Here is a 288,358-nt window from a genome sequence, read left to right as displayed (position 1 = left end):
GGAACAAATTATAACCATATATATATTTTTTTCATGACATTATTGAAGAATTGTTAAATTTGACCAGCAAGGAGCCTATTAATGGGTCTCCAAAAGAACAAAACGACCTCTCGGTAGAAATGTTAGCAGGCTTGTAGTTCCTAGCAATCTAAACTGCTTATCAGAACTGAGGACTTGATCCTGTCCGCCTTTGGGACACTCGTTACCAATTGCTCCCCTCAACCTGCTCTCGCTTTCTCTTATATACAACTTTAAAATGACACATACCTCTGGGGAATTGAGGTGATTCTGTTCATCCAACCCACTTGTAAAGATTTGTAGGGTCTGTGCGTTTTTCTAAAAAAAACGGGGGGGATTTTTTAGTTGCCGATCATATACATTGGTTTTGTAATTGACAAGGACGGTAAAAAGCGCCAAGTTTCTCATACCGGGATGTATGGTGCAAGGAGAATCATTGGTTTGCTGCAGTTTTCAGATTATAGGTTGTTCACTTTCCACATATTTAACTGCAAGTAAAGCAGACATATTACTCGCTGTTTTCAATGTGGATTCCAGTAAACTCCCAGATACTGTATTATGTTGACAAATAATCACTTACTATGTTGTATTCTGCTCCTCAAAAATCAAGGTTGCCTTAGTTCTAACAAGAGACCGGGGTTTGTGCCGGTAACCCTTCTGGAGCGCCCTCCGGTGCCGTGGTTCTGTTTGGAAAAAGCACGGGCGGTAATTAGAGATCACTCGGGAGCAACATCGTCAGTTACAGGGGCACAGAGCGCGCGCTGAGTGTTTTTAAACGAGCCACGCTGTGAAACTGCCTGGGTCGACTTTACAAACAAAGATGTGAAAGCCGTTACCCTATGTGAAGTTATTTACATGTTGTCCAGACATCGCGCTGCCGAGCGCCGCCGGTTAACTTAATGCTAAACGGTTGTCATACCTTGCAGCTTAGCAGCGTTCTTCACTTCCTCATTCCTTCACAAAAAGTGAATGCGGTTTCGGTTCCCTCAGTGTGTCGAAGAGGTGAACTCCTCCTTAATGAGCCAATCAGAAGTGGGATGTTTTGCATTATCATACTAGTGCATTGTGGGGCCTGGAAACCATTCAATAGTGAAGCCAAATTACAATCTAGAAACTTCACTCATAGAGTTCAGCCCGGTACTAATAGTATTAAACCGGAGTATCAAGTAGGCCTCTTTTCGTAGTAGCGCTTTCTCCACATCAGGTGATCGGTGCTGTGGGTCTATACCGGCCAGGACTGTCCATGTAAAGTCTGTTTCATTGTGATTTGCAGACACAAAATGTTCAACCATTGGGGCATTTTGCACTCTTTTCTTTAGCCGAGAGCGATGTTGGGTTATTCTGACGTTCACTTGCTGGCATGTTTTGCCTATGTATAATTTGTCGCAGGCGCACAGGATCCCATAAATCACATTTTTACTTTTACAGTTTGTGTGTAAACTGTGTCTCCATCTTATGCAATTATGACAAAATTCATCTCCCTCTACAACATTTGTACAGGCCACACACGTACCACATTTATGGTGGCCTGTGATGGGTTTGAGGTTCCATTTAGAAATTAGGTCACTTTTGGGTTTTGGTAAAAAGCTATCCGCTCTAATGATTTGTTGACCGATACTTGGGTTTTTCCTCATCGCGAAAATCGGTTTTTGCAGGGGGAAATCTAATCCCTCCAACAAATGCCAATTCCGCAGGATGATCTGTCTGAATTTATTCGTGTGAGCTCCATAGGTAGTGACACACACGAGTTTGTCCAACTCTTTTTTGGTTTTTATTTTGAGCAGTTCCTCTCGGGGAGTATAACGTGCTCTTTTCTTAGAGTGCTTAAGGAGTTTTTTAGGGTAACCCCTTTTGCTCAGCTCCTCACAAAAGGTCCCAGCATGTACATTAAATTCATCAAGGTCCGAACAGTTACGCCTAATCCTAAGTAGTTGACCATAGGGTAGGTTCTGTTTCAACCCTTGTGGGTGGAAGCTCTTATAATGTAAGATTGTGTTCTTATCTGTGGCCTTTTTAAACAAAGTGGTGGTGAACTTGCCCCCTTCGCTGCCAACAGCCACATCAAGGAATGTCATACGCTGGTTACTGCAATCAATAGAGAATTTAATGTCTGGGTGTCTCAGATTTAGCCATTCATGGAAGGCCATGAGCTCCGTCTGGCTCCCCTGCCACAGGAGCCAGACATCGTCAATGTACCTTAACCATTGAATGATGTTAGCATCATAGGGGTTGTCCTTATAGATGAATTTTTCTTCGTACTGTGACATGTACAGTACCGCCATCTCTGGAGCGTAAGGACAACCCATGGCTGTGCCCTTGATTTGTACAAAGAACTCATTTTCAAATTTAAAGTAATTGCTTTTTAGTGTGATTTGGGCCAAGGCCAGAATAAAAGCAGTTGGAACTCTGTGTGGTCTTTCGCGTTGGTCTAGATAAATTTCCATTACCTCAAGAGCCTCATCTTGGGGGATTTGTGTAGACCAACGCGAAAGACCACACAGAGTTCCAACTGCTTTTATTCTGGCCTTGGCCCAAATCACACTAAAAAGCAATTACTTTAAATTTGAAAATGAGTTCTTTGTACAAATCAAGGGCACAGCCATGGGTTGTCCTTACGCTCCAGAGATGGCGGTACTGTACATGTCACAGTACGAAGAAAAATTCATCTATAAGGACAACCCCTATGATGCTAACATCATTCAATGGTTAAGGTACATTGACGATGTCTGGCTCCTGTGGCAGGGGAGCCAGACGGAGCTCATGGCCTTCCATGAATGGCTAAATCTGAGACACCCAGACATTAAATTCTCTATTGATTGCAGTAACCAGCGTATGACATTCCTTGATGTGGCTGTTGGCAGCGAAGGGGGCAAGTTCACCACCACTTTGTTTAAAAAGGCCACAGATAAGAACACAATCTTACATTATAAGAGCTTCCACCCACAAGGGTTGAAACAGAACCTACCCTATGGTCAACTACTTAGGATTAGGCGTAACTGTTCGGACCTTGATGAATTTAATGTACATGCTGAGACCTTTTGTGAGGAGCTGAGCAAAAGGGGTTACCCTAAAAAACTCCTTAAGCACTCTAAGAAAAGAGCACGTTATACTCCCCGAGAGGAACTGCTCAAAATAAAAACCAAAAAAGAGTTGGACAAACTCGTGTGTGTCACTACCTATGGAGCTCACACGAATAAATTCAGACAGATCATCCTGCGGAATTGGCATTTGTTGGAGGGATTAGATTTCCCCCTGCAAAAACCGATTTTCGCGATGAGGAAAAACCCAAGTATCGGTCAACAAATCATTAGAGCGGATAGCTTTTTACCAAAACCCAAAAGTGACCTAATTTCTAAATGGAACCTCAAACCCATCACAGGCCACCATAAATGTGGTACGTGCGTGGCCTGTACAAATGTTGTAGAGGGAGATGAATTTTGTCATAATGGCATAAGATGGAGACACAGTTTACACACAAACTGTAAAAGTAAAAATGTGATTTATGGGATCCTGTGCGCCTGCGACAAATTATACATAGGCAAAACATGCCAGCAAGTGAACGTCAGAATAACCCAATATCGCTCTCGGCTAAAGAAAAGAGTGCAAAATGCCCCAATGGTTGAACATTTTGTGTCTGCAAATCACAATGAAACAGACTTTACATGGACAGTCCTGGCCGGTATAGACCCACAGCACCGATCACCTGATGTGGAGAAAGCGCTACTACGAAAAGAGGCCTACTTGATACTCCGGTTTAATACTATTAGTACCGGGCTGAACTCTATGAGTGAAGTTTCTAGATTGTAATTTGGCTTCACTATTGAATGGACTCCAGGCCCCACAATGCACTAGTATGATAATGCAAAACATCCCACTTCTGATTGGCTCATTAAGGAGGAGTTCACCTCTTCGAGACACTGAGGGAACCGAAACCGCATTCACTTTTTGTGAAGGAATGAGGAAGTGAAGAACGCTGCTAAGCTGCAAGGTATGACAACCGTTTAGCATTAAGTTAACCGGCGGCGCTCGGCAGCGCGATGTCTGGACAACATGTAAATAACTTCACATAGGGTAACGGCTTTCACTTCTTTGTTTGTAAAGTCGACCCAGGCAGTTTCACAGCGTGGCTCGTTTAAAAACACTCAGCGCGCGCTCTGTGCCCCTGTAACTGACGATGTTGCTCCCGAGTGATCTCTAATTACCGCCCGTGCTTTTTCCAAACAGAACCACGGCACCGAAGGGCGCTCCAGAAGGGTTACCGGCACAAACCCCGGTCTCTTCTTAGAACTAAGGCAACCTTGATTTTTGAGGAGCAGAATACAACATAGTAAGTGATTATTTGTCAACATAATACAGTATCTGGGAGTTTACTGGAATCCACATTGAAAACAGCGAGTAATATGTCTGCTTTACTTGCAGTTAAATATGTGGAAAGTGAACAACCTATAATCTGAAAACTGCAGCAAACCAATGATTCTCCTTGCACCATACATCCAGGTATGAGAAACTTGGCGCTTTTTACCGTCCTTGTCAATTACAAAACCAATGTATATGATCGGCAACTAAAAAATCCCCCCCGGTTTTTTTAGAAAAACGCACAGACCCTACAAATCTTTACAAGTAGGTTGGATGAACAGAATCACCTCAATTCCCCAGAGGTATGTGTCATTTTAAAGTTGTATATAAGAGAAAGCGAGAGCAGGTTGAGGGGAGCAATTGGTAACGAGTGTCCCAAAGGCGGACAGGATCAAGTCCTCGGTTCTGATAAACAGTTTAGATTGCTAGGAACTACAAGCCTGCTAACATTTCTACCGAGAGGTCGTTATGTTCTTTTGGAGACCCATTAATAGGCTCCTTGCTGGTCAAATTTAACAATTCTTCAATAATGTCATGAAAAAAATATATATATGGTTATAATTTTTTCCCCCCCTTCCTTTGTGAAACAATATCACATGTTTTTTGTACATTATATTGGTTATTAGTTGTATGTCTCTACAATCTGTTTTGTATGTTGCGTTAAATTGTTGTGTTACGATGCACTTTTTGATTTAAGTTTCTTGTCGTACGCTTATGGTGAGTACGTTCAAGACATTGTGATTTCTCTAGACTGAAGTGACTTCTATTTTTGGATAAAATTGATAAATAAAACGGCGCAACTAATCGCCCAGATAAACATATTAAGCTTTGTTTATCTTCTTTCATCCCAAATTCAAATGGTGTGAAATTTATTGAAGTGTGGGTTCCTCTTTTTCATAAAGCATTTGGGCCCTTACCCCACTTCTGTCCGCATGGGCCAAACTCCCTTTGTTGTAAAAAGCTTCCCCACTCTGCAGCATGAGAAGAAAGGAAATAAAGACACCTTATTAAAACATACAACAAATACATAATTTTGAATTAATTACGTTCCACATCAGTGATTGGGCTACTTTTCTAAAATAAAACAATGTAGGTCATGTATCACAGTTTAAAACCTGTTCAATGACTGCACACTCTATAAATGTAGAAGGGAAAACTGTGGAAAGATAACACCACAAAGAAGTGAATGATTTTGAGTCTGTTTTTCAGTAGAATGCTGTCCAGTGTTGACACGTTGCACGCTAGAATAGGCACTCAATTTCAATTTTATATTTGGCTCTCAATCAGAAAGCAGTTAGCATGAATACCAGATTCTGAATTTGGTAGTTCACTGCTGTGATGTAACAGCAGTTGGGAAAGCAAATGCTGTTCTGCCACTGCTGTTACATCACCAAGGGAAGAGCCTGCTTCCTCAGAGCTCCACCTCCTAGGAAGGGCATATAGAGACTTGAAGAGTGTGGTAGGATGGCAAATAACAGCTTCTATCTCAGTCACCTTCTCCTGCCTTTCTTGAGGCTCTGATTGACATGCTGTGCAGGAAAATGACAATTGCCACCTCCAGTAGCGGCTGCTACTGGACGGGGTGGTGGGGCAGGTTAATTAGTACATAAAAACACTTACCTTAGAATGGCTGGCCAGCCTCCGCCTGCCCTGTGTCCTCTTCCTTCTTCCTCTGAAGTCCAGCTGGCAGCAGTAAGCAGCCAGCACACAGGCTCCCCTGAGCCAATCATATTGCTGCAATGCAGCTTTGTAATTGGTCTGAGCGCTGTGGATCGGCACTCAGACTTGTACAGGGGCAAAAAGAACAATTGATGGACCGAATGCAGAACAATGTCATACATTCACCCCAGTAGAGAGATCTGGGCCTAAATCCATCATTTTTTTGATCACCGTGTCATTCCAGTTTGGACCCAAAGGATTCCTAGGATGCTTGTTTCCGGTCCAGGGAGGACCTGGCTTGGCAGTTCAGGCTGTACTGTTCCCATGAGGCACAGGGTCAAGACTGATTTGCATATGGCCAGGTCTAAACTGGGGTGGCATGGTGAGCAAAAGAATGATGGATTTTACCCAGATCTCTTGACTGGGGGTGAATGTTTTGATTTGGTCTGCATTCCGTCCATCAATTGTGTGTCTTTTGCTTTCTTGCCCTAAGTGAGCCAGGTATGCCCTGACTAGGGTTCTGGGCTCACGGTGCCACTGGAATCAAGCTATCCTGGCTGAGCAGGGGTGAAACCCTGAACCGGTTCTAGGATGCTTGCTTCTGGTCCACGGAGGACCTGGCTTGGCAGTTCAGGCTGGACTGTTCCCATGAGGCACAGGGTCAAGACTGATTTGCATATGGCCATGTCTAAATTGGGTTGGCATGGTGAGCAAAAGAATGATGGATTTAACCCAGATCTGTTAACTGGAGGTGAATGTTTTGATTTGTTCTGCATTCCGTCCATCAATTGTGTATCTTTTGCTTTCTCGCCCTAGGTGCGCCAGGTATGCCCAGACGCGGGTCCTGTGCTCACTGTGCCACTGGAATCAAGCTATCCTAGCTGAAGAGGGGTGAAACCCCGAAACCGGTCCTAGGATGCTTGTTTCTGGTCCAGGGAGAACCTGGCTTGGCAGTTCAGGCTGGACTGTTCCCATGAGGCACAGGGTCAAGACTGATTTGCAAATGGCCAGGTCTAAATTGTGATGGCATGGTGAGCAGAAGAATGATGGATTTAACCCAGATCTCTTGACTGGGGCGAATGCTTTGATTTCTCCTGCATTCCATCCATCTATTTTGTGTCTTTTGCAGACTCGATCATGGAGCCTGTACATTTTCCTGACCAAACTGTGTAATGCAGGTTGGTAGGAACATGCAAAGTGTACATTAACTGTTTGGCCAGCCCAAGAGGGACGGATAAACAGTTCATGCGCACTTTGGGAGTGCAAACCACTTCTCCCCAACCAGCCTTTTTGAGCAGTGGGGCAACGCTCCTCCGCCTTAGCCGAGGAGCCGCCACTGGCCACCTTCCTTTATACAAGCCTGCACACCAATGGGCTGATAAGGGATTCCAAGCTGCACTGACATATTCTCTTAAAGAGCCTATAAGTATGGCATCACCTCTCTGCTTTGATGGAGAGCAGAGGAAGCATCTTATGTGGGTCGATTAAGGGTAGCTGCAGAAGATAACTGGGAAGGGTGGTGAGAGAGGGTAGCAGGATCCCAGGAAATAGGTTGCTTTAAATATTATGATCTGAGGGGGATACATTTTTAAGGAGGTTTGTGGAGGGCCACAGAAAATTGTACTTTTTGTGTATTTTTGGAGAGGTTGGGCCTGTCGAGGGGCCTTAATTTTGAAGTACAGTTAGTATAGATGTCTGAAGGAGGTTATGTTGTGCATGGCTTCTGTTAAGTCCCATTGATCAGCATGGCGGAAAGGAGGATTGGAGACCACACGTAGCATAACATTGTAGATGAATAGAAATCAATAACATGGAGTTTCCATCTGATTGTTTCAAGATAAAACATAGACAACTCAAGCTTCATTCTTAAATGTTTCGTGTCACTAAGAACCCCCTCAGTGGGATGCAATCCTGTAATTGCTGTGGTCTATCTATAACCCTATGTATTTAAACTTTTTGATCTTCACAGGCTATGGTTATTTCAAGATATTATAACAATATGTGGACTGTGAATCGAAAAGGCTTGTCTCAGCCTCTGGTTATGAATCTCCTGGGTAGATATCATACTGACTGGAGCAAGTAAAAATGACATATTTTATTAACTCTGATTTACAATCATGCTTTGACAATTGGCCTGTGACATCCATGTACTTTGGACCCACATCTTCAGTAAATATATTTTGTTTAATCACTGCGTTTCCTTACTCTGCGCCCGAGTCATTCCATGAGCCCTGCAGTGGATTTTACCACACAAAACCCATGGAATTTATTGCTTCCCCAGATTTACAAAGTGATGAAAATCTGGGGCAGCAGCAAATCCATACGTCTCCCAGGGTGAGGCGTAACGAGGAGAAATAAACCTTGTTTTCTTCCTCATTGCATATGCGCTCCATTCTGCAGCACACATAAAAAGAGGGAAATGCCTCCTAGGATTATTTTACAGCAGAAAGGTGCCCCTTCCTGAACGAAAACATTCCTGCATGCAACGGAGGGATCTTGCACCATAGTGCAAGGGTGACTACATTGGCACTAGGCTGCCAGAACAGCACCAGCCCAGGGAGAAAGGACAGGAATGCACAGTATTGCTTAAATACAGAGCCTTTTTCCCTTTCACTTTTGCATAGGGCAATCCAGCAACATGCCTTCCTGCGCTGCCCTAATGCCAAAATCCCACAAATAAACCCCTAGGGGTGAGAAATTTCCATGATTCATTTTTGAGCAATTACAGGAAATGTCAGAAAAATTAGATCAAGCGCAAATCTGGCAATTAGCTCTATATTTTAGGACACAATGTATCTCTGTGTCCATTTTGGACACGAGGACACATTTAGAGCTAAAGAAAGTGCAAAAAACACAAGTGTTGCAAACAGTAGCCACACTTCTTCTGTTTGTAGGTGTCCTTCTCATTCTCCCGCAATATGATTTTTACCTGCACTGACTTTAAGTTACGCAAAGTTGTGTAATGGCGTCATTTTGGGAATTTTACATAATACGATTAAAGTGAAATGACAGAGATTACATGTGATTATGATATCATAAATTAATATTTCGTCCAGGCCAACTATTCACACTGTTTTGGTCTGCCCATACTGTTAGAGTGCGGAATGTATTGCCATTATTAAAGACACTCAATATAGCATTTTTGGGTTCTCATTTCGGTTTAAAAAGCATATCCCAGAATAAAGCACAATTGAACTTTACACCAAAAGCTGAAAACTACTGTGATTTTCTAGCCTGACAAAACTTCGCTGTGCCACTTCTATCCAAAATTGAATTAAATACCATCCTTCTGCTTGTCTCCACTGGGACACCAGGTGTCATGCGGAACTCTATTGTGTTTCTCATAAACTATGCAGAAAGTGCACCAATGTAGTACTTGGTATGCAGAGTGATGTGGCAGCCGAGGAGCTACGGGAAGCCGCAGTATCTTTGTGTTTAGTTTTCAAACGCTTGAAAGAGCAAGAAATCCAAAGGCATGTTACAGAGGCAAAGAAACCGGCAGCCGGGGTGAATGCCTATTTCAGACGAATATGCATTTGGGCTGGTGGCTTAGACAATACCTTGTAACTACTCAAAAGGATCTCTTTCAAAATATACCAGAATAATACACTCACTCCACCCCCTTTTCTGTGTCGAACGAGACAATTACTCTAATGCACTATTTATCATTCACAATATGTTAACCAATGCAAAAATCCGTGGTGGAGTTGCGAATTGTGGAGGTGCTGAGAATTGCATGTTGGTTGTCTCTCGTCGAAATAAAGTGTAAACAGGGAGCATTTATAGGTCGGTTTTATAGATGTATTTAGTTCAGCTAAAGAATACAGGCGCATTTTTGAATGAACGAGACACCTTCTTTCATTGCTACAAATATATTATGCTTAAGTGTTGTGCAGATACCACTCAATCATGTGAAACATTGATATATTGCTTACAACACTTTAGAAATGTTAGGGCCATATTTACAAGGAAGTTGTGGAGTGAGGCGTTAGCCATCATGGCTTAACGCCTCACTCCGCACTCCGCCACTTCAGAAACGCAAGACTGCACCATATTTACAAGGATTCCTTTTGTTTCCCCCTGCGCTGGCGCTACACTTAATAGTGTGGCGCCAACGCAGGTACCCCTGCACAATAGCGCAAGGGTGTCTGCATGCAGGGGATGATTGTTTATGTGTAGGACGGTGTCCCTTCCTGCGCATAAACAATCCTGAAATGGCATCTTGTCACTTCTGTGTGTGCTAGTTCATGCAGCACACATGAAAGTCACTAAATTGAAATTTTTAAAGAATTTTTTAAGAATTGTTAATGTGCAGGAAGGGACACCTTCCTACAAATAAACAATCCAAGGCATTTTGCTTTTTCTGTGTGTGCTGTACAAGGCAGCACGCATGGAAAAAGCAAAAAACGAGAAGAAATAATGCGTTTCTCCTCGTTTCGGCAATTTAAGATCAGGTTTTCCCTGGTCTTAATGTTGGCGCTGCCTCCTATTTACGCTGCCCTTGTAAATAGGGGGCTATGTCAAAAATAATGGGTTTTGCTGTGGAACGCCCACGCAACACCTACTGCCCACCCCTTTCACGCTAACCATAGCGTGATAGGGGGCCTTATTTACAAGGCGGCTTTAAGCCACGTTATGTGGCTTGGCGGTGCCTTGTAAATAAGCTGAGGCCCCTATCGCCACCACAACGTCACTGATAGTGACGTTGTGATGGCAATAGGGGCATTGTACATATGCCCCTTAGAGCTTTAAATTGGGAGGTGCTGTCTGGTATTGAGTATCTGCACTTTTTAAATTAGAGCGGCAGAGTACTTGCACTTCAAGCAATGCTACAATACATTTAAATTGAAGAGGACCTGCACTTCTCAGGAGCAAACGGGTACTTAGGATAGTGAGTACCTGCACATCCACATTTCCTTTTAAAGCACTGTCTTAATATCTTTGTGTTACCAAACACTACAGCCAGAAACTGAGTATGTGTACAATTCCACACTTATCCGTCACAACGTGCACCCAACCCCCATTAATCATACAGGTCTTTATTTTCAAAGCCTATTCTTTTGGCTTTTGTATGGAAACACAGGGGTTCTCAAGCTACACTGACACCCAGAACATGTATCACAAGGGAATTGATGGTTTAAGCTTTCCTCCTTCACAGAGTATGTACTACACAGACTTGGAGCGAACGGTTTTCTCCCTCTCAGTAGAGGTACAAATTGTGGTTCAGCACTGCAAGGTTTCCATCCTCAAATAACAGACCACTAGTGCCATTTTGTTACCCTGGAAAAGAGGCACAGTCCAACATCTGCAGTGCAAGTATTTCTCAATCCAGAACAATAGTAGCATGGCTTCAGCAGCTGAAAGGTCTATCCCTTACAGAATGTAACATAACGGGTATCAGAAGTGCCAGCTTCACTCAGACACAGAATCAGCAGAGCCCAGGCTTTATCAGTTCAAGTTCTGGTAATCACAGAGCAGGTACAGCAGACAATCAGCAGGACAAGCTTCTTCAGCACACACAGAAGTGGTGTAACAGGAACTTCAGCAGTATTGGCTTCTATCAGTGACACGACAGGAGCAGCATGGGCACGCACATTGCACGTTTCTCTTGTTTAGAGAACAGATACTGTGTTGGCGTCAGCAACACAAGTTTCAATCTATAATCTAACAGGTAACACATGAGCATCAGCAGAGCAAGCTTCCCAGAGTCATGGAAGTGGTAAGTGGTACATGATTAGCATTAGTAGCACAAATATCCCTTTCTTACTTACTGGTTCTTACTGGTTCTGTTATTCACAAATAACTACTTGAAAACAGCCCCTCTTTGTCTAAAAAAGCTCAATGTAGCAACATTAAATTTATAGAGCAGAAATTAGGGTGAAACCTCAGAGCAGAACCTAGTCACCTTCAAGGGTCAAATGCCATTACTTCTCACAATTTTGGGGAATATTTTGACAGTGGAGGTCAAGGTTTAGTTTCGTCAACTGAATTAAGGCCACACAAATCGGTTGCCCAACATACAGCCACTAAATATATTGTTTATTAAGGTGTGGCTTGTTGCAGGCCCACATTAGAAATAGACCCAAGTGAATTTTGTATCACGTGTTGTAATCTCACATAATTTTAGTAATTTTACATTACGCTTGGTATTCAAAACCATTGAATTTACTTTATTATAGAATGTTACCTAGTTAGAGGACATTTGTGGAAAAACATTAGCACTAGTCCCTGTTAACAACACCATTTACTTAATTCTTTCCATGGCTTGTTTTCCGCTTGACAATCATGTTGAGCTTAGCAGTGAGCACACCAGATAATCCAGTGTATGGTGTCACATTCCAGTACCTCACCTGCAGAAAGTCTGTATTTTAGATGTGTCACTTGGGATCTATGAAAAGGTAAAAGCCAGTGCTGATAAATCCACCCAGTCACCTTGCTAATGTGGTGATTTCTCATTTAAACCAAGCAAAAATTGCATATGGCGGTAACTTTATCCAAATTGAATTATTCACATGAGATGGCAAAATAAGATCTCCTGTTCTAGAAGCAGTTTAGAATGAGTGATGTGTAAAATAGTCCAGGGTGAAATGTAAATTCAACCAACTATGGGGCTCATTAGGATGGCGGACGGAAGTGCCTCCGCCGACCCAGAGCATGCGGAACATGCCTATTTTCCGTGCGCCCGTCGCGGACACTCCGGCCGCCAAATCAGGATAAAATCGAAATACGTGCCAAAATCCGTCCGCGGCGGTAGAACACGGTCCGCTGCACCACCACACCCAACCACGCGGCGGACGTAACCTATCCAGAGACTCCAACGTACGGACTGACGTCTAGGACCGTCCTCCAAATCAAGATGGCGGAGAATACACATAAAAGCACAGCGGAAAAATAACCTGCCTGAACACTGCGGATGCTCCACAGCGACCATACCCACCACGAGCCGCTCGCCGACATGGACCCTGCACTTCACGCTTACCCGATACTCTACGCGATCCACTACGTCCTAGTCTTGGCCCGCCATCGAGGATGACGCAGGTAGGCTACAAACCATTCGCTGTCTGGAGAGGAGTACCTGCAAGGGCCGTGACGTAGGGAGGGGGGAGTGACATGTCCCGAAATCGACATATCCTTGTGTACGGCAACGCCTCCAAGGGTCGTGACCCAGGTAGGGGAGAGTGACATGTATCTGAACCCACCACCCTCAAGAAAATACAAATCCACACCAGCATCACACACGCAAGAATGACTCCGACAAACCACGACACATGAATCACAATTTTATTTACACAGAATCGGAGTAACATCACAGTCTAGGATGGAGCATGGGCAGTGTGGACACCAGACCATTAACATCAGAGGCAGTACATCAGTATGAGAACAGCAACAGGGCAGCAACAGGGCAGCAACAGGGCAGTGTGGACACCAGAGCATGTACATCAGAGTCAGTACATCAGTATGAGAACAGCAACAGGGCAGCAACAGGGCAGTGTGGACACCAGAGCAGGTACATCAGAGGCAGTACATGAGAGGGCACAATGCTGCATCAGAACAGCAACAGGGCATTGTGGACACCAGAGCAGGTCCATCAGAGGCAGCACATGAGAGGGCATACAGCAGTATCAGAACAGCAACAGGGCATTGTGGACACCAGAGCAGGTACATCAGAGGCAGCACATGAGAGGGCATACAGCAGTATCAGAACAGCAACAGGGCATTGTGGACACCAGAGCAGGTACATCAGAGGCAGTACATCAGTATCAGAACAGCAACAGGGCAGCAACAGGGCAGTGTGGACACCAGAGCAGGTACATCAGGGGCAGTACATCAGTATGAGAACAGCAACAGGGCAGCAACAGGGCAGTGTGGACACCAGAGCATGTACATCATAGGCAGCACATGAGAGGGGCTAAGTGCACCAACAGTCCATGGCAAGGCACAGGTCCATCAGAGGCAGTACATGAGAGGGGCTAAGTGCACCAACAGTCCATGGCAAGGCACAGGTCCATCACAGGCAGTACATGAGAGGGGCTAAGTGCACCAACAGTCCATGGCAAGGCACAGGTCCATCAGAGGCAGTACAGGAGAGGGGCTAAGTGCACCAACAGTCCATGGCAAGGCACAGGTCCATCAGAGGCAGTACATGAGAGGGGCTAAGTGCACCAACAGTCCATGGCAAGGCACAGGTCCATCAGAGGCAGTACAGGAGAGGGGCTAAGTGCACCAACAGTCCATGGCAAGGCACAGGTCCATCAGAGGCAGTACAGGAGAGGGGCTAAGTGCACCAACAGTCCATGGCAAGGCACAGGTCCATCAGAGGCAGTACAGGAGAGGGGCTAAGTGCACCAACAGTCCATCGCAAGGCACAGGTCCATCAGAGGCAGTACATGAGAGCGGCTAAATGCACCAACAGTCCATTGCACTTAAAAGGTCCATCAGAGGCAGCCCATGAGAGGGCACAATGCAGTATCAGAACAGCAACAGGGCAGTGTGGACACCAGAGCAGGTACATCAGAGTCAGTACATCAGTATGAGAACAGCAACAGGGCAGCAACAGGGCAGTGTTGACACCAGAGCAGGTACATCAGAGGCAGCACTTGAGAGGGCATACAGCAGTATGAGAACAGCAACAGGGCAGTGTGGACACCAGAGCAGGTACATCAGAGTCAGTACATCAGTATGAGAACAGCAACAGGGCAGCAACAGGGCAGTGTTGACACCAGAGCAGGTACATCAGAGGCAGCACATGAGAGGGCATACAGCAGTATCAGAACAGCAACAGGGCAGTGTGGACACCAGAGCATGTACATCAGAGTCAGTACATCAGTATGAGAACAGCAACAGGGCAGCAACAGGGCAGTGTTGACACCAGAGCAGGTACATCAGAGTCAGTACATCAGTGTGAGAACAGCAACAGGGCAGTGTTGACACCAGAGCAGGTACATCAGAGTCAGTACATCAGTATGAGAACAGCAACAGGGCAGCAACAGGGCAGTGTTGACACCAGAGCAGGTACATCAGAGTCAGTACATCAGTGTGAGAACAGCAACAGGGCAGCAACAGGGCAGTGTGGACACCAGAGCAGGTACATCAGAGTCAGTACATCAGTATGAGAACAGCAACAGGGCAGCAACAGGGCAGTGTTGACACCAGAGCAGGTACATCAGAGTCAGTACATCAGTGTGAGAACAGCAACAGGGCAGTGTGGACACCAGAGCATGTACATCAGAGTCAGTACATCAGTCTGAGAACAGCAACAGGGCAGCAACAGGGCAGTGTTGACACCAGAGCAGGTACATCAGAGTCAGTACATCAGTGTGAGAACAGCAACAGGGCAGTGTTGACACCAGAGCAGGTACATCAGAGTCAGTACATCAGTATCAGAACAGCAACAGGGCAGCAACAGGGCAGTGTGGACACCAGAGCAGGTACATCAGAGTCAGTACATCAGTATGAGAACAGCAACAGGGCAGCAACAGGGCAGTGTGGACACCAGAGCAGGTACATCAGAGTCAGTACATCAGTATGAGAACAGCAACAGGGCAGCAACAGGGCAGTGTTGACACCAGAGCAGGTACATCAGAGTCAGTACATCAGTGTGAGAACAGCAACAGGGCAGTGTGGACACCAGAGCATGTACATCAGAGTCAGTACATCAGTATGAGAACAGCAACAGGGTAGCAACAGGGCAGTGTTGACACCAGAGCAGGTACATCAGAGTCAGTACATCAGTGTGAGAACAGCAACAGGGCAGCAACAGGGCAGTGTTGACACCAGAGCAGGTACATCAGAGTCAGTACATCAGTGTGAGAACAGCAACAGGGCAGTGTTGACACCAGAGCAGGTACATCAGAGTCAGTACATCAGTATCAGAACAGCAACAGGGCAGCAACAGGGCAGTGTGGACACCAGAGCAGGTACATCAGAGGCAGCACATGAGAGGGCACAATGCTGTATCAGAACAGCAACAGGGCAGTGTGGACACCAGAGCATGTACATCAGAGTCAGTACATCAGTATGAGAACAGCAACAGGGCAGCAACAGGGCAGTGTGGACACCAGAGCATGTACATCAGAGTCAGTACATCAGTATGAGAACAGCAACAGGGCAGCAACAGGGCAGTGTTGACACCTTAGCAGGTACATCAGAGGCAGCACATGAGAGGGCATACAGCAGTATCAGAACAGCAACAGGGCAGTGTGGACACCAGAGCAGGTACATCAGAGTCAGTACATCAGTGTGAGAACAGCAACAGGGCAGTGTGGACACCAGAGCAGGTACATCAGAGTCAGTACATCAGTGTGAGAACAGCAACAGGGCAGTGTGGACACCAGAGCAGGTACATCAGAGTCAGTACATCAGTATCAGAACAGCAACAGGGCAGCAACAGGGCAGTGTGGACACCAGAGCATGTACATCAGAGGCAGTACATCAGTATGAGAACAGCAACAGGGCAGTGTGGACACCAGAGCATGTACATCATAGGCAGCACATGAGAGGGGCTAAGTGCACCAACAGTCCATGGCAAGGCACAGGTCCATCAGAGGCAGTACATGAGAGGGGCTAAGTGCACCAACAGTCCATGGCAAGGCACAGGTCCATCAGAGGCAGTACGTGAGAGGGGCTAAGTGCACCAACAGTCCATGGCAAGGCACAGGTCCATCAGAGGCAGTACAGGAGAGGGGCTAAGTGCACCAACAGTCCATCGCAAGGCACAGGTCCATCAGAGGCAGTACATGAGAGGGGCTAAGTGCACCAACAGTCCATGGCAAGGCACAGGTCCATCAGAGGCAGTACAGGAGAGGGGCTAAGTGCACCAACAGTCCATCGCAAGGCACAGGTCCATCAGAGGCAGTACATGAGAGCGGCTAAGTGCACCAACAGTCCATTGCACTTAAAAGGTCCATCAGAGGCAGCACATGAGAGGGCACAATGCAGTATCAGAACAGCAACAGGGCAGTGTGGACACCAGAGCAGGTACATCAGAGTCAGTACATCAGTATGAGAACAGCAACAGGGCAGCAACAGGGCAGTGTTGACACCAGAGCAGGTATATCAGAGGCAGCACTTGAGAGGGCATACAGCAGTATGAGAACAGCAACAGGGCAGTGTGGACACCAGAGCAGGTACATCAGAGTCAGTACATCAGTGTGAGAACAGCAACAGGGCAGTGTTGACACCAGAGCAGGTACATCAGAGTCAGTACATCAGTGTGAGAACAGCAACAGGGCAGTGTGGACACCAGAGCAGGTACATCAGAGTCAGTACATCAGTATGAGAACAGCAACAGGGCAGCAACAGGGCAGTGTTGACACCAGAGCAGGTACATCAGAGTCAGTACATCAGTATGAGAACAGCAACAGGGCAGCAACAGGGCAGTGTTGACACCAGAGCAGGTACATCAGAGCCAGTACATCAGTGTGAGAACAGCAACAGGGCAGTGTTGACACCAGAGCAGGTACATCAGAGTCAGTACATCAGTGTGAGAACAGCAACAGGGCTGTGTGGACACCAGAGCATGTACATCAGAGTCAGTACATCAGTATGAGAACAGCAACAGGGCAGCAACAGGGCAGTGTGGACACCAGAGCAGGTACATCAGAGGCAGCACATGAGAGGGCAAAATGCTGTATCAGAACAGCAACAGGGCAGTGTGGACACCAGAGCATGTACATCAGAGTCAGTACATCAGTATGAGAACAGCAACAGGGCAGCAACAGGGCAGTGTTGACACCAGAGCAGGTACATCAGAGTCAGTACATCAGTGTGAGAACAGCAACAGGGCAGTGTTGACACCAGAGCAGGTACATCAGAGTCAGTACATCAGTGTGAGAACAGCAACAGGGCAGTGTGGACACCAGAGCATGTACATCAGAGTCAGTACATCAGTATGAGAACAGCAACAGGGCAGCAGCAGGGCAGTGTTGACACCAGAGCAGGTACATCAGAGTCAGTACATCAGTGTGAGAACAGCAACAGGGCAGTGTTGACACCAGAGCAGGTACATCAGAGTCAGTAAATCAGTGTGAGAACAGCAACAGGGCAGTGTGGACACCAGAGCAGGTACATCAGAGTCAGTACATCAGTATGAGAACAGCAACAGGGCAGCAACAGGGCAGTGTTGACTCCAGAGCAGGTACATCAGAGTCAGTACATCAGTGTGAGAACAGCAACAGGGCAGTGTTGACACCAGAGCAGGTACATCAGAGTCAGTATATCAGTGTGAGAACAGCAACAGGGCAGTGTGGACACCAGAGCCTGTACATCAGAGTCAGTACATCAGTATGAGAACAGCAACAGGGCAGCAACAGGGCAGTGTTGACACCAGAGCAGGTACATCAGAGTCAGTACATCAGTGTGAGAACAGCAACAGGGCAGTGTTGACACCAGAGCAGGTACATCAGAGTCAGTACATCAGTGTGAGAACAGCAACAGGGCAGTGTGGACACCAGAGCAGGTACATCAGAGTCAGTACATCAGTATGAGAACAGCAACAGGGCAGCAACAGGGCAGTGTGGACACCAGAGCATGTACATCAGAGTCAGTACATCAGTATGAGAACAGCAACAGGGCAGCAACAGGGCAGTGTTGACACCAGAGCAGGTACATCAGAGGCAGCACATGAGAGGGTCTAGGTGCACAAACAGTGCATGGCAAGGCACAGGTCCATCAGAGGCAGTACATCTGAGGGCACACTACAGCAACTTACAGCACACTATCAGGTGGATTGCGTGAAGCACCCGCATCGGACAGACTGCCAGCACCAGGAACCGGAGTGTGACACACAGCCACAGATGTAGTGACTGACACGTGAGCCACAGACCCAGATACACTGCCAGCACCTGATACATGAGTGTGAGACACAGCCACAGCCCGAGTGACTGACACATGGCCCATAGACCCAGATACATTGCCAGCACCTGATACAGGAGTGTGAGACACAGCCACAGCACGAGTGACTGACACATGGCCCATAGACCTAGATACACTGCCAGCACCTGATACAGGAGTGTGAGACACAGCCACAGACCGAGTGACTGACACATGGCCCATAGACCCAGATACACTGCCAGCACCTGATACAGGAGTGTGAGACACAGCCACAGACCGAGTGACTGACACATGGCCCATAGACCCAGATACACTGCCAGCACCTGATACAGGAGTGTGAGACACAGCCACAGACCAAGTGACTGACACATGGCCCATAGACCCAGATACACTGCCAGCACCTGATACAGAATATGTCTCGACTGATACCCTGCCACTAACAGACACATGCGAGTCTACTGCACCAGCGCCACTGGGACCACTGAAATGATGAGCCACAGGGCTGTATGGTCCAGGAGGCAGGGTGGCTCTGGGAGCGGGGGATAGTTGCAATTGTCCCACATCGGATTGTGCATGTGTCAATGCTGTGTGTCTACGTTTCTTTTGGACATGTGCCTGCACCCTGGACAGGACAGGACTTACAAGTGGACCGGACTGAGAAGAAATGTCACCCACCATGGGAGGTGCATCTGCTGGGGGGGGGAATGCTCTCTGGGGACGTGCTGGAGCCTGCTTGTCGTTTGCTGTGTGGCTGCCTTGTGGCCTCTGCTACATGTGTCATGGGGGATGCTACTACAGGGTCCACCTGCATCCGTCCCTGACGGGCCCTGATGGGAGTGGAGGTAAGGGGTGACTCCACTGCGGAGACATCTGTATTCAGTTTCCCAGAAAGCAGCTGCCTCAGTGCAACAATGGGTGATGTATGCCTGTCCCTGACAGTGCCACTGTCCATGGGAGATGCCTTGGGCCTTGGATGTTCAATTTCCGTAAGAGTTCTGTTGTCTGCGGACTTTCCCTGTTCCCTGGATGGTGCCCTGTTCCAGGCAGCAGACTTGTCGTGTGTGGTGTACATATCCCCAGGACACACCTTCTCCCCGTGTGTGTCCCTGCCCCTGGGAGTGTCCGTGCTCTTCTTAGGTGCGTTTGTCTTGTGACTGTCCTTGTCCCTGCCCGTGGGAGTGGCTCCTTCCTTCCTAGTGTCCCTGCCCTTGGGAGTGGCTCCTTTCTGCCTAGTGTCCCTGCCCTTCGGAGTGGCTCCTTCCTGCCTAGTGTCCCTGCCCTTGGGAGTGGCTCCTTCCTGCCTAGTGTCCCTGCCCTTGGGAGTGGCTCCTTCCTGCCTAGTGTCCCTGCCCTTGGGAGTGCCTCCTTCCTTCCTGGTTTCCCTGCCCTTGGGAGTGGCTCCTTCCTTCCTGGTTTCCCTGCCCTTGGGAGTGGCTCCTTCCTTCCTAGTGTCCCTGCCCTTGGGAGTGGCTCCTTCCTGCCTTGTGTCCCTGCCCTTGGGAGTGGCTCCTTCCTTCCTGGTTTCCCTGCCCTTGGGAGTGGCTCCTTCCTTCCTAGTTTCCCTGCCCTTGGGAGTGGCTCCTTCCTTACTAGTCTCCCTGGCACTGGGAGTATGCGAGCCCTCAAGAGATTCATTCGTCTTCTCAATGTCCTCGTACAAGGTAGTGTCAATGGAAGTGGGAGTGAGTCTTGGCTTGGTAGTACCTTGTGTGTGGGATGGCTGTGCAGCATGTGTAGCCATTACACCCAACCCCTCTTTTGCTTCACGTGTGTGTACTCCACTATATCTGACGTTGTCCTTGTGAACAGATTTACCTGACCTAGGGGATGGGGTCTGAGGCCTCCGTGCCTTGACGTGCTGGCTGACGCTGCTTCTAGTGCAATAACCTGTATTAGAGTCCTGGTCTGAAAATTCACTCCCCCCTGACACATCCAGATTTGTAGATGGTTGAACAGAAGTACCACCCAGTCCATGCGACTGTACAATGGCAGACGACACACTGTTAGACAATGACTGCAGTGTCCTGTGTACACCAGCCAGATCACCATGCATACCTTCCATGAATGCCACCACCTGCCCCAACTTCCTATCGTGGTCTTGGAAAGCATTAATCATATTGGTCTGCCCCACACACAGCTGTCGCAGCAGATCAACAGCCTCTGCACAAAGTGCATTTTGGGTCACCGAGGCTGGGGCAGCGGTGCCGACACCGAACGCCACTCTGCTCCCCCTACTTCTGCGTGCACGAACAGTACATGGTGCAGTTGGCGGCAGGGTGGGCCCTGTGTGCTGTGTCCCGACCGAAGGTGTTGATTGCCCACTCCCAGTCTGTGACAACAGTGCTGACTCACCAACACTGTCGGAAGATGATGACGATGTTGTCTCCACATGCGAGTCCTCCGGGACGGTCCTGTCCCCCTCTCCGGCGCTGGCCCCTTCGGTGTCAGTCTGTGTGTGCGCGACGTCTGATCCGGAAGCATTGCCTTCTGTCATCTCCGCCGTCTGTGGCTGAGTGCCCACTGCCAAAGCTGAAATGCACAGGAAATTGGTGTAAGTCATGGGCACACTCACGTACAGTACTGCTAAGGAATCCCTAAAGCCAATGATGACAATGTCCATCGATCCCCCAACCTGCACACGGCCCACCCCAACCAGTCAACCTCACAGGAATTAAGTTGCGTTGGCCGTAATACATGTACAGCATGCACACTGGGGATGAGGAACTACATCTGCACACAAGTGTTGCCAAGGGGTGACTGAGCACTACAGCATGTGCATGAAAACTGAACCGCTTAGCGGGTGGCGTCTCAACATGCCGCATCGGGAAGTGACATTTTACTGCGGCAATGTCACCAACATGCCATTGTAACGAGCCTCACGATCGACGGAAGTCCATAATGTGTGTAGGCAACTATACATGCATAGCACTCACAAGCAACATACACTGACAGTATGCTTACCGCCACGTTGCTGTTCATCCACACGCAACCGCTCGGACAGGTCAGGATGCGTCACAGCTATGATACAGTGCATGAGAGGGGTCATTGAGCGTCGGGCCAGACGTGCCGTCCTTGGAATCATCCCTAGTGTCCCTTCCGCTACATTCTTGCTCAGTCTGGAAATGTCGTCCCAGCGTTTGTGGCAGTGTGTATGTCGTCTATTGGACACCCCCGCTGCTCGTACTTCACGTGCAATGCTCCTCCACACGTCCTTGCGAAGGTGCAGCTTCACCTACCATGATGGGAGACAAAAGGGTGGAAGTGAGTGGACAGTTGGCCAGTCACACAGATAGGAGCAACACATTTCTCTCTGCAGCCATGCACATATCGAATCTTTTGTTGGTCACACATCACACCGCCAAGTTTCCAGAGCCCAGGTGTCATATGACACCTCATGCACAACAACTTATCCCCCACTGCACTTACCACCTGTCCGGGTGCGCCGTACAGGCGTCCGTAGTTGCGGAGCACAGCGTCCACGAGGACATAAAGCTCCGCGGCGGTGAAGGGACGAGACCGGATCTCTTTGACTCTCGACATGCCAAGGTCACGGAGTATGGCACTAGAGCGGCAGTGGGTGGTCAGCTCCGCAGCAGCAGGTGGAGGTGATGGTCACAGGCAGCAGTGGGTGGTCAGCTCCGCAGCAGCAGGTGGAGGTGATGGTCACAGGCAGCAGTCGGTGGTCAGCTCCGCAGCAGCAGGTGGAGGTGATGGTCACAGGCAGCAGTCGGTGGTCAGCTCCGCAGCAGCAGGTGGAGGTGATGGTCACAGGCAGCAGTCGGTGGTCATCGTAGAAGGTATGCTTTTGCACATCACACATATATAGGGCCCTGTGGCCATGTCAGTGGCATACGGCGCCAGCCATTGGTCAGCCGTGAAAGCGTGTTTGGAATTGGGCCAATGATTGGCCCTGGTGTTGCGGTGAACAGCAAACGGTACTTGCTATTGGCCAACCGTGGCCCATGTCCACACCTCCCATTGGCTGCACGTGCACAGACCGTCACGCTCACACACCGGCAAGTGCATGTGCTAGACACCGGGACGGATGCATCATTTGCAACAAAGTTCCAACAGTGGCGCCTCCATGGCGGGGCCCGTATTCGGCGGGGGAGGTGTGATGCATCTGTCCCGGTGTCTAGCACATGCACTGCCGGTGTGTGAGCGTGACGGTCTGTGCACATGCAGACAATGGGAATGTTGAACGCGGGCCGCGTATGGCCAGACGTAAACAGCGGAAGCAGTGCACCGCCATGGCGGCGTCAATGATTGCATGTCAGCTGACGATGCACCTTGTTTAATTGTCTGCAGCTGCATGATGACGGTTGTGTGCATGATTGCGTGACTCCACACTTCATGCTCTATCCCATGTGTGTCCATACCATGCCCATCGGTGTGCCACTAATGTCCGTCACTTTTGGGTCATGTCACATGTCTTGTTGGCAGTGATGTTGAGGTGAGACAAAGTGCATTGCACATGTTGCAACACCATCATGTAGCTAGTGGGTGCACATTGCTACGTAAATCCATGTTGTTGTGACAATCAGAGATGTCACACATATGCTCATTGAACACTGCCTATTACATGTTGGATAGAGTGCGGTGACATGTGAGTGAGTTGCACAGACATGCGTTGTATGTCAATTGACTTCCATTCCATTTACTCCCACACAGGAGGGCTCCAAATGTCCATCGCCCATACACTGTGCTGGAGGATATGGTGGACGAGGAGGTGATCAGGAAATTCAGGCTTGATCGACGTCGATTGCTGGAGCTTGTGAACCAATTGTCTCCTCACCTGCAGCCGCGAAGAACCTATCCAGGCTCCATTTCACCCACCCAAAAGGTGATGGCGGCACTCCATTTTTTTGCAACAGGCACATTTCAGTACACTGTTGGACATGCCGGGGGAATGTCACAGGCCATGTTCAGCACGGTACTTCGGGATGTACTGACAGCCATGATGCTGTACAAGAATGACTACATACATTTTCCACAGGCGGCAGAGTTGGCAGAGGTCAAAGCAGACTTCTATGCACTGGGTCGCATACCACACGTTGTGGGTTCCATTGATGGCACGCATATTGCGATCATTCCACCACGGGCACGTGAGCAGGTGTTTAGGAATCGGAAGCACTTCCACTCCCTAAACGTGCAGGTGGTGTGCCAGGCCGACAACATAATCTCACATGTGTGTGCAAGATTTCCTGGCTCTGCACATGACACCCACATCATGCGTAGCAGCATTGTCCCCCAACTGATGGCAAATCTGCATCCGGCACAAGCCTGGCTTGTTGGTGAGTATGCTGTGGTGACAGGAGTGATATCTGTGTGGCTTTGTGTGGCCACATGTTCAGGTGGTGATGTTTCTCTCTCTCTCTAATTTCCACAAACACAGGCGACTCGGCTTACCCAAACAGGCCTTGGCTTCTAAGTCCAATACGCAATCCCACTACAGCAGGAGAAATGCGATACAATGATGCCCATGGTAGGACACGTCGAGTGGTGGAACGAACATTTGGCCTGCTTAAGTCTAGGTTTCGGTGCCTGGATAAGACTGGAGGGGCCCTGCCTTACGCACCAGGCAAAGTATGCAAGATTGTGATTGCCTGCTGCATGCTCCACAACCTGGCTGTGCGCAATAACATTGAACTGATCTTGGACCCAGATGAACAGCAAGTTCCTCGCCCTCCCGACCCACCCATGTCGACTGATGAGGATAGTGGTGAGGAGGAAGGTGTGGACCAGAGGCGCCAGCTCATTGAACGCTACTTCCCTTGATTGTGAGTGTGCCCCTCTCGTGCTGCTTGTGTATGCCCTGTGTAGGTTTGCTGCTCTTGTGTCATTGTGTTGGGCATCATCTATGTGTTTTGTCATGTGATGTATGCATGTGTGTGTGTCTCTTCATTTATGAGTACATGCACTTCTCCATGATGTGTGTAGTGTCATCCATTCGTGTAGTGATGTGTGTGTTTTGTTGAAAGTTGCACTGCAGTGAGTTGAGATGAGTGTGATGGTGTTTCCTAACGTGTGTTTGCGTTTTCTATGTTTCCCTAGGTAACTCCCTTGCGGCATGATTCTGTACCACTTGGATCCCTGAACCTGGTAACGTCTGTTTCTGATGCAATCATGTGAATAAACATGGAGGCAACACATCATTGAGTGAGTAAGTGTAATTTATTTACAGATTGTGCATAGGTGTAGGTGCATATTTACAAATGAGTGAAGGGGTGGGGGAGTGAGAGTCCAAGGTAATGGCAGATGAGATGTCCGTGCAGACACCACATAGGGTGGTGTGTGCCGAGTGCAGCAGGCCTGTGCCAGGTGGGACCGGATAGTTGGCAGGGTGGATGGCAGGCTCAGGTACTCAAAAGAGTCATTGTCGGCTCCTCTTGGAGCGTGTGGCAGGAGCTTCAACACTGCTGTCGCCCACTTCCAGCCTCGGACGGCCCCTCCGTCTTTGTGTCGGGACGGAGTCAGCTGGGGGCGCTGGCTGATCAGGTGGCGTGGCACATCCGCCGCCAGGGGCACAGGTGGCGGTGGCGGTGTTGTTGGCGGTGGCGTTGTTTGAGGGTGGGTGTGGTGGGTGGTGTTGGCGGATATCCTTGTGCTAAAAATGTCCACGAGTTGGCCAAGCCGCCTCTCGATGGCCCCCAACATCGCTGTGTTGTCCACAAAGTCCTGGTGTGCCCGGTCTGCATGTGCCTGGCCACGTAGATAGTTCGCCTCCACCCTGACTAGTGCTTCAAGACACTGTTGCACGGCATTGGGTGTAGTGTCATCATGCCTTCTTTCTGCTGTGCTCCTGCCTGCAGGATCTGGCCTTGCATTTACAGTTTGCCTCACTTTCTCCCTGCGTGGCTGGGATGGCGCTGCCCCAGCGTTGGCCGGTGGGTTGGGCAGGGTGGCAGGGGCAGAAGTGGTGGTAGTAGTGGTGGTGGAGGTGGTGCTGGAGGTAGCTGTGCAGGTCACAGTAGCCGGTGTTGTGGTGATGCCAGAGGCCGTAGTTGTTGTTGGTGCAGGTGTGACCTGCGAGCCAGAGGTCCCAGGCTGGCTGCTTGAGCCGGCACCATCCTCAGCCCCGGAGGTGGCTACCCAATCGTCCCCTGAAGGTTCAGAGTGTGGGGATGCTGGAGGCCTGGTGTTAATTGCAGCTGTCAGATTAGGATCCCCTGCAAAACAAAAATGTGAGGATGAGTCATGTTGCCTAAACGTGTACATTTATTTATATTTGACATTCAGTCGGCAATGGCACACACCCCACCCACCACCACCACCCTCTCTATGGTCATGGGGGCCTGTTGGGAGTTGGACTAGTGACCCCTCACACACCCCACACACCACCACCACCCTCTCTATGGACATGGGGGCCTGTGGGAAGTTGGACTAGTGACCCCTCACACACCCCACCCACCACCACCACCCTCTCTATGGACATGGGGGCCTGTGGGGAGTCGTAGTTCCGTCCCCTCACACACCCCACCCACCACCACCACCCTCTCTATGGACATGGGGGCCTGTTGGGAGTTGTAGTTCCGTCCCCTCACACACCCCACCCACCACCACCACCCTCTCTATGGACATGGGGGCCTGTTGGGAGTTGTAGTTCCGTCCCCTCACACACCCCACCCACCACCACCACCCTCTCTATGGACATGGGGGCCTGTTGGGAGTTGTAGTTCCGTCCCCTCACACACCCCACCCACCACCACCACCCTCTCTATGGTCATGGGGGCCTGTTGGGAGTTGGACTAGTGACCCCTCACACACCCCACCCACCACCACCACCCTCTCTATGGACATGGGGGCCTGTGGGGAGTTGGACTAGTGTCCCCTCACACACCCCACCCACCACCACCACCCTCTCTATGGACATGGGGGCCTGTGGGGAGTTGGACTAGTGACCCCTCACACACCCCACCCACCACCACCACCCTCTCTATGGACATGGGGGCCTGTGGGGAGTTGTAGTTCCGTCCCCTCACACACCCCACCCACCACCACCACCCTCTCTATGGACATGGGGGCCTGTTGGGAGTTGTAGTTCCGTCCCCTCACACACCCCACCCACCACCACCACCCTCTCTATGGACATGGGGGCCTGTGGGGAGTTGGACTAGTGACCCCTCACACACCCCACCCACCACCACCACCCTCTCTATGGACATGGGGGCCTGTGGGGAGTTGGACTAGTGACCCCTCACACACCCCACACACCACCACCACCCTCTCTATGGACATGGGGGCCTGTTGGAAGTTGGACTAGTGACCCCTCACACACCCCACCCACCACCACCACCCTCTCTATGGACATGGGGGCCTGTGGGGAGTTGGACTAGTGACCCCTCACACACCCCACCCACCACCACCACCCTCTCTATGGACATGGGCGCCTGTGGGGAGTTGTAGTTCCGTCCCCTCAAACACCCCACCCACCACCACCACCCTCTCTATGGACATGGGGGCCTGTTGGGAGTTGTAGTTCCGTCCCATCACACACCCCACCCACCACCACCACCCTCTCTATGGACATGGGGGCCTGTGGGGAGTTGGACTAGTGACCCCTCACACACCCCACCCACCACCACCACCCTCTCTATGGAAATGGGGGCCTGTGGGGAGTTGGACTAGTGACCCCTCACACACCCCACCCACCACCACCACCCTCTCTATGGACATGGGGGCCTGTGGGGAGTTGGACTAGTGACCCCTCACACACCCCACCCACCACCACCACCCTCTCTATGGACATGGGGGCCTTTTGGGAGTTGGACTAGTGACCCCTCACACACCCCACCCACCACCACCACCCTCTCTATGGACATGGGGGCCTGTGGGGAGTTGGACTAGTGACCCCTCACACACCCCACCCACCACCACCACCCTCTCTATGGACATGGGGGCCTGTGGGGAGTTGGACTAGTGACCCCTCACACACCCCACCCACCACCACCACCCTCTCTATGGACATGGGGGCCTGTGGGGAGTTGTAGTTCCGTCCCCTCACACACCCCACCCACAACCACCACCCTCTCTATGGACATGGGGGCCTGTTGGGAGTTGTAGTTCCGTCCCCTCACACACCCCACCCACCACCACCACCCTCTCTATGGACATGGGGGCCTGTGGGGAGTTGGACTAGTGACCCCTCACACACCCCACCCACCACCACCACCCTCTCTATGGACATGGGGGCCTGTGGGGAGTTGGACTAGTGACCCCTCACATACCCCACCCACCACCACCACCCTCTCTATGGACATGGGGGCCTGTGGGGAGTTGGACTAGTGACCCCTCACACACCCCACCCACCACCACCACCCTCTCTATGGACATGGGGGCCTGTTGGGAGTTGGACTAGTGACCCCTCACACACCCCACCCACCACCACTACCCTCTCTATGGACATGGGGGCCTGTTGGGAGTTGGACTAGTGACCCCTCACACACCCCACCCACCACCACCACCCTCTCTATGGACATGGGGGCCTGTGGGGAGTGGTTTAGACGTTGGTGAGTATGTTGCCTGCATGCATACCTGGGGTCTGGGAGATGTGTCTTCAGAGTTGTGTGAGGCACACCGTGTTGTTGTGTTTGTGGTGCTTGGTTGGTACTTACCAGCCTCTTCTCCGTCATCAAGGCCATCAAGGGTCTCAGGGTGCAGGATGGTCAGCACCTTCTCCTCCCACTCGGTGTACGGTAGGGGCTCCGGGGGGGGGGGGTTCCACCGCCTGTGTGGTTGGCCCGGAGGAAGTTCTTGGCTCTGATGGACTTCACCCGGGTCTTGAGGTCGTGCCACCGCCTCTAGATTTCATGATTCGTCCTCGGGACGGTCCCGGAGGCATTGACCCTGGTGACGATCCGGTCCCACAGGCTGTTCTTCCTAGCTATGCTGGTTTGCTGCACTAGGGATCCAAAGATGTGGGGTTCAACACGAATGATCTCATCGACCATTACCCTGAGCTCGGTGTCTGTGAATTTCGGATTTTTCTTGGGGGCCATGGTGCTCGGGGTGTGTGTTTGTGTGAATGAGGAGGTGCTGGTGTGTGGTGTTTTGGTAAGGTGTGGTGGGTCTTTGTGTACAGGGTGTGTTTGGGTGTGGGTTATGTGTATGATGTAAATGCTATGCTGTTTGCTAAGTAGTGTCTCCTGCTAGCAGCTATGCTGTGATGCAGAGGATTTCTGGAGTGGGTGGGAGTTAATTTAAAGTCGGTGTGTTGGCCCTGTGTGAATGTTGATTGGCAGTCAGGTGATTGGTGGGTGTGTTGGCAGGTGTGGTTTATGCAGTTCTTGGGGGTGGGTCATTGTGTCTTGTGTTTGGTTTAGATGTGTCAGGTGTGTTGTCTTGCATTTTCCTGTGTTTGGTGATGAATTCTGTCGCTATGTATGCCATTAGTTTGACTGTAGGGATGTTGGACTTCCGCTGTGGTGCACGGTTTCTCGTAGCATTGGTACCGCCGCGGACGTGGATCGCGGTGGCTACCGGGGTACTTGCGGAGTTATCCTAATTGCGGACACGGACACTACGCAGATGTCGCGGGGGAGGTTGTTGTTCTCCTGGTCATGTGCGTACGCGGCGGTCGGTGTTTTTTAGGTTCCGTCCCCCTGCCGCGGCCTCAGGTGTACTTCGACCGCCGCGGACGGAGATTGTTGTGCTCCGTCCGCCGCGATCGGCGTTTCTGTCACATTTGATCCTAATCGCTATTGCGGTTTTTCCGCGGGCAGGTCCGGAGTATCTTGCCACCTTCCTCGGCGGACGGAACACGTTTCCGTCCGCGATCCTAATCAACCCCTAAATGTGTGGAATACATTAATTAAGAGTTATATTAAATTGGAGATATTTAATTAATTTTCAGATTGCACAAGTTTACATATTTTTTCCCCGTGAGAGATGGTTCATGCAGAAAATGTGTTGATGAAAGACACTACAGATTTCATTAAAAGAACTGAAGGAACATCATTTAGCCACATAAGGTAAACTTAAATTAGATTGACTGTAGCCTCTTTTTTTACTTGATGAGATCAATTAAGCTTTATTCAGTTAAAAAATAATCATAAAAGCACATTAAAAACAGTAAAAACTAATGTTACAAATATAAGTAAGAGACCACATGGTTATGGAATCCATACTAATATAATAAAGAGAGAGCCCAAACCTTTGAGGCGGGTAATCTCAGGAACCACAGCACCAATCACAACACCCAATACAGCGTTGGAAAGGGCAGTTGCAGCAAAAGGACATAGGCTATGCAGACGCCCACCATATACATTTAAAAGGTAAAAGAACCGTGCCAGCAAAGTAGTCCCTTGTGGGCGTGTCTGCGTTGTGCTGTGGGCGTGTGCTGGGGGCGTGACAAATGCTGGGGGCATGTGGTACCTTCCGCCCTTCATGCCATGTCTCATATCGTGTGCTAATGCCCCCTTTAAATAGTTATTGATAAATTCTAATCTTCTAATGAATTCATGTTCAGGCAGGGGGTGAAAAGAATGTGAGGAATCAGTAGAAGGAGGTGTGGGCTGTGTAGTGGGTGCAAAGGTCACTTGAAAAGAGAATAAAACATATCCTATTAAAAATGTCATTACACTAAGCAACATGAAAATACATAATATCAAAAATCGTTTCTTTGTCATCAATATACATATTCTGGCTTTAAAGTTCATCTGTTTGGCAGGTCTCTCCATCTCGAGAAACTCCATCCTCTCTAAATTGCTGCCCGTGGCGGTAGGGTGTTCTATGCTAAGGGATGCTTCTGTCAGTCCAGGGCCACTCCCTTAGACCGACCAGAACTGTTGACCTAACCTCTTCAGCTGCATCCCAAAGACTTTGGCAACCACGACCCTAGCAGCTGAACCCGGATGGCGGTTCAAAAAACAAAAATAAGAAAGTTTCTCAGATGAGAGAGCTGCACTTTCAAAAATAGCAAAGAAAAAAAAGAATCTTTTATTTGTCCATAGTTCTCGGTCTCAAATTATAGCAGCTTCTTCCAGTTACTGTCTGGTTTTGGAACAAGAGTTCAGGCTCTGTAGTGTTCAATCGAATTGACGATGGCACAGCTGCTTGCAGAATATTGTCACTTTCTCGTTCAGAAATTTTTCCTTTTATACGTGCATCGCTAAAAGGCAGAAAACGAGGCAAAGTCTCAGTCTCAGAGTCAGCTATACCCTCCTGGACCCACCGGTCATACGGTAGAGGCAACGGGACCCTCTTGCAGTGAACGCTGTGGATCCAGTGCTTTTTCCCTTTCACTCGAACAGCTGATCTTGTTGAGAGAAGGACGACGTGAGGGCTGGTCCAACGGGGCTGATCATTCTTTGTCCGCTGGAAGTTCTTTACCAGCACCCATGATCCAGGATCGATAGGATGTCCTGGAGCTTCAGAGACCTGAGGCAGAGTATCGTGAACCTGTTGGTGTAAAACACGCAATTTAGCCGTCAATTCATACAAATAAGCAGTACAGGGTGTTCGATCTCACTGAATTTTGTTGGCCTTGGCACTCCCCATATGTTGGCCGGACGGCCGAACACAATTTCATAGGGACTAAGTCCCACTCGTGAATGGATAGTCATTCTTGTTGATAGGAGTGCCAAAGGCAGAGCGTCAGGCCATTTAAGACCAGAACTCGCTTGTATCTTGGCCAATTTCAGTTTTAGCGTGCCATTATAGCATTCTACTAGTCCAGCTGATTGGGGGTGATTTGCAGCGTGGAACTTTTGTTGGATGCCTAGCCCTTCACATACTTTCTTCATCACTCGACCCACAAATTCACTCCCATTATCACTCCAGACCATTCTCGGCATTCCAAATCTAAGGAAGAATTCTTTGACAAGGGCTTTAGCTGTGGATAAGGCAGTGTTGTCTTTTAAGGGATATGCTTCTACCCATCTTGAAAAGGCACAAACAACAACGAGTACGTATTTCAAATTGTTGCAACTTTCCATGTGGATGAAATCTAGCTGCAAAACCTCGAACGGATACGTTGGAGGCGCAAAATGACCAGCTGGAGTTGGGGTTCCCCTACTAGGATTGTATTTCAGACACACCATGCAATTCTTGACCACGTTCTCTGCACACTTAGGAATTCCAGCATTTTGCCATACTGGAGCCAACAACTTACAAATCCCTTTCACACTGATATGAGCCATTCCATGGGCCATTGTCATCACTGCAAGAACATACGCATCGGGTAGCAACCATCGCTGATGTTCTGACAATTCAACCAAACAGCCATTTGCATCCAATTTACCCGTACTCTCTCTCCACACACTCAACTCTTTCTCTGAAGCTTCAGCTTGAATAGACTTCACACTCTCTATCGTATCTTCACACATTCCAATGTCACCAATCCATCTTGCAGGGCCTGCAACATACATTCGATTCACTACATCTTTTGCTGCTTCTTTTGCGATTTCGTCAGCAAATGCATTTCCACGACCAACATCATCCGTAACCTTTCTGTGTGCACTTCATTTCACAATCGCAACTTGTAACGGCAAGGTCAGTGACTCAAGAAGCTCATTCACCAACTGACCATTCTGAATCTTAGCTCCATGCGAAGTCAGGAACCCACGTTCACTCCAAAAACGTCCAAAGCTATGAGCCACGCCAAATGCGTATTGGCTGTCAGTATATATGGTCACTCTCATTCCTTTCGACAACACACACGCTCTCGTAAGTGCAATCAATTCTGCTGCTTGAGCTGAATTATGTGGGATACGTGCAGTTTCAACAATCGTATGCAAAGTCGTAACAGCATATGCTGCAGTCGTATCACCATTCGGAAGCTTGAAGCATGAACCATCCACCCATAAGGTACCATCACACTCAGGAAGAGGAGTGTCCCTAAGGTCTACTCTCCCTTTCGTCTCTTCTTCAGTTCTCAGAAAACAGTCATGCTGTTCTTCACTATCATTATCTGTCTCAACTGAAATCGGCAACAACATGGCTGGATTCAACATATTGCACCTCTTTATGTGCACATGACTCGCTAACAGTGTCAACTCGTAACCTGACAAACGAGCACTAGTTAAGTGCTGCATCTTGGTTCTGTTTAACAACGTGTCCACCACGTGTGGAACCATCACTATCAACATATTATTCATCACTAACCCAGCAGACTGTCGAATTGAAACAGCTGCTGCCGCTGTGGCTCTCAAGCAACTCGGCAACGCCTTAGCTACCGGATCCAAAGTCAACGGAAAATATGCGCATGGATGCTGCTTGTCTCCAAAAGACTGTGTCAGCACTGACAATGCACAACCTTCTTTCTCATGGACATACAGTGTAAAGGGCTTACTGTAGTCAGGGGTACCCAACACAGGAGCCGAACACAATGCATTACGCAATTCGGAAAAACTTTCCTGACAATCTTCGGACCACGGAATAAGATTCGGTGTGTCTTTACAAGTGAATGCCACCAAAGGTTTGGCCAGCAAAGAAAAATTTGGTATCCATTGTCTGCAATATGATGTAATGCCCAAGAAAGCACGTACTTCTCTCTGTGTCCTTGGCACACTCAATTTTGCAATTGCCTGAATTTCTGGGGTCAGCTTCCTTCCCTCCTTCGATAAGAGATGACCTAAGTAGGTCACTTCTTGTCGACAATATTGCAGTTTTGAAAGAGACACTTTGTGATGCAGATCAGACAAATGACGCAACAACGACAATGTGGCTTCTTTACAAATCTCCTCAGTATCTGCAGCGACATGCAAATCATCGACGTACTGAATAAGGGTAGCGCCATCAGGTAAAACAATCGTATCAAGCTGTGTTTTTAAAGCCTGACTATATATCAATGGACTTTCACAGTAGCCTTGAGGAGCGCATTTGAAGCGGAAGCTTTGGCCTCCTAAACTAAAGCCAAAAATATCCCTGCTCTCCTCGGCAATCGGGATGCTGAAGAAAGCATTCTTCAAGTCAATCACGAGAACCAGGTGGCGGAAGCTGGAATCATAGTCCATAGGGCAGTGATATCAGGGACAACGGGAAACTGTGGCACAACTATTTTATTGACCTCTCTAAGATCAATCACAAACCTGTAAACAGGTGGCTGGGAAGGGTCAGTACGTTTCAAAACAGGCAGAACAGGACTATTACAATCGTTGCCTCTTGTCTCTTCAATTACACCTTTTTCAATCAGATCATAAATGATCGCTAACAACGCCTTTTCACCTTCGCTAGAGATCTTGTATTGGGGAATGCGCGGCATTCTAACATTGGCTTTCAATGTCACAACATATGGCGGTATTTCCAAAAGACCCACATCATTAGGACCAGTAGCCCAAAGAATATCAGGAAGAAACGACAATTCGGTCGGAAGTTTATCCTTCGATAAATACATCGGAGAGATCACTTTCCTACCCAGTGTAACTTGTACTCCAGAAGGAGAACAATACAATGTCGCATATAGTCTTTTCAACAAATCCAATCCTAAAAGGTTCTCCCCACAACCTGTCGTCAGAATATGGGGTGCTTCAAATTCATAAGGTCCAACAGAAAGATACATAGGACTAGAAATCGGATTCCTAACCGGGGCGCTAGAAAAACCTACTGAAACATTCATTTCGCCAGACAAAGGTGCGCCAGAGAGTTTTGAGTGCATAATAGAACTCTTTGTAGCACCAGTATCCAACAGAAAAGGCTCTGACACACCTGATGTAATCACCTCAACGTAAGGTCCACTCTGATCTACTGGAACTGAAACAACTCCCTCTCTTTGTCCATGGCTGTCCTAGCAATCATTACCATTCGCTTCATCACCTTCAACATAGTAATCATCAGCATAGTACTGTGTTGTCCTACCAGACGAACTTTGCTGCTAATCAAAACTGTTCATCGAGTTCTGTGGAGGCAAAGGACGTACATTCTGTCCGCGACCTCTAGGCACTTGTTGAGCACCTCTACCACGTACACCAGAATCACCATTCGTGCGTTGCATCAAAACCGGGCAACTATTCTTGTAATGACCCTCTTCTTTACAATACGCACACTGATTAGGCTCATACGGAAAACGCTGTTGAGAAGACTTGTTCCTTTGCGAGTTTCCCGAATATTGCTGAGGCTGCTGGTAATCGTGCTGACTAATAGTACGGGTGTATAAGCTTGTTGTAGAAGAACTTTAGTTTTCAATTCCTTAGTCTTCTTATCCGCTTTCTCTAACTCGTCTTTGCGCCTATTCTCATAGTACTGAGCAGTAGCTAAAATCTGCGCTGACGTAGAAACAGCCCAAGCACTTTCAGAACCCTTCAACTTACTGCACAATTCAGGAAGCAAATTATGTACAAATTTGTCTACAAACAATCTCTGACCACCCTCAGTAGCCATATCCTGACCACTATGATCGCCGAAGGTCTCTTCGAACCTCGTGAAAAAGTCGGACACCGTTTCGTCTTTCTTCTGCTTACATGCAGACAACTTGTCCCAATTGACACGCAATTCGGGCATTAAAGTCTTCATATACGTAATAATCCTATCAGGAAGTTCAGTAATCAAATCCTCAGGCTTAGCACCGCCTACTTGTCTATTGTCGGCATCTCTAAGATTAACCCATGTATCACCCAATTCAACCGCATGATCCGTATGACGAATCCTACTCCAAATAGGTTGTGGAACGACATTGCCAAACAACATGTCGATGTCCGCCAAATTCATAATACACGAACCCACAGTCTGAGTCAACTCTTTATAGTACCCTGCTGGATTTTTGAGTGGATCAGGCAAAGACTGCTTAATAGCTAAAACTTCAGCACGTTTCCATGGAACATGTACCCAGACACGCTGAAAATGAGCCGGTACAGCTGGCGGATTAATATTTGCACCAGCAGGCACTTCTTCCTTCCACACCGGAGGAACCTCTCTCATTGGATATTGTCGAGCCTTTCTCCTAACTGACCCGAACAATTGTCGAGAAGGAAACTCACTCCTAAATGACAACAACATCGCTACCGCTTTTCCAACATCAGATGGACTTACAATAGTTCCTTTCGCAAATTCGGAACGTATGCTATGCAACTCGTCAGGAGCTTGTCCCACTTCCTCATCCCATTTTTCAACAAGAAAAGCACACATCGTATCGAAAACGTACCATTGCTTCGGTGCCTCCCATTGGAGGAAAACATGCATAACATCCTCAAGATCATACTGTGTATCATACATAATCTATTTACGCGCCATGTGATCCAAAACCGTACGCTCATCGATATTCGGCAACTGACGACGTGACTGTCTACGCTCAGTAACAGGGGACATACCCAATTGTCCCAACAGAGGAGTAAAGAAACCAGTAACTGCAGTAGTCATTCGTTGTCTAGCAGAAGGAGAAGGTGAAAGAATAAGGGAAGACGGAAAAATAGCAGAAGAATCCAAAGTCGGAATGGAGGGAGCATTAAGAACAGGCGTAGGAGTAGCAGACGAAGAAGATGGCAAAGTTGGCGGCCCCTGAGGAGGCTGCGCCAAAGGAATAGTAGCCAATTGAAAAGGAGCTGGCTGTGGAGGAATCACAGGTGGCACAACAACTGGGTGTTGTGCAATCACAGCTGGTGGTGGTGGTGCCGTAGCACTCTGTGCATAAGGAGGTGGCGAACTCAATAGATGGGACATTAAAGGATCTTTCTCAAGATCTTTCTTTTCTTCCTGTTCTTTACGCGGCAAAACTGGGTAGCATCTATCTACCGCTAACTTCTTCGCTCTAAGCGCCTGTTCGCTTTCTTGCTCTTCCTCGTTATCCCTAAACGCAACAGCAGCTTGTACCATTGACATACCTCGTTCTTGTTTATTTTTCTTCGCTAATTTTATTTCTCTCTGTTTGGCTTCTTTGCGCCATACGCAAAAAGAGTCAAACATTGCCAGCGGGGCTTTGTTCTTAAAAAGTTTAACCTCCAGGTTATCCAAAATCTCTGTGTCAAAACTACCATATTGGGGCCATTTTAAAACACCATCTTTTCTGGTGTATCGGCACATATAGTTCATAGGTTGGAGTTCCAATCAGAGGAAGCGGACACGAGTCCTCCAATTGGGAATCCCTATTACAACCAAGACAAAACAAGGGGATACCAAAACTAAGAACCAAACTAAGGACTGGGAGACGCTCCACTTATACTTAACTGAGGTATCGATGACGTCACCAGAAGACTCATCTATCGTTTCGCTCTACCAATCATCAAGGGTCCAAAACAGGGCGATAGTCAGGGCAGCAGTCTTTCGTAGCCGTCGGGAAGCGGGGAACCTCGCAGCAAAGACTTTCGGACCACGTCGACATACAGGGGTCGATGAAGTGGCAGCCTTCCTCCAGAATTTTCACACAAAGCTCCTCACGAACCTCTGGCTTGGAACTGTACCGCTGAAATCGCCCCACGTTGGGCGCCAACTGAAGTACCGGGTTTTTAAGAACCCAGCGGTGCCAGGGAACACACCCAAAGACTTCGAGTACTTCCTGTTTCAGACTACAGAAACACAGAGTCTTCTAGGTGAAATCATAGATCGTATTTATTGGCTGCAGCCAGTAACAGGTATCCTAGAAGTACAACACGGTGTATGTTCTCAGGAGACTGCTCAATCTCACAAAGCCAGCCTTCTCTTTTTATACAAAATATTATGCTTTAGGCAAACATTCCTTATTTTATAGTTGACCATTCACATATTTTCACTACAAAGAAAAAGCAGAGTCATGATGACAAGCCCATATTTCAGTTTGTCCAGCCCACAATCGATTACCCGGCAAGGCCCAGTATTTTCATCAGATATCGACGGACCCCCAATAAAAACGGGCACCTCCTCCTCGTAAAACGAGTCATAGAGAAAGAAACAGGGACAGGTGTGTGTAAGATTAGGCATGGTTTGTGTGCGATGAAAGGTTTATGACATGATGTGCCTTGATACTAATCTCATTCGGCCACTGGGAAAGGAACTGGCCAAACAGGTTTGGCTTCAGGCAGTGGAGTCAGCTTGCCCAGATCACAGCGGAGTCAGTAAAGGTGTACGTGTCCTTCAAACTCGTTTTTGACCTTAGTCATATGGCCTATGTGAGGGCAATCACAAAATGGCTGCCGTTCACAAAATGGAACCCGAGGGTTCCGTTCGGAAATCCTTGAATACAGAGTGTTCCCATTGATCGATTCATGCGAAAAAAACTCAGACACACTACACTCGTCATTTGCGGTCCGCTGATACCGAAATCGTCATGATACGATGATGTTTATAACACGGGTCCAGAATTTTCAGTACCACACTGGGGCCTTACCTTACTTTTTCAATGCAATTGCCTCCTCAATTTTGTTAAGATCCAGTTAGAGATGCTAATGGTGATTTACAGTTTGGGGTCCTACCCTGTCCCCCGCCAAGTCACTACTACTTAGTTCAGGGCAGGGTATAGAATATAGTTTAGAAAAGTGGTCAACCCATTTGTCCTTGGTGACCACTATCTCTATGGTTGCCCTCCCTGCATCCGCTAGAAAGGGAGCATTGACCACTTTCCAGAACGCTGAAGAGTCTTTCATTTCTGATGCAGCTCACAGGGCATTCCATGACTCATCCTTTAAACATTATTTCCTCACTTTTAAGGCACATCCATATGCCCTTCTGGCTTATTTTATTTCTTCATGATTTTTATCATTTCTATGAAGTGAAAGTTAAAGTATGGAGTGGGCTTTAGAGCAACTAGAAACAAACCATCCTTTCTTTTGAGGGATTTTTTTGCTTGAGCTTACATGAAGGGTATTACCAATGTATTCTGCTAAAACAGAAAAACCCTCCACTATATCCAACGTGGAATAGCCATCTCCTAAACAATTTTTGATAGATTCACTACAATTGGCTATCATCTTACTCATAAATGAATCTGGATCTATTTCCAACTTAGCGCATAGCCATTTTGTCTGGCCAATATAACCTCACTGACAAGATAAGTGAAAGTGACCTTCCCTTTAGCTAGCATGCAATCAACCTTGACTCCAATGCTCTGTGGGAAATGATTGCTAAGAGAGATGCCATGGGTTTGAAAGTTTATGACTCTAGAGACATATCTAGACGAAATTAGGATAAAATCAATGGTAGAGGACAGTCCCCGTCCATTAATCATTGGGCTAAATGCTGCCGGGGTACTGCATAAATTATTTGCAAAGCTCATTTCTCCTGTAAGCATTATATCATTTATGATATCACCAGGACCAGAATGATTAAAATGAGGAAAACTAATATATTTGTTATATCCAAATCTCCAGACCCCAGTATCCCAGTATTGGTATAAGTGTATGTTAAAATCTCCACCCCAAATTATAAAAAGGCTCTTTAGAGGAGGCTGCCTGGATCTTGGTAATGTGGAGGGTTATAGCCCCCAACACTCCTGCCAGCTCTTCTTGCAGGGCATTATTGTAAATATTCACTATCACTATGCCAATTGTCTTATCCAAACCCGCCCTTATTATTTGAAAATAATGATCAGCATTCAATGTTGCAATATTCCCCAGATTTAAGTGGTATGCAACATTGGTACTCAGCTCCCCCCACCCCCCATTACTATTCCATGCAATGATGCAACTGCAGGCAAGTGAAAGGTTTTGAAACTGTCAATATGGATCATGTCTTCCACCCATGTCTCCTGTATGCATAATACATCAAAGCCAAGTGCAAACTCTGTCCACCGTGGGTGCACAATCTTTGGCTTTAGGCCAGCAATATTCCAGAACAAGAAGTGACAAATGCTGTCTTTAATGATTTCCTTTGCATCCCTCGAGCTTGTTCCAGATACAGTGAAGGAAACTATTGGACTATTGTCTAAGCTCTGAGCAAAAGGGGCAGCTGGAATTGGAATGTTACCTATGGGCTCGTCATCTGCACTCATTAGGGAAGGATAGATATAGTTCCTGTGGTCGTCTGCTGGGTCAAGCTCTGGGGTTATTGATACACTTGCTATGATATTTGTAGGACCCAGCTCAGTTACTCCCTGGGCTAGTGATCTCATATTTATGATAGCCCCCCTGCTTGGCAGGTTCGATCCCTGGGCAGCCATGGAGAGTCAACCCACCTACTCTAAGTGAGAGAGGAGGTCATAACGGTATTTGACAGGGACATTATATAATGGTAACCGATTCATTAAGTGCTCCTTACCAGATGAGTACGAGCGATTATAATGAGAGGGTTGATAGAAGAAACCCAGGGGAACCACGTTAATGTTGTGCAGGAAATAGCAAAAAATCCAACCCTGGTCAAAATATGCTGTACCAACTTTATTGACTTAAAAGTCAAGATCACAAATAGACTTCCGTCCCTTCCCTAACCAGCTGGCTCTTCTGGCCATTTTAAAGTTAGTAAAAAGACTATCTGTAAAGCATTTAATCCTTAAGGTGTCCCAATGCTCTACAGACCCCGTGTTGTAAATTGGCAGCAATGGGTTAGCCTTAGCAGAAGTCATCCTGTATTTAGAAGTTATCTTATCCGTTTTGTGAAAGCCATTTTGTATTTCTGGCAGCTATCTTGTTTGTGCTGCCACGTGCTCACTATGTGCTCTGTCCTCCCTCAGTGTTGACTGCTAATGTAATCTGCCTAGAAACAAACTATATTTAGCATCTTCCACCTTCGCACATGCCCAGAAGGGCCTAGCTAGTAGAATGCACCTGCTTCTCTAGTATAACTGTCAGGCTATTTTTGCTGCTGTTTGGAGAAGTAACTCTCCTCCCACTTTGTTGAGCAGGCAGATCTTGTATGCCCATCTTAGTCATGTCTGCATGCTTACATGTGCCAGAACTGCTCCTTGGTCTTATGATGGCTTTGTAACCCTAAGCATATATAAGGCCTCTGTTTTCTGTACTCCTTAGACTGCCTCATTCAGTTGCTAAGGCTTCTGTGTGATGTAGTCTGACTCATTTGAGGTTAATAAAGATGTTCTTTTCTAATTCAGCTTCTGTGACAATTTCTTCTTTGTTGGTTTAAAAGGACCAAGTATCAGTGGGACCCCTAAGAAGTTTTTTTTGATTTCTTCACCCACAGGTAGTCACGGTACATTGGCCAAAATGACTGTATATGGGTCACAGCTGGAGGAAGGTCCAAGACTGTCGTGGATGGATCATATACTTGATTATGAATAGGGGCTGAAACATTTGGTACAGGGAGATTGGGAACTCCTTAGTGAGTTATCTGTTGGTGCCTAGCTTGAGGCCGGCATCAGGGCAAAGGGAAGAACCCTTGTTAATATTGGTTTGGACAGGCTTGGCAATTCCCTGCAGGGTATCTATGGATGGAATTATTGGTTTGGTGTCTACATTTATGCTAGTTGGCTGATTATGACTTATTAAGGTCGCACAAATACTAGGAATAATGACACCGGTAGGAGACGGATAATTGACATGAATGTCTAAGGCAGGGTCCCTATGGGGGATTGCATTGTGACCTTCAGGAATGAAAGGCTGGCGGGTTTCTAGGTGAGTTGACAGTAAGTCTTCCAAAGGTGCCCACTCTGCTGATACGATTAGATAAAGTTTCTCACAGGTAAGAGTCCAAAGTATCGAACTTGCTATTTAATATCACCAGTTCTTTTGGAGTGTTACATGTCGGGCCTTTGTTTGTGTTGCCTTATGACCTCATGTCTCTGATGCTGATTTTTGCAGTTTTGTCCCGTGCAGTACAAGGCATGGAGCTGTTAGTGATGACTCTATCCTCAAGCTGGCTAAGAGGGATGTTAGTAGGATTGATGATAGGATTGATGGTGTTCCTCAAACGTTTGGTCGGGGGTTGAGAATCACTATCTAGGTCTAAATCGCAAATAAAAATGTGGTCCTAGAGGTTCAAAACGCATCCATTAGTATTTGCGCTCGGCTCCAGGGGCTCTATAGCGACTGGTGAGTGGGTGAGAATCTCTTTCCCAGTATCATGCATTACATCCAAACCAGATCTTTCAGTGTTCACTGCCTCCTCCACGGAAGAGATCTGTTGCTCTATCGCCCCCATGGCTCCTGTCAAATATTTTAAGAGAGACTGGTGACTCCTCCCCGCCATCAATTTGGGGACTTTTTTTGCACATAGTTTTCCTTTTCCCCATTGGTAGCTATTTACCAACAATTTGACTCAGATATTAATAAAGAGGGGAGGACCAGAGTCACCAGATTACGAGACAAGGTAACACCCAACGGCACAGACTCACCCCTCTCTTTCAGATGGTGCTATATAGCAACAGTCACTGTAGGACTGGCGTGGGCACTCGCGCGCCACCCGTCCTAGGTAGCATACCCAAGAGCCATGGCCCAGCCCAGCCTAGTTCGGCAAAAGACGGGCCCGCGCTGCGGGACCTGTTCTGTGGCTTTGAAGGTTCCACCTGCCTCTAGAGGCAGTCTGTAAAGTGAGGTGTGCAGTGTGCTCTCTCCATAACCCAGCAAGGGCTCAGGGCAAAATCATGGTCTTCCAGTGCAGAGAGGTCTCCCGCGCTGCGGGACCTGCTCTGTGGCTTTCAAAGGTTCCCCCTGCCTCCAGGGACAGTCAGGAAAGTGCGGTGTGCGGTGTGCTCTCTCCGTACCCAGCAATGGCTCAGGGCAAAATCATGCTCTCCTGGTGCAGAGAGGTCTCCTGTGCTCCGGGACATACTCTGTGGCTTCGAAGGTTCCGCCCGCCACCAGGGACAGTCTGTAAAATGCGGTGTGCGGTGTGCTCTCTCCGTTACCCAGCAAGGGTTCAGAGCAAAATTGTGCTCTCCCAGTGCAGAGAGGTCTCCCCACAATAAACCACAAGATAAGGTACTGGAAGCTACTACATTTTATCTGGAGAAGAGATACAGCCTTGCAGAGTGCTGCTATTCCTATAGTATCATTCTCCAAATTAACACTGAAGAGAAACGATTTCTTATAGATTAGAGACTATTTTTAGTACAAGGAGGTGTGATGGGAAGCTCCCTCACTCCAGAGGTGGCCATTCTGTGTAAAGATGTACTGGAGGAGAAATGAATCTACAGAAACAACCCACTTGAAAACCATATCTCAGCTCGGGATAGATACAAAAAAAAGCACTATATTGTGCACTTTTGTGGGGGATTATTCATTAAGCCTACTAAGGTAAGCGAAGCTCGTGACCTCACTGCTAGCTGGTGGCCATGTTCTCCCTACCCTTGTCTTTCCTGATGCTTGTTTTGCCTGATCATTCTGGGCACATTTTGTTCTAGAGTAGAACACTGTATGCAAAAAAAACGTAGTCATGAAATTGATTCTTTGTGTAATGCAGTGAGTTGAGCTATTGCTAGCTAGACATGATCAGATTTCTATGTGGCTGATTACCTTCCAGATAGCAAAATTCTGGAAACTTGCATTTTGTATGCTGATGCAGCCTGAGCTTAAAATCCCTCATGGAAGAAGAGGAGGATTTCCTACAATAATTGTAAGGTGTAAAAGCAAGCAGATGAAACAGCATTGCTCTAGGCTGTGAAAGTGAACTTTTTCTCAGGAGTAACACCAAGAGATTTACATTTTTCTACAGGTGAGAAAGCTTCTCAAAAGAAGGGCGGCCGTATACCATACTATTAGTCTATATCATTTCCTAGCACCATAACTTGTGCTATGCTGGAATTTCTCTTGAAAACAATCTTTGACATGCATGTTTAACCCCCACTAAGTTATATTGGCCAGTAACTCAGGAGCTCGATTTTCCAGCTGACCACCAGCTGTGTGTCATCAGTATAGATATCATGAAGCACCTAACAGAATCCAAAAATTAGTGTGAAAATGAATTGATTCAGAATAATAAATGTGCTGTGAAAAGTGTAAACTTAACGTTAAATTGACATGCATCTGAAGGAGCTAATTTGCAGTAAGCAATCCTTTTTTTTATGTAGGCCGTAGACATAACCCTGAAAAGTATTAATTAGTTAAAAAGAAGGTGAAAATGCTGAAATGTGCACAACATGATTTAGCAGCTTGACCTTAGAGGATGTTGTCATAACTGCAGAACTGTCTCCTTTAACCATTTTGCTGTGGCGGAAATTCCACCGCAGCGCTAAGGGGGTGGGGCGGCCCCGCGGCGCTCCGACGCTTATGACAGAACCACTCCGTCATGGCCCTCGGGTGGGCTGTGCTTGTGACGGAGCAGTTCCGTCATGGCCCTCCCGTTCTTTAGAACGTCAGCGCAGGCAAGAAATCAGCGCCGCGCAGGCGCGGCGAGCGGGCCATGATGGAACCGCACCGTCCCCAGCACAGCCCACCCGAGGGCCATGACGGAGCGGTTCCTTCATAAGCGTGGGAGGGGTTAAAAAAGTGTTATTTTACTATGAAACATTTATTCTTGAATGTCATGAACTTTTTATTTCTTAATGTTTCATATAAAAGTTGAATAAATTAGCTTGTGCATTTAAAGAATTAATAACTGCTGTTTAAATTAAAATAATGCATTTCCTAACCATGATTTGTCTTTCAGTTAGTAGTTCATTGTTCTCGCTGTGAAACCAGTAGAGATATAGAAGGTCAATGGATATAAGAACCCTATCTGAACTAAGCCTGATGTTTCCAGAATCTAACCTCTCAAGACAGTCTGTAGCTAACAACATGATAAAAGATTAATCCACATGTATTTCTGTGGGAACAGAGGAGCTGAGCCTTGTCGCTGTCTTTTTAATGGCCTTGTGGAGGAGAAAGCTGGCAACAATGTTTTCTATATGTGTTTTGTTGCTTTCTTACTAGTGCATGTTCCTATGTAGGTGCAGCGCATTCTCCCTTTTTCTTGAAGGATTGACCCAGACCCTTGACAATAGTAACTACCGCTGCCGTTGTTTTCCTCATTGTTTTCCTCGTCCTTGTTTTCCTCTTTTACCTGACTTTCTTTGGATTCAACACTTTACTACTACAACTGTGTACTGATATGCGACTTTGCTGAGTGTTGTAAAATGCTTTTCATGGGTAATTCTGCTATTCAACTTGATTTTATTATTTTCTAATTGATTTAGAACTGCTTACGGGTTTTTCAAGAACTAAACTCTGATCCTGATTTATAGAATAGGGGATGTATTTCCTTCATGAAACACACTTAAATATATTGACACCGATTAGTGAATTGTTCTTAACCAGTTTTCTTTATGATGAGATTTCGGTGGACTTAATTGATTGAGGGACTAACTAAATAAAGATAAAAAATAAACTGATTTCTACTCATCTCTTAATGAGAAATAAACATTTTAAAACAATAATACAACTCTCATCATTGACTGAACTTAAACAGTTATTTATCTGAGATGTTAGAATTTCTTCTTGACTCCTAATACACAATTCAAAGGTCAGTCACAGAAAGAGAAAAATTATACTGCGGGGACGGGGCATTAGCACCAACAAGCGATTACCATTTTGTCCCACTACCTCAAAAACATGGCCTTCTTTCCTTTCCTATACTTTCTTCCCCTTTCCCCTTTCCCTTTTTCCTTTTTCCCTTTTTCCCCTTTTCCTTCCCCTCCCCACCCCTCCCCTCATTCTCTTTCATTCTATGGCAAGATATAGTCATTTTTAAAAGAAATATGTTTTTAATGGTTTTTACACTTACAACATATGACATATGGCATATAACATATAATCGTCATCGCTTTGTCAATACAGAGGCGACAGCCCGCGTGGCTTAGTTGCTGGTAGTACAGTTTACCCGTAAACCAAATATGCTTGTCCGTCCCTGCTTTACTTCTTTAACACATATAACATGTAACATATAATCTTCGGCGCTTTATGCTGGGGGTAACAGCCAGACTGGTCGGGTTACGTCAAAGTATATGCTTGACCGGCCCCCTGTCCATATATGGTCATTTGTGACTTCCTATTCTTTCTTTCTGGACCCAACATAACTCTGCATACTGACTGCCCTGCCGCAGATTCAGAACATTTGCAGCACAGCCACACCACACACAAGAAAATGAAAAGAAATGCAATTCTTTCAGCTTACAACAAAGAGTGAGATTCAACAAATCCTTTGGCAATCTTCCCTACACATCCAAACCCCAATACGCCACTCACGCACATAGGCATATGGCTTCCAGTGAGATACAGACAAGGTATTCCGCAATCTCAGCATGAAATACATCATTTATTCCGAAGAAGATTCCGTTGAAACTACCAAGGCTGCACTTCAATGAATTCTGTTCCTACAAAATTGGTATTCAAGATCTTTGCTCTACTCTTCTCCTGAGAGAAAACGAACAGCATGCAGAACACTGCTGTACTTCTCCAAAGCCCTTTCGAAGCTGTAGGAATGGATCTGGCGGCGAGCAGAGGAAAGCGCTCAAATTGTAGCATAAAGTCCTCGTTCTCGTGTCTCCCAAAACTTAACAACAAAAGAATACTGACACAATTCTGACATTACCAAAACCAGAGACAGGGGGAAAATATCAGGTGCCTGGCGAAGTGCAATATCAACTTAAATCATAAACTCTCTCACACACTGGGGTGGGCACATGTCGCACGTTAATGTGACCTTCCCAGGTGTAAACAAACACTACAGCATAGTACTGGAGAAATATGCAACCCCCCCCTCCCTTCCTGAAATACATTCATGCTTGCACCTATGGCGGTCCTAATGTGCAAAGCTGATATACGAGCTTCATGCTATTTACACATTAGCATCGTGTATTTGCAGTAAATGATAGCTGATCAATGTAAAGGGCACTTGCAAGGTGCCTATGAAAAAGTTCAGTTCAGTTCAAAAAGACTTTATTTCGGTCAAAATGACCTAAAAGTGCAAAACACAGCAATCAATTATATCTAAAATTACATCATACAGTCAATCATGGTAAAAAATAAAATAAAATTAATTGTACACATGTTTTCATATTAGAGTACATTCAATTTTTGATATGTAAAATTAGGCAAAACTTACACAATTAATTTCGGAAAGTGCGTAGTGCAATAATAAATACATAAATTAGCTAAAAAGAACATATTTAAAAAAACAGGAGCCCTTAAATTTAAGACTATACAGGATATACAAAATGGATAGGAAAAAGACCATGGTGCACATGGAACAGAAACAATATTATTTCCTAAAATCCCAATCCTTTTGGACACAACGGTTTTGATACCTTAAAAATTTCTATTGTTTGGCAGCTGGCTCCCAATTTTCAAAATAATAGAATGTTCCAATATTAATAGAAGGGTGCAGAAAGATAAGTAGGGCATACAAAAATGTCTGAAGTCGTCCCCACGTCTCCACTGCAGATTACATGCTCAAGTCCACACTGCAAGTGGTACAGACAAACTACTCCCCCCCACCCCCCCACACACACATCTTTTATTACAAAAGCAAAGGAGAAATCTTTTTGGGAAAGATGAATTCCCTATCTCTTTTTTTTCCAGTTGAAGAGCTGCTGGACATAATCTACCATACCATTTTAATTTTACTAATCGTTTTCTAGAGAATTTAGAGGGAGATTGAATGTTCAGATATACTAGCATTCAGTAAATAAAGCTGATACTCCAGTTTATCTACAAAAATCAGGAATATGCATGCGTAATGCGATCATACACAAGCGTTGGAGACTGGCGCCTGTATGCTGTGGTCACAAAGGGATGCTAAGCAGGGGGTCTTTTCTCTACATAGCGAAACTCAGCAAAACTACTCTAAACATTTTTGTTCTTTGTGAACAAAGATAATGCTAGCTTCCATGTGTGGACATGGACTCTCTAGACCAAATTCAAAAAGTGTTTTTTTTTTCAGTTTTCTAAGTGATGGTCAATATTCCCTAATTCTGCTGTTTCTACCTAGTTTGGGTTTGAAGAGGAAACAAGTGATAAATCCATGGAAGAAGCTATGAAGCCAGCCATTTCTGATCACTAGGTAAAATACCAAATTAAGCAAGTTGTCATTTGTGGAGATTACTAAGATTTTTCCACATGAATGAATTGTTTTATTTAACAAATTGTGCCTGTAAGTGTAAAAACGGAAATAGGTGACCAAGTGTATGATCTAAATGTTCGCACTCAACGATGATCAATGAATATAATATGATTTTACATCAGGCACATAGGTTTACATAGATGGTAGTTTATCTACAAACCTGCAAAACCAAGACTCAACATTGAAGCTGGTACTTGGAACAATTTTTCATAGTTTACTAACCCCGCATCAATTGGCACTGAAAAATCTAATTCATAAAATCTTAAAATGAAGGGTAGCTATTCATTTTTTTAAATGCACCCACATATAGGAGAATAAGGATAGGGGTAGTTCAGAATTTCCTACATTTCTGCCAATCAATCATACACACCTCTGGGCAAGCCTTCAGTACAGGGCTGGAAAGGCCCGAATCACAATTATGTGAAAGGAGAAAAGAATGATTGGACACCATAGACTTTTGGGATGGCGGATATTTGTTGAATGGCGGAAGCATTTTGGCGTGGCTTTTTTCAATCCCAATACTTTTTCTTATCCATCATGGTCTCAATGCATGAAACGTTGAGTAAAGAACCGGAGTTTTATCACCTAGCATTCCTACGTTTCTCCTGATAAAAAGAGTAGGTTTCCCTCTAGTATAGAAAGGAAAAGTCCCAAAACGTCACTTTTGAATTGGCAGAGAAGTTGGATTAAGAAAAATGCAGGGCCTCATTTATGAGGCCGTGCGTCACTTTTACGCCGCCGGTGTGTCACAAAAAGTGAGCACTAAACTGACGAGACGCTGTGTGATTCCATGCTGCATACTTTGAAATCAGATAATAGATGCAGGATTGACGACTGCTTCAAGAATAATTCCCTTTGAAAAACGATTTGGATCGCTCCACATTTATCCCGGTTATAAATAAAAGTGCCCCCCATTTCAATCGGACTACTTCATAGCCAGTTGAACCCTTTGTCTCATATGAGTGAAGATCAGACACGACTTCACGCTTATTCCTGGTTTTTAACCTTTGAGTCCAGATACCAAACGATCAACAGATTACAATACCTCTATACAGATCATAATTGACAACAGTCCTGAGGATGGTTTCTGCAATTGATTCTTAAGAAACCGAAACGTCGACAATACATCTTATCCCCACTCTTGCTTTATTCAATGTACTTTGGGATAGGTGTTTTTTTAGGTTCTGTTGAGTCACGTAGTAATTGATTTATGTGTGTACCCACAGTCCTAAACCTTATTTGTTTATTTATCTGTATATGAAGTCACTTATCTCAATGAATTTTTGATAAAACTATTTTTTCGTATACACCTTGTGTCTTTGTTTATATGTTGTGTTTTGACAAAACGAAGTTTCTATATTTAATGTTGAGTTAAATAATATTGGATTAGCTCATTTCAAGGATTATTGACTGATCCTTTCATAAGTAATTTGAGTTCCTAAATACAGAGAAAATAAAGTCCCTTGAAGGCACCTTCGCCCTTTCATTTGAATCACCCAAGCCCTCAAGGGTATTTCGGGTCGCTCACTTTTTGTTAATACTGTAAATATGACACATCATTGGCGTTGCAAGGAGGACGCAATGAAAAGTGATGCTGTTTTCACACAGCGATTCGTCACTTTTCATAAATGAGGCCAGAAGACTTTTGCATGTTAGTAGCTGCCATATTTAGAGCCAGTCTTGCCCAAAGCAAACATACTCCTCCTAGGTATTTCTGAAAACTAAAGATGAAGTTAAATTCATGGAGGTGTAGTGTGCATGGTTCCGGTCACATTTCATTACCCAATATTTTCTGCAAATCTTAAACTTTGAGAAAATAGGAAACTGAATTTTCACGTGATTCTGGGAAAGCAAATCTCACACGTGCATTGCCTGATACTGGATAGGCCAAAAAAAAAACAACCATGCAAAGGGAAGATATTATGCTTTGGTGAGATAGAGTTTTGGGATGTTGGTTTTCTGCCAGAACCGAGGCAAATCTACCAACTCATTTATGAGAACTAGATGTCCTAGCTAGTCCAGAGTGCTGTTGCCTGGGTGGATTGCACCAATGTGCCTCATGCAAAATTCCCTGAAAATAGCAACAATTGTACACAACAGCAGGATTTCTGCATTTTTCTGTGATGGAAACTTTGGCCATATTATCAAGAACGGTGATAACATTATCGCCACTTAAGCGGCTGGAAACTGCCGCTAAAGTGGCAATAAGGGGCTTGATAATATGCCCTTGTGAATTCCCATAGAAGCCCAGGTTCACAGCTGAACCTGGGTTTCTATGGAAATTCACAATTGCATATTATCACGCCCCTTATCACAGCTTTAGCTGCAGTTTCCTGCCTCTAAAGCGGCGATAAGGTTATCACCGTTCTTGATAATATGGCCCTTTGTTTGTCCATCTATTGCTCTCACTTTTCTTCTCCTGATTAAAACAGTATACCAGGGTTGTGGGTGGGCTATCAGCCCATACAGGAAAATGCACAGCAGTACAATCATAGAAACGGGTAAGAAAATAGTTTTGAAAAAGGTTGATTTTTGGAATATGTCTAGCTGCCGCATTTGGGCCTAGCATCAGTGAAATTAACCAAACTTTAACACTTAACAAAATTAGAAATCCCGTGGATGTTAAAATCACGTGATTTGAATGGATCGCTCCACTTTTTTACCCATTATCTCCTGCACATATCATAATCAAACTTTCAGTGAACAATTTAATTACATATTTCAGTGATGAAAGTTCTGCAATGTGCAGGTAATGACAACCCAGTATTCACACACTTCTCTCACTGAAAACAGTAGCCAACGTGTGGGTGAGCCTATCACCTGCAAGATGAAAAACCAAAAAAGGCAACCATATGAAGGATGGAACTAATTCAGGTATAAAAAGAATTTTGGGATGATGGTAGCCATATTTGGGCTTCTGGTCAGTACCAAAGTAAACTTACCAAATCAAGAAAATTAGAGATTTGGTGACTTCTAAAGGGATTATGGCTTTCCATGCTTACCACTATTTCTAGCCAAAATCATCTCTACATCTCATACTTCAAATCATATGTTTATTTCTGTGCCAGGAACCTAAGACATTTGTGGACTGCAGAGAAATCCTATCAGCAAGCATGCCCACACCACTTCAAATAAAATATTTCTTGTAATATGCTAGTATGTCTGGTGCCTATGATAGGAATGGTCCACAAATCAGACCCTGATGTTGTGGCAAGCTGCCATATTTGTGTCTAAGGTGTGACAGACCACAGGGACACCAAACAACCTCAGATATTTTTTTTAACTAGACATCTATGAGAGGCCAGGGTCGTGTGGCCTGCTTGGGCCCCAGTATTTTGTTTATTCATCAAATCCCTTGAAACTTTAAATCATGAGAGAGAAAAAATAATTTTCTCATGTCTGTCTTGAGAAGCTCTGGAATTGTAGAGGAATGGTTAACATTCTACCACCCATCGTTCCCACACTTCTCCTGAAAACAATGGGATGTCACATGTGTGGATGGTCCTATCATTCGGATCAGTGAATAACCAATAATCTGACAATGGAAGCTTCATGAATGTGGCTTTGCAAAATGCTATAATTTGGGATGTCATAGCTGCTGTATTTGGGGCTGGGGTCATCCAGCACCTAGAGAACACTATCAACCCAAGAAAAGTATACAATCTAAGGAAACAGCCACTGCTGTAAATGTCTTTAAAACATTGTTGATATCCACGCTAACTCTCATAAAATAAGTAGTCCCACAGATATACTACCATGATCGAAAACGTCTGCACCAAAATATTCAATGTTAGTGATGGTTTCATTCAAAAACTTAAGTTATTATGTTTTCACTATTTTGGTTAATAGTCACAGCAAGTTACATGTTCCAACTTCATCATGGAGTGAATTTTCCATGTGTGCTCACATTACATAAGAGTTCCCTTAGGAGATCTTTTCCTCTAACACTGTTATTGAGCCTTCTACTTCTGGCCGCATTATCCAGCTTCGCTCAAAACACAATATCTGTCTGGATTGAGATTACCAGTCTTAGCAAATGAGCAGAATTTCCCCTACATATCGCCATGGGAAAATTGCTATGCTTTAAAAATCTCTGTTGTCCCTACTATCCCTGACTTACTTAATGCTTCAGCAACAGTTTCTCTTTCCTGGAATAATGTGGCAATTTGTCTTCTCGTGAAGAAAGTACATCATCAGTAGGTGTCATAGAGCTGCACAGTTTCACCCTGTCCCTCTTCTCCTCTACCTATCAAAGCTATTTGAATAATTCTGTACCTACAGCTCCATAACTTGATGGAGTTGGATAACATTCTCCATGATAAACAGACCGGGTTTACACTAGTATGGGGTGATCTTGTTTGAGGATTATTAATACATGATTGTAATTAATGGTGGTGCAGCAATCTTACTGGATCTCTCAGATGTATTTGACACTGTCGGCCATAACATCCTTTGCAGCAGATTCATCACGTGTGGATTACAAGGCCATGCTCTTGCTCTAAGCGAGTCATTCCTTTCTGAACAAACTCAAATTGTACAAATTGGCCTATTTAAGTCCCCATGCAAAAATGTTTTTGGGGGTGTACCACTGTGCTCCGCGATCACATTGTTGCTATTTAACCATTATGTCCTCCCTCCTGCCCTTCTGCTGGATGGTTACAATACAAATGTGTAAATTCATGCTGACAATACCCAGATATTTTTCAATTTCCAAATGTTGGATAACGAGGATAATTAAATGTTATATGATCCCTGCTCATGGATGAGAAACTTTTTCTTAAATTAAACCCATCTCAGACAGAGATTTCGCTTATTCCAAAACAGCAGCCTAACAGCGATTGTATGTTTTGGTCCACATCTATATTTAACTCTGTGTGATCTCTTGCATGCATTTTTTCCCTATTGCCTCTATCATCTTGATGGCCAAAGCATGGCTTCTTTCATTCTTTTCCCTAATGTTTCTTAGATGTTCTTGGTGCATCTTTGCAATGTCTTGGCAACATTATTCAACATTACTCAAGGCATAGTTCTTCCTGTAAATTATCCGAGAGAGACTTTGTGACTCAGTAATCTCATGTTCAGTAGTTCCCATGTCACAAAATATTCTACCACACATTGCTCTGTTGCTGGTAAAACTGATCATCTTAATGGCCCGCATTTGTCCCTACCACCCACCACATGCATGACTTTCTCACATATCTAGCAGGTTGACTAGAACACAAAGAGGGGAACCTTGGTGGCTGGTCGGATGATGGTCATAATCAAAGGGAATTAATCTTAATATTCCAGTGTCTTTAAGGTTTCCTACACAAAGACTCTCATTCACACTAGCTCCCACATGTGGTATATGTTGGTTCTCTGCCCTATTCGTTATGTGAATTACATCATCATTTTGTCATTTTCGCATGAGTTTCCAGTTCTCCTGGCGATCCAATATCCTCCACCTGGAGGAATACCATCTGGTTTATGACAGTTGTGAGTGAAATGTGAGTAGTGAGTAGTGCGGTAAAAAAAGTGATTTAAAATGATCTCTGTTCCTGTGTACAGTATTTTATTATACAGGAAAGGGGTAACAGTCAAAGGAAGAATGGTGCTTATGTGGATGTGTTAGTGGTCCACAGCACCTAATGTAAGATTGTATTTGGTCGAGATTTTTTGGCCCTTTGTTGCCCTTATGGGTTGAGGGGCCTTCTTCAGCACCGGTGTGGGAGTGGCTTCTTTGTCAAGTGGTTCTAGGAGAGTAAGTCGATTCACTTACCCCTCTTCATCTCTGAGCTCATTCGCTCAATCTGTGATATGGTTGTTATCGGTGCAGACTTTGCCTATTGCCTTTTAAGGAGACTTCTGTTACTCCGGGGAGGTGAGGAGGGAGAACGCACAACCTTTTGCTGCAGTTCCTATGTGTCCCGGAAATGCAGATTGTGGGGGTGATTACGGAATGGGGGATACTTGCTCCTCTTCAGTGGTGGGCTCTTCCTCAGATGATTAAGAGTACACCAAAGATGCACCTTAAGCAGAGGAGTGTGTAAGACGTTGTACAATGCGAACTCTAATTTAAGGCTTGTGCAGAGGTGACTGCTGCACAAGCTTAAGTAGCATTCATGGTTCCTTAGCTAATGGCTGGGGACTGCAACCCTCACATGGGATTTAGGAGCAAGACTGCTGCTGATAATGTATGCAGACAATATTTACCTCCTGTTGATCAAGGTTCCCATCCTCATTACCCAGCTACTGCACCTCTTGCTCCTCTTCTTGATGAGCAGTGCTGCTCGCGTTTATTGTTGCTTGGTGGAGGAGCAGATTCTCTCCTCAAAGCTTGTGTTTGGCTCAGCATCTTCGTCTTTTACCTGGAGAAGACAATTTCAATAGAAAAAGTACTTAACATTCAGTTCTGTGTGCAATTGTCAACACAGAACTTTAATAAATATTGTTCTGCATTAAAGAAAAAAGTTAGTACCATGTGAGTCTAAATCAACTACTAGGGGCAGATCCATGGATGAGATTAATATATCTTAACAATGTGAACTCACCAGATTCAGCTGCAGAGATGACGGTTTTGGACATTCCTGTTAAGATCAGCTGCAGAACCTGGATCTTTGAAGTTGTTGCTTCCAAAGTATGTTCAGATCCAACAGCTATAGAGATAAAATGCAGGTTCAATTGATACTGTTATCATTGTGACAAAAATGCAAACAAACTAGAGAGACATGTCTGAACATATACATTGTCATGAAATAAAACTTTCAACATTTAATATATTCTCCAAAAGTGGAAAAAAGTTTGTGAGAGCACGGTTTAAAAAAAAATCTTTTTATTTAGCATTTTTGCATTTTTTGTCTCTCACGTACAACTTAGGGCCTAAATACGATGTCGGTCAGAAAGACTCGGAACGGCATTCCGATTTTCCTAACCCGAGTCGTAAGTCATGTTTCCGACCGACTCGGAAACATTTCTGACCAACCAGTTATGATGGACAACCTTTTCAGTCTGTCCGACTCGGTTACAACTGGCATTCAAAGACTCTGAGTCGGTCGGAAAAAAAGGGTGCACGGTTTTCCGCAACAACTCCTTTCTCCAATGGGAGCCTGTGTTGTTGGTTGGAACACAGGCTCCAATTGAAGTCAATAGGAGTCTGATCGAACAGTTTTTAGAACCATCGTAATCAGTCGGTCGGATTCCCTGAACCTGAGTCGGTCAGAAATGATTCCGACAAGGAGTTGGTCACAATGCTTTCTGACCGATATCGTTATGAGTCCCTTAGTTTGCAGTCATGAAACAAATCAAACAATTGCCCTCACTGCTGCACTGTGCATAGTCATTAATGTCAGGTCTAATAGTACAGAGACATGTAGATCAGAAGGTAAAAGTAGACTATATTCTAATGCGACAGATCAAAAAGAGCATAGAATTACATAAGCAATAAAAGAAATGATACATTTCAGAATTACAAACGATAGAACTACCCACACCAACACAGTATATGAGGAAAAACAATTCAACAATAGAGCACAGGAATGTATAGCTGTGGGGGAGGTGGAGGGAAAAATAGACCTTTGAGAATAAGGCACCCTTCAGGTAGAATTAGTAATCACAATTGGAAATTAGGAAGAATTGCATCAAGGGATATGATCTTTGTCTCGCAAGCTAGACTGCATCTTAGCCAGCAGAGTGTCCCAGCTGGCAGAGATGGGTATTTGGACAGCCTCCTAATATTTTCCAGATGCAAGGTCGAGCCTTCAGACTGAGCCCAGGCATCTATGCAGTGTGCCCAGACAGAGAGCTCAGGAGAAGTTGGTGATTTCCATGTGCGAGTGATCAAGCATTTAGCAAGTAGAAAAGCCAGGTCTTTGAATCATGCATTTAACCTGTTCCTATTGGTCCAGTACAGCATTCCTAGCAGGCATACCTCCCATCTGTGAAGCAAGGAATTTCCTGTGCATCTTGATAAATAATGTGTGATACCGAGCTAGTACTGGGAAAGTGAGGGGCAACCACAGAACCAGTGTAGGACATCAGCATCGGGTAGAAGACAGTGGGGGCAGGCTGCATCTGTGCAGTGGAAGTAGCAGTTGATTTTGTCTGGTGTAAGGTAGGCCCGGTGTAGAATGTAGTACTGTATTAGCTCAAACAAGCGTTGCGTGATACCAGGGCAGGATATTCCACGATCCTCTGCCACTCTTTGCCTGTGCAAGGATGATCCAGCTCATGATTCCAGTGGCGTCATAGTGAAGTTAGAGGCACTACAGCATGTGTGCGTAGTGAGCTGGCAAGCCAACCTATTAGATGGTGACTCATCCCCATGACATGTGAATATTGGATCATTAGGTGAATTAGGTGCTACTGCTGCATATCACCCCAGTGTGTTCCTATTACAAAAATAAGGGAACTGTATAGCTGAAAATACACTGGATTGAGTTCAGCATCCGTAACCAGTTTCTTCATGGAGGGGAGAGATCTGTTCTGATATATATCTCCGAGGTATGGAGCCCCACCTCTGGCAGTGAAGTTACAAAATTGCCCAGTGGTGCACCCAGCAAGGGGAGCACTACAGCATATGACGTCACTGACCAAGTGAGGAAAAGGCTTCTCCAAAACCAGCGACACACAACACGCATAAGGGGGGGGGTGGGGTAGTTCTGTATGGAAAGCGATGGAAAAGATGCAGTAATCATGTTAAGTCCCATGGGTGAAGGCAGTTGCAGTGTTAGCCAGCTGACAGACTGATAGCCTTCTGGCTATCCAATGTAACTGAAAGGTCAGATAGTAGTGTTCGAAATTTGACACTCTCAGACCTCCCTGGTCAGTTGGAAGATAAATATCCTGTCATCCACTCAAGTGATTGGAAGAAGGGCTTAGTGACATAAAGGGGAAATTTGGTGAAAAAATACAGTAGGCATGGCAGCATTACCATTTTTGGGTGAGCTATGCTGCATGTCTGCATGAATGGCATCTGTGCTCAAAGTGAAGTCGCCTCTCTTGTAAGATTTCCATCCAGGCAATCAGCAGGGCTCTGATATATTCATATGCTCAGGTAGCAGAATGTGACGGGTTGCCATGATATAAGGCACCATTTATTTGAAGAGCAGGATCAGTTGCTGTAGCAATGAATGGAAAGAGGCAATATTTAGTCAAGTTAACCTTGAGACCCAATACCTATGCAAATTTAGTAAGTGTCTGTGCTACGTCTGCCAGAACTTCATGAATGTCCCTAAAGTAGAGAAGCATATCATCTGCATAGAGTGAAGTCCATCGCTGAGCGGTATATCCCAATGTTGAACCTGCACAAGGAGGATGTGAGCTAACAGTTCTATTGCTAAAGAAAACAGTAGTGCAGGCAGCGGACATCCCTAGTGGGTGCCCCTGTGGACTGGGATTGGGTTAGAGATGAAACACCCTGTCAGAAGGGTAAGCATAAAGTTGTTTAATCAAGTGAATGAAGCGGGTCCCCCAGGCATATTCCAGGAGCACCTCAAACAAGTTGGCCCACTCCAGGGAATCAAAAGCCTTTTCTACGTCTAGCACCAGACACCCTGCCCAATGCCAGACAGCGGGTCATACTCCAATACGCAAAAGAATCAGTGCAGGTTAAGGGAAGTATCCATTTTGGTTGGGAAACATCCTTTACAACGCAACTAAAACAACGCACTACCATTACAACAACATTTTTACAACACAGGATCCATTACAATGCATGCCATTAAAACGCATACCATTACAACGCAGCTGCTATTACAATGCATGCCATTACAACGTAAGTATGGGTAAGTATTTAATTTAATTTTAACCCCTACACCATCCAACAATTACCCTACAATTACGCCCCCTGGAGTTAGAATAGTAATTTTAACCCCTACACTATCCAAAACTTACCCTACTATTATGCCCCCCTGGAGTTAGAATAGTAATTTTAACCCCTAAAGCATCCAACACTTACACTACTATTACATTCCCATTAATTAAAAAAAAATACTTACCCATACTTACGTTGTAATGGCATTCGTTGTAATAGCAGCTAAGTTGTAATGGCATGCGTTGTAATGGCATGCGTTGTAAAGGATCCTGCGTTGTAAAAGTTTTGTTGTAATGGCATGCGTTGTGAATGTATGCGTTGTAACGTCATACATCCATTTTGGTCTGGGTGAGAATAAGGGAGCCAGAAGATCTGATAAAGACCTGATAAAATCTTAGCAAGTGTTTTATAACCTGCACTGAGGAGAAAAAGTAGCTGGCAGGAGTCCAATTCACTGGGATCCCTACCATGTTTTGGTAGCGATATAAGTATCTCTTTGCGAAGCCTTAGTGGAAGACAGGCAGCTGACATGGCCTCGTCATATAGCATTTTCAAGCATGGGGTGAAAAGGGAAGCATAAGCTTTGTAGATTTTAGGCAGTAGTCCATCAGAACCCAGGAGCCTTTCCAGTGGTGTATACACAGATAGCCTCCTTGATCTCAAAATCTGTTTTGTCGCCATTAGGTTCCTCCCTCTGTTCAGGTAGCACTTGGCCAAGGGACACATTGCTTAAGAAAGAATCAACCTCCTCCGTTGTCACAGCGATCAAAAATGTGTATTAGGAAGTGTAATGCTGTGTAAATGCAGCATGTATATTCCTCTGCACATGTCTGACGACCCCATGATCTCTGCACAAATAGCCACTATGGGTCCTTGTGACTGCTCTTGACAGATAAACCATGCAAGTAGTTCTCTCGATTTGTCTGAGAGGGCATCCTAGCAAATAGAGCTGCATAGCTGAGGCAGCGCAGTCTCTCCAGCAAAACTGTGTACTTGTGTAATGCCTGGTGAAGGCACTCCCTGTAGAAGACTGTGTCTGTCTCCCATATCCAAGCAGCACCTGCTCCCCCTGAGAGATGTCTAGATCGAGCTGGCGATGCATGATCAAAGCGCTACCCATGCAATGTCCCATGGTCGCCACCTTAAAGACATTCTACTCAATCAGTTGGGAGGGGGTAGTGTTCGCATTCATGTCAAAATATTCTAATATGTTATTGCTGAGAAAAACCCAAAAGGCAGGATCTTCCAATGCTGTCACCTGCACCGACTTGTTGAAATAGGAGGAAACCATGATCCCAGCATATAATCCACATTTGTAAAGCGCACAATCACCCGTAAGGGTCTCTAGGCGCTGGGGGCCGTCGGGAAGATTAAGCAAGCCATTGCCCAGAGTCATATGGTGCTGGGCTATCCTGCCGCCGGAGCTGGGGATCGAACCGTTAGCCCCAGATTCTGGAGTCAGTCGCCCTAGCCGCGGCACCAGCATACACTAAAAGGTTGAGGGTTATGGTCTGAGTGGGTTTGCAAACATAGTATATGTAAGTGATGTGAGAAAATAAGTATGGCGTGCTAACTAGTTGGTCTACATGAACATGGAGATCATGAGCTTATGAGCAGATCGATTATACTCTTGTAGTGGCATTGTGCAGGTCCCAGACTTCAAACATGTTCTAGTGACATAGCCCATCAGGTAAGTGTGTGCATCTGAGTTAGTGACAGTGCAAAGAAATAGGGGGAAGGATCAGTTCAAATCAACACTCAGGACACTGGTGAAATCGCCTCCCAGGAGCCAGGGTAGACCACTCCATCGCTGTATAACCCAAGTCAGAGCATCTTGGAATGCTGCCTGCTAGGCTACAAGTAGTATATGGTGATCCTCAAGACTGCCATCCATAAAAACATACCATCCCTTGATCCATAATTGAGGCATCTGCAACACAGGTGATCACAGCATTTATCCTCACCAAGACTCAGCTGGAATATGTAGAATAGTTAGTAGAGTATACTTGACCCCTCCAGTATTCTGTACCTACCCAGCCTCTCCTTGAGTGAGTTGAGATTCCATCAGGGATAATATGTGTGCCATCCGACTAGTTAGGAATACACATCACATCTACGGCAAGGAGTGTGCATCCCCCTAACATTCTATATAGGTATATTAGTTTTAGCCATCATGACAGCTGTGTAAGGGATAGGTCTGGGCTCTAGTCAGGAGGGCTGCACTAGGCCTATCCAGAAGTGCATGGTCAGGGTGGATGAGGGCAAAAACACATAACCAATGGGAATACAAAGAAGAGAACACATAATACCATAGACCGCATAAGTACAACAGGTTTTCGCCCAAACTTTCTAACATTAAGTACCAGTAAAGGGAAGCTGTCACGGGGCAGGCAACAGCATATGGGGTGTATAAGCGCACTGAACACCCAGTACCTGGTGACTGAACAACCTGGCAGTGACCAGACATCGCGCACCTACAACCTACCTCATCCCCTCCCCCCATCCTATCGCCTGGGGTCATCTCCACTAGGAGAAAATCTCAGGATCTACCTCAATGGCGACCTTGGATCCCTTGATATCTCTACCTCAACTTTGCACCTCAGGCGCTCAACTCAATTGTATTCTCTGAGCACTTATGATTACGTGTATTTTGTTCTTTTATTCTGTATTTGACCTCTACCCAGCCTGCTGTAAAGCGCTCCCATACCCTCGGGTCTGGCCAGCACTATAGAAAACTCTGAAAATAAAATAAAAAATAAAAATAAACCGGTGCTCCCAGTGAGTCCTGCAATTGCGCTGGGGCTAAGGTATATGGCTTCGGAGAGTTGGTAGGGAGGTGCACGTGGGTCCAGCCCTACAATCAGTAGACAAAATTAGACATTGGCAGCAAGGGCAGCCTCCAGATTAAAGACCCAGATACAAGGGTTCAGTCCACAAGGAAGGGCACCAGGCAAGCGCACCAACAGGAGCGGCATAGAGGGTCAGATGAGCATTATGTGCAAAGTCCTAGCAGAAATGGGTCCCACCTGCTTAAAGGGAGTGAGCAGGGGAGATTGTCATCATCACAGTTGTGGACAGTAAAGATCCATGAACCTGAGTCTACTGTGCTCGCAAGGCATGTCCTGTACAGCAAAGGCCACATGCTGGTTGCAGGATAGGATCACTGAAATATTATCGACGGACACATTATCGACTTACCAAAATATTGTTGACAAATTATCGACGACAAAAATATCGACTTACTATACCTATTACACAAATTACAAAAATATCGAGTAAAAAATATCGAGTACTAACTATATCGAATACATAAATATCGCTTAAAAAAATATCGACTACAATTATATCGTTGGACATGAAATTAGCCCTAACACTACAAAAATATCGACTACAAAAATATAGACTACCACAATATCGTTAAAAAAAAAATATCGAGTTCATGTTTGCACACTTTTCTTTATAAAATACCATCTTTATCATCAATAAAAGTCATTTCTCACTAAAAAAAACGTTTCACATATAATACCTGTTTCTTACATAACATTACTATTAAACCACATTTACTATACATTCTATTACATGCATGTTATCATTTTCTATTATTCTTTGCATTTAACTAACATTTTCATTACTTATTTTGACATATAAATATATTTCATTTAAACACGAACCTGCTTTAATGCGGGAACAACCACATACCACCATTCTCACATCAACAAACACTCCAATTAACTTAAAAAAATTCAAACTAGCCTATACTATGCTTCCTTACATCCTACAACCAATCAAATCAAAGCACACATAACACATATACTATAAAAGGGCTACATGCATTCTACCATTTGTTGCTGCTACCTCTCTGGAAAGTAGATGCCAACACTTTGAAGATTTTGTTACAGAATAAACATCTTTAAAGATCCAGCTTACTAGCTAATTAATCAAGTAAGTAACACAGCATTTTTGTAGAAAACTAAATTAGAAGTGCACTATTTTCCTTACATCTCTTAAGTCTTACACTTATTTTATTTTCATGTCTTCCTACTTTTCTGATAGAAACTACTCCAACACAATTCCTATTACATGGTCATATTTCTTCATGTGCAAAATCAGATAGTAAGTATATAATAATTCTCTGTTACACAGCAACTGCTTTTTTTAAACACTAATTTACAAAAGTATTTATTTTTCATTAACATTATATTTACAGATATACAGAAATTGTGCTATTTCTACAGCAAAAACGATAAAACTACCCTAATTACACATGTAAGTATAGATGTGTTTGTTATAAAACGGCAAATTTCATTAATGCACATTTTTAAACAACATATCTTGCTTTTTACATCTTCCCTATAGATCATTTGAAAGATCCAAGATCAACTATAGCAAAACACAATAATACCCTTCAGAAAAATGTAAGTATAATTGTTATTTGCTAAAATGTGGGCACAAAAAACGCTAACTATATTCTTAACACCATGTTATTTATTTTGAATTGCCTCTACAGATATTCAGAAAACATCATACATCTATTCTACATATCATATGAAAACATCCTACACAAAATATACCAATATAGAAGAATAGCCTTGTTAAAAATGTAAGTATATTTATCATTTCTCTAAAACTGCTGAAAATAACACAGTCTATGTTCTTAACAAAATCTTATCCATTTTATATTTCCTCTACAGACATTCTGAATACATCATACAGCTATTCTACCTACAACAAATAAAACGACATATGTAGAAGTTAGTATACGTTTAAATCTGTTACATTTCCAAACGGTTCAGTATTAAAATTATAATATTTTGCTTTTATTTCTTCTATCTACTCTACAGATCATACCTGTACTAAATTGATGAACTCCACCAATTACTACTATTCTACTATTTAAACAAGTAAGTATATGTAATGCTTACATCAAATGCACTAGTAGAGAAAAATGACAACTGCTTTTGAGTAGGAAATACGTTTGTAATATATAAACATTAACGTTGTTTTTCTATATTTTCATACCAACAGCAAATAAAGACATACATACAAGACCATCATTCAAAAGACATTTCTGCTTCTGTGACTACTACTTTGATTAACTGTAAGTATAAATGCATCACTAATGATGTTAGCACCACATAAGTAAAAAAATGTGTACTGATTTTGTTTCTTTCTACTCTTTCCTAGAACAAGTAAATCAAAATGACTGAAGGTGCAGAATTTGTCATGTCTCAGAAAAATAAATTGCTATTATGCTACATGGGTTATGTGTATAATCAGGAGAGACAAAGTGGTAGAAAGGTTTTTTGGAAGTGTACAAAATACTACTCCAACAAATGTTATGGGAGGGCCACTACCGAGGAAACTAATGTGCTATTTACTAGAGAACATAATCATCCCCCAAATGTCACCGAAATTGAAATTAGAGATGCCTTAGAAAGTATTAAAAGTGCTAGCACACAAAGTGACAAACCCACCACCCAAATACTTAAAGAAGAACTGGTAAAAATCCCTGCCCATGCTTCAGGGCAACTACCCTCTATTGACTCCCTGAAACGCACTATTGCACGCACCAAACGACTCACTAGCACAACCCAACCCAACCCAACTTGTTTTGAAGAAATTATTATTTCACCCGAAATGGCCATCACACACAATAAAGATAAATTTATTCTTTTTGATAATGAAAGCAGTACAAACCGAATAATTATGTTTGCAACTGCAAGTAATTTACGAAAAATCCAACAGTGTCCCCAATGGATGATGGATGGAACATTTAAACCCTGCCCAAAACCTTTTTACCAACTGTATTCCATCCACGGTTTATACCATCATTCTAACATACCTTTCATTTACTGTTTGCTACCCAACAAACAGCAAACAACCTACACCGAAATTTTAAATGTTCTCAAAACGGAAATCAATAATTATTTTCCCGAAAAAATAATTATTGATTTCGAATTAGCTATGATAAATAGCATTTTGAGAACATTTCCACACACAGCAATCCAGGGTTGCTATTATCATTTTAATCAGAGTATATGGAGGCATCTCCAAAAATCTACTTTAAGTGTACTATACTCTACAGATAGCACCTTTGCCTATCAAGTTAAAAAGTTAATAGCCCTGGCCTACGTCCCTGTTACAGATGTTGCTGAACATTACAATTTATTAATTGACAGCGCATATTATAAGAGGAATGAGGATAAGCTAACACCATTGCTAGACTATTTTGAAGACACTTGGGTGGGAAGGTTGCACAGATCAGGACATCGACGCCAGCCCAAATTCCAAATCCCTTGGTGGAATGTCTATCTCAGTACTTTAAACCAAGAGGCGAAAACCAACAATAGTGTTGAAGGGTGGCATAATGCTTTCCAAGCAACTACAAACAGAGGCAAACCCACTTTCCACAACCTTCTTGAAGCTTTGAAAAAAGAACAAAGCTATCAGGAACTAAGAATGGAACAATCAGTGTCACAAATAGGGCCCAAACTCACTAAACAAACCCAACAAATGTTCCGACTACTTCAAAGTCAAGTCACATTATACCCTACAACTAGAGGTTTAGAATACCTGGCAATAATAGCAAAAAGTCTTCTATAAAAATGTCAAGTAAATATACGAATGTCTTCTTACAATACTAATAAAATTCACATGTCATAAACATATATAATGAATTATAAATAAAACATATTTGTTTGACAAACTTTTAAAAGTTATGTAAAAAAATTTGTAACAAATATGCAATGTTTATAATTTTTTATAACATACACATAACATTAGAAATCGACATTTCCCACCCAATCAAAATTGTAAAATAAATACTTACAATTTTTGGACTTGAGAGACGCAATCAAGGAAAAATCAATCCATACAATCCAATCCAATATCTTACTATTCCAATATGGGATAACCCTCAAAAACCCGAAAATAAATTGTAAAACGTAAAAAAACGCTCCAGGAAATCCCGAAAACAGTAGTGTGTACACGTTAGGATTTAAAGTTATATACACACTATTTAAAAAAAACGGTCACGCATATCAATGTATCAATCCGATTCGAAACCCTCCAAAAAACCCGAAAAAGGTTTAAAAAGTTAAAAAGCCGGTCCTGGCAAACCCGAAAAATAGGAGATAAAAGTCAAAATATAAGCATAATAACTTAAACATTTGTTTCTCCGTTAAAAAACACGCTTCCTTCCATGTAGTTTTCATGCGAGGAACCGAAACCTGTAAAATAACATACATAACGAAAGCCACCCACAAATACCCCCTTCACATTTGTAAATATACTAACAATTAACATTAACCATGTAAGAAGACATTTCCGAACACTTAAAATTAGACTTGAAGGAAAAAAAGCACGACACATCTATAACGGAGACTTTTCACCCAAACGCTACTTAAACTAATAATACATACACCAAAAAACACTACAGAGTTTGATTACACCCTCAAACATGACCACTTACTTATAATTTGTAGTTAAAAATAACCTTACCTCTCTCCACGCGAAGCAACTCCCAACCGCGAGCTTCTCCAGTCCTGAATGGAGCGCAATAACCTTACGCGGTAAAAAAGTAGTCCCCTTAACCCATTTGTGTAAAGGGATAATAGAATAAACAATGTGAAATATGAAATATATAATACATACACATGTATAATGTAACAAATTAATACACTATACTCATGACAATTTTCCTTTATTTAAAAAAATATATATATTTAATATAAATTAATATATAATATGTATTATATATTAATAATATTAAATAATTATGTAAAACTTTGAATAAAAGATGTAAATATTTAGTTATTCTGTATATTTATATGAATAATTTTGTGTATAATTTTAATAAAACATTATAAATGTTTATTGGAATAATTAATAATGATAAATAATATAACTTATTTATTGTTATTAATATAACAAGTAGAACCATTTAGTATATAAAGAATGGCCTGAAAAAAGTCTCTATTTTATCTGTGAATGTATATATTTTTGTTAATAATAAATGAATGTTTATGTTTATTAATTAATAATAATAATAATTAATAAAATAATTATTATTTTTATTAATTAGTAAAAAAAGATTATATAATTATTTCTAATTATAACAAAATTATATAATTGCTTTACTACAATTTGATAAATACCAGATATTATAATTAAACATATTGTTTCCCTATACAATTTAAAACTTTACAACCAAAGCGATTTATATGTTTTATGTAAAAACAACATTGTGTGAATTATACACCAAGAAAATTTATTTTTGTATTTCAATTTATCCTAAGAAATGTAATAATACTCATGTTACTTGTTAAAAAGAAATATGTATTATATATTTTATTATATTAATATTTAATATTAACATTATTAAATATTAATGTAAGAAATATATAACAAATCATTGTTTAATGTATTTCTATATCAATACTTTAAATTGTAAATGACTGATGGGAATATGTAAAATTTACTGAAAGAATCTAGTAATCCAAATAATTTTTTACATTGACCACATGTATATAAATGTAAAGATGTTATTGTGTGAATAAAAAAAGTTAAAAAAAATGTGATGTTATATTTGTTTTTGATTTTATTGTAGTACACAATAAAAAATGTTTAATAAACTAATTTGAAAACATCTATGTTGCATTATTTTTTATTATTAAAATACAGTAATGAACAAATGTATACAAATGTGCTGCACACTGACCAATTTTATATGTATTGTTACTACTCCAGTCAATCTAAAATGATAGAAGCTGCAGGACAGTAGCAAAAATTATTTTACTATACCTACTACACTCAAGGTAATACCATAAAATGTGGTGGAGACTAACCAATGTATTTTTATTAATCCAACTCGAGTGTTGATAATATTACTGATGGTGCTGGACACCAACCAATTAATAATTAGAATTCCAACTCCACTATAGCTACTGTCTGGAAACATGCTAATACATAAATTGTTTTTATCTAAATAAAGGGTACTAATGTAAAGTTATAATAATAGCTATTTTCGTGTAATAAATTTAATGTATCACTGTTAAGTTAAACTATACATCAGCACTCTAAAATACCCAAAACTGTCCAAAAACACTAAAAAGACCCCTTCACCCTAAAGGCCAAAACTGACCCAGAACCCTACAAATACCCCTTTATCAACAAACTGAAAACTGACCCTGAACCCTACAAATACCCCTTACCCACAAACTGAAAACTGACCCTGAACCCTACAAATACCCCTTTACCCACAAACTGAAAACTGACCCTGAACCCTACAAATACCCCTTTACCCACAAACTGAAAACTGACCCTGAACCCTACAAATACCCCTTTACCCACAAACTAAAAACTGACCCAGAACCCTACAAATACTCCTTTACCCACAAACTGAAAACTGACCCTGAACCCTACAAATACCCCTTTACCCACAAACTGAAAACTGACCCTGAACCCTACAAATACTCCTTTCCCAACAAACTGAAAACTGACCCTGAACCTTACAAATACTCCTTTCCCAACAAACTAAAAACTGACCCTGAACCCTACAAATACCCCTTTACCCACAAACTGAAAACTGACCCTTAACCCTACAAATACCCCTACACCCACAAACTGAAAACTGACCCTGAACCCTACAAATACCCCTTTACCCACAAACTGAAAACTGACCCAGAACCCTACAAATACTCCTTTACCCACAAACTGAAAACTGACCCTGAACCCTACAAATACCCCTTTACCCCCAAACTGAAAACTGACCCTGAACCCTACAAATACTCCTTTCCCAACAAACTGAAAACTGACCCTGAACCTTACAAATACTCCTTTCCCAACAAACTAAAAACTGACCCTGAACCCTACAAATACCCCTTTACCCACAAACTGAAAACTGACCCTTAACCCTACAAATACCCCTACACCCACAAACTGAAAACTGACCCTGAACCCTACAAATACTCCTTTCCCAACAACAGAAAACTGACCCTGAACCCTACAAATACCCCTTTACCCACAAACTGAAAACTGACCCTGAACACTACTAATACCCCTTTACCCACAAACTGAAAACTAACCCTTAACCCTACAAATACCCCAACACCCACAAACTGAAAACTGACCCTGAACCCTACAAATACTCCTTTCCCAACAAACTGAAAACTGACCCTGAACTCTACAAATACCCCTTTACCCACAAACTGAAAACTGACCCTGAACCCTACAAATACCCCTTTACCCACAAACTGAAAACTGACCCTGAACCCTACAAATAGCCCTTCACCCACAAACTGAAAACTGACCCTGAACCCTACAAATACTCCTTTTCCCACAAACTGAAAACTGACCCTGAACCCTACAAATACCCCTTTACCCACAAACTGAAAACTGACCCTGAACCCTACAAATACCCCTATACCCACAACCTGAAAACTAACCCTGAACCTCCCAAAAACTCCTTTACCCACAAACTGAAAACTGACCCTGACCCCTACAAATACCCCTTTACCCACAAACTGAAAACTGACCCTGAACTCTACAAATAGCCCTTTACACAAGAACTGAAAACTGACCCTCAACCTAAAAAATACCCATTTACCCACAAACGTACAAATTTTCCAAATCCCACTAAATACACCTTTACTCACGACTAGAAAAATGACCCAGAACCCTAAAAAATTAACCTATAACAAAAACTATGAAACAAAGCCAGAACACTATAAATAATAATGAACAAAACATTAAACATAAATATATAAAAAAAACTAATATTTTTTAAAAAACTATTATAAAATATATTATCACATTAGCTATAATAATAATTTAGATTAATTAATATTGTTTAATTCCAATTAATTAATTAACATCAACATTAATTAACACATTACATTTAAATGTATGCAATTAATGTAATTAAGTCATTATTATAAATTAATTACCAATTAATTTATTTAAATGATATGCAATATATTAATTACATCATTAACTAATTATAATTAATGTGTTAGCAATTAATAAATGTAAATAATATACTAATTCTTAATACAATAAATCACTAATTATTATTAATTGATAACCAATGTATCAATAAAAATCATATACAAATTAATTTTTAAAAATATTGATTATTAATAATCAATTAATCAATTAATCAATTAAATTATATTCTAATTAATCAATTAAACAATTAACAAATTAATATTAATTAATTACCAATTAAAATCTAATTAAAACAATTACCAAACATATATTAACTAATTAATTATTATTAAATTACTTCCCACCCTATTCCCCTATAAACCCACAACCCGCTCCTAAACATTAGGTACTATTTATTTATATAATATATATATATTATTTTATAAAATTAATATTTTCTAACATTTTCTCGATATTTTTTACTTTCACTATATTTCGATATTTTATCTAGTCGATATTTTTGAGTCGATATTTTTGTATTCGATATTTTTGGGTCATTTTTGCAGTCGATATTTTTTTCTACGATATTCCTATAGTCGATATTTTGTTAATGTCGATATTTTTCCGTCGATATTTTGTCCATTCGATATTATGTAGTCGATATTATGTCCAGTTACCTGCAGGATACACACCCCACGGTGTAAAGTCAATAAGAAGAGCTCCTCCAATGGCCATATGTATCGTGAAGTGTCTGTGATCATATCATGCAATTGAGCACTCTCTTCCTCTGTCTATATGCACTGTAAAATGGAAACTTGGCCAAAGCTGCAGGCAAGGAAAATCTTACGGCAGTGCCCCAAGCCCAGAGGAACAATGCTGGATCTGCTGTAAATGAAAGAACATGCATAGCGACAGAGAAAAATTGACCCTAGAGCCAATCCATTTTCCAGTGTAGCTTAAAGGATATTGTTTGCTGTTTATGGAGTCACAGTGGGAGGCCTGGCGGAGCAGAGTTGGAGACAGCAAGATTTCGAGAGGTCCTCTTCGCTAGTAGATTTGAAACCATCACCATCAGAGTAAGAGGGTGGAGCTGGGTCCCGGAAAGCCACAGATGCCTGTAGCGTCCATCGCTTTTCCTGATTGACATGCTCCAGATCATGCAAGCATGATTACTGTAAGGAAGGCAGTGATTGGTGCCTCCGACGGCCTCTGCCCGAGGGCCCTGAGTCAATGGTTGTGACAGGGTGGCACACCCAGCCCCGCATCACATTGCCCAGTCCCAGGCCTCTTGTACCATCTGTTAGGACCCGGAGTCAGATTGGAAACAGGAAAGAGTATTTAATGTTAGATTCCCAGAGTCTACATTTAACAGCAAGAAAAGAGTTCCATGGCGTTGCACTGCCAGCATGTATTCCGGAAAGATTATAATTTGCGTATGGTCCACTACCAAATTGTCATGTTTTGGAAATTCCTGAGGGTGAGGCTACAATACTTGTAGTGTTGAAGACAAAACAAAAGCGGCCTCGGGAGAGCGCCATGGTGGTCCTCCTCCAGCACTCGGTGAGCCTGCTCAATCGAGAAGAAGGGTGAGAAGGTTGAGAAGAGGATAAAACTGTGGAACCATGCCTCCAGGTAAGTCGATGTGTCCTGACCCTCTGCATTCTAAGGTAGGCCCACTACCCAAGATTATTTCTGCCAGAATGGCCTTCCCAATCCTCTACCACAGCATGCGCATCTGAGCCTGCTCGTGTTCAGTTTGTGGTTGACAGTAGCAAGCTATTGTTTTGCATTATGAACTCTGACAATTAACTTGCTGTGTTTGTCACACAGTCGAATGAGATTCATCACCACTGCACTAATTTTATTCTTCAAGCATATAAAGGACTTTTCTATGGTCACCAGACCTATGCGCCATATTTATGTACGGGTTGCGTCACTTTTGCACCACGCAACGGAGTGCATGTCCTAAGCAACGCCTTAAATGAAATTTAGCAAACCAAGCAAGGCCTCATTGAGTGTAACTGAGTGGCTTGATAAATTCAGAGTAAAGCAATGCGACGCAAATAACTGTGTTGTGTTACTCTTCCCCAAGCAGGTGTTCCGTGGGTGGTGTGTTGGTTTTACCATGCAAAACCCCTGGATTTTGATGCATTCTCAGTTTTACAAAAAGTGGTAGACATGAGAATGCACCAAAACTGCTACGCCTCCAATGGTTTCTTTATTTCTCCTGCACAGAAATAAGCCTGCTTATGATGTAGGCACCTCTGCATCATGGTGCAAGAGTGCCTGCTTTGGTTCTAGGCAACACATTGTGTGCCAGCGCTGTAGAAACACAGGAATGTGTCGTATTGTCTTAAATATGGCACATTTCCGCTATTTCCCTGTGATGCAGTGCAGCAAGGTGACTTGCTGCGCTGTGTGACATTGGTAAATATGCCCCTATGTCTACTTTGTAGTTGATGGAGGTGATATAGTGCTACACAGCACTAGCATCCCAGTGGATGGAGCAGGACACAGATGGACCACAAGCCGCTGCAGTCACCAATCACGAAGCCACCTGGAGGCAAGTGGTCTCTCAGTGGTGGGGTAGGTCAAGCAGGACAGCAAGCTCCAGCTAATATCAAGGCAAGAGAGCAGCTGCTTGTCAGCAGAGAGGGCAGAGGTATCCGCAATCAGTAGATGAGGCTCAAGGCTCATCAAGTAAGTTCAAATGCACAGGCAGACCAGTTGAAAGAGCCACTGGTAACAGCGGATCAAATTGGGCCAGCCCGGCAGGGAAGGGTGCCATGGCTCACACAGCAGAGGCCTCAAAATTTGTGGACCTCTGTTGAGGGGAATTGAGTCACTCCAAACCGGGTCCACCACAATGAGACCTGGTCTGGTGACAGGGCCTCCACTAGAGTCAAGGTGATTGCCGCTGGCCCTACACTTCTCTGCACCTGTTATGTCACTGCAGCTAAATCCTGCCGTGTGGTCCCAGCTCCCATGCCAGGGCTGTTCATGGGCATCTCCCCTAACTTGTCACCTCTTGTCCACCGCAAGGAGCCTGGTTAGTGTACTGGATGGCAGGGGGCTAGGCCACAGCTGCACACGGAGACCACTTTAATTACAGCTCGGTACCTGTGATCATTTACACATCCAGTAAGGGGGCTCGGGGAGAGTGCAGCAGTGCATCCCAGTTCCTGCTGTCTCGATTCCCAGGTGCCATCACACTCCTGATGAGGGTCTGGCTCAGTCAGGGCACAAGCGTACGAACACCGTCTCCAGCTAATGGAGTGTCGGGCGACAAGGTTTTAGCCTCAGGCACCTCGATATGACCAACCGCAGACTCAGGTCAGTCCACCCCCATCTTGTGGCACATTTCAAAATGCAGGTGCCCCGAAGGTAGCTCCGCACAATCCCTCGGCATCCAAAACCACTGTTCTCTGCAGATCACTCAAAGTCACAGGGGTGGAGGCTGCACATGCAGAGCTCAGAGCCCTGGCCTGCCAAGATGGGACAAAAGGGAGTTGGCACTCCCACCACAGTGTCTACTCCAGAGGTACACTGGGGCCATAACATCTACCCATCCCAGGGAGCAGCCTCTCCACCTCCAGTCAAGTAATGCGTCTTACTTTCTTCATGGCTGGTCCCCAGCACATCCCAAGGCAGGTCAGGCAAATCTGCGAGCTGTGTATCTCATCATGGCTGCCCGGGACGCCGCCACTATTCCCTCAGTGCTGCCATCTCCCAAAGAGTGGCAACTGGGTGGACAGAAGAGTGGACAGCAGGCATAACTGGAAGGTTACAGACTCGGGGTGACAAATGCAAAAACCACAGTTGATGCACAGAATGCAGAACAATCTCATACATTCACCCCAGTACAGATATCTGGGCCTAAATCCATCGTTTTTTTGCACTCCACACCACCCCAGTTCAGACATGGCCATATGCAAATGAGTCTGACCCTGTGCCTCATGGGAACAGTCCAGCCCGAACTGCCAATCCATGCCTTCCCTGGACCATTAACAAGCTACAGAGGACTGGTTTCTGGCATTCCAGCCGTCTTCAGCCCGGCTTGCTTGAATTCAGTGGTGTGGAGAGCATGGGACTCACGTCTGAGCATACCCATCCCACTCGGGGTGACAAATGCAAAAACCACAGTTGATGGACAGAATGCAGAACAATGTCATACATTCACCCCAGTACAGACATCTGGGCCTAAATCCATCGTTTTTTCGCACTCCACACCACCCCAGTTCAGACATGGCCATATGCAAATCAGTCTGACCCTGTGCCTCATGGGCACAGTCCAGCCCGAACTGCCAAGCCATGCCTTCCCTGGACCGGAAACAAGCTACAGAGGACCAGTTTCTGGCATTCCAGCCGTCTTCAACCCGGCTTGCTTGAATCCAGTGGTGTGGAGAGCATGGGACTCACATCTGAGCATACCCATCCCACTCAGGGTGACAAATGCAAAAACCACAGTTGAGGGACAGAATGCAGAACAATGTCATACATTCACCCCAGTACAGAGATCTGGGCCTAAATCCATCATTTCTTTGCAGTCCACACCACCCCAGTTCAGACATGGCCATATGCAAATCAGTCTGACCCTGTGCCTCATGGGAACATTCCAGCCCGAACTGCCAAGCCATGCCTTCCCTGGACCGGAAACAAGCTACTGAGGACAAAAAATCCACCAAAAAGCAAAACAGAAATCATCTCAAACGACCTCCAAGGTAATGCTTGGATGGAAGATTGTGGGTGCTCTCAATCCAATGACTGTCTGATAATGAAATGAACATCTGATTGATATTTCTTGATATTCGTGTGATATTGGATACAGGTATAAACATCGTTTATTAGTGGCAGTGGGTTTAACAAGGTATTAATTTTCCAGGGTTGTTGATGTTTATAATTGTGAACACCCTAAATTGTGTTTGTAAAAAGGATTTATTAGATATTTAGGTGATGATTCACAAAATAATTTATGAGTATGAGAAATAGTACTACATGGGTACTTGCTAGGTACTCTTACTTGCATTTGGAAACCATCCCCAATACAAACACAACCATATTAGTCAAAATGGAAAGAAGGCACAATCCTTTCTATTTGTACTAATTATGTATCAATATTGCCAATTCGCAAAAATATCTAAGAATAAGTCATGAGAACTACAGGAGGGAAATGTTATATGCTTCAAATTGCCTTTATGAATAGTCCCAAGCACAAGTTGATGATTTTTTCAAATAAATAAATAAATGAATGAGACAGGCAGGAGACAAAATGCATTAATACTAGTTGGGTATCCTGTTATTCTTCATAACGTTAATTAAAAGCGTACTGTGAAATTGTCTTGACAGCTACTGGAAGAGGGAACTTCAGTTTGTTTCTAAGAAAGTCTTCAGCGTACTCTGAATGCTTAATCACAACTTTCCCTTTCTGCACACCTCTTTCAACTTCTCCTTTTAAGAAAGAATACAAACTAACAAAAGGAACATTACTCTTCTTAGTAAATTGTCAACCTTCACAATGAGATATCTTCATATCACAGGGCATCTATGAAGATAATTCCTAAATGCTAAGAGCTTAATTTAATATAATTGTTGAGAACATTCATCCAGAGAAATATACTGCGTTTTTAGAGTTTCCACCAGAAATTGACGGGGGGTTAGGTATACACACTCTAAATGGGGTCTAAATGGGGTCTTATACTTTTAGACCTAAGGTACTATGCCAGACGATTAAACACATTCTCAGCACCTGGAGATATATTCAACAGTTAGTAAGTTTGCCCCCTCGGTTCTTATATCTCAGAAATTCCAAGTATTGCTTCAGAAACAATGCCTATTTCAGAAGACTTCAGTTTGTATTGATTATGTGTGAAATTGCAGAAGATAGATTTAAATTTACAAATATAAAATGGTTCACTTACATTTTTGACAACCTTCAGTAGTCACTATTCCTACCATTTGCCTTCCCACGCATTACAGGGCATATTATCAAGGTGGGTGATATGAGATTATTGCCGCTTTTGCAGCCGTTTTCGCCCTATTAGCAAGCTGTCGCTAACATCAGTTAGCGACAGCTTTTAGGTGATAGCGAGCGGTTTGGGGCCCGCTTTGCATATCGCTAATGACATGCAAAGTGGGCGTACCCAACCAGTCGCTAACATCGCTATCGCCTATTATCAACACAGGCGTAGCAACAACAAAATTTGCGCTGAGAGCGAATATCGCCAAAACCTAACGCCTGCTCAGACCACTTCTTAACCTGTATATCCAATGGGAGGTGGATATTTAGGTTAAGACCCTATTGGCGATAAGGCCTGAATATCGCTGGATTTCCAGCGATATTCACGCATTTCGCCGCTATCGCCGGATATTTTATCGTATTTGAGATAAACGTTGCTAATAGCATGTTATCTCTGCGATAAAATCCGGCGATGCACGGCGATAGAAAAAATTTCGCTAAACTTATTTAGCGATAAATATCGCTAGTTGTGGATATTATGCCCCTACAAGACATATACATTGCCTTCAAACGTTCCTTCTCAAGCCAATTCGGACCAATATTTAAAAATATAAAATCACCCATTTGCAGTGTGCACTTTAATCAGCCCACTTGCCCTAAATACTTCTACACTTCTATAATGGGGCATGGCCACAAACCAACTAAAATATACAAATTGTTCACCGAAAAATCAGCTGACATAAAACACCCTCTCCAAATGACTCCCAAAGCCAAACATTTCCTTCAGTATAAGAACCTTGATATTTCGGTAACAGAAAAACTCTAGGGCTTTTAATCAGGCTTCTCACCTGTAGATAGGGATGGGGTCTATACTGATAGAAATCCGTAAGAAGCTTCCTATTCACCCATTAGTTTAATATAGCTCAAACTATAAACTACCATTACCTCATGAATCATCAGATTTTTATCAAGTGCTTCATTAAATATGCAGAAATAACTGAAGTGAATAGAAATTAGGAGAATGAAGCCTCACTTATAAATCCAAGCTTTCAAGTCAGAGTTTTGAAGGTGTGCTGTGAAATCAAGTTGATCTCCTGGGCAATCATAAATCGGACCACTATTCTCTGACTGCATTACTAGCTATGCTTATACCTGCTAGCAGAACGTATTGAAACACACATCTTATAGATTCAAATGTATCTAGACAATAGTCAGATATATCTTAACAGGACAGTGTTAGATCATGAGTGAGCCAAACTCAAACTCTGTATATGGACCCAAAAAGAGCTTTTGACAATGGTGAATATCAACATCAACACTCTTACCTTCTCCTGTACAGAGTTACTGGACAATGTTCTTGCACTGAAGTCTGAACTTTATTTCTCAGTCCAGGCCAATGTAATGATCCAGAAGATACTCTCTCAGTTGAGCTCTACCCAATTTGCATGCCTTTCTCTTTTCACTGATCCAGACAAGTCTAGACTACTTGAACATTTTGTACACATGCATCATTATAAATTGCATCCACAAAATGCAAGAACTAACATGGCTTCCAAAACATATCTTAACATCAAGAGAAGGGATGTTATTACCAAAGCCTTGAAAGTAAGCCACAGGCTTCCAGTGGAATAAAGAAATGCCAAATGCAAACGCCTCTGTAAATTACACAACATCTTCTAGGGCAATGATAATATTTACCAAACAGTTGTCAACACTACATGTCTCCAATAGGAAATTATAATCTTGACATCCCTTCCTGTTATATTATGTTATGTTATGTTATGTTATGTTATGTTATGTTATGTTATGTTATGTTATGTTATGTTACCTGAGTTTATATAGCACACAGCTGCCTCAGCAAACAGGTGTCCCGGCGCTGCCAGCAGCAAAAATGACCAAGGGGCTAAGAAACAAAACAGGTAAGCACAATAAACAGGAAAAGGCTAGGCAGAGGGGAAAAGGAACGTTTTAATCGCTTTCCTGAACTCCAACAGGCGGTCCAAGCTATGGATCTGAAAAGGTAGAGAGTTTCACAGTTTGGCCGCCAAATAGCGGAAGGATCATCCCCTGGCCCGAAGACGCTTTACTCGGGGGACTCTAACGAGGTGCTGTCCCACGGAGCGCAGCTGACGCGTCGGAACATAAGGAACTAGCAGATTAGCTAGACGGCGGGAAGACGCAAACTTCAGGATTTTAAAAGACAGACAAAGGGTCTTAAATTGGATCCGCTTGGCCATGGGCAGCCAATGTAGCCGCCGGATGGCCCCAGTGGGGGGGCTACTACACAGAAGCCCCAGCAGGGCTTTGGCGGCAGCATTTTGGACATGCTGCAAGCGCATGACCTCGGCCTGATAAGCTGGACTATTTTCAAATGAACAGAACAAGGCAATAAGATGCTCAATGTGCTGTCGTCATAATATTGAGGAATCTTCAATCCTCTCTAAATTTAGAGAAGAAAAAACAAAATGTACTTGCAAACTGTGGCTTTCAAACTGTCAATCAACATCAAAAGAACCTGTTCACCTTAACTTTAAGGGATGGCATTATGCCAATTCTCATGCTTAAACCACTTAAACTATGCAGACTTTTCTCCCTCAGAATAGAACTGCCTGAAAAAGAAAACCTGCAGGTAAAACTAAAGGGCTACAGAGGGCACCATGTATAACATGCATCTATGAATGCGACTGGTTTCACGTTGCCTAACCCACTCTTCAGAACTTGACCATCCGGTGGGCAGGGGGCAGCAAACGCAACTGGTGGAATTAAGAGTATTTGAGGAGTGTCAAGAAGAGGTCAGCTGCGGTGAGGGTTGAGGTCCCAGTGCCTGGGAGTTTAGAGGGATTTTCATTGCACAGCAATGGGAAAAAGAAAGCAAAGAAGAGGGAGCAGAGACAGCCCAGAATGGGGTCAGAGAGAGCACAGCAGAGGGGCAGGTAGAGCATATTAGAGGAGAGCAGAGACAGCAAAGCAGGGAGGACAGAGATCACAACAGAAGAAAGTACAGACAGCACATAAATGATAGCCAGAGAGAGACGTTCTAGGTAGTTACATGGATAGTTAGTGTACTCTGAAACGAAATATAACTATATGGGAATGTATAATTAATGAATTTGGCAATGGTGGTGTGAGAAAGTCATCCTTTTTGCCCTGTTCACCCTATTATAATTGGTGACAACAGACCTCTGTAAGTCGCTAGTATATAATAAGGCAAGGAGGATTCAAACTACCTATAATACCTATAAGTCCTTAGTATATAATAGTTTAGGAGGGTTTAGAACCCCAGTAGATTTCCTTCCCTGGAGTTTGCACTTCCTGTTTTTCCTGCTGTCAGTTTTAAAGGCATCCATTCTTTTCAGACTGTTGGTAAAAGGAAATTTTATGAAAATTCAAATGTGAAATTATAGGTACTTCCAAAGTGGTAATCTACCTTATTTTGGACATATAAGTCACCCCTAAGGTCTCCCCTAGGGGTGGGGTGCCATGTAACTATATTATGCAGGGGCAATATAAAATATATTTCATATGCCCTGGTGAGGGAAAAGCTGCCAATTATGATTCTCCCCATTGTAGATCATTAGGTCCATAGGCTATCATTGAACTATTTAGTTACGTATACATATAGCTAGGAAGGGGCTTAAAATGTAATTCAATTACTTCAAAGATAGACAGTGATAAATCCAACAACTTGCCAGTGTTGAATGTATCATAACTACTACAGAAAATAATGTATAGGACTTTTTTTTCTGTGAGGCAAAATCCAGCCTCTCCTAATTGCTTAGATGAGATGATAAGTGGCCACATAGAAGAGAGGTTATCTAATGGGAGAGCTCTGTAGCTGCAGAGAACAGGCCAGGTCAGGATTAGGTAAATCAAATTGGGCTTCAGAGAGAGCAGGACAGTAAGGAATGCCAGTCAGGCCTACCACCTTTTCCTGTTTCCAAGCCGGATGGCAGGCCCGGGATTGGAAATTGCAAAAGGTCAGGAGGGGGAATGTTAAGGGAAATGAGCCACCGAAGTGGATTGGTTTAGCCAGCCCTTACTCCAAAGGAGAGAAACCTCCATATTGGATATTAAAGTGCAGTGTTTTGTGGGACAAGAATATGCCACACTTTGGAGAAAGCTGTCATGCTTTTGGGTGGCACCCTGCACCTCATTGGACAGGGGTACACCCACTGCTTGTTGCCCCAGATAATTGAATAAATATGTGAGAGCCGGATACCAACTCAGATTTGCTGCCTTAAATTACAAGAAAAAGGACTGCCACGCTGAAACCCTGGACCACACAGGATTGCTCCCTGAAGGACTGCTCCTCTTGCATACTTGGAACTGCAGCCCTAAAGATTTTGTCTTGTTTCTAGCAAAATTAGGGTGTCAACACCCTGAAAGCAACAGGTTAACAGAGCTTCTCTGCACCATCTCCCACAAGACGTCCCCAGCCTGAAGTGCATAGGGTGGACTTTTAAAGAATTGGACAGGTGCATTGTGGGAACTGTAGTTCAAGAATTCCAGGGACCGTCTCAGAGCTTCAAGACCCTTGGATTTGTGCTTTGGAAACTTTGAACCCTCAATGGGAAAATCAGGAAGAATTTCCATAAATATGGAGAAGTTTGGTAAATTTTGGGAAAAAGCTCCATAAGCGGACCGACCGGACATTGAGAGTCTAACTGATTACCTTCAACCGTGACCTGGCCTGAAATTCAGGTTTGTCCTGCTGAAAGCTTCAGGGCTCCAAACTTTCAGGATTTGACTGAGACTTAGCCAAAAAGCATTCAAGTGATGTCACATCAAAATCGGCCAGCTGGAGGGGACCACACAATGTTGACAGAAAAATGCTCCAGAAATGTTTTTAAGAGTGAAGGTAAACTTTTGATTGGGGCCTCCCGCTTAGAGTATCCAACCGGGGCCCCATCATGGTCAGCCTCAAGCTTTGACTTTGCCACAGTCAATCATGACCAGATGTGCCAAGTTTGCGCTGTATGTTATTAAGCAGTAGAAAGTGTGTAATCTTTAAAAATTCATGTCTCCGGTTCTCTATATTGGATATTTGTTGTTTTGGTGTCAGTTTCAAGATAAACCTATTTCCTATTGCAATAATTTTGTTGTAAGTTCATTTTGTGTTGTGTCTTGCTTATTTAATGTATTATTATTTTTAAATGCTTTACATACATGTCTCCTAAGTTAAGCCAGCCTGCTTTTTGCCAGCTTCCAAGAATTGAGCAAGACAATAATATATTTAAACCTTGTCTGGACATTATTTTATGTTAGTGGCCTTATTGCTAGTGGTAGGTGCAGACTTACCCCACTAACATTCCACCTTCTAAAAGGTGGTCTCCTCACCCACCTTAGTGCAGGCTCTACCCATCATGGAAAGAATGCTCAGGTGAAGGACACACCTAAGAGACCTCACCCAGCTGCTGTTGTTGAAAATACATAAAATGGCATGTTTCCACTCCTGAGAGTGAAACCTTGAATGGCAGCCAGAAAGGAACCCCTGCCCAACAATAGCTCACAGGGAGAGACACATCTTCTGTGTGTTCATCTCTGTGCCTGGGACTACATGGATTTGAAAAAACAAATTCAGCTGTCCAGTTCGTTTTATTCCAAAAACCTATTTTCTCTTAGCCAAACACAAGCTATTATTTTGACACATTTTTATTCGGCATATTTTTACTTGTGCAAATGTAATTCGTCCATCAACTATTTCCATAACAATTTGATTTTGGTAACACCTAGTACTGATTGGGTCCCAGATTTATAATGCATATAAATAAAACAATTTTTCAAGACAGAGAGGTAGGTTTTTTAATATCTTGGCATCTAAGTTATGGAACAAACTGCCTACACACTGAAGGAATTGTTTCCAACGGTCTCAGTTTTAGAAAACAACTGAAAACCGGGCTGTTTTAGGTCAATGATCCTGGTTTTAGTGACTGAAACCCCTTAGTGCACTGTGAAGCCCTAGTCTGGGCCGCCATGAGCAGGATAAATCACTGTAACACAACTTAACATAATATAGCATTAATTCAAGCTCTCCCTCTGCTCAGCATCCAACATAGATGCAAAGGCTTCTACCATTAATGCACAAAATTGATGAGTGGCATAATCCCTGATCTAATATTGACATATAGGGCATGAGATGCTAGCGGGAACTTTTTTGTTTCATAATGGACTCTAGTTTGTGATTCACCTTTTTTTTATTTGAAAAGTTTGTCCTGCACGCCTAAAGCAGGCCAGAAACTTATTAACTACACCTAAAGGAATTCACTTTCCCACTGGAAACTTGGATTAAAAGGTCAAACAATAGCTATTCTTTCTAACTTTACAGATTGCAAAAGCATCTGTGCTTCACTTGAACATCCTGCCCCCAGGGGCGTAACCATAGTCCCCGGAGGCCCCTCAGTGCAGGGAAGGCCCAAACTCCAGGGGGCCCCTCCAGCAACGTGCAGAAACAGGACTTAGAGCTCCTGACAGGGTCAGGAGCGTGGGGGTGACCGGCCTCCCCCTCCATTTAGTTTGCAGGGGGTCCCCTCAAGTTTCAATGTGACACTGCCTCCCCCTTTTGCTGTATGGGCCAGAAAAGTGAGCGAATAATAAGTTCCGTAAGATGAGTGCGTGGAAGAGAGCAACATGAGAAAAACATTTTTTTTAAAGCGATGGATGCTTTCATTGAGGTAGGGTGAAAGTAGGACCAGAAAACGCTGTTGGTTCTAATGCAAAGCAAACTCATTACCACGGGGCTAGTCCATAGGGAAATCGAGAAAAACATGGTGTTACAGGAGGAGGCAGATCGGGCAAAATATAGCTGGAAATGCAACATCTTGCTCTACTATGATACCTTCATCATATGTTCAGGGTCTGATACTCAAGGAGTATGACGTTCATTGAACCCTCTATGAATATTTTCTAAGCAGTATACCTGAGGCTGACACTTTGCTCTAGCAGTTAATGCTGCCACAGAATGCTCCTGAAGTAAGCAGGATCAATAGCACAGAATGTCTTCCATAACGCTAGAAATGTAAATGCGAGTAAATCAATCACTACGTCCACATTAATGTTTTATGAATCACAGATTGGCATTCTACGATGAGATTTACTGACCTAAGCGTCAGTTAGGTGCACACATAGCTTTTGTGACCCATGCCTGTTTATATTTACCTACACTTTAAAAGTGTGACGGAGAAGTTGAACTTTTAAAAGAGGCACAGTGAAAAAATACATTACCAAGGGAAGCAAGAAGAGAACAACTGGTAGACCTCCAAGGCTCTTAGCATTCAATTAATTCAGATTTTACTGTGTAAACTTGAATCAGTTATATCATCATCATCAATAAACTTTATTTCGCATTTAAAAAATGCATAAATGTACCTAGAAACATTACAATATATTAGAATAAAAAAGTCCAAAATATATAAAACTTGTTCCATAGCATAAAAAAAAATATCTCACATACAAAGCACGATTTATGTTCATAGAAAGAGGGAGGTGCACTCCAGTAAAGTTAGTTGCACAAATGAGTGGTGTGAAAGTTCTTTTGCTTTATTGATTCTTTTCGTGAAAAAAGCAGCACAGCCAACGCGTTTCGTCCCCCCAGTGCCACAGGAACTTCGTCAGGGCTTCTGTAAAGGAAGGTATTGGGAGAATAATAATCTTCTCTAAGATAAGTTAACCACGTTCGAATTTTCCCAGCTAACCACCTCCAGATCTCGTAGCTAATCACAATAAGCAAAATGACGATGTTGCTGAGAAGAACAACATCTATTGGAATTCAATGATTAAATCAGTTCATCTACGGATGTCTTCCTAATTCTTTATTTAAGTCAAGGTCGCTGTGGGAGTTTAAGACAACAATATCGATATTTTCGAGATGACTGAAATGAAGTCAAAATCCAGATTTCAACTCCAATATGATGTATTAACCCTCCATCTCATTTAACACCTGTTACCCTGTCACACTCGTCCCACCCCTTGCTCTAGCTACACCCACCAACCTTGCAAACTGCTTCCTCATTGGTTGAAGCTTTAAATTCTCCCTTCCCTTTAAACGCTTCTGAAATTTTCATCTCTCTCATGCACAATGCCATGTGTTCTAACCCTTTGGCTATGCTAATTGCCTCCTCAAGCTCAGGATTCCTAGTAAGTAGTTCTTGCTCAACCTTCACATCATTTGTGCATCTGACTAAATGGTCCCTGATAAGGGAGTTACTAATTCAAAAGTGGCGGACATGCCCCGTAACAACGCTACATAAGAGGATACTTTTTCGTCCTTCCTTTGACATCTTTTGAAAAATGTGTGTCTTTCTAGGACCACATTTATCTTAACTCTGAAGTGTGCCTCCAATTGTCTTAATGTGTATTCATATACATCACAACCCTCTTCCTCAAGTGGTTCTTCCTCCACTAGTCTCCCTGTGATATCCTCAAAGACTTTTGTTCCCTGAATTCCCAGATTGTGCAACAATATATGTTGCTTCCTTACATTTGAAAAATTACCACCCCCAATGGCTTTTAGGTAAAATTTGAAGATTCCTTCCCACCTTCTCCACGGTATTTCTGGCTCACCTACCACATTTAAAAAGGGGGGTGGCTGACTCATTTCTGCACCTGCCATATCAATGTGTGCAGGTGTACTTTCCTGCACAAAAACAATCCTGCGTGCGATGCAGGAACCCTTGATCCATGATGCAAGGATGCCTGCGTTGGCGCTAGGGAGCCAAAAGTGCACCAGCACAAGGTGAGGACAACGCAACACTAAAGTCAGATTTACCAAGCTATACAAGGCCGCCTTCAATGGCCCTGCGGTGCTGTGTAAATCTGGAAGTCTCTGCCTCGCATTACTCTGCCCCAGCAAGGTATTTCATGGGTGGAGTTTGGGTGTGCCCATGCATCAAGCTATGGTTTTTGGCACATTTCCAGATAAACTATCAGTGGTAGACCTGGGAATGATTGAAAATATTACTCCTTTCAGGGTAGGTGCAACAAGGCAAAATATCTTTATACATTTTGCCTCTTTCTACAGCATGCTTAGAAAGTGAAAAAACCTTCAGAGGATTGTTTTGTGCAGAAAGGTGTACCTTCTTGCACAAAAACATTCCTGCCTGAAATGCAGGCACCCTTGCAGCATGACGCAAGGATGCCTGCGTTGGCGCTAGGCAGTCAAAAGTGCACCATCACAAGGCGAGGACAGAAACGCACCATATAATGTTAAACATGGCACGTTCTGTCTCTCTTCCTTTCACACAGCGCACCTGACCCCACGTCTCTTTCATGCCTACTTTGTCAATAAATCCACTTTAGAATTTCTTATGAGTTTACAACATTCTAATAACGGTTTACCAAACTTCATTCAGATGCTGCCTACAGGGACTTTGCTTTGTAACTTGATGACATGTTTTCTCCCCACTTCTTTAAAATAAACATCATTTTGGCAATTGTACTGGATTTTAATTGACCCAGGCCCGTCAGAACTTTTTGAGATATCAACAAGTGTATATTTCATATTTCTATATAACATACCCAACAGTTTCTGTGCACAATCGGTGTGTGCCAAAGTCCAAATTATATTAGAGATGAAATCAGAGAACCTTAGGGGAATAATGATTATCGTTTGTAGTTCAGGCTTTTAATGTACAACAAATGCAATGCTTTATTTTCAAGTTGAATTCTGAAGATTGTCCCAACCACCCAGGGCGATGGGATCTCCTATAACAGAATTCAGACACTACACAACTACTTTGTCACTCACACTCTCACTCTGAGGATCTTGACGGTGGAACATGTTATCTGCAGGGAAGATGCAGGCCTTCGGAGGTGAAAAAGCAAAAAACTGAATATACCTTCTAGACTGGTGAACCCAACTCAGCCTATTAAAAAAAACACCTGCCCAGATTTAATAACCTGTTGTGCAGGGTTTTGTTGGTTTTGTAATGCATACACCGTGTTAAATGATTTGGAAGTGCATACTTCCCAACAAAAAGCAGGATGTGAGCTGTACAGTTGGCCAAAGTAAACAAAGTAGCGCTAGGAGCTACTTTGCATCAAGAGGGCATCCCAAGATTGGTACTTTGTATTCCCATGAAACCACCCATGGGTTGTGTAGCAAATGCACACCTACTCACAATGGTAGACATGGATTTGAAACAAAGAGTCCCTTTCCAGTACTAAATATACGCTTGACAGAGCGCACATACCTTGCACTATTGTGAGAAGATGGTTCTGTCCACCTAATCCACCCAGATTTTTTAATTTTTCATCACCTAGTTTTTGACCTTTTACTGTGGTAGAGCCTCACAACTTGCGACTCACCCACAGCAAACTCATGGTAATATGGACTGTATGTGATTACCACCAGTGTCCGCCTTTTAAGAGGGTACGAGGCACTTAGCTGGTTAAACATGTGCACACACGTGTGAGGGCTGCGCACAGGAGACTTCTGTTGGATGCAGCCCAGGAGGCATGCACAGGAAGCCTGACACAGAAGAAACGCTGCAGGGTTGGGTATTGATCTGTAATGGTCTTCATAATGTTGGTGTACACAGAGGGAAACAGCCTTTACAAAACTGCTATTTCCACACATTCCATTTCAACTGGAACGTTCAAATGCAATTCTTCATTACAACGTGTAGACTTTACTAGCATTTTTTTACTAGGCATTTCCTTTTACCACGCATACCTTTACAACAAATTTCATTTTAAAGGTATGTGTGGTTAAGGCATATGTGTAATAAAAAATGCGTAGAAACAGCCATGTTTGTAGGCGATCCACATACTTAGAGGAAACGGAGAGAATCTTATGCTTCCTCACAATGCAGTGCACTGCCCCTCGCAGACGAGCTGCCTGCACAAACCACGAGGAGAGAGGTAGGGAGGTTTGGACCTGGGGTGTGCAGCTACTATTATAGGGGCTGGGGACAGGGGAGGTCACGCACGGGTAGTGTTTTAGAGTTTAGGGTAGGGAAAGGGCTGGGGAACAGGGGGGTCATGCAGTGGTATGGTTTTAGGGTTCAGGGCCAGAAAAGTGTGTTAGTTTAAGAAGGAGTTGGGGCCGAGGTGGGGTGCACCAAAGACCGGGATTAGGGTTTAAGGTAAGGGTCAGGGAAACCTTTACCACACATATGCTTTTATCATACATGCTTTTATACTGAATTTCATTAAAAGGCATGCATGGTAAAGGCATATTCATCGAAAAAATATGCTTGGAAAAGGTACTCAGTGTATTTGAAATCGCGTTGTAACACATGCATTGTAAAGGCACGCGTTACAACGTAATGAGATATTACATCACACAACATACACAGATAGGGAAAATCATTGTGCTTTATTGTCTTATCTGCAGTGACACTCCATTATACACTTTGGGGAAGTCTGCCTTAGAGTGCAGCTCCACCTCCCCTTGGTATAAAGCTCCAGCAAATGAACTTCAAAGAATCCAACGACATCCTCAACACATCTCAATCTAGCTTCTGCAGCAACCACAGCACTGAGACCTACCTCCTAGCCACCAAGGGTGACATCCGTACACTCCATGACCAAAGCATACACCGCAGCCCTAATTCTACTTGCCCTCTCAGTAGCCTTCAACACTGTCTCCCACCGCACACTAGCCAACAGACTCCACGACGCCAGCATACAGGGAACTGCCCTAGACTGGATCTGCTCCTTCCTCGTCTGCCGAACTCAAACAATAAGACTCCCGCCTTTTCTCTCGGAACTCACAGAGAGCAGATGCTGAGCACCACTAGGATCTTCCCTCAGCCCAATTTTGTTCAATATCTTCATGGCACCCTCGCAACCATTGTCAGAAAACATGGACTCAGCATATTATCCTATGCTGACGACACCCAGCTCATCCTCTCCCTCACCAAGGAACCCGACATCACCAGGTACAACTTCCAAGAAGGAATGAAGCACTGGATGAGCAGCAGCTGCCTGAAGCTCAATTAGTAGAAAATGGAAGTCCTCATCCTCGGATCCACCACCTCCACGTGGGATGACACCTGGTGGCTCCCGCCCTCAGTAACCCTCCCACACCCAGGGACCAAGCACGCAACCTCAGCATCATGCTCAACTCCTCCCTCACCATGAACCGACAGATCAACGCTGTATCTTCCACATGCTTCAACACCCTCTGCATACTCTGCAAGACTTTCAAATGGATCCCTCCAAATCCAGGAAGACCGTCACCCACGCACTCATCACCAGCAGGCTGGACTACGGGAATGACCTCTACCCCGGAATCAACAAATCATTTCTTCACAAACTGCAGACCTACAGAACACTGCAGCCAGACTTGTCTTCAGCATCCTCTGACGAGACCACATCACCCAGCACCTACGAGACCTCCATTGGCTCCTCTTCATAAAAAAGAGTGACCTTCAAGCTACTCACACATGCCTACAAAGCCCTCCACAACACTGGACCCCAATACAGCAAAGAAAAGAATCTCCTTCTACACCCCGAAGAGAAACCTCCACTTGCTGACCTAGCCTTGGCCAAAATGCCCCACATCCACAGAGCTAGTACAGGAGGCAGGTCCTTCTCCTACATCGTGGCTAAGACCTGTAACAAACTCCTCCTTACCATCAGATGAAGCCCCACACTGCAAGCAATCTGGAAGAGCCTCAAGACCTGGCTCTTCTGATGACCAGAGCTGGCCAAAACCCCTCTCTCCCCAGCACCTTGAGACCCTCATGGGTGACTAGTGCACTCTACAAATCCCTGACTGATTGATTGTTTGAAAGACACCAGGGTCAAAGCAATGTACAGTATTGCCTGTCTGAAAGAACAATGTTATAAAGTCTGAAGTCATATCTGTTCAGTTTATGGATAATCCAGGAATGTCATGTTTATTTGCCTCAGTTCAGGTTCAGAGCACAGGCTTTTTGCCACTCTGCTAAGCTGGGCTAGTTTATTTTCTCTCCAGCAGCAGGAACAAAGGTCCTCCCCCACAAAGGGAGCAATTGACCTTGATTATGTTAGCACCTCAAAAGGTGTACTAGGCTGCTCTGCATCAATCGCCCAGCTGTCATCCTATCCCAGGAAGATGGCATGCCCAAGCCCACTAAACAAAGGGAGGGAGCCCAGACCCTGGAGTCAATCCAGGAGGGGGCTCCTTTGAAGTTTTGCTGTGGCAGGCACTGGCAGTAAAGTCAGTGATGGGTGGAACTGAGATTCCCAGAGCCCACTTGGCAAGCAACTCTTGGGTGACTCAATCAATTCAATGTAATCTTTATTTCGGTTTAAAAAACCATAAAAGATATACAACATAATGTTTACAGCATAACAACAAACATTCCAAAAGGTATCACTAGACCATTGCATAAGTATTGAACTTCCTATTTTCAGTACTGACCTTTCTCAACGATTAAAAAGTAAGGACAATTAAAAAATGTTAACGGTATAAATGATTATAGCAGAATACATTATATTGACCAGGGACATAAAAATCTATCTAACATAATTTAATTAAATCATCCTAATTAGGGGTCATTTCTTAAAAAGTGCAAGTGATTTAAGTGCTACATATAAGCATGGTATGGCCTTCAATTTACTCTTGGGTGACTCCATATTGCAGTACCCTAGAAGGCTGTGTAGGAAGGTTGGGGAAGGGGTGGAGGGATGATGTCACGCATCAAGATAGGCCAACGGTGCATCCCTGCTGGAACGGCCTGCCCCCAGTTAAAAAGACCTGTGCAAGTGGGAGAGCTCTCTTGGATGTGCTTTTCTGCTGGACACTGGGACTGGAGGTGGACACCACATGAAATGGTAATTAGGAAACCCCTGACTACCATGTGGACTAAGGACTTCAATGAATCCTGGGACCAGTGAGGGTGCTCCCTAGGACCATGTAAGTGGTTCACTTATACCCCATGAGGACAAGCTGGGGAAAAGACTGGGCTTCTGTGCAAGGAGGCAGAAAAGCCCAGAGAGAAAGCAAAGTGAAAGGTTGTGACAGGAGCCAGTGAGACCAGCACACTGCAAAGTTTGTCACCTTTGGGGCCAGGAGGATTAAAGTAAGTATTCCAGGTGGCTAGGACTCGCCACCAGGAGGAAAAGGAGATCAAGATGGTCAAAATCAGCCTAACGGGCTCGAATTATAGCCCTTTGAAGTGCTACAGCGTTTGACCTTATGCAGTACCAGCGGCGAATCTCAAAGGGTTCCGCTGCCATTTTCAGCCTTGCCCTAAGGCTGTTCCTGGCCCATGGGGGTACCCTCGAGGATTCAGAAACAAAGGAGAAACACTATTGTGCTTCCCCCATCTGGGGAGAATGGACCCAGGACCCCATCCCAGGGCCCTGAGCAATTATCGTCTCAAGGGAGTATCATCGCGCTCCCCTGCAAAGGTAGGAGGGGGCCAAGAAACTCATCCCTGGTCCCAAATGCCAGTGAAGAAAAGGAAGGAGTGCCACTGCACTCTCCCGCATGAGAAGCCCTCCCCGTGCCTGTGTCTGGGCGAGCGAGAAGGCCAGCCACCCAGTGAACGTCTGCCCGCAGAAGTGGAGACACCAGAATACGGCTTCCAGCTCCTGCGGCAGCACTCAAAAGCGCTGGCTGTGCAGGTAGGCTGCCGGGACAGCCGGGTGTGGGATCCCAGAGCTGCCCCCAAAAGTAGGGTGCCCAAGGAGAATAAATGTGGCACAGGCCGCTTGTGGAAGAAAACCAACAATAAAACAAAGGAATCTGACATGGCTCTCTCCAGCACAGCAGGAGACCTGCTAGTACAAAATTCATGGAGCTCGCATAGGAGCGCCCAATAATGCCTTGCAGGGCTTGCTCACATTTTGATGAGGAAAGCACCATAAGTTGGGTAGGGTTCTAAATTGATAAATCCCTCTGGATTTCCTTAGATTTGTAAGCAGTCCTCAGGCTGCAGCTTTTTCTCTTCAGGTGGGAATGCTTCATCCTCTGGGGGCTGAGACTATGGCTGCAGTGCTTGTGGCTGAAGTGGGTCAATGTGAGTTTTCATGTTGGCAGACACCCTCTGGGAGTTAAAGATGGTACTTGCACACTTGTGTAATTCTAAATGTGATGTCCTTTAGGGTTGATGTTTAACGAACAGTATTTAATGCTGAATGGCATTCAGAATGTAGGTTGCAAGCACCCTCTTGATATGTTTTCACATGTTGTGATTATAAATGTAACTTTCATTAGGGTCTACATTTGAATATATTTGAATTGAGTTATTCATACTAAAATGTATGCAGAATACACAAACCCCTCCAACCTGCATATACATTATTCTTGCAAATGCTTTATTTACATAATGGAATTGACAGCCACTTTTGACCAAAGTTTATATGCTTTATAGCCATGGTTCTATTTGATTATTGCAGCTATTCCAATGATGAAATGCTTGTTGAGATAATGATGTTGACAGCCACTCGTGATCAATGTTTGCAAACTTTAGTGCCAGTATTAAGTGCTCTCACCCTAGGTTATGCTCAATTATTGCATTTTAATGCATGTGAATGTTTTGACATGTGGTTTTCTGGATCTGGACCTCCCTTTCGGAAGGGTTAGAATGATTATGCAATGTCATCAATAAGTATTTCCATCAGCACTGTTTATCTGTAAATTGCTGCCTAGTATTGAATAGTGTCTGTGTAATAAATGCACTGTTTTCCTTTTTCATAGGGAGAAGCACAGACTAGACAATCACTTATTTATGTTATTGCATATCTTTGAATGGTGATTATTATCCCACACCACTTCCCTTGAGTAGGCCTTGTACTGCTCTGTTTATGCTACTCTGTGAGAGTCAAGCGCTAGGATGAGTTGTTTGGTTACCAATGGAGGACAAATGTAGACCCATTCCTTGTGCAGGCCACATAACTAATTACGTATTCTTTAACAACAGTTGCAAGGGTGTGTGTATTGGTGCATGACAGTTGACAGCGTGCCATCTCAGTGAAAGAAGTACACAGGGCCATCTCTTAGTAGATATGGTACTGTTCTACTCTCTCCCTTTCCGGAAGCACAGCACAAAAACGTTGAATGCTGCATTGTAGTGCAAGAAAAAATGGTTAATACGCTCCTGAGTATGTATTTTTAGAGCACTGTTCTACAGGTATGTGGGGTCTGAGATGACAGCACACAGCTCTTTAGTAGAGAGCTTTGAATTACACAAATTGATTGAAATTACAGGACCTCCAATTAAGCCTTATCAATTGCACATGGAATCCATCACAAATACTAATGTGTTGCAAAAATAGGATATATGTGCACGTTCCTGTACAAAAATTAACCTTCCAACAAGACAGGCACACTAGCACCATGGTGTATGGGTGCCTGCATTAGCACTAGGGTGCCTAAATGGCTCCAACTTTGGGGTAAAGGAGAGAAATACACCACATTAGATACATAGGGTGCATTCCTGCCATTTCTCTTTGATGTTCTACAGGTATGTGGGGTCTGAGATGACAGCTGTGGGCTGTCATCTCAGACCCCACATACCTGTAGAACAGTGCTCTAAAAATACATACTCAGGAGCGTATTAACAATTTTTTCTTGCACTACAATGCAGCATTCGACGTTTTTGTGCTGTGCTTCCGGAAAGGGAGAGAGTAGAACAGTACTATATCTAATAAGAGATGGCCCTGTGTACTTCTTTCACTGAGATGGCACGCTGTCAACTGTCATGCACCAATGCACACACCCTGATGTAGGGCAGCGCATCAATGTGACTTTCTCTGCTTCCCTATGCCAAATCCCCATAAATGAGTCTTTAAAGAACCCCTTGCACCATTGCTGTGTCACGTTTTGTGATGCAGCAGCAGCAAAAACCACCCAAAAACATTGGTGAGGACATTTGAAGTAACTTTGAGTGGCCTTGAATGGCGTCATAGATATGGAGTAAGGCAGAACAAATTGCTGTGTTGCCTTATTCTGCTCTAGGGAGCCTTCCATTGGCGTTGCAGTGGGTGTTCCCATGCAACACACATGGATTTACAAGACCATTTAACCTGAGAATGATCCAAAACCTTAACTTTATTCCTCCTCATTTTGTCCTCTTTATATGTTTGCTGCCTTCTGTAGCACACATAGAAAATAGAAAAAGCCTCCCAGGATTGTTTTTGTGCAGGAAGGTGCCACTTCCTGCACAACAACAACAACAATACTACATGAAAAACATGCCACCCATGGTGCAAGCATACCTGCATTGAAAGCTGAAACTTGATAAGTTGAAATTGTATTTGCCTACGTTAATTAAAACCATTGCATAACAATAAAATAACATTTAAAAAGTTAGTCAGATAAGGTGCCATTGTGCTGTGCCATCATATGGCTCGGCCAGTTGTCGCTCTTGTTTAACTGCGACCAGCCTCGTGGGGGAGAGTCACTCATTTGCCTCATTGATTTTCCTGATCTTGTTTCCTTTCTGTTCTCGTCGGTGCTAGTTTTTTGGTAAAGTGGTTGTGTTTTGCAACTTTATGGGAAATTATAACAGACTTTTGTTTGTTATGGTGCAAATGTTATGTGCTGATATGCACCCCAGGGCTTATTCTCATATTTACTTTTGACCGTTGCTCTGCTTCCGGTTCCGGTGGAGGAATGACACGCATCTGGCTCATCGATTGTCCAAATATTCCTTCATTTCTGTTCTCCTTAGACACCGCGTTTACTGTCATTGGACCTAGTTCCTTTATGAAGTGCTTGTTCGTGTGCATTGCTAGTTTATGACAATTTAGAACAGACTTCTATTTTGGGTTAAACAGTTGGAGGGCTCTGGCTTAATTGCTGCATCCTAGACAGAGTAAATGTAAATGTGTTTGTATTTATATAGCGCCTTCCACCCAGAGGTCTCGTAGCGCTGTATTCATACCGCTGTGGAACCCTTCCTGGCTTTCTTGTGGGATGTCCACTCCTGGGCACCCCCAAGGTGAAGCCAGGCATCCATGCGCTGCTGGGGCCGTTGTGGAGATTAAGCAAGCTATTGCCCAGACTGATTTGTATATAGCCATGTCTGAACTGGGGTGGCAGAGAGGGCTAAAGAACGGTGATGGATTAAACCCAGATCTTTTTACTGGGTGTGAGTGTTTGAATGATTCAGATGCTCCGTCCATCACCACCCCCTTTTGTGCCGCTTTTGGCCGCCATAAGTGTGGCAGGGTATGCTCAGACGTGAGTCCCTTGCTCACTTTACCACTGGATTCAAGCAAGCCGGGCTGAAGACGGCTGGAATGCCAGAAACCGGTCCTCGGAAGCTGTTTCCGGTCCAGGGAAGACATGGCTTGGCGTTCCGCGATTTCACGGATTTCCCTGTGAAATCGAAAAAAAAATCTGCGAATTTGCAAATTTTTCCGCAAAATTGCGGATTTTTTTGTGATTTGCCCTGGAGTACTTTCTACTGGCTAATCCAGTAAGTGCTCCCTCATTGGGTAAATGTATAGTGCTTTTACTACACTGCAGCTGCGTAAAGGGCCAGAAGACGTGTCTCCAGTGACCATGTGTGCCTGTGTGCCTGTTTAGATGCTCCGTCCATTACCACCCCCTTTTGTACCGCTTTTGGCCGCCATAAGTGTAGCAGGGTATGCTCAGACGTGAGTCCCTTGCTCACTTTGCCACTGGATTCAAGCAAGCCAGGCTGAAGACGGCTGGAATGACAGAAACTGGTCCTCAGAAGCTTGTTTCCGGTCCAGGGAAGGCATGGCTTTGCAGTTCGGGCTGGACTGTTCCCATGAGGCACAGGGTCAGAATGATTTGCATATAGCCATGTCTGAACTGGGGTGGCAGGGTGGGCTAAAGAACGGTGATGGATTAAACCCAGATTTTTTGACTGGGTGTGAGTGTTTGACTGATTCAGATGCTCTGTCCATCACCACCCCCTTTTGTACCATAAGTACTATGCTTACTCAGGGACCTAGAATTGAGTGTAAGTATGTGCAAACAATCCAAGGCAACAAAGAAATTCTATCACAAAATGTGCTGCATTAGGCTACATAATTTGCCTTTTCTGGATACATAGTTTTGTCAACCTTCCTGCTTCATTTGGTCCTGCTCTGCCGCATAATTGCAGTAGCCCTGGATGGTGCATCTAAGAGAAAGGGTAGGGAAGATATTGTAAGTTAATATATTGGCAGGGCGCTTATAAGCCATCAGCAGCATGCATGCAATGAGACAAACCTCATTCTGAATGTCTTTCGATATTTTCACGTGTAACACTGAATTATAAAATGCACTTTTATTTTTCACTTTCAAAACCCCTTTCTTATTTTTGTAACGTTAATTGCATCTCAAATAGGCAATATATTAAATAAAATCAAAGATGTAACTCTTTGTATACATTATCTATAACAAAATGATTGAATACCATTACAATCACAGATAGCACTAATAGCACAGCAATAACAATAATACTAATACTACTACTAATAATAATACTAAATGTAATAACAATAATAATAACTGGTATACTTATAATGTTCTTATTATGATAATTGTCATTTGTTGTAGTAGTAGCGGCAGTAAAATAAACAGCAACAAAACAAAAATAAAAATACTATCACTACTAATATCAATATTAATTATAAAAATAATAATAAAAGTAATGATGAAAAAATAATAACAACAAAAAATAATAATAATACTCATCATAATAATAGGAAAATAAATGATCAGGCAAACTGTTCACAACACCAACATGCATCTTTAAAGTTGTGCAACTAGTAACTACCTTACATATTTACAATATCTCTTTACTGTAACATAGCATGAATATTTGCACTAACGTGTCCTACATTTTAAGAGGCATGGTCTGTTTTACAAATTGCACATTAGACTATTTTAGCCTGCCGTAGTCACATTGCCACGCCTTCTCTTGTCAAAGAGGTGACATGATAAAAATGTATTCTAATATTCCACTTTTATATGCACATATTTTTGCTGGATTATGCGAACATGTCCACGTGATGTAGCACTGCAATTATTCTATAGATGAAGTTCTAGTTTAGTCTTCATTGCATTTGTTGAAAGCTTTCTTGGCTGTTTTTAGGACATCTTTTTAGCTCCAAAAGCGTTTCAAGGGATTTTCATAGAAATGATTAAGTAAACACACCATAATATTTTTCATCTCATATTTCCTCCAGACAAATATTACTTTAGCGGGAAAATAATTCTCAGTAGCAGAAAAAAAGGTGTCTTATTGGCAGATAAATATGATAGAACAACCCAGAAAGTGCAGCCCCAGCATCTGTAGAAGCACAGCAGTTTTCAGGTCAATGACCTCTCAGTTTTTGCTGTTATGAAGTATTCATCGCAGGAATACGGGCGCACCGGAGGCAGCCTCGCTTTGCATCAGCAGCTCTAAGCAAAATGCGCCTCTAATCTATGGATCACTTCCCTGGTGGATATGGTGCCCGCAGATCAAAACATCAAACTGTGGTGAAATCTCAGAGAATATTTAAAGAAAAAGAAGGACAGCAAGACGAACATATTTCACCTGTCAATGAAGTGCTAAATTAATTGAAGGGGGAAGTTTTAACTGTTTTAAGGCAGTGGCGTAAGGTAAAAAGATGGGCCTCTCCTGCAGAATGTGTTGGGAGGCCCATGAGACTTCTTCACAGAAATGGGTAAGGGTCTGCATCCTCCATTTGTGTAACTTTTGTCTGATTCTGGATTAACTGAAAATCAAAGTTAGCAACATTTTGTCCTTTTCCACTTTTAAGGGTCAATGGGTAGAATTTCAGCGAACAATGTGATGCTGTCAGAATTATGGAATCCATGATAGCTCATCTCCTCATCACTTTAACCGCATCCCTGCGGCGGCTTTTCCCGCTGTGCGCGGCGGTTTTGTAAATACCGCGTTACATGACGAGCTCAGCTCGTCATGAGCGCACGGCAGGTAAGCCTCATGAGGAGCTGAGCTCGTCATCAGAGCGGAAGGGGTTAACAAGTGGTGGAAAGTAGTAAACACTTCATTGCCTGCTCAGGCTCTACCAGTGGTACCAATCAGTCTACAGGGACCTCCCTTGCCATCTATAAAAGGGCTGTATTAGCCTGATATATATATAGTGGAAGAGTTTAATACACATAAAAAGTGATGATCGTCCTCCATGATTGTCCCTTGATGTGAGGATCTGGGTGCACTATATACTATGGCTGTGGGCCCTTCTCATGGACTACACTCACAGAAGCCATCTTGTGTCCAGTCAGTATTGTTTATTCAACCTTAACCTCAACCCTGGGTAGCTGTGGCTGCGAGCAATAAAGCTTGGTAAAGGAACTTAGATGCTTATATATGAGAGGCTTGCGCACCTGGAGCATCAGGTTTTTTTTTTATGCTCCGGTGGTGTAAGCCTCTCAATAATATCTATGAGGCGACGCAAAGCCACTCTGAGTGACTTTAGATGGCCTCATAGATATGGAGTAGGACTAAGCAGTGCAAATGGCTTCCTTTCCTTACTTTGTATCAATGAGGCGTTCCATTGGTGTTGCAGTGAGTTTTCCCATGCAGCACCCTTGGATTTTGACATTACCCTACATTTCCTTAATATTCTATTGTATTGTAATGTAATTGCATTTATATAGCGCTTACTACCCCTGAAGAGGCGTAGCACGCTACTCCGGGACGCATAGAGGATTAGTGTTGAATTTGTATAGCGAAACATGCAAGAACATTTTAAGTGGTGGATAGGTTAGTCAGTTATTTGGATTTGGAATGATAGCAGAAGGATAGAGGAGGAAAAAAGGTTTGTATTTATTTAGCGCTTGTTACCCCTGATGGGGTGTTGAAGCAGGCTACTCCGGAAGCCCATAAAGGATTAGTGGTGAATTAGCATGTTGAAATATGAAAGTAAATTCAGTGGTGAATATAAGTCAGTTATTTGGATTGAGAAGGATAGCGTAGGGATAAAAGGGAAGAAAGGTTTGCATTCATAAAGCACTAGTTACCCCTGATGGAAGCGCTTTTCAGGCGAGTAGCACGCCACTCCGGAACCCATAAAGGTTTTCTGTTGAAAATTAGTATAGTAAAATATGAAGTAATTTGAGTAGTGGATATGTTATTCAGTTATTTGGGTAGAGAAGGGTAGGTGGTGGGATAGTGAACGAAAAGAGGTTTGTATTTATATAGCGCTTACTACCCCTGATGGGGTTTTAAAGTGAAAGTAGCACGCTACTCTGGAACTCATCAGGATTAGTGTTGAATTAGTATGATGAAAAATCAAAGTAATTTTAGTGGTGGATCTGTTAGTCAGTTATTTGGATTGAGAAGGGTTCGGGAAGGGTAGAAAAGAGGGAAGAGTTTAGAAAGGTTTGTTTTGGGGGATCGGTATAGTAAAAGAGGTGTCAGATTATGCAATGAGGGGTAGTGTAGGGGGGAGTCTGGAAAGGGTTATTTTGGGGATCATAGTAGTGGTATGGGGTTTGGGATAAATGAGAGAGTGCATGTAGAGGATATTTTGATAGATGTATAGGATGAGAGATAGGGTAGTGCACTGGAAAGAGTACTAGAAAGAAGTTTGAGATGAGCCAGAAGGTTGGGCTAGAAGATATATTGAGCGAAGTATAGGCTGAGAAATAGGGAAGTGCATTGGAAATGCTAAATTAGAATAAAGATATATATATACATTGATCCATGAGTACATTGAAAGTATATAGATACATAAAGGAGGTATGTATATTGGGCAGTATTTCTGGCCCTAGTCCCGACCAGTCTCAAACAGGCTCAAACAGGAGACTGCCCTTGTCCTCTCTGCCCTTAACAGGCTCAAACAGGAAACTGCCCTTCTTCTCTCCTCTCTGCCTGTAGGCTCGACTCCTGGGCTGAGATGCCCTACGTCTGGCCTTTTTTATAGCCCTAGTAATCAGGTGAACCTGTCAGCCAATGGGAACCCTAGCCCTAACACTATCTAATCACAACATTAGCCCTAAAATCTAGAACCAATAGGAGACCTGGACCTACAGCCAATCTTAGCCCTAGTCCAAGCACCCAATCAGTTCAAAAACCCTGACCTCTACGTCCAATAAAGGCTCTAGCCCTACCAGTAGTCCCTAAACAAGTCCATTCAACCAATGGCACAGGTGGCCCTAGTTCCTACTTCCATTAGAAAGCCTAACCCTACTCTAAGTCCCACACCAAGTCCAGCAACCAATCACACCAGAAGCCCTAATTGCTACTTCCAATTAAAGGTCTAACCCTAGCCCTAGTCCCACCCTACTCCCAACAACCAATAACATAGGAAGCCCTAGTCCCAACCCTACAATGATTGAATCACAGAACCCGGGAATCAATCAGAACCCTCAAATACCCAACCAATGAGGACATTATCCTTAATCCAATGGAAACACCAGATACAACCACCAATCAGTGTAGACATGCACCAACCATTGCAGACCATATGAGGTCCCAGCAACCTCAGACAAGGTTTGCTGGCCAGGGAGTTGGAAGCTGCTTCTCCTGTTCAGAATCTCCTAGGAGACAGACAGGCTCAATCCACACTTTGGACTTCGGCAGGTAAAGGGCCTCACTAACTTGAAATCTAACAATACTATTTGAAAAAAGCTTCACTCCCCCTGCTGGCCAAAAAACGAAGTGCACAGGCCCTGATGTAGAAAAATCCCTGTTGCTGGGGAAAGGGGGGGGGGGCTGGTTTTTTCCCGCTTGTGAACACAAAATGGTGGCTGGGGGTGCACTGTTTTAACATACAGGTCTTAGCACAGAGCAAAGGAGAAATTTGGAGGGAAAACAGAATTGTCACCAAGGAATGAGAGGGATAAACTACAGAGGTTGGACTGCAAATCCCACAATTCAATACACTACATGGAGGCAATCATGGGCAGGGAAAACCACACATTCAAAACACAACACAGCTGATAAAATATGCAAATATAGGCAGGCTAAAACTACAATTCTTAACTGATACAACCACAGGCATAGACAGTAAACACAGAAAGTGAAAATCGTTTTTTAAACAACTTTTTGCCTTGGGAAGAGACAGCACTAGTCTGTCTCCTTACTACTTCCTGGACTCTGCTCACTGCAGTCTGGGGCACAGGTAGGCTGCAACTCACAAGATGGAGGAGAATGATTTGGGAGGCACCCAGCAAGGCCTTAAGGGGCCTGGGCTTGTGTGAGAGGGGGGCTCAGACTTGCCTGGTAGCTGAATAGCCAATGGTCTGCTTGCCTGGGGGTGGGGGCTGGGCAGCTGCCTCTTCTGTTCAGAATCTTCTAGGAGACAGTCAGGCTCAATCCACACTTTGGACTTCAGAAGGTAAAGGGCCTCACTAACTTGAAATCTAACAATACTGTTTGAATAAAGCTTCACTCCCCCTGCTGGCCAAAAAACGAAGTGCACAGGCCCTGATGTAGAAAAATCCCCGTTGCTGAGGGGGAGGCAGGGGGGCTGGTTTCACTGGCCTGTGAACAAAAAATGGGGGCTGGGAGTGCACTGTTTTAACATACAGGTCTTAGCACAGAGCAAAGGAGAAATTTGGAGGGAAAACAGAATTGTCACCAAGGAATGAGAGGGACAAACTACAGAGGTTGGACTGCAAATCCGACAATTCAACACACTAAATGGAGGCAATCATGAGCAGGGAAAACCACAAATTTAAAACACAACACAGGTGATAAAATATGCAATTACCGCCAGGCTACAACTAAAAATTTTAACTGATACAACCACAGGCATCGACAGTAAACACAGAAAGTGAAAATCGTTTTTTTTAAACAACGTTTTGTCTTGGGAAGAGACAGCACTAGTCTGTCTCCTTACCACATCCTGGATTCTGCTCACTGTAATCTGGGACACAGATAGGCTGCAACTCACAAGATGGAGGAGAATGATTTGGGAGGCACCCAGCAAGGCCTTAAGGGGCCTGGGCATGTGTGAGAGGAGGGCTCAGACTTGCCTGGTAGCTGAATAGCCAATGGGCTGCTGGCCTTGGGGTGGGGGCTGGGCAGCTGCCTCTCCGGCTCAGAATCTCCTAGGAGACTGACAGGCTCAATCCACACTTTGGACTTCAGCAGGTAAAGGGCCTCACTAACTTGAAATCTAACAACACTGTTTGAATAAAGCTTCACTCCCCCTGCTGGCCAAAAAACGAAGTGGACAGGCCCTGATGTAGAAAAATCCCTGTCGCTGGGGGGGAGGTAGGGGGCTGGTTTCATTGGCTTGTGAGCACAAAATGGTGGCTGGGAGTGCACTGTTTTAACATACAGGTCTTATCAAATAGCAAAAGAGAAATTTGGAGGGAAAACAGAATTGTCACCAAGGAATGAGAGGGACAAACTACAGAGGTTGGACTGGACTGCAAATCCCACAATTCAACACACTAAATGGAGGCAATCATGGGCAGGGAAAATCACAAATTCAAAACACAACACAGGTGATAAAATATGCAATTACAGGCAGGCTAAAACTACAATTTTTAACTGTAACAACCACAGGCATAGACAGTAAACACAGAAAGTGAAAATCGTTTTTTAAACAACTTTTTGTCTTGGGAAGAGACAGCATTAGTCTGTCTCCTTACCACTTCCTGGACTCTGCTCACTGCAATCTGGGGCACAGGTAGGCTACAACTCACAAGATGGGGGAGAAGGATTTGGGAGGCACCCAGCAAGGCCTTAAGGGGTCTGGGCTTGTGTGAGAGGAGGGCTCAGACTTGCCTGGTAGCTGAATAGCCAATGGTCTGCTGGCCTAGGGGTGGGGGCTGGGCAGCTGCCTCTCCTGTTCAGAATCTCATAGGAGACAGACAGGCTCAATCCACACTTTGGACTTCAGCAGGTAAAGGGCCTCACTAACTTGAAATCTAACAATACTGTTTGAATAAAGCTTCACTCCCCCTGCTGGCCAAAAAACGAAGTGCACAGGCCCTGATGTAGAAAAATCCCTGTTGCTGGGGGGGAGGCAGGGGGGCTGGTTTCACTGGCTTGTGAACACAAAATGGTGGCTGGGAGTGCACCGTTTTAACATACAGGTGTTAGCACAGAGCAAAGGAGAAATTTGGAGGGAAAACAGAATTGTCACCAAGGAATGAGAGGGACAAACTACAGAGGTTGGACTGTAAATTCCACAATTCAACACACTAAATGGAGGCAATCATGGGCAGGGAAAACTACAAATTTAAAACACAACACAGATGATAAAATATGCAATTACAGGCAGGCTAAAACTACAATTTGCAACTGTAACAACCACAGGCATAGACAGAAAACACAGAAAGTGAAAATCGTTTTTTCAACAACTTTTTGTCTGGGGAAGAGACAGTACTAGTCTGTCTCCTTACCACTTCCTGGACTCTGCTCACTGCACTCTGGGGCACAGGTAATATGCAACTCACAAGATGGAGGAGAATGATTTGGGGTGCACCCAGCAAAGCCTTAAGGGGCCTGGGCGTGTGTGAGAGGAGGGCTCAGACTTGCCTGGTAGCTGAATAGCCAATGGTCTGCTGGCCAGGGGGTGGGGGCTGGGCAGCTGCCTCTCCTGTTCAGAATCTCATAGGAGACAGACAGGCTCAATCCACACTTTGGACTTCAGCAGTTAAAGGGCCTCACTAACTTGAAATCTAACAATACTGTTTGAATAAAGCTTCACTCCCCCTGCTGGCCAAAAAATGAAGTACACAGTCCCTGATGTAAAAAAAAAATCCCTGTTGCTGGAGGGGATGCAGGGGGCTGGTTTCACTGGCTTGTGACTGGTTGAGTGCGTTACAGGGTGTGTAAACGCATCCTTGTGATTGGGCACACCGTTAGGTTCGTCATAAATACGACAGACTCCTGGGTTTCAGAAATGAATTACTTTTTTAATTCACATATTTTCAAAAGTTCATTTGTTTACATTTCATGACTTCATCTTATCCATATTGATGCATATGGTGAAATAGTTCAACACTTTTAAGCTTCACATAAAGCAAATGCTCCAATGCATTTCGGGTAGGTGAGGCCCTTTCTCAAGGAGCGCTGAAAACATAAACGTAAACACTTATTTAGAATTGGACTAACCCAAAAAGGAAAACATGCATTTATGCTTAAACGTTGCAATGAAATACATTAGATCAAAAACCCATGATGGTTGCACATTGTGGTATGGTGGAATAATGGAGAGTGAACAAGGTGACCTAATGGCCCAGAGGTGGGACGTGGGGGGATGGGGTAGAAAGGGGGTACGGTGCAAAGGTTGTCGCAGGCAAGTATCGGAGACACTTACGTGCAGTACGATCATTCAGTTCGGTGAAGACCTGTAGAAAAAGGCGTGGGAAAAGACTGTTAGCACTGTTTGTTTCAAGCCAGTTTGGCGAAACATAAGGCTAATGCGCGTCGGGGCCCGACTTACTTGGTGTTTGGAAGGATGCTTGCAGAGCATCAGGTTTGAAGATGCAAAGCGGCTGGTTTCTGGAGCGGAATTTCCACGAAGTTTGGGAGGGAAACTCTGCAGGAGGAGTTAAACAGGATTGGGTGGAGGGTCACATGGTTCGGGGCTGAACACAGTGGAGGGACTGGGGTGGAATAGGGTGTAGTGGCAGCCATGTTGGAATAGGGTTGATGTGTAACAAATGTAAACATTGAGAGGTTGTGCATATACTAATGAAACAGTTAATCATGGCACTCAAGTTAATGCTGCCAAGGGTCAATGTGAAGAAGAAGTACCAAACGTGGTACTATAGAAAAGCGCTTAGTTCAATTCGATCGTTGAGGCCGTAAGGCTTCATCGCCTAAAGTCTGTAAATCCAAGCAGTTTCCCGTTGAAGGAGAATTTTGTTGTTGTCTTTGCCCTCATTTTTGCGAACAATGTCAAGTACCATATACTTGAGTTGGGACACGTTGTGATTTGAATCGTTGAAGTGGAGAGCTACATTGGATTTCTGGTTTTTAGTGCGAATATTTGACTTGTGTTCATTAAGACGAACTTTGATTTTTCGTGTTGTTTTACCCACATAGATCATTCCACATGGGCATTTCAGGAGGTAAATAAGGTTGGAAGAGTCACAGGTGGCGTCAACGTTGAGTTTAATTTTGAAACCTCTCATAGGGTGGTTTATGCTGTTTCCAGGGATGACGTTGTTGCAACTGTTGCAGTTGTGGCATGGACGTGTTCCAGTGTGTGACATCTGTTTGGGTGGTGGTTTGGATAGCAATTCTTTTAGGTTCTCTGTCCTTGTGTATGCAAACAGTGGGGGTTCTTTGAAAAGATCTCCAAAGTCAGGTTCAGACGACAGAATGCGCCAGTGTTTCAAAATGATGCTTTTAAAGGTTTTGCTGGCTGTGGAGTATCTAGATACTAGTACTGTTCTGTTGTTGTCTTTTTTACTGATGGATCCTTTGAGGGCTTCCTCACGAGTGATGTTTGAGACTTTATTGATGGTTTGGTTGAGTCTATCTTGTGGGTACCCTCTGCTTTGAAATCTTTTGCCCATTTCATTCATTCTGTTGATGCACGTGTCTGGATTTGATACAATTCTTTTAACTCTCAGTAGTTGGCTGTAGGGGAGGTGCCTTTTCAACGAGTCCTGGTGAAAGCTGGTGTGATGAAGGGTATTGTTCCGATCGGTTGTTTTGCGAAACAGGTCTGTTTCTAAACCCTTTTCTGAGATGGTAGTTTTAACGTCAAGAAATGTGATTTCTTTCTCACTTTTGTTCCATGATAATGCGATTCGGTTGTCTTTAGTGTTGAGAAGGTTCAGAGCATTTTCAAGAGTGTGTTGCATATTCTTCCAAATGAAAAAGAGGTCGTCAATGTAGCGGACGTACAATAAAATATTGTCAGTCCAGTTCTTGTCAGTGTAGATATATTTTGACTCAAATTCCCCCATGTAGACGTTCGCATACGTCGGCGCTGCGCAATTGCCCATTGACATTCCGGACATCTGTAAGTACCATTGGTTGTTGTATACGAAATAGCTATGGTAGAGTCCTTCATTGTGCAAAAACTCACCAGTGTTCCAGGAGAAATGGAACGCTATACTGAACAAGTGTAGTCTCGATCTCATTCTCCTGATAGTAGAAGAATTGTCCTCCATCTTATTGGAACTAACACAAGAAATCAATGACATAGAACAAGAACTCAAGGATTCAATTACGCAGGAGGACCTAGCAAAAATCTTAGAGGACATAAACCTACAGTTGGATAAACACACGAAGGAGATAAACGAACGAAAAATTCGAAAATTTTGCCGGGACACCCTGGATTACAAGTTAGGGGAAGTGTACACCTGGGCCGACATATACGCCCAGCGTCGCCGAAACAGACCGTACAACCAGAACACTGACACATCATCCTCAGGCAGCGAAAGTTTGAACCGTCCACCAAGGAGAACACACCCGGAACCCACTAAACCAGGAGAATCACGAGACACCAGACAAAAACCAACATCAACCGATACACCATCTACCTCCGAGCCTTTTTTAGAGGTAGGACCGGACGACACAAACGACCCCGTCGGGGAAAAAGAGCAGGAAAAGGATCAAGAAGGAAATCAATCATCAAACAAAAAGAAAGCCAAAACGAGGAGGAATTGTTAGTGATCAACATATCAGATGTACACCTCAATCCAAATGAAATAAGACTACTCCAGAAAGGCACATCTTTCATCCCCACAAGCAACACCAACTTACTGGAGCTGGACGTCAGCACCTTTAAGTTAACCCGGAAATTACGCTTAAGGCATTTCTTTGAGAACATCATACAACCTACAACGGACAACAAAACCGATCAATTGCTGGGCCTGCACCCATCAAGTTTGTACATGCCTCCATGTAGTCACAAAAGTATAGACACATTTGAAGCCCTAGTAAGACAAGACATTTCCAAATTGAATCTCAACAAAAAAACCAAACAGAACATCAAAAGGAACGATAAAGACACCCTTAAGAAGATCGCCGGTAACAGCACTATCAAATGTCTCAAAGCTGACAAAGGGGGTGCCCTGGTCATCCTCAATACCAGCATGTATGAAAATAAAGTGCTAGAACACATCTCTGACCTTGAAACTTATATGCCCCTTGAAGGAAACCCCACCAATGAATACAAAATGGAGCTTCAAACCATCGTCATAAAAGCACATGAAGACGGCATCATTGATGATCGCACCAAAAAATTCCTGATAACAGAACATCCGAGAAGCCCTACGTTAACCATGTTACCCAAAATCCACAAAAACCTCACTGATCCCCCATTCCGACCCATCGTGTCCACGAGAGGGTCCCTTCACGAACCGATTGAAAAATTCCTTGACCGTTACTTACAACCCTCGGTCATCAAACTCCAAAGTTACATCAAAGACACCACCGAATTCCTCACAAAACTTTCTGAAATCACCATCACCAATCATATGGCTGAGATACCCGCCACCCCCTCTCAACACAATCCCCAAAAGGAGGGAAACCGGAAACAGTTCTTGAAGTTTTTGGAAGTGGGAGGGAGTGACCCTCCCGGCCGTATTTATTAAAACAAAATTAAAAACATTAAACGTTTCATGTTATGTACAATTTCATTACCACATTGCGTTGTTTGGCTAACTTTAACATATTCTCTAATACAGAGGTTCTCCTAGCCGAACTAGCATCCTACAAAACATTCTCTAGAAATATTGAAATTGTACATCCTAACGTTTAAGGGCCAACGGCAAGGTCATAACCGGTGTCAAGTTCCCTAACCAGACTTACCCCTCCCACTTGGGAGGGGCGACAGCACGGAGGCTTACCTCAAGTGCAACTACTACCAATTTCCCTTGACTTGACGGGGGCACTTAAGAACTCGACGCCAGTTAAAGGTCGTTCGAATACTCGTGTGAGGTATCTAGAAGGTATCGTAGACCTCCCCCCAACCCCACACAACTTACCGCATCTGCCGTCGCAGATGTCACTGGCCCCGGGAAATTCCCCAGGAGGGGGCTGTAACCCCTCCTACACAGGAAGGGGCCTTGACCGCCTTTCCTTTACTTCCGGCGACCCATCCTTAGAAGGGACCGCCTCCCCATTGAGGGGCCAATGGCCACCTCACCCGAGCGCTCCCATCCGTGTTGGGTGACGCCCACTCATAGGGATCTTCTAATTAGTGCTCACCGATCATGACCTTACCGCCTACCAGAAATAAATACGACAATGCTAATAAAAACTACGAAAACATTGGTCGGTACGACCGAAAGAGCATGCTTTAAATTCACACTATATCGAATCATTTTAATCGTAAAACCTACACAACATACACCAATCTTTATTATAATCAACATCAACATGATACTATCACAACCTGTAAACGAAACAGAAACATAATTATCGATCAACTTTATTATAAACAACTGGCTGTCCTCAGGGGCTGGTGGGTGGGTCAAAATTGGCTCTTCATTCTGTCCCGAGCTCACGTGTAGCGAGGAGGTGCAGCTTCAGAGCACAAGAACAAGAGGACGTCTTCGGTCTTGCGTCCCTTTTTATCCGTCTTCAGGGCGGGCGAAAACCCGCCCCTGCCTGCCCGGAGGGCGTGGCTGGCTGCGTCAGTGTCTAGGCCAGCCCACTCTAGGGCGGGAAAAAGCGCGCCCCGGCTACGCCGCTTCGGGCATACCAGCCGAGACGCGCCTCCCGCCCAAAAATGGCTTCCCGGGGGGATCGAGGCACTCCGCCATACGTTCGGGGGGACCGAGTGGTCGCCCCTTTCCATATGGCTGAGATACCCGCCACCCCCTCTCAACACAATCCCCAAAAGGAGGGAAACCGGAAACAGTTCTTGAAGTTTTTGGAAGTGGGAGGGAGTGACCCTCCCGGCCGTATTTATTAAAACAAAATTAAAAACATTAAACGTTTCATGTTATGTACAATTTCATTACCACATTGCGTTGTTTGGCTAACTTTAACATATTCTCTAATACAGAGGTTCTCCTAGCCGAACTAGCATCCTACAAAACATTCTCTAGAAATATTGAAATTGTACATCCTAACGTTTAAGGGCCAACGGCAAGGTCATAACCGGTGTCAAGATCCCTAACCAGACTTACCCCTCCCACTTGGGAGGGGCGACAGCACGGAGGCTTACCTCAAGTGCAACTACTACCAATTTCCCTTGACTTGACGGGGGCACTTAAGAACTCGACGCCAGTTAAAGGTCGTTCGAATACTCGTGTGAGGTATCTAGAAGGTATCGTAGACCTCCCCCCAACCCCACACAACTTACCGCATCTGCCGTCGCAGATGTCACTGGCCCCGGGAAATTCCCCAGGAGGGGGCTGTAACCCCTCCTACACAGGATGGGGCCTTGACCGCCTTTCCTTTACTTCCGGCGACCCATCCTTAGAAGGGACCGCCTCCCCATTGAGGGGCCAATGGCCACCTCACCCGAGCGCTCCCATCCGTGTTGGGTGACGCCCACTCATAGGGATCTTCTAATTAGTGCTCACCGATCATGACCTTACCGCCACAGGTCCGGATAGTTGACCGGCTATCCGGACCCCCCACAAAACTCCTACCTAAAGGTCATGTTTTAACGTCTTTAACCAAGCTAAGAAGTCTCCTATGAGTAACTCATTCCCCACCCGTGACAAATGCACACCATCCCCCAAATACATACTGTCATCATTAATACAACTATGCGAGATAGAATGCAATGTCTTGGAACGGAACAACCTACTCACTTTGTTATTAAGTTTTCTAACTGAATGGTTCAAAGCAGGAATCGAGATAGCCCCCCGCCACACTTTTCGTGGGATCATATGAGACCACGCAATTATGCACCCCGGAACTTTCCTTGCCAACCAACTTACAGTGGAAAGCATCGCCTCTAGGAGAAGTCGTCTACCGGTGGTGACCAAATCATTGCCCCCTAAATGTACTATGACTATAGACGGCGGTGACCTCGTCCGCCCTAACAAACCCTCAAAGAATGCTTGAAACTGGTCAATACAGAGACCGCCTCTTCCGTAGAAGGACACTCTGTACCCGTATTCCCCAGGTACGTGAATCATGTCACCTGCTTCGAATACGTCTGCGGCACGCCTCACGTATGAGTGGCCCACGACCCACACCTCCTTTCTCACAGCCGGTGATGTCTGACCGCTGGCCTGGTGTTGGGTCGACTGCATAGTCCGCCCTGCCTCGTAGGCTTGCGCAACTGAAAACCAAACAAAAGACAAGAAGCGTGAGTGCATTATTATAGCTTCACAACATGTGCAACCGCACATATCTCTTATAACAATTGGAGGACCAACGCCCCACTCGTTTTACTTGTTCAACATTAAGACCCCTGGCTGTAGCTTCAGTGGCAGCCCCTATTCGAAAGGAATGGGTCCCGAATTCGCCCGGGTCTAAGCCCGCTGCGGTAATAGACATCGCAAGCACCCGCTGAAACTGAAACTTCGTCAGTGGGGTGGCGTCCGCGTGTCTCAACAATGTCCCCCCCATGATGCCACCCTTCGTGCTAGGTAATCTTCTAAACACTGTACCGGACACATGGAGGACCCGGGGATCCTGTGAATGATCGTGCAGTCCCCCATCCCGTCTTGATCGGTCTTGGACCTGACAAAGGAGACAATCATTGCTTCACCCCTGATCTGAACGTGTTCCCGGTACAAACCCCCCACCACATCCTGTTTGTTCCTTGCAACCAGCTCACTTATTCTCATCGCCCCGTGAAATGCCAGCGTAAATGCAGCTCGGAACAAACATGCCTCGAACTGAGACGAGCATGTGGCGGGGAGTGTGGCCAGCAACTGGGACAACCTATCCAGACCTATTGGTAGCCTCTCATCTACTCTGCGACCCTCTAGGCGTTGCCACCCACGCAGCGCCTTTTGTACCACAAAAGACGCCGTCGGGTCCTGGATATTATGGGCCCTGGCAACAAAGGAAATGGCAGCACGATGCCTTTGGGCCGTAGCCACCGACTTCCCAGCCCTACGCAAAGACATCAGAAAATGTACTACCCATTCCTCCTGACCCCAAAGCCCATCTCTCTCAGTCCCCAAAAAGGCTAAATAGGCCCGGAACGCCCCTTCATATGCCTTCCTCGTCCTTGGCGCTAGACTCTCTCCCACGAGGTGACGAAGTTCGGGGCACCGAGAGACCATAGAGCTTCGGGGAAGGGTGCCGGCTCTGGGTCCGCTGAGGGAAGGAAACCCGAGAAAGCTTGCATTTGAAAACGAGACAGTGCATCAGCAGCCTGATTCATTACCCCTGGGACATGTTTTGCTCTGAATATCACGTTCAGTTGCATACACAGTAAGACAATTTCTTTGAGCAGCCTTAAAATCAGTTTACAACGGGCTGCCTGACTATTGATGCATTCTACAACGGTCATATTGTCAGACCAAAACACGACAGAATGATCTTTGAACCCTTCGGGCCAGGTCCTGAGGGCCACCAGAATGGGAAACAGTTCAAGGAAAGCAATATTACTCGTCAGCCCCTCTTCGTGCCACCATGGGGGCCACCTTTGTGCCGACCATTTCGTGCCGAAGATGGCGCCAAAGCCCATGCTCCCCGCCGAATCTGTCCATAGACCCAGCTCTTCAGAGGACACGGCTGGCTTGTTCCAGACAACTCGACCATTGAAGTCCGCCAAAAATGCTAACCAAATACGCATGTCTTGGCGGACCTCAGCCGATAATCTCGTGCGATGATGACCCTCCTTTAGGCCAACCATCGCTTGGGCAATTGAACGGGAAAAGGGGCGAGCCATTGGGATCACCCTTAGGGCAAAATTCAACTTCCCCACCAATTGTTGCAACTGATTCAGCGTAACCTTAGATGCATTTATACAAACTTGCAGGGCTGCCCTGAATTTCGACACTTTGGTAGCTGGTAGACGAAAACAACCCTCACTAGAGTCCAACTCGATCCCCAAAAACTCGAGGCAAGTCGTGGGACCCACAGTTTTACCCGGTGCCAATGGCACGCCAAATTGACCCATTAACACACAAAATTCAGCCAAGGCCTGGGCGCATTCGTGATTTCCGGCGGGCCCAAGGAACAGAAAGTCATCAAGGTAATGCATTACATTTCGGAAACCCGTCTTCTTTGTGAATACCCATTGTAGAAAAGTACTGAATTTCTCGAAATATGCACAGGATATAGAGCATCCCATCGGCATACACCTATCCAAATAATATGATCCCTGAAACATGAATCCCAGAAGACGCTGGTCGTCTGGGTGTACCGGGAGCAACCGGAACGCTGACTCGATATCTGATTTCGCCATCAACGTCCCGGGCCCCAGGCGATTCAAAATGGCTACTGCTTCATCAAATGATGCGTACCGCACCGAACATACCTCTGGATCAATTGCATCGTTCACCGAAAGACCATGTGGAGCTGACAGATTATGAATTAATCGAAACTCACCTGGGTCCTTCTTCGGGACCACCCCTAACGGAGAACATACAAAATACGGTACCGGGGGTACACTAAACGGGCCGGCGACCCGACCCCGGTTAACCTCTTTCCGGATCTTATCCTGCACTACAGTTGTATGCTGCAAGACGGAAAGTTGATTTCTGCACGTCCCGACGCCCTGAAAGTCCCCTACCGGGATGCGGAAACCATATGAAAAACCGTTCCGCAGCACCCCAGCAGAAGTACGATCTGGGTATTCACTGAGCCAGGGAATCATCGCCAAGGTATCAATCGGGGTTGGTAGAGGCGCCCCTCGGACTATATTAGACCTGTTTGGCGCCTCCTCTACCCCCATTCTCACCCGTTCTGGCTCTGCACGAGGACTCAGGATGGGACGACCCACAATTACTACATTCGTGTTTGAACTTACAGGATCCCGGAGGTCTAGTACATTTACCTTTGTTGAAATTGAAGCAGAAACCCCTTTTCCCTGTATTGCCGGCAGGTCTCGAGTAATCGTCGGTACTCGTACCTGACCGAAAGGGCGTCCCCGCATTTTGGCGGGAGTATTCACCAACATTGCTCCCCACCAATGGCATTTTCAACATCCCTGACTCTTTCATTTTATCCCATGTCAAAGAATCATAACAGTCCCAAGTTAAACTTTTGTTATGCTCCTTCTCTTTCCTGAAAAGGTTGTCATAACAGAACCAGTGGTTACCTTGATACGATGTCGAGTAACCCATAATTCGTGACTGATAAATTGGAAACTCAGGTAGCAACTCAGGCCTACGTTCTCCCAAAATCGATGTAAAAATACCCCAAGCATTGCCCCAGTTGCCAATATTCTCATTCACCTTAAAGGCGGCCATTTTTGCGCGCCAAACACTCGGATGCATTAGGTCCTTCTGACTCTTAACATGCTCCACTTCATAATGATCGACAAGCAAGGAGAAAATGTTCACGTAATCCCCCGCCCAGATCTTTTCCTTTATTGCCAAAGGAACATGTTGACCCAATTTCTCTCCACGAGAGGGTGCTGACTCATCCCTTGCGATCGGCAATGGCCGCTTACCTGCACCGGACGCTGCTTCCGTCACTTGTGGCTTGTCTATCACTGCCGCCGGTGCGGGCACCTTGGCTGCGTCTCTTTTTTCGCGCAACTGTTTCATCAGCGCCTGTGCCTCGGCAGCCGTGGCGCCCTCACTACTATCGCCCAACCACGCTGCTAGCTGTGCCGCCAGCTCGGGGGGCATATCCTCGTTAGATGTCGGGGTGACGACGACGGGGATCGGATTCCCCTCCATCGGTACCGGGGTCGGCGCCTCGAGCGGGGCAGAGGGAACCGGGACGTCTCCCCCGGCCGGACCCCTTCTTGGCCTCTTGGGTTTCCCTCCAGCCGGTGGACGCCCCGATCCCTCCTCCCCGTCTCGCTCCGCCAGTCGCTTCTTTATCTCGGACATCTCCTTGACGAGGACCCGAACCATCTGATCAGTCGTCATTCTCTTCGCGCCTTTCTTGGGCATTTCTCCGACAAAGTATCTAGAAGACAAAAGAAAAGATCAAAACGCTCAAAATTGGCTCTTCGTTCTGTCCCGAGCTCACGTGTAGCGAGGAGGTGCAGCTTCAGAGCACAAGAACAAGAGGACGTCTTCGGTCTTGCGTCCCTTTTTATCCGTCTTCAGGGCGGGCGAAAACCCGCCCCTGCCTGCCCGGAGGGCGTGGCTGGCTGCGTCAGTGTCTAGGCCAGCCCACTCTAGGGCGGGAAAAAGCGCGCCCCGGCTACGCCGCTTCGGGCATACCAGCCGAGACGCGCCTCCCGCCCAAAAATGGCTTCCCGGGGGGATCGAGGCACTCCGCCATACGTTCGGGGGGACCGAGTGGTCGCCCCTTTCCATGAACATTTGATCCTTTGCACGGCAGATGTCAAGAGCCTATACACCTCCATCCCTCATGGCGGTGGCATAGAGGCCATTGAAAACACATTATTGAACAGTAACATCACCGAAAATCTACAAATGTTCCTCATGGAACTTATGGTTTATACACTCTACCATAGCTATTTCGTATACAACAACCAATGGTACTTACAGATGTCCGGAATGTCAATGGGCAATTGCGCAGCGCCGACGTATGCGAACCTCTACATGGGCGAATTTGAGTCAAAATATATCTACACTGACAAGAACTGGACTGACAATATTTTATTGTATGTCCGCTACATTGACGACCTCTTTTTCATTTGGAAGAATACGCAACACACCCTTGAAAATGCTCTGAACCTTCTCAACACTAAAGACAACCGAATCGCATTATCATGGAACACAAGTGACAAAGAAATCACATTTCTTGACGTTAAAATACCATCTCCGAAAAGGGTTTAGAAACAGACCTTTTTCGCAAAACAACCGTTTGGAACAATACCCTTCATCACACCAGCTTTCACCAGGACTCGTTGAAAAGGCACCTCCCCTACAGCCAACTACTGAGAGTTAAAAGAATTGTATCCAATCCAGACACGTGCATCAACAGAATGAATGAAATGGGCAAAAGATTTCAAAGCAGAGGGTACCCACAAGATAGCCTCAACGAAACCATCAATAAAGTCTCAAACATCACTCGTGAGGAAGCCCTCAAAGGATCCATCAGTAAAAAAGACAACAACAGAACAGTACTAGTATCTAGATACTCCACAGCCAGCAAAACCTTTAAAAGCATCATTTTGAAACACTGGCGCATTCTGTCGTCTGAACCTGACTTTGGAGATCTTTTCAAAGAACCCCCACTGTTTGCATACACAAGGACAGAGAACCTAAAAGAATTGCTATCCAAACCACCACCCAAACAGATGTCACACACTGGAACACGTCCATGCCACAACTGCAACAGTTGCAACAACGTCATCCCTGGAAACAGCATAAACCACCCTATGAGAGGTTTCAAAATTAAACTCAACGTTGACGCCACCTGTGACTCTTCCAAACTTTTTTACCTCCTGAAATGCCCATGTGGAATGATCTATGTGGGTAAAACAACACGAAAAATCAAAGTTCGTCTTAACGAACACAAGTCAAATGTTCGCACTAAAAACCAGAAATCCAATGTAGCTCTCCACTTCAACGATTCAAATCACAACGTGGCCCAACTCAAGTATATGGTACTTGAGATTGTTCGCAAAAATGAGGGCAAAGACAACAACAAAGTTCTCCTTCAACGGGAAACTGCTTGGATTTACAGACTTCAGGCGATGAAGCCTTACGGCCTCAACGATCAAATTGAACTAAGCGCTTTTCTATAGTACCACGTTTGGTACTTCTTCTTCACATTGACCCTTGGCAGCATTAACTTGAGTGTCATGATTAACTGTTTCATTAGTATATGCACAACCTCTCAAATTTACATTTGTTACACATCAACCCTATTCCAACATGGCTGCCGCTACACCCTATTCCACCCCAGTCCCTCCACTGTGTTCAGCCCCGAACCATATGACCCTCCACCCAATCCTGTTTAACTCCTCCTGCGGAGTTTCCCTCCCAAACTTCGTGGAAATTCCGCTCCAGAAACCAGCCGCTTTGCAGCTTCAAACCTGATGCTCTGCAAGCATCCTTCCAAACACCAAGTAAGTCGGGGCCCGACGCGCATTAGCCTTATGTTTCGCCAAACTGGCTTGAAACAAACAGTGCTAATAGTCTTTTCCCACGCCTTTTTCTACAGGTCTTCACCGAACTGAATGATCGTACTGCACGTAAGTGTCTCTGATACTTGCCTGCGACAACCTTTGCACCGTACCCCCTTTCTACCCCATCCCCCCACGTCCCACCTCTGGGCCATTAGTTCACCTTGTTCACTCTCCATTATTCCACCATACCACAATGTGCAACCATCATGGGTTTTTGATCTAATGGATTTCATTGCAACGTTTAAGCATAAATGCATGTTTTCCTTTTTGGGTTAGTCCAATTCTAAATAAGTGTTTACGTTTATGTTTTCAGCGCTCCTTGAGAAAGGGCCTCACCTGCCCGAAATGCATTGGAGCATTTGCTTTATGTGAAGCTTAAAAGTGTTGAACTATTTCACCATATGCATCAATATGGATAAGATGAAGTCATGACATGTAAACAAATGAACTTTTGAAAATACGTGAATTAAAAAAGTAATTCATTTCTGAAACCCAGGAGTCTGTCGTATTTATGACGAACCTAACGGTGTGCCCAATCACAAGGATGCGTTTACACACCCTGTAACGCACTCAACCAGTCACAATTCTTCGGCGTACTGGGACGGTTACGCCACTTGTTGGAGCACCCTAAAACCATCAAAATCACCTCAAATTTCACAAATTAACTTTGCAAGCAACTATCCAAGCTGTGCGCCTTACCCTCGCATTTACAGTCTTTATTTCACTGGCTTGTGAACACAAAATGGTGGCTTGGAGTGTACTGTTTTAACATACAGGTCTTAGCACAGAGCAAAGGAGAAATTTGGAAAAAAAATAGAAATTGTCACCAAGGAATGAGAAGGACAAACTACAGAGGTTTGAAGGACTGGGTTCTTTAAGACCCAGCGGTGCCAGGGGACAACACCTGAAACCTTCGTGGGTAACCTGCTCCGGCGTACGAATGACAGAGACACGGGACACTTCCTTCGGCGTCAAAGATTCAAGGTTTATTTGCTGCAGGGAAACACAGAAATCACGGAAGTACAACGAGTGTAGTTCAGGGAGACTGCTTCAAATTGGTTCTGTGGATCGCTCCTTTTATACACGATTTTCCCATAGGTTTACATAGCAGACAAAGGTTTACAACCCGGTTCCCACAATTATCCCCGAGAGGGGTCGCTTTGGTCACTTTGATACTCATAAGGTCCGGAACATAAGTGCGGAAACATTTGGCGGTTCCCAACTGTAAAAACCCATCTTCCCACCATTAGTACATTCCAATCAGCAGTAAAACAGATCGAAAAAGGAACGAGGACAGGTGCAGAGGAAGATGGAAACAGTGGGGAGATTGGAAAGGGTGTAAAAGGGGAGGTATCAGGAAACACGAGCTACAGGCATCAAAGGGACGTGCCTAATGAGATGCACGGCTAAGACAATAAACCGGCACGGCGAGATGAGCCTCGAGCGGGGCCATCTGCCTTACAGTATCATCCCCCTCATCATAAAGACATTTACAAAGAACATGTGTCTTCCGCAAATATCTTGGGAGTCCCAGGGTCGCGAAGCGGACAACGTCCGTTCGCTGGCTACTTGAGGGCAAGAGATAAAATGGATGCCGTATCTAAGATGGAACCCGTGGGTACAGATGAAAAACCCACGTAGCAAACGAACGGTTTAAGTTAGCACAGCGAAACTGCGCACACTTACTAAACTCGTCATTTGCGGTTCGTAGATACTAAACTCGACCATATTCGTGCGAGTCGAAAACATCACTTACAATTGTCACGGAACCTCAGACGCTCCTTTTGCCCTCATGTAGGCAAGCACTAGTCGGAATCATACTCGATATTCATCAGACCATCTAGATGTTGCTGTAGCATAGCTCTGTCCAACCGAGTTCCATTGGTAACAGGCGGCTGTCTCATACACGTTGTAGCACAGAGGCCACATAAGGCAGGACCGCACTGCACACAAAGGCAACACGTGAACAGGAATGCAACAACGACTCCGATGATCATCAGAATCTTCCAACCCCAAGTCGACATCAGGCCCCAAAACCACCCAAGTAGCGTCCAATCCCCTACATCCACGTGTATGGATTCGGAGATCTTATGCAACTTCGAGATGGCTTGATAGACAGTCGGAGCGTTATCAGGAATGAAAATACAGCAGCTCGAATGGATCACCTTACATACCCCACCTCGATCTGCTAAGATCACGTCTAAAACCATACGGTTTTGCAACGTCATAAGTCTATCCGCCTGAAGTTCTGTGGTGATATTACCAAGGGCACTGGCAGTAATATTAGCTGTCGATTCTACCACTCGAGTCAACTGTCTCAGGTTCCTACTATTAACCATAGGTCCCCAAAACGGGAGGAAACCCTTGAAAAAGTCTCCTGCCTCTTGACCGGCAGTATCCTCTTCGCTAATTACGCCTCTCACAACTCTAGTCTTGTGATAATCTGCATCTACAGTGAACGTCGGGGGCAACAAGTTTGCGATAAAACATGAGCCCATGAAGTCAGAGGGCTACCATGCATACGCACGATCATGACAGATAAAGTATGTACCCTTGGAAGCCAGAAACACAGGGGACGAGACCATCGGCAGAATGTAATTTTCAGTGCAAGCACTCTCTCCAAGTCGGGCTTTCGATCTTCGGCCACGACCCATTAGACCAAAATTACCAATGTGGGGTACGACCCATATCGGAGGCGAGCTTTTAAGCTGTTTTTCACTAGTGAACACACTATACTCGCCGCTACTCAGGACCCTATAGGCTTGTACCTCTTCTTCTGGAATAAGCGAGGGATCATAGATATCGCTATCTAAGTCTTCAATCGCTATAGACAAAGGTTTTTGATACGAGCTAGGACCAGAGTAGGGGGAACGTGGTTCTCGAATGGGGTGGAATCCTAGTGCGCTTTGAAACATTGTTTGAAATGCTCGAGCAGACCCTTGGGAACTATACGGTAACACCAGATATGGAATTCCTTTATCCGTAGTGTGTGGCATCAACCCACACACCCAACAATTAGTAGTGTTAACCACTAACTGATGCTGATGAAGGAGCTGAATAAAGGAATTGTTGCGGAATTCTGCACGTCTAGCCTGCTCGTGTTCAGGTAAGATATGAAAAGAATGAGGAGAAGCAGTGGAGGTGAGTTTAGGGTCAGGGGTAGGAGTAGGTATGACAGAAGGTAAGAAGTAAGACATCGTGTAATACACCCCACCCGCCAATAATGCAGAAACAGTCAAAAGCAATACGAATATTTGGAACATAAAACATTTGGTACGACTAAGTTGTTGCAACTTGAACCTTTGCGCTTGAGCTCCTTCCAAGTCCATCAGCTTCGAAAATGCCATCCCCTACGACCGTCCGCAACGTTTCTTGACGCACTTCGTTCTGTGTAGCAGTAGTCAATCCCTAGGAGTTCCCAGGAACCGACGGTCTTTAACCTAGTGTCAAGACCTACTAACCAGAAGGAAGTACACGCGCGGCCCTACGGCCTTTGTTCACAATTATGTGTATGCAAAAGTGTCTCTCAGCTGTGGAAACAAAAATATGAGGAACGAAACTCAACGTATATATACAAAAATAATTACAATGATACGAGTGTTCAAACTGATCGTGGAAAACGGGATAATGCAATTGTCAAGGGACAGAACAGGATCTTTTATTAGTCTTTAGTGCTGGATCGCAAAAAGTATCGGGTTTTCCCAGGACGTGTCTGTTCGTCAAACAAAGGATCCATTGAAGAGACAGCGTTCTGTTGATCAGTTGAATGTTCTGGTCTTGAGTCTTTTGATGACGAATGTTCAACAGTGTCTTTCTGCTGCACTGAGGATTCTCCGACAGGTTGTGCGTCGCTGAAAGGTACAAACGCCAGCAATCCTTCGGTTTCAGTTGATGCAATGCCTCTCCTCACCCACGAGTCTGCTGGCAACGGAATAGGGACTTTTTTGGTATGGGTGGCATGCACCCAGTTTTTCCGACCCTCTAGACGAACTGCAGTTCTCGTGGCAAGGAGGACCTGGTAGGGTCCAGTGAATCTTGGCTCCAAGTTCTTCTTGCGTGAGAAATTGCGCGTCACCACCCAGTCTCCGGGCTGGAGCTGGTGGCCTGGACCCTCCGTCTGCGTCGGCAAAGCTTCGTAAACCTGTTGGTGAATTAACCTCAGTTTAGCAGTCAAGTCATGAAGATAATCGATCAACATTGGATACTCAAGATCACAGAACACACCTGGCCTAGGGACCCCCCAAACATTCGCAGGACGACCGAACACTATTTCATAGGGACTGAGCCCTACTCGGGAGTGTACAGTTGCCCTTGTTGACAATAATGCTAAGGGTAAAGCGTCAGGCCACGAGAGACCAGTCGTAGCCTGAATCTTTGCTAGCTTTAGTTTAAGGGTGCCATTGTACCCTTCAACCAAACCAGCTGACTGGGGATGATTGGCGCTATGGAATTTCTGATTAATTCCAAGGCCCTTACACACACTCTTCATCACACTCCCCACAAACTCACTTCCGTTATCTGACCACACAACTCTAGCCATTCCGTACCGAGGAAAGTATTCCTTCAGTAGGATTTTCGCAGTTGATAAAGCAGTGTTGTCCTTAAGAGGGTAGGCTTCGATCCATCGGGAGAACGCGCAAACCACAACTAAAACGTATTTCAGGTTATTGCACCTCTCCATATGGATGAAGTCTAATTGGATCACCTCAAAGGGACATGAAGGGGGAGCAAAACTACCAGGAGGAGTTGGGGTTCCCTTACCAGGATTGTACAACATACATACCATACAATTCTTAACCAATCGTTCAGCACATTTCGTGATACCATCATTCTTCCACACAGGAGACAACAACTTGCAAATACCTTTCGCGCTAATATGTGCTAACACAAGCGCCATAGTCACAACACTCAGCACATACGCATCAGGCAACATCCATCTTTTCTGATCCGATAAGTCAATCCAACAACCATTCGCATCCAACTTTCCCGTACTTTCTTTCCACTTCGCCTTTTCAGTCTCGGTGGCCTCATTCTGAATTGCTTTCACACTCTCGATAGTGTCCTCACACATACTCGATTCTGTAGGCCACCTAACCGAACTCGTCACATACATTCGAGTGCTAAGGTTCCGGGCAGTCTCCTTAGCAGTCTCATCCGCAAACGCATTACCACGACCAACATCATCCGTCACCTTACGATGCGCACTATATTTAACAATCGCCACTTGCTTAGGCAACGTAAGTGCATCCAAAAGATCATTCACAAGCTGGCCATGCTGAATCTTCGTACCATGCGATGTTAGAAAACCTCTCTCTCTCCACAACCGTCCAAAACTATGTGCGACGCCAAAGGCGTATTGGCTGTCGGTAAACACATTCACACGTTTCCCTTTCGCTAACACACACGCTCTGGTGAGAGCGATCAGTTCTGCAGCTTGGGCAGAATTCTGATTCAATCTTGCAGTCTCAACAACAGTATTCAACGTTACAACAGCATATGCAGTAGTCACATCGCCATTCGGTAATTTAAAACATGAACCATCCACATACAGCGTTCCATCTGGGTCTTCCAAAGGAGTGTTTTTAAGGTCCACTCGACCTTCTGTTTCCTCTTCTGTCCTCAAATAACAGTCGTGTTCTGTTATTTCATCTGACTCTGAGCTAATTGGTAACAAAGTCGCCGGATTCAGGACATTACAACGTTTTATCTGAATGTGGCTTGCCAGCAGCGTCAGCTCGTACCCAGACAATCTCGCACTCGTCAAGTGCTGGGTTTTCGTACGATTTAAAAGAGTGTCGACTGCATGCGGAACCATCACCGTAAGCATATTATCCATGACCAATCCTGCTGATTGTCGGATGGACACTGCAGCTGCCGCTGTTGCTCTCAAACAACTCGGCAATGCTCTAGCTACCGGGTCCAAGGTCGAGGAAAAATATGCACATGGACGTTGCTTACCACCAAAAGGTTGCGTTAAAACACTCAAAGCACAACCTTCCCTCTCGTGAACATATAATGTAAACGGCTTGCTATAGTCAGGAGTACCTAACACAGGAGCCGAACACAATGAATCACGTAATTCAGAAAAACTTTTCCGACATTCTTCCGTCCATGGTAAAGGAGTTGAAACATCCTTGCACGTAAGAGCTACCAATGGTTTCGCTAGCAATGAAAAATTTGGAATCCATTGCCTGCAGTACGACGTGATACCTAGAAAGGCACGCACATCTCTTTGGGTTGTTGGCACAGCCATTCGTGCAATTGCTGCAATTCTCTCTGGGGTCAACCGCCTTCCCTCCTTTGACAATAAGTGACCTAGATAGGTTACTTCTTGAAAACAATATTGGAGTTTAGAAGGTGACACCTTGTGATTTAACTCGCAGAGATGTTGCAGCAATGATACCGTAGCAATTTTGCAAATGTCCTGAGTATCTGCAGCTACCAATAAGTCATCAACGTATTGGATTAAGGCCGCACCAGCCGGCAACCTAAACGCATCCAGTTGACCCTTCAAGGCTTGACTGTAAATCGATGGACTTTCACAGTAGCCCTGAGGAGCGCGTTTGAACCGGAAGCTGCGTCCACCAAGAGAGAAACCGAAAAGGTCTCTGCTCTCTTCTGCAATGGGAATGCTGAAGAACGCATTCTTCAAGTCAATCACCGAAAACCACGATGCAGAAGCTGGAATCAGAGTCAGTAGTGCCGTGATGTCAGGCACAACGGGGAACTGAGGAATCACAATTTTATTCACCTCCCGTAAATCGATAACAAAACGATAAACAGGTGGTTTCGAAGGATCAGTACGTTTTAGAATGGGCAGTACAGGGCTGTTGCACACGTTTCTCCGCGTCTCCTCAATAACATCTTTCTCGATCAAATCATAGATGATCGCTAACAATGCTCGTTCACCATCAAGAGAGATACGATACTGGGGAATACGTGGCAATCGCACATTAGATTTCAACTGAACAACATAAGGGGAGATGTCAAGCAGGCCCACGTCATTGGGACCTGTTGCCCACAATGATGCAGGAAGAGAACTCAATTCCGGTGGAAGCTTATCGAGAGACAAGTACATAGGAGAGACAACCCTCTCTCCCAACGTAAGCTTTACACCCGCAGGGGAACAATACAGAGTTGCATACAAACGTTTAAGCAAATCCAGACCCAAAAGATTTTCACCACAACCAGTAGTCAAAATCAACGGAGCTTCTAGCTCACGAGGCCCAATTGTAAGGGGCAAAGGGCGTGAAACTGGATTGCTAACGGGGGCGCCAGAGAATCCAACGGAAACATTTGTTAAGCCAGACAAAGGTGCGCCAGGGAGTTTCGAATGCTTTATGGAACTTTTCGCTGCACCAGTGTCCAACAGAAAAGGCTCAACGACGCCCGATGTAGCAACTGCGACGTAAGGCCCTCTCTGATCAACCGGAACTGATACCACTCCCTCTCCTTGTCTTCGGCTGTCCTAGTAATTACTGTCGTCAGTTCCCTGATCGACGTAATAATCGTCTACATTGTACTGCGCAGATCGTCCTTGCGATGATCCACGTTGATCAAAACAATTATCTGAATTGGATGAGTTATCTGAGCGATCATTCTGAGCACCACGACCTCTACCACGTGACGTCTGCTGTGAACCACCACGACCTCCTCTAGATGAATTACCACTATTACGATCGTTTAGAACAGGACAATTGAATTTGATATGACCCTCCTGTCTACAATAGGCACATTGATTGTACCCTAACGAGGATCTTTGGGAAGAGGAGTCATTACGAGATTGTGATCGGTTCGATTGCGGCTGCGATCTATTTTGTTGCGAAGCATTCTGATTCGAACGTGGAGGATAGGCCTGTTGTAACAACACTTTAGTTTTGAGTTCTTTCGTCTTTTTATCAGCGCGGTCGTTCTCTTCTTTCTCTCTATTCTCATAGTATTGTGCCGTAGCCAATATTTGAGCTGAGGTAGAAACGGCCCACGCACTTTCTGAATTCTTTAATTTATTGCTCAAATCGAGCAATAAGTTGGAAACGAATTTGTCCACAAATAACCGTTGACCACCCTCAGTGCTCATATCCTGGCCACTATGGTCGATGAATGCCTCCTCGAATCTCGTAAAGAAGTCGGAGACACTCTCGTCCTTCTTCTGTCTACAAGCTGACAATTTATCCCAATTCACTCTCATAGCTGGCATAAGAGTTTTCATTAACGTGATTATTCTCTGAGGAAGAGCAGTAATGAGTTGTTCAGGCTTAGCCCCACCAACTTGTCGCGTATCGGCCGCAATAAGAGCAGCCCAATCGCCACCTAATTCATTTGGATGATTCTCCTGACAAATCTTAGCCCATACCGGTTGCGGCACGACATTGCCGAACAACATGTCGATATCGGCAAGATTCATTATCGTAGCGTCTACGAGCTGCGATAATTCTTTATAGTACCCTGCAGGATTTTTGCGAGGGTCAGGCAAAGATTGTTTTACCTGTAACACTTCTGATCGTTTCCATGGGAGATGTATCCACACTCTCTGGAAATGTGGCAGAATGATAGGAATAGCATTAGCATCACCTGGCATCCATACTGGTGGAACTTCACGCATAGGAAACTGACCAGAGTCATCTGGCTGTCTTTCAACATCCTTAACAAACAAGGCTTGCGGTATAGGAGTGGGATGAAAAGATAGCAACCGTTCAACCACACGTCGAACGTTGGTATCCACTATCAGTCCAGTCGAGAACTGAAGTTGCAAATCAGACAAAGCGGTCAGCACCTCGTCAGGTGCGTCGGCCGATATCTGATCACGAATAACCTTACACATTTCGTCGAACACGAATCTTTGGGTTGGTATATTGAATTGACAAAACGTGTCGAGCACAATACGTGGTGGATTTCTAAGGGGATGCGTCATCCAACCCATTGCCATATTATATAGCGAAGCGCGTTCCCTGTTACCTGGAAGCTGACTACGTCTCTGAGGACCATCAGAACCAGCGGACCCAAGAACAGGTCCGAGCGAATGAAAGAAGCTAGCTGCAAGAGGAGAAGTACGACTACGAGTAGAGGTAGAAGTATAGGACACAGGACTAACAAGCGAAGGAGTAGAAACAGAAGCAACAGCAGGAGTTAACAGAGCAGGAGCAGTAGCGGGAACAGGAGTATGTGGAAGCGGAGGAGCAGTAGGGATAGCAACAGGCAAAGGAGCAGGAACCGTCGGAAGAACGGGTGCAGGTTGAGGAACAAGTGGAGGAAGAATAGGTGGAAGAATAGGTACAGGGGGAACCACAGGAGCTGTGGTACCCTGTACATACGGAGGTGGCGACTTCATAAGATAAGACATTAAAGGATCCTCAACTGCTTCTTCCTTCTTTTCCGACTCCGTAGGCAAAGCAGGATAGCATTTATCTATAGTCATGCGCTGTAGCCTATCAAACACTTCCTTTTCCTTAACCTCCTTATCACGCTGAAATTGCTCTGCTTTCTTTACAATGGTAGCAACACTATCTCTCTGATTTCGTTTAGTCTGTCTGATTTCTTTCTGTCGGGCTTCTTTACGCCACAACCGAAAGGCATCAAACATGGCCGGCCTTGACTTTTTCTCGAACAATTTAGCCTCTAGGTTATCTAGGATCGGGGTCTCAAAGCTACCATGAGGTGGCCAACTAAGGACACCGTCCTTCTTAGTATAGCGAATCCAATAATCATTAAAAGTAATCGGGCCTAGCCCATGTTTACTGTACAGTTCATAAGTCGGAGTTCCAACCGGAGGTATCGGACACGAGTCCACCAGTCGGTAATCCGCACCACAAGGTCTGAAACAACTAAACAAAGTACTGCGACCAGGCATCTTGCACACTAGCCGAGTTCCACAAACTTCAAGGGTTACGGGATTTACCAAGTCCCAGCAAAAAGCAAAAACCCTCGGTTTTTGGCGACTGCAGACGTCAAACAACACAACAAAGTACCAAGAACTACAAATGCAATGGAACCATGCAACCACTAAGCAACCACAACCAAGAACTCTGGGAGCGACCCACAAATACTTAACTCAAAGATCGATGGCGTCACCAGGAAGGCCCGTCAGTCGTCTCGCTCTACCAAGGTCTACGCCAGGCGCCAAAACTGGTCTACAGTCAGGGCAGCAGTCCGTCGCAGCCGCCAGGAGGCGGGAATCTTCGCGGGAAAAGTCTTCGGGCCACTTGTTTCGACAACAGGATCGATGAAGCGGAGTGCACCTTCCCTCGGAGATTTCACACGAAGTTCCTCACGATCGTCGGGCTTGGACCGGTACCACTGATGCAGCCTAACGTTGGGCGCCAACTGAAGGACTGGGTTCTTTAAGACCCAGCGGTGCCAGGGGACAACACCTGAAACCTTCGTGGGTAACCTGCTCCGGCGTACGAATGACAGAGACACGGGACACTTCCTTCGGCGTCAAAGATTCAAGGTTTATTTGCTGCAGGGAAACACAGAATTCACGGAAGTACAACAAGTGTAGTTCAGGGAGACTGCTTCAAATTGGTTCTGTGGATCGCTCCTTTTATACACGATTTTCCCATAGGTTTACATAGCAGACAAAGGTTTACAACCCGGTTCCCACAATTATCCCCGAGAGGGGTCGCTTTGGTCACTTTGATACTCATAAGGTCCGGAACATAAGTGCGGAAACATTTGGCGGTTTCCAACTGTAAAAACCCATCTTCCCACCATTAGTACATTCCAATCAGCAGTAAAACAGATCGAAAAAGGAACGAGGACAGGTGCAGAGGAAGATGGAAACAGTGGGGAGATTGGAAAGGGTGTAAAAGGGGAGGTATCAGGAAACACGAGCTACAGGCATCAAAGGGACGTGCCTAATGAGATGCACGGCTAAGACAATAAACCGGCACGGCGAGATGAGCCTCGAGCGGGGCCATCTGCCTTACAGTATCACCCCCCTCATCATAAAGACATTTACAAAGAACATGTGTCTTCCGCAAATATCTTGGGAGTCCCAGGGTCGCGAAGCGGACAACGTCCGTTCGCTGGCTACTTGAGGGCAAGAGACAAAATGGATGCCGTATCTAAGATGGAACCCGTGGGTACAGATGAAAAACCCACGTAGCAAACGAACGGTTTAAGTTAGCACAGCGAAACTGCGCACACTTACTAAACTCGTCATTTGCGGTTCGTAGATACTAAACTCGACCATATTTGTGCGAGTCGAAAACATCACTTACAATTGTCACGGAACCTCAGGTTGGACAGCAAATCCCACAATTCAGCACACTAAATGCAGGCATGGGCGGAAAATCCGTTCCGCTCGCGGATTTTGCGGATTTTCGGGAAATCCGCAATCCGCGAGATTTGCGAATTTCCTGAAAAATCCGCAAATCCGCGAGCAGCGGATTTTGCTCGCACTGCTCGCACTGTTCGCGTGAGTTCGCGCCCCGCGAATAAGTGCGAAATTGCAGAAATACGATTTTAGCAAAACTGAAAGTAACTACTTACCAGGTTCAAAAGTTCAGGCTCATCATTAGTAGCCATTTCCTGTAGTGCTTCCTGAGGGGCCCCTCCAGAGTTCAGTTGCCAGTTGCAACTATTATGTGACCCTGCTCTGAACCTCAGAATAGTTACACATATGCCACAAAGGTCCTGAATTACAGCTAAGGGAGACAAGCAGGAGCCAGGCTGGAAGTTAAAATCCATTAATCAGCCCCTAATTCATTATTGTCAGTTGGGGCAGGGCAGGTGTTGTAACTAATTTTGCAACAATGAAAGCACTTAGCAAGTGCAAAAGATCACTAATCAGGGCGCACTAAGGAAGCAGGTGCCAGCTAAAAAAATATTCTGTGACACATTAATCAGCCCCAAATTAATTCAGGTCACTTGAGGCAGGGAAGGTGTGCTTTGCTTTGCCAAAAATAATGTACACTGGACAACCAGAGGGTGTGGTGATGAAACAGAGGGTGGCATAGGTGGGCCAGAGGGTGGCATGAGTAGTCAGAGAGTGGCAGTGGTGACAGAGAGTGGCAGTGATGAAGAAGAGTGTCCCAAACAGGTTGGACACGTAGAAACAACAAGTTCGCAAAACTTGCGACCCGACAGGTAAGTTCGCAAATTGCGAAATTGTAATAACCCTCGCGAACTGGCAGAAACACGGGCGAACACAAAAAAAAAAAAAAATCCGCAAATTCGCGGGAATTCGCGGATTTTGCGGATTGCGAGTTTGCAAATCCGCAAATTCGCGGATTGCCAATCCGCAAAATCCGCTCATGCTTAACTAAATGGAGGCAATCATGGGCAGGGACAACCACAAATTTAAAACACAACACAGGTGATAAAATATGCAATTACATGCAGGCTAAAACTTCTATTTTTAACTGTAACAACCACAGGCATAGACAGTAAACACAGAAAGTGAAAATCGTTTTTTAAACAACTTTTTGTCTTGGGAAGAGACAGCACTAGTCTGTCTCCTTACCACTTCCTGGACTCTGCTCACCTATGGCAGGTCCAAAACCTTACACCTCCCCAGAACAGGCGTAATGAGGGGAAATATTTGTATTTCTCCTCGTTTTTTCCTCTTTCAATATGTACTGCATTCTGCAGCACACATAGAAAAAGGAAAACACCTGTCAGAATTGTTGTTTTGCAGGAGGGTGCCCATTCCAGCGCATTAACAATCCTGCCTGCAATGGAGCAACCCTTGAACTATAGTTCAAGGGTGCCTACAATTGCACCAGACAGCAAATTGTGCACTAGCGCAAAGGAAAAGGACACGAATGCACCCAATTTCATAAATACTGTGATTCCTGTCATTTCCCATTGGCGTAGGGCAGAACAGCAGTGATTCCCTATGCCAATTCTTCATAAATGAGGCCATTAGTGTAAAGCATTTAACAGCACCAAGCAATGTAATAAGAAAATAATACACAAATAAAAAGACACAACAATTTATGGAAATATAACATATTTTTATGATTTTTTAAAGACCTTGACCTGCAAAATCCACTACAGGATTTCAGAGATACAGATTTTTGAACTGTTTAGCACATTTAAATGCAAGTGCAAATAAGCACTAGTAAACTTAAAGTTTGAAAAGTTTGGAAAAGTTAATGTTAGTACTCCAGCCTGACTTCGGTGACCATATCCAGCAAGCATAAGGTCTAGGGGGCCAGATAGTATACTTTGGACAATTGCTGGGCAATCAGTGCATTTTTTAACCAAGTTCCAAACTTTGCAGTACAACCATCATAGAAGTCAATGGTCCTGATGCTGAGGGATGCAGGCAAAGGTGCTTACAAGAATGCCCCAGTTGTGGTGAGGTCAACAGGGGTATTTTTGGGGGGTTCAATCTACAGGTGATGTAGGGTGACTTTGGCTTGGAGAAGTCCTCTACGTTGCAGTAGCTGCACAGATGATGCTGCACTACTGGTTCACATTGCACCCCGGTTGGATGCAAACTCTTTGGTGGAGTCCTTTGGGAATGACAAATCAACTTTGGGAAGCACTCCCAGGTCTGCAAGACTTGGGTGTAGGTTTTGGCTATTTCAGATTTGTCCTCCGTTGTGCTCTGTAACTGGTCAAAAAAAAATCATCTGCAGTAGCTACCACTTTTCCGTTTGGGCTTGTGTTACTGGAGCTCGTTCCAGGAGATCAGCAGACTGATCCTTGCAGTCACCTTCTTGGTGAACCTGGGAAATAGACTATTCCCAGAGTTAGGAGCTGCAGTCATGGTACTAGTCCTTATAGCCCAAAAGCGCAGCAGGTGAGGTTCTCTCAATGGTGCAGCCTTTCTTTGCATGGCTCAAGGGCAACAGGGCAGTCCTTATTCACTCCTTTCTTCTTCTCCAATGTGTACTGAGTGACAGGGTGCCTGGAGGGCTCTCCTTATGCCAGGAAAGTGCCCTGAGGGGACCACACGCTCAGAGGACAATGGGCTACTGAGTCTCTTCCTCTCTAGTAACAAAGTTCCTGTGATATGTGGCACCCGGCTATCTTAGAGTGTCCAATTCTTGCCACCCTAGAGGTGTGGCTGCCAGTGGACTTCACGCGAATGGACTAACCGGTTTGGAGACCTGATTTTCTACCTTAGGTCTGTCTCCTAATTGTCTGCAGGAACAAAAGGCATCCTGCTCTGGGATTTTGTCACAAGTGGCCCTTTAAAGGTGGCTTCATCTTTGATACCTGCTTTTTGAGCCAACACCTTAAATGCCTAACCTGGGAGAGGAGGTGAAACCTCGCTCTGCAGCAACTGCCTTTCCTCCCAGACCTGGGAGTTGTTCACAAGTCTCTCCAGACCATCAGACACCTGTCTATGTGTCTGTGCCAATGTAAGGTCACTGTACTAGCTGGTGTGCAGACTGGAACATTCTAAAAGTTGCGTAATATTAAAGGTGACTTGAAATCTGGTCTACACATCAAATCAGATGTGATGTAACAATTAATTTGATACCTTACTTGACCCTGTTGGATGGTCCCATTCAGGAGTTACACGGGATGGAATACCAATTTTTTAACCCTGTGATAGCCACTGGGGCTCCTAAGGTTTCCACAGCAAAATTACAATTTGAGGGTACTTCTACCGAGACATATAGAAAATCATATGTCTTACTTAGTAATATATAGACTAATATTTCAAATGTCACACAATGTGGGGGGGCCTGCACAAAAGCCAGTTCCCTTACCCGTGACTATTTCTACACTGATTTATTATTACTCTTCTGTTATCACTCCATAGCCCTGCTTAGACATAGGTATTTAGTGCGGCCCCTGTGGCTTATTTACAGGCCTATGAGCCCATCTGCATCACTTTTAACATGGGAGAATGTGACATACCAGGGGTGCAAGGCGCTTGTAAATAAGCCCCCTGTATTTCACATCATTGTTTTGGGCTTTACCCAAAGCTTTGATTCTGTCACAACATGTTCATAGCCTGCTTGGATATTAATGTAACTCTTGTTGACTGCTGTATGGAGGGTGGGAAAGTGGAAGCTGAGGGTGTGTTAAATGTGGCATTAGTGAATATTATTGGATGGTCTACGTGATAAGTGCATCCAACACACCTTCTATCTCTAACTCAAAACCTAGTGATACTTAGTGAAATACTAAAAGAGGGAGAAAAGAAATGAACAGGAAGAGGACAATAGACCAATTATCAGATACTAAGCACACGATAATATAAACGACTAAAGAGACAACAAAAAAACGAACATGCGTGCCATTGCCAATAAAATACTAATAGGGTGACATCCAATTAAAGTGAGATGCAATTGAAGGTGAAAAAATAGGCAGAAGATAGAGCACAACCCTCTTGCGCCTTAAGTGGTTAAAACCTAAAGAATTTGTTACCTGAAGCCTGCAAATAAACACAACAGGGATTCCTGTCAATCCAACACCGGCTAAAGGCATGGAACTGTAAATAAAATGAGCAAAGTATAAACATGCGCATATCCCACTCAGTGCCAAATACATCCCCGAATGTGCAAAAAAGTAACTCACCGGTTTATACCATGGTTATGGTACACCAAACCTAAGCGTTATGAAAACGTTATTCATAACAGTGAGTCAAACACAACGACGAGCCAACCGCTGGAGCCAGACAATACCACGCCTCTGCATCAATGAAAGTTAACAAGGTTAATTTACAAGTACGCCACTGGCGTAAAACCAAAAATGAAAACCGCTAAGGTGGCATAATTCACCATGAGCTGAAGTGGAAGGCAGTCATGGACAATAAGTACCAGTAGTGAAGAAACAAGGTTCTTCTGATCGTCTCAAGTATGTGAACACAAAGACTGGAGCTAACATACGCATGTGAACGTACTCGCCGGTACTTGTGTACCCACGTGAGCCTGTCCGATCCAAATTAAAGGGGCGGTATCACCCGCGTGATATTTTTAAAAAAAGAAAGAAAACTAACAAAGTGCTCCCAGTGTCCGTGATAAGAACTGAAAAAAGTTTCAAAATTGACGAAAACGTGAAGTAATCATGCTAGTGCTGCGCGATGTTAAATATCGTATTAATTACACAGGTGAAAAAGGGGCATGAAGCTAAGCCATAAAATAATGGTGGCGATAGTAGAAAATTGCAACATTGTCACAGATGAGAATCCGACAAGTCTGAGAATAATGAATAGTCGAGAGCGAAACAAGACAAAGAAAAAAAGTGACAGTGTCCAAACCATAGAATATAGCACTAATACCAGGAACATCATGATAAGAGTCTATTTGTGGAGTGACACACACTGTTGTCCATTGTTGCTGGAAACACGTTTTCTGACAGGAGATATGAGAGACATTATAGCCTATATACAAATGCAGAGTGACAACTTTGCATGTCATATAGAGGTGGAGACACATTATTTAACATGCTCAAAACACAAAATGCAGTAAAATACGATGAAAGACATTGCAATATACAGGGCTCTCATGAACATTTACAAAAAATGAAATAACCCAATGAAATGGCTAAATAAAGTAACAAACAGTATTCCACAAGCATGTGGTGAATTCAGTGATAGGTAACAAGCTAAAGTCAAAAGCATGTCAGTGCACCGACCGATGTGTTCAAAGGATGGCATTTTAGGGAAGCAATGAGGTCAGATACAGCTTCATAAAAACAAGAAAATTCGAGCTTGTCATTCAGACTTTTGGGCATGAGGGTATCCAAAAAACGTATCCAATACATTTTACGCTGAGACAAAAATGTGGTCATGTCCTTATCTGCTTGTACCCTTACTACTTCAAGAATAGTAGTTGAGCTATCGTATGGTGATGTTCGTGCCAGTGGGCCGCAAGAGGAGAAGAGGTGGTTTTGGTTCTAATACGACTCTTGTGTTTAGTGATGCGTGTTCTTAAGGACCTCTCCATTTTGGTTACATAATACATACCACATTGAATCGTGTAAATGACAAGAGAGATGTTGCAATCTGCTGTGAAATAGAGCTTGAAGCTTTTTCCAGGCCATGGGTGAGGTACACAGTCACCAACTAGAACATTATTACATTGTGAATAGTCAAAACATGTAAGCATGCCTTTATGCATCACTTTTTCATCAGGTTCTGGCTTAGATAGTAATTCTCTCAAATTACGTCATCTTCTGTATGCAAAAATGGGGGGTTCTGAGAAAATGCCTACAAAGTCTGGCTCGGACTGAAGTAGATCCCATTGTTTTAAAATCACTTACTTGATAGCAGTAGATGAGGTTGAATAGGTAGACATGAACACTTCTCTGTTGAATGGTTGTTTGTTCTGTTTCGTCATCAGTGTCTCTCTGTTTAATTTCAGTGCACATTTTTCTTCTTCATCAACAATCTCAACTGGGTATCCGCGAATCAAACATTTCTCCCTGGTTTGATCCAACAACCGTTCCAATTTAGTCATATCAGAAGTAATGCATTTTACCCAAAGAAATTGAGTGTAGGGAAGGTGGTGTTTGAGTGATGGTAGTGAAAACCGGTGTAGAGCAGTACATTATTGCGATCAGTGGGTTTCTTGAACATAGAGCTCTTGATAACTGTTCTATCGACATCCAAAAGACAATGTGACTGCGATCCATATTGTGAGTAAAGTGTATTCATGAATGTCTGGTGTTAAGTCATATCAAGTTCCCTAAGAGATCTTTTTGGGCACCTTGCCATATTATGAGTATGTTGTCACTGTATCTTCTATACATTTAAGGTGTTCAGCCCACTTGGCATCAGACAAGATGTGCTGAAGTTCTAAATGCATCAAGAAGATGTTGGTGTAACTGAGTGCTTCAGAAAAACCCATTGACGTCCCGTTAGTCTGAAGGTAATGTTTCTGTTTCCATTGGAAATGACTGTGAAACAGGGAAAATTGCAATAGCTCTAGTAGAAATATTTTGTTGGCTTGCATTTCTTCTTGACCCAAGAGAGCCAACTCAACCGCCTCAATGCTCTCTGCATGTGGAATGGATGTATATAAAGCTGGGACGTCAACTGTACATGTCCAAATTTATGACGATGACCATACAGTATCCTGCAGGAGCTACAGGAGGTGTGTGGTGTCCTGTAGATAAGTGGGTCCAGCTTGTACAATGATCTGGAGAAATGTCTCAAGTTAGTGACCTAAAGGTTTATGTAGCGATCCTCAACCTGATACTATATGTCTCAAAGGTGAGTCTTGCACTCATTTATGTATTTTCTGAAGCATTTAGACCGATGGGCGTTGCAGCTGCTATGTGAAAAGAAATTCTAACGGTCTGTCTGAAATCCATGCTATCTCTGTCGTATGTGTCAAAATTTTCATGAGAGATTGCTGAAACTCCTCTGTGGGATAGTGAGATAGAGGTAAGTAGGTTGTTTCATCACGTAACTTGGATTCTACTTTGGATTCATAAAAACTACGGTCCATGATGACCAATACACCTCCCTTGTCAGCTGGAGAAAAAGTCAAAGAAGTATTCTTTTTCAGCAATTTAAGGGCCGCTTTTTCAGAATTAGACATATGCTGATGTTTAACAGTAGTCACAGACAAATGTGCCAAATATTTCTTTACCAAGGTTTCAAAAGAATCGATGACCTGGTGGGAGATGGGAGACATGAAAGTGCTTTTTGGTTTTAATTCCTGGTAGCCCGACGTTCTGCAGCTCCATGATTATTTTCCAATTTCAAGAAGAAATAACATAAATGTAGTTTCCTAGTGAATTTCTAGAGGGCAATCTCAGTCTCCAAAGATTTGGTATGAAAAATGGGGACAAAAGAAGTTCCCCTTATCCATGACAAGGGTCTGGCTGTGCAACAGTGTTGTGGAGGAGATGTTGATCATGGTTGTTTCTTTTTTTCCTGCCTTTGCCTGCTGGCTGTACTGAATCTATGACCCCTGCGGGTTGTGCTCCATTGAACTGGCTTGTTGGTGTTGTTAATGGTGGGCTGTTGGCTGCAGGGCTGGTGTCTTAAAAAGAAACCTTGACAGTAGAAGATGTACCTCAATCAATCAATACATCATTGCATTTATAAAGCGCACTACTTACCAGTGAGGGTCTCAAGGCGCTGGGGGGAGGGGAATGCTGCTACTGCTTGAAAAGACAGGTCTTGAGGAGTCTTCTGAAGATTAGCAGGTCTTGGGTCTGCTGTAGGTGGATGGGGAGGGTGTTCCAGGTCTTGTCTGTGCGTTGAGGTGGGAGAACGATCTGCCGCCAGAGGTTGCTCTTCAGATGCGGGAGACTATGGCAATGGTGAGGTTGGCGGAGCGTAGCTGGCGGGTGGGGGTGTAGAAGCTGAGTCAACCATTGAGGTACGCTGGTCCGGTGTTGTGGAGTGCCTTATGTGCATGGGTGAGGAGCTTGAAGGTTATCCTCTTGCTGACAGGGAGCCAGTGCAGGACCTGGAGTCGGATTGATGGTAGCAGATGTCACAATAGTGGGGACAGGTGCTCGTGTTAGAAATCTGAAATGTTCTTGTACCACCCACTTGGTGCCTACAGCCTGTATCCTGGGTCACATGACAAGGTGTAGCTGACAGTTGGACTTTGTGTATTGCTCCCAGATATTGAGACAAAGGGGGAATAGGTGTGGGCCATCTCTAACTTGATAAAGGAGAGGAGGTGTCATCTGCCACACTTACACAAGACAAAGGCTCTGTCTCAGCACACTCACAAAGGGTTTCACACAAGACTTTTCTACCCCCAGCATTTATGGACCCGGACAAGCTAGGGCTAGGGTAGGGAGGATAAAATTCCAAACACCTCTGGCAGTGTAAAATTCCAGAACCTTCCTCTATGTCTAAGCTGGCACAAGGTATAAATGCGGGACCATCAGGCCCAAGTCTTGTTTACACCTCTGGGCATGTGGAAGACTTAGAAAACATTTGTGTTGCTCTTCTGAAAGAAGGACTGCCACTCAGCAGCCCTGCTACTGAGTGACTCCACAGGCTAGTTGACTGTCCTCCTATGAGAGTCTCAGGGACAGGAAAGGCTCCAACAAACTTGAACCCAGTACCTGAACTCTGCCTGCTGAGAGTCTTGCCCCCAAAATGGTGTCACTCCAACCCTGGACTCTTGTAAATGGGCCTGAAGGTACTCTGCCATCCCAGCTGTGGTCTTTTAGGCAGAACCAATGTGATGCGTCCCCTCACAGCTCTGCCTTGGAATTGCTGCTGTCTGATGCATCCCCAGACACAGGACCTCGTATCGCAGCATGCCTCACATCAAAAGCTCATTTACGTGATGCATCCTCGAAGCAGGACTCCACATTGCAAGCCTCCATCGATTGCATTCTCCAAGACGATGCAGGACCTTGCATCATAACCCTTGTTGAGAGCTTCATCAGAGCCACTGCTGCGTGACGCTTCCACAAAGCAGGACCTTGCATCACTGCCCACAACTCATCAGTACAGCTGTTGCACAGCACATCGTCAATGCAGTAAGGGCCTAACTTGGTCCATGCATCCAGCATGCACTCCATTGTGGTCGGCCTAAACTTGTGAATTTGTGCTGATCCAGCACAACCAGATAACCACAGTTGGCCCTTTGTGCTTCTAAGTGTTGGTTTCATTTAAATCTTTAAAAATGCATGTCTCCGGTTCCACTGATTGCATTTTTTTTGTTTTGATCTCAAATATATTATTACATTATATTTCTAAATTGGTGTGGAATTTTTCTTGTGTTATGTTTTTACATCATCACTATTGATGTTCTTCATAACTCCTCTACATATTATCTTTAAGTTAAGCCTGACTGCTTTTGTGCCAAGCTACTGGAGGGTTAAACACAGGTTAATTTGGGGATTGTTTGCGTTTCACCTTGAGAAAAACTATAGTTGCTGCATGAGTAGTGCTTTACCCCTCTCAACCAGTAACCCAGTTTTCTACACTGGTGGTGCCAGTTTGCTTGCTGCATTCTGAAGGGAACAACATATGACTAGAAAGCAATATTATGCTGCCTAGATCAAATGTTCTGAGAAGTTGAACGGTAATATACATTACCCTTGCCACTTTTTCTGAGCAGCTGTACTAAAATAAATCTGAGTAGGAGATGGCAGCTGCTCTAAAATTCCGATACAGTGTGACAGTTACAATTTTGAAGGAACGGACATGAAGCAGAGAGAAATGTTTTGCTTTATCTTAGAACTCATGAAGTCCTTCTACATCGACAACAGGATGGAATTTGGTAATTAAACTAAATGCAAAAATCCCCTGAGACCTAGGAAGATGTTCACTGAAAGGTCATTGTTAATATCACTGGTAGGCTATAGAAGTGTCCAATAAAGGCACCATCAACTCCTTGACCCCAGCATGTACACTGAATGATTATTATCAAAGAGGGATTTTATTTACATTCTATCACATTTTGACAAGTGAGCTGGGATCTTCAGATGTGTGAACGTAGCCCAATTCATTCGAGCAGCAATGAGGCATTACAAAAAGCATGGATATGCACATGAGTACACACACAACAACCAGGTGATTAGCAGATATGCACTCATGGACATTTCACTTTACATATAAAGTCCCTCTCGAATGCCATTCTCATTGGCATTTCATCATTGAAAACTTGATTTTGATTTGATATTGTTGTCCTAATTGGCATTAGATTAATATGTGGGGGCTCTACTATAAGCACGATGGTTAATATGGCCTTTCACCTGGCATATTATTCAGAACAGTAGTTTACATTTGCGTGCAATTGACTGAATGTGTTGGCTGATCTTAGCCTTCTTCTGTGGTTGTGAAAACCACATCTGGCTCTGATATAGGCAGGGCCCAATTGATATAAGGCATCATGCACTAATGCAATTGCCTTAAATGTAACTTTTCCCTGATGGGCAATCAATGATGTGCACGCAGCTGCGGCGAAATTCATGTTCTCATGGAAACATTTAGCGGGAGTCAAGCTGCCAGGTTCTGAATTACATGCAGTCTGTTCATCAGGTACTGGTAGGCCAACATATAGTGCATTACCCTAATCAATTCTAGATGTTATCAATGCCTGCCTGAAAATGTTCTTAGCCGAAAAGGATGGGAGAGGCAGATATTTCTTTAACTACTCATAATCCCCAAGCAAGTCCCTACTAACCCCTTTATTTGAGGATTAAAGGACATCCTGTTGTCAAATGTAATAGCCAAATTTTTAACTAAGTCTTTCTGGGGTTCAGGGGGAGATGCATTTTCTGGCCAAATGTTTTGGCAGAGACCTGGTGGATTCTTTCCAAAGAAGAAGAAAATGACAGTTTTTTCTTCATTGTATTTGAGTTAGGAAGTTGCTAAACACTGAAAAACAGCAGTCGGGGAGGTGTTAAACTGACCCCCTCCAGCTCAACTCCCTTATCCCTAGAGAAATCAGTTGTGTATCATCTGCTTATGAGATCACTTTAGCTCTCAGAAAGTTGAGCCAGAGGGGTGAGATATAGTTTAAAAAGGGTGTGACTCAAGGCAGAGCCCTGAGGACTCCCACCAGTACATCACATGGATGGACAGCGCAAAGAAGAATCCAAACTTGTTGGCTCCTCTCTGCTAAGAATGATGTTATCCAGTCCTGTGCCTGTCCTGTTACTCCAATAGCCTGGCGATGGTCCAACAACATCAAGTGGGGGACCGTATCAAATGCTGCTGAATTCTGCGGGATTAATTAAAAGATAAAACCTATTCATGTAAATTTCCTCTGCCAAAATGCACCCAGTGTGCCTTGCCTCTGAGTAAATTGTCAATTTTTCAATATTCACATAGGATTTGCACTCTCTCCCTTCTAAAATCCTTTCTCTCAGGATGAGAGCAGATAGTGGCTTTGGTCATTTTCAGCTCACCACCTTTCTCTTTGGAGTCCCACAGGACTCCGCTCGGATCCCTACCTTGTTTAATCTTTACGTGACTCCACTGGCAACTTTGATAAGGTCCTATGATTACACGCTTGTGTCCTAAGCAGATGACATCCAAATTGATGTGTTGGTTGCCAGTACCCAGAGGTTACTGCCACCTGATTAGCAGAGAGTGACTGCGGAAAGCTATCAAGCGGCACATTTATCGTTTCAGGCATCGTCCTGTCCATAATATCCGTCTAAACTATGACATGGGCGTACCGTGCGCTATCAGGCGCACCCCCATTTTTTAAGCCATTGTTCTGTATTTATTGAAAACATCAACAACCACGAGCATTACGCCTTTGACTCTCTGACCACTACAGTGTACCCGGCTGGGCTACCTGTAAGTCATTCTTATTTCTCTATCACGTTTGGTGTGAGAACAAGTTATTATTCAGATGTCCCCCATTGTCCTGTCCTGAAGAGACCCGTATTTCTGAGGGTAGAAACGCCGTCGACGCCACAAGGAATCGAACCAACAATTAGTGCCTAGGATATTGTATAGGCACTATAAATAACTCATTATCAATATTTTGGTCATTTTTCCTTCTAAATTGTTATTCTATGAGAAACCACTGTGCTTACACTTAATGTATGTTGTTTGTATATTTATTTTCTCGGTTTCACATGTACACTTGGCACACTGTGCACTTTTCCTTTCTTGTGTTCACATGAATATGTGGCAAGCTGAATATATTTGTGTAATTTTGCAGTTTATGTTTTGAAGTATATAAACAGTACTGAGAAGTCTCTCAAATTGTTGGTGCGACCTTTTTTGACATCCCTGATAGCCCTCAGGTTTTTAGAAATTGCTATTAAGCCACATACTGAATGATATATTATAGTATCATACCACAGGAGCCGTTGTTCTTTGATATAATTTAATGCCCTGGTTCCTATGTGAGTAGGGTTCTCCTTGTTCTTCTTTGAGACCTGATTTTATAACTGCATCCTGCATCTGCCTAACACTCTTATGAGACCTGCTTAGATCATCCCACCTCATCTGTTCCAGCTATGCAGAAAATAAGTAATTATTCTAAACATTTATTACCAAAATGGCCTGTACAAGCCAGGACTTAGTGGCTGCCTCCGTACTTTAGGAAGCAGTCGAGGGAGGAGAAGAAGATTTATAGATATTCTGCCTGACTGCGCCCCCTTATGTGTTGGTTTTAACCAATGTACCACTCTTTGACCCCTCTTCTGCCCAGCTAGCCGAGGAAACACACAAATCCCTTAAAAACAAAACCGTGTCATGGTTGAATAGGAGCTGTGGCTTTCCAACAAAATTTGCGACAGAAATTATATCAACCAGAAGGGCAAATTGGATCGGGCCATCTAGGAAGATGTGTAGCGGGGAATGCATAATTGTAAATTTTAGACACCCACAACATGTCGCTACTGTTTTGTTAAGGGCAGCCTCTATGTAGTTTGACGCAAATAGTATTTGTGTGCGCCCCTTAGGGTACTTTTACTCACATCTAGGCAGAGCCCCTCCACAAAGTGCGAGAATGAGACCGTTTACACTACCCACACTTATCGAGACCCGGCCCTTAGGATCTCCACAGAGCTGTGGGCGAGATAATTACTTTAAATTTGGGTCTACCCTCGTCACTCACAATAGATTTGATGCACTATCTGGATTGGAGTTGTGTGATTGACGTAAGGGTTGTGAGGGTTTGGGGGGGGAGACATCTACAGTAAGGGAACACTTGGAGCCTGAAGAAAACATAATAAGGCCTAAAAATACTTGTTGTAAACCTGATAGTATAAGTAAAACTGTGGGGGACAAGGTAAAGATGTTAAGCTGGAACGTTGCTGGGCTACGTTCCAGAAGGGATGATAGCAACTGGCTAAACCTTGTAAAACAATATGACATTGTGGCTCTCCAAGAGACATGGGATAATGATTGTAACTTCTGGATTGATGGCTTCACATCCTATTTCGTTCCCGCATTGAGATATCCAGCTGGGAGAGATAGAGGGGGCCTTATGTTCTTGGTTTCTGTGAACATACGGGGTAAAGTAAAAAGGGTTGACTGTGCTTACCATAACCTTCTTATTTTGGAAATAAGTTTGGCGAATAACACAAAACTAATCCTGGTGAATTGTTATAACTCGCAGCAAGGGGATTCTCCTAATGAGCATCTTAATTTGTTGTCTGATTTTTTTAAAATTCTATAAGGAGAAGCAAACCACTTTTTGCCATTATATTTTGTTGGGCGATTTTAATGTACATCCTTGTAGTCTTAATTGTCAAATTATTGATATTGATGGACCATATCTTACATGCCCTCAGCATTTTGAGCATAATTCTAAGGGGGAAGCTCTGGAGATACTCCTGTCCAACAATGATTTGTTTGAGGCAGGGTTCTTCAATAAGAGTGTTCGTACCCCGATGTATGTAGCTAGGGACTGTGAGTCAATAATAGACTATATATTTCTTTCCTCGGGACTTCTAAAATATGTACTTTTTTATAATGCTATACACTCCACTTTCAGTGACCACAACCCGGTGGTGATTGAATTGATAAATGGATTTCCCTTATTAAATAAAACTGATTTGCCAAAGGTTATAGCTGAGGTAAAAACAAAAGATCAGGGCAGAAGATTAAACTGGAGTAAGGTTACCCCAGAAGACTTCTTCCACATTTTTACGACTAAGGCTGCGCAGGAACTAAACATATGTGCGGACCCACAATCTCGTGGGGGGGATGTAATTACCTCGTATGAAGCCATCTGTTCTCAGGTGGCTAAAGAACTTACAATAAATAGCAAAGAAGGGAAAAATAAACCAGTACAGGGCTGGTTTAATCATAAATGTACCAAAGCACATAATCTATTAAAAAAGGCTCTAAACGATCGGCCTAGGAATAAAGTTTTAGTCGCTCAGCTTAGGAAGGAGTACTCAAGAGTCGTCCTGGCACGAAAAAATGAAATAAAACAAGAAGTGTGGGCTGATCTAACGGATAAAGCGACATTGAAAGATAGTGCCAAATTTTGGTCTATAATTAATACTCCCCTGTTCTCTGGCAATCTGAACTCTGCTTTGGAATTAAATATTGCTGAGGAGGATTGGTTAAGCCATTTAAAAAAAATTTATGGGAGTGATTTAGAGTTGGAAATTTTTGAGATTCCCATCACAGATCCCCCAATTATACCTGTAAATTTTAATTTAGGAGAAGTGGTTAAAGCAATAGAGGGCACCGCGGGGCGTAAGGCACCAGGCCCTGACGGGGTTCCCTCAGATATGTATAAGGCCAACTCCACTCTTTGGGGAAAGATTTTGACTAATGTCTTCAATACCTCGGCCATTTCAGGATTTCCTAAATCATGGTCACGATCAACTATAATCCCGGTTTTCAAGAAGGGCCAAAGGGGAGATCCCAGATGCTATAGGCCTATATCATTACTTGACTACTCCTTTAAAATACTGGGAAAGGTTATATTAGCAAAGATAACAGATTGGGCTCTGGAAAAAGACATACTGTCCGATGCCTAATATGGTTTTAGAGTTGGGAGTGGCACGGAGGACCAATGCCTCAATTTACATCTAATAATATCTAAATATAAGAGGGCAGCAAGGGGCTCCATTTTCTTGGGCTTTATGGATTTGTCCACGGCCTTTGACCTAGTTAATAGGTCTAGGCTGTGGACTATGCTGCTGGAAATGGGCCTTGACCGGCCCCTCGTGTATTTTCTGGCCGAGTTACATAAAGATCTGAATGCCTCTATAAGGATGACGCAAGAGGGGAAATGTACGGCTAGTTTTAGGTCCGGAAGAGGGGTGCGGCAGGGCTGTATCCTGGCTCCCATGCTGTTCACCTTGTATATAAATTCGCTGGAAGCCAATTTGTTAACAGCTACACTCAACATACCGCGTATGGGAGGATCACCGGTTCCGGTGCTTCTCTACGCGGATGATGCCGTTTTATTGGCAAGGACTCCTTTGGGCTTATAAAGACTGCTGGACTCATTTGGGAACTTTATGAACTCCCTGGACCTAGTGGCCAACAATGGCAAATCACATATTATGTCTTTAGGGGCTGGTAAAGGTACCGCTAGATCTTTCTATTGCGGGGAAGAAGAAATCACCAGGGTGCAAGTGTTCACCTATTTGGGAGTTGTCTTTGACGACAGGGGAACGTGGTCACCTTAGCTCTCTTTAAAGGTGAATGCTGTGAGAAATTCTTCAGCCGCAATAACAGTATTTGTCAAACGACTGGGGGGGAAACCCTTTGAGGCTATTTTGGCTATATATAAAGCAAAAACTATCGCAATTGCAAAGTACGGGCTAGCTATAAGGGGGTATATTAAACTTGACTGTATACAGACAGAAGAGAATACATTCTTCCGTGCCCTCCTTGATCTTCCACAATCTACTGCGACTCATTCTGTTCATCTCGAGTTGGGCTTAGGATACATCTCCGATATAATTAAAATAGCCCCAATCTTGTTATGGATTAGAATCTGGTTGAATCCGAATCTTACCCTAAATCATAGGATTCTAAAGGATTGTATTAAACTAGATAGAATGAAGGATATCCAGTGGCTGTCGTATGTAAAAATATCAGAGAAACTGGGGCGTCCTGAGATTTACCTTCATCCTGAATCCTTATGTAAAGCTGACTTAGAGTGGGTTAAGAAAAATTTTGTTAGGCAAAGCGAAGCAGACCGAGAAGCAGTGGAGTTATGCAAATCATCTGTCAGGACCCACTTCTTGGTAATTTCCTCACTAACAATCCCATCATATCTGTCTATCGTTTCTAACCCTTTTCACAGATGGCTTTTGACTAAATTCCGTTTCAACCAAATTCACCTGGTATTGTGGGATCTGCAGGGTTGGTTCCGGCTAGAAGACGCGACCCCGTGTAAATGCGATGATTTCTCCGCCCAAGACACCATGCATTTTATGTTCTTTTGCCCTTTTTTTCAAGAAGCCAGAAAAAGGTTTATTTTTCCTCTATTGAAAAAGAGGGACTTTATACAATGTAAACCTGCATTATTGTTCCTACAATTGATGGATTCCCCTGAAATCATGTTTAGAGTTGCCAGCTTTCTAGTTACACCTGTCAGAAGTAGGAGGGTCAGACAGGCAGCTCTACTGGAAATGTCTAATCATATATTATAAGTCTATGTACATGATTATTGGTCTTTAACAAAGAAGTGGTCCTTTTAAATGTTTTTTAATTGTATTTTTTCATTGTATAATTCATTGTTATAATGTTTTGTATAGTGTATAGTATACTTTTATGATTTTAATGAATCGAATAAAGTGGTTTGACTTGACTTGACTTGACTTAAATCCATGTATGATGAGTAACCATGTAAAGCTTCACACCCCAAAAACAGTGATCATGACATGTGGACATTGGCACCAAAAACACTATACTGCCATATGGCTCAAAGAACTCAAGGTCCCTCTATCTACATCAAGAGAGACAAGAAAACTTGGGCTAATTATGGATTCAGATCTATCTTTGATAACATTTCAGGAAAGTCATAAAGAGCAACTTCTGCATAATGGAAATACTGCAACACATCTTTCAATCAATCATTCAATCAATCAATTGAACAATCAATCAAACATTTATAGAGTGCAGGAAATCACCTGTGAGGGTCCCGAGGTGCTGGAGCTGTTTGCTGTCGCATGGAGGTTTGATCCCGTCCTGAGGTGCAGGGAGAGGTTGTTCTAAGCCTTGACTGCCAGGTGTGGGAAGGAACAATCCCCGCTGTTGGATCCACAAATCTGTGGGATGTATGTGAGGGAGAAGGAAGCTGATCGAAGGTGTCGGGTCAGTTTGTGGAAGGTCAGGCATTTGTGGATGTATGCTGCTCCTTCATTGTGCAGGGCCTTGTAGGTGTGGGTCAGCATCTTAAACTGGCATCTATTCTGAACTGAGAGCCAGTGTAATTTCCTGAAATGGGGTGTGATGTGGGTCCTTCTGGGGAGATTGATTTTGCGTCTTGCCGCTGAGTTCCATCTGGAGTATCTTCAGGAAGAGTGCAGTGATTCCTACATAGAGCATGCCCAAATCACTTAGGTAAACATAAATGTTTGGTCTAAAAGTCTAAGTTTACGAAGAACATTGAATAGTACTATCTTTATGTCCGCACTCGGGCCACAACTCCATCACAAGTACGGACATAAAATTAGTACTGTAAATGCCCTTTTGGAATTCCCAAAGTCGGAAACATAGAAGTTTGTTCTAAGTTTAGATCAAAAGTCTAAGTTTGCGTTTATGACTCAGGCCCAGAATGTTTCCGTAACCCAGTCTGCTGGTATTGAGGGCTTGCCTGATGTTCCTTGCAAGGCATGCAAAGGGTGTGAAAGCAGGCAGGTGAGAATGCAGTGAGTTGTTTCTTCATGGATAGCTTGCTATCCAGAATGATGCAGAGGTTGCAGGCATTGTCTGTTGGAGTGGGAGGGGGTGCTGAGTTCAGCGGGCCACCAAGTGTAGGCTCATGGTGAGGTGTTTTTACCAAGAATGGGTACTTCTGATTTTTCAGTGTTGAGTTTGAGACAGTAGTCCTTTGTCCAGTCCATGACTTTCATCATGCATCTGTGGAAGTTAACTTTTGTGGTGGAGGGAATTTTTGGACACTGAGAGGATGAGCTGTGTGTCATCGGAATAAGAGCTGATGTTGAATCCATGTGATCTGACTGTGATGGCCAGGGGGTCATGTCATGTGGGGTTGGGCTGAGGCACGGTCCTTGAAATGCTCTGAAAATTATCTTCTTGGGCTCTGAGGTGAACGTGGAAGGTAGATCCTTTGGGTTCTGCCGATGAGGTATGAGGCAATCCATTTGAGGGTGTTTCCTTGAACCCTGATGTGGTGTAGTTTGTTGGTCAGAATGTAGTGGGAGACAATGTCAAATGAGGAGGACAGGTCCAGGAGAATGAGGGCTGCTGTTTCCCCTCTGTCCAAGAGGGCTTTGATGTTATCTGTGACTGCAATCAAGACTGTCTCAGTGCTATGATTAGCTTGAAATACGGATTTGGAGAGGACCAGGTTGTGGTCTTCTAGGTGTTGGATGAGTTGCCGGTTGATCAGTTTGTCGAAGACTTTTGCTGAATAGGGGATCACAGAGTGCTTCAATTTGGCTTGGTCAGCAGAAGTTTTTTTCAGGAGATATCTCCTTTCAGCATGTTTCCAGTTCTCAGAGAAGGAGGCCATGGTGATGGAGGTGTCAGGACCTTCCTGAGCTCATTGCTGATTTTCTTAATCCTGATGTTAAATACGAGGTGGGGACATGAGTCTGAGGGTGCTGGAGTACATGATTGATATGTTTTCTTGCATGGTGAAGAGTTCCCAGTGGGTTAGAAGGTGTTCAGGGTTTGTGTTCATGGGTGCCAGCTAGTTGATGCTGTCTGTGGTGGAGGGTTGGTGTTTGATGTTTTCATAAATGGCCAAGATCATTTCGTGGCAGGAGTCTGCTTGGATGTCGCACAGTCCCTGGGTGGGAGTGATGTTGTTTTCGGTGGCTGTGTGATAGGTGAAGTCCTTCATGAGTGGGAAGAGTTCTTTGCGGTGGTTCGTGCTGGCTTTGTTGAGGTGTGCTAGGGCATTATTCTTGGTTTCTTTGAGGAGGCAGTGGTATCTGTTTTTCTGTTGATGCGCCACTTCCTTTCAAGTTGTCAGCAGTTGCATTTGGTGGAGTGCAGTACCTCAGTGAACAGCTTGCTCTTTTGCTTTGTTCTTTGACCTTAGCTGTCTTGGCGGGTGTGGTGTCACTGCATTCCGGGATCTAAAGGAAGAAGCTCTATGCTGCTTGTTCAGGGTAGTGTGTTGAGTCTGGGAGGTGGTAGCATACAGTGTTGTTTCACTGGTCTTCTGATACCTTTTTTTAGTCTCTTCACCAGCAAAGTTTTGCAAATGCACTCTCCACCAGCTGCCAGTGAAGCAACATTTACATGTGTGTGCCGCTCACGCCTTTTTATACAAGGAGTGAATCCGTATGTGATGAGAGACAAAGGGTAGGCTCAGAGGGTAGGGGTCCATGAGAGATTCAACGGGGCTGGATTTCACACCGATCAGGGTCCTGTGTGCCACAGAACTGGCTGGATTGCACGCAGATGGGGTATATGAGTCAGGACACATGAGACGAGGCAGGCTGGATTACACACAGAAAGGAAGGGATTACTGCCTGCCGGTAGTGAGAGAGCATCCACCTGCCTCCCAGCCAGCAGAGGAGGAAGCGAGGCAGCTTGGGAGCCTGGAAGCAGGAATGTGCCAGGGCAGAGCCACATCAGTCAGGAACAACAACAGCCGGCTGGGAGCTATGATCCAACTGACAGCTGGATGTCCCATGGATTACACAGGCTTCATCGCTGCTCAGAAAAGGGGGACGTAGCCAGGTGAGTGCTAAATTCATTTTACTCCTTCACTGCTCCTTCAAGGGGCTGCCCTTAAACATGCCTTCCCTCGCTTCCTGGTAGTGGGAAAAAGTTACTTGAATATGTTTCAAAGGAGAGTAGAAGCTATAGTGATGGGGGAAGTTGTTACCTAGCACCTACAATGTTGACTGCAGACCAGGGAGCCCCAAGTCAAAATTCCTGTGTTCCCATCCGTCAAAATTTGTGTGATCCTGAACAGATTATTTAATCTCCATGTGCCTCCTTTTCCTATGTGCTACCCAAACTGAACACGTTAGCAAATTAGGCGCTATTGAGAATGTAAATGCCGAACACCATGAATAGTCTGGTCACAACACTATTGTAAAATGAGCCTTTCTGGTTTTTTAAACAGCCTGTAGAGAAGCCTTGAATAAAGTACAGCAACGTCCCTCCTGTACTTTAAAACACGGAGCAGTGTGCCAATGTCACGTGAGCCGTGCTTTCTAGAAGAGATCAATGTGACAGCACCATGCAGTCTCCAAAAACACCCAGAGCCGTGCACTCTCTGCAGACCGTGAAAGCTACTAAGGCACCCAAGTAGCAGTGCTACCGAAGTGCCACTGAAACCCTACATCAAATCGATATTCGCAACTCTAATGTGTTTTTGATGCACACACAGAGGGGTGAACGGAAAAGACCTGGGCTGGCCATCTGTTGAGCAGAGATGGGGGTCTTCTGAAGCCCTCTCTGTCACCCTGTGCCTTATCCAAGAACAGAACAACACAAAACCGGAGGACTTGCTTAAATGAAAAAATACATGTCGACCTTGTAGCGTTCTAGTGTTTTGCGGGTCTCGGGTGAGCCCCGGAAACACCTCCACACTTTGTAGCACCTTCTGGCCAGGCGTGGCTAGAAGGATATAAATAAAAGTCCGGAGGTCGCTCGTGGCTTCCGGTCCAAGAGACTGTGATTGTGGTCTGTCGTACTTTCATTGCTGCCGTGTATACGTAGGCCCCCAATCAGTGTGTGTGTGACTCTCCCTCCCTTACACTGGCGACGAGGGTGGCGAGTGTATGCCAATTCGTGAACCCCTGGAGTGGAGTGGTGAGGAGTCACGACCGGCGCCGCTTTGACTGCACGGCCGCTGGTTGCATGTGGAGCCGAAGATGGACGACGGTACCTGTTCCGGTTGCAGCCGTTTCGTCTACGGTGGCCGGTAAGCAGCGTGTGCTGTGCTGTGTGAGGGACCGGCAGGCAGACTAGCCCGGTGAAGAGAGGGAAGGCCAGACCCGCAGAGTGTGAGCAGCGGCTCCGGGAAAGAGGCGCCTGTGCGTGCAGTGTCAGCGAGTGTAGCCGGCGTGCTACGAGACAGGTGGGAGAAGGTGCCAGTGCAGGCAGAACCCAACAAGCACTGTCAAGTGCAAAAAATAATAATTACAATAAACGGAGAGTTGAATAAAGTGTGAAGCGCAGAAACACGAAAGCAATCACTGGCGGTGTGAAGGGAAAAGGGACACTGGCAATTTAGACACAAGGTGAGCAGCAGGAGAAAGCCACTGCATCAGAGTGAAGCCACAACAACCATGTTGGGGGTCCAGGGTACCGCAGCGCAAGGGGGCACACAACAAGCTGCAGCTCCAGCACAAGAAGCAGAACCTGCCGGACTAGTAGCTATACAGATGGCCCAACAGTCCCCGCACTCGCAAATCAACCCGATTCCACCGTTTAGCGCGCTGATCGACCCAGGGACAGCAGCACCCAGGTGGGCAGTGTGGCTCAGCAGACTGAACAATTACTTCACCGCCACCAGAGAAAAGGACAACGAGGTGAAAAGATCTCTGCTGTTGCATTTTGGTGGGGATGAGCTATATAAACTGTTCACGTACTTACCTGACACAGTGGTAGCAACGGATTATGATGCAGCTGTGACAGCATTAAATGCGCACTTTGACCCCCAATTAAATCCCCATTATGAACGGTTCAAGTTTAGACAGTCACGATAACAAGAAGGTGAAACTATGGAAGCGTTCCATGCGCGATTGAGGGAACTGATCAGTACGTGTCCTGACGACGATCAAACAAAAGAAGTGACAGCGCAATTCATTCAGGGCTGCAAGAACAAACAACTCAGGACACTGATATTGAGGCAACCAAAAATAACATTGGACGAAATACTCATGTTAGCCAGGTCCCATGAATTATCTGATGCAAGAGCCACAGCAATGGAAGCGGCCATAAACCCAACAACGAGCGCCGAAGTCACCGTCAAGACAGAAAGTGTAGATGCCGTGCGGAGCAGTAGCCGAGGAGGAAGAGGAAGATGGCCGACCAGGACGCCACTCCGCACGCCATGCGACTACTGCGGGATACGAAGAGCACAACCAAGATGGCTGCCCAGCGCGTGGCAAGGCATGTGCCAAGTGTGGAGGATTAAACCATTTCGCCAGTGTCTGTAGAAGTAACACACAAGGTAATGGTCGAGGACAAGGGGCTGCAGGAAGGAAAACGCCTACGAAGGCGATCAGGCAGCTGACTCTGGAAGAAATGCACCCTGCGAAAGGAGCAAGGACGCAGACCCACCACCCACAGAGGCTGGACGATTCATCGACGGACGATGAAGACGAGTGCTACTATGTCTCGTTTGTAAGCAAGCTTAAGAGGAGACGGAGACCGCAGCCGAAATGTCAGTTTTAGATAGATGGATCTACGGTAACTGGGGTTATAGACACAGGAGTCACAATTATCGTAATGGGCATTCAGCATTACAAGGCATTACAACCGAGGCCACAACTGGTACCATCAAAGGCTCGAATCCTAACGTATGGGAGCAAGACACCTCTGCCGCTGCGTGGGAAGATGACGGTGCAAGTCAGAGCAGAAGACCAGGAACTAACCACCACCTTTCACGTTATCGATAGAGAGGCAGACTTACTGGTCGGAAGTCACACGGCCGAAGACCTCAAACTAATCGCGTTTGCCAACGCAGTCAAAGCACTACACACGGAAGAGCTCCTACAAATGTTTCCGTCACTATTCCAAGGACTAGGAACCATCAAGAGGCCACCAGTCAAACTACATGTTGACAAAGCAATTCAGCCTGTCCCGCTGAGACATCGGCGAATTCCGTTTCATCTTCGGTCAGCAGTTGAGCAAGAGTTGCGGAAACCCGAGGAGCAAGGTGTGATAGAGAAGGTGACAGGGCCGACGCCATGGGTATCACCGAAGGTAATTGCCGAGAAACCCAAGCAGCCAGGCCAAATACGGATATGTATTGACATGAGGGTGCCTAATAAGGCAATCAAAAGGGAGAGACCTCTCACGCCCACGGTCGATGATATCTTAACGGACCTGAATGGAGCCCAGTGGTTCTCCAAACTGGACTTAAATGCAGGTTACCATCAGTTGAAGTTGGCCGAGGAAAGCCGTTATATCACAACGTTTTTGACGCACCTAGGTTTACGAAGGTATAAGAGACTGAATTTCGGAATAACCTCAGCTGCAGAAATCTTTCAGAACACAATTAAAGAAATCTTATCAGAATTGCTGGGAGTACTAAACGTCAGTGATGACATATTGATCCACGCAAAAACGAGTGAGGAGCATCATCGAAGACTCAAAGCAACGCTCAGGAGATTGTCAGATTTCGGAGTCACACTCCATAGAGAAAAATGACAGTTCTTTAAACAGACAATAGAGTTTTTCGGGTACGTGTTTGACTCAGAAGGGGTCAGAGTAGATCCCCGTAAATTATCTGCAATCAAGGGTGCTCCAGCCCCGACTACGGCATCGGAGGTGCGAAGCTTCATCGGAATGGCGAAATACTGTGCACGATTCATACCTCAACTAGCAACCATAGCAGAACCCCTGAGGAATTTAACGAAGAAAGATAGTCCTTGGCGGTGGTCCCAGGTGGAAGAGGAGGTGTTCGACAAGGTGAAGACAGCATTGCTAGGCAGCATAACGATGGTGTATTTTGACACTTCGAGACAGACTGAAATACTGGTAGATGCTAGCCCGGTAGGCCTAGGGGCGCTCCTGACGCAGGAGGCAGAGCCAGGAGTGTGGGTGCCATTAGCGTTTGCCAGTAAAGCCCTTACTGCCATGGAGGCCAGATACTCACAGATAGAGAGAGAAGCATTAGCGGTAAAGTGGGACTGTAATCACTTCCACCTATACATAACAGGTCATCCTTTCCGTATGGTCACGGATCATCAGCCATTAGTGCCACTGTTCAAAGAAGCTGCTCCGCATCCCCCACCTCGGATTGAGAGATGGGCCATCCAGGTCCAGCACTACCAAATGGACCTCGTCTACAGACCCGGAGCGAAAAACCCGGCGGACTTCCTGCTTAGACATCCCCCGAGTGACTCAGATGCTGTGATGGAGCAGGAAGTGTCAAAGGAGGAATTTGTGGACATGGTTTCCCAAATGTCCTGCCCTCAAGCATTAGCAGCAGATGCCATTGTAGCCCAATATAACAATGATGCAGTGATAATGAGATTGAAGGAAGCCATGGAGACTGGGTCTTGGGAGAACTTCCTGCGCAATGTCAGTGGCTGGAATGAAGCGGACCGCACAAGACTGTCACAGTTCTGGAAGATACACAACGAGTTCAGTCGCGCTGGAAATGGACTAATACTGCAAGGGTCGCGAGTGGTGATCCCGACCAGCCTGCAAGACCAGGCGACGGCGCTAGCCCATGTAGGACATCAGGGGACGAGGAGAATGAAGGCGCGAATGAGGGAAAAAGTGTGGTTCCCTAACATGGAGGAGAAGGTTGACATAGTAGTCCGAAACTGCCGAGCATGCCAGCTCACTAGCCCACCAGAAGCACCGGCACCCATCATCACCGAGGACCCAGCTCCGGCACCATGGACATGGCTCAGCCTGGATTTTGGCAGTTTCCCGGATGGGAGAGTGACTGTAGTTTTGGTAGACAGCAATACGAAATATCCAGTAGTAGAAGTAGCCTCCTCCACCAGTTTTACAAATATACAACCCATACTCAGCAAAGTGTTTGCGATGTTCGGAATTCCCCAGCTGATTAAAACGGACAATGGACCACCATTCCAAAGTGGTGATTTCAGGGAGTTCCTGCACAGCCTGGGAATCAAACATTGTCGGATCACACCTCAATGGCCACAGGCAAATGGGGAGGCAGAGAGGTTTATGAGGACTGTCAACAAGACACTGAGAATAGCCATGGCTGAAGGGGAAGACCCGGAGAAAGCACTCCAGCATTTCCTGCGGGAGTACCGAATCACTCCACACAGTACTACGCAGAGATCCCCCTGGTCGCTGATGTTTGCAGGACCTCGACGAGATCTGCTGCCAATGGCAGATGACTGGGCACCTGAACCATATGTGCCCATGGCCACCCAGGAAAGGCGAAAGAAGACCAACGCAAGGGCGAGCCAACGGAGGAGAGCAAGAGAGAGACAGCTAGGACTTGGGGACGCGGTCTTGATACGAACACGAAGACCAGGTGGAAAGTTCCGGACCCCATATGAACCTGAGCCATGGACTGTCAGAGCGACCAAAGGCACCGCTGTGACTGCCCCCAGAAATGGAGAAGAAGTTACCAGGAACATATCATGGTTCAAACGAATCCCTTCAGAGGCAGCTCCCACGAGAGCTAGCACAAGGTCAAACATTGAAGCCATGGACCATTTCGACGACACCGGCAACCCCAAGGCTAATGGTGTGCAGGAGCCTACCCCACCATCTCGTGTGATAAGAGAAACTGAGCCGGTAATGGGTCGGAATCAAGGCCGTCACAACTTACGGCCGAATCCTAGACCGAGTCAGAGGCTGGCCGACTTCGCATGTTGACTGTATGCAAAGATTCCTGAATATTTCACCAACTTGGTAAGGGATGTAGCGTTCTAGTGTTTTGCGGGTCTCGGCTGATACCCGGAAACACCTCCACACTTGTAGCACCTTCTGGCCAGGCGTGGCCAGAAGGATATAAACAAAAGTCCGGAGGTCGCTCGTGGCTTCCGGTCCAAGAGACTGTGATTGTGGTCTGTCGTACTTTCATTGCTGCCGTGTATACGTAGGCCCTCAATCAGTGTGTGTGTGACCCTCCCTCCCTTACACCCTTACAGACCTCACCCATGCCCAGTGGCCACAGCCATGACATGAAAGGTGCTATACTTTTGGAAGGCGAGTGTTACTTTTCCTACAAAGGTCCCACAGACAAGTAACAAGACACACAAACTATCGATAGGTGAGTATCTAAGCACTGGACAGCGATCTTCTAATTGAGTCACAAGTCATCTTTCCCTCACCGGCAGTCTTATGATCCTATGCAAATCTACACGAAAAGGCAGTGCACAGAGGCCCCTGCACTGTGGGGGTCCTGACCTCTCATTGCACTCTGTGTTCTGAAATGGTCTCATGCAAGGTGCTGTCACCCTCCTGTCAGCTACGCATCCCTGGGAGAGAGCTCGGCTTGGGGGTAAAATGGTATGGTCCTTGGGGGCGGGGAGGGGGGGTGCTGCGCTATGTGAACATCTCTCTGCTGCAAAGGCAATCACCCCTTAGTATTGCGTTAGTGCCACATTTATTTTCTCAAATCATGGAAAATAGCTGCAGAAAAGTTGCTCTCAGAGTAAATTCCTTGCATGCTCATCACTACAGGGATGTTTCGAGGAACAACAGATACCTACATTCTGAAAACATTCCTAAAACACCACAGTACCCACAGCTGAGTGACCTGCTTTTACAAGCCCCAATGTTTTTGTAGCACCTTATTGATTGCTGTGATTTGTGATTGAAAGTAGTGATGAATCTGATTTCAATATGATTCACCATCTTCTCGGGTGAACAATAGGGTTGCCCTCTCAACTTTAGAAACCTTCTCACATGAAGTTCTGATCACTCTTTTAGGCTAGCCCCTTGCTTGGAACCTGGTGATCATTCGGTTTTCTTGTGCCATAAAGGCTCAGGGGTACTATTGTTCCGCTTAGCCCCAAAAGGTCGCCATATGGGATACTCCATTTTAGTCTTGGGCGTTGGTGGCTATAGGCATGCAGAACACTGTTCCCAACAGTTGGTTTTCTAAAAAGGCTTGTGTGAATGGTATTGTCCTCGATGGTAACATGGACATCTAAAATCTCCATAGTAATCTTATGGGTTTTATGAGTAAACCTGAGATTCAACTCATTCACATCAATCCACTTATGGAAAGCATCCAATGTTTCTTGCGGACCATATCAGATGACAAAAATGTCATCAATGTAACATCTCCAAAATCGCCAAATGTTGTGCCCACTTCACATTCTCCTTCAGTCCAGATATGCTGTGACTCTTTCAAATGCATGAAACTACCAGCATAGCTGGGAGAAAAGCATTGCAGACCTGGTGCGTTCTTTAAACCACTGGTCATGAAATAGGGAGAAATTGTGTTCAAGACAAAATGTCAGCATACACTCAACATCATAGAGTGATCATACAATGTGCAGGGTTTATCCCTAAAAAAAGCCCCCACATGCTTATATGACCATGTCAAGAGCAGTACAGGTACAGAGAGAAACAACATCAATTGTAACTAGGATGTAACTGGGTAACAAAAAATATCCTGAATCCTCTTTTTATTTTTTGTTTCCCTGGCAGCCATCCCTCACCTCCCCTCTCCTCCTTCCCTCCATACTCTGCTGATGCTACCCACCAGCACCCCCTGGCTCTTGAATCTTATTAATAAAATCCACACTATCCTTGCAATATGCCGACAAATTCAGAACAAAACAACACAGAAAGAAGTCCAGATAGATAGAACTATTTTCCAGCAGACTACTATTAGCAGATATAATGGGCATGCCTGGGGGATCGGTTTTATGCTTATATACCTATGGAAGAAGATACAAGCGAGGAACAGTGGGATTCTTCACTGATAAAAAACGAAATTCCTCCTCATCTAATAGACCCAGCCCAAGCCAACTAGTAACCAGAGTATGATATTCCAAAATAGTGTGTTATATACAGATAGGGAGGCCTTTTCATAAATGCCTGAAAGAGCCAGCTGTCTTTGTGCTTCTCTATTATATTTGTTGATGTTTCATAACAAAACAGAAGCCCTCTTGTGAGGTTTAATGACAAATAGGGGATTTTTACTCAGGGAGTCCAATGTCTTTCTCTGCCCTTCTGTTAGATTTTTAACAAAATTATGACCACTTTTGTGTCACTGTTGCATGAGTTAATCCACAACTACCTCACATTGGCACTTGGTAAACAGAGATGAGGTGACTGGCGCACTGGTTAGCAAATTGCCCCGCATCACATATCATACACCCAGGTTGCTGAGGGACCTATTAGTCCACAGCTGTCCTAACAGAAACCCAGGGACAACAGGTGTGTGGCTCAGTAAACAGCAAGTGTTTTTAAAATGTGTTCGATACAAGGCATGCGCAGGTAGAACAAAACGGTAAACATATAACCCACACTACCTTTTTAAAAAACTCATCACTTGTGTCTGTGACTTGATCATATATGTGCTGTTCTGCGAATGTGGTCTGCAATATCTAGCTAGTACCATCTTCCAGGTAAAAAAAGAATATTAGAGCATCTCTGAGCAATAAAAAAAAATGTTCTAGCTACCCATTAGCAAGACATTGGCATTTGATGCATACTGATAAGACTGAAAAAATCTCTTTCTTTGGTCTTGACAGGCCCCATGAATGCAGAAGGAGGTGACAGGGAGCGCACTCTCAGTTGGAATATGAATATGTTATCAGGCTGAACAGCAAACACATGGGGGGTCTGAACCATGATGAAGAGCTTCATGTTCATTTAGGATAAGTTTCTGTAGATATGTATATTTTATCTTCTCAGTAGTGTTCATTCTTATATCATGTTCTGGGACATCCTTTGATGGAAATTGTGTTAATAACTGGACGGTATGACGTACATTCTCTATCTGATTTCTGTCTCTTTTTGTGTTTAATTTTTCATTTTTTGAAATTGGTTTGTAGCTTTTGATGATGTTATGTGAATGCACAGTGGTGTTTTTGTCAGGCTCATACTAACTTTATATTGATTATAAATCTGCTTCACCTAAGCCAATGGGCTATATTATCCTGGCAATATATTTTTGCTGTTCATGTGTGAATAACAGATTATATGTATGGAATTGATCTACTTCCAGACTGACTTGTGTTGTAAAAGATTTTTGTTTTCTGGGACCACTAGGCATGAGTGCATTTGTAAGCTAATTGCTTTACTCACATACGTAAACATTTGTAAATACTGTAAATATAAGCCATTTTATACGTTGGAGTGGCTCTGGCACATATAGAAATGAGATGCGTATTTTGCAGGCACTTGGCATTGGGACATACATTACTGATCAATAAATGAATGTTTTCGGCAGTTCTGGCTGTTGTGGCTACTGTTGCTATGGGACGCTGTACGTGCTGTGTCACTTGACATTATCACGGTACTGCCCACTTATAGAATGATTTGTGCCAATTACTTTGAATTCTCTGTTTCTGCTATGAGGTGAAGGGGAATTTTCATTTATTTTTAATACGAGTGGAGAAGTGTGGCTCAATGGTTAGTGCGGCAGACCCTGATGCAGAGGTCTAGCCCGGGACCAGGGTTCAATTCCCCACCTCGGCGGGTCTTGGGCTCAAAAAATTCCACGGACCTGATAATTCTCGCCTCAGTGCCTATTCCAATCATGGAGTCCCACTCTGCAACTCTGGGCAATAGCTTGCTTAATCTCCACAACTGCCCCCACAACGCTAAGGATGCCTGGCCTCCACCTTGGGGGTGCCCAGGAGTAGACGCCTAACAGGGAAAGCCAGGATGGGTTCCACAGCGGTATTCGTACAAGCGCCTTGAGACCCTTGCGGGTGAGTAGTGCGCTATACAAGTATCAATTTACATTTATAAAACCAGTGTATTTTTGCCTGAATTGCACTGCGCTTTTTCTGGTACTGTACAGATGCAAAGTATGTTTTTAGTGTTCATGATGAAGGGGGTTTAAAGGCAGCACTCACATAAAAAAATTCTATTGCTTTTGATAAAGACCATTGCAGTTGAAACGCATCAAACAAAATAAACTTTTACAGCTGTGTCTTCTGAGTATGAGTCTATTTTCCTGCGTGCTTTGATGTAATACATGAATATAAATATATGTATATATATATATACACACAAACACACAAATATATACATATATATAGATCAACAAATATATATATTCACTGAAAAAAACATAGGTTTCAGATAAGTTATAGTTAGGAATTAGCATTTAAAAAACCTTAGAAATTCACTGAAAAATCCATAGGTTTTAGGGGTGTTATAGTTAGCTACACATTTCACTTGTATAAAACCATTAAAATTCCCCCATTATAGTTATTACAGAATAATTCACCCAACGAAGCAAAGGTTAAAGAAAGAAAGAACACATCGAGATATGGGTCAAACGTGCTAACGCAAGGAAAAAAAACGAACATAAATGGAAGGATCCTCTTCATTCCAAATTATAAACCACAAGGCCCACAAGACTACCTAAAAAGAGGAAACATCCTACACTTGACATCTGTAATTCCGAGCCTCAGCCATCTAACATCTGATGATTTATTATCAATAGAATTTGTAAACTCAGACAACTAATCAATGCAGGACAGCACTTTAACAACCTGGAGGAATAGTGAAACAGCCACGAAATTACTCAATGAAATCACTAAATTTGATGAGTGGGGAATCAGCCTGAAAGCAAAGGTAACACCAGGTTACCCGTCCCCTCTCTTGATGAAACACCGTACAGGAGCAAACAGTCCAGTGGCAAAAATAATCGCATACTCGGTATTGCAAGGTGCCAGGGGCACGGAAAATCGGAAGCCCGAAGTTCAATACCGATTAAATCATGGAACATGAGAGGCCTGAAATAATACTCAGGGCACCCATTTGGATCAAAACCCTGTAAAAATTCTATCCTGGAATATCGCGTGAGCAAAAAACATCATAAGTGATAAAAATAAAACGGACTCCTGGGATACCTATGACATCATTGCACTACAGGAAACATGGCTAACATCTATAGTTGATGTCCCGGGCAGGATAGGTTTCCATGTTAGTGCCACTCGTACCCAAAACTATGGGCGAGCAAAGGGGGGTCTTTCGGTCTATATTTCCACAGCACTAAACATCAAGTCCTCCCAGATACCACCATCCACCACAGATATGCAAATAATTAAACTAGAAATGGGATCCCTGGTTGGTATCGGAACTGTTATTCATATTAATATCTATGCCCACCCAAAATCTAAGGTTAAACAAGAGTTATTCAAGAAACTCAGTGGTGTAATAACAAAATTCCGCCTAGAAGAGCCAACTTGGGAAATAATACTCACAGGCGATTTAAATGCCAATCTATTTCACCCGCATGAGGATGAAGAAAATATCATTACAGCTAATGAACTCTGAGCTGTCGAAACACAGGAAATCCCGCACGCGAAGAGATTGGATAAAATGGGATGGCAGTTGTTTTGGGAGCTAGAACAGCAAGGACTACGAGTGTTAAATGGGAGAATAAGCTAAGACAGACGCCCCAACAGCACTCACATCAGTCCTAGCTCAACCACAATTCTGGATTACACTGTTGTCTCCCTTCCAATCTTGGGATTAATCAAAAAGTTCCAAATTATATGCTCTCCAGATAGTGATCATTTGGCCCAGCATATGGAAATTAAACTAACACCTTCAAAACACCTAAACGCACCAAAATTAGCAGGGGATACTTCAACGATAAACTTGAAACGCTTAAAGTGGACAAGTGCCACACTCCCGCAAATAGCTCAAGATGCAAAGAATTTACTGCATAAGCTTACCCTAGAAAATGAACTAGCCATGGAAACATGGGTTGCCTTTGTGGAAAAATTACCAAAGACCAAACTCCATGTCAATACAAGGCATAAGGCAAAGAACATTAGCCATTTCAGCCAGGTAACACGCTCTTTAGGAATGCGCTTGCGACAGTCCGTGAGGAGAGCACAAGGTCACAGTTCACAATCCATGGTATGGCAGGACGTACGTTTCATAAAGAAATTTTATAAGACACAAATTTGGATCGAAAAAAAACATGAGGTCACTGACTTTCGGACAAAAATAATACATAATGCAAAAAAATCTGATTCCCAAGTGTTCTGGATGCAAGTAAATACACTTAACAGATCATCTAGCTCTATATGCATGACCTGCATTACTGAAAAGGCTTGGACACAGCATCTAGTTGATACCTTCTCAATAAATCCTATGAAATCTCCTCCGCTAACAGAAATTTCAGCATTTAAAAGATCCAATGCAGATACAACAGCGCTTGATCTTATTAACATCAATCAGCAAGATCCAGAACCATATGAGGAAGCAGACATACTACAAATAATAAAGAAAAGCAGGAAAGATAGTGCACCAGGACCGAACGGCGTTCCTCAGGCAATTTACAAGGAGGATCCTCACTTCTGGGCCAGCAACTTTTACAAATTGTTTCGGATAATAAACATTGGTGGTCGGATTCCGGAAAGCTGGCAAGGGGCAATCATCAACCCAATCTACAAAGGTGGAGACCGAAAAAATCCTGTAAATTACTGCCTGATAGCGCTCATTGACGCCGAGGCAAAGTATTACGCCTCATTGGTATTAGCCGACCTAACAAAATGGTCTAACAACAACAACAAAATACCTGTAAACTAGTCAGGGTTCCGCCGTGGCATAGGTACCATAGCAAACGCCGTAGCAATAAGCCTGATTGCCGAAAAAAGCCTTCAAAATCATCAAGTACTACACTTATGCTTTGTGGATTTTAAGGCGGATTTTGACCGTGTCAGCCGACAATTACTCTGGGCAAAATTGAAGCAGCAGGGCCTGCCGTACACGATCTTAAACCCAATAATGGACCTATATACCAACACCTGGATGCAGGTAAAGATTGATAAAGGCAATCGGCTCACGAGGAAGATCGGCACCTGTGAAGGTCTAAAGCAAGGCTGTGTCTTGGCCCCCCATTTGTTTAACTTATTCATGGCCGACTTGACACCAAGGCTTGATGGGATTAATGCACACCCCCCACGCCTAGGAATAATGCACCTCATGCACCTCTCCTACGCTGATGACGTTGTTCTCCTTAGTCAGACGAAAACAGGACTGCAACGTCTCATTAACGAACTGGCTGAATACACCAAACAGAACCTTCTGCAAATAAACACCACGAAAACAAAGGTCATGATTATAACTCACCGTCATACAAAAGTACTGAATTATACAATTGACAACAACAAATTGGAAGTAGTGGACAATTATAAGTACTTGGGAATATACTTGGATAGACGGTTTACCTTCTCCGCGCACTTCAATGACATTGAGAAGAAAGGAACAGCGCTACTCCATGCATTCAGCAGTTTATCTTAGTCGCTTAAGGGCCCCCTGTTCACCCCCTATTAACAGTCATCAAAGCCAAGCTACTTCCAAAAATAGCTTATGGCAGTGTGGTACATAGTGGAAAGAGCGTGTCGCTCTTGGACAAAATCCAAACAAGGGTGTATAAATGCATATTCAGATTGCCATGCGATGCCTCACCCGCCCAGGTTCGGCTTGAATTTGGATTGAAGTGTCAAGCACTGCAAAAAAAATACGACACAGTTAGATTCTGGTACAATGTGTGGCTGAACCGTGAGACACAAATTAATCTTGCTATCTGGGAAGCCATGCAAAGCAACCCAAACTCCCAGTACGCAAAGTATTTAAAATCCTCCCTAGAAATCACAGCACTCGCGTCATTGTGGCAAAAGAAGTTACCAGTGTCCTCATTCAAACAGTCTGCAGAAAAGGCAGCTAATTGGCACTCGTTGATTGATGATAAAACAATCCTGAGACAACGCTCACACTCCTGGATGATAATCCAATCATACAAGAAGCTGGCCCTGGCACCCTATCTAGGGCTAGCCTTCTCCTCACATTTGAAATCCAAATACCTAACCCTACGAATGGGTAATTTGTCAACAAATGCTGACAAACTGGGTAGGAGGACACCAGGCTCAAAGGAGTGTAACTTATGTGGTGCTGCGGTACAAGACCTCATTCATCTGATCTGCATTTGCCCGCAACTAGACAGTGAACGTCGGCACCTGCTCAAGGCAAAATTCAATAAGCTGGGAATCCACACATGCCGCTCAGCCATAGTCCAAGTGTTGGACTCAGCGGACCCTCAATTTATCTGTTGAACAATTAAATATGTTATCAATTTTGAAAAAAAACTGAAATTGTGTCAAGACCTACTACAAATTTGATCTTTCTGAACTTTTTAACCCGTATTATATAGAACTTTGAATTAGCACTTACAATTTGTTATACCAGTACCAATATTATGTTTACCTTTTAAAAATGTTGTTGTATTATTCTATAAGAAAGTGCTTTCTCTGATCCATCTTAAATCAATGTTGCATCTCATATTGTAATGGTTTTTATTAACTACACAATAAAGAATGTTTACCTTACCTACCATTAAAATTCCCCCATTATAGTTAGTTGTACTAACTATAACTTGCACGCCCGCAATCCACTGCTGATGATGTCACATATTACATCATTCATGGCACGGTCAGTGACATCACTGATGACATCTCAAATTACATTACTGATGACATAATCTAGTCAAAGAGGTTTGGTTCGTTATTTAAATATGTATTATATATATATAGCAATCTGCCTTGAAGACTGAGTGGATGTATAAGTGTGTGAATGGAGGATTTAGTACCAATGTGATTGACTGTCTAAGTGAGGAATTTCAAGTGTCTCACTAAATATATGGGATAGTGATTAAACTGTATGAATACCTGTATCACTCTATCTCTTGTGTAAACTACTACATAAGTTGGTTACTACCTATGTGAAAGTCTACATTAGTTATTAATTAGTTACATTAGTATTTGTATGGTATAGTGAATGAATGTGTGTGTGGTTGGGTGGGGCGTGTGTGACTGTAGAAAGATGTGTAAATAGTTGATTTAGTAAGTATATGAGGTTAAAACTGTATGTGGAAACAGTTGTTTGGGTGAGTGAATCTCTTTATGGGTGTGGAGATGAGTAAATATATTTCTCAATGATGTATGTCCAACAAGCTAAAAATATAAAAAGCAGTTAATTTGACTGTTATTATATATAAATAAGTATACATAATACTCAGTTATTGTATGATTGATGTATGGATAACTGTATACTTGTAATACTGATTTTATAACACACTAAGTATGAGTTACTATCTACATGAATAAATAAAGTGGTGTTTGTGTAAGAGAGTAGCTTAATAAATATAAGTATGATACATTTTTGCATAAGTGAGTAGGATGTCTGCATAAAGGAATAGGATATCTGCTGGTGTGTAATGTTGATGTAGATATATAAGTATATTTAATAGTGTTCTATTGATCTTTGTCAGCTTGTATGAGTGCATCTATAGGTAAGCGTTTAGATGTGTGTGTAGATGTAGGAATCACTGAGTGGGTTTTTAGACACTTGTACTGGTGTGTCACTGTTTCAAATATGGTACTTCATATTTTATAATGTGTGTTAAAATATTATGCTACTGTATGATCAGGTGTATCAGCTTGTCACATGGATGATGTCATCAGTGATGTCATCAGTGACGTCATTTGAGATGTCATCAGTGATGTCACTGACCATGTCATAAATGATGTAATATGTGACATCATCAGCAGTGGATTGCGGGCGCACGAGTTATAGTTAGTACAACTAACTATAACAGGGAAATTTCAACGATTTTATACGAGTGAAATGTTTTGCTACCTATAACACCCGTAAAACCTATGGGTTTTTCAGTGCATTTCTAAAGTTTTTTAAATGCTAATTTATAAATATTTTTAATGTTTTTTTCATATTTTCAAACTACATTTTTTTATCTTTTTATTTTTAGATGTTATTTTTTAAATTACATTACACATTTTTTTAATTACATTTTTTTACATAAACATATTTTTTTAATTATTTTATATTGTTTATAATATACTTAAATTATTTTCATTATCATTTTTTTCTTTTTTTTGCAGTTGTGCACCGTACGAACACCCTACTCATTTGCTGCGCGAAACCTGTCCGCCATTTTAGGGTCGCTGTTTAGGATCCACAAACGGTGTGCGATCAGTACAACTTTTCTCATGCGGTTGCTATGCGACTTGTGCGCTACACCTTGCTCATACATGAGATGTATGTATAACGCGATGTGACGGACGCGCGGTAGCGCGTGACATCATATACATGTCAGACACGGTGTGTGCGCGACTTCCGTGATTTTTTCAATGTTGAAAAACTTATTTATACATTTTCTTACTCAGTGGTGGATCCTGGATACAGCACTGCTGCATCTCCTCTAAACAGTTGAAAAAATGCAAATAACCGTAGACACGCGGAAGCCCACGTCTTTTAAAAAAAAAATATATTGCTGGAATGCGGGGATCATAAGCGTACCCTGCGATTTTTCCCCAAAAAAGAATAGGGGCCCTGGGAGACCTTGTGGGACCCCCTGATGAGACCTAGAGGATCAGGGTGTGTCTACCTCCCCCTTTTCACATTTTAAACACACATTTCACATGCTTCTTCAGCCTCACTTGTATCGAGACATAAAATGGCTGCCAACAGTTTTTAGTTTTGAATGTTGACAACCACTTGACAGCCAATTAGCCTTCAGCGCGTGACCGGAAGGGTGCGCTTATGGTACGATGACAATAAGCAGAGTATACGTATTCAATTTAGTTAAGGGCAGTGGGCACGTGGCCCCCCACCTGTGCCCAATTCTGGGCACCAGGGTCCCCAGTCCCTGGGGCAGGCTAATTATATATTAATATTTTATGGAGGAGGGCTGCAAAGCCCCCCTCCTGAAGCCACTTCAAGACCACAGGGACTTCCGAACTCCATCTATGTATGTACCCCGTAGGAGTTGCCTTCACTTTGTGCATGCATGTTTGGGTAGCGCATGCGTGTTAATGTTATGAATGCGCACAATACGTCCCACTGTCTGGCTATGTACCCCTAACGTATTTAATTTTATTTGCGCATGCTCAATTACAAAATGCCCAATCACAGCTCTCACACCCAGTGACATCATGCTCAAACAATCATGCTTCTGCAAAGCATTTATAAGCTGCCAACCTTCTTGAACTTTTCCTATTCCGCAGTCACAGCCATTGAGAGTGTTCGTATCCACTTTTTCGTAGGTGAGCACTTTCTAAGAGTAATTAAATTAATTAATCTGAACAACCTTTAAATACTGCGTAAATGCAAATTCATGTTCGATTTGGCAATGCTGTTTTTAAGCACGCTTTCCTGCTTTTTTATATGGTTAAAGTTGACTTAGTAACTTTTGTTTCTGTGCAAATCACTTAATCCTGGTGCATTTGTTTAATTTGCCAAGCACCACGTGGCCGCTCCTACAGCAGTGTGCTACGTCCTGTTCAAGTGAATGCGATGTAGTTTTTCTCGTGTAAGTAGTGCGTCACATGCCCCATGCATTGCAAAAGTAATGTTTTCGGCAAAAGTGTATTTTAGCACGGTTTCCAGCTCTTATAACTTAAACATTTTGCCTTGGTAGGTGATGTTTCTAGGAAAATCACTTAATCCTGCCGCATATAATTTTTTAAGGAGTGCGTCATGTACTGCTTCCTCCCCATGCACTGCACATGTAATTGATTGGTCAATGTTGTATTTTAGAAATCTGTCCATGTCTTTTAAAAACATTAAGCTTCATTTGCCCCTTTTCTATCTCATTATACAGATATCTCCACCATGAGATGTACTGGTTGCCACAAGCTTTCCTGCCCATACACTATACCACATGGTGGTGAACAACTCGATACACCAGATCCACACCAGATTCATTGACTGCTCTCCATATGTTATCAGCCGAAAATTGCAATGGACCAAATGGAGTTATCAGGTTTGTCTTCAATATTTCATGATCAAAAACCATTCTGAGATAAGCATTTGTGTATTTCATGTGTTTTATCAGGCTCACTGTGTTATTGTAATGTTTTACTAGATTCGTAGGCATTCTGAAATCAACCAAACGTAAAAAAAGCATTTCCTCACAATTTTGTTGCCCAAATATGTGACTTAAAATTGAACAATGTATGAGTTTTAATTTTTCTTGATTCTATAAATATTTTTATAAAACATAAATCTGCATTGTGATAGTCTAATAGAAGTTTCTTTCTGAAACCCATTTCTCATTTAAATGCTCGTTACACGTTTTCAGCCTGTACTTCAGATACAAAGTAAAAATGTTTTTTTTTTGTGAGAACTTGTCTTTTAATTTTCCTTGCTATTTATTTCTGAATTTCTAGATCATGGAAGTCCAAAAAGGGTTCTATCAGATCAAGCCTAGGAGTTTGGGAATGAAGTGAGTGACCAATCTCGGCCTAACATTTGTATAATGCAATACTATTGCCTATTTTGCTGTCCAAATATAACCTCTGATGATTATTTTTCACCCCAATCCTATTGAGAACAATTGTTTTTATGAACATTAAAATTAAGCTTGCACATATGTACAACATATACATTTTTTACTCTTTTTTCAGTTACCACAATGTTACATAAGTCAGCAGCAAGTTACCAACATTGAAGAAAGTATATCCTTCTGTTCCAGTTCATTTCACCGATGTCTCAAATATGGCATGAACTAGTTGTATGAAGCCAGAGAGATTCACACATTTTTAACGGACAACTTTAAGGTAAATACTCACAATACGACTACTCGGCGAAGTGAAAAAGTAACGGATATAGGTACTTGAGGTTTTTTTTGGTGGCAGATAATCTCAAATTCACACTTGTACGGATAGGTCTGATACAGGGTAGATCTCTGTACAACTAAAGGATGATTAGGTATTAGGATGGCATACAGAGCTTCCAACCTTCTTACTTTTTTTCTTAAAGGGTGCCAAATTGGGGGCGAATATTAGGCTGTGCAGTAGAGGTTGACGGTGTTGCTCCACTGGAACTTGGGCCTCCTCATGAAGCAGGAGGAGCCTCTCTCAATCTCCTTAACTCTTCCCTTGCAAAGTTTACCGGATTCTTAGTCTGCAAGTGCTGCCGCGTACTAGCGGTTCCACACCAGTCCTCTTTATTGGGGTCTCCTCTAGAAAGCAGTCTTGCATATGAGGCAAGTAACTTTTCTTGCATTCACCTTTTTTAAGGCTTGTGAAAATTAATTTCAAAACATTCAATAAATACAGTGTCACTATGCATTGTGTCAAATGCTTTATTAAAAATATGCAGAAAATCTTCCCTTTGATTGTTGTTAAGGTCTTTACAAGAGAATTTGAAAGGAGAAAGTGGGAGATGAATAACAGAGGTAGGATGTTGTATCTCAAACTGCAAAAATTTATAAGAAGGGTGGACCAAAGTCTGCATGTACAATGCCAGTGGAAGCATTTCAGGCACACTGCAAACATTTAAAAAAATATAAATATCGTCAAGTGTTACTTTGACTTGTAATGTTTGACCTCATTTAGTCACATCAATCTAATTTTAAACGCTAAATTTCTTTTTTGTTTTGCAGATTAACTACAATACTTCTTTTGAAGTTCATAATATATGTTGTTTATTATATTGTTTTGTTAGTTATAGTTCTAGTTATTTATTGTATTGTTATCTTTTAGTTATAGTTCCAGTTATTGTTTTAATAAAAGTTAATAAAAAAGTACATATGTCTGTTTTTTTTTTTTGTGGGGGTAGCAGTCATCAATAGAAATGATATTTATAATTCGAAGTATAATTCTGCGGCTAACTCATTAGCAACATAGTGCGGTGAACTTTTAACCTCTGTGCTCACTTAAGTGTTCCATGAACTGTTACTATGGTAACAGGCAGAAAGCCGTTTGGGGTAGGGTTAAAAGTTACTGGCTGTACAAAAACCGTTATATTTACCCACAATCTTCTACATCACAGAAAGGAAAGCAAAGTAAAACAAAACAATGTGTACCAGATTTACAACCCCCTTGCACCACATTCGCACCCATCCTCCCGCCTACAACATTACAAGTATGTGGACTTCAATGACCCCCCTCAAGCCCCGGGAACCACCACCCCCTGAAATTTGTGTTTTACGGGAGGCAAACTGCATGGCCTATGTTTATATTTATTCACATGCCACCTTGCGTGATGCACCACTAGGATGCAGGAGGCCTTCAGCCCCAGGAGCCACAGCGTCAACCTGACCGAGACCTGTGATAAAACTGAAATATCAGAATCAGAGCCTAAATATCCCGAACCCGCTGTTCAGAGTGAAAAACCCAAAACTGCACCTAGTCCAGAACTGCTTCGATGAAGAGGAGCTTCTGAGAGGGCCACAGGTGCGACTTCGGCACGTTGATGGACAACCCCAGCAGGTGCATGAGGTCGACTGTAGTCTGGAGGTGGGAGACGACTATCTGGGGCAAGCCCACCTTCAACAACCAGTCATCGAGATAGGAGAAGACTAAAACACCTGATATGCGCAGATAATGAATAAACAGGTGAATAAATCTTTCTACTTTTCTAGAAGACTATAGAATATTGTCCATATACCACAGCAATCTGCGTTTCAATATGCATGACATCTATTAAAGAGATAGTGTAGATTTTACAGATGAAGCAAACCAAGTCTTCCTCATGAACTTTAGACTCTGCATCGGTACTTACTTGTAATGACTAAAATCTCTCAATAAACACAAAGGCTCATTGAAGAACCACCCAACATCTATTTACATAAACTGGATATATATCTTAAAAATACATGCTTCGTTTTTTTTCAGCAACCAAATGTGCGCATCCTACGTGCATCTCGTGACTTTTTTTGTAAAAAAAATTATTTTTTTTGCCCTACGGGTCTCTATGTCACCCCCTGAGCAGGCCTAGGGGGTCAGGGTGTGTCTAACCTGCCCCTGTTCAAGTTTTGCCAACATATTTCACAGACTTCTTCACCCTTGCTTCTACTGAGGCACAAAATGGCTGCCAACAGTTCCTGGTTTCGAATGTTTACAACTGCTTGACAGCCATATACAATTCAGCGCGTGATCGGAACGGTGCGCTTATTCCACGAGACCAATCCTCGCACAATCTGCTGATCCTCCGCGCCCATAGACATATAAATGACTTTAACCGTAATTTTCAAAGAAACTACTGAACAGATTGACACCAGATATGCCAAAGGCACAATTCGGAACTGAGGAATACCTCCCTGTCAAACTTGGTGTAATTCCGTTCAGCCGTTCGAGCTGTAGCCGTGGCTAAAGGTCCTATGAGAAATTGCATAGGGAAAAAGCGTTTTAGGACCCCCTTTTTTCTCGGCCCCCGCTTCACCAATCACCCCCAAACTTTCAGGGAAGGAGCGAAACTGAGCTGGCCCAAAAGTTTGGAAAATTTCAAGAAGATTCATCAATCAACGCCAAAGTTATTGGCAATAGAATGTTGTGGTTTTCCTATGGATAATAGGTCCTAGCTATAACTACCTACTGGTGACCGCCAGTAGGCAATACAAATACACACAGACACACACACATATATATTTACACACCTATATATCTATAGTTCTATATTCATACTCACATTCCAACTCAATCTGACACAATATTTGTAATCTTTAGACATATTAATACTGTTTAGTTAACAAATGCTCCTGTGAGTTTTTTAATTTTTTTTATTTAAACATATTTGACATACTGGATTGTTTATGTTTATGTAAATCGCTGTAATACAATCTATTATCTTTATGGTGGAATGTACAGGCACAACCCTTTTATATAGAACTAAAAATATCTACATAACTTTAAAGGATATATTGTGAGGCGACACCTACATACCAACAGGCTCAGCAATTTATAGTCCAGCAGGTCTGTCTCACTGGCAACTATGTCAGCCTGTCAGGGCTGCAGCTGAGAGATGGTACTCCTCACTCATGCCACACGGCTCAGGCATTTGTGTATTCTCTCCCATTGGACACGTCTCTCTGAGAGCACATAACCCTGGCTCACTCTCCCTCCAGCCACAAACATTTGAGGGAGGGAGACTATTAGCTGTATTAAGGCTCCAACATCCCTCTCGTCAAAATTTCAGACTCTCCCCTTCCAGGACATAATTATAAGTCACACTATAAGTTCCTAGAAATATATACAACCCCAAATACACTTCTCACTCCTAAGCAACCACACCCCTATGCTACCCCAAAAAGACAGACAAATAATGTTTAGCAAGATAAAACACCTTTGAACACACAAATTACACACATGAACAACAAACAGACAACATCTATAACAAACTATGCAAAACCAACATATCAGACACTTGAGAAGACTCTCCAAATCACCGAGCACATCTTAGCATCTTTGCCAAACCCGTTGCATCTTTTCCTGAGTGTTTCAATCTGATTTACGCAATGTTGTGTCATTTTTTACCATGCAAGGGCCCACAGAACATGGTTGCTGTATGCACCGACCTTTGGGGTTTGTGAGTCATAGATGCTTTATCCATTAGCTAACATTGCATCTTGATGGTTTTGTTGGTTGTTTGTTTGAACTCAGAGTGGGTGATATTGTGAGCCATCCCTCATCCAACTTTAAAGAGGAGAGTGATTGCTTTAAAACTTAGGCTACTGAGTTATTCACCTTGATTGTTTTTCGACCTACAGACAGCAGTGATGGGCTAAGGAGTTTTCCTCTGCTTAACTTATTCACCAGTAATATTTGACGAGGGCTCCTTATTTTACTGGGATCTGTTTTTTTAACCAAATTCAAGCCTTCACAGCTCATCGCTGTGGCTGTGCAACGCATCTTCAATGCAGATCCAAGCAATGCTCTGCAAACCAGGATTGAAGGTACTTCTTCAGCAGGCCTAACTGGGCTCCTATAGCCAGCCCACACTCCATTGTGGTCGAACTGAACTTGTGACTTTGCCCAGGTCTGGCACAAGCAGATAGCCACAGTTGGCGCTTTACACTTTCAGTGCTTTTTTCACTAAAAACGTACACATTCAATATCTGCAGTCCTTCTTATTAGATCATTGCCCTTTTGATCTTGTTTTATTCACAAAATTAAGCTCTAATATTCTAACTTGTTGTTGGATTCTTTTTGTGTGGTGTTTTCACAGATTCACTATTTGAAGTGTTGCACCCATTTTTTACACGTTGCCTCTAAGTTAAGCCTGACTGCCCTGTCGCAAGCTACCAGGCGGTTAGCACAGATTAAATTGGGCTTTGCCTGTGCCTTTCCTGATAAGGATAGTAGTTGCTGCTTGATCAGGGCTCCCACTCCAGCCAACCAACAACCCAACTGCTTACCAGTGCCCTTCCTCTGAAACTTCATCTTCCTCCTTAGATAGAATTTGACATTCAGAATTCCCTTGAAGATGTGTTTTTACACATGTACTGTGCAGCACTGCACATACTAATATTACACACCATTGGGGGTGTGCAGAGTTGGCAACAAGGCTGGTCCAAATACCTGGAATGAGATTTGAAACTGGCAACATTTCTCTTTACACTTTGGGTTCTTCCTAACGTTGTGTTGAATTTTTTCTGTTCCTCAGTTGCGGTTGATGCAAACCGGGTCATTAAACATGGCTGTAGGCCATAGCCTTGATCACCTGTTAAAAGAGATAGTAAAACATATTAGAAGAAGCTGACAGCTTACATATGCATCCTGGAGGAATGACAGTTGTGTAAACAGTGTACAACAACTATAGACTTTTTCTTACTGTGAAAAGGACTACCAGAACACAGAATACTAATTCCCCTACCTGTTTGCTTGGCCCTTTCCACACTGAGAAACATGCTTTCTGGAAAGAGCATGCTTTATGCTGCTGTGTGCCTGAAAACTTTGAAGGTCTTTAGAAAAGGCTAATGGCCAAACAGCATGAAGCACCATATAATCTGCCTCCTGACAATTTCGGGGCATATTACCAAGCAATAGCGATAATTATCGCTATTGCTTGGTTAGAGACAAAAATTTACCACTGAGCTGCGGCGATCGATTTTTATCGCAGATAAACCTTGGTATTACCAAGGTTTATCGCAAATGCGATAAAAATCGGCCGCAATGCATGAATATCGCTGAAAAGTCCGCGATATTCATGCATTACTGAGCTAATGCTCTTAGCCATGTTATCCACCTCCCATTGGATAACATGGCTAAGAACTGCTCAGGGCAGGTGTTAGCTTTTGGACATATTTGCGCTTAGCGCGAATATCTCCAAAAGTTGGTAATCGGAGATAACGATGTTAGCGACTGTTTCCAGTCGCTAACATCTTGGCACGCCCACTTTACATGTCATTAGTGATAAATATCACTGACCAGCAAAGCGGGACCCAAGATGTTCGCTATCTCCTACTAGCTGTTGCTAACTGGTGTTAGCGATAGCTCGGTAATAGGGATATAATTTTATCTCAGCTTTCTTGACTTTTAAAGCCAAAAAAGCGGAGATATACCCCCTTGATAATATGCCCCCCAGTCTTTAGCACCTGTGAAATTCTTCTGTCTTGTAAGGACAATGCAGACCTATTATGGGTGGCGTGCCCCCCATATTGTTGTCATGAGGGCTGAATATGATAGAGTGCTCCTGACAAACTACTAATAGTTGGAAAAAGTTGTATCGCTTTTCCACAAGGTGCTGATAAAGGAGTAGAATGCATCACATCAAGCCACACTGATAGCAACCATCCGGACTCATTAAAATAATTATTGATAAGTTGATTTCGTTTCAGCAAGCCATTTATGTCCACTGTTATCCCTCTGTGGATGTTTAGGATAAAATAACAATTTCTTTTGTTATTTAAACAACTTCCGAGCATCAAAATTAGTTTCAACAAAGGAGTTTTCACTAATACAGTTGATGCCTTAATATTATTTTTAGGATGAGAGCTGCACCCTTAATGGCGTACAATCATGTTTCCTTGCACTGAGTTTATCTACTATCCTGATTTTTGATTTTGGCCATAGTATCACATTTATCTAGTATGCATACAGCGGCTAAGGCCAGACTCTTGCTGTGAGAAATGTTGTGGACTTATCCTGTGAACTAGAAGGGCATATCAAGCATTGCCTCATTGACAGAGCGGACCCTACTTTCCCTGTAATGGGATCAGCACTTAGATTGAAGGTGGCAGCACACTGTGTTTTGTGATTCCTTAGTTGTGACCAGAACTTGTTATCTATGTCATTGAATTGGAGGCCTTCTTGCCTATCTGTGGAAAGTTCTCCTTCTCTGCACTTTGAAAGTTCCTAGTGCAAACATCCAAAGTGAATGTTGTCGATGTTTATATGTATAGCATGCATGGTACATGCAAGGTGTGGGTGAATGAGCCAGAGTAATGAAGGCCTGTAGGATCCATCTTGTTTACCTCAGGCCTGACCTTTGCACAAGATAGAGGTGAAGATTATTTTGAGAGACAGCGGATGTGTTTTGGGCTCATATTCCTGTAGTTGGAGGGAGTAGTCTTAGGCACTGAAGTGAACAAGGGCAAGACAGGGCGTCTTCAGACATTTTTATGGGCCTTTTGCTGGCAAGGAGCTGCTGATTAGTCTTCTTGAACTCTACCACTTGGTGGCTGGTAGGAGAAAGGGGTGCAATCGTTGTTGCCTCTATTTTTCCCTTTGTGGTGCAATAGAATCTGAGCGTACTATGTAAAGCTGTGTGGAATAAAATTTGTAACAAAAGTATATGCTTTCAGATGAATGGCACTCAGTAATTATAGCAGTAAAGAGGGATAGAGAATGGGTTCCCAACCAGCAATACAGTTTAAAAGTATACAACATACTAAGTGTTGGAAAGGACCATTGTTTGCATGGTGTACCCCTAGATTTTTACTAGTGTACTTTACCCCGGCTCAACATAGGCGAAGCACCTGTGCTCCCCTTTTATTATTTGGAAATTGTCATACCCCTAGCTGAGATATTTAAAGTACCTTTAAGTCCCTAGTAGATGGTACGGAAGGGAGACGGTGGCAGAGTCTCCATTCCGCTTAGCTTGCTGAAGGAAACACGAACGTGCCTCGCGCTGTACTGTGTACTGAGTACTGATGCATGTAAGAATTGTGAATTGCCTGCATAATTTTTAAAACTCATTGTTGATCTAAAAACGATGTTTTAACCTGTTTACTCATTTTAAAAAACATGCATTCAATTTAATTTGCACGCATTGTAAAATCGCCACACTTGCTGCTTTGTGCGATCTGTACCATCGTCCCTACCCTGATTACAAGGGGGAGGGAATACTTACAGCAAGCTGAGAAGCCTGTGCTCGTCTTTACTCCTGCCCGCCCCGGTCCGACGCGGTAGCCAGTACCGTTGCGCGGAGGGCGGGTCAGGGAGAGCCAGTCACTTCCTGCGGGGGCACTTCCCGAGCGGTTAGCGCTCTAGTGGATGCTTCTTGAGGGCCTATTTAGCCATCGCCCTCTATAAGTGCGCAGCGATCGCGCGCAGCATCGCCGAAGCGACGCCGAAGACCAGCCAAAGAGCTGCCCGTCTGCACCCGTCCGCGACAGTACGAGGCATAGAGGCTATGGGCCCAAGCACTATGGACCCCAATACCGCAGGTACGAGATTCATTACATATCCCGCCGAAACTCTTCGACAGTTACAACCCACGGGAATCTGTGATACTCGATTATCTTGTAAACAGCTCGAGGGCTGCTTCTCGTGCCTACAATGTCATTTTCAATCCTATGGGTAAGGAATAGTGCCCACAACAATGTTCCTAAATTAACATCTCCAACGGAACTTAAATGCTTCCTTTTAAATGTACGGTCCCTCCCTAAACATCAACTGCAGATTTGAGATCTTATTTTCACTAAGCAGCCTGATATATGTTTTTTTACGGAAACATGGATGAAACCCCATACGATAACAGCGATTACACTAGGGGTCCCATCAGGCTACAAGATCATATATGTTGATCGGCCAAATAAAACTGGTGGTGGATTAGCCATCATATTCAAAGACCACATAAGGTTGCAATTTTAGAACAAAGGTCGAGTCCTTTACTGGAAATTATGATCTTTAAGATCAATTTAGTAGGTAACATTTCCTGGAAAGGCGCACTGGTGTACCGCCCACCAGCCCCCAATCCAGACTTTGCTCTGTCCCTTTTGGAGCTATTAGCCCCACATATTAAAGCCAAGGAGGATTTTATCCTCCTTGGGGATTTCAATATACACATGGATAATCCTGCACATCCTGAAACAATCCTATTAACAGCTGACTTGTCTAATCTTGGGTTAAAGGCAATAAATACTGGTGCTACCCATACAGGTGGTCATACCCTGGATTCTCTATTCTCCAACTGCACTAAAATAAGATGTTTACCCGCCAAAGAAGTCCACTGGTCAGACCATTTTTTTAAACGAGTTCCATCTGGCTGGACCGACTAAACGACTGCACAGAACACCGCCCCCGCCAATTCTGCGCCGCCAATGGCACAAAATATCAGTGGAAAATTTGCGAGAAAATTGGCAACAACCATCATTTACAGATGCAGACTCAGCAGATTCTGCATTGGAAAAATTGAATAATTCACTTAAATTAGCCATTGACACCTTGGCCCCACAAAACTCCATAAGCAGTATCCTCCAACCAAACAAGAAAAACGGTATACTCTAGACCTTAGAATAGAAAAACAGAAATGTAGGCAGTTAGAAAAAGCATGGAGAAAATCTAAAAATGAAAATGAAAGGAAATTTTTCAAGAGGCCCAGTCAATTTATTATAAAAATATAAAAATAATCTCTCCTTACAACTTGCAGAGGCAGGCAACTGTCCAAGGGAATTGTTTAAAATCTAGCAGAGCTTTTATATAACCCACAGCTAGTGAGAGCCCCGATGATGTATCACAAACACTTTGTGATGAGATTTCTATGTTCTTTGAGGACAAAATTAATCTCATTTACAACAAAATTTTGGCCTCTAGGGATGCAGGAACCACGACCTCCCTCCCAATTGATCCACCTATACAGAATATAAACTCATTAATTACCTTCCCACCAGTCAGTGATTTAGACCTTCCACCCCTCATCAACCACATGAAAACCGGTTCTCCCAATGACTACCTTCCGGCACAAATGGTGGCCCCTTTGATCTCCCTCTTGGGACCCTCTATCCAGTCAGTTATGAATATCTCACTGGCTGAAGGACAAGTCCCAAGGGAATGGAAGATTGCGGTGGTAAACCCAATAAGAAAAAAAGCGGCCTCCCCCTGGACAGATCTCTCTAACCTCCGGCCCATCTCCCTCCTACCATACATCGGTAAGATGACAGAGAAGCACGTGAACACCCATTTATCAAATCATATCGAGGCAGCGGAAGGCCTGGACCCTTCACAATCTGGGTTCAGGCCCAATCACAGCACCGAATCGGCCCTACTAGCAGTGACCAACAACATCAGGATGACACTGGATGGTGGGGGGTCTATGATTCTGGTGCTGTTGGATTTATCCGCTGCCTTCGATACGGTGTCTCACGAAGTGCTTCTCGGCCGTCTGAGGGATGTGGGGCTGGGAGGTGTAGCTCTGTCCTGGACGGAAAGCTTTCTCTCCTGCCGCTCTCAAGAAGTCAGACTAGGCTCCCATAAATCCATCTCTAGGGAGCTCACCAGGGTTGTGCCACAGGGCTCATGCCTAAGCCCCATATTATTTAAGGTGTATGTGGCCCCCCTGGCTGACTTAGTGAGGTCCTTTGGGTTTACCCCGGTGTCCTATGCCGACGACACCTAACTTCTGTTCCCTTTTAAAACCTTTACACCTGCTCTACAAAAATCTTTTGCAGAAGGAATGAGGGCAGAGTCAAAGTGGATGGCTAAGAACTGCCTACAATGCAATGTAGGCAAAACAGAAGTATTACTATTTGGGGAAGCGGTGACATTATGGTCTGGTGAGTGGTGGCCCCTAGAACTGGGACCTGTTCCCATCCCAAAGCAGACCGTGAAAAACTTGGGAGTGCTATTCGATCAAGCCCTGACATTTAAAGACCATGTCAACCAATTTGCCGGCACATGTTTTAGGGCCATTGGACTGTTGAGAAGGGTGTTTCCCTATCTAACTGATAACTACAGGAAGACCTTAGTCCAGGCATTAGTTATAAGTAGACTGGACTACTGCAATGGCCTTCTTTTATCAACCAATGAAGGCCAATTTAACAAACTGCAAGTAGTCCAAAATACGGCGGCGAGGTTAGTCCTTAACGTTCCATCCAGGACTCCCTCCCGACCTCTACTGGCTGAACTCCACTGGCTGCCAGTGCGGCAACGCACCAAGTTTAAAATTTTGTATACTATACACAAATGTCTGATAGGAAAGGGCCCCAAATATCTAACAAAGGCCTTCCAACGCTATGTCCCAGGCCGCTCCTTACGATCTAGTAACCTCCAGCTATTACAGGTTCCAAAAATAAAAAAATCTCGACAAGGAGGCCGTGCTCTGGCACACACAGGACCTGCTCTCTGGAATTCCCTCCCCCTAACATTAAAACATATTACTAATCACTTATCCTTCCGAAAAACCCACCTTTTTACTAGTAGTTAAACACTCTTTACGCCCCAGTTACTCTTTGATGTGACCCGGTACAGTCTATGCTCCTTCTGCTGGCAAAAGCGCGGAGATACTCCTTCGGGGGTCTATTCAGGCGCTATACTAGCACATAAAATAAATAAAATAAAATAAATAAAGTGTACCCAGGTCCTGTATGTTAAATGCTACTAATGCACTGATGTACACAATGTAACCTGAATGATACAGTTCTCAACTGTCAATTCAAACTGTAAAAATAACCCTTTTAAAAAATAGTAACACACCAGGAGTAGGGCTTACTGTCCATAAGGCAGGGTGCATGATATTTAAAAGTAGGTTGTGTAAAAGGTTAATGTTAAAAATGTTCTTAAAGTGAATAGACATTAAAAGCTATTTTCCCTGTGGATGGGTGATCTATTCCACAGAAAAGTACTAGGATACATTACTAGGCATATTAATCGTATCTCCATTTCAATTTGTAAATTTCATTTTTGGACTTTTTAAAATATTTATCACAACCCCAATCTACTGGTGAAGTCGGATTTGTGATGAATTATTTGGAAAGTGTACTTTTAGAAAGTTATTCTTTAACTGCCTAAAACCTCTTAATCCCCATTTGCATCTGCCCAACTTTCACAAAGCAGCTGAAAAGCTTACTTGATGAGGTGTGAATTTGCTCTGAAGACTACAATAAATGTATTGGCTGTGGGGAGGTGCTCCTACCCATTGGTTAGGGAGGGCCAGAAGTTGCACCCGCCACCAGGCTAGTGCTAGGCACAAATGTGGCACTCACAGTACTATCCTTCTAATATTGTCAGGCCCTTCAGAAGAAAAAAAGAGGACTGGTCCTGCTGCCTGAGAAAAGCATAGAAGACTGTATCTACTCTCCCTCTTGAAACCAGGACAAGGAACTGGAGTCCAAGGCTGACATCCTGTTCAAGCTACAGGGACACAACAGGCTACAGGCCTAATTCAATTTCTGAGCTCACCATTTCCAAATAGACCTACCCTGGAACCTGCTTCTGGCCTCTGCTGGAGTGAGTATGGAACCCAAGTGCTGTCACCAAGATTCTGAACCTTTGGCTTGTGTTAAAGCATATTCTTCTTAACTTTTCCTGAAATCTAGTACTTAAACACCTTTTAGCTTCAAAGACCTTCAAAGGACCGGATCATCTTGCCAAGCTGATCTGATAAAGTTACTTTGAAACTGTGCCAAAGATTCAGATTCCTTATGCTCAGAGCTTTTCCACAGCAGCAAATCCAAATTAGAGGTACCTTGCAGAGTAGGTATAATGGAGCTGTCTTTAACTACAGCCTGCATCCTTGCCCCATGGAAAGAATCTGAGCTCCAAAATGTCCAAAGGTAAGAATCTTCAATGGGTGAAGGTGGGAAAATTACCCAGGCATTGACAGGCCCTCTCTGGGCACAAAATTCAAATTTACTCACTCTGAGGTTTCCAATCAACAATCACCAGTCCAGATTCCCAAACATAACTTATACTTTTGAGTAAGTCTACACTTTGTGGTAAGTTTACTACATTTGATATTCACAAACTCCAACCATAAGCTTGTTTGTATAAGCTTGTTTGCAAAACTGTAAGTTACATGTCTCTGACCCAGCAAAGTGCAATTGACTTACTCGTGTGTCAATGGGTCCCTCCTTAAACCCCTTCTTGGTGCTCCCTAAACACCTATTGCTCTTTCCTAACCCCATCCCCTTTAGTAGTAAGTGTGACTTGTTTCCCATTCATTTTCCTATGTCCCTCCTGCATTTATGACTAAAATCTATACTTACATGGGATTCAACTGTCGGATTGCAGGTCACCATACATATAATTATAGGCAAAAGTTATACTTAGTAGTCTGTTTTGTAGTATGTTTTTGTTGGACCTGCCTCTCTCTGCAGAGTAACTTCAGAACTTTGCTTTCCTTTGCTGAACCCATGCTTGTTGACTATCTGGATTCTGTGCACTTTTCCGCTGCTAACAGAGATAAAGTTCTTTTGCACTCCCCTTGAAACATCGTCACATTGGCCTACACCTGATTGGTACTTTTAATTGACTTGTAAGCCTCTGGGATATGGTACTGCATTCTCACAGGGCCTGCAAATTAAATGCTAACAGCGGTCTGCAGCTTTCTTTGTGCCACACACTAAAGTGGCCTTGTAAAACATGTCTCAGGCCTGCCACTGCAGCCTGTAGTGTAGTTTAAAACTGCCATTTCGAGCTGCAAAGTAAACCTTTATCCAGGTCTTAATCTTGCTTATTAATACGTATAAGTCACCCTAAAAGCTGATAGGGGAGGGTGTATGTTATTTAAAAAGAAGGACAAGGGTGTTTCAATTTTACATATCCTGAGAGTAGAACACTTTTAAATGTGTTTTTCACTGTTTTGAGGCCTATCTCTTCCATAGACTAACAGTGGGTTACCATCCAGGTCCGCTGAGGTGGCTTGAGAGCAATCTTGCGTCTCAACGTTACCTGTTCTCTTGCACAGCGTTTGATTGAATATATATATTGATATCTTGAGTATGGCTGCCCTGGGCCCTGACTCTGGTTAGGTCGTGCAGCCATTGCAGTATTGGTGGGGTTGGGTGCCAGAGGGAGGTTTGGGGCGGTGTGTACTGTTTCTAATGTGAATTGTTCATTGCACATGTGAATCTTTACTACTGCCTGGGGGTGGGGTGAAGGGATCTCATTGTTTGGTTTTTGAGAGTTGTGTTTTTTTTGTTGGGGAATTTTACAGGTCACAACATGTTATGCCATGGTACACAGATTTGGACCTACTCGAGGGGGAGATACTCTCGGGGTGTGGTTGACGACAACTACTTATTACAGCAACACCATGACACCACAGTCGTTACGATTTCTTAGCTGGAATGTCCAAGGGTTGGCAGCCCTAGATAAGCGCCGTAGAGTATATGCTTTCCTGAAGAGATATAACATAGCAAAAGCTGGGTAGCAGGAAACACATGCCTCGGGAAATTCAATAGCGAGTGTCCGTAAACGGTGGAAGGGACAGTTGTATGCCACATTAGTTCTGGATTTGCATGAGGGGCACTCGTGTGGGTTGCGCCTCGAGTTCCGTTTCACCACAGCCAGCATGTGTTTGACCCTTTGCGGTGATATGTCATTGTGTTTGGCAGGTGAGAGAGATCTGCATTATTAATGTGTATGCCTCCAATCTAGATTGTTCTGATTTCTACCCTGCTGTTCTAAAGGCGGCAACTCATTATATAGGAGCTGAGATTCTCCTCTTTGGAGATTTTAGTTATGTGTTTGAGTGAACTTTAGATAGGGAACCCCGTAGGGAGCGTGCTAAACCCTGTATAGTAACCTCTCTAACTGATATACTTCAGGGTATGCGTCTAAGAGAAGAAAGGATAGCCTGCAATTCTCATAAAAGAGAGTTCTCTTACTTTACTCCAGCAGCTAACACTTTTCCCGAATTGACCATTGTTGTCTCTCGGCGGGCCTCTCAGCTGCAACAGAAAGCATTTCTTATTTGCCACGTTATATATCTGATCATGCCCGCTGTTATTGACGGTGTCTAGCGGACCTGGATGACCGTCCATCCCGCTTTGGAGACTACGAGCAGAGGCCCTTACTGGCCCTCCTTATGTGTAAACAGTAGCTGAGGCTATTCAACATTGTTTTGCTAAAAATTGGCCCAGTGGGAAGAAGTTAAGGAAGAATTACTTGAGGCTTGGTCCTGCTTGGAGAAGCATAGATACACCACTTATAGAAAATGACTTTATATGGAGGGCAACAGGTCAGGAGCACTTCTAGCTTGAGTGATTCACACTGAAACTGAACAGGCTCCGGTGCTGCAACTTTCTAATGATAAAGGGGAGGTGTTACACACATGCAAACTGCGATATTTGCAGCATTTGCGGATCACTTTCAACAGACATGCACGGCGCCCCCCCCCCCCGGTCCGATCGCAGGCCCTATCAGATTATTTAAACAAAGTGACCCTCCCTACCCTGGAAGAGATGGATGATGTGGATTTGAGAGCTCCGCCTACTAGGGTGGAGGTGTTAACTGTAATCAAGACCCTGCAGTCTGCAAAATGTCCTGGTAGTGATGGCCTCCAGACTACATTTTACGAAAAGTTTGCTCCACAGTTAGTAGATGATCTCCTAGAGGTTTACACCAAAGCTCTCGGGAGGAGGACACTACCTCCCACCATGATGGAAGCTCTTGTGTCTATGGTGCCTAAGCCAGGAAGAGATCCCCTGTCTCCGACTTCTTATAGGCCTAGGCCTATATCTCTTTTAAATGTTGATGAGAAGATACTTAGCAGAGTATTGGTAGCATGTATTCAGCCTTATATGGTCCGACTGGTCCATCATGACCAAGCCAGTTTTATTCCTGGTTGGAACACTATGCATAATTTAAGGCGCCTTGCATATATTTGGCACTATCCGCACCTACTAGGAAAAGATTGGGCCTTATGTCATTTAGACATTAAGCAGGCCTTTGATATGGTTGAATGGAACTCTATTTGGGCAGTGCTTGCTAAAATGGGGTTGGGGACGAATATTTGAGCTAGGTGAAACTTCTCTATATTCGACCAACAGCTTTGATCCGTCTCCGCAAACAAGTACCTGATAGGTTGGAAATCCAAAGGGGTACTCGACAGGGTTGCACCCTGTCACCGCTCCTTTCCGCATTGGCGATGGAGCAATTGTCGACTGCATTGCGACACCGGATGGCACGGTGGGGTGTGCCAATAGGCCTGGCAGTGTATGTAGTGTCAATATATGCTGGCAATATCCTGGTGTATCTCCGTCGTCCCAGGGAGTCGGTCCCGGAGCTCCTATGGGAGTTCACTGCTTTTGGTAGATATCCGGCCTTTGCCTTAACCCGGGGAGATCTCAGCTTTTTCCTATGAGAAATCTGAGGGACAAGAATGAGAGTGAGCTGCCCGCGTGGAGATATGCTGGGTCACTGACTCGGTGCGATACCTGGGGGTCTAGGTAATCCATATTCAGGAGACTAGAACATAATATGAGATGATGTGTAGAGTGTATCGACTAATCAGTAGAATTTTGGCGTATCTTACCCTTATCACTAATGGTATGTGTGGCCCTGATAAAAAGGTGGTCCCCCCAAGATGTTTATATGTAATTTAGAACTCACTTTATCGGATATCACAGGAGAGCTTCCTCTGGTTGGACCATCTACTGGTCGACCTGTTATGGGGAAGCAAACGGAAGCGGGTGGGGTTACGGACATTGCAGAGATCTTGGGAACGTGGGGGTCTGGAGGTTTCAAAATTAGAATGTTATTATATAGCAGCGCAGCTCCAACATGCAGTACAATGGCTCGACGAGAATGATAATTGGGAAAAACAGTTACTGAGGGGTACCTACAAGGATAATCCACTCTGGACCTACTAATGTTGGGCTTGCATGTGCCTGAACGATTTCCATGTATTATTAGGCATGTGGCCTCCACATGGGAGTCTGCAGTTAAGGTTGCGATACGTAGAGCACTCCTGATACTAAACAATCCTGAGACGGAAGCCGGGAGATTTCGCTCGCAATTTACTTTTTAAAACACTACATTTGTTTGCTTTAAATCACTGGCTACTCACCTCTGGGCACTTTCCCCCTCAAATCTCTGCCGCAATTTCTCCCGCGCAGCGGATCTTAGCGCTGCCGCAGGTTTGGGAAAGACATCGCCGCCATCGTGCACCAAGCCCCCTGGCCACGCCCACCTACTTGAGGCCATGCCCACTTCTTCCCAGCCTAGTTAAGTCGCGCTGACTACTAGACGCGCCATTAGATACTAAACACTCCTGAGACGGAAGCTGGGAGATTTCGCTCGTAATTTACTTTTTAAAACACTGCATTTGTTTGCTTTTAAATCACTGGCTACTCACCTCTGGGCACTTTCCCCCTCAAATCTCTGCCGCAATTTATCTCGCGCAGCCAATCTTAGCGCTGCCGCGGGTTTGGGAAAGACATTGCCGCCATCGTGCGCCAAGCCCCCTGGCCACGCCCACCTATTGAGGCCACGCCCACTTCTCCCCAGCCTACTTAAGTCGCGCTGACTACTAGACGCGCCATTAGATACTAAACACTCCTGAGGCGGAAGCCGGGAGATTTCGCTCGCAATTTACTTTTTAAAACACTGCATTTGTTTGCTTTTAAATCACCGGCTACTCACCTCTGGGCACTTTCCCCCTCAAATCTCTGCCGCAATTTCTCCCGTGCAGCGGATCTTAGCGCTGCCGCGGGTTTGGGAAAGACATCGCCGCCATCACGTGCCAAGCCCCCTGGCCACGCCCACCCACTTGAGGCCACGCCCACTTCTTCCCAACCTACTTAAGTCGCGCTGACTACTAGACGCGCCATTAGATACTAAACACTCCTGAGGCGGAAGCCGGGAGATTTCGCTCGCAATTTACTTTTTAAAACACTGCATTTGTTTGCTTTTAAATCACTGGCTACTCACCTCTGGGCACTTTCCCCCTCAAATCTCTGCCGCAATTTCTCCCGCGCAGCGGATCTTAGCGCTGCCGTGTGTTTAGGAAAGACATCGCCACCATCGCGCGCCAAGCCCCCTGGCCATGCCTACCCACTTGAGGCCACGCCTCCCACCACCCTACATCAATGTGCATTCCCCGGACGCGCAGCGGGCGAGCGCAGCGGGCGCGCCGCCAACACGCCAAAGGCAAGCCCGTCTGCGCCCGTCCGCGCCAGGCCAGGCCCAGGGCCCTAAACTCCTGGAGGAAACACACCGGCATTGAGGGTCTATTCATCTGACATGCTACTGTCCCTGCGACTCCCTGGCAAGAAAAACTGTAAGATCCTACAGAATGACAGGCAGAGTTCTACCTCATGTCCTTCCTGCAACTTTCAGCTCGAGGTCCCTCAGCTTTGCCGACACTTATCCACAGGTGGCAAGCCGTTACACACGTGGCTTCTTGGGAGCCTAAATTGCCGGTCGCTCAGCAAACATAAAAGAAACATCTACGACCTTCTGTCTGACGACACACTGGATGCTTTATTTCCCACAGAGACGTGGTTACATGACAGTGCGGGCCCTGACATTGCAGAAGCCCTACCGTCAAACTATGCGATTGTTACAAAAGACAGACCAACAGGAGTGGGGGGTGGCATAGCAGTTATTTTAAAAAAATCTTTTCAATGCACTTTGGAACCGGTCTCCTTAAATGTCTGTTAGATGGCCCTTTTTAAACTTCAATTACACCCGAATTTCACCTTCACTGGTCTTCTGATCTATCAACCACCGGGTCCCGTTCAACCCTGGGCTACCCTATTTGTGGACTGGACGGCATCGGTTTGGGTAAACTATAGCAACCTGTCCACCATAGGAGACTTGAATATACACTTTGATGACCCTCTGAATAAACCAGGCAGAAATGTAATTCATGACCTTGCCGCCATGAACCTTACATTGTGGAACTCGGGAGCTACACACATAGGAGGTCATCTCTTGGACCCAATTTTTTCCAGGATTCCCTTGTTACACTGCCCGCCAGCCCTTCCCCTACACTGGTCAGACCACTTCCTAATCAAATTTAGCGTGTCTGATCCAATGGCTTCTAGTTCTCCTAGCATGTCTGTACAGTCCGGTATAAGGAACTGGAAGAAGCTGGATATAAATTACTTCATTTCCGTCTTAGACTCTGCACCCCTGGGTGAGATATTTGAAACAGAGGACATGGAGATAGTAGCCACAAAGATCAACAAGTGGCTTTTAGGATCCTTAGATACATGCCTGCCTCTGGCTCACAAAAAATGTAAAACCCATAATTCTCCAGCGCTATGATACAATGAGTCACTGAAGACTATAAAATCCAAGTGTAAACGTCTGGAACGCCTCTGGAGGAAAGATTATTCCCATACAGCCGGCTCGACTTACAGAAACGAACTTAAGCCCTACCACAAAGCCTGCACTACAGCTAGAGCCAATTACGTGGCGAAGACAATTTCTGAGGCCACAAATAAATCAAAAACATTGTTCAATCTAGTAAAAGAGTTAGCGGGCTCCAACACCACAGCCAAACCCCTTCCTTTGAATAATGTTCAATGTGAAGAATTGGCGCAGTTCTTCACAAATAAGATTAAGACCATCTATCAGGACATAGTCAAACAGCACCAGGCACAAGCCGCGAGGAATCCAGATCTTGGCCCGAGGGAGGAGGGCTTCTCCCTTTCGCCAGATCTGTCCCATTAAGCCACTTACATCCTGGCCTGAGATAAATGTTCAGGGCCTTCAAGATATCTTAGGGAAAGTGAAATCTGGCTCTCCAATCGACCCTCTCCCAATTTCTGTACTCAGACTCTTGGACACTCCACAACTTTCCGTAATCTGCCAGACTTTGAATTTATCCCTCTCCACGGCAAAGGTCCAGTCAATGTGGAAACATGCCATGGTCACACCACTGATAAGAAACCATCGGCAGATCCTAAAATCCTGGCCAATTTTCGTCCTATATCCCTCTTACCTGATTTCTCCAAAGTTTTGGAGAAACATGTCCATGGTCACCTTGCTCGGTACACGGAGGTGAATGACATACTTCACTCCTCCCAATCAAGCTTTCGCCCTGGCTTTTCGACAGAGACGACACTACTTTGGGTGATGGAAAATCTTCACCTTCTGGTAGACAGAGGGGATTCCGCTGCGCTGATCCTACTTGACCTCAGCGCAGCGTTAGACACCATCTCCCACAACATTCTGTTAAAATCGCTCTCTGACTTGGGCATCAGGGGCAAAGCATTGGACTGGATAGCATTATTTTTTACATTAAGGACATTTCAGATCACTTCCAACACCTCGGCCTCAAATGTCCATCCATCCCCCTATGGAGTCCCTCAGGGCTCGGTGTTGAGTCCTTTGCTTTTCAACCTATACGTAACCCCTCTCGCCCAGATAGCCGAAGTGGCAGGTCTAAACATGTTCACCTATGCGGATGATTCACAGATTGTCTTTTCACTCTCTAACGGAGATCAGGATTCCTCCTCTCTCCTGCAGTTAGGCCTTAGGAAAATTGCAACTTGGATGAGTGACAATCCGCTCAAACTGAATGGTAGTAAAACTGAGGTTTTAATACTGGGTCCAAATCAGTATCTCTGGAACCCAAGACACTGGCCCACTGAAATGGGTTCCTTGCCCACTCTGTCGCACCAAGTACGCAATCTGGGCATTATCATCAATAATGGCCTATCAATGGAGCCCCAAGTCATTAACTTAACATCTACCTGTTTCACCATTCTGAGGTGGCTCAGGAAAATCATCTGGATGTTGCCTGACGACACACAGAAGTCTGTGGTCAATGCTCTAATCACCTCCCGTTTAGACTACGGAAATGTCCTCTACTTGGGGTCATCACAGGCAGTCATGAGACGCCTTCAAATAGTGCAGAATGCCGCTGCAAGACTACTGTGCAAGTGTCACAGAAGGGAGCGCATGTCAGGTCATCTTAAGGCACTCCATTGGCTAAGAATTGAAAACAGAGTCAAATTTAAGACGCTGAGCTTTATGCACAGAATCAAATGGGGCAAAGCCCCCAGATACTTACAAGCCCTCGTGCACACCTACACGCCGCTCGATGCCTGAGATCTTCATCGCAAGGCCTTTTCTGTGTGCCCAAAGTGCGCTGAGCTAGGATCAGGGAAGATCATTCTCCCTGTTGGGCCCCAAGCTTTGGAATTCTGTCCCTCTGAATTTACGCCTGGAATCCCGTTACACCCACTTCCGCAGAGCCTTAAAAACAGGGCTTTTTATTCAGTAACTTGCTCCTGCCTCTCCTCTGAGTTTTATGATCTGCTCATTGGTTTAGCATCTTTCAGCGCCGGGAAACCCTTTTTGGGTAGCTGTCTCGCTTTAGAAGCCCAATAAATAAATAAATAAATACACCCCAGAAACACCGTTATGGGCAGTTGTCCCGTTTGGGCGGATCAGTCAAGTTATGTCTGTCTCCAGATGGGTAGAGGGAGGCTTTTAAATGATGGGCGATCTGTATTTAAATCAGCACTTCCTGACCAGGGAGGAAGCAGAAACTGCGTTTGGACCTGAGCAGGGGTCAATATCTTCAGTATGCAAAAGATGCTGCGATAGCACAGGGATATAGCCAATGTTCCCTGAAGAACCTCCTTTAGCTGCTACCCTTCAGGCCCTTGTGAGTCTTGCCAGAGGCCGTAAACTGGTCTCTCAGATTTTTCGAGCATTGAGGGCGGATCTCACTGCACACCCGCTTCCGATCCAGTCTAGATGGGATGAAGTACTGGAGACGCTCCTTACAGATTCTGAATGGAAGAGAGTACACAAAGGAGTAAAACAAATTAGTTCCAATACCAGATTTAAACTTATCCAATTTAATTTTGTTCATTAAACCTATTAAGCCCCGCGTGTGCTTCATAAAATATATCCAGATCATTCCTCCCTTTGCCCCATATGTGGTTGTGGTTGTGCCTCATTTTTACATACGTTATGGGAGTGCCCAGGACAACACTCTTTTTGGGATTCCATATTAGAGCACTTACGATGGGTCATGGGATGGACGCTGCCCCAGTCCATTATAGAGATACTGGTGGGTTTTCTCACCTGTCCCAAGGGGAATAAGCTTACTCATAGATTTCCCCAACTGGGGATAGTGATGGACAAGATAGTGATCCACTGGATGAGTTCCCAACCCCCCAAATTGGACACTTGGGCCAAGGACCTGAGGGAATGAGCGACAGCGGAATTGATCTGTTTGAAGGGAGTTAGGAAGGATGAAAAGTTGGAAAAAGATGCTAGGGCCTGGTATATTTTAATATTGGAGGTCCCCTTAGAGGCGGCCTCTGAAATGCAGAGATCAGAGGAAACACACGTAGACCACGCTGCGGACGCAACTGAGGTGCAGCGTTCGGACACTCTCAGGTTGAGTACATAGTGATCACAATGCCGTGGCCAGAGACTTTCTATGTATGTGACCGGGTGGGAGGGGGGGTGTGGTTGTTTATAGAATTCTGTTCTTGTGACTTGTTCATTGAGAAATCTACATTTGTTACATGCATAGTAAAGAGTGGAGGTGCAGATATTTACAGTTAGTTTACTCTTCCTAGTCCAGGAGGTATTATTTTCTTAATGAATATTTTTCCATTACCATCTTAGCTAAATGTAAAAAATGTTGAGCTACGATTCTACTGTTATTCATAAGATCGATCTAAGCTGAGAGATTGATGTATCTGTACTGATTTTCTGTAACCGGAAGGTTTAAACCCTCAATAAATTAAAACATGTTTAAAAAAACAGTGGGTAACCATATTAACTTTAATAAGTGCTAACGCTCGATTGGGAGCAGATAGAGAAATTATGTTACCAGTAAAATGAATTGTAAATTATAATCCTCTTTAATGGTGAAATCGGATTTTAGGTTATAATTTTAACATAGCGATTTTCAGAAAATTGACGTTTGTCTCCCCAATCCAACTGTGCCTTACTCAACTTTCCAAATTGTAGCAGTATTTAAACTGACCACACCTCCTAAAACAAATACAAGACTAAGTAAAATGGAGGTGAAAAGTTTGTACTGAAATTCAAACATAATTGGGTGCTACACAGATTGCACTCTTGCTATTGACTAGGTGCATACAGTGTGTGGGGAAGCCCCACTCAACCAAGTATAAAGAAAATCCAGAGCACACCACCAAATAAAGTCCATAAATAATGCATCAGGACCCTGCACACACCAAATAGGAATTTATATGTTTAATTCTGGATTAATGTCCATACACTAGGTGAAATTGTATATACAATATTTAGATGAGTAAGGTTGTTGTTGTAATTACTTTATTCGATATAAAATATCATAAAAGCATGAACAGATGTTTTTTGGAATAGGAAATCCAACAATTCATACAGCAATTAACAAGATAAATTCATACAACAATTAGCAGAATAAAAATTATCTTAAAATCTGTTAAAAGGACTTTATACACTGTGTACAATAAAAACAATTTCATTAACAGTTGGCATATAAACAGCATTTGGGGCCTAAAGACCCTAGCTCTTACTATGTTTTACCATCTTTGAACGTATCAGTCAGGCATTGCTCAAGTATTTTGCTACCGCACAGATCATGCTGAGAGAGGAAGTATCACATTTGAACATGCGTAGTGCTGCCCTATAGTCAGTAAACCCAAGGTTTTTACATGTAGGTTTCAACCATTTCCTACTTGCGGCCCTATAAGCGGGGCATGCGGAGAGGAAATGCGGAAGCGATTCTGATGGTACTTGGCAACCTGGGCAGCTCACAGAGGCAAAGCTTTGGCCAGCCCGCTACCATGTTGTTGCGTGGGAGCGTTCCTAACCTGAACCCCATATACAACAATCTATCGCTGGGAGAATGTAAAAAATCAAGATAGTTCTCGAATTTAGCAGCTGGCTTGAGTTCTAAAAACTGTTCAGTGAGGGTCCCCCGGTTGGGTTTTCGTGCCTCCACCCCTTTCACCCATTCCCAGTATGCCTTCTTAATGAATTGCTTGGCCGGCGCGGTCTGGGTTACCCAAGCTTCTTCAAACCCAATTTCTTTTACCAACTGCTTTAATTTACAGATCCACTTGATCTTGTTCCCTGAGTCTAGATTGATAATCTCACTCAGTGCGGCTGCATTATTTGCCAGTTCAGGGGTCCTTCTTAGGCACACCCAGAACAATAAGGGACGTAGTCTAGCAATGTTTGTAAAGGACTGCCTTCCCAGGTCTCTATGGAGCGGAGTCAGAGGGGTGGAGAGAGGCAGAGATACCAGACCCCTAAAACGCTTATTCTCAGATCTCTCGAGCTCACAAACATCCTCAAATCCCCATAACTCCGACCCGTAGAGAGCCGAGGGGAGTGCCTTACCCTCGTAGACCACGAGGGCCGGGCCTACTTGTCTACTAACTGAGAGATGCTGTTCTCTTAAAATGGCTCCCCCTACCCTTCTATGATTAAGGAGCATTTTAGTTAAATGGGTGTTCTATTTCATTTGATTATTTATCCTAATCCCCAGATAATCAAAAGACTCTACAGTTTCCAAGGGGGTACCATTCAGGTTGATACTATTCTTAAAACATTTGGAAGGGGAGAGTATCATCAATTTCGTTTTATCAGTATTGAGCATTAGGCCCTGTCAATTACAGAAAAGGCTAAACCTATCTAACATTTTTTGTAGGCCTGAGGGTGTTTTTGAGATCAGTAACGTATCATCTGCAAATAGGAGGGTGGGTTTTCTCTCCCCGGCCAGGGTTGGGGCATCAGATGAAACCTCTCTCAAATGGTCCACCATCCCATTTACAAAGAGAGAGAACAAGGTTGGAGCCAATACACAACCCTAGCGTACCCCCCTATTCACCGCCACCCTTCCCGTTAACTACCTGATTCTGGCATAATTCCCCTCATGGAGCTGCTTAATAAAGTCAAGAATCATGGGGGGAATCCCTAGGTCATGCAAGACTTGCCATAGCTTGGCCCGGGGGACCAGATCGAATGCGGTCTTGAGTTCGATAAAAGCCAGGTATAGGCTACCCTTTCCAATGGATGCCACTTTCCAGAGTAGAGTGCAGAATCTGAACACTTGATCAATTGTCCCTACTTTCTTTCTCAATTCCGCCTGAAAATGCGAAAGGACATTATCTTCGTCCATCCACGACATGATTCTCGTTAGGAGGACCCTGCCAACCACTTTTTGTATTACGTCAATTAGACTGATCAGCCTATAGTTATAGTATAGGATCCTCCCTGATGCCCTTTTTGTATATCGTGACCACCTCGGCCCCTTTCCAAGAGTCCGGGACGGGGTGGCCTCTGGCTATCAGGCTCATTATGAGGTGGATGAAGTCTGCCTATACTTTAACTTCGCGCAAGAGTAAGGACCGAACCAGAAATAAAATGCTCCAACAGGTATTAGTTGAAAAATTGTTGTTGAACTGGTAAAAATGATTTAGTCTGTATATATGTTGAATTAAGACATTCTTGTGCACTTTTTCCAACTACAAGCACGTTTTGTAAAAACGTTTTTTCAAGGCTGCAAGATGTACAAAGGTAAAGTAAAAAGGTACACATGATAGTGACCACATGATTATCATATAAACATAATGCAATTCTTAATACCCATGAAGGGATATTTGATATACAATAAAATTCAATAAGAGTAAAACAGAGGATAGTGTTATAATATAAGCGAGATATGAAAATGAACCACCTGAATAAAAGGTAATCAGAAAGGAAAGAGGCTTGAGAGAATTATCCAAATAGTAGGATGCAAAACAAACCAGCACCAATGTGATATATATGCTATGTAGTAAAAAGTTAAACTTAAAAAAAAAACGCCAAGCCTCTTCTAAAGTATATCAGGAAAATACAAATATTTTCAGATGGTACTCTCTTTTTGCTCCCTTCAGGAGAAGATTATAACAAAATGGAAAATAATTAAGAACAAGCATTTACAATGCAATGGTTTCGCCTTTGGAAAAGTTAGAGTTATTGGCATTGTAAATGACAAAATTTGTATTTATGTGTTGGTTTTGAACACAGATAAATACATGGCATTGTCATTTACATTGCCATTAGCTTAATCTCTGCAGTCACTCTGCACTCTCTAGCACTCCCTAGCACTCCCTACTCACTCTGCACTCTCTAGAACTCCCTACTCACTCTGCACTCTCTAGCACTCCCTAGCACTCCCTACTCACTCTGCACTCTCTACTCACTCTGCACTCTGCATTCCCTATGCACTCTGCATTCCCTATGCACTCTTCACTCCCTATGCACTCTGCACTCCCTATGCACTCTGCACTCCCTATGCACTCCGTATGCACTCTGCTCTCCCTATGCACTCTGCACTCCCTATGCACTCCCTCTGCACTCTGCACACCCTCTGCACTCTGCACACCCTCTGCACTCCCTATGCACTCTGCACTCCCTCTGCACTCTGCACTCCCTCTGCACTCTGCACACCCTCTGCACTCCCTATGCACTCTGCACTCCCTCTGCACTCCCTATGCACTCTGCACTCCCTCTGCACTACTTATGCACTCTCCACGCACTCCCTATGCACTCCCTACTAATAAAGGTTATTTCTTCCAATGCAGTTTGGGTGCAGTGTGCGCTGCACTCTATACAAAGGTGGCGTCTAATCCTGCAGTTTTTGGATGTGTTGTGTGGCCAGTGGGCCTGTTTTACTGTTTTTTAACCTGTAATTACCACAAACATTGCCTGCAGCAAACATGAATGCATGCACAATACCCATACTGTGTGTCTTTACAAGTTCAAAACTGGTCGGATTGGCAAACCACTTTTTTTTTTTGGCTACGTGGGTCACTAAAGGGGGACACTTTTATGGTGGTGCTGGGCCTATTTTTTGTCCCAGTCTCCACCTGGCTGCCTGTGCATAGTGCTCAGCCAATGGCCTTCTCTCTCTCTCCTTACCCCTGCCCAGCGGCAGAGGCCAGTCAACTATATCAATAACTGACCTCTCCCAGCCCCCCTTGCCCTGATCCTCCCCGTCTTAAATGCTCTGCGTTGTGCTAACTTGCACGGCGTGTGGGTCATGTATTTACTTACCGCCTTTCCCTTTATCTCTGCAGGAAGAGAGAGTTTGTATGGTTGTTTAAACAAAATTGGCATTAATCAGGGAAACAACTCACTAGAGACAAATTAAATGCAGTGCGATTCTGTGCAGTTGTTAGATAAATCTGCATATTTAAATTAATTACACACATCCTGGACAATTCCTGTCATGTATGACGTCCGTATCCTTTCTCCCCTCCCCCATCGATGCAGCTCTTGGGTGGGCAACACAGCACTCCGAGTCGTGTGTTTAAATAATTGAGGCATCCCGGTTATTTATGGCTGTTTTGACAACACTGAATAAGCCCCTCTCTCTCCCCCCTCGAAAAGTTGTCCTCCAGCCGCCCTGTGAAGTGCCTGTCGGTTTGTCCACCGCGATGGAGAGGCCTCTGCTCTCCAACGTGCTTTATGCTTTGCCTAAGAATAAGGGGTGAATATTGTTCTGCAGCTGCGGAGCCCCCGTATTCTCTCCCTGTAATGGATTTGCAATTCATATTGCACCATTGGTTGCCGAGTGGGTCTACACCTCATAATCTCTATTTAAAAACGGATAAGGCGTCGCAGGCCGCGTTTAATGGATACATCACCCCCCTGAATGACCGCTTTGTGCGAGGCGGCCTTTGAGAGCCCCCACCCCCCCGAACCCCTCGGTCGCCCCCGTGGAGAGCCCCGAGCCTCTGTGCCGAGGACGGGCCCGATCACTTTCAGCCTGAATGGCACATAATGGGGGCCTTGGTGGGGGAGGGCCAACGACACTCGGGGAATGCTGAGATGATGGCTATTGGCACACATTTGTTTACACTTTTGGTTTATACCCCCCCCAACCCCTCCCCCAAAAACCGGGCTTTGCATTTCCAATGAGGCCTTTGCTGTGGCTGAGCATTAACAGATCTGCGCGAGGCTACTACAATGGCCGAGCCGGGCACATGACAACACACTGGGGCCGGGTACATAACACACCGGGGCCGGGCACATAACATACAGGCCTGCGCCAGCTAGCACACACCCTTGGAGAAGAATAGCATTTTAATTCTGTCTAATGGGAATATCTTGCAAGAGTGACGCCACACAATTTTCTTTTTTCCCCAACGTTTCCGCCTGTATCGCAAACACCGTCCTTACAGGAAAATTAACAAGCACCACGAGCACAGGGAGGGAGGGGGGCGGGAACGGGGGGGGGGCGGGCGGGAACGGCGCACGGACTGCGGGGCCATTCATGCCTAAATAAACAAGTCAGGTCCCGGGCCGGCCAGCCAATCACAGCGCTGCCCGGGACAAAGGGGCGGGACTTAAAAAAAGCCAAAGAAACGCCCCCGAATCGCGTTTTCCCGAGAAAGCGTGATTGACAGCCTCTGTCTCCCAATGGCTAGCCTCCATTTATGGAGCTAGCCAATGGGAAACAGAGGTGGTCCGAACATCCCTACTGTAGACAAAAGTTTTCGATCTGGGAGGGGCTGTGCCCCCGCCAGGTCGAAACCTAAAAATGTAAAGGTAAAACATTACAATAATAAGGAAAAGGCTTATCCTCAATGAGTGCAATGCAACTTAAAGTTGAGAAGTTATAGTACTCAACTATGAAAAGGTGACACCTTGAACATAGTGAAACCTCAAAACAGGTTTGCAAATATCACTAAGAATGCGATAATAATTGTGATGAATAATTTCCAAATGTCAAGTAGGACTGGACTTGGAGTAACAACATCCAAACCTATATGAAACAGGTGATTAAATAATTCTAATGTGCTCATAGGGATATAGGAGATGATAATGTAGTAATATATTTCTTCTAAAATCATGTGACTGCATTTACAATCTCAAATGCAGAGTAGATCAGTTAGACTGCAACCATGGAAAAGAATAATGCATAACATGTAAGTGATGCATAAGATGTCAAACATAAACTGTAAAACAATATGTCAGGACCAAAGGAATGTTAAAAATCCAAGGTCTGTGGCTATTAAGAGCAACCTCAGTAAGTCTTCAGGTAAACCCAGTTGTTGGAATTTAAGGCCTATATGTGAAAAAATGTCAACATGGAAATGGCATTGTAGTGAACAAGATAAGAGAGCACAGGCACCAACTTGGAAGTGTAAATGGTTTCTGGAAAAACAGATATTGATCTTAAATAAGTATGATATCAAAACTCAACCATGTGTAAGGAGAGAAAAGAAACATACATTAAAATAAGAGGGAGCAACAAGCCCAAAATTCTCGTATGGAAGGAAAGATCATGCATGAACTAAAGAACAGGAAAAGATACCAAGGGGTCAATGTGACTAAGACACAAAACAACCAATTATTCATAGCATAGTTAGCAATGTCACTAATAACAACTATATGTAAATATATAGCATTACAAAATGATCAGATTAAGAACTAATGATGCTGTAATCAAACTATTGGCAATCTATATAAATTATAAATGCAGGACTGACAAAAGCGTTACTATTATGAATACAATCAGAGTACTGAAAGACATGACATTAGAACAACGGATCAGCTTAAAATACTAAAAACAAATGAAAACAAAGCCACAACAGTTGTTTTGGTATACGTACCGTATTAAAATAGACAATGACAGAGTGTTAGCTTTGAATGTTTGACATATTAGTATGATATCAATTTGTCATTAGGAAATAATGCAACTCTCAATCTTGATTGAGGCCCAAATCTACTTCCTGTAAGACGCAATCCATGTGGCCTTTATCTGGTGTAGCAAAAATAATACTTTGGTGCCTTCGCTGGGTTTCTTTTTAGTAACCTACAGTGCATGAAAACATAACTGTATATTTTACCATTTTTTTAATGAACTTCCAATTGATAAGTGGCAGCATTATTTGAGTATTTCCCTTATTTGTTCCAGTAAACGGTCCTTAAGTTTTCTGATGGTACTCCCCTCATAAATCAATGTCCATATGCAGAAGATTGCGTAAGTTATGAATTTGGTATTGCAGTTAATGAAGTCAAGAATGTTATGTTTATTGTTTCCATTGTATTGAAAGATAAGAGTCCTGTTCAAGGCAAACTGCCAAGCATTATTTTTTCTGCATTTGTAGAAGCCATATGGTTTGGATTTAAATCAAAATTGTGGTAAGGTAGTAACTAAAGTTACAAATAATCTGTGATGCAACTTGTTCATTAAAGCAGAGCCCCTTTTATATGTAGCCAAGGGTTTATTTGAAATAACATCAGCTCTCATTGTCTGTGGTCAGCATATGCCAATATTTCAAATGTATCTTAGAAATGCTACTACACAGAACATTGAATGGAATGATAAGTCGGGGTTTATCTGGGATAACCTTACAAAATATTTGTTTCCTAAGTGAGCTCTCGCCTGGCAAAGTTGAAATCCTGTGTTGAGTTTATTGAGTGCTGCCAAATCATAGCCCCTGGCTAGAAAGTACTGTTGCAAAAGAGCAAGTCCACTAAAAAATATGGAATCATCACTGCAAATGCATCACAGGCTTGACATCTCTTCATAAGAGATGGCATTTTCTTGAGTACTGGTATGTTTACTAGAGGAATGTAAGAAAGATTGCATGCTGTAGTCTGAAAATTGCTGGGACAAGATGGTCATTTTGACTGTATATAATGACATCAACATTTTTTATTGAGGAGCCCTGTATTGAGGAGAACATTTTAAGCTATAATTATTGCAATATAAATATGTAAATAAATCAATTAGAATAAGTTTGGCACCAATTCAAATTTTAAAACTATCATCAGCATACCTTTGTCAATAGAAGATATGGTTCAAAATATATGGCAGGGATTCCTACTATAGGTGGTACTTCTCAAAATGGCCCATATTTAGATTTTTATATGAGTGAGAACATTTGGCCTCCATCGCTATGTCCTGTGTTTGGCAATACCACCTTTGATCATGCAGAAATACATTGCTATTGAGTACCAAATTAATGTTTTCAATAATTGTTTGATTATGCTTGAAAAACTAGCTTTGGGCATATAGAAAAAATGTTGTACTGTGGTCTGTCTCTTGTCTTTGGGTAAACACCTATACAAAGAATTGACTTCCAACGGCACACGCTTCATGTCCTCAATCAGGAAAAAATCTGATATCTTGGTAATCAAATCTCCTGTGTCTTGTATACATGAAGCTAGATTTATGATATATGGTCTATGTACTCTGATATTTTCAGAGAGCCATTAACAGAGATAATTGGTCTGCCGGGGGGAAAGTATATATATAAATCATAAACGTAATACTGACAAAGGTGTTAGCATTATGAGTGCAACCCCACTAGAGAAAGACATTCCAGTAGCTCAATTGATCAGCTAGGGATACCAACAACAAATAAAAAAAACCACAATATTCTTTTTGGTAAATTAGGGGGCATATTATCAAGGGCCTTATCTCCGCTTTTTTGGCTTTAAATGCCAAAAAAGCAGAGATAATATTTTTGCCCTATTTTCAAGTCATTAGCGCATGTTAGCAGCCGTTTTCCTGACGCCTCGCTCTGCATCTCTAATGAGTTGCAAAGAGGGCGTCATTGGGCATACCCCTCATGGAATACTGTGTAAATTATCGCTATGTGCACATCGCGATATTTACAAGGCGGCCCACAAAACGGTTAGTGATTTTAAAACCCGCACTAACCACGGTTTTTCGCCAAAAACGCTGCTGAAAACCTGACTTGCCTGCATTATCCAATGGCAGGTGGATCATCAGGCTGATTACACCCTGGCCTATCAACAAAGTCTTCGTCATTCCTGGGGAATTTTTGCAGGATTTCCGGCGATATCCCCTCCTATAACACCGCTACCGCTGGTATTTTATCGCCCTGAAGAAACGCGTTGTTAATAAAACGCTAATCCGGCAATAAATTCCAGCGACAGCAGGCGATAAATAAAAAGCGCTAAGCACGCTTTGCCCCGTAGAGTAATAAAATGGACATTGACCGACTAATAGCTCTGAATGTTCGGCACAGAAGTATGATATAAATTAATCATTAGGAAATAATGCAATTCCAGGTCTTGCCTGAGTCCGAAATTTACTGCTTGTAATTCAGTAATATATTTGGCCTCTGGCTTGCATAGCAAAAGTACTTTGGTGTCAATGCGTTGTTTCTTTTTCAGTGAATGAAACCTTAACTTTATATTTTCCCATTTTTCATACGCTTTGTTGTAATGAACCGCCAATGGACAAATCACACTGTTATTGCCTGTACCCTCATATGTACCAGTATATGCTCTTTAACACTCTCAATGGTTCTAGCCACAAAAATCAATGTACATTAGGAGATGATTGAGTAAGCAACAAATTTGGTATTGCAGTTAATAAAGCTATGAATTTTGCATTTATTGTTGCCATTCTATCGAAAAGTGTCCATGGTATACTGACCTAGATTCCAGTTGCTGATTTATATTATACTAGCAGCCCATCCCGACCTTGTCCGGGAGCAATCAGGCTTCCCCGACCCCCGCCTGCCCCGACATTGGCCATCAGCCCGGGCCCCCGTCCGCCCCGTCACCCGGCTGCCCCGACCCCCGCCTGCCCTGACATTGTCCTCCGGAGGCTTACCTCACACAATTATGCCAGAGGCCCAGTGTTGCAGTGGTGGCCAGCAGTAGCGCCTGAGGCACTGGGGAGCTTTCTGGGTAAGTGGGGCTCTGGCGCTCTGTTTGCAGGGAGGCGAGGATGATCAGAGGTTGCAGGGATAAGAGTAGGAGTTCACAGAGTATGGAGCGGCCGGCGGGAGTCGGGAGCTTGAGCACAATTATGCCAAAGGGTCCCCTGTCTGCCCCGAACCCCGCCTGCCCTGACATTGTCCCCCGGAGCCATTTTGTTGTAACTCCCCGTTCCCCGCCTGCCCCGACCCCCGCCTGCCCCGACATTGTCCCCCGGAGCCTTACCTCAGCCGCTGCTCCTCAGTTCAGTGCTCCTCGCCGCTCCGCCGCTCTGCTGCTGCTCACCGCCTGTGTGCCGCTCGTCAGTTCTCCTCCCCGCGCCATGCCCGCCGCTTAGCCGCCGCTCCTCAGTTCAGTGCTCCTCGCCGCTCCGCCGGTCTGCTGCTGCTCACCGCTTGTGTGCCAATCTTCAGTGCTCCTCCCCCGTGCCATGTCCGCCGCTCTTCCTCGCGTTCCTCGCGCTCCTGGACGACGTCAGCACGCAGGTCGCGGCCGGCGCTACTTCGAGGGGACTAGTTTTTTTTTTAATGTAAATTTTTTTAATATAACATATTTTTTTAATTTATATAGCCTATGTCCATCTGCACACCCTGAGGATTCCAACGATGTATCGGGTGTGTGGATTGGCGCTGTGGTTCCCGAGTTCTTCCTTTATAATAGTAGTATAGATTGCAAATCCTTTGTGTACAGCATCAATTGTTTTGATTCTGAGAATTTTGTGCAAATATATATTATTTATTCACTCATATATGCTGTTTGTGGCATTGCTAATTATGCTACGAATAATTAGTTGTTTTGTGTTTGAGTCAGATTAAATTCTTGGTCTCCTTTCCTACTTTGCATCTTCTTACTTTAATATATCTTTGTTTTCTATCCTTTCAAAGGGCTAACTTTTAACATCAGACTTATTTAGGATTGATAACTGTTTTCCTATACATTATTTACTCTTCCAAGATGTTGCTCATGCCTTCTTATCTATTCCCATTTCCATGATTATGTTTTGTCATCTTATAAACCAAGTGGAGTGAGTCCTGATACCCAGTGAGAGCTCCACCTAAAGAAAAGGTGAATAAACAGAAGTTTTGGGCTTTTTTGTGACCACAAAATGATGTCTTTGTGCCAAAAAATAATCGCCCACAAATACAGCCAAGGCAAAGCTTCAATGGGATCTGTTCTTCGTGCCTACAGTGACCTTCAATGAAGACAGGCAGTGGGTGACTTGCACTTCGCTCAAACAGTGATCATCTACGATGATCGCCCAATGCAAATCTCCAGCAATGACTGTGACTTCACAATATAACAAACCACAGTCCACAGTGCTCTACCTACTGCTCATGCTGAAAGCTCCTCTTCGTGGTCCCCTCCATTGTGAAGGTGCTACAGCGGGACTCCAAAAATAAATTCTAAACCAACATTGCCATTTCCCTGATATCTCAGAACACACATTCATTCTACAGTGGGGCCCATTACACTGCACACTTTCTCTGCAACATTTTACTCGACTTCAGAGATTTGGCCAAAGAACCAGGAGTCCTACCATAACATTAGTGGGGTGTCTAGATTTAATTAACTATTTTATTATTTACACCTATAGTTTAAAACGATTTACCATGGTTTCATTAAACACCTTTGTATTCGGACACACCACCATTGTGGCAATGGATCTGCTAGAACGAAAATCAGGCGTTGGAAAATACCAGACCAGCTTTTATTTCTCCATTTATCTAATTTTTGTTCATAGCAAACTTTTTTTTTTTTTAAAGACCTTTATTGTTAATATCGCCGATCGTCAACATAGATAGATCATGCATTTCCACTTCATGTTACATAAAACAGCGTGAGGACCCAAAGGTCAATACTTAAGGGTTACTGTACACAGCCAGGGTACCGGCATCCCGGAGGCCCGGCGGCGTGAAGTGTTGGAACAAGTCCGCAGATACCAGGCATGTCTCTCCCTGTAAGCCATTATCAGTGCAACTGGACAGTCGGCATTCGTACAGAGCAAATATAACATTGCGGTCTTACAACAAAATAACAAAAAACCAGAAAGGAAACTACCCCTAAACTACCCCAAGACCCTCCCCGTTTGCTTCGAGTGTAATCGTGGATTTCCTGTCAACCTCCCTATGCTACTAATGTTGGTTGCGCCCTCCGTGTGTGTCATGACCACCCTCCACCCCTGTTGCCTCCCATTCCACATCCCACCCAGCCCGCCTCTCGTGTGCCGTATGCGTCCATTTCCTTCTTCCCCCTCCCAAACTCATATCTTCAGTTCTCCTCACGTGGCATTTGTCCCAGGTCTACCTCGTCGTCCAACTCCTGTGCCTGAAACTCTTCAACGTCTGACGTGACAGAGCTATCCTCCACCCCCTTGTGTAGGTGTTCCTTATAGAGTTCCCAGAAGGATTTCGGCCTGCTTTTAGGCGGCAGCAGTTCGCTGTACAATTCCGTTTGAGTGCAGCAGTATTGCAGGTCCCTAAGCCACCTCGTTTTAGTAGGGAGTGGACCGCGCATCCAGCAAGTTGCTATCACTCTCCTGGCTAACAGCATTGCAACATCCACTAATCTGCGTAATGAAGGAGCCAGCGGTTTGGAGAAGCCTAGTAGTGCAAGCGACGGGGACCTCTGCAGCGGCTCCCCCAGTATCCCGTCCAGCTCTGCAAATACCTCCTCCCAGAAGGACCTCACCCCCGGGCAGAGCCAGGCCAAATGAAAGAAATCAGCGACCTGGGCTCGACAGCGCTCACATTCCGAGGACGTGCGAAGGCCATAGCGATGTAGTCGCTCGGGGGTGTAGTACACCCGCTGCAGAAATTTAAAATGCACTAGCCGGTGCCTGCCGTTCAGAGAAACTTTACGAGTATTGGCGCAACAATAGCGCCACATAGCATCATCTATGGGGGCTTGGAGATCTGTTTCCCACACTGCTCTAGCAGCAGAGGTTGGCAATGTTTGGTGCGACATTCCTAACTTGTTGACCAGTGAGACCAGTTTGTTAGGTGTTTTAGTCTTAATAACATATGACAATTCAGGGATCTCCTCAGGTTCCTTCAACGTGGGGCCTAGTATTTCTCGGCAGGCTGATCGGAGCCTATGGTACTGGAACCTCTGGAGCAGCGTGGGAGCCGGGGTAATGGGGGGGAGTTGTTCCCAGGTTTTCAGAGTACCCTCCAAGAACAAGTCCTCCATATTTATTATGCCAAGGGCTCTTAAGGCCTCTATTACGCCCTTCTCGTTAAGCGGGTCTAGCCATAGGGCCCAGGCTACCGGCATCTGTGGGGAGTACATCAGTTCACAGCCTCGCTCCCTCATCAGAGCGTGCCACGTGTGGTTGGTCGCCTTAAGCGAATCCATCTGCCCGACTGCTCGGTCCGCTGGGAGGCAGATCGTGGCGGGCAGGGGGAGCGGGTCAGCAAACAGCCTCTCTAGGATGAGATGCGGCGTACGTGCGTCTCCGTGGATCCACGAGTGTAGGTGTATCGCCTGTGCCACTCGATAGTAGCGCTCCAGGTCTGGTGCTCCCAGTCCCCCCATTTCGCATGGGAGAGTAAGTGTCGCCCACTTGACTCGGGGTTGTTTCCCGCCCCAGGCAAGTCTGATTAAGACTTGTGTTAGCCGTTTGAAGAAGACTCTCGACAGAACGACTGGGATATTAATGAAGAGGAAGAGGAACCGGGGCAGCACTATCATTTTTATGATGGCGATCCTGCCCAGTAGTGAGAGCGGGAGTCTGATCCAGACGTCCACGTCGTCCACTAGTTTGTTAAACGCGATCCCGTAGTTGTCCCGGATCAGGATCTCGGGGTCCGTGTGTAGGTGGATGCCCAAGTATCTGACCGAGTCGTCTGTCCATTGAAGGGGGTACTCCATATCGAATGGCCGTGTCACTGGGGTCAGGGAGAAGGCGATGGACTTGTCCCAGTTCACTCTAAGTCCGGAGAGCGATCCAAAACGGACCACTTCTCTGAGGATCGAGGTCAAGTTGGATTCTGGGTCGCGGACGTACAGTAAAGTGTCGTCGGCATACGTCGAGATACCAATTTTGTAGGTAGGAAAGCCAACCCCCTCCAGGCTATGGTATTCTCGTATGGCACATGCTAGTGGTTCCGCTACCAGCGCATACAGCAGAGGCGACAGGGGGCATCCCTGTCGGGTTCCCTTACTGATGTGTATCGGCTCTGAAACTCTGTCTCCCATCCGTAGACGGGCCAAGGGGTGGTGGTAAAGAGCCCCTATCCTCTGCAAGAACGGTTCTCCCAGTCCCAGTTTTCGCAACACTCTGATCACGAACGGCCATTCGACAGAGTCGAACGCCTTTTCCATGTCAAGGAAAATCGCCAGTGCGCGATTCTCCTGTTTTACATGCTGTATCGTACCCAGTACCGTGCGGATGTTATAAGTTAGATTCCGGCTAGGGACGAAACCAGATTGCTCCGGTGCTACCAGGTCTGGGACCAGTAAAGCCAGCCGGTTGGCTAGCACCTTGGCGTACAGTTTCGCGTCTACATTCAGTAAGCTGAGCGGTCTATACGAGCCACAGAGATCAGGGGGTTTCCCCGGTTTTGGGATCGTAATCAGCAAAGCTTCCCGCATGGAGAGAGGCATCTCCCCATCCTCGCAGATGGAGTCGAAGAGGGTTATTAGGTGTGGGAGCAGGAGATCTTTGAATGCTTTATAAAAGCCTACCGTGAGACCGTCGGAGCCCGGGGCACTACCCGACCTCATGCTGCCTAGGGCATCTAATATCTCGTCTCCGTGGATTGGGGCCATTAGAAATTCCCGGTCTGAGTTCTTGAGAAACGGCATTGAAATGTATTCCAGATAGTCATCAATTTCTTTTTCCGCCCCCTCTGCCTTGGAACGGTAGAGTTCCGTGTAATAGCGCCTAAATGTCTCCAGTATTTGGTCTTCCTCAGCTACCCTGTCACCCTCCGGATACTGCAGTTCTTCTATCACTAAGGGTCTCCGGGAGCCCTTGACCATACGGGCCAATAGCGCCCCCGGTCTTTCGCCCTCCCCAAACGCCCGATCAGTGGCGTATTTGCCCATGTAAAGGACCTCTCTGTCCGCTAGTGTGTTGTATTCCGTCAGCAATGCCTGCAGCGCCAGTCCTTCATCGCTACCGGGAGCTGCCGGCTGACGGTTCTCTAATTCCGCCAGTTTTGTTTCTAAGTCGGATAGTTCCCGCCTAATGGTGCGTAGCACGCTAGAGTGTTTGGACATGGCCATCCCCCTTATATACACTTTGAAGGCCTCCCAGACCATAAAGAAATCATCGACCGAATTAATATTGGTGGCGAAGTAACGTTCTATGTCTTCCGCCATCTCCCCACGGAAGGCGTCATCTAGCAGAGCGTAGGGTGGGAAACGCCACGTGTGGGGTGGGATCCCCTTCCTGACAGTGGAAAGATGGATCAGTACTGGGGAGTGGTCAGAGAGGGTGCGTGGGAGTACCTCGCAAGAGCTAATACCACTAAGGACCGAAGGGGAGGCCAACCAGTAGTCTATCCTAGTATGTATGTCGTGGTAGGCTGTGTAGTGTGTGAATCCGCCCTGCAGGGGGTGTTTGTCCCTCCAGACATCGACTAGGTCCAGCTTGGTCATCTCTGCTTTCATATAGGCGGCAGATGCGACCGGTCTCCGAGCAGGGCCCGCGGAACGGTCCTTGGCAGGGTCAAATACAAAGTTGAAGTCCCCCCCCCATAACATTTTAGAGTGAGTGTGTGGCCTACATGCAGCTGACTGGGTCGCATAAAATTCCGGATTATCATAATTGGGGCCATAAACATTCACTAATAACAGATCCAGACCTCTCCCCGCACACCTAGCAATGACATATCTACCCTCTAAGTCCACATGTACCGGGGTCAGCTTCAACCTCGAGGAGGGGTTTGCCCAAATAAGCACTCCACGGGCGTGTGTAGTGAAGCCCGCTGCCACTATATTACCTGCCAACCCTCTGGTCTGCAACATCCTACTACTGACGGGCAGGTGTGTTTCCTGCAATAGGGCCAGATCTACATGATGTCTGTGGAGAAAGCTAAGTACCTTCCTCAGCTTGCGGTAGTCATTTAATCCTCGCACATTCCAGGTCATCAGTTTTAGCACATGTCGGGCCTGTGTGTGTGTAGACATTACAGCAGTAGACATTGCAGCATACAACAAATCATTGTGACTCCAGGGGCAGAGAGAGTACGACGACCCAGGGCAACCGTACCAGTGGTGGCTAGCCAGTCACTCCAGACATAAACACTTTCTCCAATCCAGCTACTCTTAGCAAACCTCGGGCTCTTCCGTATCTCAACATCAACAATCCCCCCAAACCAATCCCCAGACCCCGCCCCCCTTACTCCCCCCGACCCACAGCTGACCACCCCCAACCCGGCCAGACAGGACCCCCCATGAATCCCCATCAACTCAAAAACCTCAGTTTTTTAGGCAATACGAATCCCAACTCCCTGGGGAGTGTCACAACCAAAAGCACTGGGGCAAAGCGTGCCGAAGCTGCACTGTACCACCAACGGTTTCAAAGTCTATCACCAGCTCGGTACCTCAGTCCAGACCCAAAGTGTTCCAGTGCCTTACTCGAAATTCGTCCATTCCCCAGCTCCCTCCGATCCCGACCTCGCGATCAAGTCTCGATCCACCTCGTCATCACGTGTAGTCATCCCCTGCAACCGCGGGAAAAGGACACTTTGCAGTACAATTTCTTCTCCCACCTATCAGCCACAGTCCCCAGTTGCATCAGACTGACAGCTCTCATTAGGGGGAGGCGCATCATCTGCGCAGCAGTGAGTCTAGTCTCACCTCCCGTAGGGGGAGCAACATATACTGGTTTTGACGCCTCAGTCCTGATCCGCCAAGTTCGAAGTTGCACCCAAGTTCACTCCGAGTTGTTGTCGTTGTTCCTTACGCTCTCGAGCCCATGTCTTCAGAGACTTCTGCAGTTCCTTGGGATCCGTGAAGAAGTACGATTTCCCACCAGTGTTAATTCTCAGTTTGGCCGGGTAAAGCATTGCATAATCGAGCCCCAACTCGCGTAACTGTTTTTTGTGCGGCGCAAATTGTCGGCGCTCCTCCTGTACTTTGGCCGTGAAGTCTGGGTACAGCGAGATGTCCATGCCTTCCATCTGTAGCTTTCCTTTTTCCCTGGCCAACCGCAAAGCTGTGTCTCTGTCCCTGTAATTCAGGAGTTTCGCAATAATGGGACGGGGTGGCGCGCCAGGCTGTGGTTGAGGGCCTAAAGTGCGGTGCGCTCGCTCCACGATGAACATCGGGGTGAAAGCCTCCTCCCCAAGCAGTACTTTCAGCAAGTTCTCGACGTAGAGCTCCATTTTGCCAGTCCGAGTTGATTCTGCCACTCCCGTAATACGAATGTTCGATCTGCGGGAGCGCGCTTCTAAATCCTCGGATTTATCACGGATCACCTGCAGTAGCCTGCCGAATTGCTTTCTGTCCTTGTCCCATTCGGACTGCGCCTCCTCGGCCTCCGTGAGGCGTCTCTCCGCCATATCCAGGCGCTCCGCATGCTTGTCCACCCTTTCCGCTATGCGGTCCATGCGGTATGACAAAGCGTCTATCTTGGAGCCCACCGCCTCAATGCTGTTCTGGATGCCCTTCTCCATCGCTGCCAGCAGGTCCCGAAGCTCTGTAGTAGCTGTCGTTGCCACTGGCCCTTTAGGGGAGGCCTCAGGGGCCGGTATCTCGGACCCTTTAGGTCTGCGGCGGTCAAATGATAGTTTCGCCTGCGTGGCATCGTTTTTCCCCATGGTTTCCTCCCAGTGCGGCGTGGCTCTGTCCCAGGTTAGTCAGGGCCGTGGAAGTAGTGCTCCGATCGCCTCTTCACAACCCCCAGCGGCTCTGCAGGAGTTAATGGGGCAGGCGGGCCAAAATGGCGGTCCCAAAGTGAGCGCTGCCGCCGCTGGGCGTCCTGATCAGTCCCCCTCGCTCTGCCAAAGAGTTTTAGCCCCTCCGGACTCGCAGCTGACAGTACCTTATAGCAGCAGTGTCACAGCGCGAGGGCTCCCAAGTACCTCAGGGTCCGTCCTTGACCGTGGTGATCCCCGAGCCTCCGCTCTCCGTACCGGCTCTCCGCCGTGTCTACCGTGCTCCGTCGCGGTGTTGCCGTGTGAGGGTGCAGGCGTGATCGCTGTGGGGTGGTGTGTAGTGGCCGGGGGGCTCCCCTGTATCAAGGTGACTGCTCACGCATCCGAGCGCTGACCACCCCGTCTCCTCCAGCGTTCGGGGCCGCACGTCGGGTGACGTCGCTCGGCTCACTCCGCAGGACAGGCCGGGGCTTCAGGCCTGGTCCGCCGCCACTCTCCTTCGCGGATCTTCGCTGCATTTCCTTTGTAGCGAGTGGCCGCTCGAGCTCTCTCGATCGGGTCCGGGGGCGCCAGGGGCCACAAGGTCCGGCACACAGCGAGTCTGGCACTCGGTAGGATATTTTAGCAGGATATTTTAGGGGCTTAGGCGAGGAGCCGAAAGCTCACACGTCCGACATCGACGCTGGCTAGCTCCGCCCCCCTTCATAGCAAACTTTTAGCATGACTGACATTTAGACATTTATTAATTCTTTATTCAGTAAAAATCTTTAACTTTATTTCAAAATGATCATTTATTTAAGAGCTCAGAAATAGACATTTATTTAAAAGTTCAGTTGGGAAGTTTAGCAAAACACAGGTAGTTCCTAATTCACTCTCTCCCAACATCCCTAACTAACACCCTCATCTTATCCTAACAGTCCTGCAAAGAAAACAAACAAGCATAAAAGAGATCTTACATCCAAGAATTGATCTTCAGTCCGGCAGCATCTCCAGAGGAAATCGAAAGGAGCGATGTCTCTAAGCAAAATCAGGAGTTTTTATACACTAATTTCCTAACTTAATCTATCTAAAAAGTATCTCACATCACCAATTTGGGTTCTGATTGGACAATTTGGGGTGGGTGAGCATCTCCTCACCATTACAAAATCATATTCAAGGTGAATCAGCAAAATTATAACACTGCTTTGTTTAGGACATTCTTTGGCCTTGGCACTTCCTTAACTCGCAACGTCGCGTTGCTTTCCCTCGTTTTGAACACTTGTCTGTCCATATTTTGGCACCCATCCTGGCTTCCAGGGCAAGGCAACCTTGAACCTCCCATCCGAGTACAGACAGCTTACTCGCGCTTGCAGGCTTTGGATGCACATGCGCAGTTTATCATACACTCGCAGTTCATCAGAACAGCCATTTTCTTAGTAGGCCTCAGAGGCCACTTTTGGAACTATCGTAGAAACAAACACAAATTTATGTTAAATATAGAACTAAAGTCCTTCTGTTTACCTCCCACCATACTAATGTTTCCCCATTAGTTATTATCTAGCAGGTAAGCCACATAAATGCATTTTATACTCACATATCCGACGACTTTCTGGCACAAAACATATACAATAAGCACATTTAAACTACATATATTTATATTTAAGAGTAATTCACATCATAATTACAACACATATTAGTTAATTATATTGCTTCATGCAGGCAAGATTAGTATTCCAGTGTATGTCTTGTGTATGCATCTTATACTATGGTTGATTATTTCACCACATCACTCTATTAGTAAAATTAACGTTGTGGAACATTGATTTTACGAGGGGTGTACAAAATGTTTGTTTTTGCCACCTGGCTCCATCAAAGGGAATGCCTAGCACCGGACTTTAGAAAGTAAGTCTTGAGCAGGAAATCTGATCCACACTCTATTCCAGTTGGCCTGAACTTGTGAATTTCCTGTGGTCTAGCGTGACCAGATACCAGTGAGTTGCAATTCATGGTTCTTGGCATTATTTTCACCTAAAACATTAAAAAATGTATCTGTCTGGATTTACTAATTGGATTATGTTCATTTGGGTGTCATTTTATTATTCATAATGGAGTCTGTATTTCTAAATTTCTTTGAATTTTTTCAGGAGGTGTGGTTTCACTTGATCACTGTTTGTGTGCTGCATATGTACTTTACACCTCACCTCTAAGTTAAGCCTGGCTGCTTTTTATGCCAAACTTCCAGAGGGATAGGCACAGGTTATTTTTGTGACTTTTGCAGTTTATTCTGACAAGGAATGTGCTTCATTTTTAAGTGGGACTTCCTCCCCTCTCAACTAATTACCCAATTTCTTACGGTCTTGTAGTTCTAGAAAGCATACTACAAAGTGCAGTTTATATTTAAATGTAAAAGGTGGAGACTCTGAGAAGCAGAAACACCAGTAAGACTACTGTTAGGTGTCCTGTGATGTCAGACAACCAGGTAAGTAACTACACAGGACTTAGACAAAGACCATTGTGTGGGAAGCTGCTCTGTTCCTCAGGAAGGATGACCTTCTGTGCTGTGCCCAGGAACTTATTCTCATTGAGGCTTACTCTGTCACAGGCAAATGTTAGCTAACACCTGTTAAAGAGAACTTGAAATGGACGTTCTGAATGATTACATGTGTGTTTTTAGGAAAATTATGGTTACATTTGGAGAGCATATGGGCTCAATGATGGTGTAGAAGATGGAATGGTATTTAAATACATTTTTAAAGTGAGATTTTACACTGCTGCTGGCGATGTTTTTTAAATAAGAGTCGATGGTTTAACTGGAAACATCTTTAACTTCTTATATGGCTACATTGTAAACTTACAGGGTGTAGTATTTCTTCTTTCATTTGTTCCTGCATCTTTCATTAGTCCTGTCAAGATTCTTTTGTTTGAGTGTTCTGATGTAGAAATGCATGTTCAGGTGGAATGTCACTGGTTACGAAGGAGTTTGGAACACCCTATGAGTGAGACAGTTGGAGAATGAGCTGTGCTTGGTGGAGCCTGTGCTGTGTGAGCTGTTCAACCATTAGCCTTTGAATAAACCATATCTACTTAAACCTTCAGTTTACAGCGCATTTACTACAGAATATTTGACGATGATCTTGGCTACCCCTGCATGCTGCATTTTGAAGAGACATCGTCTGATCATCTGTCAGCCTGCTCTCATCATTTTTATAGACACTTTAAGGTACGTGTTTAACTTCATGCCGCCAGTCCATAACGGACTCCTTCATTTGAAATATTCACTGCTTTAATCAGGTGGCAGTTTTCCACGCGCCTACAGATGACTCGTGTCTACCTTCCTTGCCAGTTGCTGCACTATGTGGGATCGTGAATGTTGAGTCCCAGATCTAGCTGCGCAGCGCGAACAGCAAGGGCGCGCAATCAAGGACTCAGGACATGCTGTTGCTCTCCGCGTGGTCCGGACTAACTCCGTGGCCACGCCTTTCTTTATTTAAAGCCTACGCGACCGTGACGTACCACGGTCGCACTAATGCACTGCTGCGTACGTGACAACTTTACCGCACGCATGCGGCTTCTAGAACATTACATCCCTTTCAACCTTTATTAAATTTGAAAACTCAAAACAAACAGGAGACAACCCACAATAAAAGTCTTAACAGATCGATCAGTTATAAATGACATCAGGCGCATTAGAACAAAGTCAAAGTGGCCGGCAGGCCTGTTACCAGTTCACGTCGCAGGTACTACTGTCTCAGCCCACAGCAAAGTCCGCCAGTTGTGAGGAGGGTGCGGGGTTTCTTCTCAGTCCATAGCCCGCTGCCTCTCCTCTGAACAGAACCCTCCGTGGGGCACTCTGTCGAACTGGGACAGGCGACACACCTCCACCGGGGGTTCGAGGGCTCTCGGTATCGGCTCTCCCCGGGCTCGGAGGGCTTGCCTCTGCTCTCTCTCCCGAGCCTCTGGGTGCCGTCGACGGCGCTGGGGTATCAGATGGTGTGGGGCTCGGCTCTGTTGGGTCTTGTTCTTGGCTGGGGCGATCCCCGGCTGGGGCAATTTCTCGTTTGAAGAACGACACGTTCCGTGTGACACTCTCGCCTTCCCTCTGGGCGGTTACCATCGTGCCAGACCGACGTGTGACAGTCCATGGATGGGGCTCAAAGGGGAGCCGGAATTTGTTCCAGGGAAACGGTCTCGTACATAGACCCAGTCTCGCTCCTCGATTGGGGAGTTTTTGCTCCTGCGCCTGAAACTGGCATACTCGTTTGAGCGCCTTCGATTGTCTTGGGCTAGCCGTGGATTGGCTTTCGTGGGGGTCCAGGTGCGGTGGTGAGGAATGGTGTCTCGGACAATTCGGCCCATGGTGGATGGCCCCGGGGCCGCGGTTGTGGTGCGGTGGGGCGTCAGCCTGTATTCTCGTAAGAACGTGTACAGGGCCCTCTCGACCGGTGTCTCCTCAGCTTGAGCGATTCGTATAACTTTGTTCAGGGTCCTGATGAATGGCTCCACTTCCCCGTTGGCTTGGGGCCATCTGGGGTGATTTTCCTGTGGTGAATCCCCCATTCTCGGAGGTAGTCCGCAAACTCCTGGCTTTGAAACGGGGGCCCGTTGTCTGTCTTTATGTGCTCAAAGATGCCGTGTGTGGCAATTATTTTTTCCAGTTTGGTGATCACTTCCTTGGCGGTCAGTGATGAGATGATTTCGACCTCAGGGTATCTCGTTAGGTTGTCAATGATGACAAGCATGTGGCGGCCGTCTGGAAGGTGGCCAAAATCCGCGCTCACTCTCTCCCAGGGTTTTGTTGGTTCGTCCTCGGTAATGATTGGTGCCGGGGTATCCAATGGGCCTGCTGCCTGGCACCAGTGGCATGCCTTCACCCACTGCTCAACCTTCTCGTCCATTCCAGGGAACCAGACTTTCGCCCGAAGCCTGCTCTTCGTTTTTACAATCCCTTGGTGGCCGCAGTGGGCGAGTTCCACGGCCTGTTGAGACAGACTGGCTGGCATGACAATCCTGGGTCCACGGAGGAGACATCCCTGGGTGTCCACGGAGAGTTCGTCTTTCACTCTGAGGAGGGCCTCGATGATTCTCCGTGCCTCCGGAGTTCTTTGACTTAGGGAGTTGTTTAGTGACTTCCAGTCGCTGCTCCTAGACGCTTCAATTGCCAATTGGAGGGGCTCATCATTTCGGGTCGCTTCCACAATTTGGTCGATGCTGATAGGCAGGGGTCTCGAGCGCTCCAGAATAATCCGGACGTACTCTTCCGTGTCCTCGGCGTCTTCTCTTTCTTGCGTGGTGGCTGCCCGAGGATGCCGGGACAGGTAGTTGGCCGGGTTGTTCACTCCGGGCTTGAACTCTAACCTGTAGTCATATTCCTGGAGCTGCAGGATCCACTTTTCAATTCTCGGGGGAGGCTTGGAGACGGAGCCCCTGAACAGGGGAATTAGGGGTTTATGATCAGTGAACACGGTGAAGGGGTGCCCGTACACGTACACGTGAAAGTGCCGGCATGCCCAAGGTATCGCGATTGCTTCTCTTTCAATTTGTGAGTACCGCTGTTCGGTCTCCGTGAGGGAGCGGCTCGCGTAAGCTATCGGCACCCAGTCTTCTCCGTTTTGGCTCTGAGTCAGTACAGCTCCCAGCCCGTGGGGGCTGGCGTCCACCGCGATGTTCGTTGACTTCGTTGGGTCAAAGTATGACAGGGTGGTGTCAGTGGACAAGGCGGCCTTGGTGTTCTGGAACGCCAGCTCTTGTTCCTCTCCCCAGTGCCATGGGGTGGTGGTCTTGGTGAGTTCTCTCAGTGGTCTTGTGAGGTTGGAGAGGTCTGGGATGAACCTCCCGCAAAAATTCACCATTCCAAGAAAGCTCCGCACTTCCGACACGTTGGTTGGGGCAGGTGCGGCTTGTACGTCTTTCACCTTTTCCGGGTCTGGCGCGACTCCCTTGTCTGAGAATGTGTACCCGAAGAAACTGATGGTGTTCCTCAGGAACTGACATTTCTCTCGGTGGAGGGTGAGGCCTGAGTCTCGGATCCTCTGTAGCACGCTCCTGAGTCTCCGGTGGTGCTCTTCTACGGTGTCGGCGTAAATCAGCAGATCATCGCTGATGTTGAGGACGCCGGTTATTCCGCTCAATACTTCTCGAATGGTGTTTTGAAACACTTCGGCCGCACTCGAGATTCCAAAATTGAGCCTCCGGTATCGTCGGAGCCCGACGTGATTGGAGAACGTAGTGATATATCTTGAGTCGGGGTGTAGAGGCAGCTGATGGGAGCCTGACCTCAGGTCAACTTTAGAAAACCATTTTGCCCCATTCAACTCTCCTAATATATCATCTATAGTAGGCGTCAGATGTCTCTCTCGTTTGACTGCAGCGTTGGGCAGGCGCATGTCTACGCAGATGCGCACTTGGCCTGGTTGCTTGGGTTTTCGCGCCACCACGATCGGCGACACCCAGGGGGTGGGGACGCTGACCTTCTCGATGATTCCTTGCTTTTTGAGGCTCTCCAATTCCTGTTCCACTTTCTTCCTGAGGTGGAAGGCAATCCTTCGATGATGTAGGGCCACTGGCTGGATGGACTGGTCGATATGTAGGGATATCTCCTTCCCTCTGAGGCATCCGATGCCTCTGAAGATATCGTCGAATTCCTCGATTATTGTCTCGAGTTCTTCTTCTAGTACTGCCATGGCGAAGGATATTAGGCGGAGTTCTTCCGCTGTTTGACCACTCAGTAACATTCCATTACCTTCTCTGGTGACATAGATTGTGGAGGATGCTTTTTTGTCCTGGTGGTATATGTCTGATTGGAAGCACCCAATCAATGGGATGGGCGTCTTTTGGCCATAGGCGAAAACCCTGATTTTCGCGGGTTGCAGACTGGGTTTTTCCCGCAGTTGTGCGTAGACGTTTGCTGCCATGAGCTCGATTGATGCGCCGGTATCGATGTTCGCTCGCACTTCATGGTTCTGGATGCTTATCCTGCACTTCGGCAGCCGTCGCTTCTTCCTTAGTGGCTGGCTTACGGCGAATACGTAGTGTACCGGGTAGCTGGAGTTGTCGTCGTTCATATCCTCACTCTCGGGATCTTCTAGCACTGCGTGAGCTGCCTCCGGTTTGAGCTTGGACGACCTGCACACCGAGGCGAAGTGGTTCATGCGCCCACATGAGCCGCATTTCTTTCCTCAAGCTGGGCAATCTTGCGCTCTGTGCGGTATGCCACCGCAGTATCCGCATTCCTTCCGGCGGTCTGGCGGCCTACCTCTCCCCGCTTGGCGTTGTTTGGTCCGCACTACGTTGACGTGCTCCGCCACGTGCACTTGTTCAGTTTTCGCAGGCCTGTGTAGGGCTGCCTCCATGTGGGACGCCCTCGCCTGGGATAGTTCTTTTGAGCGTCCCAGTTTAAGGATCTCCACCAGAGGCTTGCCGTCCTCTTGGAGGATCTTCACCCTCAATTCAGAAGAATAACAGCCCTGAATGATTTGTCCGCGGATTTCCTCTTGCTCGTCGCGGAATCCGCATGTGCTCGCGAGTTCTTTGAGGCGGCCATGGAATGCGTCGAGGGACTCCTCCGCTTCCTGTCGTGCTTGCCGGAATATGAACCGTTCGTAATCTTTGCTCTGCATCGGCTCAAAATGGGCATTGAGCGCGTTGAGGAAAGTGACGTACGTGTGAGGGGTGGTCTCCGTCAGTGTCTTGTAGATCCGGTAGATATCTTTTCCACCCAGGTGTAGGAGCAGAGCCCTGCGCCTCTCCCTAGCCGTGCCGGCACCCTAAAAATAGAATTGCAGCCTCTCAACCCAGTCTTTCCATCGCGGTGCAAGGGCCGCCGGCGCGCCATCCACTGAGAAGGGCTCGATGGGCGGAATGGAAGTCATGGCGGGCGGAAGCGAGGGACCACGCGCCGGTAGCGTGCAGGAAGGAAGGACACAGGACACAAAAGATCACCGACAGGGCAGGGTCAGTGCTGCGGCACTTCGTGGTTCTTCAGACCCTCGTCGCCATTGTTGAGTCCCAGATCTAGCTGCGCAGCGCGAACAGCAAGGGCACGCAATCAAGGACTCAGGACACGCTGTTGCTCTCCGCGTGATCCGGACTAACTCCGTGGCCATGCCTTTCTTTATTTAAAGCCTACGCGACTGTGACGTACCACGGTCGCGCTAACGCACTGCTGCATACGTGACAACTTTACCGCACGCATGCGGGTTCTAGAACATTACAGTGAACACATCAGTAGTATTGCGACACACCCGTGTTAACGCAGCCTGACTCCTCTGATGTCTGAAGGTCCTTCCCTAAAGAAAAGCTGGTGCACGTCCTGTCTTGTGTGAAGCGGAAGCACCAAACGTCTTCATGTACAGCAGCCATCTTTCTGACGTACCCACGTTTTTAACTCAGCCTGCCTCCTGTGACGTCGGCGGCTTCTGCTAAAGGAAAGCTGGTGCGTGTCCTTTGTTGGGAAAGCTATAAGCAAAGTCCTTACGTACGGTGCCCATTTTCTGCATCTTTATCTACTGTGTGGCCCGCTGCCTGTGATGTCTGCTGCATCTTCATTCAACAGCCTGTATCTCGTCTTGCAGTCCAGCCTGAATGACAGCGTCTGCTTTGAAAGCACTGCAATTTCTTCTGTTTTAAATGACAATATGCACTTCTCTGCGTATGGTTATTGGTTATGTTCATCCAGCTCTGTCCACAAAGTTCCAGCTGGTTAACGATGGTCTAGCAGTGTGTCCCACATGATACACACACCCTGTTTACCTACTCCTCATGTCAGAGATACACAGACTTTAATTTTCAAGGTACTTTCCTGTAATTGTGTGTCACGCGGTAATGCACACACCTGATCATTGGTTTTCATTTTTTGATGACAGCAGATTCTTGTTTCTTTTTTTATCCAAGGGTGTCCTTAATTCTTACAGCAAGGGGTGGTGAGGGACAGAGTCTCTGAATTAAGCAGAATACTCTCACCCAGTCAAGAGATCAGGGCTAGATCCAACACCGTTTTTTAGCTCACTGCACCATCCCAGTTTCAGAACCTGGCTGTATGCAAATTAGTCTGTTCCTGTCCCAGTGCATGATGGGAACAGGGCAAACCAAACTACAAAAGCCAATTCTTACACTGTTTAACTCAGACACTCTGTTCATCACCACCCCCTTTTCTAAATCGTTTTTGGCCACTATAGGTGTGGCAGGGTATACTCATGTTTTAAAGAACAGGGGTCCTAAGGAATCACAATATCACAAACAGATAATGATATAGACTACAATCAGTGCTATATTTTTGAAAAACGTCCAGCCGGACGTAAGTTTATTCAAAGAATGACGTAGTGTAATGTTGGCCCATGGAGAGGCCAGAAATAGTTGCAAGATAGGGTACAGTCCTGTACCTATCCCGGAAAGTTTAGAAGAGATAAAACAGAAAGAAAGAGATAAAACAAGGAAAAAGGGTTTTCAGGCAAGAAGGAAATTTTTGAGCCGAAAGGTGACTTGTAGGTACAATAAATACAGTTTCAACAAATTCACCCTGCAGTGTCAACAGTTTAGAATAAACATGTCAATTAATATGCTACACTGCAAATTGCGTCGACGTTTCGATCCCTAAGGGCTCATAATACAATGGGATCATCATCAGGACAGTTATTTATACAGTTAGTGCCTGCAGTAAATTAAAGCCTGTAAAAGAAGGGAAAAATAAACACAGATTTAAGGCCTAAGCAAGAAAGAAAAATCGTTCATGAGAGCTTAATTCTCAACAGGGTACAATTCTAAGTATTCAAAAAAGGCCATTTCATTATTCGCCGATTCTTTGTTGGTGTGATTGTGAATTTTTAAAAAAATATATACAGGTGGAGAAGTGCTGAAAAACGGCGCAGTGACATTGGTGTCATTCATGAACACTTGTGATTTATGCGCGGTGACAAGAGGGATGCTTCTATTGCTTTTTGGTGCTCTGTGATCAAGTGACTTAGTGAGTGAGCCAGTGCCAGGGGGCAGTCACCTTTTAATGGGGGCGAACGTCAGCCCTCGGTGGAGCCAGAAATTCAGAGATATGCAACCAGGAATTGCTCGTTTGACATGCATTGAGTGTGCTGTTCCATGCCTAGTTAGCACTGAGGGGCAAGGCTTACCTGGCGCTACTGCTAGTCGCCTATAGTTGGGTTATCTCTTATTATCAATGGGAGAGATCTCAACCGGTGAGCAACATCAAGTGCTACACAGGTGTAGTATATGCCGGTGGGCGATTCTCTGTTATTTTGTTTTCCGAGGTATACTCAGACATGAGTCCCTTTCTCACTGCTCCATCAGGATTCAAGCAAGCCGGGCCGAAGAAGGCTGAAATGCCAGAAACCGGTCCCCGGTAGCTTGTCTCCTTTCTGGTGAAGAATTGGCTTGGTAGTTTAGTCTGCCCTGTTCCCATGATGCACTGGGCCAGGGACAGACTGATTTGCATACAGCCAGGTTCTGAGCTGGGATGGGGCAGTGAGATAAATAACGGTGATGGATCAAGCCCTGATCTTTGGACTGGGTAAGAGTGGTCTGTTTAACTCAGACACTCTGTTCATCACCACCCCCTTTTCTAAATCGTTTTTGGCCACTATAGGTGTGGCAGGGTATACTCAGACATGAGTCCCTTTCTCACTGCTCCATCAGGATTCAAGCAAGCCGGGCCGAAGAAGGCTGAAATGCCAGAAACCGGTCCCCGGTAGCTTGTCTCCTTTCTGGTGAAGAATTGGCTTGGTAGTTTAGTCTGCCCTGTTCCCATGATGCACTGGGCCAGGGACAGACTGATTTGCATACAGCCAGGTTCTGAGCTGGGATGGGGCAGTGAGATAAATAACGGTGATGGATCAAGCCCTGATCTTTGGACTGGGTAAGAGTGGTCTGTTTAACTCAGACACTCTGTTCATCACCACCCCCTTTTCTAAATCTTAATTCTTACAGTTCATACAAACATCACTTTTCTCGTGTGTTCACTACATTACTGTGCATTCGATTTGTGACCATAGTAGTTCCTCATGTGCACTATGCAATCTCTTACTCCTCCACCTGCATTTTTGGACATCCGAGGCGAACCACCAGTTAGGTGGGAAATATGGCTTGATGCATTTGAAACCAATTTAGGGGCAATAGGTGCATCAAGATTTAGTGCCGATAGGGAAAAATGCTAACTATTACATCCCCTACGATTTGAAGGCAGGTCTATTTTGAAACACCTACCAAGTTTATCCTCTGAGGACAGTGATGTTATTGATGAGTTTTGTGAAACCATTCTCAAACTCAAAAACAGATTTGATAAACAACCCACTCTAATGGTACTCAGGCAAAAATTATTTTAAAAAACAAAGCAAAGGGGAAGATGTATACTCTTACATATCTGTTCTATGTAGGTGAGCAGCTGGCTGCAAATTCGAACATTTTACTGAGCAACTGATAAGGCACCAGTTTGTTTGCCATTGTAAGGACATGCAGATAAGACAAAAACATTTGAATCTGGGAAATCCTTCTTTAGATAAAACCATTGAGATAGCCTAAGGCATATAGATTTCCATGTTCTCTTTGAATGAGTTAGATGACAAGAATGTGGAATGTGTGAGTGTTTGAATGTGGAATGTGTGAGTGCTGTTAGTACAGCAAAGTCACACACAAGGTCATGGCTTCAAGGCACCAATGCTGCTCCCAAGTCTGTGAAACCTGAAGTTCAGAACATGTGTTTGAGGTGGGGAAATTCAAAAACGCTTGTTGACCAGCTATTAATGTAACGTGCAACTATTGTAAAAAATCTTTAATTTTGCCAAGGTATTTCTGAAAAAGTAGGGTTACAAAATGCCTGTAGTTTGTGCTATAGAATCGAATGGTGAGTCAAATATTGAGGTGATTTCTGTCATTTGGGACAAGAAAAATCTGGTGTAGAAAAATAATTTGAGGAATGCACGCCAAATCTAACATTTCTTGAAGGAGATCCTTCGTTTTGTAGAGATCCTATTGTAGATATTGAGGTAGGAGGGAGAACACATAAGGTGCTGGTTGACTCTTTTGTCCTCATAACCATGATTACACAAAATCTGTTTGAAGAGACTTGGAAGGGTACTCTTCAGTTGTCTCCTCCTGACTGGTCCCCAGTTTCATATGAGGGGCGGAAGATTGCTCTTCTGGCGTTTTTGCAGAAGAAATGTTATTTAAGGGAAGGAAATTCAGAGGTAAAATGTATTTTGCGGTAAAGGGTTTAAACATCATTGGTTGGTTTCATCAGGGATTGTTTAGAATGCGTTTGAGGCCAGGGAAATTTGAGCAAGTGTTGGTTGTGGGGAGCAATGAGGATAATGCTGAACAAATATGGAAGGGCAAGATTCCATCGGTGTTTAGTGACACCCTGGGGAAAATTAAAGGTTTCAAACATGAGATCGTTGTCAAGGAAGGCGCCACACCTGTCAAACACAAGCTTAGGGGTGTGACTTACAGTGTTAAGAGTGACTTAGACAAGGAATTAAAGGAACTGTGTGCCAAGAGAATACTTGAGCCTATGGAGTCTTCATTATGGTTGTCTCAGTTAGTGGTTGTTCAGAAAAGGGGCGGTCAACTCAGGGTCTGTGTTGATTTGAGGTCAATCAATAGAGAAATTTTGGTAGATCCCCATCCCCTCCCCAAAATAAGTGATTTAATTGCTTCTACCAGAGGAGCAAAATATTTTTCCAAACTCGACTTAGCCAGTGCCTATCAACAGGTCAAGCTCCATACTGATTCTTGTCATCTTACAGCCTTTATATCTCCGTTAGGCACCTTTCAATATCGCCAAATGCCTTTTGGGTTAGCGTCAGAGGCCTCTGTATTTCAGAGGGTCATGAACAGCATCCGCAAGGAGATAGATGTTGTTCTTGTTTTTCAGGATGACATACTTATCTTTGGTTAAGATCCCACCTCTTACAATCACATTCTTGACAGGGTGTTGACTTTATTCTGAGAACATGTGGTAGTTGTTAAAGTAGAGAAATGCGAGTTCTTCTTTTAAAGGTGGAATATTTGGGATATGTGGTTTCCAAAGAAGGTGTCAGTCCCAAACCTGGTCTGCTTGAAGCTATCGTTAATGCCCCAGCTCCCACTAACAAGAATGGTTTTAAATCCCTCCGGGTCTTTGTGAATACTACTCTAGATTTATTCCTGACTTTGCACCATAGTTCGCCCTATTAGTATTCTTCTCAAAAAGGGCTTCACATTTCAATGGTGTAGTGATTGTGTGAGTGTGTTTGTATGTGTAAAGACATCGTTGAAGGTTTGAAAAGCCCTCAAACCGTTTGATCTCAATCATCCTTGGTGTGTCACAGTGAACGCCAGTCAGGTAGGACTGGGGGCCACTTTGAAACTAACTGTTGACAAGATTGAGTACACCATTGGTTTTGCCTCCAGCGTGTTGAGAGTGGCTGTGCTTCAATACTCTGTGATTGAAAAGGAAGTGTTGGCATGTTTTTGGGTGTTAGAAGTGGTGGTCCTTATCGCTTACCGTCTCCACCATATGCTGGAGGCGGGAGTCCTCGACCCCTAGCTTCAACATTAGGCTAAGTAAAGACACTGTCTGAGATAGCCCTGCTCACTCCTTTAGTAGCTTGGCACAAGCAGCCAGGCTTATCTCCAGGACACGAGTGTACGGTATGTGCAATCACACTCACAGCAACCCAATGATGTCACCACAAATAGACTCCACACAAGTTCTTATAAAATTAGTATAATCTTTATATAAGAAGTTATACAATATGACCACATGATACAAAACCAACATATAAGAATGGGTAGTATTCTTTCTGGGGGGTTGGTAGGTTCTATTTTCAACCACTGCTTCTCACCAACAGTTAAGCTCACTTCTAACCATTTCCAAAAGGTTAGGCCAGTCGTATTGCTAGAATCACACACGTTGCAAAAGAAAACAAATACTGCAATGCGTAATGATATTCTCTTGTACTGTGCAACAGAGAAACAATGCCATACGTAGCGCCAAAGTCATGTAATTTGAAATAGAAGGAATAATGCAATGCGTATCACTACCAGCATGCCCTGTACCAGGAAGAAATAAAGCAATGTGTCACGCTACAATCCTGTACTGTGCAGCATATGGTTCGTCAGGCACAAATGAGGTCAGGCGTCATACGACAGTTCGATAGTTCGTTAGCAGCAATAATGCAAAGTGTAATACAACAGTTTAGGTGCTCCGTTAACAGTGATCCCAATATGGTTCAAGGATGACACAAAAGTACTGCTTCTCACTCTGACTCCATTACTGCCCCTCTTTGGGTCTGTACGGGCCAAGATCCGAGCCGAAGCAACATGCTGGCGTAGCTAACAGAAGCGAGAGGCTGAGAGAGTGTACCTCCGGGCCCGCACCCCACCCCTGGTGGTGATCCACGTTACTAGGGGGGGCATGACCCCACTCTCCTCTCCGACGTCAGCGTTGTGTGCCTTGATCCCAAACTTCGTCACCGGGTGCGATGAGCTTGGGCTGGCGGCTCAGCTCCGAGGCTGCCGGGCCAGGCCGCTGCTGTTTTACTCAGAAGGCCCAATAACTTGGCCCTCCTTCCTGCAGTCTCAGTGACACCGAGACCCGCCCACTGTGGAGACTTTACTTCAGATTCGGTGCACACCCTACCCAGGCACTCCTCATCATAGCCTCAGGTTGCACCTCGAAATGCACACTGTGCATCAGAGACTCGCCTCTACTTTGGTGCTCACGATGACCCAATTCTCTTTACTAAGCATGGGCGAATTTTGCGAATTCACGATCCGCGAATTTGCGGATTTGCAAATTCGCAATCCGCAAAATTCGCGAATTCGTGCGAATTTGAGGATTTTTTATTTTTGCGTGTTCGCGGGGCACTTTGCGTGTTCGCAGGATTAGCCTGCGTGTTCGCAGGTTTTTTTTTTGCCTGGTTAATCACTGCCACCTTCTCGTTTTTTATGCCCTTCTGCCCTCTGTACCACTCGTTTCTGTGCCCTTCTGCCCTCTGCCCCACTCATTTTTTATCCTCTTCTGCCCTCTGTCCTACTTTTCTGCCCTTCTGCCCTCAGCCCCACTTAAAATGGCGCCGACAAGCTGCCAGCGCCACTCTAAAATAGCTACAAAGAGCTTCAACAGGAAGCTCTTTTATGACTCTGGGCACTTTACCACTGCTGATCAATGCTAAAGTGCATATGCTCTCCTTATTGTAAATTGATGTATGGATTAGTGACACCGTGATTGGCTGGTTTGTTTTACTTGTCAGATCCTAGTACAGTGCACTGCCTGTGCCCAGGTCTTGTAAATCAAATGCTGCTGGTGGGCTGGCAGCACTGGTTATGTCACCCACAGAAGCATCCTGTAAAGTGTCTCTCAGGTCTGCCATTGCAGAGCCTGTATGCAGTCTGGTACTGCCATGCTGACTGGGCAAGTACACAGACTTGTCAGTAGCTACACCTTCACTTTTCTGCATATTCAGCTCTATAGTAGGTAGGCTCAAGGACAGGGTGCATTGTAGGTAGAAGGTAGGACATGCCCTGATGTGTGTGGCATGTCCTAATAGGGAATTACAGCCATTTTCGTTTTAAACTATTGCAAGGCTACCAGTTCCCCATAGGCCTGAATGGACAGTTTCATTATTATATCTTATAATCCTAACTGACTCAGGGAACTAGGTAGAAATTCCAGTTTAGCATGCCTGAAATCAGAATGATAAAATACATCTTTTAGTGAAGTTGGTTTTAACATTCTATGTTTGAAAATACCACTTTTAGAAAGTAGGAATTTTCTGGTCTAACCATCCAAGCCTGCCTCTGCTAGGTTGTGTATTCCTTGTCTTGAGTTTGAGTGACAGGGGCTGGGGCGTTTCCAGGAGACAGGGTGAGTCAGCACAGGACTGAATAGTAAATGGGTGGGACGAGTTGCACCTGGGACCTGAATAGGACTGTGCCTTCCTTCCAAAATGCCTGCTCCACCTCCTATGGTGCGTCTGATGGCCCTGGCCTACACTGTCAAAGGAAAGAAGGAGTCATGTAAATAGAGTACTACAGGATTGACCAGAACTGATTTGCACAAGGCAAACGCCTCTCTGCCTTCAGAGAACAAAGGGAAAATGAATATAAAAGGGGTGCCCCAGACCCCAGAACTTTAGATCACTTTTGGGAAAAAGAAGAAACCTTTGCTGAGGAGAGGAACCAGAGGAACTGAACAAGAGACTATCCCTGAGCTGAGTGCTGTCTGGGGGATTGGCCTGCAGTGGTTGCCTGACTGCCAAAGAAAGGAGAAAATACTTTGTGCTACTTCTATTCAACTTGTGAAGGATCTCCAAGGGCTTGAGATAGAGCTTGCCTTCTGCTGAAATCTTAGGGACAACAGACTCAACCCAGGATTCCTAACTTTACTACTACTAAATTTAGAAAAATCCTAATTTTAAGACTTTCGCTATTCACAGAAGGCATTTAGGCATCCTAAAGTTAGGAGTCCTAACTTTACTACACTAAACTGAGAAGAAAAATCCTAACTTTAAGACTTTCGGTATTCACAGAAGGCATTTAGGTGTCCTAAAGTTGGGGCTCCTAACTTCTGTGAATACCGAAATGAGTAAGTGTCTTCTGTAAATACCAAAATGAGTAAGTGCCTTCTGTGAATAACAAAATGGTAGTACGTTTAGGATTTTGTCTTAAGTTAGTTCTGTGAATCGAGCCCTACAACACTATCCTAAACCCTAAAACACTACAAAAACACTACAACACTACCCTAAACCCTAAAACACTACACTACACAAACACTACAACACTACACTAAACCCAAAACCACTACACTACACAAGCACTACACCACTCCCCTAAACCACTACCCACACCACTCCCACCCCTACACTACCTTAAACCCTAAAACACTTCGACACTAAAACACTACCCAAAACCACTACCCACACTACTCCCACCCCTACACTACCTTAAACCCTAAAACACTTTGACACTACAACACTACCCTAAACCACTATCCACACTACTCCCACCCCTAGACTACCCATAACCCTAAAACACTACCCCTAGCACAACCCCCTACACTACCCAAACACCACTACAATATCCTAAAACTCTACGACACTACAACACTACCCTAAACCACTACCCACACTACTCCCACCCCAAGCACAATCACCCTTACCTCTCTTTCCTCGTGGTTCCTCTCCAGCGTTGCTGTCTCTGCTTCCGGTTCCTGCTTCCTGCTTCACGTCGAAGGACGGTGCAAGTCATTGTGAGGAAACGGAAGCGCCCCTGTTGCCTCACAACGAAGTAGATTGGCATTACATTGCATGCAGTGTAACTGCGCATGCGATGTAAAAACATGCGTAGTAATAGCTACGCATTGTTACATTGCATGCATTGTTACCCTTTGCAATGTAATGGCATTGCGGGGAAACAGCCTTATTGTAATGGCTGTTTCCCCTCCAAACCAGACAGCAACTATCATCACACATGGTTAGAGTAGGACTAAACCACTGGCTGTGAACAGTGACTTGGTCATTGTGCCCAGGGAGAGAGCACTGGCTTCATCTACACTCAGAGGAAAAGAAGATAGCAAATGGTGAACCAGATCTTGCTTTGAAAAGTATGTTTTGGTTTTACAGGACCACATATCATTCTTACACCAAAGTCTCGCCTTTTGAGCTCATGAGGGGTTGAAAAGCCAATCCTAGTGTTATGCCTGGGTAGATGTCTAAAGTGCCAAAATCTGAGTCGGATGTGTTGAAATTGATGTCCATTGTCAAGGAGAATGTGTATTGTACCCAGTCCAGGCAGAAGGAGTGAGTTGATACCAAGAAAGGGACCAAAATTACCATTCTTCATGTCGTTGATTTGGTCAGTATTAAATCTTCTGCACATGTAAGATAGATAGACCACTGGCTGCGAACAGTGACTTGGTCATTGTGCTCGGGTAGAGAGCACTGGCTTCATCTTCATTCAGATGAAAAGAAGATAGCAAATGGTGAACCAGATCTTTAAGTCCTTTTTAGTGCCACATGTTAGGTCCAGCCTACCATTGCATTCTAGTATGTCCCCATCCTTCGACAAACTGCATACTAATGAAGTAAGGAACCCCATCTCTTCAGCATATGAAACAAGTCTTACGTGGTCATACAGACATATATCTTCTCTCTCGCTCACTCAAGAAATGCACAATGTAAGGCAGTCGCCTAGTTAAAATGAAGTAATTTTAGAACCAGAACTTGTGAAGAGGCATTGTATACACTTTTAGAGACAGTACTAACACTTCTCAGCAGAGCAACCACTCTTTTGATAGAACAGGCTCAACTCATCCCTGAAGCAGCTTCTTTAGAACTTTTATTTAAAAATTTGTAAAGCAAAAATGTGGGCCTATGAATATCAGCCAACTTTGAAAAAGAAATTACATTTCACTTCAAAGGGTTATTTGAGAATTTTCTGCCAAGAAAATGAAGGCAATGTTTAAAATTGAATGCAGAGTAGTTGCTTCAAAACCCATCAGGACAGTAGCAGTAGGACAAAATTGGTATGCTTTAAATATTATATAGCAGTTTTAACTTGTGAGCTTTTCGAAACTATCCAGGCTGCTTTTACTTTTCAGAATTTAAATATATTTTACAGTTTACAGAGAAGGAATGCTGGTCTGCTTTTACAATGTTGGTCTGCTTGGAAAAGCAACAACAGAATGTTGACGATAAAGTAATTATCTTTAATCTCCTGTCTGAAGAGTGTATGCCCTGCAAATGCATGTGTGCATGGCATATAGAATGAAGATGGCCAGCAGAGCGTGCCTAAATCTTAGAGGAAACTGTGGGTGGAACTGTAGACACTGTTGTGCATTGTGAGAAAACATTTAGTTGAGATCTGATTTCTCACCTTTCCCTGATTACTTCTTTAATTTGGCTAGCAGGGATAGAAACCTCACATGTCTTGGTGCCTTTGTTGTGGATGCTCCAGTTGTGAGGCAATCCTGCTATGAGAAGCATCACTATACACAAATGCTGTGTATGAAAATCAGCCTAGAATGGACAACCAGTTCCACAATTGCAGACAGGAGATACTGTTCCCCTATTTGATTTTGGGGTATAACAGTGCAAACCCAGTTGTTGCTCAAGTTCATTTCAAGTCCACTATGGTCAAAAGATAGAGTGATCTATAGAGTACTCAGAGGACTGCTGTGAAATCAGTATGTGCGTCTGCTTTGCAGCCAGTCTTCAAGAGGAGAGGGGAAATTATATGAGTCTGGAACTTTTGCTGGAAGAGCTGAGTACCTGTTCTGAAGTGCCTAGTAGCCCGCCATTTGAGAGCGGTAATGTGTCTTATAACCCTGCAGAAGGAGTGCCTGATAAGGAGAAGCGAGGTCAGAGTGTCCTTGGAGTCTGTGAGGGTACCCAAAAGAGAGGACTGCATTGTCAATGGTCCTGTAGTCTCTACATGCTGGTTTCTGGTTGGAACTGTCAAGCAGCGTTTGCAGTTTCCAAGGCTTGGTTGGGCTGTGATTATTTGCCAGATTTTGCCTATGCATGGACACAACTGCCTGCTGAAGATGACCAGGCCTGCTCAACGTAATGGTATGTGTATGGCTGCAACTTCCCAGCTTGGGATCGGCCTAAGTGGGGCTGAAGACTGCACATGGTTGTGATCAGCCTGGGTTAAGCATCAACGGCTTGGAGTATCTAACCAATGCCTGTGGGTCTGCAACTGCCTGTTGCACCTGGGCCTCACACAGCTCTATCTGCTGAAGTTGAGACCGGCCAGAAAAGGCTGCAACTGAATGGTGCTATCTAGAGACATTGAGGCTACAGCATGGACCTACCAGCTCCAGCAGAAGCCCTTCTATGAGATCCCAACTTCAGGAACACTCCCTGTTAGTCTGTTGAGAAGGGCATCAAGCATAGATGGCCACCTCTGCTTCTGCCAGTCATGAAATAGAGTGCAGGCTCAGCAGACGAAGGAGGGAATAGGAGAACTTTTGGTTGGTATGCAACCTCTCCAGGGAGAGAGTCTGAGCATGTCTGAGATCCAATTCAATTGGACTATTCCAATGATAGGTTGTAAAAATGCCCTCTGTGACTGTGAGACATGGGCATGCTTATGTGGGAGTGATAAAGATTGCATTTAAGTTTTAATTGTGCTATTACCTTATACCTAGAGCAAAGTGTAAAAACCTAGATTAGGAGGAGGTAGGAAAAAGTGGGAAGATGCACAGCACTTGCTGATTAGCACCTAAATTGCATCAGGCTTGAATAGTGTGTAGTATTTAATTCCGGTGAGTATTAAAACACATTGCTTTTTTGCAAAGATAAGCAATGGAGTGGACATTATTTTATTGAGGTGTATGGTTTTGGGTTTCTGAGTTAATGCTCCCCTATTGTACCTTCCTGAGAAACCTTTGACTGCTTGCCATCTCTACTTCTGAGAGTCAAGTGCAGAAGGTATTACAGTTTGCCCAATTTGAATAACCATAGTAGGGAGAACATCAGAGACAATCAACTACAATCCTTGTGTTTGTGGAACAGTCACCACTGTTTCCATCTGGCTCCCCATACTGGGTCTTACAAATGTGTAAAATAATAACTTGTTGATTTATTAAACTGGGCTAACAGCTTTAGGTCCATGTTAGAGTTGGGGGTCTCTAGTTGGCAGAGGTAGGTACCTTTGACAAATAGGGACCCTTGCGTCTAGTCAGGCCAAGCAGACAGGCTTATCTCAGAGGCAGTGTGTAAAGCATTTGTAAACAAATACAGAAACTCAGTGACAACAATACAGATGGACACCACACAGGTTATATATTAAAACAGTATTCTTTATATAGGCTTAACACAAGAACACAAACAACAAAAATCCACAATACTGTACTTTAAAAATGGTAGAAATAGCTTAGTTCTCTTAAGATGGTAAATGCAACACTTTGAGTTCAATGTACCTTTGGATGCGTAACGCTATACAACGAAAGTTTTGCAGGGAAGATGATGAGTCGGTTCCTTACACGCAAGAACTGTGATACGTTGGTTTCTTACTGCGCTTCCGTTTTAATGCGGCTCGCAGTGCCGTGATGCGATAAAGATCCAGTGCAATGAAAACAAAGATGGCGTCTTCTTCTTGATGTGACGTGATGCGTGCATGCCCGACGGCTGTGAGGCGACTCAGCGATTCTTCTGAGCCACGACAGGCCCTGCATCGCGCTTCTTCGGTGATGCGAGACGCTTCGGCAAGGCGATGAGACAACTGAAGCACTAGGGTCTGACAAGTAAACCAAATCAGCCAATCATGGAGTCACTAATCCATACATCAATTTATAATAGGGAGAGCATGTGCACTTTAGCACTGATCAGCATTGGTAAAGTGCCCATAGTCATAAAACCAACAAAATCAGGTCAGACAAAATACAGGAGAAAGGCAAAAAGTTCACGGATGACTCTGCAAAAAGGGCCAAGTCCAACAGTCAATTATTATTTTGCTATTTTAAGCTTTTGTAAATGGGTTATGGGTCTATAGAAAGCAGGGTCCTTCTAACTTAAAATGTTACAATCAAAATTTGAGTGTAGGGACAACCTCACAACTCTGGATGTCAGTGCAACTGTTCCACTAATGACAGCTGTGTTCTTGCTATGGAGCTGGTTTATATGTTTGTAGTAAGAATACTATGTTACAATGGCTAAGAGATCCTTACCACCAATATACTGTTCCACCTGTCTGAATTATATGCGGATGGATCTTTGGTGTATCTATGGCAGTCACTAATCTGTCTCCGCCATGGATGCACTCCTCCAACGACCTGGTGGTGTAAGGGCCATTGGAGTTTGATCTCTATGTCTGCCCACCTGACAGCAAGGGGCAGTAAAAACTCTCTAATGCTGCCCTGTCTATTGGAGATAACTACCATGGCCAGGAGGGGAATGTTCCTTTTATTTGGAAAAAGAAAAGCAGTCCTCAGAATTTTCTTTTTGAAAACAAAACAATATATGTTTGATCAATGGCACTTACATGTCAACAGATCCGTGATTCAAATTTGAATTAATTGACAGTAACTGCTGTGACAGTGGTTCCTGCCAATGCTGCATAAATGACGGTCATCTCTAATTTTGATGGGCGGGGACTGCATCAGGGCATTAGGGTAATATATTCCATTGCCCTGATAGACTTACCTATGGCAAGATACCAATCAGGCTATATAATGTGATTGATTGTGTAGTATCACATATCATTTTTTTGCAAGGATTCTGCTGAAAAACAGATCTATGTGTAGGATCATGGGACCTTAGTGCATAGGGACTGAGTCATCTTACCACCTCAGTACCCATGCGTCCAGGACTGACTAGCTATTGTGTCTCACTTCCTCTCCTACTCACTCACGAGAAACAAGTGAATAGACACCCCATATCACAACACTCCCAGATCTCTCAGGAATCAAGGTAGCAAGACACACCCTTTCACTCACACAATAGTACTTGTCCCCAATGGGATCTGCCAGAGACACAGACAAGTTTAAAATATTTATTTTAACTAACGTGCTCTAAGATGCAGTATACATGTCACAGAAAGGAAAAAAATGCATAATAGAAGTACGGTCAGCATAGCAGTTAGTCCATAAATCATTGAAGGAGATGTCATGGGAAAAGACAGTGTAGCCTAACCTCCCTCCCCTTGCATAGAAATAGTATTATTATATATTAGAAGATCTCTGTGCATTGTCTAAAGACCCCATACCTTAGCCTCTAGAGAGTAGATCTACATCATAGGTGCTGTATCACTCTTCTCTCTGGAAAAGTCTCTCTCCAAGTGCATGCTACCTGTTTTTGTATTCCAATAGGACCAAAATACGTGTCCCAAACAACTGCTGCATCGGTATGATTTGTCTAAGTGCTGAGGCCTGGCCAGAACACAATACAATGGAGCATTTATGTTCGACCTTGCTCACAATGCTCAGACAAAATCCCAGGAACCTGCAGAGTGTGAACACAGTGATGAGTTATCATGTGAAAACAGCAACAGAGACAGCTGCAAAATAAAGTCTTAACCCCTTCCATGCGGGGCTAATTCACCCGAGGTGCGGGGGAGGGGGGCCGTGCACGGTGCCGCGGTGCTCGTGACGTGCACAGCTCGTCATGTTGCACAGTGGAGCTGTGCTCATCACGAGCTGAGCTCCTCACGACTCCACCCACTCCTGTGGAAAGCCCACCCAGGAGGGGAATTAGCCCCGTGTGGGCGTTCCGCAGCAGTTATGATGAGCTGAGCTCGTAATGAGCACAGCTCCAATGTGCCTCATGACGAGCTGAGCTTGTCATAAGCATCAAAGGAGTTAAAGTAATGTGTGCAAAGCTGAAGGCAATCCGCAGCGAGCTCATGTTAACTTAGAGAAAACGACAATGCCCCCATGGGCCATGTGACAATGTCCCCTGCTGTCTGTGGTAGCCTAGTTTTGAAAGGTGAGTCTATGAATACCACTGGAAACAAGACCACCTCTGCAATTAAAGCGTGAGCAATTGCCCAAATTGTCGGATCCAGAATGAAAAATATGCAAAAATTGAAAGTTAATAAGAAAGGATTGTTCACTTTTCACAGATTATCTTTTGTAGAATCACTGACATGCCAAGTATGGCATGATAAAATGGGCATCTTGGGTGTGGTATAACTTCAAGGGTATGGTTATCACCTTGGGGTATATTTACTAACATTTCACGCCATGCATCACAGCAAACAAAGTTGCTTCATTTCGTGGCATGAAAGGGAGCAAGAAAAACATTGCCATATCTACTTTGATACAGTGCTGTTTCTCCCTCCTCTCTGCTTGTACTCTTTTACCCTGCCTTGTGCCATGCACACACCCATGCATCACAGTGCAAAGGTATGTGCATAATGTCTAGCTTGGACATCGTTTAAAACCTTTCCACATTGGACATATTGGACGTGTGCTGTACAGCACATCACACATGCAATGTCGGAAAAGTCATAAGAAGAGGTGGTACTTTTTTGTGGAGAGCACTGTCTACCATTTTAGTAGGTAGGCCTGTGCATCAAAATCCATGGGTGGTTGCATGGAAACAAACATGCACTACCCATAGGGCATATCCTCTCCGCAAAAAGAACACAAAGCCGTGCTTTCACTACTTTGTGTTTCTTTAGGGCTACTTTCCAGCTCAAAGAGAAGTTTTGCCCTGGAAAGTAAGGGCTTTATTTATCAATGGGTCGTGCTGCTTTTTCACTATGGAACTGGGTGCAAGCACAAGGCAAACCTTAAGTGTGATTTATGAAGCCACACAAACACAACCTTGCATGACCCTGAGTGGCTTGACAAATCTGGAGTAATACAAAGCAGTGAAAATTGCTATATTGCGTTACTTTGCCCAAGGGAGGAGTTTCATGGGTGGTGTGTGGGTGCTCCACACAGAAAGAGGAAAATGCCTCAGGGGATTGTTTTTGTGCAGGAAGGTGTGCCTTCCTGCACAGAAACAATCCTGCTTACAAAGCAGGTGCCCTTGCATTGTGGTGCAAGAGTGCCTGCGTGGAATTAGGTATCACATTGCACGTCAACACTAGGAAAAGGCTGGAATGCACGATATTATGTTACATAGGGCACACTCCTGCCTTTTCTATGTCATGCAGAGAAGCTAGGTGGCTTGCTGTACTGCACTGCGTTACACATGATTAAATTCCTGGGAAAGTTGTGGAACATTAGGAGGAAGGCCATAATGACACAGGTGGAATGACAATTTAGCCTACATTCCCGAATGCAGCGCTTTCTGGGGCTGAGGCTACTAATCTCATGCTTCTTCTACACTAGGGGGCATATTACCAAGGCGGACGATATGTGATAATCACCGCTTTAGCTGCCGTTTTCGGCCGCTAAGCGGCAATAATTCTATCGCCCTATTAGCAAGCTGTTGCTAACAGCAGTTAGCGACAGCTTGTAGGCGATAGCGAACGGTATGGGGCCCGCTATGCATGTCTGCGATATTTATCGCTAATGACATGCAAAGTGGGCGTCCCCAACATGTTAGTAACTGAAAGCAGTCGCTAACGTCGCTATCACCTGTTAGCAAGGCAGGCGTAGCGATGCAAATATTCGCGCTAAGCGCGAATGTCTCCAAAAACTAACGCCTGCTCAGACCAGTTCTTAGCCATTATATCCAATGGGAGTTGGATATTATGGCTAAGTCCTTATTAGCGATAATGCGTGACTATCGCTGGTTTACCAGCGATATTCACGCATTTTGCCGCTAACGCCGGATATTTTATCGCCTTAGAGATAAACATTGCTAATAGAACGTTATCTCTGCGATAATATCCGGCGATGCTTGGCGTTAAATAAATATTCGCTAAGCCCGTTTAGCGATAAATATCGCTAGATGTTGGTAATATGCCCCTTGATTTGTTAGCTAAGAATATACCTCTTTTTCCCGCAGTCTTTCTTCCCGCATGGATCACAACGACCGCGTTGTGATTCCGCATACCATTACTCCGCAAGTCGGAACAACGATTCGCGGAGGGGGGGCGCTGGATGTTGGAATAGTATAATTTACTATTCCAACTCCAGTCTGTGCGAACACTAGGGAAGGTGTTGAATTTTAAATCCAACACCTCCGCCCCCCTCCGCAAGTCGTTGCTCCGACTTGCGGAGTAATGGTATGCGGAATCATCACGACCGCGTTGTGATTCCATGCGGGAAAAAAAATTCGGCATTAACTTTGTTTACCGTTAGCCAAACACAGCATTTTATATATTGCAGTAAAGGTTTTATTTAGTCGTCATTGAGATTTCTTGAACTGACCACATTTCAGACTTACTGCTTTTTTTCCTTTTTTTTAAAGAAGCTCAGGGGGTCTTTTAACCATCCGGTGTCGTGCTGTTTTAATGTCTATTATGAGGAACTTTTTTTTATCAACGCTGTATGCTACCTGATGTATATAATGCGATGTTGCATAAAATTTTTATGGCCCTGGCTACCGAAATAAAGCTATTTACTACCATATTGATAAATATGTCCTGCAATCAACATGTTGTGGTAGAAACATGGCACAAATTGTTATTTAATCTGGCCCCTTTAGTCCTTCCCTCTGGAGAAACAAATTCAGTGGCGATAATAAAGCAGCGATGTATTTGTCTCGTCATTCTGTAATGTATGCATGGCACAAAACATAACCAGTGATTTATACTTATATAATGGAATTCATGGTATTATGAGCTGGAGAAAAATACATAAATACTAGAAAATGATTTGTGTCACATTCTAAATGGACAGTATGACAATAAATTACTCCTCAGCATTTTGAAACGGAATAATTTTGTAATAAGCGCTATAATACAAGCAAAGCATGAACTGTTATGGCATTCACGCAGTGTTCGCTGAGTTTTGCAAACCATGCTACACCACCATTGTCATTAGTCATTACAGCTGTGCCTTTGTAAGAATTAACACAAAAAATACATATACAATTAACTGTAAATTCACTGCAATACTCGCATTCCGATTATTCTCAACAAAGAGCCATTACTTCATAGAGCGCGAAGTTAGATGTGTTGCAGGACGTGCGAAATACAAATGTCACTTCTCCGCACCCTGAGACTGTTCAATCAGGGCAGAGAGACTCCACAGACAGAAGTAATAGGGAGTTAGGAGTGCTACACTGTGTACGTTATTAGTGAATTGCATTTTGTGGTACATGTTGATGTACTATAAAAATGTAACACAAACTGCAGTTTGTGAATCCTGCAGTGAGCCACCCGGCCACAATGCCCTTGACCTGTGACCCCGGATTTAGCACACTACACCCTCCAGGATGGGCGTAGTAGAGTTATAGATAAAAGAGCTGAAGAGAATCTGTGCTCTTACAGTAATACCAGAGTGCTGTGTGTCACTGAAATGGCGCCAGTCATTGCGTAGGACTATTAAACAGTGTGCCCAACACTGGAGATGAGGACACACACTAATCCTGCAGCAGCCTCACTTCTACCTGTTTCCCAATGCCAATCCCAGCGGCCCCATTCTCGCGGCCCGCCTGCGCACAAGCCCCGAACTGTGTGACTGTATTGGTGCCTGGGGCCTCTCTCCAGTTGAGCCTCTCCAGCAGTTTGAACATATGCAAAGCGCTGCCAAGCCATTGTTGGTCCCACAGACCACGATTAGTTGCAGTGCCCCAGCTCTCCCGTGCACATGGGCATATGCATATTGGTAACATTTGCCGCTCCAGCTCACACTGCATGGAAGAGGGGGGAACCGCCACCACAGCCTAAGCTCATTGGCGGGCCATCACCCCTATTCCGGCCTCATGAACTGAAGCGGCAGACTATACAGTGTCCCCTGTTGAGGATCAGATACTCGAAGGCCAGCTCCTTAGATACGGCTTCCATCATGACTGCGCAGGTCAAGTGATTCATGCACCATGACAGATAACGCCAATTCTGTGAGGGCACTTGCTCCCTCCAGACCATCTGCCGTACAACCCGGTGATAGTGCTTCAGCCCTTCAATGAGCTAGCTGATCCTGTCAATGCTGCTCCCAGATGGAAGACATGGGTGGGTCACCTGACCAATTATTTTAGAGCCACCCACAAAACTGATAGTGCCGTCAAGTGCCCCCTTCTACTTCATTATGCAAGGGAGGAGAAATGCAAACTTTTTGAACACCTCCTTAATACGGGTGCGGTCGATGACTGCAATGCTGCTCTAAGGCCAATCAACACCCATTTAGATCCCAAACTGAACCAAGAATTTGAGCATTTTGAGCGATTGACAACTTCCATGCCACCTTCGTAAATTGGCTAGCAACTCTACAACTGGCGACCATCTGAAGGAGAACTGAGCACAGATCATCCAAGGATGCTGGTCCAAGACCATCCGGGTTCTGATCTTGAGGAAACCAAACATCAGTCTTGATGATATCCTTATCCTGGTGCAGTCCCATGAACTATAAGTGATGAGGGCCACTAAGATCAACATATCTCTGACCCTTGGCCACACCAGCAGCAAGCAGGATCTTTGTCCAACTCCATGTATGTTGAAGAATCATCAACATGTTCTTCTACTTTGTTTGTGTAAAAGGATTGAGCCATCATAACCAATCCTCCCCCTTTGTCTGCCAATTGAAATGTCAAATTCTGATTGTTTGCCAATGCACAAAGTATATTCTTTTCAGACTTAGTTATGTTCCATCTGCATTTAGATTGGAATCATAATTTATTGAATTCTCCTTTTACTAGTAGATCAAATATATCTAGAGCTTTATGAGACATGGGTAAGACAGTGCAAGATACTATCAGAAAACATAATTAGAGATACCTGCAGAGAAAGTATCCAGCAGAAGTACTAGATAAGGCAGAGACTGCAGCAATGGCTATCGACAGAGAAACTCCTTTGAATCAACAAACTGAGAAGTAGCAAAAAGAATGGTGTTTGTCTAAAAACATTCCACCCGATCTAAAAACATCAAAATAATTATTAAGAAATGGGAATTAATTCAACATGGACCTGAGTTCAGGGGTTTAAGTTCTGAAAGACCTTTATTTGCTTACACTCGATCAAAAAACCTCAAAGAACAACTGAAGGCAACAAAAGCAACTACCACAGAGAAGATGAATGGAATGCGTTCTTGTTACAACTGCATACATTATAATAATGTGATTTCAGGGAACAATGTAGCACATCCCCAATCAGGAGACTTAATCAAATTGCGTCACTCAGCGACTGTGATGTGCAAAATGTTGTATACACCATCAAATGTCCGTGCAGATTGTTAAAATGTAGGTAAAACTGGATGCAAGATAAAAATCTGCATCACTGAGCAGAAGAGCATGATACGTAACAAGAATTAAAATGTAGTCGTACATTGGCTAGAGTTTCAACATGCAGTTATGGTTTCAAATGAATGAAAAAGTGGAGATACGTTCAGGATATAACAACGCACAGCTTCTCGACAGCGTGAAATTTATTGGATTAAACGCCTAGATACATTAACACCAACAGGTCTTAATGATCTGGTTGGCATGGCATGTTTTTTGTTAAGTATTTTATCTTCAGACAGCACTTGAAGTCACAGTAAAGAAGACATATATTCATTAGATCATGAAGATTCAACACAAGAAGCTCATCTTCATACACTGTGTTTACTCCACATCAAAATTATGATTCTTTTTCTATTGGTGGTAAGGATCTGCCCTTGTCCTCTTCTTATGTACACTTATCAGCCATACTGGGGGGTTGTTGTCAAGGAGTGTGAGCCTTGGTTTCTGTTTTTTGTCAGTTTTTTTGGTTATAACATGGTAAGCAGAATGAGAGTGCAAGGAGATTTACCTTATAGGAGACAGCCTTTTAGCAAAATTGTGCGTACACCAAACTGGGTTGCTGCCTAGTATTGTAGTATTTTGGAGTTGTAATATGGAACTAATCTGTGTGTCTATTTTCAGTATGCACAGCGTTTGTGACTATCTATAGTATGATGAACGAGAATCCTCGTAGGTCTCAATAAAGTTGAAGTTAAGATGTGTTTCAAGGTATTTCAATTTCAAGTAGTACGAGGAGTAATCACTTTCCAGTATTATCACCATGGTGGTTTTGAACTTTAATATTCTTTTAATCAGGCAGCATTGTTCTCAATTGATATGGGACCATAGGGCCGTAAAACGAAAAAAATGTCAGAAGAGAATCTTGTGGTTCTTTGATATAGTTTTTTCCTGTCTAACTTGGCGGACGTATTTGGAACCCTAAACGTGATTTGTGCAGGTTTAGTAATTTTGTTTGTGCTGGTAACCTGAAGAGATCTAAATAAGAACATTGTGAATTCCGGGTTATCCGTGTGTTGACCCGAATCACCTGATTTGTTGGAGGACAGAGGTAAGAACAGCTTCAAGGAAATAGTTGAATATTGTAATTCTCAGAAGGCCGCTAAAGTTAGGTTACAATAGGCTTTATGTGTGTTTACAGTTGAGCATTTCCACAACGGCTTGGAGTAGTGATAGTTACAAGGAGAATCATTGATTGTTAACTCTTCAAACTGGGAATGAGGAGGTCATTGGTAGGTTCTAGTTTGCTTTGAATGTGGATGTTGCGTTATGTTTTCATGATTAAAAACATGGAGAGGTGCTCACGTACTATACTTTACCTTTTGGACTCATAGATAATGACGCATGATGATTCTTTCAAATTAGTAAGTCACTGTTCTCAATACAAGTTAATATATATATTCTCTTTCCTGAATATGTCTCTGGGGAGCCACATGTAGAATGATTTGTTCTCCACGCTGTGATCATGGTTTTTGGCACACACTTCATTGTCTCGACACCCATTAGTCATTAGTTCACAGTTAAGTTACAACTTTAACACTTTCTTTTTCTTTTTCTCACAGTCTTGACTTCTCTTGAGCATGAAGTTCTTGTGATCTTTACTATCATATTTCAGTTGCGCAAATGAACCAATAGCCATTCAGATAGGGTTTACATATCTGTTTATCTATCTTTCCAGTTGAAATTTTCTGTCCCCTGAAGAAGGGAGTGCATTCCGAAATGCGTTGGGCCAATGGATTTGTTTGTTTCTGACCTTGGAAATTTCAAAGTGTTATGGTGACACAGTGAATAATGTTAATTGTTATTATTTTCAAATCATTGCTTTTCATTAGAAACATTAGGAGTGGACTCTGTATTAGTTTACAGGAAAACGAAGTCTCTTCACATGAATCAAAAAATATACAATGCAAATCATAAGTCATTGTTGTTTGAGTTCGGTGGATGCGTAGAACGATGGCGAGGGTGAGGTCAGCGGAGCAAAGCTGGCGGTTCGGAGTGTAGAAGTTGAATCGTTTGTTGAGGTATTTTGGCCCGGCCTTGTGGAGTGCTTTGTGAGCGTGGGTCAGGAGCTTGAAGGTGATTCTCTTGTTAAGGGGGGAGCCAGTGCAGGTCTCTCAGGTGGGCAGTGATGTGGCTGTGGAGGGGGATGTCAAGGATGAGGCATGCTGAGGCGTTCTGTATTCGTTGAAGTCTTTTCTGAAGTTTGGCTGTGGTTCCCGCATAGAGGGCATTGCCATAGTCCAACCTGCTGCTGATGAGGGCCTGAGTGACCGTCCTTCTGGTTCCAGTGGGGATCCATCTGTAGATCTTGCAAAACATGCAGAGGGTGTTGATGCAGGAGGAGGAGACGGCGTTGACTTGCTGGGTCATTGAGAGTAATGAGTCCAGGATGAACCCCAGGTTGCGTGCATGGTCGGTGGGAGCAGCTCCCAGCGTGGCCAGATACCAGGAGTCGTCGCAGGCAGAGGGGGTGGAGCCAAGGATGAGGACCTCTGTCTAGTCAGAGTTCAGTTTCAGGCAACTGTACTTCATCCATTCGGCAACGGCCTTCATTCCTTTGTGGAGGTTGGTTTTGGCAGTGGCGGCGGGGTCCTTGGTGAGGGAGAGGATAAGCTTGGTGTCATCGGCTTATGAGACAATGTTGAGGTTGTGTGATCAGACAATATGGGTAAGCGGTGCCATGTAGATGTTAAAAAGGGTCAGGCTGAGGGATGATCCTTGGGGTATGCTGCAAGTGATCTTGGTGGCTTAGGATCGTAATGGAGGGAAGCGGACTCTCTGGGTTCTGCCAGTGAAGAAGGAGGTGATCCAGTCCAGGGCTATGTCGCAGATCCCTGCATCATGGAGGTGTGTGCATAGGGTGTGGTGGCAGACGGTGTCGAAGGCCGCCAAGAGGTCCAGGAGGATGAGGACTGCGGTTTTGCGTTGCCAGCAGGTTCCTGATGTTTTCAGTGGTGGCAATGAGGGCAGTTTCCTGCTGTGGTTGCTGTGGAATCCGGATTGGGACGAGTCCAGGGTGTTGTTCTAGTCGAGGAAGCGGGTCAGTTGCCTGTTGACAATCTTCTCAATACACTTTTGCTGGGAACAGGAGCAGGGAGATGGGCCAGACGTTCTTGAGGCCCTTTGGGTCCACCTTGGGTTTCTTGAGTACAGCATTGATCTCTGCATGTTTCCAGCTCTCCAGGAAGGTGGCGGTTTCAAAGGAGTTGTTGACGATCTTATCAGAGTTGGGGTGGGATGGTAGAGCTCGCTTTGTTGCAGATGTGGTGAGGGCAGGGGTCGGATGGTGAGCCAGAGTGGATGGTCTCCATGGACGTGGTTTCAGGGGAGCAGGAGGCCGGTTTGGCGTGGGCGGTGAGTGTGAGGTGTCAGCGACTGTCGGGGGGAGGGCGGTCTTGGTATTGAAGCTCTTGGGTCTGTCTGCGATCTTGTGGTGGAAGAAGTCATGTATGAGGGTCAAATCAAAGCCTTAGCTGGCAAGTGCCTAAATCCCTTAAAAGCTTTATTCATCTTGTGCCTGTCTTGGCCCAGAAGATACTGATCCAGGTTTCAGTGCTCTCTTGACCGGAAAATTGCAGCATTGTATATATGGGAGTCTCTCAGGTTAGAATTAAGAGACTCCAGCATGTTCAAAACTCAGTGGCTCACCAACTGCTTATCCTTCCAAAGTGCGCATCTATGTGTTCAGCACTTCATAAATTGCATTGGCTCCTGGTGGTGAAATGCCTTTACTTCTAAGTCTTTGTCTATGCTTTAAGATTGTCAGGAAGACTGGTGCAGCGTATCTGCATTCTCTCCTTACTCCTTATTCTCCTAGGAGATGTCTCAAGTACTCAAAGACGCTGGTAATTCCAGTTCTGAGAGTAAAGAAAGCATGGTCTGGCATTAGATCTTTCAGATTTTTTGCCTCTAAGCTCTGGAACTTTCTTCCTCTGTGTTGGACTTGGCCTTTTTTGCAGGGTCATCCCTGAACTTTTTGCCTTTCTCATGTATTTTGTCTGACCAATTTTTGTTGGTTTAATGACCCTGGGCACATTACCACTGATGATCAGTGCTAGAAGTGCATATGCTCTCCCTATTATAAATTAATGTATAGATTAGTGACTCCATAATTGGCTGATTTGGTTTACTTCTCATCCCCCAGTTCAGTGCACTGAGTGTGCCCAGGGCTTGTAAACCAAATGCTGTTGGTGGGCTTGCAGCACTTGTTGTGCCACCCTAAAAGAAGCTGTAAAGTGTGTCTCAGGTCAGCCATTGCAGAGCCTGTGTGCAGTCTGGTACTGTCATGTTGACTGGGCAAGTGCACCCACTTGCCAGTCCCTAAATCTTCCCTTTTCTGCATATTAGTCACCCCTTTGGTAGGCCCAAGGGCAGGGTGCATTGTAGGTAAAAGGTAAGAAATGCCCTGATGTTTGTGGCATGCCCTAATAGTGAATTACAACAATTATTGTGTTTCACTATTGCAAGGCTACCTGTTCCCCATAGGCCAGAATGGTCAGTTTGATTATTACGTCTTATAATCCTAACTGGCTCAGGGAACTAGGTAGAAATTCGAGTTTAGTATACCTGAACTCAGAATGATAAAATGTATCTTTTAGTGAAGTTGGTTTTAACATTCTGTGTTTGAAAATACAAATTTAAGAAAGTAGGTATTTTCTTGCCTAACTATCCAAGCCTTCCTATGCTAAGTTGTGTATTCCCTGTCTGGAGTTTGAGTGACAGGGGCTGGGGGATTCCAGGAGACAGGGTCAGTCTGCACAGGGCTGAATAGAGGAACCCTCTTTACTTCTTTGCCTGTGCAAAAAAAAGCTTTTGTTTTCTTTTTCCTACTGGCCAGTCCAACGATCATGACCTGAGATTTTTGGGTATTAATTTTCAAATAAAATGAAGCCATGAAGTCGCCGAAGGAGGCCAATAGTCTGTTGAGGGCCACACCTGAGCGTACCAAAAGAACGGCGTCATCTGCGTACAGGAGGACCGGAATCTTGGTCTCCCCTACACGCGGAACCTCCACCGTTGAATCGGCCAGGGCTGGCTCAAGAGCATTTATATATAGTGTAAAGAGGAGGGGGGCAAGGATACACCCTTGCCGCACCCCCCTCTCCGACTTAAAATAACTGGTGCATCTCCCCTCCCGAGTGACTCCTACTGAGGCCAGTAAGCCACAATGAAGGTCAGCTAAAAAACTAACCAGCGGGGGTTCAATACCCATGTCCAAAGGACCCTCCACAAACTCGACCTATTGACCAGGTCGAATGCTGAGGAGAGGTCCATAAAGGCCATATACAGAGACCCCTCCCTCGCAGTCGTATATTTGCTGATAAGCAGTTGAAGGTTTAAGCATTGATCCAGTGTGCTCCTTTTCGCCCTGACACCATACTGGGCATTAGACAGGATTCCTCTACCTTCTAGCCATGTTGTCAATCTACCTAAAATGACTCTGCCCAAGATTTTGACGGCAGAGTCTATTAGGGAAATAGGCCTACACAGGCAAGATCACCCCTTTGGCATTTTTTTTAAAATTTGAATAATGGTGGACTTTACCCAAGACTCAGGAAAGTTGTTATCTCTTGAGGCATTAAAAACATTGGTCAATATCCTGGCCCAAAATTTCGGGGCACACTTATATAGGCCCGCAGGAACCCCGTTCGGGCCCGGGGCCTTATTTTTAAGTGTCTCATTTATTGCTTTTTCCACGTCTTCCTCCCCGAAGGCCAAAACTGGCCCAACATGGTGGAAAGATAAAGTCTGCTGTGTAGACCCATGGGTTGACTGGCTATAAATGCTTCCAAAGTGGGCAAGCCACTGCTCATCCGGAATAGTACATTCCACACCCTGGTTCTCCACCCCAGAAAAATAGGGCTGATTAATAACCGCCAAAAATTTGGAACTGTCCCGCAAGACTTCTTCTGATTGCAGGTCAGTCCAGGCCTCTTCCTTAATCTGAGTTTTACAACCCTGAATGGCCTGTTTGTATTGTTTCCTGAGGGTTACTATATGTGCTCTATTTCTGGGTGTTTCCTTCAATGCTTTTAAAAGAGCAGAGTGTGCCTTGGAGCAGTTTGAATCAAACCATCTTTTTCCTGTTTGCCCACCTGGTTTGGTTTTAGCCATTAAATCAGAATTCACTTGTTGGCATATAGTATTAAATGCCTCAACTATCCTAGTGTTTGGGCCAACATGGTCTAGGCAAATGCCCACCTCCGCTTCAACCTTGGCCAAGACATCTTGTAAAAAAGTGACCGGGGTCACTTTGGCCCATTTCAATCTCCTGCTTTGATCTTTTGGTAACAGGTCCGTTGCACATGAAACCTGTATGTCTTTAATGTCCAGTAACCCCCCCTGGGGCAACCTCTGATATCACGGGGTTATGGTCACTAAAGACAGAGTCTTCTACCCTGCAATTTAAAACCATAGACAAACTAAAGGAAGATAAAAAAATATAATCAATGACTGTTCCTGTATCTTTTCCTTTAAATGTAAAAGGCCTGGGCCCATCTACACAGCAGCCTGATTCGTAGAGTTTGAAGGAGGCCAAAAGGCTCTCCAAAACCTCGCCTTGTTTTGTGTGTTCGAAGTGCGTGGGCAACGAGTAAGAAGGCCCCCCGTTATCTTCAAAGATGCACTCCAAGCTGCATGGGTGAATATTGAAATCACCCATAAGGATGACCTCAAAACTGTTATGTGACACTCTGTACTTGTCTAAAAAAATTCCAAGTGATTCTAGATGCTGATTTAGACTGACACTGTCTGGTGAATTATAAAAGTTAATAAGTAACACAGTGGGGGAATTCACAACTGACATTTCTACTACTAAACAATTTTGAGAACCTGACTCTAGCTGTTTTGCTGATCCTTTCATATTCAATGAGACTAATAGGGCTAAGCCTCCCTTTGCCCTGCCCCTCAGGCTTGCTTTAATGGGAATGCTGCAGTGGACGTATCTGTCCAAGGAGAGGCTATTTGCTGTGTCCCAGGTTTCTTGGAGAGCTATTATGTCATAGCATGTAACAAAACCCACCCAATTTTCATCCTGACTTGTCGATCTGCTACCAGCAATATTCCAGCTAAGGATTCTACAAATTTTCTTGTGACATAAGTTAGGAGCAATCATGTTTTTTATGCCACATGTGTTGTGTAGTCAATCGGAGCCCTCTAGCTGAAGCAGGGGAGAAAAACGGTTTGACAAAGACAAGCCCCCCCTCTGTGTGTCTTCAGGAACCTGAGAGACTGCGGGAGGTGAAGGAGGATGCTGAGGTGGGATGGCAGAGACACCACTCAGGGGGTACCTGGCAATATCACACGGTCCTAGGGTGGGAGTATCTCTTTTGCTGTTAATCTTAGGGCTGGGAAACATGTTTTCTGACTAACCCGTGGAGGATAAAAATATCCAAAGGGTAATGGTCTAATACCGGTGGTTGTAAGGTCAGACCCATCCCAAAACAATCTTTCGGCAACATTTCTCCCACAAAAATGTACAATAATACAGTCCCCAGTGATGTTCTTAGGGCCTTGTCCTCCCCGCCCCACCCCTCTGGCCATAATGATAGAAGGCGATATGTCACTCTCCCCACTTGAATAGTGTCTGCACCATTCCCTAGATTTGCCTAAAAGATCCTCAGTAGACTCTCTCCCGTTTTGTTCTAGAGGCGGGACCCCCGTTAGCACTGCCACAAAAGGGGCAGCGTCTGGCGGAAGGTGCAACCTAAAGCTACTGGGCTTAGATGCGGTGTTGGTGGTGTTAGGCTTCAGTGCTTGATTCTTGTGGGTATTCATTTTGGTGGGTGCTACTCTTGGGTGTGTCAAAAAGTTCCCCATGCCATTCCTTGTGTTACCCAGAGTTTTAACAGGTGACGGTTGTTTATGGGACACATGAGGACGTGGACTAACCCTGAGCATTCCATAGACTCTAGACCTTGATTCTCAACAATATTTATGGGCAATCACCGATTGGCGCTCTTGGCTACGGTATTCTTTTATAAAAGAGTCGATTTTTTCACACCTTTTAAGTAAACCAGCTACACATGTGTTCATACAATCAACAATATCTTTGCCAATGCCCACCAGCAGAGGTTCTATACATGAATTGAACAATTCCTCTATCTTGTCCCCCAAGTTTGTAAGAATGACATGGTCCTGTTCATTTTGCAAATGTTTAACTTTGCGAGCACATTTCTTAGCATTTGGTCTGTCCGAGGTTAGAGGTTCACCAGAACTAGGCCCCTCTACAGATAATAACAGGGAAATGTGAGGCGCAGTATCCAGAGTATTTTTCGCCTCAACATTTGTGCGCTCGCACGGGACCTCTATTGAACAGAAAGAGGATCTGGGGTAATTGTTTTAGTCGGGCTTTCAGTCACCCTTTCCATTTCAAGCTCTTTTTCAGCGTTTGCAATTTTCTGGTTAATGGCCCCCACTACTGACGTTAGGTAGGAAAGGATAGTGGCTGCTATGCGTGGTACTTTAGCGTCTTTGACCCCATGTCCCTCGTTATCCAACTGTTTGCAATTACCCATAGCTGAAGTTTAGAGCGGTGGCCCGGCCTGGCCTCATCTGGCCCCTGATGTCCCGCCCTCTGCCCGGGCTCAGCCCGGCACATCCCGCGTGCGTCCGCGGCGCGGAGGGAGCCTCCTGTGTTTAAGCGCCTCTGGGCTCGAAACTACCCGGAAGTGGGCAGGTACGCCGCCGAGCGTCCCGGGGGACCTGTAGTTCTCCTGGTGCCCTGGCCACGAGCTGGAAGCGGCTGTGTGACGGTATGTGGTCCAGCTGCCTACTGAAAGAATCAGGTAGGGCCTGATGCAGTCCAAAGTTCCCCCACTCCACCGAGGGAGCCTCCTGTGTTTAAGCGCCTCCGGATGCGAAACTACCCGGAAGTGGGCGGGTACGCCGCCGAGCGTCCTGGGGGCTGTAGTTCTCCTGGTGCCCCGGCCGCGAGCTGGAAGCCGCTGTGTGGCGGTATGTGGTCCTGCTGCCTACCGCAACAATCAGGTAGGGCCTGATGCAGTCCAAAGTTCCCCCCTGTAAACAGTGTCCTGACTGGTTGCTCTTATAGGTGTACCACTCCAGGTGGGAGGGTACAGTGCTCTGAAGGGGATGCAAAGAAAGGGAGTCCTCACCTCTTACCCCGTTGCAGCCCAAGGGTTTAGACCCTGGGTTGGAGGGCTAGATTCAGGGTGTCCCCCTGACCTGGATGCCCAGTTGCAGGATAGAACCCCTGAACTGGTGGGTGACTTGTGCAGAACACCTGCTACAGGCACCCTGACAATTCTGGAAGGGGGTACAGAGCCCCAGGAGGAGGACCGGGTGTGGGAGAGCCCACCCCAGTCTCTTGTCCAGCCACCGGATACAGGCCTGGGGCTGGCAGATCAGTTTCATGATGACATACCTGACCTGACAAGAGGGAGAGTGGACAAAGGGTACCAAGCACCTGGGTCTACTGCCCCCCACTCTCGGACATCACAAAGGTTTGAGAGCCCTGAGAGGCATAAGGCCTGGGTCTCATCACTGACTACTGTCAGTGGCGACTGTGGCTTGCTGTCTGTCTGTTGGAACACTCCTGTAAGCAAGCTAAGGTTAGGTGCTTCACAGTTGGTGTCCATAGGTGATGAGCGGGGTTCCACATAGGTTAGCTTGGCAGACCCTGAGAGTATGGATAGAGGGATCCAAATAGGTTTATATTGGCGGAGAACCGGAGTAGGCCCCTGCTGTTGCTGGCCAGGGTCCATGTTCTATCGCCCAAAGCAGGGACTCCTATCAGGGTAGTGATTGGTCTCCTCTGCATTTTGGCTGGAATGTGGTTGTGTTGGACTTGGTAATTTTTGCAGGGTTATCCCTGAACTTTTTGCCTTCCTCCTGTATTTTGTCTGACCTGTTTTTGTTGGTTATTTGACTCTGGGCACTTTACCACTGCTGATCAGTGCTACAGTGCATATGCTCTCCCTATTATACATTGATCTACTGATTAGTGAATCCATGATTGGCTGATTTAGTTTACTTCTCAGGCCCAGTACAGTGCCCTTAGTGTGCCCAGGGCCTGTCAACCAAATGCTGTTGGTGGGCTTGCAGCACTGGTTGTGCCACCCACAGAAGTAGCTGTAAAATGTGTCTCAGGACTGCCATTGCAGAGCCTGTGTGCAGTCTGGTACTGACATGTTGACTGGGCAAGTGCACCCAATTGCCAGTCCCTAGACCTCCCATTTTCTGCATATTAGTCACCCCTATCGTAGGCCCAAGGGCAGGGTGCATTGTAAGTAAAAGGTAGGACATGCCCTGATGTGTGTGGCATGCCCTAATAGTGAGTTACAGTCATTTTCGTTTTTCACTATTGCAAGGCTACCAGTTCCCCATAGGCCAGAATGGGCAGATTGATTATTACATCTTATAATCCTAACTGGCTCCGGGAAGTAGGTAGAAATTCGAGTTTAGTATGCCTGAACTCAGAATGATAAAATGTATCTTTTAGTGAAGTTGGTTTTAACATTCTTTGTTTGAAAATACCACTTTTAGAAAGTAGGTATTTTCTAACCTAACTATCCAAGCCTACCTCTGCTAGGTTGTGTATTCCCTGTCTGGAGTTTGAGTGACAGGGGCTGGGAGATTCCAAGAGACGGGGTGAGTTAGCACAGGGCTGAATAGAGAGATCAGCATGTAGATGGGTGGTAATAGTTGCACCTGGGACCTGAATAGGCTGTGCCTCCCTTACACAATGCTGGCTCTATCACCTGTGGTGCGTTTGATGTCCCTGGACTGCAGTGTGAAAGGAAAGAAGGAGTCTTGTCAATAAAGTGCTCCAGGACTGACCAGAACTGGTTTGGACTAGGAAAAGGCCGCTCTGCCTTCAGAGAACAAAGGGAAAATCAATCGACAAGAGGGGACCCAAACCCCAGAACTTTAGATCACTTTTGGAAAACAAGAAGAAACCTTTGTTGAGGAGAGGAACCAGGGAGACTGAGGAGAAACTATCCCTAATTGTGAGGGATTGGCCTGAGGTTGTTGCCTGACTGTCAAAGAAAGGAGAAAGGACTTTGTGGTACTTTTATTCAACTTCTGAAGTATCTCCAATGCCTTAAGATAGAGCTTGCCTCCTGCTGAAGTCTCAGGGACAACAAACTTCAACCACAAGCTCCCCAAGAGTTCTTTGGAAGTGCCTGCAGTTGTGTTTCGCTTTCTGAGGAACTGCATGTTGCAGGGAGTTGAAAGCGCGACTTACGAAGAAGAAGCGTGTCGCATCGCCAGAGAAGAGGATCGACATCACATCAGACTTCGCTGCATCAACGGAGAAGCGTGTCGCCACCCCTGCAGCTGTCGCATTATCGCCGAAGCACCTCGCATCGCCGGAGAAGAGGATCAACATCACACCAGACGCTGCTGCAATACCGGTTAGTGTGTCACAGGGCCTGTCGCGGCTCAGCAGAATTGTTGAGTCGCTGCACAGCCGTCGGGCGTGCACACATTGCGTCACATCCAAGAGAAGACATCATTTTGTTTCATTGCACTGGATCTTCACTGCATCAGGGCATTGCTGCTATCATCGCCACAGAAGAGTAGTAAGAAACCGGCGCATCACCTCCCCATGCCGAGAAGAACCAACACATTCCCAGGGCATCAGTAGGGAACTGATACATCACCGTTCTTGTGTGTAAGGAACCGACGCATCACCTTCCCTGCAACACCTTCGTTGTATAGCATTAAGCATCCAAAGATACATTGAACTCAAAGTGTTGCATTTCACACCTTAAGAGAACTAAGCTAATTGTACCATTTTTAAAGTACAGTATTGTGGATTTTTGTTGTTCGTGATCTTGTGTTAAGTCTATATAAAAATACTTATTTTTATAGCACAACTTGTGTGGTGTCCATCTGTAGTTTTGTCACTGGGTTAGTGTATGTATTCACAAATGCTTTAGACACTGCCTCTAAGATAAGCCTGTCTGCTCGTGCCAAGCTACCAAGGGGATGAGCAGGGGTCATTTTGGGAGTGTAACCCCTTACCCTGACTATACACAAGGGTCCCTATTCGGTCAAAGGTACCTACCTCTGCCAACTAGAAACTCCCAAATCTAACACACTGCAGCTGAGGCAATTTTCATCAGAATCTTTGTTTCAGAAAAGTCTTAAGAGTTGCTATTCAGGTTTTTTTCCCCCAGGTTTGCTACCTTCCTAGATTTCCGACCTCTCAGCACTGGGACACTCCTGATAGGAGTAGCTATGTGCTTTATAAGTCGCATTCTTTCATTCAAAGATGAACTGTGACAAATTGGGTTTCTGTTTGGCAGAGGTGTGCAACCCATCCAAGCGGGAACCCTATTCCTAGTCAGAGTAAGTCACAACACACACTAAATTAACCTGTGCTCTCCATCTGGTAGCTTGGCAAAGGACAGTCAGGTTTAACATAAGAGGAAATGTGTAGAGTATTTGTGCAACACTTCAAACAGTAACACAGTGAAAATACCACAAAAAGACTCCCCACTATGTTAGACAAATAGAGTAGAAGAAGAGATATGAATTTTTAAGAATGAATGAAAAATAGTTCTTAGAAGCAATAGGCGCTTAAATGGGTTATCTGTCACACTGGACAAGGGCAAACTCAAAAATTCAGGCTGACCGCGATGGAATGATTGTCGGATACAAGGACACATTTGGACCCGTTGAACAAAAGTACCTTCATCTGGGCATCCGTCGACATTAAAGAAGATGCTGAGTGCAACTGAAGTGATGCGAATGTGTCGAGTCATGCAATGGGCAAGATGCGCCAAGATTCTCCACCCATTGGCAGCGATCCGTCAGTTCCAAGTACGAGGCGCCAGTTCCGAAGTCGATTCGCAGCTACTGCTCCCGCACAAGGCAATGTGGCGATTCTGAAGGTGATGCACTGGTTCCGAGTGTTGCATTCCACACTTCGATGAGGACGCGCTGGTACTGATCTACGTAAAGGTGAAGATGCTATAGTCATGACCCACGCAAAGATGTAGATGCACAGTTTCTCATTCATGGGTCCAGGATTGGGTTGGCAGCACTTGGCAGGACAGACTCACTGCTTGTAGAGTCCAAATGAAGATGCAGGAAGTTAAAGTCTTTTATATCCCTGAGACTTGGAACAGGAGGCAAGCCAACAAGCCCGTGGAGTCATTCTGGGATCAAGTGATGCAGGCCTAGTCCTTCTCACCCAGGCAGGAAAACAGCAGGCAAAAGGGCAGCTCAGCAAAACAAGAGCGCAGCAAGGCTGAAATCCAGCAAACCAGTGGTCCAACAGAGTGGCAGTCCTTACAGCAGCTCTTCTGCCTGACGGATTGTACTAAAATCATGGTGTCAGGGGTCCAGTACTTATACCCAGTTAGACATTTGTAGTGGGGGAAGCTTCAAAGAAAGTTTTGAAGTACAAAGAGGACCTTCCTCCCTATCCTGGCTTCAGACTCACTACACAGTGTATGCAGCCCTTTGAATGTTGACATACCACAGCCTATTCAGGTGTAAATGTGAGACAGTCCTCAACTCCTATCCTCCCATCTACCAGGATGGCCCAGCAAGACACATCTAAATCTCTCTTTGTGTGTGGCTGTCTAGAGGGAACACACAAAGCCCAGCTGTCAGTAAATGCCAACTTCCTTAAAGTTGCATTTGCCAAACTGTATTTTAAAATCCAACTCCACCATACGTCGTGATTTTAAATTGCGAGTCCAGGGACAACAAACTTGAAAAGTCTAACTCTTTACAATTGTGAATTACACAGGAAAAAAATTTAATAAGATAATCCTAATGTTATCCTATGGGAGAGATAGGCCTTGCAGTAGTTCAAAACAAAATTGGGAGTTTTTCACTACCATGACATGTAAAACCTAAACGTACATGACCTGCCTTTCAAATGCATGGCACCCTGCTCTGTGAAAGCCTAATGATATTTAGCCCTCACTCAAATTGTCTCTCTATTAACTTATTCATAACTTTATTAATCAAATTATGTGTGTTGCCTCATGAGGGAACCTACCCGTGTCCGTCGTTAAACTATGTAGCATTAGAGTATATCAACCTATGTACTCAATATGGTGTGCACTACTGATGGACTCTGTGGGTTCCTACATTACAGCTTTAAAATGTTCATGTATTCAAAACAATAAAACGCCTTTTTATCTTTCTGTTTTACAGGTATTGTAAACCTAATTTTAAGTGTTTACATAACTTTGCTTTCACATTATCTTTGTATTCATGTATGTAGTAGTTGTATAAAATGTACTCTGTATGTATAATTAATGTTATATCACATTGTAGATATAAACATTGTTGTGCGTTGAATGAAACAAAGCTTCTAGACCATTCCCCATACATTTCGGGTTATTCACCCTTTTTCAGGGGAGCTGTGAATATTGGCATAACAAACAATGTTACCATTATATTTAAACAGCACTCATTTAAGAAACAACAGACAGTACTGCCATGATTCTGTATCTTGAAAATAACAGCAATTGAGTTTATTTGTGTTCAAAATATTTTATTGAAGAATTATTTAACATATATGAAACACGACAATACAGAAAATAATGCCGAAATATAGCAAATAGAAAAACATACTAGAATATCTAAGAGAAAGTATAATTGCATTACCAACATTGTAAAACAATATAAGCATAATATAAATAATAAAATAAACATTAAAGTGCTCTTTCAATCAAAGATAAATTATTACAAAAATGGAAATAAGTAGCCTAAATTGTAGAACCTGTACTACTGTACACATCCAAAGTAGACCACATACTAGATTTAGAAGGAGTAGAGTCCTTATGAGAATATGGATAAAAGCATTGTCCACGTCTCAAAAAATAATCCACTCCCACCATGCACTAACCGAAAGTGAATTAGCATCCTTCCAATTGCAAGTGATAGATTTGAGTGCAGTGGAAATAAGGAAATCGAATAATTTACAACACATAGGGAAAAAAATAGATTTAAAAAGTAAGGATTTGAGAATTAAAACCTGAAATGATAAAGCTGTTTGGATTTTAGGAATCTGTGTAATAATATGCCATGTTTGTAATAAAATTGATGTATGATAGGACAAGTGAAAAATAAATGTTGTAGATCACCATTAGCAGATTTACAGTGCCAACAGTTTAGAGTGTCTAGGAGTTTGGCTTTAAATATTTTGTCAGGAGTCTAGAAACATTGATGAAGATAATAAATATTAGATTGTAGAAGGGTGGCTGGGAGATAATTATCCGTGTTGGAATACCAAATTACTTCCAAGATATGTTAAGTGTATGAAGATTTAAGTGCGGGGACCATTTTTGAGTCAAATGTGCAAAGGAGGAATTTGAAGTAGTACGTTTTTTATACACTTTAGATGCTGTATGTCCTGAACGGCTAAACACAGAAATACAAAATTCAACACCAGAAGATTAAGACATAGAAAGCAGTTGGGGATTAGCATTAAGAATAGAATTACATAACAATGTATATTTAGGCAACTCAGACAATGGCAGTTTATAAGTAGCTTGAATAACGTCAAACCTGTAAAACATATCAGATTGGCAAATATCTGCAACAAAGAAAATAACAGCAGCAATCCATAATTTCCAAAAAGAAATATTGCTATGATATTGGAGTTTAGGATTGAACCAAAGAGAAACTTTTTTAGTGGAAGACAAAACAATAGAAAATTTACTATCAAATGACAAAAGGGCAATTTTAGAGAGGGCAAGAATAGAAGAAGACTTACCAAAAGAGCTATTGGACATGGTAAGAAAAGCAGTTAAAAGGGTAGGGTGCCAAAATATTTTTTTCCAGGAGAAGCCATTTGGGTGTATTAGAGAGGGGAAACCATAACTAACATTGAGCCACAAGGAATGCAAAATTATATTTTTGAAGACTGGAAGACAACCCCACCTTCACATTTGGGCAATTGTAATGTCTTAGACATAATGCGTGCAGGCTTAATATTCCACAGGAATTTAGTAAATCATTTATATATTTTAGTATGAAAAGCGGATGGGAGGGCGAAGGGCAAGATAGACAATAAACAGAGAATTAGTGGAGTTATAGACATTGTAATTGCTGCTATGCGTCCCCACCAGTTTAAGTGAAGATTAGACCATCTATCAAGTTTCTCTTTGGTATTTGTTAAAATAACAGAGCAATAAGTATCAAATGTATCTTTAACTGAACCGGTAAAAATTATCCCTAAATATTTAAGTTTTTTTGGAGACCAAATTATGTCCATATTTTCCAACAGTGTAGAATTATAAAAGGCATTTAAAGGAACACATTTTGTCTTATTAGCATTCAAGGAGTAACCAGAAACTTCAGCATATTTAAGAATAATATCATGGATAATAGGTATAGAGGTGGAAGGGTCAGAAACATATAATAATACATCATCGGCATATGCCAAGTGTTTAATGATAGTATCTTTCAAAGCAACACCTGTATAAGTGTCACTATTATGAAGAGAACATAGGAGGGGTTCTATTGCAATAAGAAGAAGTAGAGGAGAGAAGGACACCCCTGCCGAGTGCCTCTAAACAACCGAAATGAAGCGAAACACAAACTATTGCCTAAAATAGGAGCTGAAGGGGCTGAGTACAGAGCCCTAGTCATATTAATAAAAATAGGACCAAAACAGAAAGCTTCTAAAGTTTGAAATAAAAATTGCCAATTAACCTTATCAAATGCCTTTTCTGCGTCTAAGGCCATTGCACCAATAGGACCCTTTCCTTTCTTTGGCAAGAGACAAGGTATGACAGAGCAAAGGGGTATTATGAGCGGATAGTCTACCTTTCATTAATCAGTCTGATCTGATTGTATAATTGTGGGTAGTAGTGGTGATAATCTATTTGCTAAAACCTTTTCATATATCCTACAGTCTTGATTAATTAGAGATATGGGCTGAAAATTGGAGACTAAAGTATGATCTTTATTAGGTTTGGGTAGAACAATTATTGTGGCTTCATTAAAAGATCTTCCCATCATAGAAGTATGCTGGAATTCTGTAAAAAGGGAAAGTAAAAAAGGGGATAATGGATCTTGGAAGCATTTATAGAATTTGGCCGGAATTCCATTCGGGCCAGGAGTTTATTTGGAATTCAAAGCATTTATTGCTGTGCAAATAAGGTTCTCTAAAGTAGCTCTATCATTATCAAAGATCTGAGGCAATCGGCAGGAATTAAGGAATTCACTGATAATAGTATTAGGTGTAAGAGGTTCATGATATAAAGAAGAGTAGAATGAAAGAAACTCCTTCAGTATGTCCTCAACCTCCGTCACTAATGTATCATTATTCCTCTTAATGGCTGGAATTTGAACCCTTTCACGTTTGAGGCGTAAATAATTAGCTAATAAACGGCCCGATTTATTAGAGTTAAAACAAAATTGACTTTTCCTTTGAGTTAAGTAAACCTGCTCTTTTACTGAACATACAATTATATTCATAACGAGATTTCTGAAGTTGGGATTTATATTGTGGGTCTCTAGATATAATAAAAAAATCATTCCACTGCTGCAATCTGTGTCTCCAAGTCATTGAGGTGGGAAAAAAAGATTTATTTTCGTGTTCAATATTAGAAATTCCAACACCATGAATATATGCCTTGAAGGCATCCCAATGAATAATTTTAGAGGTGTCACAGGTCTTATTATTCGAAAAATAATCAGAAATAGCTGAATCCATTTTTTTAGCATTGGTGGGATTAAGAACTATTTCTGAGTTCATTCTCCATCTTTTATTATAAATTGGAGGATCAGAAATAGATAAAGAAAAAGAAATCAAAGCATGATCTGAAATCGTGATAGGGTGTATAACTGATTCACTAATCATGTGACATAAATTACGTTAGGATAATAAATAGTCAATTTTAGAAAAAGAAGAGTGAGCATTGAAAAAAGTAAAATTTTTGTCCGTAGGGTGTTCTAGTCTCCAAAAATCAACTAATTTAGTAACAGAATGAAAAGATTTTAAGGCAAAATAAGCCTTGTTAGGCCGGAATTTGAAAGCAGAAACCGGTCTAACAAAGGATCCCTGATGAGATTGAAATCACCACCCATTATAAGGGATGAATTGCCAATTTTGAGTACTTCATCAGAGACATAGGATCAAAATGCAGGGTCATCAGAGATAAGGGCGTAAATATTATTCAAATGTAAGGTAAGTTTATCAATAAGAACTTTTTATTTTTTTATGTTTTTATTGAGAGTTCATAAACACAGAATAAACATTACATGGAACGTCCACAGCAGGATTAATAGAGTACGAGGTAGAGTATGTATACAAAACAGAAAAGAAATCAAAACCAATAACAACTTACACTGACTTCATTTAAATATAAAAACATATTCAAATTTCGACAGTTTAAAAGCTACTCATAAAGTGCAATGTGCATAGTGCATTTATCTTATCGATCCAGCAGACTAACAAAAGAGGAAGTGGTATAAATCAATATCCAACAAAGGCAGTCTAGCATTCGAACACACTCCAATATTTATCATATTTCCTGAGAGCCCCTGATCTCAGTGCGTATTTTCTTTCCCTTCCCTGAATCCTTAGTAATTTTGCCTTCCACGCTTGTAGGGTTGGTACTATCTCTGATTTCCAGCACTGCAAGATAAGCGATTTAGCTATCAGTGATGCTATAAACAGGGACTCATCATGGGGAGTGGGGCTCGGAGAACAGCCTAGGACAGAGGTAAATTCATCAAATAAAATATTGGCTTTGGTTGTGGTACTGAGGTATTTTTCTATTTCCTTCCAAAATTCCTGTATTTTAGGGCACTCCCAGACAATGTGCCCTTTTCTTCACAACGGAAACACTTATCTACTTGGGGATATATACTGTGGAGGAACGAGGGAGTTCTGTAAATTAACCATTTGCTATAAAATTGCATACGTTTGAAATTAGCACCATGGAAGATAGATTTGTTGAATTTATTCATTTTATCCCACGTTAATTTATTAATTTCGATGTCTTCCCTCTTTTTTCACCTTTCTCTAACCTTATTATAAAATTCTATTGAATTGTCTTCTTTTAGTGTTTTAACCCAAATGCTGATCTTTTTTTGCGTTGGATTATTTAATGCTATCGATATATCACTTTTGTGGAATAGATTACATATATCTAGCTCTCTAAACTCCGCGTGGAGCACATTTCAATATTGTGTTCGAGTGGTGGATCTGGCTAGTAATTTTCTCCCAGGATTTCCATCTCTTCCCTAAAAGGAAGTCCTAGATCTTCTCAAAGCCATTCTCCTTCCATAACCTTGCTATATTTTTATCCAGGCAACCCCCCTCTCCAAAACAAAAATTGATTGAATCAGTTGAACTGCTTATTCTAATGATACCATAGTATTTCAGGAGCTGGGTTTTCTGCTTGGATAGCCACTGTAGGGACTTATAGCGGACCTTCTTTGGATATTTCGTAATTCTTACGGGATCGGGATCGGTAATTTTAGATTCCAACAACATCTTCCTCATAACGAAATTGTCTGCCTCGTGATCATCTAAAAAAAGGAACCTAAAACAGTGATGTGCAAAAGTAGCAAAATAATTTTCTCTAATGTTTGGAGGGACAACCCTCCTTGTGCGGCTGGGAGATACAAAGTGCTAAGTGCAAGTCTCTGAATTTTTTTTTCCCATAGAAAGGAGGAAATCATGGCATCCACTTTTTTAAAAAATGAGACCTGGATTTGGCAAGGGGCTGCACTAAAAAGGAAAATAAAAAGAAGTAGAATAGACATACGAATTAGGGCAGCCCGTCCCATTATAGATAACTGCAGTAGATTCCAGCGATCTAATTGAGAGCCAACTTTTTTTTAAAGAGGTATATAATTTAACGAATACAGATATTCCAAATTTTCCGAGATAAATATTCCTACATATTTCTTTGGGCACGTGTTGTAAATCTGCCTAAATTCCGGCAGTAAAGTGTCTACAGTGAAGTTAGCTAAGAATTTTTCAGTTTTATTAACATTTATCTTATAGCCCCCTAACTTTTGTCCAAGAAGATTTTTAAAATTTTCACTTGACTTGTGGGCTTGGAATTTAAAAATAGGGCAATGTCATCGGCATACAATTTGATATTTGTCATTCTGGCTACGGGTATTGTGTCGGTCATTATATCCCTGATTGCAATCGCCAATGGTTCATTAAGAGGATGAATAAAATTGGCGACAGAGGGCAGCCCTAACGCGTGCCTCTATTAACCTGACATGACCCAATATTAATATTATTGATAATAATCTGTGCCCTGGAGTTCACATAAAGTTGTTTCAGGAGGGAAATAAAACAATCGGAAAATCAAAACTGCAAATTCGCAAAAAGGCAATCCTATGACACCAGATCAGAAGCCTTTTCGGCATCTAAAAGCCAAATTTGTGCTTTCACCCTATTGATCTTAAAATAATCCAGTGCCTCCAATAAAAATGTTGTATTCGTATGGAGATGCCTTCCTGCTATAAAATCACACTGATCAGGGCCTATAAGAGACCCTACTATTTTATTCAGCCGGTTCATTAAAAGTTTCGTAAAGATTTTATAATCTGTATTTAAAAGACTTATGGGCCTTTACGAGTTTGTATTTTCCTTGTCGTTTCCTTTTTTTAGAATGCAAACGACCACTGCCGAATGGAAAGAGTCCGAAGGTAATCGTCCTTATAATAAATAATTTACTAATAGTAAAAATTCTTTACGCAGAGTGCCTTCAAATTTTTTAAAGTATTCCACAGGGAGCTCATCCTTGCCTTTAGCTTTACCACTATGAAGAGAACGAATTACCTCATCGAGTTCTGTCTTTGTGAAGTCCTCGATCAGCAAATTCTTCTCCTCATAGTCTCATTTGGGTATTTGGAGTGTCTCTAAGAATTCCCCAATAATTTTTGGTGCAACCCCTTCAGTAGATTGGTAAACTCCCTCGTAATGTTTTAAAAACATCTCATCAATGGAAGCTGTAGTCTTTACCTGGGCTTTGGTAACAGGGTCAATAAGTTGCTCTATCCTGTTTCGGGCTTGATTTTCTTTGGCTTGCCACGCCAAACGTTTTCCTGTGTATTCGCTCTCTTCATAGAGCTTCTGGGCATAAAGATTACTGTTTGTATCGCCTAAGTCATAATAGAAATCCTTCATTTTTCTCTTTGCTTCAGATTCCCTATGTCCAGAGACTGAGGATCTCACCCTATAGTGTTCTTGGGTTGTCTGCATAAGATTTGTCTGTAATTTAATACTCACCTCCCTTCTTGCCTTCTGCTTCGGTATTTCTTTGGAGGTAATTATTCCCCTCAAAGTGGCCTTAAATGCGTCCCAAATCGTATTAGGTGGAGCTGACCCTCTATTCTGTGCAAAGAACTCCTCAATCTCTTCCTCAATGTCTGTACACCATTGTATATCCAAAAGGTTCAATTTATTAAAGTACCACCTCCTAGATGTCTCTATTTCTTGCCTCCCTATTGTTAACTCCATATAAAGTACTGCATGATCTGACAATGCGTTCGGAAGATGGACATCATTTTTTTTTACCTCTAACCCATATGATGTTAAAAAGAAGTCTAACCTAGATGCTGTGATTATATTTTGCAGAATGGCAAGAATATTAACTTTTGAGGGTATTACAGGATCGCCAGTAATGGGTGTTATCGAGATCTAATTTACAGCTTTGTATGGCGATAGCGACTTGGGCTTTGTTCTGGCGCCGATCTTTTTTGGATGAATCAACTAAAGGATTTTATAAAAAATTTAAATACCCCCCCCCCCATATTATATGCCCGGGTATACCCGTTAAAGCTTGTTTCAATTGTAGGATTGGGAGAGGTCATCTATAACTGGTGCATATATTGTCGCTAAAATTATATTTACGTGGTTTAATTTGCCATGCGCAAGTGTTCATCAACCACTGGGGTCTGTAAGAAACCCTTCCAGGGAAAAGCCTACATGCCTTCCTACTAGAATGCATACTCCCTTCTGTGCCAGCCCAGCTACTGATGAAATTCTATGACCCACCCAGCCCTTTTTTGCCAGATTCAGCCTGGGCTCTATGATGGGTTTCTTGTAAATAAATAACATCCGGACTGAGGGTTTTTAACCAACACTCAATGGCATTTTATTTGCGAACGTTGTTCAAGCCATTTGCGTTAAAGGAGACAAACTTTAACATATATCTCATTGGTTAAGATGCTTAAAAAAAGGAATATATATAAAATATGTTTGGAGGAATTTAAACATCCCCTTGTGCATAATACGCAAACCGATACTCCAGATAGCAGCAAGTAATTGAGAAGGAACAGCATTTAAAGTGCAAATACATGGCTATAGTTAAGCGCCCTTTTGTGCAAAATGTGCAATTCTCATGTTCCAAATGCAAAAGAACGAATTAAATTGTAAGAATTCAACACTTAAAGTGCAAAAACATGCAGATTATGCGAACCCTGAGATATAAGGTCAGTAGTGAACAAGAGTATAGTAACAATACTAGTGAAGGAAAAGAATCTATAACCTCCTGTATCTGCCCATTGTGCAAAGAAAGAAATTAAATTGCAAATGACATAGGACTCAGACCTTACAGCCTTTTCCACTCTAAAACAGGCTGCCATGATTTAAGCGATGTTACAATCGATACTTATAAAAGGGTACCCCAACTTTGATCTTAAGTACCTTCCCGTGCTAAGAAATGACAAATAAATCAACATAAAACAAACTGCTACTACTGATATACTACTAAATGTTTCCATGCCGTAGCATTGCCAATGATTGACCGTAGAATTTCTTGGTGTATGAACTCTCCATTTTCCCCCCTGTGACACCCCCTTCACCTAGCCCCCTCCCAGTCCCCCCTAGAGTAGACGGTAACCCCCGTGACCCACTTCCGTCTTTCTCTGTGTCCTTTTCATTTTAATGTGAATGCCATTTTATTGCATCCTTGTGTGCTTCCTGTCCCCCCTTGCAGCCGCCCCTTTCTTACTCAAACAGGAAAATATTTAGATATCCAATGTATAGCTACTCGCCGAGCCCTTCAAGAAATAACTGGGCTTCTTGTAAATCTTTAAAAATAAAAAATCTCCCTTTGGCTAACACCTTCAATTTGGACTGTTGAACAATCATGGCTTGAGCACCCTTAGTTTTAAAGGAGTCGATCATCTTGACAAAGTCTCTGCATCTGTGGGCAGATGCTGCTGACATATCCGAGAAAATCCAAAAGTTATTCACTCCATCAACGTTGAATGATCTCTTCGAAAAGGCAGTGTTTAGGATTCTCTCTTTTACCCTATAGTCCGAGAAGTTAAGCAATATTGTGCGAGGGTATTTCAGGTTATTGGGTTTATACACAGGCACTCTGTGCGCCCTTGTAATCATTAAATCGCCTTGCAGCTCAGGTTTGGCTTTTTTTAACAGGGACTCCGACCATTTTACCACATCCTTATCTTCTAGGCCCTCGGAAATGCCCACTAATCGTAGATTCGACCGCCTCTTATAATTTTTCAAGTCCTGCAGTTTTTCCACTAATTGAGATTTCTCTCTATTTGCTGCATGGAGATCTTACTGCATCGTAATTAGGGTATCTTCTAGGGTTGAAATCCGACCTTCGGCCTCCGAGACCCTCATGGGGAGATTTCCAAGGCACTCCTCCATTTTCGTGAATCTGTTATGCAGCTGTGATATTTTGTGGGCTTTGGAGATTTTAAGATCCCTTAGTTCGCGGAGTATAGTAACAAGCATATCCTCCACAGAGTTAACGTTGCCACGTTAGGGAGTATACAAAGTTCGTCCTCTTGAGTCGCGTGTGGACATATGCCTTGACCTGAGTCTGCCATGACTGTAGGAGATGGTGGGGAGTCGATGTTCACAGGCGGTGCTTTTACTGGAGAATGAGCCATCATTTCAGTTTTGGAAGGACTGTGATAAGGTTGGGATTGCGATTTAGAGCATGGAATAGGCTGAGGTGAGGTCTGGGACTAGGCGGTGTAGGGGACTGGAGAGACCCGATTTTGAATGGATTGAGATGTATTAATAAGGGGGAGCGGGCTGACATTTGGCACTGCCGCTGGCGTTTCTTATGAGCCTGCCACTGGCATTGCAGGTATTGCAGGAATTGCTGGATTTATTATATTCCCTCTTATGTTAGAAGCCTCTTGCTCCGCTGTGCCACTTGCTCCCCTTTGATTGATCTCTTCACGCGTAGGTGATCTTGTGAATTGTCCCTGTTGGAGCAGTGGTTTAGAGAAGAGAGGATACTGCTTGGGGGTTGATTGACTCTCGACCCTCTTAGGTAAAGTTTTGACAATGTTAACATTGTTGGCCGTGCTGTCCATCTTACCCACCTTATCCACCTTGTCTCCTCCATCTCCCTCACGTTTTTCTCCAACAGCCAAAAGACTCAATTCTGCTGAAAGATCAGATAGTGTCTCTGCATCCTCATCCTCCTCCCTTTCCTCCAGGTCCTTTTCCCCAGCTTGCTTGTTTAAGGCATTATATCTATTTTGTCTGTATTTCTCTGCTGTTTTAAGCTTTAAAGCACTCCTTTGTTGCATCCTTCTTCTGCCTTTTTTCTCCCCTCCTTTAGCCACAGGTAGGGGTATGGTCACTGGTGGCGATTTTAGAAGCTCCTTTGCAAGGTCCGTTTTGGCCTGCTTACCCTAGGCTCTAGCCGCCATAGGTGCAGCGGGAGTTTAAAGGCTGCGTGTGGGCTACTCGATTCGGCTACACGATTTGAACTGGTTTAAACTGATTTGAACTGGACAAAGGAGATCCCTTATTGCAGGGAGAGTAAGGCCCTTTTTACAGGAATGGGAGCGAGAGCCGAATATGTGCGAGGAATTGCACTAAGAACCACTTCAGTGTCAAGATCTATATAACTCGGCTGGCAGAATTTTCTATTGTGCCCAATTAAGGCACAGAAGGACGTCAGGTGGAATAGCAAGCTGGGAAAGAGAAAAATTAACAGTCTCAGACTTGGGCGGCACACCCGGCGCTCACCTCAGCGCCACAACTCCACCCCGCCTGCCCAGATCTTGGCCTCGACCCTCCCAAATGCTGCAGCTTCAGCAGGCTCAGTGCCTTCCCGTTGCACCAATCAACCAATCACATGGCCAATGCAGGATGAGGCCTCAGCAGTCCCGGGGCTTAACGCGCCGCAACTCAGCAACTGGGCAAGTGAGCGGTCTTTCCCGCTCAATGTGATGTCCCGCTTCAGTCATCCGTCACCGCAGCATAAAAGTAAGGAGAGTGTTGCAGTCTTTACGCCTAGTGCCCCGCATGGAGGGAGAGAGCAGAGCGGTGGAGAGATTCGGCATCGGCATCGGCGTCGGACATCGTGGCTGTGGGCAGGGCTTAGCAGGACAGGAAGCACAACGGCGACGTGCATGGGTTCACATCAGCCGCATCTCTGGCCGCGCACCTGGACTCCGTGATGGAAGGTAAGTTTATCAATAAGAACTTGAGCAGTAACAAATCTACCATCTGCGTCATGAAGATGTGACAGAATTTGTGCACAGGTTGTGTGTGAGAAAAATATAGCTACTCCATTTTTACGTTTTGCAGCAGGAGATGAAACTAAAGACCCAACCCAACCTTTAGACATAGTATGTAATATTTTGTCATTAACATGAGTCTCTTGAACAAAACAAATATGAACTATAGATTTGTGTAAATATTCTAAAATTTTACGTCTCTTTACTGGATGTCTAAGACCCTTCACATTTAACGAAGCAACAAATTAACTTTTGTGGCCTAGACATACTTTCCTAAAGAGAAGAACGAATAACATGACAGAAAAAGGAGAGAAATATAGTAGCCCCAGATGGCAGAAACAAGAAAGAAAGATAATAGCTCATATAAAAAGGATAAAACAAGACACACAACATGAAAGGAGGTCAGTCACCAAGACCTCATACCAAGAGAACATTGGAGACGGAGGTGCGAAGCAAGAAAAAAAACACCAATAAGATGCACCTTCATGAAGAAAATAATAATCTACTGTAAGGGGTAAAGAAAATTAGCCCGTAGAACCAGAAGGCTGAGAGTCCATGAGAATAGGATTATGTTGATCCAAGAGTCTGATTGAGTCTGCAGGAACTGAGAAAGACTTGGAGACATCATTTTTCCAGATGCGCATTACAGCCGGGTCAAAAAGGCCTTATTTGTAACCAGCTTCCCGTAAACGAAGCCTCAGTTCTGAAAAATGTCGTCACGTTTGAACTGTCTCCTTAGCAAAGTCCTGATGTATAAAAAATGTATTACCTTCAATTAGAAGAGAAGGTATTTCATGGACAGCCTTTCGAATAAGGAGGAGATGATGGTGTCTCAAAACTTTAAAAATGATTTTTCTTGGTTTGGTTTGCTAAGGTCTACAAATTGAAGGAATTCTATGCGATTTATCAACTTCAAAACGCTCTGGAAATTTGACATTCAATAACTTAGGGAGAAGATTTTCCAAGAATAGGCGACAACTCTGTCCCTCAACTCCCTCTTGAAAATGTGAAGGTTGTATTGTCTATTTCTATTTCCAAATCAAGTAGGGAACGTTGAAGACAAGAACCTGAGGAGTGAGTAGAGACATAGCTGTGATGACTGCAACATTATCACAAATTTTGATCTCGTTATCTGTAACTCTCCTTGCTAGGGAAGTCATATCCTTCTAAATATTCTTGATATCCGAAGAAATCATATCAGTATTAATATGGCTCGCCTGAATTTCCTGCAACATTTTTGTCAATGAGTCATCTTGAGACTCAAGAGCTTTGGCAGGAGGAGTTGAAACAGTTTGCTTGCGTTTATTTGCCAGCATTTTAGGTTCCATACTGGTAACAGAGACAGGCAAATAACCAAACAAGTGAATGACATCACTAGTAATGAGTTCTGTAGTAGTGTAGTAAGGTATACAGACCAATTAATAAAAGATAGGCAGCAAGAAGCAGTTCTAGAGTGGCCTAAAACAGTGTAGTAAGAAGGTTGCACTGAAAAATAAAAAGAGCACAATCCCTTTAATACTTCAGTCAAAGGCTGTGGCAGGCAAGTGGCAATTTGTCAATCCCTTTAATGGTAGGGTGTTAAAATATTGATTACAAAAATATAGCTGACATAAATATAGTTGTAAAAATATCATTTACAAAAATATCGACACCCTATACTTAAACAGGTAAGTACATAAATATCTACTCAAAAATATTGTTGTAATTAATATAGATGTAAAAAATATCGACTTTTTAAATCAATTAAAATTACATTAAATAATAAATGAATATAAGTACTATTAACAAAATACATTACATTACTTTTATTTTTTAACTATTTAAAACAAATTAACTACACTTTTTCATTATAAACGTAATAAATGTGTACATATACATATATTTTACACATTACTTTATATAACAACAATACTACATACATATAATTAAAATATACAATATATTATTAGTTAAAACATTTGATAGCATAGGTGTAAAAATTACTATTCCCACTCCAAAGGGTGCAACAGTAGGGAAAGCGTTGGATAGCGTAGGGGTAAAAAATACTATTCCCACTCCAGAGGGTGCAACAGTAGGGAAAGCGTTGGATAGCGTAGAGGTAAAAATTACTATTCCCACTCCAGGGGGTGCAACAGTAGGGAAAGCGTTGGATAGCGTAGGAGTAAATATTACTATTCCCACTCCAGAGGGTGCAACAGTAGGGAAAGCGTTGGATAGCATAGGGGTAAAAATTACTATTCCCACTCCAGAGGATGCAACAGTAGGGAAAGCGTTGGATAGCGTAGGGGTAAAAATTACTATTCCCACTCCAGAGGGTGCAACAGTAGGGAAAGCGTTGGATAGCGTAGGAGTAAAAATTACTATTCCCACTCCAGAGGGTGCAACAGTAGGGAAAGCGTTGGATAGCGTAGGGGTAAAAATTACTATTCCCACTCCAGAGGGTGCAACAGTAGGGAAAGCGTTGGATAGCGTAGGGGTAAAAATTACTATTCCCACTCCAGGGGGTGCAACAGTAGGGAAAGCGTTGGATAGCGTAGGAGTAAAAATTACTATTCCCACTCCAGAGGGTGCAACAGTAGGGAAAGCGTTGGATAGCGTAGGGGTAAAAATTACTATTCCCAATCCAGGGGGTGCAACAGTAGGGAAAGCGTTGGATAGCGTAGGAGTAAAAATTACTCTTCCCACTCCAGATGGTGCAACAGTAGGTAAACCGTTGGATAACGTAGGGGTAAAAATTAATAAATGTATTTAGTCATTTATAAAATAACAAATATTTATTTTTATTTATTTAATCATTAATTAAATAATTAATCAATTAAAATGTAATTAATTTACTACATTTTCACTAAAAAATTCCAGTACTCACCTAAAATTAATTAAAAAATTAACATAATTAATTATTTAATTATTATTCAATTAACTAATTAAAATTAATTAACTATTATTTATTACACTATTTATATTCATTTAAAACATTAATTAATCTATTATTTTATTATATTTAACTTACTTCCCACCCTACTCCCCTATAAACCCACAACCCGCTACGGAACTATTAATACTAAATTCAACATAAAATACATTATTAACTAATAAAATACTACAAAATATGCTACTTTGACTACAAATACTCATTAAAAACACTACATTACTTATAATTATATAAAAAACGATATTTTTGTAAACTATGTTTTTGTAAACGCTATTTATTACAACTATATTAATGTAATCGATATTACTTACCTGTCTGTCGATATTCTGGTCAGACTATATTTTTGTCATCGATATTTCTTCCTGTAGATATTTTTGCAGCGATATTTAGGTAAGTCGATATTTTTGCAACAATATTCCCGTTCTGTACCCCCTTTAACAAAAGAAGGCTTCGGAGGAGAGGCGGCGTCCAAACGATTAAGCCTGCCTCCTCTGTAAGGAAAACTGCCAGAGAGTGCTGCAGAGGACTAAGGAGAAAGTCAAGACGCCTATCACACTGCAGACGGAGGTTGCATACCTCTGAAAACTCAACCAAATGCCTCCGCTGGGATTAAGGAGCAGCTGGGGTAAAAATTAAGCCTGGACAAAGCCCCCTTCGTCGAAAAATTAATCGTTAAAGCAGGTGAGGAAACGAAGCTCACGGTTCGGCGGCCATCTTGGATCACGCGCGCTGCCATCTCCACAGCAATTGAGTTTAGAGTCATAAGTATTTGTATGCCATACAAAACATGTTTGTGATCCTTAAACAGAGAAAAACAGGATGTCTGAGCCTCCACCAGCGCAAGAATGAAAGATTGAAAGAGTTCAAGTACCCAATAGTGCTCACCGGTGACATAATGCTATGATTCAAAAGAGATAAAGATGTCATCACCCTGGTACGTAACTGGGTGCAATATGTGTGATACTACTAACTCTGGCATACACCACAGTTCTTACTTGTTTTTACTTGATATTTATTCCAGTATAGCAAGCCTGACGCCATGGTAGCTGAAGTTTTGGACACTTAAATAACAATCATACCCAGCAGTGTTTCCCAAACTGTGGTCCTCGGACCCCCAGGGGTCCCTGACACATTCCAAGGGGGTCCACAGCCAGCAGTTTTAAAAGCACTGCAAAGTATCTTGTATAGTTAGCAGTTTTCAAAGAACAATAAAAGTGTCAAGATAATACCAGTGTTTAATGTCCCTGCTGTAGAGAGACGAGAGTTTTGTCCAGTGGCAGCTTTGACATATCTAATGCAGCACAGAGGGTTAATATGCCTACTGCAAAGAACGTGTACATGCATTCTAAAAAGCACTATTTTATATGCATAGGTCAGTGGGTTACAAAAAGATTGTTGTATTCTGGTGCATAGTGAATAAATGAATGAATGAATGAATTACGCATTTGTATAGCGCATGGTTACCCGGAGGCATCCCAGCGCTTTAGACTCATTCATTCTCTGAGGTTTAAGCGAGCAAGAAGGTTTTTAGCAACTTTCTAAATCTTAAATGGTTTACTTCCATTCTAATTGATTCGGGAAGGTTGTTCCATAAGTTTGTGGCTTGTAAGGAAAAGTGTCTCCCCCCGTACGCACTCTCCTTTTTTGTTATTGGATCTCAGAGTCCGCTTGGGGTTATATGGGCAGAACATTGATTGAATAAGCGGTGGTCCGATTTTATTGACTACCTTGTGTACCATAGTCAAGGCTTTAAATTCCACTCCTAGTTGCACTGGTAGCCAGTGAAGCTGGCGCAATCCAGGCTTAGCGGATGACCTTTGTGGGAAATTCAACAGCATTCGTGCTGCACAATTCTGTACTGTCTGAAGAATTTTAACTGTCCCTAGAGGAGTCCCGAGGTATAGTATGTTAGCATAATCTAGGCGTGATAAGATCAGCCCTTGCACCATGATCTTCCTAGCTTCAAAAGGAAGAAGCTCAACAATTTTTCTCAATAGCCTGATCAGAGCGAAGCAGGTACCTGCTACCTTCCGGGCCTGTACCGCAAAGTTCAGAGCTGGGTCCAGCCAGACCCCCAGGCTCTTGATTTGCTCCTTTGGTGGGGGCGGCTGGCCAAGGCTGGCAGGCAACCAATTTTCAACAGTGTTGGGTGGGTTGTATCCCAGCATCATCACCTCCGTTTTCGCGCTGTTTAGCTTTAAGAAGGCTTTATCCATCCATTCATGGATCTTGTCAAGTCAGGTGGAAAGATTATCATACGGGGCGGCTTGAGTAGTCAAGGAGATGATGAGCTGGGTGTCGTCTGCATACGGCACCAGTTGTACCCCCCTGGGCAACCCCACCTCAGCCAACGGCCTCATATATATGGTAAATAAGGTGGGGCTGAGGGATGAACCCTGGGGAACACCACACTGTAGACGCATTTGGGGGGAGGATACATTGTCCTCAACCACCGCAAATGACCTGTCGGACAGGAAGGAGCACAGCCAATTAAGCGCCTGGCCCGTGACACCTACTTCTCTTAGCCTCTGAATCAGAATGGAATTATTCACGGTGTCAAAGGCCGCGCTGAGATCTAAAAGTAGTATGGCCGCACAACTTCCACTGTCCATGATCTTCCTTGTTTCTTCCACCACTGTGATCAAGGCTGTTTCAGTACCCTGCTTGCTTCTGAAACCTGTCTGTGTGGGGTGTAGGGAGATACTATCCTCTAAGAAAGAAGAGAGCACGGAATGTACATGCCTCTCAGCAAGTTTGCTAATAGTTGGCAAAAGAGATATTGGTCGGTAGTTTGCCCAGTCTTCCGGATTAAGATTGGGCTTCTTTAGCAAGGCTCTAACTCTTGCCTGTTTCCAGGAAGGAGGCACAATGCCTGATGCTAAGGAGGAGTTAATCACCTCCTGAAGCACTGAGCTCACAGTATCTGACACCAGGTTCAATATGGTTGGAGGTACAGGATCTAGAGGAGAACCAGATTTTAGATTCTTTAGAAGCATCTTGGTAGCCGGGCCATCTAGAGGGGCAAATTGCTTGAGCTCAGTTACGCCCACATAAGGGAATAAAGTAGATTCGGTGGGAGGATGTTGAAAGGATGAAAAAATACTAGCCACCTTTGTGGAAAAGAAGTTAGCAAGTTCATTACAGCGTGTAGTTGCTTGGCCAGGGTCAGCTGTAGGAACAGGGGGGCAACAAGAGATTTGAATATTTTAAAATTTTCTCTAGGCGCATTGGCCGCTGAGCTAATTTTTATCTGGAAGTAGTTGGATTGTGTAGTTTTAATTTCCTGTTTATACTTCCTTAAGGCTAGCCTATAGCTCTCCTTACTTGCTGCAGTGTAATCTTTCCTCCAGCTTCTCTCCTGTTGTTTACACAGCAACTTGAGAGCTTTCAGCTCAGGGTTGTACCAGGGTTTTTTTTCCCGCCGCTTCTGTGGGATAAATTGCTCTTGGAAAGGGTGAGATCCAAAGAAGCCTCCACCCATTGGGTAAACCGCGCATCAGCCTCCAGAGGATCATTCGTTAAATTGGGTAGCGTTTTCTTAAGGTTCATATTCCAACTGTCGGGTGGGAGTTTAGACCAGACTCGGGTTGTCCTCTTGGTAATATTTGCCGGTTCATGCTGTTCCTCCGGGGTCAGGGAAAAAAGTAATAGTGAATGATCAGACCAGGGAACCTAATCGAATTGTCAAAACTAAGGGTATCTATATTGGTATAGCAGTGATCTAAGATGTGTCCTGCTTTACGGTGGACCTGTAACTATTTGCTTCAATTGGAGCACTTCCAAATTAGAGGTCAAATTACCACAAGCTGGAGGGTCAGGCTCATCGAAATAGATATTACAATCACCTAAAATGGTGAAGTTGGGGGCAGAGCTTGCACAATTTATTGCCTTAATAGAAAGGTCCTCACAGAATTGGCCATAGGGGCCTGGGGGTCTATAGAGCATAAATCCAGATAAAGTGCAGGTAGGGGAAAAAGAAATTGCAAACTTTAGGCTATCAGCCCCTGAGATTGTAATCTCTTCTGTTCTACAGGTCAAACTTTTCCTATAGATAATAGCAATACCTCCCCCCGGCCTTCTGAGCGATCTTGCCTCAGTATCGCAAAGTTGGGGGGTAGAGCCCGGACAATGTCAGGCTCCGAGCTATCATCCATCCATGTCTCTGACAGGAAGAGCACATCAAGGTCTCGTTCCTCCAGGAGCATGTGGAGCTCGATCCCATGTTTTGGCAGTGATCTGCAATTCAGTAATGCGAGGCGGAACCGATGAGGTGTATCTTTTGTCCCACAGGGATTGCCCGAGTTAAATTTATTATTGCATCCTGTGCAAGGTTTAAAAGTCCTTAAGTGTGTGTTAGGCTTAGTACAAAGAAAACTTTCCCTCCTCCTTAGTGCGAGTAGATCGTCACGAGTATAACTTTTAAAGGGGCAAATTAGGTTTGAACAAACAGGGTGCCTGGACCCTGGGCTCGTCCTGGCCCAGACGGGCACAGACAGGCACAGATGGGCAGGACTATGGCATAACTCCGGCGTGAGTCCGGCGCGTCCCCAAAATGCGTCTGCTACGCGGAGTAGGCCCGTCCCCTTTTGTAGAGAGCTAGAGCGCGTCAGGGCTCAACCACATGCTATATGGTCGCTGTGACGCCTTCACCTCCCCGGGACCAACTCTCAGCGTCAATACTCAGCTGAGAGTGGCCCAGGCGGCGGTGGGATGATGGAAGAGTCTAGTCCGGTGGAAACGCTTTCTAGGTGAAGCGGAGGTAATTTGCACACACAGTTTAAAAAACAAGCTAAAACTGCTTATTTAATCAAGCATATTTCTAATGAGACAAATAAGAAAAGGCAGAGCAAAGAACCTCCGGCTTCCGCCTCAGAGGGTGAAATTAGAGCTATGATGCGCGCCAGGAACGGAAGCCCCTTTTGTAGAGAGCTAGAGCGCGTCAGGGCGCAACCACACGCAATATGGCAGCTGTGACGCCTTCACCTCCCCGGGACCAACTCTCAGCATCAATACTCAGCTGAGAGTGGCCCAAGCGGCGGTGGGGTGATGGAAGAGTCTAGTCCGGTGGAAACGCTTTCTAAGTGAAGCAGAGGTAATTTGCACACACAGTTTAAAAAACGAGCTAAAAATGCTTATTTAATCAAGCATAATTCTAATGAGACAAATAAGAAAAGGCAGAGCAAAGAGGGTGAAATTAGAGCTATGGTCTTCATTTACTATTCTTTAAAAGCTAATACAATTCAATATATAATAATCAATGTGTTGTAGACTGCACAATTGTTTCCTAAATTTTTTTTGGGGGGAGCCTCCCAAAAGCCCCCTTTGTAGTGGTCAGGCTCACTCACTGCACTTGGTGTGCCTCGTACTGCGGAATAAAACCAACAATTGAAAAGTTAGTCATGGAGCTGTAGCACCAACGTTCCCATTATTTTTTTTATTTTCTTGCAAATTCTTTCTATTTAAAATACAACAGAAGTGGAGGAGAGTCTTGTTAGCCTCCTTGGTTTAACAACACACTCCACCACTTCAGAATTGCAGGGCTGCACCATATTTACAAAAATTTGCAGCACTTAATAGGGGAAGATTATTTATGTACAGGAAGGTCCCCCTTCCTGCACATAAACAATCTTGAAATGTCGTTTTGTCACTACTATGTGTGTTGCTTAATGCAGCACACTTGGAAGTTACTAATTGCCATTGTTTTTTAAAGAATGTTGATGTGCAGGAAGGGTCACCTTCCTGAACATAAACAATCCATGGTGTTTTGCAAAAACAAGGAGAAATGAGCATTTTTCGCCAAGTTAAGCCCAGGTTTTCCCTGGTCTTAATTTTGGTGCTCCCTCCCATTTACGCTGCCCTTGTAAATAGGGGGCAGCGTCAAAATCAATGGGTGTTACAGGGGAAACGCCCACCACAACACCCACTACCCACCCCTTTCACGCTAAGCGTTGGGTGAAAGGGGGTCTTATTTACAATGCACCGTTAAGCCGCGCTAAGTGCTTTAACGCTGCCTTGTAAATAAGGCAAAGTCCCTATTGCCACAGGAACTTAGCAAAAAGTGATGCTCCCATGGTGATAGGGGCTTGTAAATTTGCCCCTAAAATCCTTAGTAATTTGAGTATTCGTTTTGTGTGCACACGTGTTAATTGTTTTCGAATTACTGTTTTAATGTTTAAAATGTAAATCCTACAAATTACTTGGGGGTCTCCGGCTTCCAGTGGTGACTCAATGAGGGTCCCCAGAAGGCAAAAGTTTGGGAACCACTGATACCCAGGACACATTATTTATGAGTGTGTATGCCAAAAGAAGGCTACACGTGTTACCAGGCCGATGTGTACTCACAAGTCATCAAACGCCATACACGTGACGAAGTCTAGAATTGCTGAACCACCATTGTCCCATTTTATTCCCTAACTCCTGTGATGGGGATTAGTAGTGACTTGCATGTGTGAACAGTGGCTGTCGATGTGATGTAATGGATTCGACAAAGAGGAGTCTGAATGAGTGAGCTCGGGATGCTCATTAAGGTGGTGACGTGAGGTGCAGCATTCCAGGACACGACTGAATCAGAAAACACATTTCCTCCTCTGTGTCTTGGGCAGTGCGCAGGATTATTCTCAACTCTGCTCGCTGTCGTTTGCACAATCTGCTCCAGACAGATTGTATTAGATGGACAGTCAATGAGATTAACGCATTCCCCTTTGATATGTGCTTTGCAGATTGATTGTTCTTCTGGTCTTGTCCCGGATCCGGACCTTTCAATCCTGCGCACTGAGGGACATGATCATGTCTGTCTTTGGTATTCCCATCAGGTCTTGGCCTTTGCACACTGAAGTCCTATCCAAACGAGCGGGAAGCCCTTCTGGGGGATGTTCTATCTTTAACCGATGGCGCTTTCAATTGTACATTAATATGTGTTCATCATTGAAGTTGTTTTAGTTTTTGCTGCGGCTCTTGATCTCCGCTAAGATAGCGCTCTGCGTGCTTTTTATAGTACGGGCATGTTTGAGCTCCTGCATGACTCAGATGTTTCATTTACAGAAAACACTTTGAAATCGTTCTATTAATCCCCCTATGGTGTCGTATTAAAATGTCATACTAAAAATATCATCTCTCTCACACACACACACCGTATGGGATAATTTCTTTGTGAACAATATTTAGGTCGCGATATTTACAAGAGACACAATTTTTGACTTGTATTATGATATACAACAGCTCCTACATGACGTGTTTTTACAAGTGAACGAAACGTTGTAATACGAAAATGATCACTTAAGAATACTCCTCAGGCAGCCGGCCGGACTGTTTTGTACTGTGCTCTGATGTTAGGCCCCATTAGCGGGACAGATTAGGTAACATTTTGCACCAGGTTTGCACCACAATAGTGGCGCAAACCATGTAAAATGTTTATTTGAAAATTACTTTGCTGAATGAGGTGTGCTGGAAAGTTGTTGAAAGCAACGCAAAGCAGTGCTTTGCCCTTCATTTGCATTACTTTCCATGTGTAGTATATCGGAGTTTCCATACAATCACCCATGGTTTATGATGTATATATACTAACGTTAGTAGACGGTCATTGTAGCAAACAAATGTGGTAAGGCACGTGTGAAAAATTGATATTTTTATTTCTCCCAACCTTTCTGACTTTGCATGTGTGCTCCACTGTAAAGTACACATCCAAAGGGGGAAAAGTTTCAAAGTTTGTCTAGGTATTGTATTTTGTTTTGGAAGGCTGTCTTTCCAGTACAAAATGTATGCTAGACATGAGGCAGCCACCATTCCACTATGGTACAAATGTGTGTGCGTGCAGTCATGCAGTGGCAGCTTGCACAGGTAAATGCAGGGAGGCAGCGAATCGGTGAGGCGAGGTGGAGGCGAGCAGGGGTGGAGGTTAGTGGAATTCTACATACGACTGGATAGTGAGAAGTAAATAAATACATAAATATAACCACTTACCTTGTGCTTTCCGCATCACTGAGTCGGCGATGTGGCGAACGCAAGGTAAGTGGTTATATTTAGTTACCTTTGACTATCCCGTCGTACGTCGCATTCCACTACGCCTCTACCCTGCCCCGACCCCGCCCTGCTTCACCACCTCACTGTGCTAACCTGTGCGAGCCGCGACTGTGTGCTTCGTTTTCGAGTTCCCGATACGACGGGTCGTGTCTTCATGTTAAGGCCGAATGGCCACATGATTGGTGGGCCGTTCTGGCGTACACACTTCTTGAAATTATAGAATACTTCCGCTCTGGATGAAGACGGAGCTCAACTTCACTGGACTTTTACGTTTACTACTCCCCTGAGGGCTTACCACTACCCTCAGATAATTGATAGGACCACGGGTCGAATTGAACACTATGGAATTTTTTGATTCTTCCTCTTTGAACTTGAATTACAGTACCTCAACAGTTCATACGTGAACATGAGAGGTATGTGTGCCAGGACTTGGGGCACTTCTGAGACCTACTGATGAAATAGATGCAACCTTCCTTGTCTATTTATACAAAGACTCTGTTAAGCCCTGATGAAGTTCCATTGAAACGAAACGTGTTGGCTGAGGCTTTTTAAAAAAAAGATTGGAATAATAAAGAATTCAATAACTGGAGATGTTGGAAGTTGTTTGAACTTTGCTTCTTGGTGCACCGTCCCTTTTTGAAAAATGCGTGGCACTAGGCAGCCTGATTGCGTGCCAGCGCTAAATCGCAGTAGATATGTTTCTTCCCTGCTCTCTCCTTATACAGCGCAGGAACTTTGGTTGCTGTACTAGGTTGCATAACAACTTTTTAAATCTGGGCCTTAGAGTGGTGTTGTTCTGCGCAGTAATGCTACTCTTTTCCCCAGCAATATTTCTACTGTACGAAAGACCCATCCGTCTGTTATGTTGAGCATCTGCAGTCAGTAGCACAGGGAGGTGGGGATTGATTGCACAGAAGGAAATGAAACAGTTAGGCAAGCAAATGATTGGATCAATGGCTGCTCAGCTGGCGATTAATATGAATGAAAAGTTACCCTTCATTGACTGGGTTTACTTAATTCCTTTCAAACATCGATACGCCTTTTATTATTATGATGGGTTTACTGTGTTCTGGCCTGCTGTTAAATCATTACAGCTATTATTAGCTAAACTTTGATTAGGGAAACAGCTTATGAATGCTGTGATTTGAGTGCATGCTTGCTTTCTCATATCACTCCTTGTTGGCATTCATAATAGGCAGGCCCTCCAGCTACATTGCTTTACATTCTCAGTCAAACTAAACACTTTGGACTCACATCACAGTGGCAAATGTATCACTAAACTCAGCAAAGTTAATTCATCTATTGCCACAGGTTTCTGTCCAATTGTGTATGTTTTAACCATTAACATATCAGGCATTGAATCATTTTAAATACACACATCTGCAGTCTCTCTGTGTCTGTTGGCTGTATATCACGAGCCATCAGTTCTTATTGGCTATTGCTGGGAAATGGAGAAGCATAATACATATGGGATAAAGTACGCCCAAGGGTGTATAATGGAGATATTGCATAAGCCTTGAAAAGGACATGGAATCCGATTTCACTTTCCTATCCTCATTACAAACATTTGAGACGTTATGAAAAAGAACCAAAAAACACCTGGAAATTGGGGAGAAAGGTTCAGTTACAATTCAATTCTAAATACTTTATTTCGGCTACAATCCATAAAGGTACAAAAGACATTTTCATAAATATAAAAAGTTAAAATTGTGCATCATGAAAAACCATACGTCCTCTCATAAATCATGGTCTCACATTCACTCATGTTAAAATATAGACTGGAACATAAGATTTTCCAGTGAAATTGTCTAAATTCCAAAGTTGACCATGGGAAGTTTAGTCCAACTCTGGCAAGGATGTTTTTTTTTAAATTGTAACAGCTAATAAATGACAATGCAAAAAGAACAATTGTTGGACGGAAAGCTGAACAATGTCAAACATTCACCCCTGTACAGAGATCTGGGCCTTAATCGATCGTTATTTGCTCACCATGCCATTCCAGTTTAAATCCAGTCATATGCAAATCAGTCTTGACCCTGCTCCCCATGGGAACAGTCTAGCCGAACTACCAGGCCAGGTCCTCCCTGGCTCGGAAACAGGCATCCTGGGACTGGTTTCGGGGTATCACCCCCCATCAGCCAGAAGCAGGCTTCCAGCAGGGGAGCAGGGTCAAGACTGATTTGCATATAGCTGGGTCCAAACTGAGGTGACACCGGAGAGCAAACTAATGAGTGATTCAACCCAGATCTGTGACTGGGGTGAGTGATTGAAAAATGTCAACACTACTTCCATCATTTTATTTTGTGATGATAAGTCTGCATCCTAAGGAAAAGTGACCGAGGTATAAAGAGGTAAAAGGAGACTTGGGGAGCATCGTGTGACTGTATGAGTTTTAGGTGATCTGAGATAGCCGCAGATAATGCCCCAAAAATCTAAATTAACATCTACCTTTGTATGATGAAATTCACAGATCCAGGGCCTCATTTACAAGGCCCCTGAAAAACCAGAACATCTTTTTTAATGACTCTCCAGTGGTGCACATTGCAGTGCCATTTCTACATGGCCACGTAAAGCCACCCTGTGAGGCTTTTCATGGCCTTGTAGATATGGTGTGAGGCAATGCAGTGCAAGTTACTGCTTTGCCTCACACTGCGATGGGGAGACATGCCATGGGCATTGCGATGGGTATTTCTTCGTAACACCCATGGCATTTGGCACATTCCCAGATTTGCAACATTCTTAAAACCTGGGAAAATGTCAAAAGCCTAAGGCTCCCTGGAAGAGGCACAACGAGGAGAAATAACTTTATTTCCCCTCGTTTTCCCCTCCTTCCATTTGTGTTGCATTCAGCAGCACTCACAGACAGAGGAAATTGCCTCCAGTGATTGTTTTTGTGCGGGAAAGTGTCCCCCCTGCACACACAAAAATAATCATTCCCACAGCACAGACACCCTTGCACCATAGTCAAAGGGTCCCTGCATTGGCACATGGCAGCCAATTGAAAGCAAGAACAGGCAAAGAGGACAGGAATGTGCTGAATCTGATAGATACGGTGCATTCCTGCCCTTTTCTTTTGCCGTAGGTCAGTGCAGCACATAGGTTTGTGGAGCTGAACTCCAACAAAAGATTGTAACTGAAGCCCACAGTTTCAAGCCTCTAAATCTGCTACATAATGTTAGATCTGTACAGTTGTTTTGGAAAATTCAACACTTTTTCTTTGCAAACCTTGAAGGCAGTGATAAAACACAAAACATCTCAGTACCATTATAAATGTCAAAGACTTTGATCAGTGGCACTGTGAACCCTGGGAATGTGCACTCTCGAAGACCATATGTAGTTGCGTCTGTGGCATTAGTGGCAGACGTTGCACCTGCACTTAGAGCTAGCCATGATTAATCAAATGCATGCACATATTTAATGCAGCACTGTAGATGTTAAAGTGACCAGAGGTGTGTCTTGTACCCTGACAGCAACCTCCACTTATATTGTGCTTACTTTGATTAAAAGACAACATCAAAAACTATAAACAGAATATTTGAACTATAAAAATGAGAAAATTGAATTTAGAACTTTGCAAAGGGAACACATTTCTTTACCTTGAGAAATGTCATGATAGCTCAGTGGGCAGACATGTTATATATGTAGGGCAAAAACTACAAGGGGTGTGATGCATAGTTGTCTCCTCCTTCTTCATAGAACCTTGTTATATCTAAATTTGAATTCATTACAAGTGAACATATTTTCAACTAAAGGATCTGAAAGTCCTTTTTAGAGTCTCGTCTGAGCCAATGCGCTTGCGCATTGCTCCGGCGAGATTATAGTAAGGGGAAAAGAAAAATCTACCAAAACGGCGGATTAGACACAGTTCATGTGATCTATGCGCGTGCACAGCACCAGCCACGTCACACACCACCATTTGTCTGTGCCTCGCATCAGACTTCAAAGGCTGCCGCTCCCACCGCATCAGACTTCAAAGGAATGCACTCCCGCTCCCCCACCCCCCCGCCACAGCAATGCGGAGAGCTTGTTTTCCTTGGCCTCTGATCTCCGCCTGCTCTCCCGTGAGCTTTCATCTTCCTTCCTTGGCACTGGGTGTTTTCCGTGTTCTCCCATTCAGGGCCTTCTCAACCCCGTACTTGATTGCTGTCCAAGCCCCAGCCCTCGCTGCTTCTATCATTATACACTCTCCCTGTGTTTTCCTGTTTCCCCTTGCTTTTTCCCGGCTCCATCATTCTGTGCTGAATGATAAACTGAACGCGCTTTGTAGAACTCAACCCTGCGTGTTCTCAGCATCATTCTCTGTGCTGCTGCACAGCATCACTCAAGGACACCACCACATCACTCAGGGGCACCACCACATCACTCAGGGACACCACAACATCACTCAGGGGCACCACCACATCACTCAGGGGCACCACTCACGGGCACCACCACATGACTCAGGGACACCACCACATGACTCAGGGGCACCATCACATCACTCACAGACACCACCACATCACTCAGGGGCACCGCCACATCACTCAGGAACACCACCACATCACTCAGGGACACCACCACATCACTCAGGGGCACGACCACATCACTCAGGGACACTACCACATCACTCAGGGGCACCACCACATCACTCAGGGGCACCACCGCATCACTCAGGGGCACCACTCACAGGCACCACCACATCACTTGGGGACACCACCACATCACTCAGGGACACCACCACATCACTCAGGGACACCACCATATCACTCAGGGACACCACCACAGCACTCAGGGACACCACCACATCACTCAGGGGCATCACTCAGGAGCACCACCACATCACTCAGGGACACCACCAAATCAGTCAGCACTCAGGGACACCACCACATCACTCAGGGACACCACTACAACACTCACGTACACCACCACATCACTCGGGATACCACCACATCACTCTAATACACCACCACATCACTCTAGGACACCACCACATCACTCTTATACACCACAACATCACTCTACTACACCACCACATCACTCATCCCAACCACATCATCCACTCATCACCACAACAGCACTGTCCTTGCTTGCTACCAATAGGCCTTGCCATAGCCAATAGGACTCGCATTAGGAAAGTGTAAGCTATTGGCTTTGTGAATTATGTGCTATTCATTTATATATTTTCAAAGCCAACACTTATTAAAAAAGATGGTCATTTACAATACCAGTAGCTCACACTTTCCTAATGCGAGACCTATTGCATTGCAAATTTGTTTTTTTTTTACAGATTGTAAGAAAGTGGATTAGGATTGGTGTTGATAATCTCCCACCTCAAGAAATAGTGACTCTAATTTGTCAGGGTGAATTTCAAAAGTCGCTAAATTATCTTGAGCTTAGCCCCCTGGTAACTACAGCACTGGGCCTAACTTAGAACAATGGCTAAAGTCGTTACGCAGTGATTACGTTAAAAACCAAGAAATAGAAATTTAATAAAAAATATAGAGTACATTTTAATGACCCTAAAATGATAAAAGTCCAATAAGGTGAACCGGAGATATGAATTTTGAACGTTTTGAATAACTATAGCACCAATAATCACCATGCGCCAACGATAGTGTATGAACAAGTTAATCATTACCTAGGTGGGATTTTAGGTTTTACCTTATGATTTAAGGCTTGATTTAGATCTTATCAGGACTACCTCACCTCGCTGCTGCGACGTTCCATAGTGCTTCTTGAAACTAACGGAGTGCTGCTCTCCGTATTTAGATGTGTGTTGACTGAACCGTCGTCCACATTGACAGAGTGTTTACAATCGCATACATAGCTCACCGCTGCTCACTGGCGAATAGTTCTCTGTCACTGTCTCAGGGTGGCAGTGTTGCGCTGAGTCTATTTAGATTTCTCAGTTGTACTGTTGGTGTTCTAGTGGTAGGTTACCGATGGAGGGATTCCATTGCGGAATGCAGTTAACATTGGGCTATTTCTATGTCTATAGGCTAGCATGACACACCTAATGTGTTTTTTGCTAATTGTTTTCATCTGCATAGTACACAATAAGACATACTGCTTACCAGACCATGATCCTTTGCAACTCCACAGCAGCACAACATTGTCCCGTGGCGATTTTTCAGGCAAGTGAGGGTTATTTTTCTGCTTTTCCTGTTACCTGGTCATTTTGTCTTTGTGTTAAAATGTTGTTTTATGTTGTTGGTAATTCAAATCAACTAATTTTATCATTTCATAATGCCAGGGCACAAAAATCTACATTTGACTGAGGTAGAATTGTCAATCATGGTGGACAAAATCATAAGTGTAGAGCCACAATTGTTTAGAGGCCAAGTCCACAATACACCCCAGCTCAGAAAAGGCAAATGTGGGCCAGAATATTTGAGAGATTGAATGCTCTAGCAAACAACCTGTGCACACAGGAGGAATTTATGAAGAAGTGGAATAACCTGCAGAGGAGAGAGCGCTCTCTGGTCTCCAAGCGTCACCTGAAGGCCCAGCGGAATAGTGATGCTTCTCCTAGCACTCCTTACAACTCTTCCCCTGGGGAGAGATGCTCGTGCAGGTACTACATCCTGAAGGCTTGACAGAAATCCCTGATGGAGTGGATACTAGTAAGTTATACTTTGCAACGTGTCACTAAACCTAAATGTCCTGTTTACTTATAATTTAGCTGTTTCTAATGTGTTCAGTACAATTGTTTTACATAGAAACCTAAATATATCAGTAACATCTTGCTTGGCTTGTTTGATGAATGCATTGAGTGGTATTTAAGATAACAGTTGTCAACTGGCATCACATTTCACAGGATGTCATGGTGCGTGTAAGAGTTTTTACTCCAAATGACAAATAACATATATGTGTTTCACATCTTAAATATCCTTTCTTTTTTTACTGCAGATTTACACAAGGTATGTTGATGTCACAATTTTGCAAGTGTAGTGAATTTTTCCTTGAAAAAAACTACAACTACCTTGATGCCTTGTTTTGGTTTGTAAAAATATGATTTCCATTAACTTTTACTCATTCTTCCTTTTTATCATATTTTTACATATGGGTAAGGGTCATTTATTGATCAAACTCTTTTTAATGCTGTCTTTTGAAAATTGTCTGTGCTGAATTATGTATGTTGCCCTGTTCTCGTCATGCATCTGAATGGATGTCTTTAGTTTCACAAATCAATGTATGCTGACCTTAAACATTTAAGGCATGTAAATTTGCATTTTAGATATAAGTGGCATATGTGAAAACCTCACTCTGCATTGCTTATATGATTACTAATGCTAGACAGCTCTCTAATTTGTGTTAATGTCTGTTTTTGAGCCAGCTATGCCGTGGAAAGGTCAATTTCACACTTCTACTCTCTAATGTGTTGTGTTGAATGGTTGATACATTTCATGTATACTTACACATTTTTATTTTTCATTTCAGGACATCTTCTCACCTGTTTCTTTGAAGTAGTTTAGTATGAAACATAAAAATGTTTGAGCAATCAATTACAATTCCACTGAAAGGTATATTAATGACATTCAATTCATTTTCCCTTTTAGGTTGCTACATTGGCTAACAACTTACAGCTTACAACTCTTTGTATGTGTAATTTGTTTACAATGTATCCATTTTTTTAATTCACAATAGGCCCAACTGCAAGAGCACGTGGCCCACCACCTGGCACTGAGGAAACTTCCACTCCAGTCCAGGATCAAGTCTCCATGGATCACTACACTCCTGAAAGTCTGGATGAAGAGGAACAACCCGGTCCATCTGCTCCAGTGAGTCTCCCTCGGCCACACCAACACCTCCCACCCCAGCTGTTATAACACGTCAGCTTACGGAGGCCTCCATTTCCAGTATTCAAAGCAGCATCACACCCATCTTGTGCCCCAGGTCCTGGTTGATGTAGAGACAATACCACCACTACCTCTAGTTCAGCCAGGATCCAGTCGGACGGGGCACCATATGCCAAGGCCACGGGGTAGTGGTTGTATGAGGGATACTGTGGGCTATCATAGCGAGGCCACTGGGATCAGTGTCACCCAGGCCACCATCAACTAATTCCTAGGATCCCTCCATCAGTCCCAGGACACGCTGATCCAGGTCAGGATGCAGTTGCAGAGGGAGCTCAAAGATCATCTGGAACATCACAACTCCAATATAGGTTCCCTGACTGGGGTGCTGTACTATGTTTACACCTATATTTGCAGGGCTTTTCCAGCACCATCTTCTTCTTCCTAAAGTTCAACATATATGGGCCAACTACATCTGCCCCACCCACAGAAAGTAAGGCCCTATCACAAAGGGAAACACCTGCACCCATCTCAATCCCTGCAACTGTGGATCTACCAGCCCCCCGCAGGAGCACACATTCATACGGACCACCAGGAGAAGATTGTAAGCTCACCAGAACGAAAAGAAGCCCTAATTTCCTCCAGTGTGTGACTACCATTTACTCTGTGGACTATTTTCTGGACACATTTGAATTTCTGAGGCCAGTTGTATTTTGGACAATGGACTAGAAACAATTTTGTCTTAACAGTTATGGTTTCATCGACCATGACCGACTATTTTCCTATTTCGTTTGATTCTTTGTATTCATTCTGTTTTACTTTATTTGGTTTAGTTAAATAATAAAGATAAATAAATACTGGTGTTGTAGTTATATCCTCTATTCATTGAATTGTTTGTCCTTCCATCATACAGTTCAAAATGTAAGCAATCACATTATTGTTTTTTCATCAATACGTTTCCAGTAGGTAATGTTTTTTTTTTAAAAAGATGTCTAAAAATAACAAAACTCAGAAATCCTAAAATAGTATTTTAAGAAACTGTAATAAAGAGTTTTTTGCTATACTGTTTCAAAAACAATTCAACCTATGATCCCAAGGAGAGGGAGAAGATGACAGTCTCAATGTTTCTGAGCATGTCCAGACCACAATGGAAGAATGGGTCATCATAAAAAAAGGATTCCATAGGCAAACTATACTCGTTTTATGTCACCAACTGGAGCCTGATCTGTTGGCTATCAATAGGAAAATCATAACAATAACACCAATAGTCATAATCATGGTGGTACTCCATTATGTGGCCAGTGGATCATTCCAATACACTGTAGCAATATATGGAGGAATGTCACAAACACATCTCAAATAGTGTCTACAATGATAGTACACCTCAACAGATTCATACTGTTGACACAAAATGTGGAGTTTTTGCCAATGTGAAGGGAGATTACTTTGCTTTGGGTGGTCTCCCACATTTTGTTAGAGAAGTTTAAGTGGCACATATTGCCATGTTGCCAACACTCAAACGAAACCAAGTCCAACATAATCTTAAAAAGTCAGCGTCTCTTTCACAGGTTCAAACCATGTTCCCTTTATAATTTGCAACATCAGCATTGAACTGTAAATGTCACAACATTGAAATGTCCAAATGAACATGGCATGGTGAAGGAAACTAAAACAGATTTGAAACAGATAATCACAGATAAACATTGTACATTAGCACAGTAGTTAATGTGTATGAACTTTGATCATCAAATTTCTTTAGCCAAGAATTTCCTTAACTTGCCCATTCTAAAACATGTCCAGAGCAGACTGTCATCCTCAAGAGATGAAAAGTTTTTTAACTATTATGCTCAAAGATCTGTAATTATATACTCACACTCGTGTGAAGAGGTTGTCAATTACATCTTGATGTAAGTCCAATCCTTTTTCTTCACCACTATCCTCTTCATTATTCAGTTCAACAGTCTTACCCAGGGTCTCTCCACGGTCTCCATACTCTGATATTAATGGGACGATCAGTCACAGGGCTATCTTGTGCAACATGCAGGAGGCCATGGTAATTTGGCACACCTTATCAGGCTAGTAGGTGAGGTCTCCACCAGTCTTGTCCAGCAAGTGAAATCTGGCCTTTAGGAGCGCAACACTATGCTCCACTGCCCTCTGCGTTCTTCCATGGGCCTCACTGAAGTGGACTTCCCCTGGCGTTGTTGGGTTCCTCAGTGGTGCAAACAACCATGGTCGGTTATGATAGGCTGAATCTCCTAAATGATAAGTATTAGAGGCAAAAAATGTATCACTATGGTAGATCATGAAACTAGAAAATAGGCAAATAACATATTGAGAGATTACCAACAAGCCAGGCCCTCTCAGGTCCAAGTTGTGACACTTACTGCTGTTCTGTAGTACAAAGCAATCATGAGTTGACTTGTGTAAATGCACAAAGACACTTATGATGTAAAAATCAGGTAAGCAGACAACTTGCACATTGATGGAATGGAAGTGCTTCCAAATCTGGTAGACTTGTTCTCTGGCATTTGGTGGAACTAAGGCAGTATGTGTGCCATCAATTGCTCCAGCCACATGTGGTATGTGACCCAAACCATAGAATTCACCCTCCACATTTGCAAAACCCTCATGTTGGGAGAGCTGTATCAAGCTGTTGATGTGTCTCATCCATAAAGAAAGAACTTCTTGAAGCACACCACTGAAAGTTGGTCGTGACATCTCACCAGATGCTACCACAGTGTATTGGAATGATCCTGTGGCCACAAAATGAAGTACTGCCATGGATTTGACATTTGATGTGATAGCTGTGGGATTTATATTGTGAGACGGAATATTTGGTTCTACCTGATGACATAAAGACACTATAGCTTGCCTATTCAGTTAGAATTTTTTTATGACATCCCATTCTTCCATGCAGCAAGGTCTGGAAATGGACGGAATACTTCAAACATCTCCTCACTCTCCCAGGGTTCAAATATATGCATTGGAAGAAATGTGTATATTCTGAAACGTTTGCCACATAAATTATATTTTAGTATTAACACAAAAATATATGGTTTCACAATATATTTTAAGCTAACATTTCTGTTGGTCATTTTTAATTCACAAGTGTCATTTTGTAGCTGTCAATATTTTGAATATAAAAGAATGTGTAAATAATACATTTCCTATGTATTATTTACACTTAATATTTTAAAAAAGCAATTCCAACCTAAATAACATCAATGATGGTGTACAAAACCTTGCACAAATACCGCATTTGGCCACAGTTAAACACTACATATGAATGTCTTTGTTTTAAAAAACTTAATGCCCTTCGGATTTTGAAAATGAAAACAAAATAGCCACCATTGTGAGTGTAGGTAGTGGGCGGAGGATTGTGCCTTTCTTAATTTGTCTTTATTAGACAAAATAATCTCCAATAGTTCATTGATAGGTTTCAAGTGCATTGTGTTTATTCATATTCCATTGTGAGTGCTCAGCTCCATGCCGGACATAGTCGTAGGCTGACATGTGTGAAAGCGTTGTACTTAGACCAATGCAATAGTTTCATTCCTAGCAATATTTCTGACTAAAATGTGAAGTACTTATTTTTCCTTTGCCGTATTGGCAGGTACTACAACAGATTTGTTTTTAATGGCTACTTTGTGAAGTGGATATACTAGTTAACATAGTTTGTGATGATTGTTGCTGTTAAAAACTTTATTTCGGCCACTCGGGCCATAAAAGTGCATAGGAAAATCTTCAAACATTTACACAGATTTTTCAATAATTACACTCCCATGATTTATGCACAGTTAAAACTACTGACGACCACATAACGGATTCAGATTTATATAAAAAACAGTTGCTAAAAAAGTTAACGTAACATTTTTCCAATTGGTCCTCCCCTATAATTGCTTTAAAAGCCCTCTCCTGATGTGCCACATGGGGTTTCAAAAACGAGATACTGCAAATACAATTGGAGGATCAGTATCATATTTTAAACTACAACGGACAAACCCTAAGTTTTTACATAATTGGATTATCCAGCGTTTGCGAGGCAAAATATAAGCAGGGCAAAAGAATAACACATGAATTTCAGATTCAGTCGTTGAATTACAAGTGGGGCACACACTTAAGTTCTCGGGTGTCCATGAACTGGTGTACCCTGCCAATGGTAGATTCCCCAATCTAAACTACAGATACCATTTCCTGGCCATAGGAGGGTAGATTACATCCAGAAAGGGTTCCTTCATATACACCTCTTTTATTTGTAGGAACTCCATTGTCAACCTGCCCTCTTTGGCACTTTCCTGGAGAGACACCAGGTTGGATTGCCTATAATGTTTTACAAGGTCCAACCTGGATATCATAGGACAGGAGAGCTCTGGAGATGACCATAGCTATGTCCTACCAAGCCTAGTTGAAAGGTTCCTGATGTGGGCCAGCCACGGTATTTTACTAGGGTTATGTCTGGGGAGGAGCTCCTTAACTCGTCTTTGTAGAAAGACAGCTCAGGAGTTACCCATACCCGCCGTAAAAAGGTCAAAGGCCTATGGGCAATCACTTCATCAATTGACTTCATGCCCAGATCCATATGGAGGGGAACTAATGGGGTGCTGTGTGGAAGGCCTATAAGCTGTCTCATAAATTTATTTTCTAGCTTCACGAGGTCCACTATAGAACTATGCCCCCAAAGCTTCGCCCCATATAACGTAGCCCCTATAGCTTGGGCCTTAAATATCTCCACCACAGGAGCTGCTGGCTTGAATACAGATGTTCTAAACAGTTTCATGATCCCACCCATTGTCTGGGTGAGCCTGAGCCTTGCTTTGGCCACCTGTGGGCCCCACCCAACTTGCTCAGACAGTGTAATACCCAGATAATCAAATATCCTCACTTTCTGAAGGAGGGTACCATTAAGAGAGGGGTTTGGGCGTGTGCTCTTTGGAGGGTTGAACACCATAAATTTGGTCTTAGATAAGTTAATCTCCAAACCTCTCATATTGCAAAACTGTGCAATCCCATCCAGGATGCGTTGGATACCTAGAGGTGACTTGGACAATAACAAAGTATGGTCTGCGAACATCAACACGGGTATCTTCCCTGTAGCAAGCTTTGGGGCATCAGTGTCTTTTATGTTGTTTAAAAAAGCAATGAGCCCATTAATAGAGAGACAAAATAGTGTAGGGGCTAAAACGCATCCCTGTCTCACCCTCTTTTCGACAGGAAAGCGTGAAGAGAGTTCCCCATATTTTCCACATCTAACTTGTGCATAATTGTCATTGTGTAGCCTCAGTAACACATTGAGGAGATAAGGAGGCATCCCAAGATCACTAAGCACTTCCCACAGCTTCTTACTGGGCACAAGATGGAAGGCCGACTTCAGATCAACAAATGTAAGATAGAGGCTGCCACCCTCCATCTTCACCGTTTTCCAGAATGGTAGCTGCAATCTAAATATCTGGTCCACAGTTGACATGTTTGACCTGAAGCCGGCCTGGTAGGGACTCAAGATTCCCCGCTCCTCCATCCACCCCTGTATACAGGCCAATAGGAAACTACCCATCAGTTCTTGAGTGTTATCGATTAAACTAATGGGTCTATAATTAAAGGGGAGAAGAGGGCAGCCTATGTGATGGTCATTTGAGTCAGGTGGAGGCATTCATCACAGTAATGGCCACTTGTGTTATACAGGCATTTGTTTCACCTTGATTACTGATCAGTATGAGCACATATGCAGAACACCTTATAGGATAGTGTGACTATTGAAATTGAATACAGTACTGGATGTGCACTAGACAAGGTGAAATATTTTAATGCAAACATTTGCAGAATTTATTTCAGCACACCTTAATGGTGACTTTTCGAGTTTTGATTTCATATCCTTTTTTGTGAAAGTGTTCATTTTTCGTGGGCAACTTGCACCAAATGTACACAATGTGATAATAAAGGAGGCTCCTCAATAGTTTCAACACAGAAATCAAAAGATGTATTACAGGACAAATTCCTTCAAATCTTTAGAGAAAATTACGCGCAAAAAAATGAATTTTTGAGGTCTTTAAATTCAAAGAATAATACTCTATACTTGGATAATGATGGATTTAATAACAAAGTCTTTTTATTCTTTATTTAAGAATCAAGAGAATAGAGGTTTCTGGGACAAGAATATGCCACACTTTGGAGGAAGTGGCCATACACCTGGGTGGCACCCTAGATCCCATTGGTCAGGGGTGCCCCCTTTTTGATGCCCAGAAACTGTGAATAAATATGGGTGAGATGCATCGCATCATATTTGCTGTATGAAACTACAAGGAGAAGAAGGACTGGCCTGTTGGAAACCTGATCTGCACCCCAAAGGTCGGCACTCCAATAGACTGAACCTGCTGCACATTCTAGGAATACAGCCCTAAGGACTTTGCCTTGCTTCAAGAAGCATTAAGGAGTGGACTTCCTGTAAGCTACATGTTAACAGAGCTAATCTGCAATCTTTCCACCAAGAAGTCCCTATCCTAGAGTATGTCCATTAGACATTTAATGACGTGGCCAGGTGCATTGTGGGAATTGTAGTCCCAACTACCCAAGGACCATCTCAGAGATTCGAGACCCCTGGATTGGTGCTGTGGTCAAAGTGAACCCTCAAGGAGATCTTCTGGAAGAAGTCCAAAATGTCTGGAGAAGTTTAGAGCAACTTTTGTAAAAAGCTCCATGTGCATTGTGGGATTTTTAGTTCCATACCCCAATAGCATTTAACCCCTTGGCTGGTGATGTGGACCACTTTCCTGCATCAACAGACACTTCTGGAAGTAAGTGTAGAGAATTCTTAATTTTGGCCCTTTCCAGCATGACTCTTTTTTTAACCTTTTCAGTGCTATTCACTTCTAAGGACTAGTTTTACTTTAAGTAATTAAAATTCATATCCCATGTTCCCTTTGTTGGATTTTTGTTGTTTTGGTGTCTATTTGTTAATAAAAATCTAGTCTATTTTTATAAATTGGAGTTGGATTTTTATTTTGTGTTGTGTCTTACCTATTAAAAGTATTGGGGGGTTTTACACACTTTACACACTCGTATCCTAAATGAAGTCTACCTGCTTGTTGTCAGCTACCAAGGGTTGCACAAGAGATTTATTCATTGACACCCTAACTGAACCTTTTATTGTGTTTGTGGCCTTAATACTATAAGTAAGTCACTACTAATGAACTACTTTACACTCAGTAATTCAAAAATCATGTTTCATGAGTCTAACATACTTAAAAAAATTGGAATATTAAAGGATCCCTTTAGAATCCGTTCCTTTAAAAACATTATGAGAACACTGTTAGTTAGACAGGCACCTGGATCATTATCTATCATGGAACCAGCGGTTGAAACTAAAAAAGTCTATGGCCAAGGCAGCTTTGTCTGGCCATCTCAATGCTCAATATGAGGGTCCTATTCCAGCCTACAAAGTACCTTTGTGTTTGCTCTCTTGTTCTCTTCAAGCCTGGACTTGGATTTATCAGAAAATGTATTCTGTAATAAGGCATGGGTCTAAGTTTGGTTTGAATTCAGGCAAATAACATTGAACTTTCTGTGTTTCTGTTCAACTATTATATGGTATAAATCATCTTTAAAAAATAAGTTTACTTGGGCACCAATTCTAACAGCTGACAGATTTTGTGGGTAGATTGATTATCTTTGCTGAATTCACTTATTGGACCTGGCCCTCTCTGTAAAGACACCCATAACCTTTTTGCCTTTTTCCCTCTTCCATTTTGCCGAACTTTGTTTTATTTGCCTTAGGACTATGCACTTTGCCAATGTTAACTAGTGCTAAATTGCTGGTGCTCTCTCACCTAATCATGGTTAAATTGGCATTATTCCCAATTGGTATATTTTTTTATATATATATATATAGGGCATGAAAAGTTAAGTGCTACCAGTGAGCCTGCAGCACTTATGTGACACCCACCTAAGTAGCACCTTAAACCATGTTCCAGACCAGCCACTGTAGGCTAAATGCAGTTTTAAACTCCCATGTCATCTTGGCATTTACCCTCTATTGCCAAGCCTTAAACTCCCTTGTTATTGTATATAAGCCGCCACTAAGATAGGCCATAGGTATCCCACAGGGTAGAGTGTTGTGCAGTTTAAAGGTTGGACATCTACTTTTACACTTTGCATGTCCTGGTAAGTTTTTCATTACCTGGTAGTGAAAACCTTCTAAACTACTGTGAGACCATCCCCTCCCATAGGATAACATTGGGGATGTCTTATTATCTGTCTTAATATATTTATAATCTGTAATTTCTAATTGGAAGCTGGTCGCTATATTATGTTTGGTGTCTTGATAATTGTAACAAGAAGGTTCCCCTTCCTTTAATCCTTGAAGGAACATCCACACAGGGAATGTTGGCTTCTTGGGCTTCGTTTTTGGGGGACTTCTTGAGGGACATTTACTGCGAAGCCGCTTGGCAAACATTTCATACTTTCCTGTCCCATTGCAGAGTCCAGCTGGGAGAAGGTCTTTTCTATGGTTTTGCGAGATTGTGTGTTTTCTGCTGTATCCGAATCATAATTTATTTTGTCTCACAATTTAGTAAAAGATGTTTTGCATTTACTTGTTGTGTTTGGTGTTTTTCTATATTTAATCTCATTCCACAAAGTTATTCTCTCGCAGTTAAGGACTGTAGTAGGTAATAAGGATAAGGATGTAATGGCCTGGTTACTTACCAGTAATGTTCATTACTCCAAGTCCACGTATTCCACGATACAGTCCTGGTTTTCCCACCCTCCTACCCAGTGGGGGAGGGGGGAGGGTGCTGGAATTGATTATGTAATAGGAGATTATTTTAATTTTCTTTTACTTATACAAGATGTGATGCCATTGGGCCTCCCTTTTTCTATTCCCACATAGTAATGGCAGCCATGTAAGGAGTACCTTTTGGAATTTCAGCTAGGGTAAGGGAACAGGTTCTGCAGGATGAAAAAAGAATGTTGAATGTAAGGACTTTATCTGAAAAAAACTGGACCTGGATTAATGAAGATTACTGGTAAGTAACCGGGCCATTATGCACAGAACATTGAATGACTCTTGAACCAATAGTTCATGTATTTTAGTGATCTGCTTATCCATGGACAGACAATATTTAAGCCACATTGAAGGCTTTCTTTGTTCTGCAGCTGGCCCTACCGAATTCCTGATAAACATTTGCATCTCTGCATCCTACCAGCTTCACTGTTACCCTTGACGTGACTTGCAGATATGTAACCCAGTGATCACAACTGTAAATGCAGCGACAGAGCATGTTCACTATTGTCCTAATGACCCTTAGTCATTCCTGATACTCCAGACGTCCCCCACAGCAGCTTCCATTTTACAAATGGTTATTACTTGCCATTGGAAGTGTTAATGGATGGTGTGTTTGCATCATCAACAATCTTTACAAGTTTTCTCTTACCTTCATTATTTTGCATTCACCTATTTGAAATTGGCATGTAATTGCTCAGTACACCTACTAATAGTTTGCCAAATGCTTTGCGAATTGCTTGTAGGTTTTTCTGTATGTCAAAAAGACTTTGGATGTATGTAAAACGTTCCGCTTTGCTTCGAGCCTCAATGCAACAATACAACTCTTTTTGTAAATCTGCCCAGAGTTCTTTTGACTCTAAAGTGCTTTTATTCACTTTATCTTGTCAACTATAATATTTTCGAAGACATATTCCTTCCTTTGTTTCCTATCCTAATCAATCACCCACATAAATGCAGCCATAACAATTGTCTTTGTTCTTATTTTATTTGAAAACAACCTTGACTATAGCCTTCTGTTGTCAATCAGTCCCCCATCTTTCAAACGAAAGACTGATTGTTGTCTTTGATGGCCCCTTAGAACATGTTTTCGTAATGTTCTTTTCATCGATCAATGTCACATGCTCACTTTCCACAATAGATGCATGCCCACCAAAAATGATCAAAGGCAATTCTACGGACTAACCTTAACAGAGCAAAACTTACATTTCTTGTCATCAAAAGTAAAACGGCGGTTTCACTGACAACATTGGGCAAAATCTATTTATATTTTTCCGCCCAACGATTAATGCAAACGTAGGTGCAATACTGCTCGGCATCGGGACAAATGTTTTAATTTCTCGAGGCTAAACTATGTTATGCATAATGCCCTATAGCAAGCAGTCTATAGGTACAAGTCCTCTCTGGATAAACCAAGAATTAAAATGCATAATGCATATTTCAAACATGCAAGATTTTATCGGCTAAAAGGGCTGTATTAAAAACAAATTCCTCACTGTCAGAAGAGATGTATAGCCCGAAAAACAAGTCACCATCCAGGAATGCACTTCACGGCATATTGCTAAGGTGTATTTAAATGTTGAGTGAACCTGATATTTGTACTCTGGCAAACGCGTGACAGGGAATAATTAGTACCTTTCAGATCTGTAACTGAAAGTAACCACATGTAAATTCCATTATTTGAAACATTAACTTTGCAATGGAAATACTGCAGAGCATGCAGTCAGAGCAATTGCAGTTTCTCCGACTGAGCATCCACTGTAAAATATAAACTGGAGTTCACATCCAAATGGCAAAATACGTTAAGGAAATAGAGGAATAAAGATCTCTGGGATTGTGTTATAAAAAATGGAACATGGCTCATAAGTGGGTGGGTGTCCCAGAGCAGACCTGAGACAAACATCTCATAAATGCCTAGATGCATCAACCTTTGTAGGAAGTGCAAACGGTGCGAATCGCAAAATTCGGCCGTTTGCACTTCCTAAATTGGTTTCTGGGATGCATCAAGCATTTTTGGAAAATCGCTATTTTTAGCGAATTCCAAAAATGCGATTGCTTTTAAGGAATCGCAAATTTGCGATTCCTTAAAAGCAATGCATGATTATTTTTAAAATTGTGATTTCGCAATTAGGGAGTGCAAATTACCACGAAATTGAACCTCGTGGTAATTTGCAAAAATGTGTCAAAATGCCCAAAGATGCATTTTAAAACACTGTCATGTTACAGACACACATGTCCTTAGGACATGTGTGTGTGTAACATGCACTTTACAATACATTTCAGGGGTGCTAGGGGGGTTCCTTTGGACCCCCCCCCTGCACCCATGGAATGCATTAACATTTTGCGAATTCCAATTTGCGAATTCGCAATTCCCATTGATTCCTATGGGCCTTTTGGCCCGTAGGAATCAATGGGAATTGCGAAATCGCAATTTGGAATTCGCAAAATATTTGCGATTCGGTAAAAATTGCGATTTTTACCTAATCACAATTAAATTGCGAAATTAATGATGAATTGCCATTTGCGATTCCTTATTTTTCGCAAATAAGGAATCGCAAATGCAAACGTTGATGCATCTACCCACTAGTCTCGACTGAATTTTCATATAGTAGTTTTAACCTGGTGTTTTGCTCAGCAGGAGTAAAGTAGGGTTGTGCAGTGGTTGCTTTGTCCAGGCAGAGAATTTGTGATTAGGAACACGTAATGTTTTAGGTCGATATTCATCTTTCATTTTTCAACAGCAGCAATAATGCCATGGGCCGAATGCAAACAAGGTGAATGTCCTTCTTACCTCGGCATGGTTTAAAAAAAAACTATAACTATGGGACAAATGGGTGCTCACACTCCTGGGGTCTAGTGACACAACAACTACTGCGTTAATGATCACGAATCCCTTTTCCCAGCAGTCCCTTAGGCCCACATGCATCAATCTCGGCTTTTGCGACTTCTAAATTGCGATGAAAAGCGATTCGCAATTTAGAAGTCGCAAAATCCTATGCATGATTATTTTTGAAATATTTATGCAATTCGGTAGAAATCGCTATTTCTACCGAATCGCATAAATAATGCGATTTTGAAATTGCGAATTCGCAATTCCCATTCATTCCTATGGGCCAAAAGGCCCATAGGAATGAATAGGAATTGCGAATTCGCAATTTCAAAATCGCAAATCCTGATTGCATTTCAAGGGTGGTGAGGGGGGTTCAAATGAACCCCCCCCTGCACCCCTGAAATGTATTTTTCGCATCATGTTGCACACACACATGTCCTAAGGACATGTGTGTCCGTAACATGAATGCTTTTTAAATGCGTTTTTTGTGTTAATTACGCTTTTTGCAAATTTACCGAGTAGTTCAACTACTCGGTAAATTTGTCCCTCTAATTGCGAATTCGCAATTTCAAAAGTATTCATGCATTGCTTTTAGGAAATCGCAAATTTGCGATTTCCTAAAAGCAATCGCATTTTTGGAAATCGCAAAAATGTTGCGATTTCAAAAAATGCTTTATGCTTTCCAATAAGCATTTTTGGATCGCAAACGGCCGATTTTAAGGAATCGCACCGTTTGCGACTCCAAAAATGCTTGATGCATGTGGGCCTTAGTTCTTTAAAAGTGCTATAGTTGTGCCCATAGAAAGAAAAGAAAATGTTGATGCCAATAC

This window comes from Lissotriton vulgaris, chromosome 3_1 (genome assembly GCF_964263255.1).
Source record: "Lissotriton vulgaris chromosome 3_1, aLisVul1.2, whole genome shotgun sequence".
Taxonomy (NCBI): Eukaryota; Metazoa; Chordata; class Amphibia; order Caudata; family Salamandridae; genus Lissotriton; species Lissotriton vulgaris.
This window is presented reverse-complemented; position numbering follows the sequence as displayed.